This window comes from Mesoplodon mirus (genome assembly GCF_964341445.2).
Source record: "Mesoplodon mirus genome assembly, chromosome: 4".
NCBI lineage: Eukaryota > Metazoa > Chordata > Mammalia > Artiodactyla > Ziphiidae > Mesoplodon > Mesoplodon mirus.
In genome coordinates, this window is record NC_138979.1 from 177,382,974 (window position 1) to 177,666,170 (window position 283,197).

At 52.6% G+C, this 283,197-nt stretch overlaps 5 protein-coding genes across 6 annotated transcripts; 3 read left to right on the top strand and 2 right to left on the bottom strand.

Annotated features, from left to right (window-relative positions):
- Positions 1-36,082: 36,082 nt before the first annotated feature.
- Positions 36,083-49,225, top strand: CHGA (chromogranin A). 2 transcript variants are annotated; one of them, XM_082619307.1, is made up of 8 exons: positions 36,083-36,545; positions 37,352-37,398; positions 39,675-39,768; positions 40,620-40,688; positions 43,232-43,330; positions 44,870-45,304; positions 46,040-46,512; positions 48,757-49,225. In XM_082619307.1, exons 1-8 carry the CDS (start codon positions 36,251-36,253, stop codon positions 48,838-48,840), a joined length of 1,596 nt encoding a protein of 531 aa, XP_082475433.1. In that variant the 5' UTR covers positions 36,083-36,250; the 3' UTR covers positions 48,841-49,225. The 2 variants fall into 2 exon arrangements, with proteins under 2 accessions (XP_082475433.1, XP_082475434.1); XM_082619308.1 differs by having other exon boundaries at positions 44,870-45,298.
- A 3,560-nt stretch (positions 49,226-52,785) lies between these two features.
- Positions 52,786-218,698, bottom strand: ITPK1 (inositol-tetrakisphosphate 1-kinase). Its single transcript, XM_082619531.1, has 11 exons — positions 218,629-218,698; positions 217,925-218,156; positions 177,565-177,589; positions 121,415-121,540; positions 99,892-100,009; positions 74,258-74,356; positions 73,897-73,937; positions 69,999-70,164; positions 64,134-64,201; positions 59,397-59,559; positions 52,786-55,035 (listed from the first exon to the last, which is right to left on the bottom strand). Exons 2-11 carry the CDS (start codon positions 218,017-218,019, stop codon positions 54,677-54,679), a joined length of 1,260 nt encoding a protein of 419 aa, XP_082475657.1. The 5' UTR covers positions 218,020-218,156; positions 218,629-218,698; the 3' UTR covers positions 52,786-54,676.
- On the top strand, positions 91,356-91,824 carry LOC309803275 (large ribosomal subunit protein eL22-like). The gene has a single exon (XM_082619289.1). It carries the CDS (start codon positions 91,371-91,373, stop codon positions 91,755-91,757), a length of 387 nt encoding a protein of 128 aa, XP_082475415.1. The 5' UTR covers positions 91,356-91,370; the 3' UTR covers positions 91,758-91,824.
- Positions 218,699-268,619: 49,921 nt separating the features above from the next.
- On the bottom strand, positions 268,620-269,898 carry MOAP1 (modulator of apoptosis 1; the record flags this gene model as incomplete). Its single annotated transcript, XM_082618798.1, has 2 exons — positions 268,620-269,234; positions 269,776-269,898. The coding sequence occupies 2 exons, from the start codon at positions 269,896-269,898 to the stop codon at positions 268,620-268,622; spliced, it is 738 nt and encodes a 245-aa protein (XP_082474924.1).
- Positions 269,899-270,665: 767 nt separating this feature from the next.
- Positions 270,666-272,422, top strand: LYSET (lysosomal enzyme trafficking factor). The gene is made up of 2 exons (XM_082619519.1): positions 270,666-271,153; positions 271,606-272,422. Exons 1-2 carry the CDS (start codon positions 271,056-271,058, stop codon positions 272,015-272,017), a joined length of 510 nt encoding a protein of 169 aa, XP_082475645.1. The 5' UTR covers positions 270,666-271,055; the 3' UTR covers positions 272,018-272,422.
- Positions 272,423-283,197: the final 10,775 nt, after the last annotated feature.

Sequence of the window (283,197 nt, forward strand, 5' to 3'; positions counted from 1 at the left end):
AGTTGGAAAGATGCAGCCACAATCCAAATGCCTCTAGAAGCTGGAAAAGGCAAGGAAATGGATTCTCCCCTAAAGCCTCCAGAGGGAACACAGCTCTGCCGACACATCGATTTGTGCCCAGTGAGACTCTTTAGGACTTCTGACCTCCAGAACCACAAGATCATAAATTTGTGTTGATTTAAGCCTCTGAGTTTGTGGCAATTTGTTAAAGCAGCAATAAGAGACTCATATAGACCTAAGGGTGGAAGGCAAGCACTAGGATAGTGGGGAAATATAGCAGAAATTTTGTTCCACAATGACAAGGGAGTTGCCCTGGATTTCCTACCTCCAGTTTTCTTTTGCCTGACAGAAAGTTTTTTTTCTTGTATAAGACATTATTTTTCAGGTCTTTGTTAATTCATAAGATTAATATTTGATACAGGGATAGAGACCACCTCATTTTTAATTTTTTAAATTTTTATTTTTTTGTTACGCGGGCCTCTCACTGTTGTGGCCTCTCCCCTTGCGGAGCACAGGCTCCAGACGCACAGGCCCAGCGGCCATGGCTCACGGACCCAGCCGCTCCGCGGCATGTGGGATCCTCCCGGACCGGGGCACGAACTCGTGTCCCCTGCACCGGCAGGTGGACTCTCAACCACTGCGCCACCAGGGAAGCCCCGAGACCACCTCATTTTAATCTTGATTTTAATGAGAATTAGTCTAGGCTTCCATCATAAAATGTGATACAAACACATAAGTTGAGATACTTATTCTTTATTGTGTTGACAATCTCCTTATACTTTTAATTTTTAGTTTCTAAAATAAAGATGAATTTTTACTGAATGCTTTTGGAGAATCTACTGGATAATTGTATGCTTTTTCTTGTATGAATTTAATACTTATACACTTTATTTGTAGCTTTCCATTCTTGATATAAATCCTACTTGGTTATGTCATAGTAATCTTTTAATATATAATTGAATCCTAACTACTGAGAAACGTAGACATTTATTCCAGACATCAATGTGATCAACTCGAAATCTGTTATTAAGAGGGGAGGAAAAATGAATATAGTTTTCTCTGTATTCATGACCAGTCTATAGGGTTTGCTCTGTCTACTTCAGATATCATCTAGGGTTATGTTAGCTTTGTAAAATAAATTGGGTAGCTCTCTCTATTTTTCTATGTCTCCAACAAGTGTAAATATTCCTTGGGATTATTTGTTCCTTGAAAGTTTGAAAGAATTCATCCATAAAAACATCTGAGTTGAAAGCATTTTTTAAAAATAATAACTTGGCCAGTTTCTTTCATGGCCATTACTCCACTCAAATTTTCTATTTCTTGAGTGGAAAATGTTGGGCTTGGAGTCCTGAATTTGGGTACGGGCTTTACCACTTACTGGCTGTCTCTGTTCATTCATTCATTCATTCATTCCATTATTGCCTTTTAACACTAATGCCAGGAGCTGTGCTGAGCACTGGAGATAACAGTGGTAGACAAAATAGTTAGGGTCTCTGCCCTCAAGGCCCTCAAGGTCTTCAGGGGGAGAGAGGCCACAAATAGGCAAAGAAAATGCAAGTGGTTATAAGAAAGAAAGAAAGAAAGAAAGAAGGAAGGAAGGAAGGAAGGAAAGAAGGAAGGAAGGAAGGAAGGAAGAAAGAAAGAAAGAAAGGGAGAGAGAGAGGGAGGGAGGGAGGAAGGTAGGAAAAAAAGGGGCTGAGACTATGAATAAGGGGAAAGCCTCTGAGTGGATGGGTGGTTGAAGATGACGTCTTGGGCAGACACTGTGCCCAGATGCCCTCAGATCCCATCAGCTTGCTCTGTGGCCCATCCCCCTGCATCAGCTCTGCTTCTCAGGGCTCACACCTGCTTCCTTTAGGGAACTGCTCTTGGGTTATTGGAGTGGGAACTGCCTGAGGTTTAGGTTCCTCCCCCCGGGGACCGGTAGCCACAACTGACCAATGCAGGAGTACAAAGCCCAGGCAGGCCCCTTGCCTGGAGTCAAGGAAAACTCCAAGCAATAATTTACTCTCCAGGGCTCCCCGTGGGGTCAGGCCTGAGATCACACACTTGCTCAGTGTCTCCCCTTTGCCTGTCCTGCATCCCAGCTCCCTTCAGTCTCCCTTCCCCACTCCAGCATTGCTTAGTTAATCACTCACTCATGCCTCCCCATCTCAGGGTTTGCTTTATGTGAACCTGACCTATGACAACCTCTGTGAGGAGATGATCCTAAAGCTGAGACGTAAAGTATGAGAAGTAGCCAGTTAGGGGAAGAGCCAGAGAGGGTCAGGGCGAGAGAAGCTGGATTTGGTGGAAAAGAGAATAACATGTGCAAAGCCCCTGAGGTAGGAAGAGGTTTGCTAAATTTGAGGCTTGAAAGTAAGTGTTTTGTTTGGGAAATGGTGAGTAGGTGGGAGGGAAGACAGGGCAGCATCCTGCACCAACGTCCTTAGATTTTATCCTGCAGATAGTGGGGGTCAAGGAAATATTCTGAGCCAGGGAGAGGCAGGATGAGGGCTATGTGTTACGCTGTGAGCCTGGGAGCTGAGTAATGCAGCAGAAACGTAGAGGACATCAAGACTGGGGACAGAGAGATCATAGGGGCGGGTGGGGGGTGGCAATGATTTTGGCACAAAGTTATGTGGGCCTGAACTTGGTGTCTGGGGGCGGGGGGAGGGGAGCAAATTGTGGAGAGAGATTAGGAGATAAAATGGAAGAAACTCAGTAGGCTGAGTAGTATAATGGAAAAAATTTCAATTACAAAAGTAATATGTGAAGATATAGTTATAAGAAATGATTCCAATAAATAGGAAGCGAAGGCTTGGGAATAAAGCATTCTTGGATTTGAACTCCAGTGAGAAAGTTCACCTCTCTGGGAGGCAGTTTCAGCATCTGGGAGATGAAGGTGTGTCTAGGCCCCAAGGATTGTTGGGAGGAATAGATGAGAAACATAGAATTCATCACATTCCCCCTCTCTCATCCCTTCAAAATGAAAGGGCTGAACCAGAAAGACATTCCCAGAGCTGCCTTTCAGCTCTGACATTCTGTAGTTTTTAACATCCTACAAACCAGGAGCTGAGAGTACAAAAGCCCTGTGTTTGAAGAAGCGTGCTTTCCAAGTAAGCAGAGCACGACTGCAGTCAAAGGCGTTAAGTGTCTTCTGAACGGGCTTCAGTGTGATTAAATTCACCACTTAACCAAATTGCTTTCTATTGCCTTGATGGATGCAATTGCAAGGAGGTGAAGGGGCTTAATGTGCAAAGCTCGGCTTGCCTGCCTGACTAATGAATTAACTGTTCCCTCCCCCTGCAGCCTCCTGCCTGCTGGCACCCAGCTTGCTTGCCTGCCCCTAGCTGTTCCCCTGGGCAGAGGTCTCTGGTGTCATAGATCACCACGAGGATGGCCAGCATGGTGTCCTCATTGTGTGAAGTCCTGGCCCTGGCATTCCCCCCCATTAGCATTTTCTCCCCAGAGCTGACAATGGTCACAGTAGTCTTTCAGAACAGACAGCATGGTAGGGTAAGAAGACTACTTACTCAAAGTTAGGCTCTGGGACCAGCTCCCCTACTTACTAGTGTGGGACCTCCAGCAAGTTACCTAATCACAGAGAGAGTTCCAGGTCCTAAGCACTTACATGCAACAAGAGCCTTGCTGGGTGCTTTCCCACACTATCCCTTTACACTTCCCCTTCCTCAAGGCTATCAGCAACTCCAAGGGTGGATGTTCTGTTGATCTCTGCATCCCCAGCTCCAAGTCCAGGGTCTGGTGTACAGAAGAGTCTCAGGAAATGATCTGTGTAAAGTGATGAATATAAGAAAGAATTAATAATGGGGGAAATGATTGGATGAATGAAGGGATGGAGGATAAATGAGTGGAAAGATGGATGGATTGACGGATGGAAAGAAGAAAGGATAAATGGATAGAGAGTGAAAAGATGGATGGATAATGGATAGAAGGATGCATGATGGTTGGTTGGAAGGATGGATGGATGGAAGGAAGAATAAAAAGATAGATGGATGGAAGGAAGGATGAAAGGATGGATGAATGGATGGAAGAATTAAAGGGTGGGTGGAAGGATGGCAGGGTTGAAAGATGGATGAGTGCCTGCAGACTGTTCCTCAGAGGGAGGTACTAGTCTGAGAGGTCAGCCCCCAATTGTTTTGTCCAAAGCCATTCAACATGTGCCTAGAAGTGACCAAGAGTCTTGAACTTAAGTATCTCTCATCCCCACCTATAAAATAATGGGTTAGACTAGCTGATCTCTAAGGCCTTCATTTTAGTTCCTGCCCTTGGGAACTTAATTCTTAAGCGAAGAGGGAAAATGATAACATTCAACATTTACAGTTTGAAAGAACATTCACTCACAAACATCGTTTCGTGATGATGCCTCAAACAACCTGTGAGAACAGCAGGGCGGCTATATTATTATCTTCCCCATTTGACAGACGGAGACACTGAGGTTCAGAAGAGTGGCACCTGGTACTTAGAACACATACTCCGAAGTCAGACAGCCTAGATTCAAATCTAGGACCGGAGTGACCAGGGCTGACTTAATTAACCTCTCTGTGCTTCTGCTACTTCATCCAACAAATAATGGGGAGGGCATGGCAAGGATTAATAAAATCATTCATTCATTTATACACACTTATAAGGACACACGTGCTGTGTCCTGTTCTAGGCACTGAAGATGCAGCAGGGAACAAAAGTTCCCGACCTCTACCCTTACGGAGCTAATATGCTAACGGAGGGAGAAAACAACAAACCAGCACGTGAGTGGGTTATAAAGCGGGGCAGCTGTTGTAAGTACTGTGGAGAAGGTGGTGCAGGGAAGGGGGGCGAGTGCTGTCAGTGGGGCCGGGGCTGCCGTGTTAAGTTGGGTGACCAGGGAAGGCCTCACTAAGAAGGTGACATTTGGGTGCTTCCCTGGTGGCGCAGTGGTTGAGAATCTGCCTGCTAATGCAGGGGACACGGGTTCGGGCCCTGGTCTGGGAGGATCTCACATGCCGCGGAGCAACTAAGCCCGTGCGCCACAACTACTGAGCCTGCGCGTCTGGAGCCTGTGCTCAGCAACAAGAGAGGCCGCGGTAGTGAGAGGCCCGCGCACTGCGATGAAGAGCGGCCCCCGCTTGCCACAGCTAGAGAAAGCCCTCGCACAGAAACGAAGACCCAACACAGCAAAAATAAAATAAATAATTAATAATAATAAAAAAAGAATAAGGTCTTTGAATGCAGAGAATGTGCTTTAAAAAAAAAAAAGAAGAAGGTGACATTTGGGTGCAGACATAGGAGGCGAAGGAATGAGCCAGGTGGTACCTGGGAGCCCTGCATTCCAGGCAGAAGGAGCCGTACACGCAAATCCTGTGATCAGGAGCGGACCTGGCATGTTTGAGGAGTAGCATGGAGGCAACAAGGGAGGACTAGTTGGGATGAGGTCAGAGAAGTAAGCGGGGAAGGTACACAGATCCCACAGAGCCTTGAGGCCATTGTGGAGACCTCAACCCTCAGAAGCCACTGGGATTTTCTGCACAGAGAAGTGACATGATCTGAATTAAGTTTTCAACGGATCGCTGTGGCTGCTGGGTCAAGAGTAGACAGAAGGGGATTAAGGGCAATAGTGGGAGGAATTGTTAGAGGGCAAGGGCTGGGAGGGGGCTTGAGTCAGAGGGGTAGCTGTGGAGGAGGTGAGAAGCGGCTGGAGGGATGCTGAACACGTGTTGAAGGCAGAGCCAGCAGGGTACTGACAAGCTGGGTGTGGGTGAAAAAGGAGTCACGGGGATGGACCTAGAGAAGATTCTGCTTAGTGAAATAAGTCAGAGAGACAAATGCTGTATGACATCACATATGTGGAATCTAAGAAACAATACAAATGAGTGTATATGCAAAACAGAAACAGACTCATAGATTTGGTGGTTACCAAAGGGGAGGGGGACAAATTAGGGATATGGGATTAAGAGATACAAACTCCTATACATAAAATAGATAAGCAACAAGGAAATACGTATAGCGGAGAGAATTATAGCCATTATCCTGTAATAATCCATAATGGAGTATAATCTGCAAAAACACTGAAACATTGCTGTTTCAGCTGTACAACTGTACAGTTGAAACTAACACAATATTGAAAATCAGCTATACTTCAATTTAAAAAAAAGATCTTTGGCCTGTGCACCTGGAAGGAGGTCATTGCCGTTTCTTCAGATGGGGAGGTTGCAAATGGATCACATATGGTCAGGGCATTTGCCTCGAAAATAATGAGATCATCAAGGGAGTTATACTAGATGGAGGGAGTCCAAGGCCTAAGGTTGGGGGGGATAGAGGAGTCAGCAGTGGAGACTGGGAAGGAGAAGTCAGTGGAGTAAGGGGAAAACCAGGAGAGTAAGGTCCCTGGAAGCCAAGAGAAGAACGTGTTTAAAAGAAAGAAGGAGTGGGGCTTCCCTGGTGGCGCAGTGGTTGAGAGTCCGCCTGCCGATGCAGGGGACATGGTTTCGTGCCCCGGTCCGGGAAGATCCCACATGCCGCGGAGTGGCTGGGCCCGTGAGCCATGGCCGCTGAACCTGTGCGTCCAGAGCCTGTGCTCCGTAATGGGAGAGGCCACAACAGTGAGAGGCCCATGTACTGAAAAAAAAATAAATAAATAAAAAGAAAGAAGTGGTGTCGAATGTTGTGAAAGGCCAATAAGCTGATGACTGAGAACTGACCACTAGATTTAGCAACGTGGAGGTCATCAGCGACTGTGTCCAACAATAGAGCAGTGAAAGCTTGCTTGAGTTGGTGCATGAGAGCATGAGAGGTGAAGAAACGGAGGATGGTGTGGTGGGCAAGTCTAAAGGAACTTTGATATAAAAGGAAGGAGGGGTGTGGGATTGAGGGAGCTTTTTGTTCTGTTCTTAAGAGGGAGAAATTACATGTTCATATATTGAAAGGAACAATCCTTCATCCATCATCCACCCCCCATCCACCCACCCACCCACTCATCCATCCATCCATCCATCCATCCATCCACTCATCCATCCATCCCACCAGCACTTCCTGAGTGCCTCCATGTGCTGGCCCTGAGCTGGGAGCTGGGATACATAAGCCATCTGCCCTCAAGAGCTCACAAGCTGAGAAGGGGGACACCATCAAAGTTGGTAACTGTGGAGTGTAACAAATGCTGTGATCAGGAATATAAAAAAGATTACGGGAGCAAAAAAATATGGAATGCCTGGAGTATTTAGAAGGCTTCACAGTAGAGACTGATCTTTGGGCTAGATCTTAAAGGAAACATAGGAGTTTGTCATGTAGACAAAGGAAGGGTAGCTTTGCAGACACACACAGAGAGAGGAACCCCGTGCAAGGAAGTGGGGAGGGCTTGGGTTGGAGCCAGGTTTGAAGGGCTTTGCATGTTCTTTACAGACACAAGGGAGCCCATGAAAGATCTTGGGCGAGGGAGTGACATGTTGAAGCATAGCTTTTAGGAACGGGGGGCAGCCTGGAGGGTGGGCTCGTGTGTGGACAGGACGGCAAGGTCCGTGTCCAGGAGGGGTCGAAGGCACGGGTGTGCATGAGACCACCAAGAAGGGCGTAGAGTGCAAAGCTAAGAGGGCCCCGAGGCGATGCCAGCCTGGAGAGAGGATGAGGGAGAGGAGCGGTTAAAGGAGGCTGGACCCTCTGCTGCCCTCGACCCTGGTCCAGCTGGTCTCAGTTTGATGTCCACACCCTGCCTGTCCCTCCCTCTCAGTGAATTGCTTCTATCTCCCCACTTCCTGGAACCCAGGAAGTATCTGGCTCACCTTCCATCACTGCAGGGACACCCCCGCCCCCAGCATCCAGCTTCAGCCTGGACCATCTCCCCCCACCCCCAAACCCCGCCGGGAGACCAGAAAGGGGAACTGACTACCGGCAAGGGTCTCAGTGCCCTGGGGGGAGTGTGGGTCTCCTTTCCCCTCCTGCTTCCCTGCTCCGCCCCGGCCTCGCCCTTGCTGACCAAGGATTCTCTACCCCCTTGGGCCTTCGAGGGCCCCTGGGCCCCAGAGTCGGAATTCTCCATTTGCAAAAAGAAATGACATTCATCATTTTTGTTTTTCAGATTGAAAAAGGAACAAATGCTTGTTTTATTTTTTAAATCAGATAATCCAGGAAGATAGAAAGGAAATTTAAATTTCTTACAGTCCTATTTCCCAGAGAAAATCACTGTTACCATTTTGCTGGGTATCCTACCAGAATGTTTTCTTTGATAGGCCCAAGTGGGTGTCCACGCACACCTTTTTGTGAAACAATAACAGCAGTGCACTGTACACTGTTCTGTGACCTGCTTGTAATTTTTCCCTTATGTGGTGAGACCAGTCGGCACACCTAGATCTCCAACATTGTTTTTTCTTAGCTGAAGAATATTCTGTGGTGAGAAAGGGCCTTGACTGAATCCCATCCCTCTGCATTTAGGGTCACCTCCTCCAAAACACGTTTCCAGTATAAACAGTCCACTGTGTACATCTTTGTCCATAAAGCTTTGAGCAAGAAAACGGGGCTGTTCAAACTTGGGGGTTAATATGGCCCCTCCTACTCACATCATGGAGGAAATTGATTTTTATTTTCAAAGTCTGTGGCCATTAAATGAACAATGGTTGCCAGGCAACCCATGAGTGGGGCCTCAGAGTGGAGGCCAGAGCAAACAGCAGCCTCCACCCCGCCCGGGGACTCAGAGCATCTCAGGCTCGCTTCTAGGTAATAAGCCCCCTCCCACCCTGTCCGGAGCCCGCAGCCCCAGCCATGGCCCCCATTCCATCCTTTCCCCTCCCAAACCGACTGCAGTGGGTCACCAAACATTTGCTGAAAACAACCCCTGTGCGGGGCGGTGTTGGGTGAGGCTGCTGGGATGCACGTAATACCCCATGTCCTGGTCAGAGGTAAACCTCACGCACTCTTGAGAGGCTTAGGAATTTGGGGGTGTCATCCTGTAGAGCCTACCGTGTACACCAGCCATTTTCAAGGTATTTCTTTTTTCTTGTTCTGCCTCGGGTTACCCGGTGGGTAGGACCCACTCCCATCAGTAATAAGGTATCCAAAGGGCAGGGGTGGGGTGAGAATATCAGTCTCTGAGGAACCAAGTGGAGTCTGAAAAAGCCCCCTCCGCCACGCGCACAGCTGGGGGATCTGGTGTAGCTTCCCAGGGCAGGGGGCACGCCTTTGACCAGGAGGAGCCATTGAAGGATTCTGCGCGCGGTTGGGGGGGGGGATCAGAAAATAATCAATAATGCTGTACTTCTCCCTCCATGAAGTAGGATGGTTGGTGGGTCTGGAGGCCCAGACTCCATCACGAAGAGGGCCCGCAGGGCCCGCCTGGGCTCTGGGAGTGGCGTGGAAAAGAGCAGAGAGAGCCAAGAGGCCACAGGATCGGCACCCAGGGAAGGGGGTGGGGTGCCGAGGGAGGAGGGAAGGACCCCCCCCCCGCAGCCCCAGGGGACAGTGTGGGGGAGGGAAGGAAGCGGGTCAGCAGACGCGAGCTCCAGTCCTGTCCCTCTTACTGCGTCCCTCCCTGCTGGGTAGGAATCCCTGCCGTTCCTCACCCAGGCAGAAGCTGAACAGCCATAGGTACAGGGAGGCACCTTCAGTGTCAGTGTGTGCTAGGACTTTACCCACGTTTTCTTCTTCAGCACTAGCGTTGGGCATCTTATTTCCTCCATTTCACAGATGCAGAGATTGAGGATCAGAGCATTCGGTTGTCTTGGCCAAGAGAGAAGAGCCAGTATCAGAACCTGTCTGGTCCACAGCTCCCTCCTACACCACTTTCTTTAAATACGATTTTTTAAAAACAGCTCTTGTTCCTGCACATTTGCTGTTAGAAGTCGCTTTGTGCTAGAAAGAGTAGCTTTGGCCCATGTCCCGTCACATGTGACTCCAGCCCTGCCCCTCTGGTCCAACACCTGTCATGGCTCATGACACCCATGACAGAGAAGAAAACCAAAGGATCCAGCACAGTTATAACCATACCCTCAGGTGGGCCATCACTGTGCCTTCTGCGCTCAAGGGGGAGGGAGAGGCAGATGAGTCCACAGCCATGGTGTTACGTGGCGCCTGAGGCTGTTCTCAGGTCCTCCTGGCCATGGTTCTGTGGTGGGGGGTGGGGGGAGCCACCTACAGGGGTGAGAGAGATGGTGCTACTTTCCTTCTGGATGCGATTCACTCATGCAGGGTTTCTCTCCGGAATGGCAGGGGTGCTTAGGGAGGTGCCCTAGTCGCAGCCACTAGGTGGCCCAGTTCTGCACCCCAGCAAAGTGGCCCCCAATAATCCTCACCTGCGTGTGTAGACCTGAATAGGGCTGACCTACGTGAACCACAGGACATTGCAGAAGGGACAGTGAATGGCTTCTGAGGCCAGGTCATGATGGGAAGCCAGCTGTGTGTCATGAGCACACTCAAGCAGTCCTATGAGAAGCCCATGGAGTGAGGAATGGAGGCCTCCTACCAACAGCCAGCACCAATTTTCCATGCGTGTGAAGGAGCCACCTTGGAAGCAGATCCTTCAACTCCCGTAAGACTGCTGCCCTGGTCGCCATCTTGTCTGCAACTTCACAAGACCCTGAGCCAGAACCATTCTGGGATTCCTAACCCTCAGACACTGTGGGACAATAAATGTTTATTGTTGTTTTAAGCCAGCTACATGTTGAGGTGATTAGTTACAGAGTAATAGATGACTAATACTAACAGAATACCTTAGGGAAACTGGTGAAGCCTGAGGACTGTGTCTGGGGGATTCTGGAAAAATCTTTATTTATGTATTTATTAAAGATTATTTATTTATTTGTTTTTAATTTTTTGGCCGTGCCAGGCGGAATGTGGGATCCTAATTCCCTGACCAGGAATCGTACCTGCAGCCCTTGCGCTGGAAGCGTGGAGTCTCAACCACTGGACCACAAAGGAAGTCCCTGGAAAAATCTTTGAAACAAAGTTTTCACAGCAGGATTCAAGAATGGCACCCAAGAGACATTAGCCATGTAGGGTGTATTAGTGAGTATTAATGAGATGTATTAGTAAGAATTGTTTCTGTTACAAAAGACAGAAACTTAACTCATGAGCTTAAGCAAATTAAAAAAAATGTAAGGGAGGACTTATCCTATCATTAGACTGTGTAACTTGGAAGGAGGGGTGGAGTTAACTGTAGGCATGGTGGGACTTGGGTTTACATAATTCCAGGCTCCCAAAAGTGCAAGGGCCTGAGTTGGGAGTGGACTAAGGAGAGGGCTGAAGGTCAGCAGGACTGGACTCTCCAGCATCCTCTGGGCTCTGAATAGGATGGAACGCTGGTGTCAGAGGCTCATCTCCAAGGTCAGGAGAGCAGAGGGTTCCAACATACCTGTGGGCCGTTCCCCACCTGTTCCTTATATCTCAGTGTCCTCAAGCTTCCGCTCTCCACCCTCCCAGGCCTCACTCCATCCCTCCCCCTTCAGCATCAATACCTCCTGGGTCCAGTACCTCTGGACATTGCCACCTGGCCCAGGGCCACTGGCCCTTACCCTCGCCACGGCCAACACTGCCCTCAGTTACACCAAGCCTTCTGGATTGCAGCAACAGGCTGCACCATCCACCTGAGTCTGAATCTTCACTTCCTCCCCACTCCTCCCTCTCCCCCCATCCCCACCCCCACTGCCCTCTAACAAGCCCCCAGGTCCATCCACAACTGTCTGTCCCCCCACCTCCATCCTGCTCCAACCCATCACCACTTCTCCCCCGGATTACAGTAACCGTCTCCCAACTGGTCTCCCTGCTGCCTGTCTTACCTCCCCGCCTCCCCCCTCTCCCCGCCACCCACCACTCTGCCGCCTCTTACTTCTACCTCGGCATCACTTGGCCAAGGCTGTGCACTCCACCTGAAGTTTCATTTCCCACTCTCATCTGCCAACTGAACTCCCCTTTATCCTTTAGATCCAAGAAGTCCTCCTGGATGCCCCAGAGCTCATCATTCCCTCCTCGGTGCTGTTGTTGAACCTACCACACTCTGGTTTGTAGAGTGGTTATAAATATGGTGGCCTGAGTCAGAAATGGGATGTTAGCGTTGCCACTCACCAGCTGTAGGACAGCCTGGGCAGGAACAGAGTGGGGCCAGCAGCCAGGGAAAGTTCTGGCAAAATAGGAAAAAGAAGGAGTTCCCCACTTTAGGCAACAGAGAGGGAGAGAAGTGCAGGCTGGCCCTGAGTGGAGGGCTGGGGCAGGGATCGGACACTCGTGGGGCACCTGCCTGTGCCTCTCTACATCACCTCGCTTAATCTTTGTAACAAGAGGTGAGTATTATTGTGCACGTTTTTACACATTTAGAAAGTGAAGCTCAGGGAGTTTGAGACTTGCTCAGTGTCACGTAGCTATGAAGAACAGAGACAGAATCTGAACTCCAGGTCTGTCGGACTCCAAAGCCTTTCAGCTCTGACACAGAGTCTGTGTAGACCCGGTTGGAGGGTCCTGGGCTTCTCAAGAGGGGAGCAAAATGAGAGCTTAGTCAGCCTGGCCCATGATGGAGTATCCCCTCCATTATGCTGGGTGATAGACTTCTAGTAATACACTCCAAGATGGCCTTGGCTTTGAGGTTTCCTCTTCCCAGTTGTCGAATCAGTACAATCCTGCTTACCTCTAGGTCAAAAGAGGACACCTTCCCTCATCCAGAGCCTACTCTCCATATCATGCCTTGAAATCATCTTGTAATTGCAACATAAGTCCCAATTTATCCCACCCCCCCCTCCACTTGCGCTGGTGCAACATGAGGATGGCCATGGCCAACAGCTCACAGCTCCTGGTGTTGGGTGAAGGGTGTGAAATGAGATGGGGGTACTCTTCCCTTTCTGGGGATAATTTCGTTTTGTTTCTCTGCTCAGCTCAGCTCATCAGCCAGCCACCTTCAGCCTCACCAGCTAATTAATCCTTCACTTTCCATCAGCTCTGATTAGATTTTTCTGAGCTGCCAGTCTGAGCAACAGGAAGTCTGGCTTGGACTCCACCTAGGAGGGGAAGTGTCTGACTCAAGGAGGTGGAAGAGGTGCAGAGCTATTGGCAGCGGGGCAGGCAGAGAGAAATCGATGGGCTCTCTGGAACTTTCATCCCTTGGAAGCCACACAGGACAAGTTTAATCATTCAATAAATATTTAGTGAGCACCTACCATGTACCACCTCTGTTCTCAACATGGCAGTCAACAAGACAGATGAGGTCACCACCTGTCCTCATGGAGCTGATGTTCTAGATAAACAAACAGAGGGCTTCCCTGGTGGCACAGTGGTTGACAGTCCGCCTGCCGATGCAGGTGACACAGGTTCGTGCCCCGGTCCAGGAATTTCCCACATGCCGTGGAGCGGCTAGGCCCGTGAGCCATGGCCGCTGAGCCTGCGCGTCCGGAGCCTGTGCTCCGCAACAGGAGAGGCCACACAGTGAGAGGCCTGCGTACCGTGAAAACAAACAAACAAACAAACAAACAAAAAACCAATAAAACAAAAAATAGAAAACATTATTTGCTGTGATAAGTGCAATGATGGAAAATCATGTCTGATCCATCTCTTTGTTAGAGTCTCACGGAGTCTTGAAGCCAGCTCTCATCCCCACTCTGAATTTCTCCTGCAGGCAAAAGCCCCCACCCTTCCCTCTTCCACTCCTCACGTGGCACATTTTTTATTATGGCCTGTCACCTGCTTAGCACAGTGCTGGCCTGGCTCTCAACTGTTTGCTATTATTCTTTTACAGAAAAAGAAGCTGAGCCACATAGTGAGAGAGCGATGGAGCTGAGATTAGAGGCCATGTTCTTCACCCTGCCTGTGGAGAGGGGATGAAACTGACAGCTAAAGGGGAGGCTCTGTGTTTCACTGACCCATCAGGAGCCACGTGGGGATCTGGTGGCTCACACACCCTGGACACAAAGGCCATGTCCACAGAAAGTGTCCTCTTTGTACCGTTCTCACTGGAGATCTGAGGATGGCTGGGAGTCAGGAATGTGGGCCCTGGAATTTTACATTTGGACAGAGTTGGGTGGGGTTAGATTAATTAAGGTGTCTGCAGGTAAAATGCCCTCATCCTGAAGTCACAGATTATCCAGCCTGCATTTATCAAACTGCTATCAGGGGATCCTCTCTAATGTGAAAACCTCCAAAAGCAAAACAGACACCAGAGGAGCTGCTTTGTTTGAAGCAGGAAGACAGAGCATGGCCAGTGTCCACCAGCCCCAACCCATGACACGTCTGTGCAGCCAGGGCCTCTGCAGAGTACAGTTTCAGAACCACTGAGCTCGTCCAACCTCTTCTTTGGAGAAATGGGTGACCCGAGGCCAGATGGGGGATTAGGGACAGAACCTTTAAGGAGCTCACTTGAGATTGGCCAAGTGGAATATAATGGAAATGGCCACCCTTTTGGCCACACTGCCCTGCTTTCAAACACAGGGAGGTGAGTAGAGGCCTCTATCAGGGACAAGAGTTACCTGGACTGAGAAGAAATGCCTGGACTCCAGGCTTCCAGCCCAGTTCTGGGCTTGGTTTGTGTATCAGTCAGGATGACTGCAGGTTATGGTGCAGTAACGAGCATCCCCCCAAATCTCTGCTTGAAACAACAAAAGTTTCTCTCTCTCTCTCTCTCTCTCTCTCTCTCTCTCACACACACACACACACACACACACACACACACACACACATTCACTGCCAGTCTGGGCAACTCCAGGGTCACCGTCCCCTGTGAGCTGACCCAGCAACCAAGCTAACCAAACTGCTTTAATCTTCTGGCACTTACTTCTCAACACTCAGCTTCAGGGTTGGTCAGAGCGGGGAAGGGAACAGGGAGTATCTGGCCCCATACTGCTTTCATCCAGAAGTAAAACACATCACTTCTGCTCACATTTCCCTGGCCAAAGAAAGTCACATGGTCACACAATTCAAGAAGGGGGGCTGTGATCATCGGAAGATGACAGTGCATGTCCAGAAATGGTTGGAAAGCCCTAAACCTGCCAACCACTGTTTCCAAATCAGCAAAATAGGCAAAGTAATATCTACCATATGCCTTCACTCATTCAAACATTTACGTATTCAACACACTAATTTTTACTGGGGAAGGTGCTGGCGAAACAGTGATGTAGGGTTGGAACTCGGGTCTCCTGGTTTCTAAGCCAGGGCTTCACCTTCTTCCAACTCATGCTGTCTGCTAGCTTGGCTCACATTTTGGTCTTAGTTTGGCTTCTCCCTAAGGCAGAGCCTGAGACAAGGATTTGGGGGCAGGGAGTTTACTTGGGAGGCGAGCCTGGGAGGCTACAGTGAGGGAACGAGAAAGAGAGAGACAGGGCAGGAGGGATGCCAACCACGTGCGCATGAGTGAGCTGGTCACTGACATGGGCAACTGGGGCTCCATCCCACCAGGGATCCTCTAAGGTACTGTGTAAAACGCACCTCAGAACTGTCCTGAGTGAGCGGAGCCTTGGGCTTAGAGACCCACTGACCACCACCGCCCCGCTGGCAGAGGGAGGGCTGTTCCTGCGGAAGTGAATCCCCCAGTTCACTGGGGAGTGCTGCTGCTGAGGCCCAATGGGGGCTGTGGGATGAGGTGCAGGGCACCAATAGAATCCACTATAGATGCTGACGGAAAAGCCACGTCCATCACGAAGCCATATGGAAACCCAACACAAACAGCCCTGCATTGGCCAAACAATGTGGGCGAGCATGTCTCATGGGCCAGCTGCTGAGATATTTTCTTCTAACCTCCTTTCCCCATTTGGAAGGAGGTAACTCCTCCACATGACAACAACGAGGGGAAACAGCAGCACTGTGGTGCCAACTGACTCGGGTGCGGGGACAGGATGGCGGGCAGCCACAGGTGCCCCAGGGAAAGGTTTCATGCTGGCCTGGACACAGCCTGTCCAGAGGTCAGAAAAATGTGAATGGGACATAGCAAGGACACAGAAGCAGGTCTATCAGGGCACCTCCTGCGGTCAGCATGTCCGGGGGTCGGAAGACACCACCCCTGTGTTTGGAGCCTCCAGCCTCTTCGAGAACCTTCCACGGTAAGAGGCAGCATGGTGCAGATGGAAGAGTTCCAGCCTTGGAAGCAGATGCTCTGGGTTCAAGTCTTGACACTGCCACTAACTGTACACCCACCAAGGCTGATAGATCAGAAGATTGTGTGTGAAGCACACAGCTGAGAGCAGCAGTGGGAGGAGTCACTGATCCTCACGGCCAGAGCAGGGCTCAGTCCCCACTGTACAGAGGAGGCAACTGAAATCAGAAAGCCCCAGATCTTGTCCTTCAGAGCATCAGAGCAGGCCCCCCTGAGTCCCTCTGAATCCAAAGCTCCTCTGATCCCACGTTTCTGGAATGAACCCAAAGTCAGCTCTCCAGGTGGGGACACCACAGGAAGACCCTCTGCACTGGCGATATGACCCCAGGACGAGGTGAGGCAGGAGGGATGATCACATGACTTGGCCATGTTCCTGGAAAAGTGCAGGAGACTCATAGGGTCTCAGAAGGAGCCAGGGAGTGAGTTGGGGCCACAAAGGGCATGAGGAATCTTGTTCTTGGGCTGGTCTTGATTTTTCCATCAAGGTGGGCTTTAGGGCCCTGTTGGAGTCAATGATCTTATTGTCAACAAGTTCTGACATGTCAGTGAGGGAGAGTCAGGGGAGGTTCCAAGGGGAGCTGACATGTGGGGTTGGACGGGTCGGGGGGAGGGAAGGCATCCTTGTCCCCTGGGCTCTCACAAATCTAGAACAAGTGAATAGAGTCCAGGCTTATTTCAGCAGCGAGGACCCACCAGCTCTTTCCTCTCACTTCCACCACATCTGGATGAGAAGTAGGATTTCCTGGCACCCCGTCCTGCTCACATCCTGTGACCAACTCAGCATCTGCCTTCCATACGATGTGTAGGAGGGAAGGGGTGTGGTGGGTGATGGGACAAGGTTGGAGGGGAAAGGAGTCGCATGTCCACCCTGAATGTTTCTCAGAGACCTCCTCCCGTCCTGGGGCTGCTGGGCGGTCCCACAGTCCCATGTACCTTGATCCTGAGCATTTAGTCCAGCTAGGCCTATGCCTTGGAGCCAACCAGTGAGCCCTGGGCCAAGGGGCCCATGCTTGTTCTCATGGAACCTTATATAAAGCACACAAGGATGTGAACGATTGATGCTGGAGCCTGGGACGAGGGAGAGCAAGAGGTGACCTGCCCTGGGGGAGGGTCTTAACTCTCAGATCAGGTCATATTTGGATCACCCAGAGGTCCAGTGATGACTGATAGCTGTCCAATACCATCTTTAGTGCACAAAATCCTCATCCTTCCTCTGTCTCCGTTTCCTCATCCTATACAGGGAACAATAACAGAAGCTTCCTCACCAGGCTGTTGTGGGGTGAATGAATGAATAATGTGACATGCTTAGAACAGTGCCTAGCACATAATAAATTCTCAGTGAATGTTAGCTATGTTTTGGTGGTTGTTGTTATGATGATGATGATTCATACATTCATTCAAGTCCAGAGCCTTATAGGTAAGGGTTTGTGTTGGATGAATGATTGAAATAAATGCAAGTGGATAAAATATTGGCAGCAAATGACATCAAAGATTGAAATAGACACTTGATTTGCATTTGATTTGGTCTGATTAGTTATCATGATGTGGTATCCTGGGAAACTGCTGAATAGGGAGGCTCAGAATAGACAGTTTTCCTCTGTACTGAGTACACCAAGGTACACATGGGGCTTCTGCACTTTGCAACCCACAAAGTGGGCAGGTTCCCTACCCATTTTGCTCATCTCTCTCCTTACCAGACAGTAAACTCTTCCAAGGCAAGGACCATGACTTACGGGCACTCCACAACCAAGTGTCAACATGGCTGTGGGGACAGAGCATGTGCTTACAAATTTGTATTGAATGAATGAATGAATGAATGAATATTGTCTGACTGACTCAGAAAATGACAGGACTAAACCTTCGAAAAAGGACCTCAGAGCCTTGGCCTGTGAGGGGCTGGGGAATCAGGGGTTAATTATTACCCCTTGAATTGGATTAGATTAGATGTTCACCATTCACTGAAATCAGATTAGGCTGTGTCCAGTTCCAAAGTGGTGAAGAGGTTGGACTTTGGGGTCCGTCAGATCTGGGAGGAAATGTTGTCTCAGCCATGCCCCAGCTTTGTAAACTTAGTCAAGTTATTTAATTTCTCTGGGCCTCAGTTTCAGCATCTATAAACTAGACTTGATGATATTTGCTTCTCAGGGATGCTGTGCAAACAAAATTGTCCAAGGTGTGTAAAGCCATTTGCCCCCCAGGGAGGGAGCCATATCTTTTTTTCCCCCTTTAAAATTGTTTTATTCAATACAAATTATGTCAGTAGTGTAAACTGTTAAAAGAAACAAGTTTTGAGTGAATTGGTCAATTTTCCAAATTGGCTATTTGGCAAAATGATTCTTAGCAAGTTGATTTTTGGCAAAGTAGACCTAGTGTTATCTTTCCCCCATCACCACCTCTGCCAGGGGTGGAGGCAATGAAACTTCATTATAGATGCTATGAAGTGGGGATGATAGCAGCCCTCTCCTCTCTCAAGGGATTTGGAACCACTATGGTGGTGTAAGTGATGGAAGAGTTCTTTGTAAACTGTAGAGTGAGGTGCACATGTGAGGATCATGAGCACGCCTGGAGTAGCAGAGAGAACTTGAACCTGGAGCCCAGCTGGAGTAAACCTCTCAGCCGGGGGGATAGGACTCAGAAAAGACCCAGAAACCCAGTGACGAGCTTCCTCCACAAGGCCGTGGACTCAGGAGTCAGACTGCCTGGGTTCAAGGCCCGCCTCTGCCTCTCTCCACTGTGTGTGACCCTGGGCAGTGACTTAATTTCACAAGGCCTGAATGCCCTTGCTGGTGAGGTAGCGTTACAGTAAGTACTTTGTGGGGCTGGGGGTTGGGACGAGCCTGTGAAGTGCTCAGTCCAGCTCCTGGGACACAGGAGCACCCAGTAAATGCGTTTGCTGCCGGTTCTCCACAGCCTCACCTCCCACCCACTCTCCAGGGGCAGCAAGACCTCCTGCCTCAGCTGGTCCAGTCTTGGGTTTGCACAGTATGAGGAGAAAATAAACCAGAAGGACAGCCAGGGAAGGGGAAGCAGAGTGACCCAGCTTACAGGGGAGGTCATTATCGTAGGAGGCAGGGACCATCGTGACCCCCATTTCACAGGTGGGGTCACTGAGGCGCTGCTGGCACCAGGCTTCACATCCAGGCCTGTTCGTGCTCAAGGCCGGTGCTCATTCAGCTCAACCAGGATCCCTCCGTGGTGCTGACTCCAGACACCGGGTGGGTCCCCGGGACTGGAGGAGAACACACGACAAGAAACCAAGTGGGTGGGCCCAGCCCAGCGCCCCATCCCCACCCCGACTCCTACTCCTTCCCCATTCCTTCCACCCCCTAACTATGACCTCGTGCCCTGGGGTGCTCTCCTGGGCTGGTGTCCCTGTCCACCTCTCCAGGATGCTGGGACAGGGACGGGAATCACCAGCTTGGCCTGTGTCCTTCTCTGCCACGGATAACAGGTAATTGCTTTTGTCCCTTATCTCACTCTCACTCTTTATTACTTCCCTGGGGAGATGTTATAACCACGGCCTCTGCAAATTAGGTCCTGGCAAGCACTGACCGAGGGGCCACTGTCGGGGAGGAGTGAGCTGTGGAGGGGAGATTATATCTTCAGGCGGCAGGGACACACTGTCCCTTGGCTCAGGACGTGCCGACAGGCCACGGATGACGCCTGGGAGTATAGCCAGTGCCCTGCCGAAGAAGTGCTGGATCCAGAGGTAGAAGTGTGAATCTTGTCGTGGGCTCTGCCCTAGGCTTGCTGTATGACCTCAGGCCCAGCACTTAACCTCTCTGGGTTCTAGGTTTTTCTTGGGTCAGATGGGGACAATAACTCTTCCCCCCATGATAATCAAGCCAGCCTGGAACTGGGAGACATCAATTCCATGTATTCTCAGCATGTTCTAGATTCTTGTGGTAGCTTCTTTCTTTAAAATAGCTTTACTGACATACATTTGCACATATTTAAAATGTACAATTTGGTAAGTTTTGACATATGTGTACCCCTGGAATGCCATCACCACAATCAAGATAGTGAACACAGGGCTTCCCTGGTGGCGCAGTGCTTAAGAATCCGCCTGCCAACGCAGGGGACGCGGGTTCCAGCCCTGGTCCGGGAAGATCCCACATGCCGCGGAGCAACTAAGCCCGTGCGCCACAACTACTGAGCCTGTGCTCTAGAACCCGTGCCCTACAACAAGAGAAGCCACCGCAATGAGAAGCCCGTGCACCGCAATGAAGAGTAGCTCCCTCTCTCCACAACTAGAGAAAGCCCGCACGCAGCAGCAAAGACCCAATGCAGCCAAAAATAAAAAAATAAAATTAATTAATTTTTTTTAAAAAAGATAGTGAACACATCCATCCCCTCCCCACATTTCCTCTCGGCCCTTTGTGACCCCTCCTTCCCCTCCCCACGTCCACATTCCAGCCAACCCACCGGCTCATCTGCCTCCTGTCACTATAGATTCATTTGCACCTCCTAGAATTTTATACAAACGGAATTATACACTATGTATTTTTTTTTGTCTGGCTTCTATTTTGAGATCCATCCATATTGTGTATTTCAACAGTACATTTCTCTTTACTGCTAAGTCATCACCCATTAACGGATATGCTACAACATTTTTATTCATTTATCTGTTGATAGATATTTGAGTTGTTTGCAGTTTGGAGTGATTACAAATAAAGCTGCTATGAATATTCATGTACAAGTATTGAATGCTTTCATTTCTCTTGGGTAAATACCTAGGAGTGGAATGGCTAGTCATATGGTATAGGTGTTTGTTTAATTTTTCAAGAAATGAAAACTTGTTTTCCAAAATAGTTGTATCATTTTACATTCCCACCAACAGTATATGAGTTCAAGTTCCTCCACATCTTGACACAATCAGTCATTTAAATTTTATATGTTCCAATAGGCATGTGGCGGTATCTCATTGCCGTGCTTCTTCCAGAGAAGCACGTGGGTGTCCACGCCCCCTGCCCAAGGCCAGGTTGTCTTTCTTAATTAGGAGTTGAGGCAGGGTGTGGGGACCCCTGGAGTTCTCTGTGTGCATCTTTCATTCTTCCCTTCTGCTACTGGAGAGGCCGCTGGGGACACAAGGTGACCTCCCAGGTACCTTTCCTGCCTTGGAATTCTGGGACAAATGTACTTGAGACCAAGCTCTCACCTTTGGTCAAAATTCTCTGGCCTCTCAATATCATTGTCCTCTGTCCACTTGGGCCTTGAATATTTATTGGCATTCAATGCCTTGGGAATAAGATCTCTCTCCCTGGGAGATCCTGGGATCCCAGGATGAGGTGGTGGAGTAGCCTGAACCACCTGGCCTGGAGCTGGGAGCCAAGAGGACTGGGTCTGGGGTGGGACCCATGGCTTCTTCAGAGCCGCCATCATCAGGGAAATGCCAGCAGCTCAAGGGCTCAGAGGCCCTCCAAGCTGGGAGGCTCCCTGGTTCTGAGGCCAAGTCAGGGGGCTTTTGCCCCCCAAACCTTCTGTCCAGGCACAGCTCTTCTCCAGAAGAGCTGGCACGCACGGAACAAGATTCGTTGTTTACATTTAGGACCAAATGCTTCTCACCACGTGTCTTCCACCAGAGAAAGCTGAGATATGGTTGAAGTCACTTGGAAGTAAGAGTGGAAGAATGGGCGTTTCAAATGTCCTTCTAAGATGCAGTGGGTACCACAGGCTGAGCCCTTCCATGATTCTTAGCAATCGGAAGTGAGGCCACCCACAAAAAAACTGTCTTGCGTTTCATGTGGGAAATGTCCTAGATTTTTGTGTTTATCTTAAAGAGCTTGGGAGGAAGGATGCATGGAGATGTGGGAGACATGGCCAGTGACTCAGGAGGCATGATTTCAGCAAAGAAAGGGGCCGCTCAGAAAATCAAGTCCAAAGCCCTCGCTCCATCATTTCAACCATTTCTAAAGGAAAAAACTGAGGTCCAGAAAGGTGAACAGACCTGCCCCAGGTCATCCAGTCATTATGACATAGAGCTGGGACAATGTCTCTAAAATGAGGCGAGACATGGGGCTGCACTAGTTCCCATGAAGTCAGGAGGGTCCTTAACCACAGAAATACCATTGTGAGGAGGCACACGACTCCCCTAGAACCCAGCTTCCCAGAGGTGGAAAACGTCTAACCCTTCGGAAATAAGATGCCATGAAATAAGACAACTACATCAACGGAGAAACAAAACCACAATTCTAATTATTCTATAATTATCTAAAAATTTCAAAAGTTTGAACAAGCTTGGGGAAAAAAAAAACGATCTTAAAAACTATGGCCCCTGGGACCTGTCAGACAAAAATCATTAACCAGTGTCCTGGGTTCCCTGGAGGGAGGTGACGGTCCAGAAGCATAGACAGTGGCCCACGAAGCCGCCCTTAATCTTGTTTCATCTGTGCCTCTAAGAGAGCACTGCCTTCCCCTACAGCCACAGAGTAAGTCAGAGAGTTTGTGGAGCATCATTTGAACTCAATTGCCTCTACCTGAAGAGCCAGGGCGAGTGTGTTCACAGGGTGACATAACATCTGTAGGGTTCTGAAAGCACCCAGGTCCCCAGACATCTCCCCGACCAGCATCCCACCTTGTGAGAAATTCCACCATCGTACTTGTATTTGGGTTAAGCTATTTTAATCTCTGTGAAAAAAACACAGGTCATGTTCCTATGATTGTAGGGTTGAGGATGATGTGAAGCAATGTCCTTCTCCTCCAAAGGCTTGAAATCTAGTTGAGCAGATAGAATATTTACATATGAGGTTAATGCCCAGGCTAATACGGTAGATGATGATGGTCAAATAGTAAGGGCTAAAAGATCTCTGAGGCTAGTGAGATCTGAGTGGTTGGGGCTGGTCAGAAACCCTTTCTGGAGTGGAAGGTGTCGAGAGGAGTTGATGTGAGCCTTAAAGTTTGAGGAAAACAGGCAAGAGGAGAAGGCGTTCTTGGCAGGGGAGCACATGAAAAAGGTACGGGGGCAGGAGTGTGTGTGACAGTACGTATGACACAGGGGAGGTGGGGAGGGGTGAGGACAGTAATTAGTATGGTATGGCTGATGGGGGAGGGGAGGGGAATAATAAGAGAGGAGGCCAAAGGAATGTGAGGGGACCATGCTGAGGGGGCGAATTCCTCCCTTTGCTGGAAGGTGAGCCTGTGACACACCCTCGTACCCCAGCTCCTCTTACCCTTGGGTAATACTTCCTCACCTCCCTGTGCTCGGTGCCTCATCACCCCACTTCCGTGGGTCCCCCATACTGTAGAGTAAACGCCTGACAGACCCGAGACTGTGGCACCTGCTCTTGGGGGCGCGGGTGGGAGAGCAGAGCTTTGACCTCAGCAAAGAAGCGCGGAAGCACAGTCCAGTCTGAGAAGGAAGAGGGGCGTCCTGGGGCAGGTGGACAAGGCTGAGGACTCCAGGGTGGCACCGGGACTGAGGTGTCGGTAGGAGGGACCCCACCCAGTCCAGGCCTTTCTGCCGGCTCCTGCAGGGCGGGGACACAGGGGGAGAAGGGGAACCCACATTGCTCGTGGTCTCTGCGCCCGGGGGCTGGGGGAGGAGGGGAGGGAACAGCCTGTTCTTCGGGGGAGAAGGCTGCCCAGATAACTGGCTGTGAAAGCATTGGGCAGGAGAGAAGATGCTCGAGTGGCCTGCAGGCCCCTGCCGGCTAGGAGCTCCCCGTGCATCCATCCAGGCCGGCGCTACCCAGCTGGGCTGCCTGCGGGAGGGCAGGGCCTGACGCCGGAGGTATTGCTCCCCACCTGCCCATGTGTGGAGAGCAGAATCAGCACCACTCGGGGCTCCAGCACCCCACCCCTAACACCCCTTTTCTGGGCCCCCACTTTGCAGGGCACTAGATGCAGCTGTGAGGGGCTTGAACATCAGAGATACTCAGTCACCTGAAGGGAAACCACATCCTAAAGTTACTACAACGACAGGTGTAGTGACGTGGCACTCACTGTGGGCAGGCCCCGTGTCAAAGCATCCAGCTGTACGGCAACTCCTTTCTTTTTTAAATTAATTTATTTGTTTTTGGGACTGTGTTGTGTCTTCGTTGCTGTGCACGGGCTTTCTCTAGTTGTGGCGAGCGGGGGCTACTCTTCGTTGCGGTGCGCAGGCTTCTCCTTGCGGTGGCTTCTCTTGTTGTGGAGCACAGGCTCTAGGAGCACGGGCTCAGTAGTTGTGGCTCACGGGCTCTAGAGCACAGGCTCAGTAGTTGTGGCTTGCAGGCTCAGTAGTTGTGGCTCATGGGCTCTAGAGCGCAGGCTCAGTAGCTGTGGCGCACGGGCTTAGTTGCTCCACGGCCTGTGGGATCTTCCCGGACCAGGGCTTGAACCTGTGTCCCCTGCATTGGCAGGCCGATTCTTAACCACTGCGCCACCAGGGAAGTAGCCCCAGGAGGTAAGTAGTATCATCAACAGCCCCCATTTTACAGATGAGAAAATGGAGGCACTCCCAGACATTGAGCTGCCCAGCCCTGCTGATGCTGAAGAGTGAAGGACGTGGCTCGTTAGTCAGTCCAATACAAAATGGACCACACGAACCCAGTGCTCCACCAGGGGACAGAGCCTGAAGGAGAGAGGGCAGGGAGAGAGCTACGACGGCCACCTGGGACACCCAGGAACCGTGCTGGAGCTTTCCCTCCTGTTATCAGCTCCCGAGACGCCCCAGACATAGTTGGCACTGACAGATGTTGGCGACGGAATTCTCTCGGTTCAATTCATAGAAATCACGCAAGAAATTATTTTGGCCATTTTGTAGAATAGGAACAGAGGCTCAGGAAGGTTCAGTGACTTTTGCAAAGTGACACAGTAGTACCAGGAAGAACCAGGATTCAAACCCAGACCAGACTCCAAAGTGCAGCCCTTTTCACCATCCTAAGTGGCTTCTACCAGCTGGTCAGGGGCTCTGGGGTCCAGGATCACCCTGAAATCACCTGAAGACTCTTCCCTGGGAGGCTCTGGAGGCCAGCCTTTTGGGAGCCTGTAGAACTAAGAGGTTGGGGTTTGAGGTCCCATCTCCCTCGGAGTCCTGGCCGCGGGGCCCCATCCCAGAAGCCCCCTGCGTTGCTTTGACCCTATTGGGAGGGCAGGGGTGCCTCCCACCTCTCTCCCTACCGCAGTGCCTCGGCCGGACAGTCAGGCCAGCTCCTCTACTGTCCTCTGCCCTGAGCCTGCCTCTCACCCATCCTCTCTCCCCCAGACCCCTGGTTTCCCGCGTCTGGTCTCCTCGGCATGCCTCTGGGTTTGCACGCCACAGAGCAGTTCTTCCACAGCATTGTCTCTATGGAGCCTCTGCAGATCCACCTCCCAGGTGATCTCCCCCTTGGATCCAGAAGTTTCTGACCCAGAGGTGTCTCCCTAGAAAAGACATCCTGCTTGGGAGTGAAGTGCCGCTGTGGCCCCTGTGGGAATCTGGCTGCAGGAAGGAGGAAGAGAGGTGGTTTACGGGGAAGACCTGTCGTGTCGCAGTTTGGCCCAGGCTGGGTCCTTCTTTTCAGTCTGCTGTGCCTCGAGCCCCCGTGAGCTCGCCTCTGCGTCCAGGGCTTGGTGCCCATGGCAACCCCCCCCCACCTCTCCCACCACCCTCCTGGGCTGGGGCCCACGGAGGCCCTCGTCCGCCCACTGAGGCCTGTAAACCGCTTTATTAGATTAAAGCAAACATCTGCGAAAGAAGAAAAGCAAAACCTTAATTGGAGGCCCCTGGGGACGTTTGCAGAGACAGATGGGAGAGGATCTAATGAAATCACCTCGTACAACCTCTGTGCAGAGCTCGCAGATAAAACACCATTGCCCAGCAACGGAGCTTTGCTACCTGGAGGCCCGATAAGGGGCTTAGAGGAGCTGTGTGTTTGGAAAACGTGATTTCGCAGGCAGGGCCAAGGGGATGTTGACTCTGCCCAATGCCCTGGTCTCCCCCAACACATGAGCAGCTGCCACTTTCTCTGGGGTCCAGGCAGAAAGCTGCTCCGAAGGACCCCCCCACTGGCAGGGACTCCCCACGTGGAGGTGTCCTGAGCTCTACAGCCAGAGGAGCAGCGGTTCACTCCCTGGGATCTGGTGCTCCCCCAAGGGGACATTTCAGGGCACCTGGGGCAGTGGGGGCAAAGGCTTCCTCTTCTCTCCCTGACCCCTGGTTCAGAAGCGTCTCTGCAGGCCCTCTGGAGTGAAGTGGGGTGCTCGGGCTGCTGGGAGCTAGCTAGGCCTGGTGGGCACATCTACACAACACCTTGGGGCCTCTGGGCTCCTCCCACCTTCTGCTGCCCGTCTTCTCCCAGTGATTCCTGTTTTCTTCAAAGTAAAAGCCAAAGTCCTCACCGAGGCCCACGAGGCCCTACCTGATCTGGCCCAATATTGTCTCATCCCCGACTAATCTCTGCCTCACTCACTCCCTTCCAGCCACCTTGGCCTTCTTAATCGCCTCAAATCTGCCAGGTGTAGCCCTGTCCCACGGCCTTCGCACTGACTGTTTATTCTGCCTGGAATGTTCTCCCAGATGCCCACATGGCTCTCTCCCTTGACCCTTCTCAATGGGGTCCTACCCTGACCACCTGTTGGATGAGGCCACAGCTTCCCACCCAGCTGTTCTCAGGCCCCTGACTCTGTTCTGCTCCTTCTTTTTTCCCAACATCACCACCTTCTGACCTACTGTATAATGTGCTTATTTATTAGGCTTTATTGGGTTTTTTAAACCATTTTTTAAATTGAAGTATAGTTCATTTACAGTGTGTTCGTTTCAGGTGTACAGCAAAGTGATTCAATGATCTATCTACCTATCTATCATCTATTTTTCAGATTCTTTTCCATTATAGGTTATTACAAGATATTGAATAGAGTTCCCTGTGCTATACAGTAGTTCCTTGTTGTTTATCTATTTTACACATAGTAGCGTGTATAATTTCTCTCTCTCCCTGCCCTCACTACCTGCTTTGGTAACCATAAATTTGTTTTCTATGTCTGTGAGTCTATTTCTGTTTTATAAATAAGTTCATTTGTATCATTTTCTTAGATTCCACATATAAGTGATACCATATGATATTTGTCTTTCTCTGTCTTATGTTTTATTGTTTATTGCCTGTCTCCTCAGCCTCCAAGAAAGCAGGGGTCTTGCTTCTCTTCTTCACCAGCATACTCCAAGCCTTGAGAACAAAGCCTGGAACACAGTAGGTGCTCAATAAATGTTTGTTGAATGAAGGTCTCCCCTTCCCTGTCCCCTGACAGCTTTGGTAGAACTGGGGAGAAAGAGGCTGGGTCCAGAGAAGCCAGAGTGCACCTCCCGAGGTAACTGTGCACCCCTGGGGAAGATCTGAGGCAGCCCTCCCCGCGTAGCCCGACCACTAGCAACCTCGGGGGGGAGGGGAAGGCGGCCTTATCCAGGAAGGAAAACCCAAGGCTGGGCCCCAGGAGCACTTGGCTCCCATGACAGCCCGGTGTGACTTGGGACAAGGCACTGCCCATCTCTGAGTCTCTGACAGTCTCTTACTGTCAGATGATATTAACATTCACCTTCTTTATCTAAAAGCAGTGAACTCCCACATTACGGCTTTCCACACGACAGCCTGAGGTCGACTCCTGCCTCTGCCGCTCACCAGGCTGGGTGGCGTTAGGCAGGTCTGGGACCTCTCTGCACCTCCACCTCCTGATATTAATGAGGATAATGACAGGGTTTCATCACAGGTGTGTGAAGCAGTCACCATGTGCTCAAGGGTCAGGTGCTGCGTTCAGATCTCATTCACACTCAGCACAACTGTGTGCCCTGCATCGTCACAGCCACGTTTCAGGTGGGGACACTGAGGCAGAGAGTAGGAAATGAACCAGGGTCACTTGGCGACTCGCTGGTAGCTCCTGGGTAGACTCTGCATCTGGCTCCAGGGCTCTCTCCACCCCCTCATTCCAGCGCTGTAGCTCGCCTGATGCAACGTCCGCTCCCCAACCCAGAGGATTCTGGCCTTGGCCCTTCCTCACCCTCGGGACCTCACCTTGGTCGGAGGCCTGGAAGTGGTCTAGAGCTGACAAGATACTTCCTGGGTAGGACAGGAGTCTAAAGAGCCACCCTCCAAATTAATGCAAAGAACAATCAAGCTCCAGAGCCAGGGATGGAGGGAAATCGATCAGGGTCCAGAAGGGCTGGAGTCTTAGGGGCACTGAGCTTCACGTGGCTCAGGATGGAGGACCATCAAAGGATGGAGAGATGGATGCTGTCAGACCACCCACACCCCAGACAGAGCACAGGGGAGTGGGGGAAGGGGCACTCAGCATCTTGACGTGGGTTCTGCAAGTCAAGCGTCAAGGATTCGAGGAATCGTGGTGGAGGGGTGGGAAGGAAGCGGGGGTGGAGGGTAGGGGGCGAGGAGAGGAAAGGAAATCAATAAAGAGTGTGTTAGCAATAGTGTGTGCAGGCAAGCCCGACCCCAGGGTGAGGAACCAGCTGAATTCCTCAGGGAGCCAATGAGAAGCTGTACAAAAAACCCCTCCTTGGAATAGCGCCCAGGGGTGAGGAAGGTGAGGTGCTTCTAAATGAACCTCTGACACTTGTCTTCCACTGGTTTCCCCCCAAATATTTACCTTCCCATATTTTGACACCCCTGGAAGCCTAAAATCCTTTTCCTTTCTCTTGTCACTTCTCTACAAATTTATTTGTTAAGATGCTATATAAGCCCAAGTTCTAACCATCCCTTTGAGTTACTCATCACCGAGATTTCTCCTGTGTAAGGTGCACCACATGCATTAATAAACTATTTTTCTCTTGTTGAAAAAATAAATAAATGAACATCTGAGGGCAAGTCCCTGAGCTTTCAGCTTCCGGTGAATGCGAGCAGAGCAGACTTCTGGGTTTCTGTGAAAACCCTTTGGGCACCAAGGGGTGGATCCTGGCAGTGGGAGGTGGCCCAGGACCCTGAGAGGCCCAAGAGACACGGGCAGGGCTTGGACTGCGTCTGCCAGAGTTAGGCTCACTGGCTTGAGGGGAGCAACTGGGGCTGCAGCCAGCCCTGAGCCTGCCGCTCCCCATGGGCACAGACAGGCTGCCTCTGGGGTCTCCCTTGGTGGTGTATTCTGGGGGACTGCACTTCTGTGAGAATCACCTCCGAAGTCCTGGGAGACCTGCTCTGGTGGGGGCTCTGGTGCGCCTCCCCAGTGGGCGCCCCCAGCAGGACTCCCATTCCCCCAGCTTAGAGCCCGGAGCGCTCCCAGGGATGCTAGCTGGGGGGCAGCGTCTGCCCCACAGAGAGACTAGGATGCTGATTCTGTCCCCCTGCCCTCACTCCTCAGACTAGAAGACAGCCACCTTCATGCAGCCAGTATCCTCACACAGCAGTGGCCATAGAGAGTGCTTTCAAATTTTTTATTGTGGTAAAATACACAGAACATAAAATTTACCATTTTAGCCATTTTTAGGTGTACAGCTCAGTGGCATTAAGTACCTTCACATTGTTGCACAACCATCACCATCTATCTCCATAATTTTTTATCTTCTCCAACAGAAATGCTGTTCCCATAATGCAAACCCCTCCCATCCCCCCTCCCCAGCCCTGCTCCTGACAACCTCCATTCTATTTTCTGTCTCTAAATTTGACTAAAGAGCGAGCCCTTAAAAAGCATTTCAGTGTCGTTCTCACTGCCCAAATCTGCTTTCTGTTCTCTTCCTCCCCACCAACCCCAGGTTGGCCCTTGGACTCTGGAGTTAGGGGGTAGCATTTTGGCTGCCAGTCCCATACTTCTTCCATCCATTTCTTCACTCTTTTCATTCACTGAAGCAGTGGAACAGTTGAGGGCCAGGAGAACCAGTTCTGGCTCTTACAACTTGCTGTGTGATCTTAGGTAAGTGCCTTTCCATCTCTGAACCTCAGGAATGGGACTAGAATCTTGGCAATACCAGTGTCACTCACTGAGTTTCTTACAGACCTGGAAACTGATCATTTTAAGGCATTAATTCAGACAACTGCCCATTAACCAGGAGATTTCTATGCCCATGATCAAACCCTGAAGTGTTGACATCCTTTATAAAGCCTGCATGGTTTGAATGAATTTGAACGGTGTTGTTTGCGATATGGAAATAAATAGTGCCTGGCATTGAGTAGTCCTTTTCCTTTGACATAGTGACAAGGGGTCTATAAACACTCCCACCATCAGCACCCTATTCACCTGGACACCCTCCACCCCAGTGTTGCTGTTTGTTGTCAGAACTGTTCACTGTCCTTAATGGCTATTTCCTTGTTTCAGCTGGGGTTCAGGTGCAGAAAGCAGGATAGTAAACGACTTACAGAATCACTGGGAGGACTGAAAAAGTTGACTGTAGTGTGTTTCCAGAAACAGCTCACAAAGCCACACCCCAGAACTGAGCTGCCATGGGAGCTGCCCATGCCAGGATCAGGAAACTTCTTGCCAAGTCAGAACGCTGCCACCACAGCCGCTGACCCCAGAGCCACCCACCTCTGCCATGTCCACAGGAGCAACATATTGGCTCTGCACCCTGTCTCTCTCCACACAGTTCCTGAGCAAGTACCTCTGATTGGTGGAACCTAAATCACATCCAAGTCTTCAGCTGCAAGGGATTCTGGGAAATGTAGTTTTTAGTTTTCCTACTTCTGCCCACCTGGAGAGGGTTGGAATGGAGGTTGAACAATCTAATCCACAGTGTCCTCCATATACTCACAAGGTAAAGAGCTCCTGACTTTGCTTTGCCCCCTGCCTCCTGCTCTCAGTGAGCTATGCTATAGTTCCCACCACCTACTCAGCTCAATGCTTCATCTAACATACAAAACCAAGGCAGTATATATACTTAGCTATAATCATAACACATTCTGTGCGTGGATCAAAATTTGGCAGTAGATCTGGGAAACTGTCAGGGGGAGCCAGGAGCAGTGGGTACACTGAGAAATACTGGTTCTCTAGTACTCTAACATGATCCTAAGATGGGCTGCTAAGCCCACCTTCAGAGCAGACTGTCCTTCTCTCTGATTCCTCTTACTGCATAATTGATGGAGAGTTAACCACATCTTGGCTTTAGGCTTTTGCATTTCAGCAGGAGTGATTCACAGAAAGAACATTTGTCTGGGGGGGAAAAAACAACAACCAAACAACCAAAAAAAAAGAACAAGGACCTGACCATGGGCACCAGATGAGAGGTATTTGCTTTAAGCAGAAGTGGCTCCAGAATGTCAAGACAAGAGGAGCTTAGGGGCAGCGACCTGATTAGAAACGGGGGCTAGAGAACTTGTTCAAAACTTTATATATAAAGCCAGGACATGGTTTTTAATGGAGATTGCCTGTATAGACTTGGAGCAATAAATAGAGCCTTTCACCATGTTTCATCCACCTAAAGCTGGAAAAACATCAATTGTCTTTCTCAGAGATGAGAAACCTTAGAAAGCCTGAAGGCAGTAGTTTTGGATGGGGGTTGATGATGAAGATCAGTTAAACATAAGGCTGGTAGAGGGCATAAGGCATGGGAAATGGAGGGGGGGTGACACAGACAGATGACTGGTCCCCACACTCCACCGTTTCCTAGCTGTGTGACCTTGGAAGAGTTCCTCCATCTCTCTGAGCTTTGGCTTCTGCATATGAGAAACAGAGATGTTGATATCTTAGGCATAGGTTTATTGTAAAGATGAAATAAAATAACATGTATAAAGCCCTGTAGCAGATGTCAGTGTTCCACCTATGTCCCCTTGCACCACCTCGGAGGTTACCTGTAGACAGTTCCCATACATGCCAACAGCTTCCAGTGTTTCTCTGTCTGAGGGTATTCTCTGGCAGTGGGAGTTTGCTTGGCCCTTTCACAGAGCAGACAGGAAGTGCCGGGAAATCAACGTCTTCAGGTGAGACCCTCAATGAGGGAGAGGAATCGACAGGTCACTATCCCAGCGTCCTCGCCCCAGTGGAAAAATCCTGAGGTGTGGCCTATACAGTTTCTCAGTAAGTCCCGGCTAGACTGTCTCCACTGCCCTCAGTGGTAACTTGCTTATCAATACACATTTCATTGGTTCTTTTCTTTTCCTTGTCTCGCTTTCCTACTCCCTTGCTCATGGAATAACTTCCAAATGAAGCACTCCCAAATCCCCGCTTAGGGTCTGCTTTTGGGGAAACCCAATCAAAGACAAGCATCTGGGGTTTCCCTGGTGGCGCAGTGGTTAAGAATCCGCCTGGGGCTTCCCTGGTGGCACAGTGGTTGAGAGTCCACCTGCCGATGCAGGGGACACGGGTTCGTGCCCCGGTCTGGGAAGATCCCACACGCCACAGAGCAGCTAGGCCCGTGAGACATGGTTGCTGAGCCTGCGCGTCCGGAGCCTGTGCTCCGCAACGGGAGAGGCCACAACAGTGAGAGGCCCGTGTACAGCAAAAAAAAAAAAAAAAAAATGAATCCGCCTACCAACGCAGGGGACACGGGTTCGAGCCCTTGTCCAGGAAGATCCCACATGCCGCGGAGCAACTAAGCCTGTGCGCCACAAGTACTGAGCCTGCGCTCTAGAGCCTGTGAGCCACAACTACTGAAGTCCGCATGCCTAGAACCCGTGCTCTGCAACAAGGGAAGCCACCGCAATGAGAAGCCCACGCACCGCAACAAAGAGTAGCCCCCGCTCACCGCAACTAGAGAAAGCCCGTGCACAGCAATGAAGACCCAACGCAGCTAAAAAGAAATAAATAAAATAAATAAATTTATTAAAAACAAAGACAAGCATCTAACCCAATGCCTGGCTCCTTAAAAGGGACCCATCAACAGCACCACACAGGGTTCCTCATCAGAACCATAACACAGAAATTCTTTGAGTGGCTATTTTTTCAGTTCTCCCAAGAATGGTGCATAATTCATACCATTCTAGATGCATGCAAGAGACACTAATTCATGATGAATGCCTTAGGGTATTTGGCTTCATTCTCTTGGAAAACTGCATCCGTAAACAAGTATAATAATTGTGTCTACCTCATAGGGTTGTATTGTAACTCTTAGAACAGTGCCTGGTTCTTAGCAAGTTTTCCACAAGGGTTAGTTGTTGGCATCACCCCCATGGGTTGTGTGGTACAGAATGCACATCGTCCTTCAGTATCCCGTCTTCCTTTAGTAATCAGAACCTCCCCGTGGCTGCCCAGTCTCCCTTACAACTAGGTGTGTCCACGTGCCTAAGTCCTAGCCAGTGGGCTGTGAGAAGTGTTGCAGGCAAGGTCTGCATCAGAACCTTACAGAGAAGCTGCTTGGTCTCCATCTACCCTTTGCCCCCTTTGAGATGGTTGAGAAATGGTGGCAACCAGAATAGCTGCCTTGACATCAAAGGTGGAAAATATTTGTTGAGGATGACAGAGCCACCCCATGAATCCAAACTGTTCCCTCTGGGACTGTTGTGGAAGAGACAATAAGACCCCATCTTATTTCACTGTATTTTAGGGTCTTTCGTTCCAGTGGCTTATCCTTACCTAACCAATCCAGCCCAAAGCCAAAGATGGGATCAATGGATGTGAGTTTTCTCCTTCTTTCAATTTTCCATTGTGCCGACCACGTGCCCAGCACTATGCCAGAAACTGGAGTCGAAAGATGAGCAGGATGCAGACCAAATCCCAAGGAGCTCAAAGTGTAACAAGATAGAAGGATCTAGAGGCAAAAAATGCCGACCACGTGTGATAAACACTCACACAAATGTTGTGGGGGCAGAGAGGAGGGAGCAATTACCTCAGGTCCTAAAAAGGATGGAAGCATTTGCCAGGCTATTGGGGGGAGTGGGATGGTAATGAGAGGTGTTCCAGGGGTCGGTAACAGCATGTGAGAAATCACGAGATGGGGAGAAACATGGACACTTGAGCAAAACAAGCTCTAGGTCCAGCTTAACCATTCACTGGCCATGTGGCATCTTGGAAGCTCATGTTAACATCCTGGGTCTCAGTTTCCAAATCTGCAAAGTAGAATAAAAACAATCCTGCTCTAATTTAGGCTGAGGATTACCGTAAGGGCTCAGTGATGGAACATTCTGAAGAGCTAGACAGCATGGTGTAAGTGCTGGTTACTGGCATCGTCACTTGTAAAGCCTAGCGTGGGAGACTTTTGCCGGTTGGTTATGCTCAGCTTCACGGGGCAAACAGGATCAGGCTTCTGGAGAACTAGTGCTCCCGGGAAGGTGGCAGGCGCTCTGAAACTTCCCAGGAGAAAAATCCACTCAGCTTGGAAAGTGGTTCAACTTTCTCCACGGCAGTTGGGCAATGCACATCAAGTGTCTTAAAACGTCCATTTTCTTCGACTGAGGAGTTCACCTACTGTTATATGAAATAACATGAAAGAATTGCAAATGCTACAGAGGTTTGTGTACAAGGTTGTGTGTTGCAAACCTTTGCACCATGTTCAGGATGACCCACATCAGAAGGGAGCTTACGTTTTCAGTGTTTGGCTGAAGTTTTTTACTGGGAACTGTACTTTACCAAGGGAGCCACCTCCACAAAGACCATAGAACATACACTTTAAAATGACCAGTACTTCTTGGGCTTCCCTGGTGGCACAGTGGTTGAGAGTCCGCCTGCCGGTGCAGGGGACATGGGTTCGTGCCCTGGTTCGGGAAGATCCCACATGCCGCAGAGCGGCTAGGCCTGTGAGCCATGGCCGCTGAGCCTGCCCGTCCGGAGCCTGTGCTCCGCAACGGGAGAGGCCACAACAGTGAGAGGCCCGTGTACCGCAAAAAAAAAAAAAAAAAAAAAAAAAAGATCAGTACTTCTCTCTGGGTTGTGTGAGTACAGGTGATGTTCTGTATTTCTGTGCATTTCCAAGTTTTTGAGACAGACTCCATGTTACTGTTCAGCTCTATTCCCCAGGCCGTTTTCCCTCTACCTCCTTACTATTCCTCAAACACGCCAGGCACGTTCCTCCCTCTGGGCATTTGCACTTGCCGTCCCTCTGCCTGGAGCCCTCTGCCCCTGGACACATGCAACCCCCTCCCCCAGCAACTTCAGGTGACTTGCTAAAATGTCACTTCCTTGGTGAGGCCTCCTTAGATCCACCCTCTTTAAAATATAACCCAACCCCTTCCCCCAGCACACCCATCCCCCATCCCTGCTTCACTTTTGTCCATAGCACTTGTCCCCACCTGACATACCGTGCATACCTACAGCAGCTAAGTGCTGTCCTAAGCACATGGTAGGTGATTAACAAACAGTGGTTAAACGAATGAATACCTGCATGAAAAGGACACTTTTAGTCTCTTCTGAACTTCTGCCAGCTTTTCCTTTAGGGGCGGGAGGTGGGAAGTAGCAGCAGCAGATGGGAGGGGACGGTTACAGGAAGAAGGAGGGGCTCTTGGACGATGCCAGCTGATGCCAAACTGTTGCCCAGATACCCGCTTCACTATGACAGTGGGGTCAGGTGGCAAAGGGTGAGAGCAGTAATGTGGCCGGAGCATAAGGGCCTCAGGGCAGAGAGAAACAAACCCGGAAACCAGCCTTACACACAAACCATCCAGGTTTTGAGAACACTCAAGAGGAGGTGACAACCGTTCTCAAACGCACAAATGGGTTATCAGCCGCAAGAAGGTGATGCTAAGGGGCTGAACGAGGTCTAATGAGTACAAGTTACAAGGACCTCTATTTCGGTTTGATATCAAGAACTGTCCCCTACCCCTCCCTCCCCACCCCCCATGAGCACCGTCCAACAATGGCCAAGGCCCAGGATTCACTCATCTGTGGGTTGAACTTTCAATCAGTACATTCAACAGTTATCAGTTAAGGGCATTTCCTCTGTCAGGTGCCCTGCTCAGGACTGTGAAAGCAACGAAGACTATACGTTATTCAGATAAATAAATGCATATTAGAAATTGTGAAAGCACAAAACTGGGCTGCCAGAGAGAGATGCCTGATTCAGACAAGGGGTCAGGGACCTCTAGACGACCTCCTAGATATTTGAGGGAGCCCTGAATGGTGAGCATGCCTCCAGCCAGTGGGATCGAGGAAGCAAGACCCCCTCAAGAGGGGCCCTCAGGAGCAAGGAGTGGTGCGCTAGAATTGACAGGGACCTCAGCGCACTTCGGCGGCCCACGAGGTCCAGAGACTGGAGGTGACTTGCCCACGGACACACAGCAAGTCGGTGGAGCCGTCGAGGGGTGGACGATCCGCTGAGTCCCCCGTGCCGCCTCCTGGAAGCCAGATATCCGCCTCGCTGCCTCACCCAAGAGCTGTGTGAGGCGGTGGCCATCGGCAACAGCCGTGAGGCTGGGGGTGGAGTGAACTGCGACCAGACCCCCGGAGGGATGGGAAAAGGGGGTAGGGGCGGGTCCGATGACGTCATTTCCGGGGTCCGGGGGTGTATATAAGTGGGGCGCGAGGGTGCCACTGCTGCAGTGCCCGAGCCCAGAGGGGAAAGGCGGTGGGCGGGTTGACAGGCGGACGCACACAGAGACCTTGCGACCCCCATCCCCGCGCCTGTGTCGCCGAGGCCGCCCGGAGCGACCAGTCCAGCCACCCCTCGCCCCAGTGCGCGCCGCGCCCGGCCCCAGACCGCCAGCTGCTCGGCGCCCCGGGTTCGCCATGCGCTCCGCCGCGGTCCTGGCGCTTCTGCTCTGCGCCGGGCAAGGTGAGCGAGCGCGGGGCCTTGGGGGAGAGGGTCCCGGGCGCCCCTGCCTGCTCTTGCCCTGCCTGCCCTGAGGTCCGGGCACCGCGCAGCGCCGCGCGCTCCTCCATGCCTTCCCTCCGGCGCGGCGAGTTTTCAGCGCCACGGACAGCGCCTCGCCTCCCATCCGACCCCGCAAAGGGGCCCGGGAGCTAATCCCTAAGGCCTGACTCTTTGACTCGGACTCTCGACCCCGCGGGGCAGGGTCCCCTGACGTCCCCCCCACACCCCACCCCGTGTCTGGGCTGCTTCAGGGCCGGCGCCGGCTCTGCGTCGTGGCTGGCCAAGGTCATCGGGGGAGGTGGGAGGACCGCTGCGGGCTCCCCACTCGCCTGCCTCCCCCTGCATCCTCCCTCTGCCCCCGTCTGTCTGCCCTTGGCTTCTACCTCTCCCATCCCCTGCCACAGTCCTCCCTTCCGCTCCCCTCACCCTCTTTTCTGTCACCTCCGGGGTCTCTCTGCCTCTCCCTCATCCTCCCCCACCCCGATCCCACTCAGCCATTGGCCTGTTTGCACATCTCTTGCTTTCAGCTCACACACCCCGTCCAGAGCACGAGCTTTCCCAAGGGGAAGGGTTAGGGTTCTCAGTGCAGCCTCTGGGAGCCACCTCCGGGGGGTCAGCAGCTGGGGAAGGGAAATAAAATCAGCTCAGCGTCTCAATTGGGCGGAGGTGGTCTTAAGAGGGGCCGCGCCTGATGGAACCAGCCTGGAAGGACCGCGTTCCCCGCTCGGGGCAGAGGAGTGACCCCAGCTCTCTCTGTTTCTTCCTAGTCATTGCCCTCCCTGTGAACAGCCCTATGAATAAAGGGGACACTGAGGTAAGAAGGGGTGCGGGGATGCCCCGGCATGGGGGGCAGGAGCATAAAGCCAAGAGCCAGCACTGCGGCTGCTGAGCCTGGGGACAGCTTCGCCAGAAGAAGACGTCAAAGTCTGCTAGATTTCCCTGCTCTCCTCCTGTGGGGCCTTCCCCGGCCTCCTCTGAGTTGGGTGTGCAGCCCGATGGGGCCTGTGTCTTACCCGCGGGGCCCAGGTGCCAGGCCCCCTGTCTTGAACACTCCGAATCTCACAGGCCCACCACGGGCTGGCGGGGGTGACTTCTCTGAGGCTCTGGTTGCCCACCGCCCTGCGGGAACAGTCTTTGTCTGCCTGGCTCTGGCCTCCCGCTTTGCTCTTCCCCAGAGCCCTGCCAGCTACACACCTGCCCCGTCCCCCAGTCACTGAAGCCCTGGCTGGCTCTCCCAAGGGGCCACAGTGAAAACACTCTTGATCATGGCTCCTGCGCCCAGGGTCCCAGCCAGTTGGGGCTGCTGGTGGAGGTCACCCAGGAAAGGGCCTTCGAAGACACTGGTGGGGGCTTCTGTGGCCAGCAAAAGACACTCTGTGTTGGGTGTATACTCAAAATTCATTCATGTCTGAGTTGGGGCTGTTTTTCCAGTCTCTGATGTTCACAGATACCTCCACTTAGGAGTCAGAGAAATTTCTACTCCCTGCCTTTTCAGGAGCTGTTTTCTTCTATTCCAGAGAGGCTGTAGTTGAAACCCAAAACATCAGAGATTTCAACCTCAGTTTGCTCATTTATATTTCCTATTCATCAGGCCTACATTTAAACCTATACCACTCATTGTAGCTGTGTGATGTTGGGAAGATTCCTTAACTTTTCTGAGCTTCCCCTTTTCCTGTCTATAATAATATTTCCTTTGAGGGGAGTTGTAAGGAATTGGAATCACGTGAAGTACCTGGCACGTAGTTGGTCCTCAGTAAATAAGCATTTTTATTCCTAGAGCTTCCTTTCATGACCTCCCCATCACTCTTGGAACTCATACCCAGTTCCTCTCTCCCAGAATCTGTCCTCATGGACTGGTGGTTATCTGATTTCCCCAGTGCAAGACTTCTGGTTGCAGGGAGATATAGGGTGCAGGCTATAAGCTCCTCCCTGCCAGGTCCCTTATGGGAGACACTTTGTATTCAGCAGCCTGGGGTCAGAGACACCGGAGCAGCTGGTGAAGACCTGCATGTTTTAACCTAGGATGCCATGACTACCGTAGAGCTTGCTTGCCGGTTTGCCCTCCTGGATCTTTGGATGGGCTGCCTTGGCATCCCGTAGACACAGCCTTCCACTCCCCACCAGTGTTGCCTGTTGCGTGTCTGATACCTCCTGCTCCTCTGCCCAACTCTAGGCAGCTGAAGCAGGTCGGGAGTCGGGAATCCCTCTCTGGGTGTGTGTGGCACTTCATGCGTTACAGAGTATTTTCCCATCTGTGCCTCATCACCCTGGGAGGGGAATTGGGAAGGTCTTCTCACTCCCATTTTACAAATGAGGAAATTGAGGCTCAGAGAGGTCAAGTCGCTTGCCCAAGATCACACAGCTAGGATATCACACTACAGTTGGCACCATCTTCAGATAGCATTCACTTATTGGCTGCCTGATTATCCGTAGCACCTTGCTGGGCACTAGATAAGACTTTCAGAGATACGGCTGCTGTCGGCCTGGGATGGACACCCAGATGTAGCAGATAGATGTGTGCCCACATCCAGCCAGCGGATTCACCTGGTGGGTGACTATGGAGCCAGACTGTGAGGCTGTCACTCCCTGCATGTGACAACACCATGGATATCTAGAGACAGTTTTCCAAGTCTTGTTTCCAGACAGGGTAGAGCCAGGAAAGGTCTTTGTTCTCCACTGGTGGTCCAGAAAGGCTTCCTGGAGATAGCTTGGGCATCTGCAAGACTAAAGTACTTTTGCAAGACACACCTCTAATGCCCAGGAGCAGCTTCCCCATCTTCAGAGAAACCCTTGGGATGAGAGGGTACAGGGTACCCACCCTCACCTTAGAGGGGCTCCTGCCAGCCTGGTGATTGGAGTGCCTGGCACTTGGTAAGCACTGTGTAAGGTTTTTTGGTTTTGTTTTTAATTATTACTATTGCTGTTACTACGTAGCTAAGAAAGCAGAGCTGTACCCCTGAGCTAGGGGTCCATGGACTCTTAAAGACACAAGAGAATGTTCTTATGTCCTCCGTAGAAATTTACCCTGGAACTTCAGGGAAGTGAGCCCCATGCCCAGACTAGCCCCAACCTGCCCCACTCTCTTCCCAGGTGATGAAGTGCATCGTGGAGGTCATTTCTGACACGCTCTCCAAGCCCAGCCCCATGCCTGTCAGCCAGGAGTGTTTCGAGATACTCCGAGGAGGTATGGGCCAGGCTTGGGGTGAGGGGCTGCTGCCTGCTGGGCTGGGGAGCAAGGACATGGGTGTGTGGTTTTTGAAGGAATTCAGTGATTTAATTCAGTAGTCACTGACCAAGTGCCTGCCTTAGCCAGGCCTGTGCTGGGTGGTATAGAGAGATGAAGGGCTTACAGCCGCTGTGAGCCCAGAGCTTACAGCCTAACAGAAGGGACAGATATGAACACAATTAACCAGAATTCTGGGCAGAAGGAAACCAGGGTTGGAACAGCAAGCCACCAGAATGTGAGCTCCCTGTGGACAAAGACTTTGTGTGCTATATCCCCAGGGCTGAGAACCACCACTGGTACCTGGTAGATCCCCTCTCGATGTATGATGAATAAAAGAACACTGTGGGTGGGTGGGCATGAGAAGGACAAAGCTTTCCAAGCAGGCAGTCAGTGTTGGATAGATCCCACATTAGCATTGGGGCTGGGCTTTAAGATAAAAGTTGAGAATCAGTAAGTAGAAAAATGAAAGAAGAGTACCCCAGGTGGCGTGGACAGCACAGGCAAAGGCATGGAGATGAGAAAACATGTTGTGTTTAGAGACACCCCTGCATCACCTCAGGGGCTGCCATCTCTTGGCGAAGGTCTGGGGGCAGGGACTGTGGCTGACCTTTCTGATATAATAACAGGTGGAGAGATACCTTGGAAAGGAGGTCATTGCAGAAGTGTTATCTCAAGACCCAGTCTTGCAGCTACCACCCAGGTGTTGAGTTTCCAGAATAAATTCCTTGTGCTCAGCTGAAAATATTGATGGCAATCTCTTTCTGGGCTGTTCTCTGGAAACCACCCGTAACGACTCTTTTTCATTGCAGATGAACGGATCCTCTCAATCCTGCGACATCAGAATTTGCTGAAAGAGCTCCAAGACCTCGCTCTCCAAGGTATTTTCCAACCGCTGCACGCGAATCTGAGTAACTTCCAGTAACTGAGAGTCAGAAAATCATGGTGGAAGGTGGAGCAAGGTCTTGTTTCTGATACTCAGTTATTGCCTTTCAATTATAGGGTGGCAAGGTGGGGTCTATAATTAATGTAATTAAAGAGATCAAGGCCCAGAGAGGTTGAGTGACTTGTCCAGGGTCACACAGTAAGTTAAGGACATCCCAAGACCAGATGCAGCTCTTCTAATACCCCATGGTCTCTGGAGTTCAGCTCTTTTAGAGGGGACACTTTCAAGACTAGGTTGCAGAGAGCATCCCTTTTCTCTGTTAACGGAAAAGAAAATTGGTCTCCAGGAGAGAGGAGGGGCCCCTTTGCCCTTGTGAGCTTCTGCTCAAGGGGGAGATGGGAGAAGCAGGGTCTGGCTTGCCCCAAAACACAGACCAGACTTTCAGTGTGCTTTCAGAGCGAGACATGGCTTTCTCCAAGAGGTTAGGAAAATCTACTGATGCTCTCGGGAATGGAGTGATTTTGTGAGGTAGCGAGCTCCTTGTCACTGAGGATGTTCAAGCAGAGCCTGGATAGGATGCTGGGAAGGAGGGTTAGGCTGACGTCATCCCACAGAGTTAGCTGCTCTGCCCAGCCCCAGGCTCCATTTTGGGTTCACGTGAGGCACAGAGGCCTCCCTGGCAAATTGGAAACAATGGGTTCTGGCCCTGCATCTGCCCCAGGCTGACTCCCTGCGGGAAGTGGCTTTTATTTGGGGCAGGGCCGTAGGCACCCTTTGCCTCTCCCTGAGAATGGCCCTCAAGCATGAATCTTGCGTCTCTCTCCAAAGAAAGTGAGGGCCCATCTTTAGGGCTGGGCTTGTGTCTTGGATGGGGTAGGGTGGAGGGCATGAAGGCTGCTGGGGCTCAGGGAAGGCCCCCACTCTGAGGCTTCTGGGGCAGGCTGGGCCACGTGTAAGAACGGAGAGGGGTTTGGGGAGGTGGCACGTGAAAGTAACCACAGCAGGAGCGCTCCCTGAGACCCTCCCCAAGTTAGCGCCATTCTTTCTCTCACTCGCTCGTCCTCCTGGAAGACAAACATCCACCGCATGTCCTTGCTAGGAGTGCAGTATGATAATTGTTAAATTAAATATTGAATGACTGACTTACTGCTTTAAATAATTAAATATAATGTCAATGGAGGCTACTATAGGGGATGTGTCCTGAAACGTCTGTTTACACACATATGTGCGTGTGTATCTAATATAAACAGTGTCCAATATACAGGTACATTATTATTTTCTACTAAAAGAGTATGGGATAGGGCTTCCCTGGTGGCGCAGTGGTTGAGAGTCCGCCTGCCGATGCAGGGGACGTGCGTTTGTGTCCCAGTCCGGGAAGATCCCACATGCCGCAGAGCGGCTGGGCCCGTGAGCCATGGCTGCTGAGCCTGCGCGTCCGGAACCTGTGCTCCGCAACGGGAGAGGCCACAACAGTGAGAGGCCCGCGTACCGCAAAAAAAAAAAAAAAAAAAAAAAAAAAAGAGTATGGAATAGATCTATATGTCTGTCTGTCCATCCATCCATCCATCCATCCAATCCATCTATCCATCCATCCACTCATCCACCCACTCCCTCTTCTGTACTCTCATGTCTTCTGCACACCTCCATCCTAGCATTTACCATCCATCCATCCATCCATCCAATCCATCTATCCATCCATCCACTCATCCACCCACTCCCTCTTCTGTACTCTCATGTCTTCTGCACACCTCTATCCTAGCATTTACCATGCAGCAACCCTGTTTTATAGATGAGCAACCAGGTCCTGGATTGCCCAAGTCACCCAAGGTCACAGAGCAAGGAATTAACCAGGAAGTGTGAACCCCAGTCGGCCGGGGGCCAGATCTGGACGTACCCCCGGCCCACAGCCCCCATGTCAGCCTGCTCTGGCCACCCCAGAAATTCTCATCATGGGAAAAATCACCACCAGCTGCAGAGTTGGCCCGGCCCGGGCCACCATCAAGAACCAGGGATGGGTGGAGACAGAGTAGACAGCATAGCCTGGGGCCGATGCAGGGAGAAGGGTCTCTGGTGCTGACCCTGGGCTTGGATGCAGACAAGAGCTCAGCCTGGGCTTATGGGGTCCAGGGGGAACAGGGGTTGCCTGAATCAAGAGCCCCCATGAGGGGACAAGCAGTCACCATCACCTCTTGCTGCAGGGTCCCCTAGCTACCAGCCAGGTCCTGAGGGCCCTCCACTCTCTGCTTCTGCCCCTGGGACCATCTGCTCCATCTGTGCCTTAATTGCTCCATGAGCCAGCAGGCAGGGCTTGTTCTTATTTTCTAGGTGAGAAATGGAGTCTGGAGAGGTGATGGGGCCGGGAGGGGGCAGCCAGCCCTTACCACCCCCCACCAGCTCCTGCCCGCTCAAGTCTCTCACTGGGCAAGCCCAGAACATGATGTGCCCACTTTACAGATGAGGAAACAGAGGCCTTCCCTCTCATAGACAAACAGGCGGAGCTCAGACCAAATGGGACTTTTTTCTCCATTTTTCATACAGGAGCCAAGGAGAGGGCACGTCAGCAGAAGAAACACAGCAGTTATGAGGATGAACTCTCAGAGGTTCTTGAGAAACAGAATGACCAGGCCGAGCTGAAGGGTCAGTGCTGACCAGTCTGGCCAGGGACCAGGGGAGGGAGGATGAACATAACAGTAGTTATGATACATCGAGGGTTCCTGGGAGTCAGAAGCCCCTCCTTTAGGCCCTGTAAGGTAGCTCATATTTCCTTCTCTTTACAAATGGGGAAACGGAGTCCCAGGGAGGTACCTTCCCAAGGCATAATTGGAGATGTGACTCTGGGTCCGTCTCACTCCAAAGCCCTTGATCAGTCCCATCTGCCCACTGCAGGGACTGACACTCTCGGGCAGGAAGTCTCTGGCCTGGCAGATAGGCAGCTTCGACTGTTCCCAGTGGCCACCGCAGCCCGGTCCCCACCCCCAGTGCCTGCCCCCTTGGGAATTAGTGGTGCCTTAGCATAGCCTAGTGGCAGCAGGATCCCAGAGGGGTAGGTTTGAAACACTAAATGAACCTGGATCATCTTTCTTGAAACCAGAGAGCTTTTAGGGGTCACGGATCATGGCTTAGGTCAAGGGGATGCTCTGTTACTCACCTTTCTGCCTAGAAACAGCCACACACTTGCCCCTGCAGCCCTGCTCTTTGCATGTGGAAGGTGAGTGAATAGGGCCAGTTCCTAAGAGCGGGGATCTCAGTGGTCTTCCGTCGGCGCTGAGAGGGGAAGCCTGCTGGTGTGGCCGAGGTGCCCTCGCATTGGCCAGGGCCGTCACCCTAGTGGCTGCTTGGGGCACAGCAGGGACTCCCACATTTTGGCTCCATGGAAATGAGTGTCTGGTTGACTCTAGATGTCTGCCATGGGCTGTAGGAGGGGAGGTGTGTAGCATTAATGGGGGTGGCAGCCACATGTCAGTGCAAAGAGCACCCGGTACTTGGCATTTGGAAGCTTGGGTTCGAGGCTCAGCACTGCTGACTGTGAGCACAGACAGGCCACCTTACCTTTCTGAGGATCGGTTTGAGTTTCTGTCAAATGGGCATGGGAGGGCTTCCACCTGGAGTCCTGGAGTCAAATGATGGAATGTACTTGGTAGTGTCTTGTTCAACAGTGATCATTCTAGCAGTGGGAGGGATTTTTACTAGTTAGAAGCCTGCCTTCAAAGCAGCTACAAGAAAATACCTTTTAGTGAAACCTGACAAACATTGAGGAATTGAGCACTTTCACAGGATGCTCAAGACAATACCTGTACAGAGGGGAGAATGAAGTTGCAGTAATGGTGCCTCTTACACAGAGAGGTTAAGGAACTTGCCCAAGATCACACAGCAATTCAACTGCTGTCTTAATTTTAAATTCAAGGCTCTATCTTCTGGGGTCATTTCAAGGTCTTTTTAGAAAAAAAAAAATCACATCTTGCTTCGAGAGGTAGAATTACAGAGAAAAACATAATCCAGTTGTGCTCAGGTCAAACCCAGACATGGAGAGGGCAACCCTAATTCTCTCATGGGTGTCTTGGGCTGGGCTTACTGGAAGCCAAGAGACACAGTGACTAAGGTATGAAATTGGGCTCTGGGGAGATCCCATGTGCAGCCTGGTCCTCAGGGCCTGACTTTGCTCTGTTGTTTCTGTAGAGGGGACAGAAGAGGTGTCCTCCAAGGATGCTACGGAAAAGAGAGATTCTAAAGAGGCGGAGAGGAATGGTGAAGATGCGGATGGAGCCAGGCCTCAGGCCGCCCCGGAGCTCGGGCAGGGGTCCAAGGTTGAGGAGGACAGCCAGGCCCTAGGGGAGGAGGAGGCCTCCTCCAATACCCACCCCCTAGCCAGCCTCCCCACCCAGAAACACCCAGGCCCACAGGCCGAGGAGGACAGCGAGGGCCCCTCCCAGGGTCCAGTGGGCAGAGAGAAGGGCCTGAGTGCCGAGCAAGGGCAGCAGGCAAAGAGAGAAGAGGAGGAGGAGGAGGAGGCAGAGGCTGGAGAGGAGGCTGTCCCGGAGGAAGAAAGCGCCCCCACCGCAGCATTTAACCCCCACCCGAGCCTCGGCTACACGGAGATGCAGAGGGGTGAGAGTATGTATGATGTCTGAGACATCAACAAATGTGTCGGGGAGGGGGGAGGGGACGGAGGGGGGGCCTCACCCATAATCTCATTCTACCTTCACAACAACCCTGAAAGGTAGGTATTATCTCCATTTGCCTGATGGGAAACCAAGGCTCAGAGAGGTTAAGTAATTTGCCCATGGTCACACAGCTAATTTGTGTAAAAGCTGAGATTCCAACCCAGGCTCGTCTGACTCCAAAACCCTGCATCTCCCACTGTTCCACATAGCCCCTCCCCAGCACCCCACCCCCACCCCCGGAGGGGAGAGGGACTTTGCAGCGTGGGTGGGTGGGCTTTGGGAACAGAGGGACCGCATGACAGGTGGGAACAGCCTGGTCTGGGGACACTGTTAGCTTCACCCAGGGTTTAGGAAAGCCCCTGGCTCCTCGTGAGGCCCTGGTCAGGGTCTTTCCTCCCGCCCCAGCTGGGTGACCCCCGGGTCAGGGTTTCTGGGGTGAGAGGGCCGAAGGAACAGGCAGGCTCTGGCCGACCCACCCCTCAGAGCTTTAGTGGGTCTTGTAAAGCATGGTGTCAAGATGGTTTTTCCCTCCCAATGGAATCCGTTGTGAGGGGCTGAGCTGGACCCCGCCTACGGGGTCTGTGGTCCCAACTGTGGCCACAGAGAGGCCCCGGGGAGTGGCAGGGACCGGGGAAAGTGGCGGTGCCTCTCTCATTCCCCTGCTCTTGTCCACCGCCTGCTCCAGGTTGGCCCGAGGCTCTGGCTGTGGATGGAGCCGGGAAGACTGGGGCTGAGGAGGCTCCGTCCCCCAAGGGGAAGGGGGAGCAGGAGTACTGCCTGCAGGAGGAGGCGACGGCAGGGGCCCCGCAAGGCCTCTTCCGGGGCGGGAAGAGCGGGGAGCCGGAGCAGGAGGGGGAGGGGCGGCTCTCCAAGGAGTGGGAGGATGCCAAGCGGCGGAGCACGATGGACCAGCTGGCCCAGGAGCTGACCGCCGAGAAGCGGCTGCAGGGGGAGGTGGCGGAGGAGGACCCGGACCGGGCCATGAAGCTCTCCTTCCGGGCCCGGGGCTACGACTTCAGCGGTCCTGGGCTGCAGCTGCCACGAGGCTGGAGGCCATCCTCCCGGGAGGACAGCGTCGAGGCGGGCCTGCCCCTCCCGGTGCATGGCTACCCGGAGGAGAAGAAAGAGGAGGAGGGCAGCGCCAACCGCAGACCAGAGGTTGGTATGGGGGGCGGAGCCGGCCCTGGGCCAGGCCCCGGGAGCATGGGCCCAGCTGGGGGTCAGCTGCAACCAGACATGTGGCCCCTGCACCACTGAGGGGACACTGTCCCCCTTGGAGTCTGGGACTGGAGGGGCACTCAGACAGGGGGCTCTTGGGAAGCTGGGAAGGGACAGGGGAAAGGGTGTGTCAGGCAGGGGGACAAGTGAACCCCACCTCATGGAGGGGGGGCACCCAGGAAAGCTGGCGGACAGGAGACAGGTCAGCGCGCAGAAGCCGGAGAGCTGGTGAGTCAAGCCCGTTCCCAGAGGTGCTGGGCGGGGATTTTGTCCTGAAGGCAGTAGGGAGCCGCTGCAGGCTTGGGAGCAGGACAAGGGAGTGACTGACTGGCGGAGCTTGGAGCTTTGGATGGAGAGAGCTTGGAAACTAAAAAGACCTGGCAGGGACTGGCCTGGGGAGGGCTACTTGCTGCCTGGGGGATCCAGGCTCAGGGCAGCATCGGCCTTGAGAGCTGGGAGGGCACGGCAGGAGGGGACCCTGAGGCATCCTGGGAAGGCCCTACTGTTGGTCCAGCCATGTCCTCTCCTGGCCCCGTGCAGCCCGACCACACCCTCCTCCCAGGTTCAGGCGCTGCCTCCCACCCCGATGGCGAAGGCAGCAGGGGCGGGGCCAGCTGGACCTCAGGGCCTGGTGGTGATGGGTGGGGAAGGCATGGACCTGTGCCAGGAGACCTGGGTCCTGCCTCCTAGCTGGGTGACCTTGGGCCAGTCACTCCCCTCCTCTGAGCCTCATCGGTTCCCCCATTTGTGAGATGGGGGTAAGAAGTCCTTTCCGCTCACCTCATTATCATGATCAGAATGCATGCGAGCTTTGAAAACCTGGCCATGCCCAGGGCTACTTGGGAAGCTCAGTGGGGTGCAGGGACATGGTCCCATAGGAGGGGATGGGATGGGACTTTGGGGCAGGCTGGCGACACCACCTTGGGGCTGGAGGAGGCCTTGGGGGGTCTTCAGGCCTCAGTGCCCAGGTGGGAATCGGGGCCTTATGGGGGGCAGGACATGTTCAAGGCTCTGGTCCCAGTGATCTTCTCTGCCCACCCAGAAGAGGATGTGGTCCCTTCCTTGGGTCCCCCATTCTCTGGGCCTGGGACCAGGGTCCCAGCAGCCTGAGAGGAAGAAGCCTCCTTCTTGGGAGCTGGCGCTAAGGTCACCTGCCTATGTCTCCAAGGACTGAGGGGACGGGGCTCCAGGAAGCAGCAGCCTGCCCCCCACCCCTCCCTAAGGCTGGGCACCTTTTGATCGTTGCCTTCCCCACCCACAGAAGCTGGACAGAGCCAGGTGCCCTGGGGCACCCTCCAGCTTCCCTTCTCCACAGGCAGAGGGAGCCTTGGACAGTAGGGCGGAGAAACGGGGACCCCTGAGTCCTGTGGACAGGATGGAGCAGGGCCCCGTCCACTCAGCCCAAAGATCTTAGAAAGGGCCCCAGAATCACAGAACTCCTGCCCGGGGGCTATTCCAAGATGGGGGCCTCTGGGGTCCCTGTTTCCATGGCAACCATCATCCGTCTGTTCTGACTGGGCCCCAGGTGGATGCCCTCTGCTTGGCATCAGGCAGGGACCCCAGGAAGACCACCCCTCTCAGGTCAAAGCTGGGCCGTGGCCTTCCCTGACCCCTGCTCTGAGTCTGAGGGCATGCTCTTGTGGGTGTCAGTCCCAGAGGGTCCCCTGCTGCCCTGGACCATCCTGGCAGCTGGAGCTTGGGGACCCAGTGACTGGGACTGAGGGTGCAAGCCCAGCCCTAGGCAGCTCTCACGTCCTGAAACCCAGGCCACAGACTGCTGACCCCTCAGGTAGGAAGGCCCGTGGCGGACAGGAAACCCAGGCACGGCCTCACCCAGGAAGCCATTGTCACAGTCTAGGCCTTGGGGTCGGGGCACTGGAAGGCGCTATGAAGGGCACCGGAGGCTTCGTTTTCCATGTGCCTGCCCAGAGCCATTCAGGAGGCGGTGGGCCTGAGTGAGTCCACCAGGGCACATTTCTGTGTTCAGTGCTCCTCAGAGCAGCCCCGCAGGGTGGCATCACTGTCCCCATGGAACAGCTGAGGCCCTTGAGACTCAGAAAGGCAAAGCCACCTGCCCAAGGCCACACAGCTAACCCGGGCACAACCAGTCTGTCTGCACGCCCCATGCTGCTGGCACAGGCTCCCTGGGCCAGTCCCCATGGGACTCTTCACATTCTCTCCTAGGACCAGGAGCTGGAGAGCCTGTCGGCCATCGAGGCGGAGCTGGAGAAGGTGGCCCACGAGCTGCAGGGGCTGCGGCGGGGCTGAGGCGCCGGCTGGCCCCACCAGCCAGGGCCCTGAGGCACCCTGTGGTCCTGGCTCTGTTGTCCCCTTTGCAGGTCTTGGCCAGATGGCCCGGGCACTGCTTCCGGTAGGGAGGCCGCCCCCAGCCTGCCCAAGCCCAAGCCACCCTGTTGCCCCTATGCTCCTTTCCTCCTGCTCTTGACCCCGGCCCCAGTGCGGCCCCCGCAGGGCAGACCCCTGACTTTAAACAGTTTTCCTCTCTCTGAACACGGGCAGCTTTCTCGAAGTTTCCCTTCCACCATTAGAGCCATTGGGCACAACTGCAATAACTTCTGACTTTTTGGTGAAAGCTGAGAACTCCTGACTCTAACATACTCTGTACAAAATTTATCTAAGGATAAATAAATCTGCTCTGGGCTCTCTCCTGTTTCTTTGAACCTTCCCCCGCCTTGACTCCAAGTGGGGTAGGATGGACTGGATTTCAGGCAAAAGGACAAGGGGAGGTTCACTTCCCCTGGGGTGACTCTGGGCCACTTTCCAGCCAGGGGATCGTGGGCAAGTGACATTGCTGCTTGAAGCATCAGTTTCCTCATCTGTAAAATGGTGCTGACACCTGCCCCAAAGCATGTGTGGGATTAAATAACAGTCTTCCCCTATCTCCCAGCCACACATGAACTGGGCCATGCAGGGGCGGGGCCAGTTTGGGAAACAGCCTCTGTTCTCTCTCTGCTGGGTGGCAGCCCTGACAAGCCCCGGTTTAGTGCCTGTCACCAAGGCCACAGGCCCCAGCCAGCTTTGGACTTCCTGACCTGGGCCTCTGAGCTGCAGGCCCCCCTCGGCATAAATCTGTCATCCCCTCTGACCTGATACGTGCACAGGACTCTGGGGCGTCTGAAGTTGTTGAACTTAATGGTTCACTATAGCATGGCAGTCTTAGTCGGTTTTGAGAACGAGGAAACTGAGGCTCACAGGGTGAGATGACTCATCGAAGTCACAGGCAGGAGTGATGCCCCAAACAGTTAACCACGGGGGCTGCAGGATTATGCAACCAGAACAGACAGGCTGGTGTGCTGGACCGGTGTGGACCAGCTGAATATCAGGGCCGATCATTCAGTCATTCAACAAACACCCTTGAGCAGCTGCTATGGGCCCGGCAGGTCTGGGCACACAGAAATGGCCTGGACAAGCCCTGACTTCAAGAAACACACTGCCCAGAGAACGTGGGCCTGGACTCCCCAGCCTAGCTGTAGAGCTTGGACAGGCATTCCTGGTGCTCTTGGAGCCTCATCTATAAAATGGGGACAATACTTAGGACCTCCTCACCAGATCATGGTGAGGATTCGAGGGTCTAGACAGCCTGGGCCAGCAAACCATTACAGTGGCGACACAAGTCGCTTGAGGGGTCTTGGCAAGTCTGGGCCTCTCCTGAGTCTGGCGAGGGGGCCGCTGCTGCTGCTCATCCCCTGAAGCACAGAGGGACACCCTCCAAAAAGCTGGCGCCATAAGGTGTTCATTCACATGTTTCAAAGGGACAGGTTTACACCCCGTCCCCAGCAATTACCGAAATAACAAACACAGCACGGACTGTATCCCACTAGTCAGCTATCAGGACACCCACCACCAAGACCGCTTAGCAAATAAAGAGAACACGGGACACCTTGTCCCTGAGATACCCCATCGCAGAGACGGGCCACCTGTGTTGTCATAAACACACGGGGCAGAAGTGCTACCAAGTCAAAAGAGCCAGGGGTTCTTGGTTTTTACAGAAGCCGTGCTTTTACAGATAGTACATATAGATTCATATAAACATTATATACACGTATGCACACAAATTAAGTACAAGCCAGCTTGGGGTTCTGGCAAACGTGGCTCGTGAACAGGATTGAAACAAACATTTGTCACAAAGCACAGGTGTCAGCGCCGAAACTGGAACTGCCAACGTCTTGGTGGAATCACTGTGGGAGAAGCTTTTCGAAAGAGAAAGCAAGCTTCAAAGAAGTGGGATCCACACCCAGCCCTGGAAGCCGAGGTTGGTCTGGCTGTGGGAAAGGGACAGTCCCTCCAAGTCGCCAGGTCATGGGCAACTCTGGAAGTAGAGGGGAAATGCAACCATTTCTGGAAAAGGCCCCAGGTGGTCTGGGTGGGGCCTGGTGGTCGGAACCAGAAGGAAAAGGGCCCGGGTGCTTCCATGCCAGCAGTCGGCTCTCCAGTAAACAGCGTGTGGGTGGAGGGCCATTCCAAGATCACACTGGCGAGGCTGTGCAGAGAAGCAGAGGCACAGAGCCTTGCTCACGGAGGGTAGGACCGACAGGAGAACCGCCTGTCTGGAGGCCTCGGCCGCAGCACCTCACGCTCAGACTCTGGCACGGGCGGGGCGGTGTGTGCGGCATCAGGGCGTGGCCAGGCTCACCGAGGAGTCCAGAACCTTCGTCAAGGGTGGATGCACTCCTCTACCTTGTGGTAAGCCACGTGCAGGGGCCGTGCTCCTTCAGGACAGCCAGCATGCTGCTCAAGGTCTCTGGAGCTCAGGGGCCCTTGAGCCATGGCCCAGGAAGGGAGCCGAGCTGTCGGGGATCCCGCTGGGTGAAGGGTCAGTTTCTAGGGGGGAGAGGGGAGGGCAAATGCAAACCCCAGGGACACCAGTGAAGCCATTCAATGGTTCTGTGTGGCCAGCGGCCTGCGAGTCCCTGAGCTGAGGACCAGTCTTCCAGCAAGGACAGGGGGCCGCAGGGCAGACAACAGCTGCTCTTCCCAGTTGGCTTAAAGGACGGCTTCCCGCCAGGGTCCTTCAACCTTCCATACAGTGCCCTTGGCAGTCCTCTGGGTGAAGAGGAATCCTTTCTCAAGGCTGTTTTCTCCCTCACTGACGGTAGTAACTCAGACAATGCCCCATATAAACTCCCCGGGGACTCCAGCTACGTCCGTCTCCTGCAGGTGACGCTGCAGGATCTCTGGTCCAGCCCGACCCACCCCGCGCTGCAAACCCATGCTGCCAGGGACAACCCCCCCGCCCCCAGGCTCTCGTGGGGAGGAGACATCCAGCTCCTAGACTCAGCTGGGGCTGAGTGCTTGTGGAACCGCATCATGACGGAACCCGCAAGCAGAACCCGGCCCGCAGCCTCTGCTCCAGGCTGCCCAGGGCAGAGACCTTGCAAGTGACCCTCGGAACCTACTCAAGGCCTCAGGCAAAACGTGGCCCCGCCCCTTGCTCCTGGAGCCCTTCGGCAGCCCCAGCCGCTGACCACCACCCAGATGCCGCAGGGCACGGCCCCCAACAGGCCCACCAACCGGCAAAACAGCTTGGGGAGGAGAGTCCCAACTGCCCCCGGGATGCCAGCAGGGCCGGCTCCAGGCACCACACGTGTACACCACAGCAGGCCCTCCCCAAGGGCCCTCGAAGGTGCTGAGAGTGACCAGGGGCAGCAGCGCCAAGCCCTGGGGAAGGAGAGACCGCAAAGGCTGAGGGCCTTGAGGGGGTCTGTCTTCCCCTGATGTGGAAGCCCCAGGGCCAGGGACACGGAGACCTAAGAGGAGACCGACTCCATGGCCGGTGTCCTGGGACCCGGTCAGCGTGCACCAGGTGACACTGAGGGTGGGGGTCGCTCGGTGAGGCCTCATTGCTGCTCACAACCCCTTCCCCGTCTACGCTCCCCGACACGGCTCCCTCCGCCCCTGCAGAGACGGCCGCCGTCTGCTGGGCCCGGGGAGAGGCCCGCACATGCCGTCGCGTCCCTTCCCCACCACCACGTAGCTCCTGGGCCTTTATGAAGCCTAACCCCACCCCTCGGTTTCCCCACCCTGCTGGCCACCCGCATCGAGGCTGGTGGAAAGCGCCCCATCACTGCAAAACAGTTACTTGATATCTGGGCCCTGGGCGCTAACGTGCGAGACCCGGAGGGGAGGCATCGATTAAACAGGACACGACGTGGCCAGGGGCCCCGCCTGGCACCAGGTCACCCTGCACTCCCGACCTGTCCTGACTCGGATCAGGACTGGAATTTTACTCAAAAAGGTAAAGCTGTTTGATTAAAAGACTGGAGGAGGGCATAAGCTTTGAGCAACATTTTGTAAACACGTGTGAAATGCAGTTTGATTTCAGTAGTTTATTTTGGAGACAAAGCAGTGCAAGAGGCCGGCCACGCTTTCCTGCTCCCCCGGCGCTTGGGGTTAGGCTAGGAAAGGCGACGTACAGACATTATAATCAGGGTTCAACACTCAAGTCGTGTAAACACGGTGGTTGGAGGGCCCATGGTTTCCAGGACAGTTGGGCGGTTCTGACGGCAGCCGCCCCCCACCCCAGCCCTTCCTTTCCCAAAGTGGGCGAGCGCCACGTCCCTGCTGACCAGGCCTGAAGGTGTCTGAGCGCCCAGCTCAGCGGCCACACTCAGGCCATTCTCCCTGGACCATGCAGGACGGCCCAGAGGCCTGTTCCTCTTCCTCAAGAGGGACTGATAGCTGAAGACACGAGGCCATGCTCGGGGGGTCCTATGCATCCCGCCGGATGGTCACACGGCCCGAGGACTGACAAAGCCCCTCACTGACCCCTTCTCTGCAAAGGGGGCTGCCGGCCTGCCTGGACCTCGGGATTGGACTGGTCTGCTCCCACCAGGGGCTGGGGTGACTCTAATAGGAGAAGCGGGTAACGTGCTTTCTCACCTCTGGGGCCGCAAGCCCCCTCGCACCTGGCTGGCTTAGTGCTTGGGGCTGGCAGTGAGCACGAAAGGGGTGGATCAGGCCTTCTGGGCAGGTGTGGAGCAACGCGCAGCCTCCTCCTGCCTGGGGGGAGAGCCCCAAATCGCCTCGATGCCAAGGAGACGCTCATCTGGGTTGACGTCACGGAGACACAGGCTGCACTGTAGGGGCTAGGGCGTCAAGCCTGCCCTTGAGTTCCCTGGTCATGACTGCCCGGCGACTCTTGGAATGATTGGCCCAAAGTCACAGCACAAATCCTTGGCACGAGCAGGATCAGCCCAGAGGCTCCCAACCAGGCAGGCTCCTCCCGGGTCCAGGGAGCAGCGGCGCTCGGTCAGGGAAGGAGGCCCGGTTGCAGGGCTGCGTGGGACACGTGCTGACGGGCCTAGTGGACTCCAGGGAGCTGGACGTGGAGAGAGGCAGCCGACCCAGGGCTGTGGCCTTCCCAGGGAAGCCTCCTCCTCCTCCTCTGCTTTCGTGAGCGGGCAGCAGGTGGGCCACAGCCCAGACTCCCTGCGTGGAATCCCCGAGGAAATGGTAGCTGGGGCCTCCTGCTTCCCCTGGCTCCTGCTTTCGGGAGGGGGGCAGCTGCACACCGGATGGGGCTTTAAGCCAGCGGTAAGAGAAACGGGGCCGGGCCTGGCGTGGCGGCTTGGAGAGAAGAGAGACGGGCAACCGTTTGCTGGCTCTGCTCAGCCGCCGACAGCCTGACCAGGGATGGCCTGCTCCAGGGTCCCCGAGGCCTGGGCCACAGCAGCCATCGAGAAGAACAGACGTGGACATGCTCGGGCACTCACACACGCACGGCGACCATGCACACGCACGCACACCCACACACACGCACGCATGCACACCCCACCTCACATTCAGACCTAGTGTTGAAAACACAAGCGTGTGTAAACTCAGTGGAGAGATCTGCACAGCAGGAATCAGGCGGCATTGTCCCTCTTCCGCGAGGCTGGACCACTTGGGGTTCTCTTCCGTCCCCACCCCCACCCCTCATGTAGATCATGACTTCAGAGAATCAGGTTAAAAATTAAAAAAAAAAAAAAAGGAGAAGGAGAATCAGATCCTTGGGAATTCTTAGTAGTAGCGTCACCGCCGGGAGCTGCTCGCCCAGCGTGTGTTCTGCAGCCCGCGCCGCCCCTCAGGGTCCCGGGCCCCGTGGCTACTGGGAGGAGGCCTTGGTGGCCAGCGAGGCCACGCAGTGCTGCTGGAAGCTGGGCGACACGGCGGCGGTGCAGCCGAGTCTCTGGTGCGGCAGCTTGGAGGTGCTGCCCGCGCCCACGCCGCCCACGTCGGCCTCGGCCGTCCAGGGCGGCTCCTGGCCCATCATGCTGCTGCAGCAGCCGGGGCTGGCGCTGCACGTCCGCTCGGCCGCCAGGCCGCCCGCCTGCTCCGCCAGGAGCCTGCTGTGCCTCAGCGGGGCCACGTCCCCCGTGCCTGCCGCGGCTGCGCTCTGGCCCTGCAGCACGGTGGTGATGTGGTTCAGGAGGTCCGTGAAGAACTCGCTCACGCCCTCGTAGCCTGGGGGTGGGAGAGAGACGGCACGCTGAGCCAGGTGGGTGCGGGGGGCGCGAAAGGGCTCCCGGACCCACGAGGGCTGGTCGAGTGCACACAGCCTGGACTCCAAGACCGGTGCGTGCGGCCCCGAGGGGCCAGTCCTTGAATTCGGCTGCCCCCGGAGGGTGAGAAGCCGCTGAGAAAGCGCCCAGTCCCTGCTGAGCACAGCTTCGGCATCTCATCTAATCACCTCCCTCCCCACGTGGTCTGATGCCATCATGGGGGAGGTGGAGTGGCCAGAGGTGGCACGACAGAAGGCCCGCTCCTCCAGCTCTGAATCAGAAACACCCCTCCCCCCTCCACGTGGCCCAGCTCCAGCTGTGTGTAAACTGAGGACGGGGGAAGGGGGGCTCCTGCGGGAGGGCTGGAACGTAGGTGAGGCCTGATCAACAGCAGCTGCTCCTGGAACTGAGTCCATTTCCTCTCACCCCCAAAGTATCAATACCTGCAAGGAGGCCCGCCATGCTACGTCCTCCGCACAGCAAAGCCAAGGGATAAAGACTGCGCACCCCCCAACAAGGCCACCACGCTAACACCGCTTCCCTAACAAGCGGGCCCAGATCTCCTGAACAGAAACTGCCGGTACCCACCTGGGGCCTGCGTTTCCCATCACAGATGCAATTGAGAATGTCAGCAAACAGTCCTCGGAGCCACCCATCGAGCAAATTTCGGATCTAGCTCGAGGATTTTGCTGACTTCTGAAAGCTGCTTCGAAAGAAATTTGACACGGGGTGGGGGCCACCGCCCCCGCCTGCCTGAACCAATTTGCAGCGATGAGAACCGGGCACACAGCTGCAAGAACAGTGATCGGGACAGGAAGCAGGTCCCCCAAAAGGGACAGTGTGCCTGCATCGGGAGAGGGCCCAGGTACCACCCCCTGCCCCGGGATGTGACCTCATCGCTGACACCAGGCCTGGTGCTGAGAGGTACCGACCCCTTGCACGTCCTCTGGGATGGTCTTCACAGCCGTTGGCACGAGCTGCAGGAGAATGAAGGTTCGGACTTGGGCAGGTGCGTTAGCTCGTACAGAAAAGGCTGCCCAGGGGCCAGGCAGATGGGGCTGCCTCACTGTCCACGCTCTTATGTGTCCAGCAAACAGTGCTGTGGTTTTGAGGGAGCCCGAGGCTGAGAGGGGCAAGCAGAGGTGCCCAGGGTAAAAACAAAACTGGGTGTATACTGGCACGCGCAGCACTTGCCCTGCTCAACACTCCCTCACTTGATCATCACAACCCTCTGTCCCCATTTTCCAGATGAGGAAATGGAGGCAACAGAGTTAAGGAACCAGCCCCAAACACCAAAAGAGCCACGAGCAGGTGGACACGTGTTCACTGTGAGGGTGGGTATGGTGACAGTGTCCACGGCTAGCGTTCATCCAGGCTCACCAAGTGCTGGCCCCCGGCTACATGCTTCACATTCCTTGCTTGTGGCATCCTTATAGCCCCTGGGGAGTGGGACCTGAGGGTTATCTCCATTTTACAGATGAGGACACGAAGCTCCAAGCAGCAGCACTGGGATCTGAACCAGGCCCTTGGGTGCCACCCGTGCCTTGGATACATGTGGTGCTGGGTGCCCCGCTCTAGGACTGGGGGCTTCCTCGGCCCTGGGGCTGGGGGTGGAGGGCAGGGCAGTCACGGGCCATCGGCAGACGTGCTGCTGGGTTTCCAGGGCAGAGACGCAAGCAGGGGAGAAGAGCTGAGATCCGCTGACAGGCCACCAAGGAACATAAGCTAGCTGTTCCCTCAGCAACAGCTCTGCTGTCCCCAGACGAGGCCCGGCCCACGGCTCCACGCAGCCTGGGGAGGGTGGACTGAGGCGTGAAGGAGCACTGCAGGGCAGGCACTGTGCACACGCCATCTCTTCTGCTGGCGGGGGAGAAGTGCTCCCACTGTGCACGGGCGAACACTGAGGCTGCCCCATCAGGAGGTTCGCCTCAGCAGAGGGTGAGGGCAGCCAGAATCTGAACCCACGACTCAAGCTAAGAAGCAGGCAGCCTCAGGTCAGGGGCCCGGGGGCCCAGGCCCAGCCCCACTACCTGGTAGCCATGTGACCTTGGACGTGTCACCCAGCCCCCTGGCTCCACGTGCCCGGCAGTACATGGAGATCCTGATGGTCCCTTGCACGCTGTGTGGTTGTGAGGATGAAATTGAACCCTGGGGGTAAAGGTCCCCAGGCAGGCTGGGCACCACTGGCGGCCACTGCTGTCAGCACTGCCCAGAGCCCAGCACAAAGGCTGTCTGCCGGGGCTGCTACCGGACACCCACGACCCGAGGCACAGGGTGAGGGGGCCCAGAACCATGAGCACTCCAGATCCAGGCCCGTAAATCAAGCAGGGAGAGAGCGGGGCCCCAGGTGGTCTGTCTCCTGGACACCGCCTCCTCTGGGGCCCCAAGCCCCACGCGCTCCCGGGGCCTAACTCAGCACCGGGCTCCCTCACGGTCTCCTCGGGGCTCAGCTCCATCACTCAGGCTTGGCCCACTGGGGGCCTCCTCTTGGCTTCCCCCGTCCACGCCGGCTCACAGTGGCCGTCCCTTCTCTGAACACCCGGGACGCCCTCAGAATGTCCGGCCCGAGTCGCGCAGGTGCTGGCTGGGCGGGGCCAACTCAGGACCCAGCACAAATCCACAGCTCAGTTGCAGAGTTCCTCCCCCCCGCAATCCTTCTAGAACCTCCACCCCACCAGCCGGGCACTGCCCTGCCCGGTCCCCCCAACCCACTGACTCAGCCACCTTTTGGCTGTAGTTCCCTCCACGTCCTCCCTGATTTAGATCCTCTGATTTATTATAATTGTTCCCCTGATGCAGCCCCAGTCTCCCTGGGCTCTCTCATTCCGTCACCCTCGTTCATCAAAAACCCACCTCTCCGTGCAGGCCGCACCCACGGTGACTACAGAAAACTAGGCCATTGTCCCAAAGGGTCTCAATTTCTATTCACGAACACAGACCTCAGATGGCCGCGCCACCTTGCTCAGAGTGAACGGCCACACGGTGGGCTCCCCTCTGACCTCTGACTTCCCTGCTGCACGAGGCCTCGGGCCACAGGCCCCCCCTCCGCAGGCCCTGCCCGGGATCCATAGGGGTGGCTCCCTCCCTTCTTGCCAGGCCCTGCTCCCACTCGCGCTTCACAGCGGAGCCCCTGGCACCCTCGTCCCCCGAGGGCAGGGCCCCCGCCACCCCGCGCTGTCTGCAGCAGCTGGGGAATGCAGTGGGCCTTCGACAAACTGCATAACGGAGACAGGAGGGGCCTCCCTCGAAACCTGGGTTTCCTTGGCTGTGAACCGTGGTGCCGGCCGGGCCTGGCCTGCATGTTCTCAGTGCAGGGGACACGCGTCAAGCACCCAGCCTGGTGCCCCATGATGCTCCCCAAGCACGGGGGCTTCCTGCTCCCTGCGGACGCCCACTGCACGGTGCCCTCCTGCTAGCAGGGCTCTCACGTGAGATGCTAGCCTCCCCGAGGGTGGGAATCGCTTCCTCTCTTCATATCCACTGAGCACTGACGATGGCTCTACCTCTGGGACAGGTGCTTAATAAAGGCAAGAGCCACGGCCTTGAGAGAGAGACGCCCACCGAGAGGGTAAGCGCCCAGGCTGCTCTGGGCCAGAGGGAGCGAAGCAGCACTCTGTCCCTGACCTGCCGCAAGATGGGGAGTCGCTTGGCCTCAGCACGTGTCTCTGTGACGTAGCTCAGCCCAGGGCCACCACCACCATCACTGCTGAAGCTAACGGTCCCCTTGAGGGTTCTCGGGTGATAGCTCCTGCTGAGCCCCTCCCTGAGTTGGGATCTGAGGGGTGCAGGGCAGAGCCTGGCAGGGCAGCAGGCCCAGCAGTGCTTCCCGCCTCAGGGATGCTGCAGACAGCACGGAGCAGACGCCCCAGCCGCGGGCGCTGGCCGGATCCGAGAGTGTCCCCAGCATGGTGGCTCGGGGTAGGGGGAGGAGCACGGCCTGGCCACTACCCTGCAGTGTGACCTGGGACAACTTCTCCCTCCCTCCCTGCGTGTAAACTGGGCTTTATATGCCCTCCAGTGTCCTTTCAGCCCTTTAAACCTACAAGGGCCCAAGAGGTCAGCTGAGATTTGGCCCGGAAAGGCCACTGCTGGTGGCACCGGGCCAGGAGAGGCAGGTGAAAGAACACGCGTTTAGCTGCAGGCCCACTACGCTCCCTGTAAGCCCACTGGCAGGTGGGGCTGAGGCTGAGCGGGGGCTGCTCTGACCCTGGGCCCCAGACAGTGAGGGAGGGAGCTGGTCAGCCCGACTCTCCGGCCCCCGCCACCCGCCCAAGGCCGCCAGTGTACAGACCGGTGCAGGCGGCGCACGGCCCCACGGCTCACCTGGGAAGGCGTTGACATCGATGACGGCGTGCTGCCCCGTCTGGTTGTTGATGATGATGTCGATCCCGAAGAGCGACACGCCCAGCGCCTGCCGCAGGGCCCGGGACAGCTCCCGGATGACCTCGTCACTTGGTCGCTCGAAGACACCCTCGATCTTGTCCAGCTGCCAACACACACACACACACACGAGTCAGGCCTCGGGTGGGGAGGCTCCACGCCTCGCCACACAGAGAGACCCTCCAGGGAGGTGGCACAGGCCAGGCCTTACCCGCAGGCAAGAGGCAGGACAGACCCACCAGAGTTGGCACGAGGATGGCCATTTCCAAGTCCTGCCACGGGCTGGGCAGCTGCTAGGTATACAGCGTACGTGACCTCTAGTCCTCATAACCAGCAGGGAGAGCATTTTATACACAGGGGAGCTGAAGCTCAGAGAGGGTCAGGGGCCACTCCAGGGCCACACAGCTCAGGGCTGGATTTGAACCCAGGCATTTAAGCCTGTAGAACCCAAGTCTCTTAGCAAGGAGGAAGGGGATGGAGAGTCTGTTGTGAACCCAGGAAGACTGTGTGGTGCAGGGAGCCTGTGAGCTGGACCTTGAAGATGGGGAGGATTGAGGGGGGTGAGGCGAAGGGACCCAGGTGAGAGCACAGTGGAAGCAAAGGTGCAGGGGCGAGAACCCACAGGAGAGAGCTGGGGGCAGCTGGAACGGTTAGGGCAGAGGCGGGCAGCGGGGGGAATTTCTGTCAGCATCACCGCACTGGCCCACCATTGCCGGAGCCTCAAGGCTGTGAGGTGATAGGTTCCGTGGACCGGCCTTCATTTACTGGTCGGGGGTGGGCAGGGGCGGGTGGCGGTCACAGGGCTCCTGGGTGGGGCTTACATTCTCCCCTTCCAGATGAGTCGCTAACTCTGGTGTGGCCACACTGACTCGTGCTCAGCGGGCTTTTCCCCAAAGAGTCTACTCTGGTGCTGCCGCCCAACTCCTGGGTCCAAGTTCAGCTTTTAGCGAAGCTTCCACAGGGCTCATGGGGCCGTCCCCTGGACACCCGCTGACACCGCTCACTTTCTGCTCTAATCACAGCTGGCCTGGGACAGGCACACAGGTCCTCATGGGCTCAAGCGTGGCCCCTGGCCCGGGCCTCCAAGGAAGTAGAACACCGCCCTGGGAAGGACTGAAGTCCGACGGATCCGGATTTGAATCCTGACCGTGACTTCCTAGCTCTGCAGTCTTAGAGGAAAGTACTTGGCCTCTGTGTGCCTCAGCCTGCTCATCTGCAAAACAGGGCCAACGAGGCCTCCATCCCAGACCGCTGGGAGGAATCACAAGGTCACTGATGTGATGGGGACAGCACACGCCTGGCTGGAGGAGCCGCTCCACTTGCATTTCAGGGCATGGATGGCAGCGTGTCAGCCAGAATAGGGCTCACGTGTGGTGCTCAGGAGATACCAGAGTCCTATGGACTGTGGGCTCGGGGCCAAAGGGGAAGCACAGGAGCTCACCCATCAGAAATAAAAAAGAAGCTGGGTCCAAAAGCTAAATGGAGAACTACCATGTTGACCCAGCAATTCCACCCCAGGTGTGTAACTTGTATGCCACTGTTCATAGCTGCATTATTCACAATAGGCAAAAGGTAGAAACAACCCAAATGTCCATCAACAGATGACTGGATAAACAAAATGGGTTACCCACACAATGGAATATTGTTCTCACAATGCTACCACGTGGATGAACCTTGAAACTATCAGGCTATGTGAAAAAAGCCAGACACAATAGGTCACATGCTGTATGGTTCCATTAATATGAAAGGTCCAGAATAGGTAAATCCATAGAGACGAAAAAGCAGATTAGTGGTTGCCAGGGGCTGGAAGGAGGGGGAATGAGTGACACTTCATGGGTACAGGCTTCTCTTTTGGGTGATGCAAACGCTCTGGAACTAGACAGAGGTGGCAGCTGCATGGCACTGTGAAGGTACTTAACGCCACCGAACGGTTCACGTTAAAACGACTCATGTTAACAAGAAGTGAGGCTGGGTCAGGTGGGCTGGGGACAGGGCCCTGGGTGCCCAGGACACATGGTGCTCACCCCCAGCTCAGGAAGCCGCATGGCTGATGGGGAACTCCCAGACACATGCAGGGCAGGGACCCCACAACTGGGCACCGTCGTGCGCTACTGTGAAAGCCACATCCATGGCTCTGCATAGCAGGTGGCGACCCCCAACAGCACCCTCGGCGTCTCGTCCAGGGGAGACGCTTTCTAAGCGTCTGCGTTAGCTTCGCCGTGACAGGCACCTGCCTGAGTGAGCCCAGGTCAGCAGCCTGGCCACTGGTCCTGCGGCCCGGGTCCCTCACCGAGTCAGAGCCCTGGGAGGACGCCTAGCATTGCCCAGTCCCCGCTGTGTGCCCTGAGCCATAACGGGCCCTGCCGCGTCTTGTTTTCTCGTCCCAGGAAACGGGGTAATAAAAACACCCCCGCCGCCATGGGACTGTGGTGAGGATCCATGAAGCTCACCCGTAAGGCCTGTGGCTCAGGCCTGGCAGCAAGGGGACCAGTGGCTGCTGCTTTGTTACAAAGCCTCGTGACCCCGCTGTTTATAAAAGCACCGTCTCAGCTCAGCTAAGGAATCTCAGAAGTCCTTCTGGAGCCCTCTGATTGTCTGAAACAAGGAGGCGATGGAGGTGGTAACAGGTGCTCAGGTGGACCCCCGGGTCCCCCATCATCAGTCACAGCTGACACTGACTGAGCACCTACCGCACACCCAGACCGCCATGGTGCTTTTCATCTAGGGACTCCCTGAACACCACCATCACCCTACAGGGTGGGACGGGGAACCCGAGGCTCAGAGAGGCAATGGACTTGCCCGAGGCCACACAGCTGGAAGGTTGTGGAGCTTCGGTCTGACCCCAGGCAGTCTTGTCAGTGCCACACTCTTAACCAATACCCTGTACCCGTGTCTGGGGGGGCTGCTAGTTGGGTGTGGGAGCTGCGTCCACCCTTGGGAGCATCCGGCCAGGGAGGGAGGAGGGGCTTCAAGGCCAGGGCAGGGCTCCCGGCACCTGCACGAGGCCGAGATGGGGACTGGAGGGACCCCAGCGAGCAGGAGGATGCTAAGGGGCTTGTTTGGACACCCAGGTCTGGGAATGAACTCGTCTGTGCACGTGGGCCGGACATCCCGAGTGGAAAAGGGACGGCTGACTGCATTTCCCTTTTCTCTTTTCCACGTTGCCAGCCCTGGGGGAATCCCCACACAGCAGTCGTGAGCTGAGGGGAAGGGGGAGTTGGCAGCGGGGCCTAAAGGTGGAGAGATGGCCCCGCAGTGTCTGCAGGCCGACCTTTCCCACGTGGCAGATGGAGACGCAGGCTGAATGGTAGGTGGGTGATTAGCCAGGAAGGTGACTTTGCTTCTGGCCCTCACAGTGACCCTCTGGCATCAGTTAACAGCCCAGTGGTGACTAGAGCTCCTCTGTGCCAGGGGAGTGGCAGGGACAGCCTCTTGGCAAGTCCGCGGAATGCCAACCCCCTCCAAGAGTCACAGGCCGAATAAGGTCTGAGAGCCTCGCAGGGAAGAGGCCCTGCGGAGCTGGGCCAGCCTGAAGTTTCTGCAGCTTTTATGAGACCAGACCGTTTTCTTGCACAGAACACCTATTTATGTCTTATAGTGTGCACAGCCAGGCGCTGAGGGGTTCTGTTTAAAATCTGGTTGTTCTCCAAGCATCCTTGACCACAAAACTTGTTCCCGGGGAACGTCTATTAGCATCTTGAGGGACGCTGGTGTTCCTTCCAGGTCCCTTCCACGCCTGTGCTCTGTCGAACCCTCAGCACACAGCTGGCTCCTCAAAGGAACCAGAAACAAACAAGAAAAGCACAGGCGGCCTCGGTCGGGGGACCGGAGGCCCTAACCTGGGATGAGGGGGCGTGAGGCCTAGAGGTGGGGGTCTGCGGTGGAGGGGACACTGGCAAACCCTCCGAGCATGGCCAGGAGGAGAGCGGGGAGCCGGCAGAGGGCTCATTCCAGCGGCAGTGGCGGCAGAGACCCCTGGCTCTCAGGACGCACGGAGGAACAGCAGACGGCGGCCCAGCGCTGACTTCTAACTGCTCAGCAATTGCCAGGGAGATAAGAAACCCTAAATTCCCAGCTTTGGCATCAGACTAATCTGGGGTCAAATCTCATCTCTGTCCCTGAGTGAGGAGCCCTGTGAATCTGGCTGAGCACAGCCCTCCCGCCTCAGGAAAGGGGGGATGTCTGTCCACCCCTGCAAGGCTGTTTTGGGCCGCAGGGCATCGGGGGTGGAGCCTGACACGCAGCGACGTTCGCTGAACAGCAACCCCGGGCCCATTACCCACCGTGACCTACCCCAGCGGCCCCAGGTGTACACGGCAGGCTCTTAACAAACGCTCACTGGACTCACGTGGGCAAGGAAAGCAAGAGGAAAACTGAGGTGGCGTTCCGCTCCCGTTTCTTAAATCAGGCAAAAGGCAGATTAGAAAGCAGGACTTCAAAGTCCTCACGGTGGGGGGATTTCCTCATGTAGGAGGAGAGTTAGAAAGTCACCCACTTGGAGTAGCCTAGCGACGAGCGGGCGTGGCTGCCATGACCACTGTCACGAAGGCCCGAAGCAAGCAAGGAAGAGGGTCTCTGGAACTTCCCTGGGTCCCTGGCCTGGGGGGGATGGTCCTGCCACCCTGCCCCGCTGGAGAGCCCAAAGCACCCCACACCCAGGGCCCGGCGGGAGGGACATACCGCGGTCAGGACCGATGACGATTCTGGCTTGGACACGTTGTGGCTGTTGAAGAAGATGGACTCACGGTCTGAAAGAAGCAAAGACAGGAAGAAGCCGGAGTTAGAAGCTCGAGGCAGGGACGGTGATTCCAGCACCCGACACCAGGGGACAGCACCACCCCAGCCATAGGCCACAGTGGCCTTCAGGCTCAGCGACCAGCGGCAGCCACCTGGGCCTCTCTACCCACTCCAAGAAGACATGATGCCAGGGAGGGACGCACGCCCAGGCAGGGCTCCTGTTTCCATTTTTCTTCCCGTATAAAAATGAACGGCTTGATGAGCGCACCTCTGCCTCTGCTAGCGGCTTACAGAACCGTACCTGATTTTCCCCAATACCCGAGGCGCCCCCCTCCCCAAAGTGTGTCTAGAGTGTCTTACGGACATGGCACCAGAAAGGGGGCTAAGTGAGTGGGAAATGCTGCATATGTGAACAGCAAAGGCCCAGAGTAAAGAGGTCAACTGATGCCATTTAATCCAGCATTCCCCTCCCGGTTCTGCCCACGGAATGCCTTTGCAGGGTAGCAGCTGAGAAATGGCTAGGCTGCCACTTGGCACGTGAGTGTTTCAAATACAAAGGGTTTTGCTGTTTCCCCACTATTTAAGGAAAAAATAGGAAATCAGAGCAGGGGCTTCTGTAGGACCCATCCAAGAAAGCATACAGAATAATGTCTGTTTGGCTTTGGAAGTTAGCACAGCCCCATGAAATACCCTCCACACATCCCACCCCCTCCCTCCCTGGTCCCATGGGGGCGCCCGAGAGGTAGATCAATCCCAAGGTTACTGAGAGTGATAAGCAGTTGGTTTGTTCATTCACCCCCTGGAGAGTAAAGGCAGGTCAGTCGGTCAGAAACATGTTCTCCAGAAGCTGGAAGTGTGGCACACAAATGCACGAATCACAAAACCATGAGCCTCAGGGTTGAGATCTGGTAAAGGCCATCATCCCACTATGATCCCCCCCACCCCAAGAATGGCACGGACCACGAGCCCCGACGTGGCCCCAGCAGCCTCTGCTTTAGTCTTTCCTGGTAGGGGGTTATGGCTCCCGTCCCCCAGGACACATTGCTCATCCCTGGGACCCAGGCCCCTAAGCGCAGGCCAGGAAAGGCCCTGGCTGAGCACTGCTGTGTGCCAGGGGCCAGACCGAGGAGGCACCTGCTCTGGCTGCCAAGGCCTGCCCCCCGCCACCTCCAGGGTTACAGCGCCGCAACAATCATGCATGAGGAAGTGATTTGGGCGGAGGCTGAGCAGGCAGGCGCTGAGATGTACCTGGCATCTTTCCCGCTAGCGGGTCATGCAGGCCCCTTGCCGCCCTGGTGTGCCCGACAGTCCTCCTACCGCTCCGACCAGAGCCAGTCCAGACGGGGGGCATGAGAGACGGTCCTGGGGAGGAGCCTGGGGAAAATAAACACCCTGCAGGACTGGTGCCAAGCAGCCCCACCGACCTCGACTCCTGGGCGCCGACAGCCAAGAAGAGTGAGCCTTCGGAGGGTGGCAAGCCCCACGGGCCAGAGCCCGGAGCAGGGCTCAAGCAGCTGGGATGGGTGTTCTGGCCTTCTGTAGGCACTGCCCACCTTCTCAGCCTGTAGCCCAGCCTGGCCCTGTCCTACTGAGCTCAGGGCGCCTCCCACCCACCCTGTGGGACCCAAGGGCAATCGCCAGGATGGCAGAGCAGGCCTGGGGAGAGAAAGACCACCCAGAGCAGGTGGACACAGCCAAGTTCAGGGAGGCTGGGAAGCCTGCAAGAGCCACAGGGAACACCATGGGTGCTGAGCTATGCCAGGAAGGGAAGGAAGTGGGTGCTCGGAGGGGTGTACCCAGCGTCCATTGAACAGGACAGACCATGTCACCCAACAGCTTCTCGTGGCAAGATCAAAAGTGTGGACCATTTCAAAGGAGACTCGTTTCTCCTCCTGGCTAACGCCGACCTGGGAGCCCTGGCCAGAGGACTGTTTAACAGGGAGGGGAGAGCTGCCCTTTACTCAGATCCTCCCCATGTGCGGCCTGAGCAGGGGCTAGACACAGTGGGAGCGGCTTCTGGCCATCTGATGAACCAGGAGACTGTGGAAGCCGAGACGGGTCAGAAAGGGTCAGAGCATCCCTTGGTGCCAGTTTCCTTGGGCAGCTTCAGGATACCGAGTTCCCTAAAGATAAGCCTGGCTGGGCCCTTGCACCTTGATCACGGGTGCACCCTGGATTGGGGGGGACCATCCCCTCTCTGCTCCTGGACTAGTCCCGAGTCACACGGAGCCCCGTGAAGAACCACCAAGAACGCCCACAGGAGAGGGGAGGCAATAAGAGTTATATGGGTATTTTTGTCCCCAATTTACAGACAAGAAAAAGAGGTTCAAGAGAAGCAGAGTCAGTGACAAGTTTAGCACCCAAATGTCCCAGAGGGTCTGAGGTGCAGCTGTGAGCTGTGGCCACACCTTCTTCAGCTTCATTTGCTTAATCTTCACATCTCTGGCGGGGGAAGCATGTCATGGCGCTGCAGACGGTGGCCCAGGCCTCCTCCCAGATCCCATGCAAGCATCAGTTCCGCAGAGGGGCCGGCCCCGGCTGCCCTGCCCGAGTGGCTCCCCTCACCCAGCAGTGTCCCTGGACCCACTGTTTCCTCTGGGGTCCCTCATCTGTGCTGCCACAATTCGTCCTTTCATTACTTCTTCCCTGGTGTGTAGTTTCTCCCGCTAGAAGATGAGCACACGAGGGCAGGACACTTGGATGATTATCTAGTTCCCTGCTGGATCCCAGGGCTGAGCTCCTGGCAGGTTCAAGGAAACAGGGCATTTGTTACACCTGAGGGCCTCTCGATGCAAGATCACCAAATCTGGCCCGCCGCCTGTGTTTGTAAATAAAGTTTTATTGGAACGCAGCCACGCCCATTCGCTTACATGTTGTCTACAGCGGCTCTAAGGCAACAACAGCAGAATTAAATAATTATGACAGAGCTGGAAACACTTACTCTGGACTTTTGCAGAAAAAGCCCGCTGACCCTTGCTCTATGTGGCAATCGGTGTCGTTCCTTTATATACATACCCCTAAGGGAAAAAAGGCCCACGTGCAGAGTATAACAAAGGCGTTGTGCCCGCAGAGGAAAAGAAACAGAAATAAACCCACTGCACAGAAAGGGGAGCAGAGAAACATGCCCACTGCGACTCTGGAACTAGTGGAGAGAGGGGAGCAGTCTCCCCAAGACCGTGGACCAAGGGCAGAGAACGTGTTCCTGGGGCTGGCGCAGGCCAACCTCAACCCTCTCTGTAAAAACGTGTCTTCAGTTCCAGCAGAGGCAACTGCCAAGAGGCCTGTGGCCGTAAGACACACCTGACTTCAGAGATGCTAACAGGTGAAAACCAAAAGTACATCTGAGAATCAAAAGAACACAGTAGTCGTGGAGGGAAAGCCGGTGTCCTCACCGCCACTGCAGGTCAAAAGAATCCCACTCAAGGAGCCTCCATCTCCCTGCATGGACAGGGGAGGCCGGGGAGCCCGCCACGCAGGGCCATGGGAACCAGAAAGCTGGGAGGGGGCTGGAAAGAAGCCAGAGCCCTAAAGCCCCCTGCTCAACTGGTCCAGCTTAAAGAGCCGCTGTCACAGTGCGCTTCTCATCCAGAAAGAGAACACACGTGTGAAAAGAACAACGAGCTGGTGTGATGCCCTGAAGACAGTGGACATAGCATCAGTTTGGGGGATGGAGGGATGGACACAGTGAAAATCACTCAGCTCGCCTGGGCATAATGAACACTTCTCCGCTAGCTCTGTGTTTCTCCACTGATTTACTCGGCCCCAGCCTGCATATTATAGTAAACGGGCAACCTGGAATGGCCATGAGAAGACACAGATGCGGAGCCCTTGTCCTCAGACACAGGACACAGAGCTGACGCCCAGCCACTAGTGGTTCCCAGATGGAAACTGGCCCAGGCCTTTGCAACCAGGAGAAAAAGGGAAGGAAAAGAGGGACACTTTTCATGTGGAAAGGGAGGAAACCAGGTGGTGTATTTCTTTTAGAGATGGAGTGATTTTGGGTAAAATAAATAAAAAGGTATACCTACTCTTCCCTTAATACATTTTGCGTAGACTTAAAGAACATATTTTTAAAAATCAGGAAACAATATAAACAGGTTTAAAAAAATATCAGCCTCATCCTGCCCACAATCGGTAAGAACGCCTCTTGCCAGTACACAGTCACATACAAAAAGACCCCTCCTGACATCGGTCCCCCACCCCCAGATCATTCCATCAGCCCAGTAGGTAGAGGGAAGGACAAGTGTGAGGACCAGGATGCCCTGAAAGCCCTGCCAGCACTCAGATGGGCAGTGGAAAGAGACACACATTTCCAAAGTGTCTGCTCTCTGGGTTGTGTTAATGGGAAGAACGGCTGAGAGAGGACGCGAACAGCTGGACTTCATTCAAGAGGCGTGGCCTGAGGCTTCCCTGGTGGCGCAGTGGTTAAGAATCCGCCTGCCAATGGAGGGGACACGGGTTCCAGCCCTGGTCCAGGAAGATCCCACATGCCGCGGAACAACTAAGCCCGTGTGCCACAACTAGTGAGCCTGCGCTCTAGAGCCCACGAGCCACAACTACTGAGCCCGCGTGCCACAGCTACTGAAGCCCGTGCTCCACTACAAGAGGAGCCCGCGCACCGCAACAAAGAGTAGCCCCCGCTCGCCGCAACTAGAGAAAGCCCGCGCACAGCAACGAAGACCCAATACAGCCATAAATAAATAAATAAACTTATTAAAAAAAAAAAGCGGAGTGGCTTGAAGCCATGAGGAGCGGATGGTGACAGGCAGTCCCAGCAGAGGGATATTAGGAAGACACATCTGTTTGCTCAGAGGGAAATAACGCAGCCTGGGCATTTCATCTGGTGATGGCGGGTTTCCCATTCAGAGAGAAACACACAGTGAGTGAGAGCAAAGCACACCAGGGCAACCAGACACCCTCCGAGGGGTCCTCTTGGAAAACCATGCTGATTCCAGAGATACTACCACTGTTCCAAAGGTTTCCGGAACTTGCCTTAGAGATGCCTCCAGAACCACTAGAACAGTCCTTTAAGCAGCCCCAATACCAGCAAATCCTTATCTTAGGGTCAGTTTTTGAAACGGCCAAGGGTCACCTGGAGCTGGTGAGCAGCTGAAGAAAAGCTGAGCACGTGGAGCCCCTCAGCCTCCCTAGAGGACCCCCTCAGATGCCCCAATGCTGGCAGAACCCTGCAAATGCCACCACTGTGTGACATCTGAGGGACACGGAGGACCATCATCCACTGATCCAAAACACGCTCACCGATGCATTCCTCAGCCCTGTGGGGGACCTGGCAGGCTGACTGTGCCCACTCCTGACCTGCCCGGGGTCCCACAGCTGGGAAGTCCTGTGCCCTATGTGCTAACTCCGAAGAGAGCATGCGTCCACCTCAGCAGCTGCAGAAGCAACAGGTAACTCAGTGTTTCCCAGCTGGAAAAAGGAGATGTGATAAAGCAGCCAGCGCTCTGGTCCTCAAAATATGAGGGGCCCCTCCCTCCCTCTCCCTCCCTGGCTTCGCTGAAGGGACCATCATCCATTCCAGCGTGTTCCCTGTGGGCCTCATCATCGCATGCGGCCCTGGGAGGCGGCCTGGGTGCAGAAAGCTTTCAGGTTCTTCCTGGAATTTATGGTAGTTGAGACAGACGGAGCCCCTACAATGACCTGGCGTGCCCCAAGACCTCTTTACCTACTGGACACAACTCTTCCAACCTTCAGATCACCTCTCCCCACTCCAGAAACTGGCAGCTGGTGCTGTGCTCCAGCCATGCCCCTAAGCTCAGGGCATCCAGAGATGGCACGAGGCTCAGTTACCTGATGTGCCCGCGGAGAAGTTCTTCAGTGAGGGCCTCTGGACCACGGTATAGGACTCGCCGACCACAAACACCTTGTACAGGACGGCGTTGTGGTTGATGAAATTCTGGACCACACAGGGCGGCTGGATGGCGCTCAGACCCTCCTGGTTGAACACGATGGCCATCTGGGGAGACAGGGGGCCAAGGGCTTGGTCAGAGTCCACTACCTCCTCAGCCTCAGGCATGGGGTGTGTCACCTGCCCAGAGCACTGCCACCAAGGCCCACCCCTGGTCCTGTAGCACAAGGGCTCCCCAAGAAGAGTCTCAAGCCAGGGTGAGTGGAGTGGGACTTGAGAAGAACACCTGGGGATCAATCCACTCCTGCTATGGGGGTTTGGAAATCCTGTACCATCAGGCCCACCATGTAAGGCTGAGCTGGCTGTGCACTGCGCAATTCCACTACTCACACTGCACCCAGGGGATGGGACCCCTGGGTTGTGTACTACTTAACCCTTATGACCTCCTAGAGGTTCCTCCACAAAGTCTTTGGTCGGGTGGGGGGGGCGGGGGGGCAGGTGGCACAGCCAGGAAGCGGAAGACAATGGATCAGTGTTAAGGAGGCCTTGGGTCCAAGCCTGCATAATGACAAGCGCTGCCTTTTGAGCACTCATGACACACCTGGCCCTGTCCTAACCACTGCGTGAATCACCTGGTGTTTCCCTCACAATGTACCTCCGAGGTGGGCACTGACACCACGCCCCTTGTACAGATGAGGAAACTGAGGCCCTGAGGCACTTAGTGGCTGCTGGAAAGTGACAGAGCCCAGAATGGGCTGGGGTCCAACAGCCCCCAGCCTTGCCGTCTTACACACTGAGTGAGCCACACGAGCACCTGAGGAATGGGAACATGCTGCTCCCCGTCCCTGAATCCCCTGGGGACAAAGGCCTCTAACAGGAGGGTCTGGCAGGGGACTGAGGTCGAGATGGGAAGAGGGGCGGCTGGAGAAAGCCTGCCCGCCTTGGCTGAGGCAGGGCCCCCTGCAGCCAGCTGCCAGCGCCGGGGCCACGGCTAGTGCTTCGTTCAAGTCCACGGGGCCCCAGGAAGGAGCCACCAGATGCCCAGAGCTGCTGGGAGGGGTAATGGGGCTGCACAGCTGGCCAGCACACTGGCTGTTGCCTGTCACATCAACTGTCACAGAGCACCACCACGATGTGCCTGGTGCTCAGCTGGGTGGGGCAGGAGTAGAGATCCAGGCCACACGGGGAAACGAAAAGTGTGTGTGTGTGTGTGTGTGTGTGTGTGCACGTGCGCCGCAGTGAATTATCTCCTTAGTCATCTGATGAAAGTAAGAGAGCCGTACACGGGTTCAAGACCCAGCCCCGGCACTTGCTGCATAAGCCCTGTTTAAGCTCCATTTTCCTCACCTGTAAAATAGCATCAGTAACCACCATGGTGGGGCTTCCCTGGCGGTCCAGTGGTTAAGACTCCGCGCTTCCACTGCAGGGGGCACGGGTTCGATCCCTGGTCAGGGAACTAAGATCCCGCGTGTTGCGCAGTGTGGCCAAAAAAATTAAAAATAAATAAATAAATAAAATAACCACCATGGGGTCGCTTTGGGGTCCTCCGAGCTTTTGGCTCAGTGGGGTTTTGTTTTGTTTTTTTTAAGGAGGGGACGTGGCATTCCACTGTAGAGCAAACTTGTGTGCTTACACCAGCTTAAAGCCAAGACAAGAGCCCAAACCATCGTGTGAACATAAGATGAAAACAAACTAGTCCCGATTTCAGTTGAGCGAGGGACCAGAGAATCAGAGGTAGGGCTTGGGTGGACGGGGGTACAGGTGGGGACCCCGGTCAGAAGGCCCCCTTTCCTGTGTGAAGCTCATCACGTGCACAGAGGTGTCCTCCATCCTTGCTGCGCTCAGCATCCCCGGGCACCCCTGAGGTGGGTGACGAGCCTCGGCGTCCCACCCCCAGGCTCACGCCACAGAGGGCGCCCCACCAGAGGGGGCGTCCCTCTGATGCTAACAGCCTCCCAGGAGGCAGACGGCCCGCGGCACACAAGCCCCCTGGGAATCTGCAACATCCCAGATCCCAATCTCAGGGCTCTGTCCCAGACCCCCACCCAGCAGAGGAGCCCCTCCTGGAAACAGCGCACGGCGGGCTGGGGGAGGCCCAGGGGTGGTGCAGTGCGGGGGGGACGTGGCACACACCTTGGAGCCAGACTTGGATAACTGGACTGAGGGGTGAAATAGCCTCCCCTGAAGGCGCCTGAGCCCATGGAGTCAAGACTCCCCTGGAGGAGGGCGGCCACCTCGATCCGGAACCCCCGCCCCATCAGCAATGACCCAGCGGGCTCCAGGGCAACTGGCTTCACGACAGCGTATCAAACACACCCTGGGCCAGGCCCCATGGCAGCACACGCAGCAACTCCCTTATCCTTCACAACAGCCACCATAGCCCCAGTTACAAGTGAGGGACGGAAACTCAGAGAGGCTGGGTAATCCGCCCGAAGTCACACAGCCGGTGGTGCTCAGAACCAGACCTGGTCCCAGGTTGGTGTGATTCCGAAGTTCTTACGTCAACAGCAGAAGTGGTTCCTTCCTGGCAGGCTGACCTATTCTGCATTAGGCTGGTCTAATCACACTAATGACTGCAGTCGCCTTTCTGTCCTGAAAACCCCGAGGCACTGACCAACAGAGGAACCGTTTGGTGGTGAAAGGGGCCAGGTGGAAGGTTGGGGAGCCGGTGCTGGTGCCCGCGAGGGGAGTGTGGGCTCCAGGGATACGATTCTGGCTGCTCTGAAGCCTTCCTGCTCCCTCCCGGGGCCCGGCCCAGGCGCACACCCCTGGCCCGGAGCCCAGGCAGGCCTGGAGAGGGAAGGCTCCACGAGGGCTCCTGACCTTAGGAGACAGCTGACCTTTGCTACAGGCCAGGATTTCCTGCCCTCACGTTCCCCCCCACAAGCAAAGGGACCCCTCGGCCTTGCAGCCCCATCACGGCATGTACCACACCATAGGGACACATCTGTTTACAGACATTTCCCCAAAAATACATGCCAGGGATAAAGACACTACATACATACATCTTCTCCAGGGCGCACTGCCGGGGCTGTCCACGTTTAGTCACAGGTCTTGGGGGAGCGTTTCTGACGGCGGGGCTGCCCGGGACAGACTCTCCTACAGGGCCTTCTGGGTGGGTGAAATGTCTACAGCCCAGGGTGTCCTCCCATGCACCTAATGAGGGGGCCCCCAGGCTGGGCTGTGCCCCTGAAGACAGTGGCCCAGGCATGGTTCTTAAGGACGGCAACAGACCCAGCAGAGCCCCTGCCTGGCCATTAGCTCCCAAAAGTCTTCCTCCGCTGTCTCCCAACCACACCCCGCTGGTGCCCTCCACCTCCGGGACTCTGTGCTCCCCACCAGCGCAGGACTCACATCTTACGCATCCTTCCCGGGGCACCCAAGGCTGGGAATGACTATTGGGTGGACACAGGACTGAATGAGAGGGCGGGGCAATCACGTACACGGCAGGTAGGGTGCTCCTTTCTCCTCTCACCCCCTTCCCCAATTCAGCAGGCCTGGCAGATCCCTGTGGGCGGCGATGGCATGTTTTCAGTGGGGCCCAGGCCAGTGCCCGGCACGGAGCAGGAAGTGACCGGCACTGACGGGCCAAAGGACTGGTCAGATGGAGGCCTGGCTCGCACGGGCACAAAGGGGGCAGGCACAGCCATCGCGGCCTCGGGGACAGGACAGGCACAGGGTGTGGGTGGAGAGAGCGTACAAAGCCACGACCTCAGGAGCAGCAGCAGGCTTGGCGGGCTCCCAGAGAGACACCGCCAGCCGAAAGGATCGGGGGCAGGGGGACGGCCAGGGTGGGGAGGCGGGGGGCAGGGCAGTCAAGTCGTCACATCCTCCACTCACCTCGTGAGAGCTGGTGCCATGAGCCACTCTGGTTTTGCAAACTGTGGGTGGGGAGAGAAAAACAGAGGGGTGAGCGAGGTTATTCACCCACAAAGCCCAGCCCTGCAGGTACAGGGAGAAACTCTCAACAACTCCCGCAGCCCCTCAGGGGAGGGGCAGGTGGGAGCTGGAGGGCGGCGCGGACTCGACCAGGGCCAGCACCTGCCCACGGGTGAGCTGGACGGACGCTGCCAGGCCAGGCCCTCACCACCCAGGAACCCAGGGACCCGGGGCCATGCCCTCCCCAGCGGCCGAGGCCTGACTGCACCCTCGGGAAGCTTAAGGCCCACCCGGCCCCCACGCGGCACGCCCAGGTACACACTGAACGGGAAGGCCAGGCCATTCTCCTCCAGGAGCCGCATGGTGTCGTCTCCGCCCAGGCTTGTGAGCTCCATGAAGGGTGGTGAGCAGATCCTGTCATCTGGGGGTGGAGGAGAAGCCCAAGTCAGCACCGCCCTCTCCCCGGGGGCCCCCTCAGAGCCCCTGCCCACCCCATCTGATGGGCCGCAGTCACCCACATGCCCCGGGAATGAGAGCATAGACTTTCATTACATTTTCTAAGAGCGTTTCTGTAATGACGGAACCAACACATGATAACGGCAAAGGCTGAAGATCAACTAAAAGCGAAAACCAGACACAGTCACAGATACGACTGCGATTACCTCCTAGCCCGCACTTGGGCATGTGACACACACACACAGCTCCACAACGAGGTACTGTTTTGTAATGCAAATTTTCACTCAATCAACTATGACCACTGTTCTGGGGCAATGAAGACGTCCCCCTCCAAAGGGTAGTCTGGGATGAAGTGAGAGAGTGGCATGGACTTATAAACACTACCAAATGTAAAACAGATAGCTAGTGGGAAGCAGCCACATGGCACAGGGAGATCAGCTCAGTGCCTTGTGACCACCTAGAGGGGTAGGATAGGGAGGGTGGGAGGGAGACGAAAGAGGGAGGTGATATGGGGATATATGTATATGTATAGTTGATTCGCTTTGTCACACAGCAGAAACTAGCACACCATTGTAAAGCAATTATACTCCAATAAAGATGTTAAAAAAAAAAAAAAAAAGACTTCCCCCTCCATAGGCAGTATCAGCTTAACGATAAGCACAGGAATGACACCAGCCCTTCAGCTCTTATCCCAGGTCTAGCACTGCCAAGGGCTTTACGTACATCGCCTCTGAAGTCTGCAAATAATCCCGTGGGGAGGACGCTGAGGAGGGGGTGGGGGGATTAAAGAGCGGCTCGCGGTCACACAGGGACCCCTGGCACGCAGCCTCTCACCACCTAACAGAGGCGGCTCCTGACCCCTCTGTCACCCCGACGGGCCACACGCGAGCACAGGCACCGCCCTCCTGCCGCCACCACACTCCAGCTCCGGCCCCATCCCCATGCTGCTGCTTTCCTGAGTCCCCGCTCCTGGAGGGGTGCTCACTCACACTATGGGTTCCAGGCGTGTTTGGTTTCCTGAGAAGCTCTGGGAGCTGGGTGTGTTCTGCTCGTCAGGACGCCCCTGGTGCCAGACACCGAGTGAGGGCAAAACAGATGATTCGTGGGAAAACCAAGTGTATTCTGAATCTCTCTACTGATTGTTAAATTGCATGGCTGGTCTGTTATTACTACTCAGTCTACCTCCATCCCCGCTCAGGGCGCCAGTTCCCAGGAGGTAAGACCACCCTGTATTTCTGGGCACAGGAGCTGGGAAAGGCTGAGCATTAGTGGGATGGGGGTGACACCCCCATCCCCGCCACAAACTTGGAAACCAAACCGAAAGCAAACAGTAAAGCAGCTTGTCTCCAACAGCTTCTAGCTACTTGGCTGGCTAGGAGGTCAGTACATTAAAACATTGAAACCAAGGTAAGATCCAGCTTCACCTATCTCATAAAAGCCAGTGCCAAGAATTACACAGGGAACATTAAAAGTGTTTTAATTTCCCTCCCCGCCCCCCGCCAGCAAAGTCCAAACTCCAAACAGGCGCAGAGCCATGGCAGGTTCTCGGGGACCCAGGGAGGGTGGAGGAGCCCTGGCGGACGGCGAGGCAGGCCCTGTGCACGGAGCACTCATATTCCTCAGGGACAGATGCTGAAACACAGGCCCCAAGAGGCAGTCTTTGCCCAAGGTCACTTGACAGCCACATACAGAGCCAGGACAAGGAGCCAGGCTCACATGGCAGGCCAGGAGAAGAGAAGCCAGGGACATCAGAGCAGGGAGGTGGGGCTGGCGGGGGGAGGGTGTCCTGGCTCTCAGCTGTAAGCCATTATCTAAACAGGCCCCATTTCTGCACCCCCTGCCCAGAGTCAGAGCCGGGTGGAAACACTGGTGAGGGGCTGGGAGGCTGTGGAAGGAGGAAGCGCTCTGCGCAAAGGCTCCCTGCTGCAGCCCCTCCAGCCCAGCCCTAACAGGGCGTGACACCCCAGGCCAAACAAACTGGAGAGTGCAACAGCAGGCCGGCCTGCATCAGTTGCCCACCTGGCCTGGCAGGGGGTCCACCCTGGACCCAGCCCTCCCATGGGAAGACTCGGAGACCCCTGGAGTCAAACAGACCACCTCCGGTCAGAGCTTCCGGAGTTTTCGGAGCAGGTGAATCTGCCTGGCTTTTAGATCCGCCTTCAGTGCCCTTCCCACCCCAGCCCAAAGCTTTCAAGTCACGTCACGGCTAACGGCCAGCAGTCAATAAACCCCACTTGTTATGTGCCAGACACGACCCCACACGGTCTGCAAAGCCATCACCTACCCTCACAAGAACCCCACAAAGAAGTGCTGTCACCCCCATTTTACAGATAAAGAAAATGGGGCACAGAGAGGTGAAGCTCCTTGTCCAGCGTTACACAGTGAGTAAGGGGTGCAGCTGGGGGCTCATCCCCGGGCAGCTGGTTCCCAAGTCCATGCTACTGACCACGGCCTCCCTAGTAGAAAAAGTGCCCGCTCCATATCAACAGGATAAAGGATGAAACCCACACGATCCTATCAATAGGTGCAGAAAGGGCTTTCCTGGTGGCGCAGTGGTTGAGAATCTGCGTGCCAATGCAGGGGACACAGGTTCGAGCCCTGGTCTGGGAAGATCCCACATGCGGCAGAGCAACTAGGCCCGTGAGCCACAAATACTGAGCCTGTGCTCCGTAACAAGAGAGGCGGCAATAGTGAGAGGCCCGCGCACCGCGATGAAGAGTGGCCCCTGCTTGCCACAACTAGAGAAAGCCCTCGCACAGAAGCGAAGACCCAACACAGCCACAAATAAATAAATAAATAAATATTTAAAACAAAAACAAAAAACAGTTATTCCTTAAAAAAAAAAAGGGTGCAGAAAAAGCATTTGAGCTAAAACTATAAAACGTTTAGAAGAAAGAACACACAGGTATAAATCTTTATGACCTTCGATTAGACATGGTTTCTTAGACACCAAAAGCACAAGCAACCAAAGTAAAAATAGACACACATTTGATGTCATCAAAATTTAAAACTTGTGTGCTTCAAAGGACACTATCAAGAAAGTGAAAAGACAACCCACAGAATGGGGGGAAATATTTGCAAATCATATATCTGATAAGGGTCTAGTAGCCAAAATAAATGAAGAACTATTAACAACCAAACAATTAAAAGACCAATAACCCAATTTAAAAAATGGGCAAAGGATCTGAAATGGGCAGTTCTCAAAAGAGGACATACGAATGGCCAATGAGCATGGGAAAGGATGCTCAACGTCATTAGCCATCAGAGGAATGAAGATCAAAACCACACCTATTAGGCTGGCTACAACCAAAAAGACAGACAATAACAAGAGTCCTGACATTGCTGATGGGAATGTAAAATGGCCCAGCTACTTTGAGAAACAGTCTGACAGTTCTTCAAACAGTTAAACATAGTTCCAGTGCGACCCAGCAGACCCAGTGTGATCCTAGCTATACAACCAAGAGGATGGAAACATATGTCCACAAAAAACCTGTCCAGGAATGTTCATAACAGCGTTTTTCATCACAGCCAAAGAGTGACAACAACCGAATGTCAATCAACTGATGAGTGGGTCAACAAACGTGATATATCCATGCGATGGAATAGATCCAGCCATAAAAAGCACTGATTCATGCTACAACATAGCTAAACCTTGAAAACATTCTGCTAAGTGAAGGAAGCCAGTTAGAAAAGCCACAGAATACATGACTTCATTTAGCCCAAGTGTCCAGAACAGGCCAATCCATAGAGACAGAAAGGAGACTGGTGGTTGCCAGGGCCTGGGGGGCAGGTGGAATGGGAAGTGACTGCAAATGGGAACATTTCTTTTTGAGGTGATGAAATGTTCTGGGATTAGATAATTGTGATGGCTGTACAACTCTGTGAATATATTCAAACCTACTGAACTGTATCTACACTTTAGAAAGGTGGATTTTGGGCTTCCCTGGTGGCGCAGTGGTTGAGAGTCTGCCTGCCGATGCAGGGGATGCAGGTTTGTGCCCCGGTCCGGGAAGATCCCACATGCCACGGAGCGGCTGGGCCCATGAGCCGTGGCCACTGGGCCTGCGCGTCCGGAGCCTGTGCTCCGCAACGGGAGAGGCCACAACAGTGAGAGGCCCGCGTACCGCCAAAAAAAAAAAAGTGGACCTTATGGTATGTGGCTTATACCAACTGAAAAAGAAAAATAAGGAAAAAACCCCAGTGGTAGCAGCTGCCATCCAGTGAGCACTCGCTCTCTGCGGGAAACTGGGCTAAATAAATGCTTTGGGTACAGTGTCTCCTTCGATGCTCCAGAAAACCTGCAGAGACCCATCCTCCAGCCCCGCCCCTGCCAAGGCCAGGGTGAATCAGAGAAGGATGAGGAGAAAGCTCTCCCGGAGATATCTGGGGTCCAGATGAAATGCAGAGACGAGACGCTTCCAACGAACAGGCCGCATCCAGCGTTAGGCCAGACATCCACATCTTTCCGAAATCTCAGGCTCTGGGGTCTGAGGCGGTAGCCTGGGTGATGGCAGGACCCAGCAGAGGTGGCCAAGGACCGAGTGTGACAAGAAAGAGGGGCCCAGGCACAGCGTCATGCTCTTCCTCCTTTATCCTAACTTGGAGCTTGTTGACCACACCCTGAGCAGCAGGCACTACCAGCTGCAAACCCCACGCGCCCTCTCCAGCGTGGGCCCGGGACCGAGACCTCCCTGATCACGCGGCCTAAAAGGCCCACAGACCAAGCTCAGTCTGTGGGGGTCCGCCTTGGGGGAAGGCAGTCCTGTGCCCGCAGGGCAGAGGCTGGAAAGGAACCTGTGTCCCTCACTGGGCTGCAGGCTGCCCCACACCCGGGGCCTGTCCCAACGTTGGACTCGGGTATAGCAGACCACGATGACTCTACTGCTTGACCCAATTTCTGGCTGCTTGTAGCCAAAATCATCCTGCCACGCCTGTGAAATCACAGTAAATTAGAAACTACTACTGTTTCTATTTTGGTTTCAACAATCGGTCACCAACAAAACAATGTGTTGTATCGCTGGAGCTAGAGACCCAGCAATGAAGGAACACAGGCAACGCTGCCTCGTGGAGCTGACATTCCAGGTGCAGGGATCGGAGAGTAAGCCCGATGGATGAGTAAAATGGACAGCTAGATGGTGCTGGCAGGTGACACGGGGAGCGCGAGGGGGCTGCCAGTGGAGGTGGAGGTGTGATCGGGATGTGCCTCGCTGAGCAAAGGCACAGGAAGGCGAGAGGTCAGCCTGGGCATCTGGGGGCAACGTGCTCCTGGCAGATGGGACAGCCAGTACAAAGGCCCTGCTTGAGGACACGCTGCCGTGTGGTCATACAAACGGACCCAGCCTTTGAGATGAAGGCGGTGACATCAGTCTAGCTCGTGGACACAGAGGTCACCTGAGTGGGAACGTCGAGGAAGCAGCCGGGCCCTGCAGCGGTGGAGCCAGCGCCTTGGTGGCAGCGGACACGCTGGCCCCGCCCCATGTGAGGGACAGTGACAGCGACAGCGGAGTTCCCTCCAGCTCCGCCCTGGGAAAACCACAACAGTGCCAAGAGCTCTTCTCCCCCACATGGAATAAGACGCTTTCTCTCAGTCAGCACTGGGCGCTATTTCTGGTTCCCCGAAAAAGGCGACTGCCGCTTATTTATCTGTCGTCTTTATTTCTGGATGGGAGTTGGAATGAGGCTTTTTTTAAGTCAGATGGTGGGCTGTGTTCTGTTAAGAGCTGAAACATTAGCCCCTGGGAACCTGAAACACCCGCTCTTCCCTCTGTGCTACCCTCATCAGAGAACGTGAAGCCAGAGGTCCTCGGAGATGGCAAGTCCTATCATGTCCAGGGAGGGGAAGAGAATAGTTCAAGACCACACACAAGTCACAGGCAGGCCCGGGGTGAGAATCCAGGTGTCTGAGTCACATCACTGCCCTGTCCACTCTGGCAGGTGGCAACGCTCCCATGCAACTGGTGGCAGGTGATACAGAGCCAGCAAGAGGACAAAAGACAATGACAGGGCTTCCCTGGTGGCGCAGTGGTTGAGAGTCCGCCTGCCGATGCAGGGGACACGGGTTCGTGCCCCGGTCCGGGAAGATCCCATGTGCCGCGGAGCGGCTGGGCCCGTAAGCCATGGCCGCTGAGCCTGCGCGTCCGGAGCCTGTGCTCCGCAATGGGAGAGGCCCACGTACCGCAAAAAAAAAAAAAAAAGACAATGACAAACAGGTGCTACAAGAGGACAACTAGGGAAAGGGAGAGGGGGAGACAGCACTTTGAAGGCGCAGCTTTGAAGCCTGACTGAACCTGGGGTAAAGTAGCTATAACCGTTGGCAAATGACCGAACAATGCTGGGCCTTGCGCTTTTCATCTGTAAAATGGGAGCGATGCCTCCCTAGAGGGTTGTTGGGAGGCCTTGGCACCTAACAGGCACATAGCAGTGGCTGCTATTTCTATTACTACACTGGGCAACGCCACCTGGGCTGCCCACAGGAGAGTGGGTAGGTTCTGAATCGTAGCCACCGGTCCATGTCCAGCTACCGGGGATGTTGGGCCCCGGGCCTCAACCTCCTTGGCTCCCTGGCTGTGCCCAGCATGGTGCCAGCAGAGCAGGCCCTCTGCACACAGATGCGAAGGAAGCCTTGGTGGGGCCCCGGCGATGCAGGGCCTGGGGACAGCTGTGACAAGACTCTGCTTCAGTTCTTTTCTCCCAGACGGGTATAACTTCTTCACCCAGATGATACCCAGTGGAAACAAAACCTAGGGGCAGGGACAGTCCCCAAGGACATGCAGAGTGGGAATCCTTTGCAGGGCGGGGCCCCAGAGAATGACACCCACGAGTGAGGGCTGTGCTGAGGCGAGAGGAGCTGCAGACAGACCAGAGAAGCGGCTCCGAGGGCCTGGAGCCCGCTGCGCGCTCCTAGGCAGCGGGGAGGACTCACCTGGGACGTGCCAGGGGGAGGAGTTACTACATTCGAGGGCTCTGTCTCCCCCTCTGGAACATTGGTTCCATGAGGGCAGGGGCTGGTGGGTTTATTCACTGCTGTAGGCCCAGTGCCTAGAACACTGAGGTACACAGTAGGTGCTCAATAAGTGCTTGTTGTGTGAAGGGACTGATCGTTGACAGCGCCCTACGCACAAGGCCGGCTCCTCGGGCATCTATAGGCCACATCTGGACAGACGCAGAGCCTCTGGTCAGTGTGCCTGGGCGCCAATGTCCCACATTCCAGGCCGCCTGCCTGCTACCTGGGCCCTCGGGCCACCGTTGCGTCCTCACACTCCGCTCCCTCGAGGTCTGCCCACCCAGGTTTGTTCCATCTGAAAAGACGACAGCTGTCACAGCTGTCCCCTCTCAGCCTGGCCACTGGCTTCTCTGGAGGACTTTCCCCTGCAGAAGCATCTTGTTTATCTACTTCGCTATGACTGTGACTGGACTTCCCTTTTTAATTGTTTTTACTGAATCCTCTTGCCACCAGTATTTTCCCGTGGTTTTGCATTTCCTGGCCACCCGACTGGCGACATTTCCCCTCAGGTCAGACATTCATGTTTGTGCCCATCTTCCTCCGCCGTGGACTGAACACCTCTCATGCATGATAAGGCTCTGGGCTTGTGATGAGTCATTTCCACAGGCCGCGTTCCCAGGAGGGGGTCCGCGCTCCACCGGCATCAACGTTTCTGTTTCTTGCCACGGGGTCATGCTGCTTCCCAAAGGGACGGCGGCAGTTTCCTGGGGCACCAGCAATGCAGGGTCTTGACCGTGCCTTCCCAGCCCCAGGCAGTCCCTTTTTCAGAAATCTGGGCAGTACTTTCATGAGGGAGGATGACGGGTGACATAGTGAATGGTCCCACCCCCGCACACACGGTCACTCAGGGTCAAGCAGGCCCCGCAGCAGAGGGAGAGAGGCCCGGAGACACCGGCTGGCGTGGGGGGCTGGGGGCGAGGCCCGTGCATGACTCAGTGAGCGAAAGCCCTGGATGGGGGCCCGGAGACGTGCATGCAAGTTCCGGCAGCTCCCCTGGGCCCAGGCGAGCCACATGGCCTTCCAGGTCTTGGGCTCCTATCAGTAGACCGGGGGTCATAATTAATCACTCCTGTCTACTTGCTGGAGTTGAAAGGATGAGGAAAAAGTGCTGCGAGATGCCAGCTAAAGAAGCCAGCTCCCCCTTGGCGGGGATGGGGGTACAGGGAGTGCGGTGGGCAAGGGCCTGGAGTTGCCATCTGTTCACACCCCCACCCCCAATCGACATGAGAGGGGAGCCTCTGGGCTCACAGGTACCTCCGGGAGCCGGGTGATGGCGAAGGGCCCCTCACCCAGCTCCCAGTAGGTGCACCCCAAGCCCTGCATGCTGAAGGCAGCGCCGAGGGAGCGTGTGACTCAGCTACGAGCCAGCAGACTGGCCCCCGGGAGAGCAAGGCTGCGCTAGGGATCGCGTGCAGACTTCTAACTGCGTCCTGGAGAGACCAGGGAGGGCTCCCCGGGGGGAGGCGACATCCCGGTGGGCCTCGGTGAAGGCCGGAAATTTCAGTCCACGCAAACCCTCCCTCGTCAGTCAGAGAGCTGCTGCCTGGACTTGGGGCTCCACCTTTCAGGCAGAATGGGGGCTCCGTGAAGGCAGGGGCCTTGTCTACTGCGTTCATGGCTGCATCGCCAACAAACAAGTGCACGAGTGAATGAACGAAGTGCTGGCCTGGGCTCCCACCTCTCCTGGCCGGAGGGAGGAGGCCCTTATCAAAAGGTAGGTCCGGGCTCCCCTGGTGGCGCAGTGGTTGAGAGTCCGCCTGCTGATGCAGGGGACACGGGTTCGTGCCCCGGTCCGGGAAGATCCCACATGCCGCGGAGCGGCTGGGCCCGTGAGCCATGGCCGCTGAGCCTGTGCGTCCGGAGCCTGTGCTCTGCAGTGGGAGAGGCCACAGCAGTGAGAGGCCCGCGTACTGCAAAAAAAAAAAAAAAAGACAGTTTCCCTCACATCTCGGCCCAGGACCCCCCAGCTCGGGGCACCAAATGCTGCCTCTCAGAGCTGGGCTCGGCCCTGCTTCCCTGGGCCACTCCCCATTGCCCGGGGCCTGTGTTGTACGGCAGGAAAGAGCCTTATTCAGGAGGGGACAGTGAGGAGACCCACTGTGTCACTGACAGCAGGCACGGGAGCGGGCAGGCGTGGGCAGGGTCCGGGCTCTCACTCAATCTTCTGAGAGCTGAGAAAACTAACACCCTGATTTCACAGGCCCTGGAGCCTCTGCACATGCTCCTCCCTCAGCCCTGCAAGCCCCTTCCTCCAGCTCCTGCCTGGCCTGGGAAGCTCCTGCTCGTGCTCCAAGCCCTGGGTCAGGCCACCTCCCTCACTCCTCTGAGCACCCTCTTCTCCCACACCTCGGAGGAGGCCTCTCCTGTGGGCTCACCAGGGCCCGGTGTGCCTGGGTTTGAATCCCGGCTCCAGCTCACATCAGCTGTGCCACGCTGGCCAAGTAACTTTACTTCGGCCTCAGCTGCCTCGCGCGAAAGAGGGCAACAAAAATAGTACCGGGCTTCCCTGGTGGCGCAGTGGTTGGGAGTCCGCCTGCCGATGCAGGGGACACGGGTTCGTGCCCCGGTCCAGGAAGATCCCACATGCCGAAGAGCGGCTGGGCCCGTGAGCCATGGCCGTTGAGCCTGCGCGTCCGGAGTCTGTGCTCCGCAACGGGAGAGGCCACAACAGTGAGAGGCCCACATACCGCAAAAAAAAAAAAAAAAAAAAAAAATAGTACTGACTTCACAGGGTTGTCTCCCACTGCCCCACGTTTACAAAATGTATTTTAAAATTATGTAACAGTTCCCTCCAGGAAGGGCGGCTGCGCCCCAGCGTCTGGGTAGCTGTAGTGGCCCCAGCCTGCCCAGCACGACCCATCCCAGGTTCAACCCTTGGATGATCCGCTGGGACAGACAGAACAAGTGCGGCGGCCCAGGGATGGGGCTTCCTCCCAGCGGCTGGCGTTTGTTAACCAAGGAACCCCCTTCTTGGTACCCTCACCCCAGAACCATCTTCTCCCCACTGTGGCTGCAATACCCACAAACCACTGGATTCCTGGCATCCTGCCCACCTCACCTACCATCCAGCCCAAACTACACATAGCGGCTGGATCCTGGATCATCTTCCTAAAGCTCCGACCTATATATTGAAGCAGCTCTCAGCTCAATAATTGTCTAAGGCTGACGTGAGTGAACAGCCTTTCCAGGCTCCTGCAACATGATTCTGTTTGCCTTCCCATTATGGGCTGCACTGTGTCCCCCCAAATTCATATGCTGAAGGTCCAACCCTCAGGACCTCAGAATGTGGTTATTATTTGGAGATAGGGCCTTTAAAGAGGGGATTAAGTTAAAACGAGGTCACATGGGGGCCCTAATCCAACTGACTCATGTCCTTAAGAAGAGGAGACAGGAGACAGAGGGAAGACCATGACAAGACACAGGGAGAAGACAGCCACCTACAAGCCAAGGAGAGAGGAAACCAGCCCTGCCCGCACCTTGATCTTGGACTTCCAGTCTCCAGAAATGTGAGAAAATTAACTTCTGTGATTTAAGCCACCCAGTCTGGCGCTTTGTTGTAGCAGCCCTGGCAATCTAACTCACTTCCCAGCTCCTCTCAGACGCAGAACCAAGATCATTCCCAGCCAAAGCCCGGCTCCACGCACAGTGGTCTCCTCATCACTCTCCACACACGCCTCTGGGATGCCCCTCCTCCCACCAGTCGGCAACAACCCGCTCAGCCGGTGTCACTCAGTTTCCCCTAAGCCCCTGAGAACAAGCTGTCTCATAACAATGACACCTCCCCAGCATCTTCTGGCAGTCTCACCTGTTCCACTACCATCTCTCTTCTGCATCGCTACCTTGTTTGCTTGCTCATCTCTGGTCCCCTAGTAAATTTCCACACATTTGGGTTCTGACTGTGCAACCGGGCGGTACGTTCCTTGGGGTCAGGACCTGGCCTGACCCCTAGCCCAGTGCTGCTCAGAGACGGCAGCCGTCAGTGAAAACTCTCTGACAAGTGTACATGTGTGAGATGAACTGAATAAGTGAGCTGTGAGCCCGGAAACAAAAGGAGAAAGGGGGCAATGGAGGAACACAACTGACCAGCACAGGCAAAGAAAGGAGGTGGCCTGCAATGCCTCGACTGGCCACCACGCAGCGCTGTTGGTCTGGCACAGCCCTAGTGACTGTGGCCGTGGGGCTTGAGTGCTGGCCTGGCCCGGCCCCCCAACCTACAGACTCCAGTGTTCATGACTCGTCTGGTGCCTGATTGTCCAAAGTCACCTGCCCCTTGCTGTCATCCTGTTAGGGGCAGGAGCCACGTGTTCTCGAATCCTAGACAGGGAAAGACGTCTGTGCATCCTGGGCGAGCCGAGTCTTAGCCTGACAGCCCCTCTGAAAACAACCGAGTGGCTTTCTGGCTCGTGGTGATGGTAGCCACCCAGTAATGCAGAACAGACAAGTGGGGGAGGGAAAGCAGTTGCAGGCCCGGATCAGGAGGCGGCGGCCAGGAAGGGCCCGGATGGCCGGCCCACGGACAAGAAGAGATGGAAGTGGGAAGTGGTCTCTGAAGTGGAGCCGGGCCTGGGTGTGAGGAGGGCGCTTCGCGTCCTTACCTTGACTCTCCTGCCCCATCCCTGGTCCACAGTATAATGTCCCATCCGCCAGCCTGGCCACGGAAGGGCTCCCCAAGGCAGTGCTCCACCCTCGCCTCTCCGCTCTCCTCAAGAGGAATCTTCCTGGGATGCCCCCAAGCTGCCCCGCCCCACCTCGATAAGTCAGAACCTCTGCTGATTCCCCCCAGCGACACTCAGGAACTGTCCCCTGCTCTGACCCCGCACGTCCCCTAGCACCTACTTCCAGTTCACTCTGCATTCCCTTTATTGAAGGTCACTCATCTCTCCCTATAGCCCGAGCCGCCCTTGAGGCACAGAGGCTGGATCTGTGGGGGGATTTGTGTCGGGCTTCAAAAGGGTGGAAATGATTGGACAACGGTGACATCATCCTGTCTCTTAAGACCCATTCACAGCCCCAAATGACATGAAGTTGAAATAATATGTTTTGTTTTAAGTCATTAAAGTTCCAGCCCTTGAAGCCGCATTCCCTGGAGATGTGGGGACTGGGGAGCCTGACTCATGGGAACCACCTGGAAATCTGCCAGGGCTTTGGGTGGATCCCGGGAGAGGCCGATCCTCATCCTCGTAGCCCCTCGTAGGCCACGGGTGTACGTAGTCGTGGACTGGGTGCCTGGGTTCCGATCCCAGGTCCACTGTCTCAACCTGGGTGAGCCGCCTCTCTGTGCCTCTGTTTCCACATCTGCAAGATGGGGGTAACACTGCCTCCTACACCCTAGGCTCCTTGTGAGGATGTGAGGACTAGATGAGTCACCGTGAGTGGCCGTGCAGGGGGAAGCACCATGTAAGGCTTGGCTGCCTTCAGCTGGCAGTGGGTCTGCTCCTCCTGGAGCACTGAGGCCCAGTCAACAGCCTGGGCATCCATTCTGAACCCACGATGGGGTGGAGGGCTCCCCAGGAGCTAGGACTGTCTCAGGAGTACCAGGCTTAGGACACAGGTGGCCCTTGAGGTACCCCATCCGGGAAAAGGGAGGAGAGAAGGCCCTGCCCGCTGCTCAGGCACCAAGGGGCTCAGACGGAGTCGGAGGCTGAGCGAGGCCGAAAGTGAAGGGTGTACGGGAGCTGGGTGCTGAGGCAACCTGGGGCGAGCCTTCCCCAGGCACGACTGGGCACTCACTCACTGCTCACCGTCCAGTTCACCCACGGCGTCTGAGGGGAAGAAGGGTCTGATACCTCAGAAGGTCACATGAGGACAGTGGATGTGAGGAGAGGCCAGGGCTCCATCCACCCAGGCCCACGGCCACACAGACCAGGCGGTGAACCTGGAGGCCTCAGGGCCCAGGAGCCAGGCTGGATGGTGCTCCTCCCCAGGGCCCCCTGAGGGGAGGCAGAGAGAAGTGGCACTTCCTTAGGGCCGACAGGCTCGTGCTGTGTCCCTGCCGCTCACATGGTGAGGGAGGGCTCAGCAGGTGGGCCGTGCAGAGGCCCAGCCTGGTGCTGCCGGAGGCACAGGGAGGGCCGGACAGCCTTTGCTGGCTTGAAGATGGAGGGGCCCATGAGAAGGAATATGGGGGCTGTAAGAGCAGAGGGTGGCCCCTTGCTGACAGCCAGCAGGGAAACTGGGACCTCAGTCCTACAGCCACAAGGAAGTGATTCCTGCCAATAAGCATGAGCCTGGGAGCGGGTTCTTCCTCGGGGCCTTTGGATGAGAACTCAGCCCAGCTGACACCTTGATTCCCATCTGAGACACCCTGAGACCAGAAACCAGCCACGCCAGGTAGACTTCTGACCTACTGAACTGTGACATAACAAAGGGGGGATGTTGAAAGCCACTCAGTTTGTAGTTATCTGTTATGGAGCAACAGGAAACTAATAGGCTTGGTTATTGTGAGTTTTCAAAGGGGAACCTTGACTGTGTTATTTGGAGACACTGGGTAGGGGGATGGGGGCATTTCAGCAGTGGCTGAAGCCCCTACCCTGCTCCCCGGAGGCTTCTGAGGGGCTCCCCCCTAAGGCCCTGCTGCAGCTGCTACCTCCCTGCTACCAGCCTGATCCTCAGCTCCCCAGCTACAGGCGTGCTGTTGGGGAAAACACTGGAAGGTGGGGAACCAGCCTGAAATTGGGGGAGGGGGTGGCTTCTGGGCAGGAACAGAGGGGAACAAAGGCCACAGGTCTGACAGTCCCCAGTCTGACATGGCCCTTGTCAGCTCGACCAGTTTCCATCCCGTCTGACTCAGCTAAGGACCTGTTTCTTCTCGAGGGAACAGAGTGCTATCTGCACCCAGTGTGCTCGAGGCCAGGAGTGTGGAAGTTAGACACTGGCCCCGGTGGAGACAGGGACATTCCTGAGTCCCACTCCAGCTTATGGAAACGGCTGCTGGAAACGCAGATTAACTCTGTGGCAGCTGTTTGCACTGATTTATGGCCCCTTCCGGACCCAAAGGCTCACTGCCCCACTCGGCTCCAACTCCCAAAACGCAGCAGCCTTTGCTGTTTCCAAGACGTTTTAAAAAATAATATTTGAAGTGCTCTCTCTGGCCATACATATTCTAAAAGCAGAACAGAAAACGTTAGCTTGGTCCAGTGCAAAGATGAAGCTTCCAGCAACGAAACAGTCCATATTTTTAAACAATAAGACAATCTCCTTAACCCCCAAAGGGGGTCTAACCAATCAATAAGAAAAAGACCAACAACCCAAGAGAAAAATGGGCAACTAACATGAAAAAAAAATGCACAAGAAATGCAAAGGGGCAACAGACACAAGAAGAAATGAGTAATCTTGTCAATCCTGGAAGAAATGCAATTGAAGGTAAGATAGTTATCAGTTCTCCAGCAGCTACGCATTGTAAGGAGTAAAGGTTGTTCAAACCTTTTGAAGAACAATCCAGCAATATCTGCAAAGTGAGAAACGTTTATAACGGTCTTTGGGAAATTCCACTTCTAGGGATTAATTTTACAGACCTATGCAAAGACCTGTGTTTACTGCAGCTCAGTTAAAAGAAAAAATCCAAATCAAACTGGAATGACGTTATGAGCCCAGCATAATTGAGTAAATTATGGGTTTTTTTCATTCACATGCTGAAATCTTATGTTATCATCAAAAAGGGCAGATCAGACCTAGTCTTCCTCATCTTCGTGGGCTGACAAGGAAAGAAGCCAAGACACATGTTCAGTGGAGAAAAAGCAAGTTATAGGAGAACACAAGTAGTAGGACACTGTTTCTTTTCTTTCTTTCTTTTTTAAGCACACATGTATTTGTACATGTATGAGAAGAGCCTGGAAGGATGGATTCCATACTTAAGAGCGGTTGCCTCTGGGAAGAGAGGTGGGGGCCAAACAGATTTGAGCCACTGGCAATCAGGGCCCTGCCTGCTGACAGAGGGACTTCAGGACCAGATCTGAGCAGGGCTGGGGGTGAGCGGCCCTCAGGAGGCATCCAGTCCAGCAATTCCTGAGGTGTGCTGGGTGGACCAGGCCTCTTACCATAAGCGCAACCAAAACGAGAAGCGGGGGGCTTCCCTGGTGGCACAGTGGTTGAGAGTCTGCCTGCCGATGCAGGGGACGCGGGTTCGTGCCCCGGTCCGGGAAGATCCCACATGCCGCCGAGCGGCTGGGCCCGTAAGCCATGGCCGCTGAGCCTGCACGTCCGGAGCCTGTGCTCCGCAACGGGAGAGGCCACAACAGTGAGAGGCCCGCTTACCGGAAAAAAAAAAAAAAAAAACGAGAGGGGGGACCCATAACTAATTAAGTGGAAAAGGCTAAATATTGCTGTATTTCATCAATTCTAGGGTGTGGGTTTTGTTTCCTTTTGTTTTCTTCATTTTCCATCTCTGAAGTTGAGATGTGGCTCATCATTTATGGTGTGTCACAATTTAATTAGCTTCTTTTTCACTATTTGTAAATATAAGCTATCAGCGCAACTTCCACCAGTGGTAAAATTCAGTTTGCCTGCCTCTGAGAGACTGAAGATTCATATTAGCACATAAAGGCTCTGAAAAGTCCTGCAGCAAAGAAACGTGTCTACTCCCGATTTCTCCACCATATCTGACAACCCCCAACTTTTCCTTTTCCTTCTTAATTCTCATCTTTGCCTTTCCCTTTGTTTACAAATGAGATCATGCTGGGGCTCCATGGATGCCCCTCCCCACCATGGATATCTGAGAAGGCAGAGAAGTCCCTGTCACTTTCCAGTGCAACTGGGGTGAAGGGAGGCACACTCACTCTTTAAAACTCTGTATAGGGACTTCCCTGGTGGCGCAGTGGTTAAGAATCTGCCTGCCAATGCAGGGGACATGGGTTCAAGCCCTAGTCTGGGAAGATCCCACATGCCACGGAGCAACTAAGCCCGTGCGCCACAACTACTGAGCCTGCGCTCTAGAGCCTGAGAGCCACAACTACTGAGCCCGCGTGCCACAACTACTGAAGCCCGCACGCCTAGAGCCCATGCTCCACAACAAGAGAAGCCACTGCAATGAGAAGCCTGCGCACTGCAACGAAGAGTAGCCCCTGCTTGCCGCAACTAGAGAAAGCCCGTGTGCAGCAACAAAGACCCAACACAGCCAAAAATAAATAAATTTATTTATTTATTTAAAAAAAAAAACTCTGTATAAAGACCATTTGGCAAAAACCTCAATAGCAACAATTGTCATCAAGAACCATCAATGGATGCTTTAAAAAAAAAAAAGTGGGTAAAAGTCTGACAAGAAACAGGATGACTGCAAAGTGTCTCCTTATGAGATAACTGCCAACACAAACAGAAAAACAGAAATTTGCAGAGGAGAACCATGGCAGACACAACTCTGACCAAATAATCTATTAGCCAGAGGGAAGACACATTGATGCCATGTCCTCCTGATCGGAGGCGGGGACAGTATTGCTGGTGTGGCACTCCTGCCCCAAATGCAGGATCTCCACCTACTCGGGGAAAACATCAGATACATCCAAATTGAGGGACACGCAGCAGAATAAACAGTCAAGCCTCCTCCAAAGTGTCAAGGTCATTAAAGACAAACAACCTGTGGCCCCGCTCTAGGTGGACGGAGTCCACAGATGGAAAACCAGACTGGATCCTGAGCCAGGAACAGGGTAGCAGTGGGACAGCTGTGAAATTGTTTAATAACCGTATTGCTACTGATGTGAATTTCCTGGCTTAGAGAACTATAAACTGTCACACAAGATGTTGACACTGGACACAGCTGTGCAAAGGTATACAGACGGGCACTTTGTGTAGCATTTTTTGCACCTTTTTTGGGTAAGTTTAAAATTACTTAAAAATAGAAATTATACTAAAAAAATTGTATATAGTCAGCCCTCTGTATCCATGGAGTTCAACCAACCACGAATAGAAAATATTCAGGAAAAAAAATTCCATTAAATTCCAAAAAGCAAAACTTGCATTTGCTTTTTCTGCCTCCGCTGCGGCGATGGCGCCAGTGAAAAAGCTTGTGGTGAAGGGGGGCAAAAAAAAGAAGCAGGTCCTGAAGTTTACTCTTGACTGTACCCATCCTGTAGAAGATGGAATCATGGATGCGGCCAATTTTGAGCAGTTTCTTCAGGAAAGAATCAAAGTGAATGGAAAAGCTGGGAATCTCGGAGGAGGTGTTGTAACAATTGAAAGAAGCAAAAGCAAGATCACTGTAACTTCCGAGGTGCCTTTTTCCAAAAGGTATTTGAAATATCTCACCAAAAAATATTTGAAGAAGAATAATCTCCGTGATTGGTTATGCGTAGTTGCTAACAGCAAAGAAAGTTACGAATTACGTTACTTCCAGATTAATCAAGATGAAGAAGAGGAGGAAGATGAGGATTGAAACTCAGTTATCTGGAGTATTTTGTATGAATTCTTAAATAAAATTTAGGAAACAAACAAAAAAAAAACTTGCATTTGCCATGTGCCAGCAAATATTTACACAGCATTTTATTGTATTTACAACTATTTACATAGAATTTGCATTGCATTGGGTATTAGAAGTAATCTAGAGATGATTTAAAGTATATAGGATGGGACTTCCCTGGTGGCGCAGTGGTTAAGAATCTGCCTGCCAATGCAGGGGACGCAGGTTCTAGCCCTGGTCTGGGAAGATCCCACATGCCGTGGAGCAACTAAGCCCGTGCGCCACAACTACTGAGCCTGCGCTCTAGAGCCCGCGAGCCACAACTACTGAGCCTGTGCTCTAGAGTGCCCATGCCAAACTACTGAAACCCGCGCGCCTAGAGCCTGTGCTCCGCAACAAGAGAAGCCACCGCAATGAGAAGCCCGCACACCGCAACGAAGAGTAGCCCCCGCTCACCGCAACTACAGAAAGCCCATGTGCAGCAACAAAGACCCAACGCAACCATAAATAAATAAATAAATACATACATACATATATACATTTATAAAATGCTATAAAAAAATAAAGTATACAGGAGGATGTGCGTAGATTCTGTGCAAACACTGTGCCATCTTATGTAAGGGACTCCAGCATCCTCTGAGTTTGGTATCCGTGGGGGGTCCTGGAACCAATCCCTCACAGATATGAGGAATGCTAATGTGAACTTTACAATAAATCCATAAAACTGATATAATTAAAAATAAACACACATGGTGCATTTCAAACATGGGTGTGGGTGCTCAGGAAGGATGGATGGAGAGGGCAGTGCTGTCCAAGGGGCCTGGTCACAGGGCCACAGAGGTCACGATCAAGGACGCCAGCATGGATTTGGTGCTAAAAAGAATCTCAGGAACCCAGGACTCATAGGGCCACAACACACCGCGTGTGGTCTGAAACACCACAACCCAGTGTCACCCAGGAGAATTACCATCTATTGAGTATTTATGCCTTAAATGCATAACCACGTTTAATCCTTACAACAACCCTGTGAGGAAGGGGCTGCTATCATTATTCCCATTTTACAGATAGGAAAGCTGAGGCTCCGTGGTGCAGTTAAATAACTTGCCTAAATGCACACAGCCAGGCCATCTGAGTCCAGATTCACCACAGCACTGCTTCTGAAAAGGCTACTGCAGAGGTGTGCGTCCCCTGGACTGAGCTGGAGGCACAGAGTGGCCCATGGTCAGTCCTCCTACCTCTCTGGGCCTCTCTCCTCATCTTTAAGATACGGAGAACAGTTTGGGGGCATCAAGAGCTCAAGATCTCTTTCAGGGGCTTCCCTGGTGGCGCAGTGGTTGAGAGTCCGCCTGCCGATGCAGGGGATGTGGGTTCGTGCCCTGGTTCGGGAAGATCCCACATGCCGCGGAGTGGCTGGGCCCGTGAGCCATGGCCGCTGAGCCTGCGCGTCCAGAGCCTGTGCTCCGCAACGGGAGAGGCCACAACAGTGAGAGGCCCGCGTAATGCCAAAAAAAAAAAAAAAAAAAAAAAAAAAAAGATCTCTTTCGGCTGGAAAGACACTAGGTGGGTCTTACATTCACACTGAAGTGTAAATGACTGGTGTCCAGTACTTCCTGATCAACCTTGACCAACAGGTGTGTTTGAGCATCTGTCTGCCCTACCATGTCCCGGGGAAGAGATGTTGAGATTTCTCACCTGGACACTGGGAGACTGAATGTGAAGGGGGAAGAAGGCTCTGGGGATCTTGAGTCTGCAGGGGTCAGTCATCTCAACAAGGGGAAAGGGAGCCAGAGGTCCCAAAGACAGCATCTGGCTCACCTACTGGCCCAGGGCAGCCTCGCATAGGCAGGGGCTGCAGGGACAGGCCTGGAGGAGCCATCAGGGCCTGGGGAAGGCGGGGAGGGAGCCATCAGGGCCGGGGTTGGTGCGGGGGGTCACTCGGGAGTGCCTCCTGAGAGGGCGGGTCTGTGGGTCAGGAGGAAACAGGGGTTTCCAGTAGGGTCTGTGTAAGGCGCCGGACAGGCCCGAGCATCTCCATGTGCCAGCAGATGAGCAGGAAGCCTGGCATCTCGTCCAGAGCCTCTCTTTTCTCAACTGAAAAAGGGGATCATTACAGCCCCCTCGGGAGGCTTAGCAACAAGGGGAGGAGAAGCCACCCACCCAGGGCCAGGCCGGCCTTACTTGCTCTCCTAACAACTCCCTGGGTGAGGGTGTTTACCTCCTCCGGGCAGGTGACAGATGGGAGACTCGCCAGGGCTCAGGACTGACTCGGGCCCTGGGGCAGGGCCAGGTTCAGGACCAGCTGCCTCCTAACGCTGACACGGGGCCCACCTCGGCCTGGCCGACAGGCGGTGCTCCACTACCACCCTGCTCTGCAGACCCCGCACCTCTATCCGGACGCGGGGTCTCTGCCTGCATGGCTGGAAGTGGCTGACGTGGGAACGAGGACAATGTTTCTCCCAAATGCCCCAAAGTCCTGGAGTGGAATCAGGCCCGAGCACCCACGCAAAGGCCCCCGCCTCCCTGTCAGCCCATGGGGCCCGAGCTTCTTCTGTGGCCACCCACTCCGGCAGTGTGTCCAGGCCTGGCCTGGCGCTGGTCCTCCCTCACACCAGACCCCTCAGCCCCGTGACGTGGGCAGGCTGACACCCGGGGAGCCCCGGGCAAGTAGGTGCCACAGGGGCCAACTCCTCACAGGCCCACCCAACAGGTGTGCGAAGCATCGTCCTGGTGGGTTAATCCAAAACTCCAGCCTCCTGCACAAAATCGGGGCTGGAAGCTAATCCTGACTTGGGAGTAACAGTCCTCGGGGGGCTACACCCCTCTCCTCTTTGTCCTCCGAGACTCCAGGCCCTGCTACTAACTACCAGCTTCTGCCACATGCCTCCCACCCAAACCCCGGGCGCCCTGTGGGACCAAGGAGAGGAGCTGAGAGCACCTGGGCGCCCAACTCTGGGCCACACCTGCTGCAGTGGACAGGGCCACACCTTCCCCACACCTCCGCCCGAGGTGATGACAACTGCGCATCGCAGATGAGCAAACGACTCTGAGAGGGCCGGTGACTGCCCAGGCCGCACCAGTGGGGCTGAGATTTCAGCCCAGGCTTGTCAGTGCCGAAGCCTGTTGTCTTCCATTACAATGTATCGCTGTTTTCAAAAGGGACAGGACTTTTGTTTCCTCAATAACCACACGGGGCAGAGACTCCATGACTGAAGCAGGGATCTTGTCTGGACAATGCCATTGTCTGGACACCAGAGGGCACCCGGGGGCAGTGCCAGCTGGCGGTGCAAGAGCAGCAGGGCCAGAGCCCACACTGCATCCATCGTGGCCTCGACCCCTCCTCGTCAGGCTGGGAGCCGGATTCGGGAACCACTGGCTAAGAATCCACCCAGATGGCGTGGGTTCAAACCCCAGCTCTGCCCCTAGTAGCTCTGCGGCCTTAACCAACTAGATTCAGTGGATATCAGTATCCTCACCGCTACGGGGTGGTAGTGCCTTTCTCACAGGGTCATCGTGAGGATTAAACCAGCTAATACAGTGCTTGGCATGTAGCTAGTGCTGCTGGGGTGCCACCCGAGCGCTGACAAAGCGGCCCTAGAGGAACGGTGACCTGCAGGCGCCACAACCCTGGCGACACAGGCAGACCTGGAGCCCAGGCCTTGACTCCAAGGCCCCTCCCGCTCTCTCCTCTCCCACCCATGGCCCTCCGCAGCTCACCAAGGGCGGACAGCCGGCCCCCACCTCTGAGTGAGACCCCCCGAGGCGGCTGCTCTGAGCCGATCGTGTCTCCCAGGCTCTACGGAATGTCATTTTCTCTTTGCTTGGTGTCTAGATTACTCCATTTCAATCCAGCCTCCAAACAGCCTGCAAGATGAGCCCTGATTAAATTCCCATAAAACCACAGGCAGAGACGCTCGATCTGCGGTGTGCACCCCCCGTCCCCAGGGAGGCCCGGCCTCCAGACGGCCATCTGTCACCCCCAGAGTGCATGTGTGGGAGCTGCCGGGGCAGCCACACCTCATCGGCAGCCGTCTCGGAAGGGCCTCTGAGCCCTTTGCCCTGTGGCCTGAGACCCTCCACCACCTGCTGCTCCCAGGGCCAAGGACACAAACCCACAATCTCCAATCACAGTCCAGCTTTCTCGCCCATTGCTCCGGCTAGTTCAGGAGCCGGCTAGAGCCTTGCCCAGGATCACTTGGCCTAGGGCGGTAGAGCCAGGCCTTGGTCTCGGGGCTTCCACCTCAAAACCCCGGCCCTATGCGGCAAAGCAGGTGCCCACGAGAGAAGAGGCCTGCAGATGCGTGTCCAGCAATCTTGGCTGGCGACGCAGCCTCCCACTCCCCCCAAGCCGGCAGCAGGCAGTGGTCAACTTCTGGGAGGCTCCTGTACTTGGTTTGAATTGGATCCAGGTTCAGTGCCATTTCTGCCTCTGGCTAAAGGGTGTGGGTGCAGCCCCGCCCAGAAGCAATCACCTGTTAGGGAAACCTGTGGCCCAGGCACTCTGGGGCGGATCACTCCGTCAGCCTACTGACCTCATGTTGTGTAAGCTTTTATGTGGAAGGAACGTGCTGCTGAGGCCACCCACCCTGGCCAGCTGGAAGGGGAAAGGTCATTCCAAGAGCCATTCACCCATGGATGCCGCAGGCAGGAACCCACTCCCCGGAGGGGAAGGCGGACAGCTACTTGTGCCCCAAACTCATCCCCCCCATTCTGCCATGGTGACGGGGCTCCCAAATGTTGGCTGGCCACATGGTTGCCCAGAATAAAGACCACTTTCCCCGATTCCCTTGCAGCTCAGTTTGTAACTCGGTTCTGACCACTGAGGTATGAAAGAGCATCACTGTAGCTTCCAGAATTTTTCCTTAAAAGATACCCAGGGCTGTTTCCCTTTGCTTCCTTTTTCTTAGTCCCCTCTCTATCCTAACGTCTAGACTGTAGATGTGGTGGTTGGAGTTTCAGCACCACCTTGGACCAGGAGGGCCACGCCAGAAGAACAACGAGCTGGGGGAAGCCTAGGTCCCCGCCATCTCTCGCCAGCACTGGCCAGCCTTCCTCTGGGCTTTTACGTGAGAGAGAAATGAAGTCCATCTCATTTAATCCACCCTCCAGGTCTCTGCTACGGCAGCAACTTTGTCAGCGGGTTTCAGACTGACAACGTCTGCAGCCCGAAGGACCCTGCCTCCCCTCCAGGCTCTGAATTAGGAAAAGACAAGCTCTGGGAGCGTGGAACTGAGATGGCACCAACCACACAGAGCCGCCCAGGTCCTCAGACAGGTGAGGCTGGGAGCTCCGGGCAGCAGGCCTCACCTGTCCCCCACAGCTGATGCGATGGATGGCCCGAGCGTGGACCCTCGGTTCAAGGGCTCTGCCTGTTAGCCCCGGGAGACCCTCCCCATGTGTCACAGCCCACCAGCCCACCCCCAGTGCAGAGCAGGGAGCCCTGGCACCTCCCTGCAGCAGCAGCCTCACCCACTGCCCTGTCTTCTGTGCAGCCACCAAGGCTCTCTGAGGACAGGGAGAGCCACGTTGGCACAGGGGTGGCGATGACTCCAGGAGTTTCTGCCAAGCCCCTTCTCCCAACCCAAAAGCGGTGTCACCTGGACTGCTGTACCTGAGGAACTGAAAGGGTAATTACGGCCCTTTACAGCAGGTCTAACAGGGCTGCGAGCCTCCAGGAATCGCAGGAGTGCGGCAGGGGAGCGCCAGGGATGCACTTCCCAGAGCAGGTTCTCTGCATCCGCGCCAGGAGCAGCCTCGCCTCTGGGAGGGTGGGAGGTGGGAGCCAGCAGTGCTTCCGCACGTACCGCCCCGGGTGGGTAGGAAAGGGCTCCAGGAAGTCCCAGCCTCTGCCTGCCCTCCTGGAAGAATACCAGCCCGGCTCGGCGTGCACGATAAGGAACACCCAGGGTGCAGCGGTCACGGCCCGCCCACACAATTCCTGCTGGCCCGGGACCAAGCCGGGCTTGAGAGTTTGGTCAACAAGTTCTCACTGGGCCCCCTAGCAGGCAGCCCCTGAGCTGACCTCAGCTGGGCTGGAGCTGAGTGGGGTCTGTGTCCCCGCCTGGGGGCCAGTCACCAGCCCCTCACACCTGTGGCTGGGTGGGAGGTCACCCTCACAACAGTAACGACCATCAAAACCTACCTCTTCCCAACTGCCCAAGGTGTTCGAAGTCCCCGCTCTGATCGATGGTCTGCAAGTCCACACAAGCACCCCACTTCAGCTCCCTCCCTGCTTCGCTCACACCCCCGCCCTGTCTGGGAGGCTTTCTCCCCCTCAGTACTCACCCCCCAGGGACAACCCTGCTGCCTGTGCGCCCTGCAGTCCAGCCCGCTGAACACGCATGCTCACACTCTAGGCCTGGGCTCACCCTTGACCCCAGCCCTGATTCTCTACCCATGAAAATGGAGACAGACTCCAAGATCCAATCCAGATGCCTCAGCGCTTTCCAGTGTAAAGCGCTGAGCGGGAACAGTGGCTCCCATTCCTGGGTGACCCCATACCATCATCTCCTGTCCCTTCACAAATAGTTGGCATCTAACACACACACTTCCTGGGAAAAGGTGGATTTCCTTTCCAGAACCAACGTTAGCCAAAACATCACTATAGACCTTCCTTCTCATCTGGGGGTTCTGGTTCAACCCAGGGAAGGAATGCAAAGGGAACGGAAGTTGACGTGGTCACTGACCACTCCAGACCCAAGGATGGGAGGATGCTAGCATGTTGAAAAACCCTGCCTGCTTTGGGGCCCCCCAGGATGTCATGTCCATGTTTCTCCTGGTGACGGCCAGGCACCCAGGGCAAAATGCCTCAAGACCTCTTCCAGGACAGCCAGGTCCACCAGCCAGCTCTTGCACAGAGCAGGTTCCTTAGAGAACCCAGCACTCACCAATTCTCCTGACCAGGGTCCATGACTGCATCCATGCCAGGTGCTTGCTAGATCCAGGGCCCTCTGACTACGGACATGAAAGTCAAGCTTAGGGGTTAGGAGCTGGGGAGCCTGAGTCAGAGAGACGTGGCTAGATTCTAGCTCTGCAGCTTACAGGCTTGTGTGATGCTGGCACACCTGTTAACCTCCCAGAGCCTCCTCTGCAAAACAGGGAGGATGGATGATCTGGCCCACCTTTAGAAGCACCAGAAGAGAGAGTGTAAGAAGAAGGCTTAGCCCAGTGCTGGGCACACAGCACGTACCCAATAAATCCTGCTCTTATTATTCCCATGCTGGTCCTGTGAGCCAAAGCACCCACTGGTCCAACTATCACGTGAACAACTCCTGGGGCCAAGTCACCATCCAGGTCAGGGTTCAAGGCAGCCCCTTTAGGTCACACACATGTGGCCTGGATGGCAGGAAAAAGGGCTGCCTCTCCTGCCTCTAAGATGGATTCTCACGCAGCCCCAAGGCCCAGGCAAAGCACTTTCTCTTAAAGTTAAACAAGAACCCTCAGCAGGGAACGCCTGGACCGGGGGGAGGGGGGGGGGAACTAGGAGGTTACTGTTAATGTGAATCTTTCCAAAAAGCCCTTCTCACATAAACAAACACCTTGGAAAGGCAGTCTGACTTCTCTGGAGCTGCCCTGCCCTGGGACGTGGCGAGGATGAGTCCTCAGGGGCAGGGGCCCGCAGCTGGCAGGAGACGCTCCCGCAGCTGAGACGGAGGCTCCCGCCTGCGAGAACAGAGCGTACCCCGCAAGGTCCAGCCACCACGTTACATATCTCCATGTCTTTGATGAAAGGCCCTTCAATTTCTCTGTTTGTCTCTTTTGGCCGGTTACGTAACTCCACCCGCCCACCCGCCGCTGAGCTATTCTACACACACTTCTGCCCTCTAACCACTGTGTTATCTGGATACTTCATCACCACTCGTGGGTTTAAGACAACAAAACTTGACGTGGTTGGAGCCAGTCTCCCAAAGAGAGCACCCTAGGGCTTTTACTTCCGAACCCTGCTGGTCACAGAGCGGGATGGAAAGGCCCTCCCCAGAACGTACAGCTGCTTCCTGTGTCAAAGCGTTTAAAAAGACCGGACCCCCGTCCCTCCTCCCACCCCACGCAACGACCACCTTGTGTCCACGAGGTGGGCCGACTGCCACGGATGCTGAGCCACTCACGTCCGTACCTTTCATGTAGGCCTCGATCTTCCGGATGAGCTCGTAGGACTTGGACCGGTCAAGCAGGGTTCGGATGGCGGGAAGGGGGTCCAGGACAATGGTCTCAGGGTGGGCATCAATGTACTCCTGAGAAGAAAGAACACTCCTTCCGGTTAGAGAGGGAAGACTGATGCTGAAACGAGGGGGACATGCCAGATTTCAGCCCGCGTGCCACCCCCACATCCACCTCTCTGCTCTCCATCCCCCCACCAGCCCTGACTTCTGATTGAGGCAACACCTGGTCTCAGGAAACCGCCCCACTGGGATCACATGACTTTGGTCAGACCAATCAGCATGTTCCACCTCCTGGGGCTGCTGGCTCAGGAGAGGACATGTGACCCGTGTCCATTCAATCAGAGGCAGGCTCAGCGCTGTTGTTGGAAATGCTGGGACAGGAGCACTCTCCGTCCCTGAGGACAAGAGGAAGCTGGGAGACCGGGCAGCTGGGAGCAGTCATCCTGGGATCTGACGGAGAGAGAGCGGATAGAGCCCAAACTCAAAATGGAGCCCAAAGTGAGAAAACAGGGCCGAGAAAAGGAGAACAACTCGGTTCTGGTCAGCTTGTTCAACTCCTGGGTAAAGCCTCACCTGAAACCCGGTCTGCTCCACGGGTGGATTATGCTCCGTGAGTGGCCAGCACCCTGCACTGATAAGGGCTCTGAGGCAGGGCTGGGGAGAGTGGGATGCCAGGACGCAGTAGGTCTGTGGGAAGGTGATGAGACATTCACCATGGGGCAGCCGCCCGGCCCACAGGTGCTCACTCCAGTTAAGTGCTTATTAATACCCATTAGCTTCATGGTAGACCATGGAAATGCAAGCAGAACTATGATAAGATTAGTCTTTAAGGAAGTTACAGTCTTCTTGGGGAAATAACATTAAGGCACATGAGGAACAAGAAACCATTATCCTCAATGTAATTCAACAGAAGACAGAGCAAGATGTGTCCAGGAAAAGAACTCAGGGATCTTGGGCCGCCGTGAGACACCTCTGTGACTCCAAGAGCTCCAAGTCACAACAGGGGGCTAGAGCAGCTTGTCAGGAAGACAAAGTAAATGAGGCCATCCCTCTGGCTCTAAAACTCCATGATTCTATGGACACAAATGGGGGATGCTGGAGTAACAGGAGAGGGGCTCAGAGACAAGGCTGGGTGTAAGGAAGGCCATTCACTAGCTGTTGTTGTTACTGCGGGTTGAACTGTGCACACCCACCCCTGGATCTGTTCAAAGTCCTAACCCCCGTCCCTGTGAACTTGGCCTTATTTGGAAATGTCTTTACAGATGGAATCGAGTTAACATGCGGTTATACAGGATTAGGATGGACCCTCATCCATTGACTGGTATCTTCAAGATGAGGAAAATCTGGACACAGAGACACACAGGGAGAAGGCTGTGTGAAGGTGAAGACAGTGACCGAGCTCAGCTACAAGGCAAGGATGGCCAAGGACCAACGGCCACCAGCAGATTCCCCCTCAGTCTCCAGAGGAACCAATCCTGCAGACACCTTGATTTTAGACTTCCAGCCTCCTTAACTGTGAGAGAATGAATGTCTGTTGTTTTAGGCCACTTAGTTTGTGGTACTTTGTTACGGGAGCCCCAGGGAATAAATACACCAGTTTAATTCACCCCTCCCCGCCCATTCCACAAGAGCTGTCAGTGAGGTCAGCAGAGGCCAGGAGGAAAAGCCATAATGCTTCTCTTCTAGTAAACCTCATCAGAAAAAAAACGCTCCATTTGGGACTTTTTTTTCCCCTGGTGAACCTATTTTGGTTCCTAGTAATCATTTTTAAGAGCTCTCAACACAAAAGCCAGAGATTCCTATCTACCTCTCTGAAATCTGTTCCCGCCTTGTGTTTCATACCAAAGCAGTAGCTGGTTATGAGCTCACTGGTGTCTTTTTCTCTGGATCTTTAAGAGAAGTCTCCGTCCCTGAGGGGTGGCCAGTGCACGCATCTGGGGAGGCCTTCTTCCCGTCCTCACACCTGTGAACCACAGGGCCTACACCCTCTCGCCGCAGAAGGTCCTCTCCCAGCACGTGCATCTGCAGACCCAAGTGCAGAACATAAGCTGCCTTCGCGGCTTCCTCCTCCTCCTGAGAGCCTGGCCCGCTGCCCTGCTCATACAGAACAAGCAGGCAGCTGATGCAGTAGGGCTCACGTCTGGCACCCCCAGGGGACGTGGGAACGAGGTGAGAGATGTCTGTAAGGAAAGTCTATCCAAGGATATAACTCGGAAAGGTTCTCTCTCCTACAGCCTCACTTCAGGGTACCGAACCTCTCTGCTGCGGGCTCCCCAGAGGCAACTCTCCCCATCGGCGCTGTTCCTTTACCGGAGCTTGTTCCTCTGAACCAGATCTACGCTGCCACAAGAGCATGTCATTCGTGAGACACAAGATCGACATGTACGACCAAAATCATGTTCATGTCCTCATGTTAAAAGGTCATCCACTCAACAAACTTCACAGCATCCAAAGAGCTCAGGGCATCGTGCAGGGTGCAAACAACACTGGATGAATGACAGCCTTCTAGGTTTTCCCCTACCGGATCTGGCCAATGAATTCACGTTCTGGGCTATGAATTGAAAGCACTGCAATGCCCTCACCACCCCCTGCCAGGAAGCAGTGCAGTACAGAGGGAAGAACACGGGACTGAGAGTCAAGAAACCCAGTCTCAGGGCTTCCCTGGTGGCGCAGTGGTTGAGAGTCCGCCTGCCGATGCAGGGGACACGGGTTCGTGCCCCGGTCCGGGAAGATCCCACATGCCGCAGAGTGGCTGGGCCCGTGAGCCATGGCCGCTGAGCCTGCGCGTCCGGAGCCTGTGCTCCGCAACAGGAGAGGCCACAACAGTGAGAGGCCCGCGTACTACAAAAAAAAAAAAAAAAAAAAAGAAACCCAGTCTCCCAATGTGATCACCTTCCGCTGCCACCTTGGGCGAGCCATTTGGTTTCTCTCGTCTCGGTTTCCTTGTCTGTGAGTTGCGATTATAAGTTGGAGAAACCAAGGAGTCATGTTTAGGAGGCACACTTCAAGGCCACACACGGGGCTGTTCTAGAACAGGACGGGCAGCCACTGGTAGAGGCATTACAGGTAACGGCAGGGACACACACAAGCTCACTGCTTTCCTTCAAAAGGAAGGCGACATCAGAGACGTTGCTTCGACGGGCTGGCCCAATTCTCCCCCAGCCACCGAGGTTCAGTAAACCATGACCCGCCCTCAAATGTCCCCACCGCAGTACCGAGAAGAATGTCCACATGGTTGCCAGATAGCACAAAGCTGGTTCTGGTTCCACTTTTGTGCATTAGGGCAGCGGTCTTTACAGAGAGAACTCAGACTCATTAAGACGTGAACTGAAGCCAAAGTAGCTAGAAGAAACCAAAGGAGGGAAGATGTGACAAGCAGGCACCAACAAGCTTTTGACCCGGGATGAAAGCATCAGAATTAACAGAAGAATTATTCCTAAACATGATCTCTTTGGGGACAAGGACAGAGAGGGCAAAGAAAGAGTTTTTCCAATCACCCCATGATCCACAAGCGGATTTTCTTCCAAGCCTTTCAGCTTATCTATTGTATCGCAGGCTTCATGCATTTTTCACAGGTCTCTTAGAATTACCAAACAAATTGCTGGAAGGGCGAGCGCCCTGTTACCATTTTATCACCACTCGAGGAAGAAAGGCCCAAATCGTCTCCATGGCAAATGGTAAACACATGTTCTGTTAGACAGCCTGCCTTGAAACACCTAGAAAGGGATCCTGGAAGTTAACAAGGAAGAGTCTGGCTTTAAGCAGCTAAAGCAAGGGAAACGCAGAGATATACAGCTCGGGGTCAGCAGGGCCAGGAAGAAGTCTAGAGAATACTGACAAAGGGGCACAGATGGGCCAGATGCCCCCGCCCCCCAAGGCCCATGGGGTGATGATGCCAAGAGGGGCACCGGGTCCTCTGCTGGGCTGGGGAGGATGGGCAGGGGTCAAGTTTTCCCCACTGAGAATCTGAGCCGAGTGAGAGATGAACCGAGATAAACATGAGAGATACCATTTCCTCTGCAGTTCCATGTGTGGCCAGGAAAGGAGCAGGAGTGGGACACAAGGATTTGCTCTCAGCTAATAGAAAATGCAGGTGGGAGTCCCAAGTTCAAATCCTGCCTCTGCCACCTTATGTCTGTGAAGGAGAAACTGGAATTAATCTCTGACATTCCATTTCCTGTGTGTAAACGTACATTTTGAATAAAACCTATCTCAGGCAGCTGCCCTGGACAACAAGGAGATGACAGTGACAGATATGAAAAGTTGGTAGGGGGAGTTCCCTGGTGGTCTAATGGTTAGGACTCAGCTCTTTCAATGCCGTGGCCCAGGTTCAATCCCTGGTTGGGGAACTGAGATCCTGAAAGCTGCACGGTGCAGCCAAAATAAATTTGTATTTATTTATTTATTTATTTATTTATTTATTTTTTAAGGTACGCGGGCCTCTCAGTGCTGCGGCCTCTCCCCTTGCGGAGCACAGGCTCCGGACGTGCAGGCTCAGTGGCCATGGCTCACGGGCCCAGCCGCTCCGCGGTATGTGGGATCTTCCCGGACCAGGGCACGAACCTGGTGTCCCCTGCATCGGCAGGCGGACTCTCAACCACTGCGCCACCACGGAAGCCCCAAAATAAATTTTTAAAAAAGAAAGAAAGAAAAAGAAGAAGAAAAGAGTTGGTAGATACAAAAACAAAAAGGATTCTCATGGTTCTGCAGCACATGGGCTCTTAGGGCCCAACCTGACCTAAGATCTCTGAGCCTGTTGTACCCTGCCCTGCCTGGCAGACAGGGGGGCAGGCCACCTCTGCACTTGGGGTGAGCAACCAGAGCATGACACGATCCCCGGCCCAGGGCAGCCCTCTGCAGACAGCTCAGGTCCTGACAGAGCCCAGCTGCAATTGGCCAGCCCGCTCCTCATAGGGAAGCAGGAGAGGCACCCAGTATCCACCCCCTGGATCCTCAGGAGGTAATAGGGCTCTGGCCCACTCCCCCAAAACACTGCAGGTCTCTTTCTAGGCAGTGGTAGCACAGGGAACTATATTCAATAGCCTGTGAGAGACCATAATGGAAAAGAACACTAAAGAATGTATATACATGTGCAACTGAATCACTCTGCTGTACAGCAGAGATCAACACAACATCGTATATCAACTTATACTTCAATAAAAAAAAAAGTGGTGACTCATTTTTCAAAGATGTGTACTAAAACAATTTACAGATTAAATAGGACGTCTAGGGCTTCCCTGGTGGCGCAGTGGTTGAGAGTCTGCCTGCCGATGTAGGGGACACGGGTTTGAGCCCTGGTCTGGGAGGATCCCACATACTGTGGAGCAACTGGGCCCGTGAGCCACAACTACTGAGCCTGCGCGTCTGGAGCCTGTGCTCCGCAACAAGATAGGCCCGCACACCGTGATGAAGAGTGGCCCCCACTTGCCACAACTAGAGAAAGCCCTCGCACAGAAACGAAGACCCAACACAGCCAAAAATAAATAAATAAACAAATGTGGGTTTAAAAAAAAAATGATGTCTAGCATCTGCTTCACAATAAGCAGGCACAGGGAAAGAAGTAGGTGAGGCACAGGTGAAAGCACAGCGGCCACAAGCTGCTGACTCGTGAAGCTGGGTGATGTACAGGGGAGTGCATCGCAGCATCCTCTCAAGCATTTTTAAATTTTCCGAAACAAAAAGTTTGGGGGGAAATGGAGGGAGTGGGGAAAGTAACGAGGTCCTCCCTTTCTTCAACTCCCTGCACCCACAACTGTGCCAGAAATGAATCTGAACAGCAACACTATCTTTCAGGAGGAGCAGGAGGCTGCCACCCAGATGGGAAACACAATGAGAGCTACTCATGGTAAAGATGATAATAAATAATCATAATTGATAATAATTTAGAATAACAGCAGCTACCATTTACCCAGGACTGGCTACATGCACGCCACTGGGTAAAGTGGTTTGCAAGTACTATTTCTTTTAACATAAAAATCCTAGGAGGTAAGAGTTAAAACTATAAATCTCTTAGAAAAACACACTGGTGTCAGTCTTTGTGACCTTGGATTAGACAATGGTTTCTCAGGTATGATACCAAAAGTACAAGCAGGAAAAAATAGATAAACCGGGCATCATCAACAGCAGGAGCTTATGTGGGTCCAGGATGCCACCTGCCTTGGACCTGGTGCTCTGGAGTGAGGGAGTGCCCGGGCACGGCCTCACCTCATCATGCTTGGGACCCAGCAGCTGGAAGGCTGCCTGCTGGGCTGTGTGCCCCTGAGAGCCCAGCCGGGCACAGCCTAGCCTCTAACCCCGATGGCAGGACTGGGAATTCAGGTTTGATGGACGGCTCTGGAAGTCTACACCTCGGGGGGAAGGCGAGCTAGGATGGAGGAAGGGCCACCACACAGCCCCGTCTCCTCTCTGGGCCTCAGCTTCCTCTTCTGTCAAGTGAAGGCCAATGCTGGCGGCCTCTGTAAGCCTCAGTCCTCATCTGTCCACAACTCAGTAGGGCAGGTCTAGAATAGGAAACAGAGGACCGAAGCCTGGGGCCAGCGGTGGGAGGAGAATGGAGAGGCTGGGAGCTGCCTGGACCTCCCAAGAACGAGCAGAGTCTCCTACTGGGTCTCTGGGTGGCCGGCTGTTTGAAAGACGGCTTCGTGGGTTCACATCCAGCAGGCGCTTAGGCAAGCCCCACAGCGGGAGCGAGCCTGATGCCCTGTTCATGGGGTGCTGTCAATCTCCGGCGAAGGCAGGGCAGGGAACAGCACGGCGAATGCTAGCTAACAAGGAGCACGTGCAGGGCTGGGTGAGCTAAGCACCGGCTCCCGGCCAAGCATTCTGCACGTTAACCTGCAGCCTGGAGGGAGAATTTCACCAAAATCCTGCTGGTCGGGACCAGTGGCGGGGGGTGGGGACCAGGTTGGAAGCCATTCATGGAATAGGGAATTGACAGCGCCCAGTTGGTTGGAGAAAGTCCATCTCTTGGTTTGGTAACTGGCTTCCTTCCCTCCAGTGTGGCCCTGTTCCGCACCCCGGGAAGAGAATGTCACGGGGCAGGACAGGAGCTCTGCACTGGGAGTAGGAAGGGAGCCCACTGCCCAAGGCTGAGGAAGGAGAGGAAAAGGGCAGGGCAGAGCCAGGCAGGACTGGGCTGGGCCGGGCTCAGGGGAGCGGCACTGCTCTACTGCTTCATCGGGTGCTCGGTACACAGTGTATGTGTGTAGCAAAAATTCATCAAGCTATTCACAATATGCACACTTTTCTCTGTGTATATTATACTTCAATTAAAAAAAAAAGGTGGGCACGGAGAGAAAGCAAGCACTGGACTTAACAGCAAGGCCCTGGGTTGCAGTCCCTGCTCTGCAGTGTGGCCTGCCTTGTGCTTACCCGGTCCGGGACTCCAGCCTCCCATGTGGAGTGGATCAAAAGTGGAAAACGGGGGCTTCCCTGTTGGCGCAGTGGTTGAGAGTCCGCCTGCCGATGCAGGGGACGCGGGTTTGTGCCCCGGTCCGGGAAGATCCCACATGCCGCGGAGCGGCTGGGCCCATGAGCCATGGCCGCTGAGCCTGCGCGTCCAGAGCCTGTGCTCCGCAACGGGAGAGGCCACAACAGTGAGAGGCCCGTGTACCACAAAAAAAAAAAGTGGGAAACGGGGCCCAATTCCACCATGACCACCTCCACGGCCCTGGGAGCCATCACCACCGATTACGGCAGCGATCACTTGGGAATTACAACCACCTTTTGTGCTAAATACCCCAATGGGACTTCAGAATCCTGATCATCACTTGGTTCTAGAAGTAGAGAAGCATCGGCACTCAAGACGAACCCCACACACCACGCACAGAAGAAACTCTCCAAGAAGATTCCCAGAAGCCCACGAATCAGGGTGTTTCGGTTAACACTCAGCCACCAAACGCGTGCTGAGGAAGAACTCAAATGACTTCCTTGTAGCTGTTAAAAATTACTCGTGGGGGCTTTTACAGGGAAGGGGGTGACCTTGGGCTTCCTCAGCATAATCTCACTCCTTCTGGCTCTTCCTGAGAGCATGACCGGCACCCAAACCGTTCAGCTGATGGCACAAAGGCTGGCCTTTTAACGAGCTCCTTCCACACCGAGTGGTAGGTGAAAGCCAGGAAGCTTCTAGTTCCTCAAGTCTTGACACCATGATGGAGGTCCTGGCAAGATGCTAGGATGTGTTACTATTACTGATAATTACAACAGTGATAATGATAACAGCTAACTTTTCCTAAACGCTCACCAAGTGCAGGACAATGGCCTACACCTTGCAGCAACTGACATTTTATTCCTCACAACAACCCTATATAGTAAGTCCTATTAGCAGCCCCATTTGATAGACAGAGAAAGTCAGGCTCAGAGAACCTCAGGACCTTGCCCAGGCTCCCCCAGCTAGGAGGTAGCCAAGATGGGACCTGAACCCACACCATTTGGGTCCAGAGCCCTCTAGTTTCTAGCCAGTGAACAGGCATAGCAAACCTGGGCAAAGGAAAGCATCTCAGTTCTAGCTATAGCCAGGATCACTCAGGTTCATTCTTTAAAAAAAATTTTTTTTTAATTTTCCATTATCTATTTATTTACATAAAACAAAAAAGACTGGGTACGTGGGCACACAGTTACCACGTGGTGATGTTGAACCTTTCCTTAAGCACCAAGCCATGGAGGTTTAGTAGAATGAAAACTATACTGGGAATCAGAAGCCTTAGAATCTTAGAATCTTGGTGTCACTAAATAATTTTGTGACGTGAAAAAAATTTACATTTTCTCAGATCTAAAAACCTAAAAACCTTCTTTTAAAACTTATGTTAAAAGGAAAAAAACTAAGCCTTTCTCATGTTCTGCCAGGCCAAGACTTTAGCCTAGAGGCCTTTAGCCTGGTGGTTCAGCCCGTGAGGCCAGGCACACTGCGTCTGGTGGCAGCACAAGGAAAAGCAAAAAAAAGGAAAGGCTGCAGGCCCATCTGCTTCTCCCATCACCCCAGGGTCTGCATCCTGCTTCACTCCTCACTCAAAGGCCCCCAGGGACCACCACACTGGGCCAGAGTCTGCATCTGTCCCCAACCCTGGATCAAGACAAACGAACACAACTGAAGACAGACACCTCTTAGGAGAGCAAACAAATGGCACGGCCGGACGCCAGAGTCCACAGCGGCCTCTGGGAGGAGGATCCGCGTGGCACCAAGGGAAGGACGCATGCCCGACGCACAGAAGGGCCGCTGTGGACACTGCTGGGTGAAGGGATGGGCCCCGTGGAGGGAGGATTAACACGGCAGCAGTGTCGCCAGCAATCCCACCTTCAGAGGCACAGTATATGCTTCTGCAGAGAGCGAGACCAGTCGCTGGGAGGGCAGCTGCAGGTGAGGATGAGGTCATGAGCCGGGCTGAGCAGAGTTTTCTGAGAGGACAACTAACAAATCCTCTGGGCAGACCACCGAAGCCTGTAATCAACTGAGGCCAGGACCCAATGTCTCTGAGTCAAAGCCTTCCTGGCACCACTCAGGATACCTGCCTGTTCATTAGAGCTTACAGAAAACCACACACCATGGATAGTCCTGAGGAATCCACACTAGGCCCCAGTGCCTTGATGTAACAGTGTGCCAGGCAGCCACGGCCCTAGCTAAACCCTGGCACACGTGGCTGTGCAAGAATCATAGGCTGAGGGTCTAAAGAGGCAGCCGGATCTGGCACAGGGCTGCGCCTGGAGATTCCTGCAGCTAAACCTTGAGAGTAGGTTCCCAGGAGCCAAGAGGAGGTTGTGGCACCATCCAGTACATACTAGGGGCAGGACTGCGGAGTCCAGCCACACAGGGAGCCATCGGCAGCCTACTGGGCTGTTCAGTGTGCAACCTGTGTAACTGTCCCTGACAGCCAGCCAGCCAGCCAAGGCTTCTGCCTTCCAATCACTGGCAGACCACCCCTTTCAGGCCAGCTGCGGCACCAGGGCAGTCCGGACCCCAGCACCAGGACCCTGAGGCACTGTGAAAGTTAAGGCAAAGGCAGAGTCTAGAAATGTGGGTTCGAGTCCTGGAATCACCATTAACTTTATGTGTGCTTCTGAAGGTCACAAGTTATTTGTATCTCAGTTTTCTCGTCTATAAACAAGAGAGTCAGAATAATGTATTTTTAACGTCCTTTCTGACTTTTAAGTTCTAGGATTCTTTGATTCTGTGACATGATAAACAAAGAAAGAAAGCTCTTTGGGCCTGATGGAGCCAGGCTGCTACCTGGGAGCCCAGGGCCTGCTGCCCTCGAGCAGGCGCACAGCACTGTGGCTGCACAGGACAACGTTGGCAGGGTGGCAGGACACAGCCGAGGGAAGAAGGCCAGCAGGACGGGTGCACGAGTGACAGATAATGGCTCCATGTCGGGGACAGACGCCCACTCACTAGCTCAACCAAGCCCATACACACCCGGAGACTGTCCTTTGCAGTCACCAGATGACTCTCCAGCCCACATAGACTCAGCCTGGCATGTTAGACGGCTTGTCCTCACCTACTACCGCTTCTCTAACTCTCCTCAAATGGCTCCCAGCGAGAGCTGGGCTTCCCCACCCAGCAGATGCCTTGGTCTTAATCAACCCTCGTTTGTATTCCAGAGAGATCTCAGGTGTCTGTGTGCCCAGCCTGAGGCCTCCCAGACAGCATGAGACCAGGGAGGGTGAGAGCCCCTGATGGGTGTGTATGTGTGTTTGGGAGGGAGGAGGTCACCTCTTCAACCTCAGAGTGGCCACATCCCACCCACCCTCCCTGGGGGCTCGTAAGTGGACAGAGATGCGGGGGTGACTGATGATAACAGAGTAGGGCAGGGTTGCCATATGGGGGAGTGGGTGGGAGAGCGGTGAAGAGGAGGGGAGAGAGGGTTTCTGGAAGCCAATGACGTTGAGCCACAAAGGGTCACAGGCATGGGACACATGAAAAGACATTCCGAAAGCAGAGGCATGGGGTGAGGGGCCTGCATGGCTAGGTGGACGTAGGTGAAGACAGGCGGGAGAGGCAGCTGGAGACAGACCAGCCAAGGGGCTTGGACTTGATCCTAAAGCAATAGGGTCCTGAGGCGGGGAGTGACGAGCCAGCTCTGAGTTTGGCGGTGACCTGTCTAGAGGTGTGGGCTAAGGCCAAGGGGCTGAGCTCGGAAGGGACGAGGCCTGGGCAGCGTGTCAGGCACAGTGCGGGCCTTGGGGGCACGTGCGCCGGGCTTCGCAGTCCAGGAAAGACTGAGATGCTGCCTGACCTTCGGCACGATACTGCCTCTGATCTGGCAGCGCTGCTGAAAGGAAAATGACGATGCAATCTGCCCCTCAGCCTAGTTTGCTCTTCAGACCCGTTATTTAAACCCACGAGCTCAGGCGCGGGTGGTCAGGCCCTTGCAGCACAGGGAGTACAGAGGAGAAAGGCAGGGTGTGCGCGAGCACCAGACAGGAGCAAGGTGGCCCAGACCCTGCCCCTCCCAGGGCCCTGAGTGCCCCACGGAAGAAAACAACAGGATGAGGAGGTGACTGCTAGGGTCCCGGCACTCTCCGATTCTCTGCAACTTGGCCAATTTCAACTGATTAGAAACACCTCCCAAAGTGGTGGGACATGGGCCAGCACTTGCTTGGAGGGAGTGTTATTGGCCCAACTCCTATGGAGAGAAAGTGGGCAACAGCCAAAATTAAGACTACATAAATTCAGCATTTCTATTCCTAGAGATTTATCCCACATAATTCCATACATGTGCACACAAAGATATATGTACAAAGATATTTAATCGCTGCAGCATGTTTCCGAAACATGATCAGAAATGTCCTAAGTGTCTATCAGTAGAGAAATGGTTAAGAAAAGGATTTAAGGGCCTCCCTGGTGGCGCAGTGGTTGAGAGTCCGCCTGCTGATGCAGGGGATACGGGTTCGTGCCCCGGTCTGGGAGGATCCCATATGCCGCGGAGCGGCTGGGCCCGTGAGCCATGGCCGCTGGGCCTGCGCATCCGGAGCCTGTGCTCCGCAACGGGAGAGGCCACAACAGTGAGAGGCCCGCATACCGCAAAAAAAAAAAAAAAAAAAAAAAAAAAAAAAAAAAAAAAAAAGAAAAGGATTTAAGGCCATTTAATGGAATACTATGCAGCCATTAAAAAGAGTAAGACAGCCTGAAGGGAGGACTGATATGAAATCATTTCCAAGAAAGATCACACAGAATAATGGCTTTGTGGGAGGACGGGAAGACCGTCTTTGCTCATGTACACGGAACTCCCCTAAAAAGGTTCCAGGCTGCTGCAACCATGGCTGCCCCCAAGACGGGGATGCGTTGGCTGGGCAGCAGGGGTGGGAAAAGACTCCTTGAATTTGCTGCATGTGCACGTGTTACCTACGTCAGATGGCAGAGAGCCAGATGGAGGGGACATAGGCAAGGCCATGCCTACGGAATCCACCAGAACCACAGTGCATGAATAGGCTGGTAAAACTCACTGTCCCAGGGGCAGAAGGTGGGAGAAACACTGGAGTGTTTGGGAAGCTTCCCGGGAGCAGAACGCCGGCAATAACCCCCCACTGTCCCTGCTGGTGAACAAAAGTCACAGAACCAGGGGTTCAGAAAAGACAAGAAGAGGTTGGAGCACCCAGGCGCCAGGCTCTAGCATGAACTGGATGTGACCTGCGCCACTGACGGAGCAGAGGGAAACCCCTTCCAGATGGGGGGTGGGGGGAGGGAAGCAAAGCACCTGTGGAGGCGGGGCTGGGCCCCAGCATCCTGGGTGTGTGATTTGCACACCTGCCCCAGTGTGCCCGCCAGTGGCATCCAGGTCACAGGCACCCCCATCCCATCCCCAGGCCGGTGGATGCCACCCACGACTGTCCATCCACCTGAGTCATCTTCCCAGACGACCTGCGGTGACACGCGCCTCGCTCAGCCATCTGGGAGAGAAAACCGGGGTCCCCGTGGGGAGACACACTGTTGTTGACAGAGCTCAGAGAAAGTCCATGAAGAAAAGCAATCCCATCAAAGTGTAACCCCGAACGCTGAGGAAGAGGGGGCGGGGAGGAAACGGAACACTTTACCATCTGAGACAACAAACACCTTCTCCCCCGCTTCCAGGCCCCCGACTAGAACAATACCGCCCTTTCTGTCCCCGGACCTCAGCACCAAACTTACGTGTTCTCCACCTCCCCTCAGCGGGAGGCTGGCAAGGTGCCCGGCCAGACTGCGCACCTGACAAATGTCACATGCCCTGTCACAGTGCCAGGGCACTACTCAGGTCCTCAGGCAAACAGAGAGAGACCTCGGCCACACACCACCTCCGGGACTGGGGAGGGATCTGCAGGGCTGGGTGCCAGCCAGGAGAAGGCATCTGCTCACGGGCTGACACTAAACCAGGACAGGCTGGCCTTTCCACTCAGGGGTCACTGTCGGGACCGGAGGGGGTCCCAGTGGTTATGTGACCAGGTGTCAGAGCCGACAGCTGAGCGAAGTGAGAAGCGGACGGGGATGCCTGGTCCCAGCAGCTCGGCTCCGCCCCGGCTCAGCAGCGGCCCCTCACTCCTTAAGCACCTGTCTTAACGCTGAGCGCCTTCTCCACACACCTGTCCAGGTGAGCCTGGGGAGCGGCCCCTGCCTTCAGGCCTGAAATATTAGTATTTCTAAAACCCAGAAGACCTCCAACCCTGAGCTGTGAAATGGTGACTGTCCACGCACACACAGAAGGACCACGGCCAGTGCACTGGGTGAGCTCAGGCTTCCGAGTGGCCGTCCCTCCCACCGCCCCACCCAGTGCTGTACAAAGTCCATCTCTGCTCTGGGCAGGTAACAGGCAGGGTCATAAAGTTGTGCGTCTTCCTGGGGGGCTGGCCTCCCCCGCCACAGGGAAAGGCCCTGCAGACACTCAATGGCCCTAAATGGCCCCAAGCTCCCTGGGGCAGAATGAGAGATTCACAGCCACTGCCCGCTGCCCTGGCCTGGACGCACAATGGGCAGATTGTGCGGCCACTTCCGCCATGGGAGGAGGGGCCTCGTGACCCAGGGCAGCAGTCATGGGGAGGCTGACCTCACAGCCTCCCCAGGACAGGATCTGTCCTCGGGCCAGGGCCACCAGGTCTGCCCAGCTGTGCCTCCCCTGGCCTCTGCCAGCCAACATTTTATCATCGTGTGGCACCAACGATATCAGAGCAATGCTAGACAGTGACCGGGAATCACTGGCTCTCAGCCCTCCAGGGGTCCGTCCGCTGCCGGCCAAAGCCCCTCTGAAGCATATCTGAAAAGAGCACAAGCCGCCTTCTTACTGATTGGCTGTAGGCAAGTGATTTAACTTCCTTGGGCCTCAGTTTTGTCACCTAGAAAAATGGGGAAGTAATTCCATTTTTTCCATGGATTGATATATAAGTACCAAATGAGACAGATACAAGATGTGGAGTGCCCAAGACAGAGAGGGCCACTTGGGATGTGCTTGGGAAACGGTGGCCTCTCCTGTGGCTCCATGGTGACGGCCTGAATCATTCCCTGGTGCTCAGGGCTCTGACCCCTGTCCAGAAGGCCCATATGCCACCAGGCGCTGCCCCCCAGACAGAAACTCACTTAACTTTTGATAGGTTTAGACGTCATCTTCTTAATCAGATTAGAAAGCCTCCAACAACAAAAACTGTTGTTTCTTCTACTTCCTCTCTGTGCCTACACCACACAGTACAGAGCCCCGTGCTGGCAGCTGCTCAATAAACATCTGAGGTCGACAGGGTTTGAGTCAACGCAGCTGTGAAATCATTTCGGAGCCAGAGGGGTCTCGGAGTAAAACGGAGCTGTGGTCTTGGAGGTGATCACCGCTGTTCACGGCAATGGCCTTTTGGATTGGGTACCACTGCTCTCAATGCCACCGTCTTCTGCTGGCATCCTGGCATGTGCCTGGCATGGCAGGTGGGGAAACCGAGGCCCAGGTGGGTGAGCTTGTGAGGGGTGGAGCCAGGCACAATATCCAAAGTCCCCCTGCAGGCCACCCGGCCCTGCCTCTAAGGACAGTCCATATTTCCATCCCCCTGTCACAGAGCACAACTGTCACTTGGGGACACTTTCATAATCACTGTCTCACTGACTTCTCTAAGCACTCTCAAGTTGGCTGCAACCGACAGTCACAGATAAGGCTGCTAGACTATCATCACGGTATGATAACAGCCGACACAACTGAGTGGTCACTAAGTGCTCCAGCTGGGCAGGGTGTTTCACACGTGGTCTCACACGCCAGGCTCTAACAGTAAGAGTGGTGGACGCTTACACGCACTTGGGGCCGAGGGCATCATGCATGTTAACTTGTTGAAGCGTCTTTTTTATTTTTTAGAAGAAAAGGGCCCTGTGTATTGCTGTTCCCCGTGTTTGGCTCCCCGGCCTGCAGGCGGCTCCTACTTCCCTGATCCCTGCCTGGAGGACCCGTGTGGCCGCTGAAATGTTAGGTGTCCCCAGCTTGTGTCACTTTGGGGCAGAAACTAAGAGCCAGGACGAGCTTCACTGAGGTCTCTTCCCTCGGCCACCAGGACCCGTCAGCAGCTGCCCGTCATCCGGGTCCCAGACGTGCAACAGAGCTCAGCTAGCCTGCGGAGGGTGTGCGGTACAGAGTAGAAGGAGGCCTGGGCCGGGTCCCGGGAGCTGCTCGTTACTGCGGCGCGGCCGAGCCAATCCCCACAGGATGGAGAGGGAGGGGTCTTGAAAGTCACCCCCTCCGATGTCCTCCAGCATCTCAGGAGGGCACTGGAGCCTGCAGCTACACCACCAGGGAGCGGCGGGCCACATGCGGGCCTGCTTCCTGCCCCGGGGCCGGGCCCCAGCAGCTTCTCAACTCACGCCTCGAGGATCATCAGGGCTCTGAGGGCTGGACACGTGTTAACATACTCAGTCCCCCCCACAGTCCTGGGAGGTGTGGACGACGGCTGTCCACTTTTTATAGATGAGGGAACTGAGCACATGCCAAAGGCCAGCCAGCAAGCAGTGGGGAGGCCAGCTCTGAATCCAGGCAAGGGCTCCAGTTATCAGCACTCCTAACCACCCTGCTGTGGGCGCCCAGCAGTCTGGAGGAGGAAAAAGGTAAATCTGAGGGCTCTAGACATTTGCACACAGAGTATAAGGAGGGTTCCAAGGAAGATGTACAAGTGTTCAACAGACACTTCAAAGATGTTCAAAGATGCCTGACATCATTAGCTGCCAGGGAAATTTTAAACCAATTCAAAACTACAAGATACCATTGCACGCCCACTAGGATGGCTAAAATCAAAGTCAGATAAGTGTTGGCAAGGATGCAGAGAGACTGGAACCGTTATATGCGGTGGGGATCTAAAATGGTACAGCCACCAGGGAAAATAGGCTGGCGGTTCCTCAACCGACCACCTGCCCCAGCAATTCCACTCCTGGGTGTATACCCTAGAGAAATGAAAACACACGTACGCATAAAAACATGCACGTGAGTGTTTCCGACAGTGTTCTTCATAACAGGCAAAAGATGGAAACCACCGAATGTCCACCAGCTGATGACTGGACAGACACAATGTGGTCTAGCCATACACTGGAATATTATTCAGCCGTGAAAAGGAAAGCAGCACAGATTCACGGTACAACATGGATGAACCTTAAAAACATTATGCTGTGGGAAAGAAACCAGTCACAGAAGATGGTATTGTCTTTTTTTTTTTGGCCTCTACACGTGGCCTGTGGGATCTTAGTTCCCCAACCAAGGATTGAACCCGCACCCTCGGCAGTGCAAGCGTGGAGTCCTAACCACTAGACCACCAGGGAATTCCGAAAGATGGTGTATTATATGATTCCATGCATATTAAAGTCCAGAACAGGGAAATCTATAGAGACAGAAAGCGGTGGTTGTCTACAGCTGGGGTGGGCGGGGGGTGACAGTTAAAGGGCACAGCGTTTCTTTTTGAGGTGATGAAAATGTTCTAAAACCGACTGTAGTGATGGTTGTACACATCTGTGGATACATTAAAAAACACGGATGGTACACTTTGAAAGAGTGAATTGTATGGTATGTGCATCTCAATAAACTTGTTTTTTAAAAGGATAAGGGGTAGGGGCTAGGGAGCTGGGCTACTGAAATGCTACTTCCTTTCAGGTAATGATGACGAAGAACCAACGTGCAAAGTGTGCGTTCTCTGCCGACATCCCCGCGGCGAGGGGAGAGCACCCTCCCAGATCCACTTCATACAACCAAACAGCTGACGGGACCCGAGAGGTGAGGGGGGCGGGGCATCGTCCTGCACGGGCCCAGGAGGGCCGAGCTGGACCGCTCAGAGGCTGGCCTGTCACGGCTGAGCAAGGAACGCTCAGGACCACAGGGGTCCTGGAGAGAGGACGGGGCACTGCTGAGCCTCCAATGGCATGAGTCCCTCTCCACCTCAGAAAACTGCTAGGTTCCAATGATCACGGTGTCCCCACTGCTCGGAGTTCATCCTGCGCTGGCAATTCCCCCTCCTAAGCAGGGCCTCTCGTTCCAGTTAAATCTGATCTTATCGCTCCCACCCTGAGCCTTCAGGATAAAGTCCAAGCCCCACAGCCTGGTGTGAAAAGCAGTCTCTCCACTCTTATGGTCCTGCAGGTCCCCACATCCGAAGGGAGGTCCACATGCACCCAAAAGGTGGCGCTGTCTGCCTCGTGAGCCCTCCCTGCCTCCTCCCAGCTACCCACTGGAGCCACTTTCTCCCTCCCCTAACCCGCCTGGGTGCCCTGCACCAGCCCCGCACCCACGATGCTCTTCCACTTCACAGACACGTAGACTTGTCTCCTGCGTACCAGGCACTGTGTGCGGCAAAGGGGATACCCAGGGAGCTTGAAGCAGACGTGATCTCTGCCCCTGCGGAGCTAACCCCCAAATGGAGAGACTGGCAGAAGCAACCAGTAGAGAATGACAAACTTCCAAACGGAGGGAAGGAAAGGTGCAAAGTGTTAAGGGCCCGGGACAGGGAATGTGTCCTAAGTCAGGTTATCAGAGACATCCCTGAGGAAGGGACACCTGAGCTGAGAGCTGGGGGTGGGGATGAATTCCAATTAAGGGAACGTCCTGTGCAAAGGCACTGAGGTGGAAAAGAGCTCAGAGCTTGAGCAGCTGTTGCAGGAGGGCCAGCAAGGCAAGGAAGGGGCGGGTGGGACAAGATGAGGCTGGGGAGGTGGGGAGGGAGGCCGCGGCCAGACTGCAGGCCTCACGGGCCATGTCAGAGGCTACAGGCTTCACTATCATCGCCATGAAAAGGTGTGAAAGAGTTTTTAGTCAGGCTGAGCGGGGATCAGGTCTGCGTGTCTCCTAGTCCATCACTCTGGGGTCTGCGAGTGCGGTTCCTGGCTTCCCGAGGCCTTCTCTCCGGGCTGCGAGCTCCTGTGGACGGTGCTCAGCAAGCAGTGTGCCACTGCAGAGGAAGCTGTCCCTGTGGTCACACAGGGGGGCCGGGGCCATTTGGGGGACACTTAACATCCTTCCAGCTAATGAAGATGAGGAGAAGAGGTGACAGTTTAGACTCAAACCTCCTCCTTCCAAGCTCATTCAGGGAAACCCCAGGAAGATCCACCTAGATGGCACCACCTAACTCAGGAATACAGTCGCCGTAACACTTCTAGCAATTCTGGGGCATCAGCAAAAGCGCCACCCCCTCAGCCCCTGGGCCACACCTGACAGCTGGCTCTGGATGCCACAGTGAGAAGGTTCTCGTCGCTCCCCTGCAGAAGCAGCCCTAGAGGCCAGGAGACCCTCCCGCCACCCCAGGGGACCTCTGTCCAGGTCTGTTCCCTGATAGCTGAATCTCGGGCAGAGTCTCGGTGGCACCAGGCTGTCGGCTCCACGAGAACCTTGGCGCAGAAAAACAACTGAATCATCCTGATGATTCTCCAAGCCAAGCCCTCTTGAGGCCAATATTCCTTTTTTTGGGGGGGGAGGTGGCAGCTTGGGAGTTGATTTCTATGGCAACCAGCTTTAGTGATCTGCATAAGCTCCAGACACACAACCCCCAACCTGTCCACAAGGGCAGCCAGAAAAAAAGCATAACCTCTCAGCTCTGAGAATTCCTGTCCATCCCTGGGTCCTGGAGGTTTAATGGAAGCATCCCATGGGCGGAATGCTCTAAGGCTGTCAGAAACATCTCGGAAACTCATCTATCTTGACCCACACAGCCCCAAGCCACTTCCCCAGGGACCCGAGTGTTGCCTTTGGTGAAGGCCCTTCGAGCTGAGCCCCTTCTGGGGCCAACCACCTTTCCCCGTTTTCTTACAACAAAATGCAGAAAGGCCACCTTTGCAAACCCAAGCCCGGGGCCCTGCTTCCCGGTCTCTGAAATCTGAACGTCCCTCTGCGTCTCCTGACCCTGGGCCCCTCCCCGCACCTAAGCCCGTGCCTCCCTGCTCATGTCCCGAGAATAAATATTAAAACAGGAATCTGAAAACAACGGCACGGTCAAGGTCAAGTGTCAGTCTATGGCCTGGCTCTGAACCTGAATCTCGTATCTCGCACAGGGTGGGAAGACCAGGTCAGCCCCGACAGCCCGGGGCCCTGTGGCAGGAGGATGGCCTGCGTGCTGCTGAGCAGGCCTCACCTGGCACCTCTCAGTCCCTCTCTCCACCGGCCCCTGCCCTCCTCCTCTCTTCTCGGGGCCTGTGCAAAGTGCAGCCTGTCACCCTTCTCCCCAAAGGATCGTGCTCTTCGCAAAAGAGGAAACGTCCCGGCCTTAGCAGATATCCGCTTCATGCTCAAGCACAGACGGCAGTGAAAATTTATCCCGGAGATACTGAGGCTGGAAGGTTATCCTGAGGTCACCTCAGGCATCTGAGGGCCGGCTGCTGTGTGTGCCCTGGGTGGGACAACTGGGACCCAGCCAAGACTTCCCTGGGAAACGCAGCCGGTGGCTGAAACCCTTGAAGCTGCACGTCCCCACATCCCGCCTGACACGTTCTCCAACCTTCTCTGCACAAGAACAGGAACACAGGGGACCAAGTTCCCCTTTAGTGCTCAGCCACCACCTGTCCTGCGCCGTGGGCTGTGGGTGTGCTTGCGGGGAGCAGGGGATGGGAGGCCCCCAGGGTTGGTTGTTCCCTAACTCCCAGTCCTTTATCTAAGAAAGTAATGACACAGGCAGTAGTGGGAGCAGCTGTAAGAACTCAGCAAACATTAGACACTTCTGCATACTCAGACATTTACTTCTCACAGCAACCTGCCCACCTTAAGAAGCAGGACCTCGCAGCAACCCCATTTTACAGAAGAGGAAACTAAGGCTCGAGGGGGTCATGTGATCACACTGGTATCGACCACCAACTAAGCACTGGCTGGGGCCTGAGCACCGGGTGAAGCACTTCATACGCATCGTGTTGTTTACTCTTCCCAGCACGGTATGAGGTTTTCCTGGTACTAACACCATTTTACAAATAAGAAAACTGAGGCTTGGCAAGCTCACAGAGGAGCCCAAACACGCCTTTCCCCACGGCCCCCCAGCCCCATGGAAGCGGAAGAGACTTCAGGCTGCTGGCCAGGCAAAGGCCCTGCAGGGCACCACGTGTGGACAGCACACCTCCCCACTTGCGTGGGGGAGTGGGACGGGACACCAGCAGGGCCACAAACGGGCCACCAGGGCTCATGGGAAGCGGGAATCTGCCAGAGTCGGTCAAGAAGGGGGCGAGAGCCACAGGGAAGTGAGGGAGGCCGAGGCCACCGACCCTGGACACATGCGGGAAAGAATTGCTGTCAGCAGGAGGGCTACTATGTGTCGATGAGAGTCCCCTTTGTCCTGATAGAGAAACACAGGACGTCAACCCTCCAGTTATCACACACTGCAAAGTGCTGGCCCGAGCATCCCTCCCACAGGGAGGCTCTCTCTCTCTCTCTCTCTCTCTCTCTCTCTCTCTCGGCTGCATTTTCACTGATAACGTGACCTTGTTTTTCATGACCCCTGAGCCGCTTTCCTGAGGAATGAATCACGCTCTTGTCCACAACACAGAAAACACAGGCCAAGTCAGCGGCGGCAATGGCAGCAACCCCCAAGGTGGCGGGCGGGTTACCGTGGGGTCAGGACCCAGGCTACTGGGGAAACGGGGAAGGGAGAAGGGAAAAGCCAAGAAGACTTGGTCCCAGCTCAGAGATGGGTACACAGGGTCAAAGCCGTGAGCTCGGAGAGGGGCTCTCCACCAAGGCAGGACTCAGGGGCCAAGGGCAGCCGCTCCAGTTCAAAGGCCCTCGGGGGTCCCTTTCTCCAGGGGTGGCAAGAGGGTTCCGCCCCTGTGCCAACTCAACACCTGTGGCTGCGGCTGTGTGTCGCTGAGGACGCAAAGGCACATGCGGACTCTGCAGTGCTCAGATCGGTAAATCAGGTCTCTAAGCGTAGAGGGCAGAGGGGGTTCCAACCGTGCCCTGGTTCAATCAGGGAAGTGCCCGACCACAAGCCCATGTCTTCTTGGCAGTGGCAGAGCCGTGTGTACACAGTACACGGCAAGACAGCTCCACGGCTTTAGAAACGCACAGAACCACTCCCGGCCTTCCGCCTCACCCCTCCACGCACCTGGAACCTGTGCACCAGCTCCAGGGACTGGCTGTCGTTCTGGTCGGCTTCGAGGATGACATCGGTCAGTTTGTGGATGATGACGTCCAGGGGGCCCTGCTCCTCGATTGGCCGGCTAAGGTTCAGCTACAAGCGGGAGACACAGAGAAAAAGAACAACTTCAGCTCCTGAGCCCGCTGCCCCGTCTATCCCGTCTCCTCTGCATGTCCCTGCGGCACGGAGAGGGGGCAGGAGGAGGGCTGGCACTCGTGGGACAGGACGGGACGAATGGGATGAACTCGCTGAGGGCCTGGAGCCCTTCCGGGGCAGACCCTGTGTTTACACTTCTGGCCCCGAGCCCCAAGCAGCCCGGGGACACAGAAAATACACACGTGGGATCAGGGTGACGAAGTTTCTGTGGATCAAGGGAGAGTCACTGTGAAAGCATTTACCGGCCACACTGCAGCTGCCCTACCACCCAGGTCTTTCAGGTGGGGACACCAGGGTTCAGGGAGGTCAAGTCCAACGACTGAAGTCACACGGCCAGACCTGGACTGAGATCCAAGCGGACACTCTCTCCACAAAACTACACACAGTCTCGGCAAAGCTGTGATCTGCGCGAATCTAAGAGCTGCTGCTTTGAGAGACCAGAAGCTGGCACTTCACACTGAGATCAGGGCCTATGATGACAAAGTGAGGGGGCACTGGGCTGCCTGGGGTCCCTGAGGCCCGGCTCCATTGGGGGGGCGTGTTTATTTTTTCAAGAGCGTGGGGTTAGGAAGATCGGGCCCCGGGGGAGCCAGAGCTGCTGGCTGACAGACAGTTGGCATCACCTGACCCCCAAGACAGGAGCACCTGCCAACAGCCGGGGCCGCCTGACACCGAGCTTCCTGACTGGCCAGATGTCTGCCGCCCGGCACGCGGCCGCCACCAGCTGCATGGCCCGCTCCCTTGGAGGTGACGGCGCCAGCCCGGCACCTGGCTGACCCCCTGGGTGGCCTCAGCAGAGCCCGGAGATGGCCACCAGCCCCATCCCTGCCTCAGCCCCACCCCCAGGGGGGCCTCCCTCCGGGATTCCTGGCTGTTTGTTTCAAAGTCATTCATAAAGAGATCACGGTGACAGCTCTAGGCAGACACTGTGCTAAAAACGTACGTCCGTTCGTTTCTTTTCATTTTCAAACCACACAGTGAGAAGGAATCCCACAAACACAGACTTCTGAGACCCGCCTGGGACCTCGCGGTGAGAGGGCAAAGCCAGAGCTGAAGCCGGGCCTGTCACTCAGCGCCTGTCCCACGCCCCATGCCTGCTCTGGGCCACGGGAGGCTGTCCTCTACAGCCACAACCACCCGGCTGCCTTGTCCTCTGGCTGCTGGCCGAGTCCGGCCATTTGGAGGCACCAGCAGAAGATGGGAGGGGGGGAGGGGAGGGGAGTCTGGGTGTTTGCTCCCGCTGTCCCCACTGCACAGGGCAGCCCCTCTCCCAAGACCACCACTGTCTCTTAAGCTCTTCCTTCCCCTGGTCCCCTGAGGCCTGGGGTGGTGACAGCCCGCCATTCTTGGGGTGCCTCACCACCTCCCGCTGGCTCCTTGGACCCTGCCCACACCTTGCCATCCTCCCTTATTTAGAGTCTTTTTCCGTTAAGGCTTCGGAATGTGCCAGCTCTTTTCGGCTGATATCCTTAACTCCTCTTTTTTATTGTCTGCCAGGAAAGATGTTAAGGGATTTTACCTATTTGAAAAAAAAAAAAAATTCCATGGACTTCACCAAAAGAAAACACTGAAGAACACTGATCCTCCCCCATGGTGACTAGCCTGTGTACAAAGCAGCCAAAGTGAGACCAGCTGAGAAGCTGCCCATCTTCTGGGACTCCTGGATGGGGAAGGGAAACGGCGTTTGTCCTCACAGCACAGCCAGGAGCTGGGGGTGATGGACCCCCTTCACAGACCAGGACACCAAGCGCCCAGGAGGAAAAATGAACGGGCAAGGCCTCGCGGGTGGGAGGTGGCCCGGCTGGGGCCTGGACACACAGTGACACCAATGGGCTCAGCCCGCAGCCTAGCTGCTAGGTGTCCTGGGGCCTGTGCAAAAGCCTAGCAGCGTCCCTGGGCCTCAGTTTCCCCTTGGATAAAAAACAGGAAACTCCAAGGACCTTTCTGGTTCTGTCCGCGGATTCATTATTACATTCCCATCCAACTCCACTTCCCAGAATAAAACAGAATTGGAAGGCAGGCAGAGCAGCCAGTGGGAAGTGGGAACACGGGCAAAGAACAGCTCATTCTCAGAGGTGCCACAGACACAAGCCCATTTGTGTTGTAACCGCGGCTCCACTGTGACAGGCACCAAAACAAGAGGCCAATATTTTCAGACCAAGACAGCCACGGATGGAAGAGAACTGGGTCACATGGTGATGCTGGGCAGGGCGCCCCGGGCCTCAGAAACGCCATCCCAGAGGGAACATTTCCCATGCAGCAAGAGGGGACAGTCAGCCCCTGAGAGGAACCTGGGGTCCCACTGCGACTGGGGAAGGAGGTGGGCAGGAAATGCCCTCAGCTCATGCTCGCCTGGCATCACCCAAGGCCTGTAGGCCTGACAACCGTGGGCTGTTTGGAAAATAAGCTCCCCGCATTCCCGGCCGCCCCACTGAAGGTAAACAGTCGAGTTTTGGAAGCCGGCCACCTTCCTTTGTGTATTTTCCAAGCATTTTTGTGCCAGTGAAACCTTTTCACGAGAACAGCAATCAGGACACACGTCAGGTCTGGATGGTCTCCGCTCAGCATCGCTGCAGCATCCTTGCTGGGGCCCAAGCAGAGCTGGGCTAGAGTGGCTCTAGAAGGCCCTCCAGGGCTTCCCTGGTGGCGCAGTGGTTGAGAGTCCGCCTGCTGATGCAGGGGACACGGGTTCGTGCCCCGGTCCGGGAAGATCCCACATGCCACGGAGCGGCTGGGCCTGTGAGCCATGGCCGCTGAGCCTGCGCGTCCGGAGCCTGTGCTCTGCAGCGGGAGAGGCCACAGCAGTGAGGGGCCCGCGTACCGCATAAATAAATAAATAAATAAAAGGCCCTCCAGCACCGCCTTTCCTCAAGGGACCAGACAAGCCTTGGTCATCCTGAGGGGGTCTACCCCAAGGAGCCGGCAGTCTCTCCCCACTGGCTGGGAATGGGGAGAACGCCCTCTGGGGCTGCATCCTCAGGAGTGGTCCTCAGCAGGCTGTGGGCGCACGTGGGAGAGAACCCAGGACCCTGCAGAGGAGGGGACCCTCAGAGGGGGGAGGACACAGGAGGGACCCTCAGGAGGGAGAGGCAGTGCCACAGAGGAGGGGACACTGCAGAGAAGGGGGACTGCAGAAGACAGGACTCTCAGGAGGGGGATACTGCAGAAGATGGGACCATCAGAGAGGCAGGGTGTCAGAGACGAGGGACCCTCAGATGGAGGATGCTGCACAGAAGGGAACCCTGGGACCAGGGGAGGCAACTCAGAGGCTTCGTTTCCCAGATGCAGTGGGGATGGGGGCTGGGGTGGAAGTGAACTCAGTTCAGTTGTGTCATTTTGTTTTTCTGACCACACTCTGTTCGCAGAAAAGGGAACTTTCCCAGGGACCTGTTCTCTTCCTCAGAAAGGGTTCCTCTCAGCCAGTCACAAGGTGTCCCGATGAAAGGGACGGCTGCCGTGGCCAGAGGTCTGCAGGCGCCACATTTCTAATTCACGCCATCCTGTGAGGCCAACGCTGGATGCTGTTCTGTGAGCACTCAGAACTCGGAGAAAACAAGGGCCCCCTGTTTTCTCAGCAAAGAAGGCAGTGAGGCAGACTAGGGTGGAGGGAGGGCTGGAAGGAGATGAGACAAAGGCCCGCGGACACTGGTGGCCCAACAGTCACCTCTGACCTCCGAAACAAGCAACCCCATCATGCCCAGGCCCGGACCCAAGGTGAGCTGGGCTCCGCCTACCCCTGCCTTCCCCACAACCTGGTCGAGGAACACAGGATGGGATAATGGGCACAGCAGACGCCTGGAAACCCCTCCCGGCTCAGATGCTTCTGGGCTGGAGCAGGTCACTTAACTGCTCTGTGCCTTGGTTTCCCTATTCATAAAATGAGGATGTCGTAACTACACCTCCCAGGGCTGGATGAGAACATTCCATTTAGAGATATGGCACACGAGCCCTCCAGACAAGTTCCTGCTTCTGCTTGGTCACTTGTATTTTCTGGACCCCACCTGTGCACCGGGCACAGACAACGACCCCTGCCCCCTCAACTCAGGGCCTCAGGCGGCCGGAGGAGCATCTCTGTTCACTTTGGATGCAGCCCCAGCTGCCCCAGTCCTTGCACAGGGCAGGGCTGTGCTCCTCTGCCAGAGCGAGCCCTCTGCCTGGGATGTCCCCCACCCCGCATCCCCCTGTCCACGTGTGAGCTCTTACTCATCGTCCAAGTCCCAGCTCAGAAGTTCAACCCTTTTCCAGACCTCTGAACTCACCCCTCCCCAAACAGGAAGAATTAATGGCCCCCTCGTCTCACCCATGTCCCCAGGACCCTCTTGCACATCCCTCCAGGATTGCACTGTAACTTCCAAGTATAAAGGCATTTCTTTAACCCTCTGTCTCCCCCATGAGACCGTGAGATCCCCAAAGACCAGGGCTGGGGCTTGGCGTCCCCAGGACCTAGAACCGGGGCTCCAGGCAAGAGCTCGGTAAACGTCTGCTAAATGCGCTGGCAGCTTTAAAGAACAGAATGAACAACGCAGAACAAGGAGGAGGGACCTTCCGTAGAGCAGGGGGACTCTTTTCTGCTAAGAGGGTTGAAATAGCCTCCCAGAGGAGGAGGTGTCCAGATCAAGCCATGGAGGGGAGAAGGAAGAACGGGACCTCCGGAGACGGGCGGAGGCAGGGAGCTGTAATCCAGGTAGGGGGGGCAGCTACAAAGACGCAGGACTTGCCTGCATTAAATCCTCTCCCGTATCTGTCAATTCCAAATGCCACCGGTGCCCTAAGCTACCACCTCAGCAGAAAGAGCTTTTCCTACAGCACTGGCCCCTGAATGGCACCTTGGGTGGGGGGGGGGGGAGGGTGAGGGGTGGCCCATAACCGCCCCTTTCTCAGGCCTGATCTGCAGGCTGGAAGCCGAGGACCCAGCGGAAGACCCCAATGCCTAGGGGACCCGAATTCGGCTGTGGTATGAACAACGAATAAAGCATTAAGCCGCTAAGAATTTGGGGTGGCCGGTTTGGGCGGTTAGTCTACCCTCATAGAGTCCCCAGAGGGGAGAGTGTGGATGGGGGAAGGGTGGGGGGTGCCGAGATGAGATCAGAGGCAGAGGGTTTCAGCTCTCCGGAGGGTTCTCAGGGCTGTGCTTCCAGCTCTCCCTTCGCTCCCAAACTCCTGCACGTGCTTCCTTGGCATGATCAATAACCAGCTAGATACAAAAGAAGCAGGTCCATGGGTGAGGCTGGGGATTCGGGAAAACTGGCTCCACACCTGCTCTCGATGCAACATGCAAGGTGTTCTACCCAGAGGCCTGGGCTGCTAAAAAAAAGTCTATACTTCTCTGAACACCCAGACAGGCTGTTAACTGACCTCTCAACTGCAAAGGCTGCAAGGGAAGCCAGTGAGGACGTCAGGCAGGTGTGGTTACCATTTCACAATCACACTCGGCAGCCGGGTCTTGTGAGGAGTGGCTGTGAAGCTGTGAGGCCTGGCACATTATTTAAGCTCGGTGTCACTCTCACGGGTCCCCAGCTCAGGCTGTTGTGAGAACTGAACAAGTTAACGTGTGTAAGTTACTTAGGACGGAGCCCAACACAGTGTGCAAGAGCCGTGCACCGGTGCCAGGACTACGAGGCTTCTGGCCTGAAAACTCAGGTTCCGAGGAGGGTGACCACACAGGCCTGTCCTCAGATGGGGTTTCCTGGATGATAGGAGAGTGTCTTTTATTCTGATGGGGCAACACTTGGTGGGCTGGATAGGGACGGGTCACCAGAAAGATCAAGGCATGATTAGATCAAGCCATGACTGCAACTTTCAGCCCCACTCCCTGTCCTTTGGCCGGGGTGGCTGGAAAATGAGATCGTGACAAATCATGCCTTTGTGATGACGCTTTCATAGAAAATTCCACAGGTACAGGGTTCAGGGAGCATCCTGGATGGTGAGCACGTGGAGGCGCTGGGCGACTGGGTCGCTCAGAAGGCACGGGAGCCTCTTCCCACGCACCTTGCCTGACGCACCTCTTCCATCTGGATGTTCAACCATATCCTTTCCCATAACCCTTTTGTAATAAGCTGGTAAATAGTAAGTCCACTGTTTTCCTGAATTCTGGAAGCCACTCCAGCAAATGAATCAAACTAGAAGAGGGGGTCATGGGAACCTGTGAGGGGTCAGGAGCACAGGTAACAACCTAAACTTGCAATCGGCATCTGATAAGTCCGCAAGGATTCATCTAGTGGGACTGAGGCCTTACCCTGTGGCATCTGACACTCATCTCCAGGTGGTCAGGGTCGAAACTGAGTTAAACCGTGGGACACCCAGCTGGTGTCGCAGGATTGCGTGGTGTGGGAAAAGCCCCCCGACACCTGCTATCAGGCGTGGTGAGTGTGTAAAATTGTGACAGTAAAGGAGAAGAGCAGGAGGTATGCTTTTCCTATTCAGTTGTGTACTCAAAAAGGTCAGCAAGGGCTTCCCTGGTGGCGCAGTGGTTGGGAGTCCGCCTGCCGATGCAGGGGACGCAGGTTCGTGCCCCAGTCCGGGAAGATCCCACATGCCGCAGAGAGGCTGGGCCCGTGAGCCATGGCCGCTGGGCCAGCGCGTCCAGAGCCTGTGCTCCGGAACGGGAGAGGCCACAGCAGTGAGAGGCCTGCGTACCGCAAAAAAAAAAAAAAAAAAAGATCAACTATTCCATTTCCCTATTCTTAGTCTTCACCTTACTACTGACCAGTGGAAATTTCCCCCACGTACTGTTAACAAGAGCTCAGGTGCAGACGAGAATTTGAATTCTGCAAAGCTAGGTCACTTGTCCTATAGCTCATATCAGACTCCTCAACGCGTTCACGCTGCCACATTAAAATGGACCATCAATGTTAATGACGATAAGTAACACAGAGTCCTGACTTGGGCCACAGACTAGCTAATGAGCACTGACCGCAGGAGGTGCAGGTGAGGACACTGGGTCACGGACAGGTTAAGTAGCCTGCCCAAGGTCATCCCATGACAGCTGCATGGGAACCTGGTCTCTCTCCTGCCAAAGCCAGACAATCAGCCACTAAGCCAAAGGGTGCCCCGGGCACCTGGGGCTTTCCTTCCATCCCTTTTCTGCCCCTCAATTCACCCCTGCAGAGGGCGTGTTTTCAGCTGTGACTTCCAATGCAAGTCGCTAGATGAAAAGTTTTTGACTCAGCCAAGGTCCAGACTCAATGGCCCCGATGAACGGCAAGTGGGCAGGAGGCTGATTTATTCCTCTGGACTCTCCACAGGTCTGAGGGGCGGGGACGGAACTGCCATATGCAACATGGAAAGGCCTCGCCGGGCAGAAGCAGTACTCTCCTGAGAGAAAAGTCAGGCCTGGTGCCTCGGGGACGGACTGCAGAAGGGTGCCTGGTCTCGGAGGATGCAGCCCCAGTCCCGTGTTTCTTGGCAGCGGTGGTTCCAAAAGATGACAGGGGACAGCAGCCCGAAGGCCCTTCCCGCCAAGAGCGACTCTCCCTCCCAAAGGAGCTCCAAGTGGCCCTCAGAGAGACCTCAAGAGCTGGAGGTCACGAGGGACTGGCCACCAAGACCTGCAGGCTGGGCCAAGCACGATGTTGGTCACCCCGGCAGCCTCTGCCCCAACACTCCCGGACCCAATGCCCCAATCTCTGAGCAACTGGTCTCCAATGACTAGCATAACAAACAACAATCTGGTTAAGGCAGACGCATGGGTAACCCTTCTCCCCCAGAAGAGGAAGGGCCAACTCCTTCAACGGCCTAAGGATGAAGGTCCCTTGCGTGCAGCTCCAAAGTTCTGGGAATCTGCAAGCCAACTTTATCTCAAAGAGCCGGAGAAGTCATTGCCTCTAGCATTTAAGACAGTGCTGGCAAAGCCTCAGTGCCGGGCTGAGCCCTCAGCAGGCCCTCCGGCAGGCACGGTGCCGAGGAGCAGTGTCAGCTCCCCCTTCCTGGAGACTTCTCTGCTCCCGGGCCCTCCAAAGCCTCATCAGTCACAGTGCTTGCTGGATCCGCTTCCTCCGAGACCAACCAGTAACTGCCCTTGGGGTTCAGATCGGACTTTTCTGGGCCCCAGGCATATTTACACCACTGGTGAGTTTCAGAAAAAGAGTTCTCCTTGGCCTGTGTGCCCTCGCTGAGGTCCAGGACTGTGTCCTGTTCCTCCCTGTGACCCCTGCATAGCCTGGCACAGTGCCCGGCTGCGCCAGAGACCAGCTAACATGTGCTGAAGTGCTTCCCTGAGGCTAGAGACTCAGACCATCCACCCATCAACCTACCCATCCATTCACACAATGTTTATTGAGCACTTATACAGCCACCCCTCCAAGTAAATGTTATCCCCGTTGTGCACTGATAAAATGAAGACAGAAGGACAAGGTAACTTGCCCGAGGGCACTGCCGGGGGGGGGGGCAGGCCCGAGGGATTTCCGAACCCAGTCTCTTACCTACTCCTTTCCCCACAGCCATCACCCTCATTCTGTTTTCAGCATGCTGTCCCAGCTCCCAGGGGCCAGGACCCCCAAGGTCCCCTAGCTTAGTATGCCTACAATGTGCTCAGGGAGCGGGGCTCCACAGGGCCCATTGGAACCCCCAATCAAAGTCTTCTGCAGAAGTCCAAGTGGCCCCAGGAACAAGCTGCGGACACCCTGAGCCTGGCAGGGTGAGAAAGTCAAGGGTGCCTTGGGGCCACGGAGCAAACAAGGATACATGCCCAGGGGACAAGCAGGGTGACGTGGACGCCCCAGTTCCAGCACTAGGTTGTGCACCCTGCAGAGAGGAGGCCTGGCCTCCACAGGGAGCTCGAGAAGCCCAAGCCCTTACAGTAGCTGCGTTCTCAGCCAAGCTAGCAGGCCATGAATTTCCGGGGGCTAGAAAGGCCGGGCTCCAACCACAGCACAAAAGAGCAAAGGAGGAGCCGCCCCTCGGTCACCCGCGTGGCTTCCTGGGCTTGAGCCTTGCCCTCCCAAGCAGACCATGAGCGTCTTGAGGTCCCCTGCCTCTGGGTGCCTATCTACAACCAAGTATAATGCAGGATCGGAGAGTCACCAGACACTGACCCTCAAGGACCCAAGAGGGTGGATGAGGAAAAGAGGCAAAGGGACAACAGTCCTCCCGTCCACCTCATCTGACCACCCCAAAGCTAAAAGCCTGGGCTGAGACGGGGTGAGGCTCTCCATCTGAGCTCTCCGCCAGCTCAATTCAAATGCCACCATCCCTCTTCCAGAGCCCCCCCGACCCCAACCCTGAACTGGCTCTCACCTTTCTCTCTGCACTTCCTACCGAGGATTTCAGATCAAGCACTGACTGACCTGGATGCCAACTTCCCTCCCTTCAAGTTTACCTTCAAGATGGTAAACTTGAAGTTGGTACCCAACGCATGCTGCATCCTCCACCCGAACGACACGTGAGGCCAACGAGGTGATGGAGGTGTGAGAGAACGGCACTCCGCGGGCCACAGGGGTGAGGGTCTGCAGGCAGCAGAACGTGACTGCAGGATGTGCAAAAGCACATGGGGTGAGACGTGTCTCCTTTGACAAACTCTCAAAACATCAAGAACGCAATAACAGCAATCCTTGCTTCTGCTCTTTAAGATTTAAATAAAAGAGAAACCGCTACTGCTTCACGAATCAGACACAAAAGACTGTTCTTCAACCTGGCCTTGTTTTCTCGGAATCTCAGTGTGGGGGGATGATGAGAGTACCTGCTTCGTAGGGCCGCTCTTTCAGCTGTTCGCTCAGCCTTTCACCCACCCGTACATCCAGCCATGCATTCGTTCACTCACTCAGCAGTTCCTGTGAGTGAACCCTTTGTGCCTGGCTTTGCTTGAGTGCTGAAGATACAATAGTGGACAGGACGGCCAAGGTCCCTGTCTCAGGACCTCATACTCTAGTGGAGGAAGATGAACGATAAACAAATAAATAAAATAATTTCAGGTGGCCATCAAGCATCACAACATGAATAAAATCAGTGTAGAGAGCATACTGGGGCGGTGGGGGGGTGGAACGGACTCATCAGAGAAGGCCTGTTAGGAGTTGAATTCTGTCCCCCCACAAAAAGGTTAGATTGAAGTCCTAACCATCAGTACCGTAGAAGGTGACCTTATTTAGGAACTGGCGCATTGCAGATGTAATTCGTTAAGCTGAGGTCATACTGGAGTAGGGTGGGCCCCTAACTCCATATGACTGGTGGCCTATATTATAAAAAGGAGAAATTTGGGTGCTGACACACATCAGGGAGAATGTCACGTGAAGATGAAGGTGGAGATGAGGGTGATGCATCTACAAGCCAAGGACACCAAAGATCACCAGTAACACCAGAAGTTAGGAGAGAGGGCTGGCACAGGTCCTCACTCACAGCCTCAGAAGGAACCCACCACCTGACACCCTGATCTCGACTTCCAGCCTCTGGAGCTGTGAGACAATACATTTGTAGTTTAAGCCGCACAATCTTGAATTCGTTACAGGGCAGCCCAGGGAACTAACGTGAGGCCTCCCCAAGGACCCATCATCTCAGCTGAGACCTGAACAAGGAGAAGGACCCAGGAATGATGGAGGAGGAACGGGGAAAGCCGGGTGGGGCCCCGAGCACAGGCTGCACTGCGTGGGGGGGGGGGGTGTCTCAGGGGGAGGGGGACAAGGACATGAGGCAGGTTGTATAGAGCTGCCAAGGACGGGACTGGGAGTTGGGAAGGTGTCCCCAGTGGGAGGGGAAGCCCCCGGAGGGCGCTGGGCAGGGAGTTACCTCTCAGTTCTCTCTGAAGAGACCACTCTGGAAGTTAACACCTGTGAGGTGTCGGCAACCAGCCTCGAACACACTGGAAGCACTTAACAGGCACAGTTGTCAATTTTATGGCCTCACAGAACAGAGGGCTTAAGAAGGAACTTCAAAAACCAGGATACTCTGAAGAGGGCAGGTCAAGAGCCTGCACTGACCGGCCGAGTAATGGGGGGCCATCACTTTCCTTGTCTGTAATACGAGGGCCCCGGGGCTGGTACCCAGAGCTGGTGGGATGAGAATAGCTGACCACCCCCAGCTGGGATTCCCAAACCATGCCCCCTTGCTCCATGCCCAGCCCTGGCTGCCAGCCCAGGGTGGTTTTTTTTTCCTGCTGACAACGGAAAACACATCTCAATGTTGCCTTTATCTCCACGATCTTTGCAGAACGGCAACTGGCAGCTCGGTCACAAGCAGCTAAGAATTCTCCAGGCCAAAAATACTCTTTGTGCCTCCTCTTTAACAATAAGAAAGGACAACTTTGAGTCAAACTTCTACAAAGCCTGCAAAGATTATTTTTTCAAGCCCCAAAGCAGTATCCTTTCTATAGTCATTTATTTCCAGTCCAAAGAGAGCATCCCTTGAGGCAGTTTCCAAACTGGTATTTGATATAATGTTAATGAAAGCATTTAAAAAAAATTAAACACATCCCATGAAAAAGAGAAGTTCAGTGTTCTCCAAATCGCTTGAAAAGGTGCTGGGTGGTATCCAGTCAAACTGGCATCTTTAGCGCAGGGCTCAAGTATTTTAAAACGCTTGTGTGCCCTGGCCACTGACAGAGGGAGAAAGTTGGCACTAGAACCCTTCCCGAACTCACTTGGGAGAATTCTAGAGAATGCCAGGTCACAGAAATGTAGAAACTTCACCAAACCACCACGGAAAATCCTATAGACAATGTATCTGCCCACCCCAGCCCTGCAATGGGAGGAAGGCCCCAAGGATCACCACACACCACACAGGAGGGGGCAGCTTGGTGCACTTCCGATCAGCAACTTCCCGGAGTGGCACGTGGTGACCCTGACAGGTTGCTAAGACTTGTGACGCGGAGACTGCAATGCACTCGATGGCTCTGAGCAGCTGTCTTTAAGCTCAGCTTTTAAGCTCAGGTCAACGGGTGACAGTGGTGACAGGACAGCTCACGCACCCTGCGAGGCCAGCCCTTCTGGCCGGGGGCGGGCCTGCGTCCGGGCCTTCCGCAAAGGGCCTGGCAGTTCCATCTCACTGCGGCAACAGCTGCTCAGAGGCGCTTAGGAGGCCTCGACAAGGAGACGCCCGGAAGAGACTCAGAGTGAAAGCAGAGAGCTGAGAAAGCCCGCGAGCGCAGCAAAGGCTCCACTTCCTAAAGCAGGCGGAGGAATGAAATCGGTCGCAGGTTTTTCCCAGGGTCTACAAATTAGATCAGCAAGTCCATTCTCTAGTCCGCATCTTTACTCCTGTCCTGCCCCTAGGTCCTTCATAACCATTTTTTTTTAAGATTCCATATATATGTGTTAGCATACAGTATTTGTTTTTCTCTTTCTGACTTACTTCACTCTGTATGACAGTCTCTAGGTCCATCCACCTCACTACAAATAACCTAATTTCGTTTCTTTTTATGGCTGAGTAATATTCCATTGTACACATGTGCCACCTCTTCTTTATCCATTCATCCGATGATGGACAATTAGGTTGTTTCCATCTCCTGGCCATTGTAAATAGAGCTGCAATGAACACTGTGGTACATGACTTTTTGAATTATGGTTTTCTCAGGGTATATACCCAGTAGTGGGATTGCTGGGTCGTATGGTAGTTCTATTTTTAGTTTTGTAAGGAACCTCCATACTGTTCTCCATAGTGACTGTATCAATTTACATTCCCACTAACAATGCAAGAGGGTTCCCTTTTCTCCCCACCCTCTCCAGCATTTATTGTTTGTAGATTTTTTGATGATGGCCATTCTGACTGGTGTGAAGTGATACCTCACTGTAGTTTTGAGGACACGGGGAGGGGGAAGGGGAAGCTGGGACGAAGTGAGAGAGTGGCATGGATTTATATACACTACCAAATGTAAAATAGATGGCTAGTGGGAAGCAGCCGCATAGCACAGGGAGATCAGCTCAGCGCTTTGTGACCACCTGGAGGGGTGGGATAGAGCGGGTGGGAGGGAGACGCAAGAGGGAGGAGCTATGGGGATGTATGTATATGCATAGCTGATTCACTTTGTTATAAACCAGAAACTAACACATCATTGTAAAGCAATTATGCTCCAATAAAGATGTTAAAAAAAATTAAATCAGCAAATGCAAAAGTGTTGTCATAGATTCTGCTCAGAGGCCTATGACTAAGTGGAATTTGGTATTAATTGCAGTCCTGCAGGTGAGAGGAAGACCCGAGGGTCACCCAAACTAAGCCTGGGGGGCGGGGGGACCAGGTTCAGGAAGGTCCTGGAGGGCGTGACATCAAGTTTAAACTAACTGAACTAGCACAGCTGCACCTCAGAGGAACTCGAAGAAACAGCCACTGTATCAACGCACAGGGTCGCCAAGCCTAGCGCGTAGTTACCTTTTCTCATCTTAGCAGGAGCCTGTATCAATGTTGCACACAGGGGACAGTCTTCCCATCAAACATCCCCCAGCACCTCCTCTGGGCCTGGACCCTTGCTAGGCACAGGCATAAGGACCAGGGCCGAAGGCAGAGAGAAAACCAACCAGGAATCAGTACACAGTGACCACAGGGGTGGCCCGGGCAGGAGTGGAGGACCGTGCAAGGGGTGAGGACAGCCAGGGTCGGGGGTGAGGGGTGTAACCGAAAGAGTGTGAGCTTCGTCAGGGAAGACGCCACACTGGAACTGATCCTGAGCAGCGGGTGATGGGGCCAGCACGTGTGAAGGGGCTCAGGTCAGAGAAGAGGTGGGAGTCTGGGGACAGAGGAGAAGCCAGAAACAGGGTCACACAGATCCCTCGGGGTCTCAGGAGCCAGGGAGGGTTTGTAATGGGAGAGAATGGCCGTGTGTGCGTGTGTAGCAGGATAAGACCAGGGCACAGGGGGGCTCCTGGGCAGCACGGGGGCGAAGAGAAAGGTGTGGAACCAGGGCAGGAATGGGGGTAGGGAGGGAAGAAGCAGGAGTATACAGGGACCGAGTGGCTGGGGACCGAGGATGGGGTGGGGTGTGCACACAGGACAGATGCCTGTCAAGCGGTAGGGGTACGGGGTGCTGGCCACAGCCTTTCTCCAAAGCCAGGAGTGGAAGAAAAGAGTGGGCTCTCACAGCTACTGAAGCCCGCGCGCCTAGAGCCCGTGCTCCGCAACAAGAGAAGCCATCGCAATGAGAAGCCCGCGCACTGCAACAAAGAGTAGCCCCCGCTCGCCGCAACTAGAGAAAGCCCTCGCACAGAAACGAAGACCCAGCACAGCCATAAATAAACAAATAAATTAAAAAAAAAAAAAAAAAAACAGGGCTTCCCTGGTGGCGCAGTGGTTGAGTCCGCCTGCTGATGCAGGGGACATGGGTTCGTGACCCGGTCCGGGAGGATCCCACATGCCGCGGAGCGGTTGGGCGCGTGAGCCATGGCCACTGAGCCTGCGCGTTCAGAGCCTGTGCTGTGCAATGGGAGAGGCCACAACAGTGAGAGGCACACATACCGCAAAAAAAAACAACAACAACAACAACCTAGCAGCCAAAAAAAAAGAGTGGGCTCTGACACCGGGGTCCCAGACCCCCAAAGTGTGAGCCCCCAAAAGCAATCTAATGTTTTCCCCATAGGTCCCTCCTAACCTCTGATCCAACACCCTAGTCATGGGGCCCTCCCTCAGCATCCTGCCCCAGCCAGTCCCTCAGAGGCTGGCTGATTTAGGAGGGAGATCCTGCAGCACCCAGCAGTTCCTATGGCAACCACCCCTTCCTGTCTCTGCAGGAGGGGGAGGCTCTGGAAGACCCAAAGGTAAAGCAGCAGGATTTGCTGGAAGGCAAGGAGACCCTTGAGTTCCTTGATCCTGACCCAGAAAACTCTCCTTCTCTCTGGGGAGCCTACAAGCGTCCTCAGAAGGCGACTCCAGTCCCTCTGCCCAGTTATGCCTATACTCATTTATTTGTGTGCATTTCCAGAACCTTCTGCCAGGAGTGGACATGGGAGGTGGGCTCTGCCATAGCACTGACCGTCCGGGGTTGAGATGATCTGTCTGCTCTGCTTCCCCTCCTCAGAGGGCGGGGCGTGTCCTAGTCACCCGTGTGAGGTGGGGACTTGGGCAAATGTCCCTGCTGGCTGAATGGATGCACGCCGACCCGCCCAGCAAGGTCAAGTCAGAAACTGAGATGAGAGCCACAGCACTGAACTCACCGGGTGGAGAGGACAAGTCACAGCTGCAGCAGAGCAGGCTGCACAGCTCCAGCACACGGGGCAGCGGGCCCTTACCGCTGGGCCCAGGCTTCGGTGGGCCCCTCCGCCTGGACGTCCCCACCCTCCTGCAAATCCCTCACCTCTCAGGCCTGGCAGCTCCTCCGCAGGCCTTTCCCTCCCCACCCCACCCCAGGCAGCACTGAGGGGCTGGTTCTCTGGGCACCCGTGGCCTACATGCCGGCCTGCTGGTGAGCACACGCCTCTCTCCCCTGGAATCTCCCAGGACAATGCACTGCTCACCCCTGCGCACCGTCCCTTGTCTCATCCCCTCGCTGATCCCGGGGACCTGGTCAGGCTACTTCACAGTCATTCATTCAACACACAGGAACCAAGCTCTCCCTGTGTATGCACCTGACCCCAGGCCAGGGTGACAGGGAAGGCTCTCGGGGGCAGACGCAGGCACCGTGGGAAAGTGAGGCATAAGAGAACAGCAGCTCTTCCAGAATGACAAAGAGTGCGGCAGGGACACACGTGAAGGTGCAGTTATTCAAGCAGGCGGTCAGGAAGTCCACTCAGAGGAGGTGGCCGGTGGGCTGAACCGTGAAGGTATGTCTGGGGGCGCACATCTGCACCCATCTACCAGGGAGTCCCAAATCACCAGTGCAGACCAAAGCGCCAGGGAAATCCTGCATCTGGAATCCAGGGAGAATGGGAGGTCAGCAGATGGCCAAAGAGGCAGCGTTGCCTCGGACACAGGGCTTGGAGAGCAGGGTTGCTGGAAGGGGCAGCAGAAACCGGCATGGCTGATCCGGACACCAGGAATGGGAAGCAGCGGTCCACCAGGCACCACCGAGGCCGTCCAGGACAGCAATAACCATAGGCTGAGCGGCGACTAGTGCCCTGCAGCGCCGCGCCCGTCTAACCCTCCTTCGTACTAGAAGACAGCAAAGCCAGGGTTCAACCAAACTTGAGTCAGCCTGGGACCTGAAGGCCGGGACCCTGAGCGTGGCCCGGCCAGGGGTCCATAACGTTCTGGGGCCCGTGGCGTTGAACCGTGGGCCTGGATGTCCCAGACAAAACTTGGTGGGAAGAAGTGTGTGGTGCCAGGTGGCTACCCGCTTCCCAGCCTTGACCTGAGCACTTCAATCACTAGTTCATGGTCCTCTAATTCCCAAAGAGCATCCTAAGAGAGGATGGAAGCAGGTGGGAGGGCATGTTTGCCAAGGCCACCCCTTCCCCAAGCCTCAATTACGAAATCAGTGAAATCTGCCCCCTTGCCAAGGAGCTCACCATCCGCAGCCTGGGGGGCCCCAGGGAGCAGACGAGGACACGAGACAGACACTGTCCCCTCCTGCTGGCAGCCCTGCCCCAGGATGCCTGCAGGGTGCGGAGGACTGCAATGTCCAAAGGGCATATGGTCAAGGTCACAATGAGAAAAACTGCAAACGTCTCGTGGAGGTTTAAGATAAACTCAAAGACAGGGAGAGGACACACAGAGATGGGACTTAGGCTCCTCTTATAAGCAGCTGATTACACATTCTTCTGACATCACCAACGGTTAATAAACACGGCTTTCTCCAAGACGCTGCCGGGGGCACACAGCCCATCTGACCCTCCAGACTTGTTCCGTTGGCTGGTGGCCCCTCCCCACTGCTCCCCCCACAGGTCCCAAATCAGCAGCGCAGGTCCCTGGGGCCAAGGGCTCCCCTGCCCGGCGCCATATTTTCTCCCCCCTGCCCCCACCCCCCAAGCTCAGACCCATCGCCTGGGAACACTGACCCTATTCTCTCTGCTCTGGGATCATGACCCAGAACACGAGCTGCCTTCCCTCCCACTCATCTCAGTACCAGGGGGCAGGGAGGGGATGGCCCTCAGAGCCGGGAAATGCTAAGAAAAATCTCCCTGAAGCAGAGCCAGGAGGGGCTGGAAGAGATGGACAGCTACCAAAGCAAGGCTACCTCGAAGGAAGAAAAAGGCTGTACCTGCCAGGGGTGCAGCCCAGACCACAGTGGGGATCGCTGGGGAGCTGGGAAAACCCCAGAACAGAGCCTCTGGCTAGTGAAAACCCCGATATTCTCCCCACCCTCATCCACTCAACAATGCTCCTTTTTTCTTGGTCAGTGACCCCACTTGTCAGGGCTGTTCTTGCACAAGGCTGGCCCCGAGGGCTGTCCCCTGCTCTCTGGGTGGCCCCCTGCTCTGGGGCAGAGCCTGGCTGAGTCAGTCCCAATCCCTGGGGGCCGCAAAGCAACCCCCCAACCAGAGCACACCTCCCTGCCAAGCCGCTGGCCCCAGGACAAAGCCACCTCCATGTCCCTCGCATGGTCAGCAGGGCAAGAAAGATAGGAAAAGAGATGGACAGCACTTCTTCACCCAGGAGGTCAGACCCACCTGCTTGCAAGGGCGGGGAGGGGGCATTTGCCTTTATTTCAGACAGGCCCGGGGGTCAAACTCACACTGACTCTTAACAAAACTTCAAAACTTAGCAAGGATTCTTTAAGGTATTTCAAGAAGCATGAAGGTTGGGTCTCACTGTTGGAATGAAATGGCAACCACAGATGAAGGCCCAGCTCAGGCTTTGATCTAACTCCAGGATGGAGCAGCCTGACCTTTGCAGCCACCTGCAGGCTAGGTCCCTTCACACAGAGGAGCCAGCCCGGGGCTCAAGAACAGCAGCTAGAAATGGCAGGGCTGGAACACAAACACAGCTTCCAGAAGGGTGCGGTCTGAAAGCCCAAGACAGTAATGCCACTTGGCGCCCCACGAAGCCCAAATGGGACTCGGGCCCCTCTGCTTGCCAGGAGCTCAGATTCTAGAGTGTTCCACAGAGGAGACAAAGAAAATCAGGCTGACTGGAAAGATATCAGATGTGGCTATGAAGTAATGCGACTTCCTGATCAAATTAATAGTTGCTCCTTGTAAGAGATGTTTAAATTCCAAGTTACTTATTCACACCAGATAATTCTTCCTTGATTTCACAGGTAACCTTGGTATACATCCCTCCAATTTTTAGATATATTTTCCCCAAATCGGAGTCATACTACATGAACAGATTTGGATCCTACTTTTTAAGTAAGTGTGCTATAATGGACATTTTCCTATGGCATTGCATGTTCTTCTAAATCACTGCCATTTAAAGACCAATAAAGCATTATTTATTTCACCAACGCCCTACCATTTAACATTTGGTTGTTTCTAATTGTACAATAACGTAAGAAAAAGGATTAAATTGTATCCCATATACTCTTTTTTTAAAAGGGAAAAGAGGAGTGGGATATATATGGTGAAACCTGTAAAACCACTTTTCAGAAGACAAAGAGGTAAGCTCCAAGCAACTACCTAAAACAATGCGTTTAGTGGAAAACCTCACTTCTTGATCCTTCCAGAAAATAAGATGCTCGACAACTACTCCTAATACCTGTGCCCTGTGTCTTGCTCAATTCTTCTCTGAACTGAGCCCCAAAAGATGTTTCCCAAGTTCTGCAGTAAGTCCCCTGGGCTACTGCCACTGACTGCCCCCCTCGGCTGCTAGGGCGTCCTCCTGCACCCAGTTCCCGAGGGGGCCCAGCCACGACAAAAGCCCACCCAGGACTCCCCTTATGCTACCAAACGCTTGGAGTTCCTGAGTGCCTGCCTCCAGCTGGGGTCCGGCTCCAATCTGCCCTCCCCAGGCTCCTGTCGGCCAAGCAAGACTCCTGCTCACTGCTTCCCAGGAACACTCTGCATCTCCACCTCCTTGTTTGGAATAGGATTTCCTCAATTAATCGGCCCATCAACTTCTCTAAGAATCCTCCTTCGCTCTGTGTCTACTTCTTTATAAACCTAAGACCCACAGCCCCTGCCTGGGTGGCCACTCAACCCCCCTGTGCTTCAGCTACCACCGAAGGGGGGAAAGGAGGCACCAGCCCCGGAAAGGGTCACTTGAAGTGGCTCCTGACACCTGGTGGCCTCTCAGGATCAGCATGCCCTGCCCACTGGGCACCTCCAGCAGGCCAGTAGTGCCTGGGCCGGTGCATGGCCTCCATACCACTGGATGGGCTGACTCCAGCTCCTGGCTGGCACTGTTGCCGTCCACCAAGCCGAGGTGGGAGGGAAAGGGGCGTTTTCACTTCTCCTCCAGGACCTTCTCTGCCCTCAGCAACTCCTGCAGAGGGGGCCCTGCTCTGCAGACCCACTGCCTCTGCATCCAGCTCCCCAGACCCCCAAATGACCATTCTCTTCTGGATGGGGTGACACCACACACTGGGGTCCTCCCACCTCCAACACAGGCTACCCAAGGAACGCCCAGCGCATCTTCCATGGTTTCAGGAAACGTGTTGTTCCTTTTGGGTAAAACTGCCTTCATTTTAAAACCTACCTGTTCAGACATCTGGCAGGCTCTTCATCCTTACCATTCCCCTGGGAGGAGAGAACCGTCAGGTGATTCCACACCCATTTTACAGACCAGAGAACTGAGCACTCTGAGGGTCTGTGTGAGGGCAGATGTCAAGCCTGGGGCCCATCCTTGGGGCTTCACAAACCAAGGTTTGCTTCCTGCTAGAACAGGGCCTGGGCCCAGGGTCCCGGGCGTGGCCCTAAGGTACAAGGACAGAGCAGGGGGAGGGGAAGAGGCAGGTCTCCGCCCAGCATGCCACCCCTACCTGCACCAGCTCCCACCAAGGAAAGAGTGAGGTCCAAGCCCCCAGCCAGAGCACACAGGGTCCCCTGTCACACTGCCCGTACCCGTTCCCCACCCCCGACCATGAACACGGTACGGGTCAAAGGCCAGCGCTGGGTCAGCTCTCGGGGGCCCATTCCTCCCCCTCCTCTAGCTGGTGAGCTCCCAGCCTTCCCCAAAGGGGATGTTCACACACTCCCTCCTCGGGGGGCCACCCTGAGGCCCGGGCAGGCCGTGGCTCTGTGGCCACTCTGGCGTGCTGCCCTTGTCCCCCGCCAAGCCTGCCTCCCCCCCCACCCCCGGGGCCGGGGGCACATGGGGTTGTGGAAACAGCCAAGCTTGCGAGGCAGAGGGAGCCGGTGCCAGGTCCTGGCCCACCTGCTGGATGGCCTTGGGGCGGAGCGAGGCACTTAACCTCACCTGCTAGAAAGGAAGGAGGGTACCTGCTTCACAAGGTGTCGAGTGGCTGGAAGGAGAAAGGACGCGAGCCGCACCGAGCGCAGCGCAGCCGCTCCGCGTGTACTTCTCCTCCCCGTCAACACAGAGTCGGGGCAGCAGGCGTCGGCTGATCCTGCACAGCTGCCATGGACTAACCCTGGGCAGGAGTCTGAGGGGCACAGTGTTCTGTGCCTGCCCTGGCCTTTCTTACCACTGCCGATGGCCGGCCTGAGGTCAGGGTTATCTGCTTACCCACGGTCCTGGCTTCCAGCACGACTCACTCCCTCACGAGGCACTGTCCTCGACCCTTTACTCCTCAGAGACCTCAGCAGGTGAACAGTACTGTCACTTACATCTCACTGATGAGGAAAGAGATTCTAAGAGGCTGTGAGGCCAGGGCCAGGCTGTACTGGCAAGTGGCAGAGCTGGGCTTTGAATGAGGCAGGTTGACCAGAAGGAAGGGAGGAAGGGGAGGGGGAGGGGGAGGGGGGAGGAGAGGGAGGGGGAGGGGGAGAGAGGAGAGGGAGAGAGGAGAGGGAGGGGGAGAGAGGAGAGGGAGAGGGAGAGGGAAGGGAGAGGGAGAGGGAGAGGGAGAAGGAGAGGGAGAGGGAAGGGAGAGGGAGAGGGAGAGGGAAGGGAGAGGGAAGGGAGAGGGAAGGGAGAGGGAGAGGGAGAGGGGAGGGAGAGGGAGAGGGAGAGGGGAGGGAGAGGGAGAGGGGAGGGAGAGGGAGAGGGGAGGGAGGGGGGAGGGAGAGGGAGAGGGAGGGGGGAGGGAGAGGGAGAGGGAGAGGGAGAGGGAAGGGGGAGGGAGAGGGAGAGGGAGGGGAGGGAGAGGGAGAGGGAGGGGGAGGGAGAGGGAGAGGGAGAGGGAAGGGAGAGGGAGAGGGAAGGGAGAGGGAAGGGAGAGGGAGAGGGAGAGGGAGAGGGAAGGGAGAGGGAGAGGGAGAAGGAAGGGAGAGGGAGAGGGAAGGGAGAGGGAGAGGGAGAGGGAAGGGAGAGGGAAGGGAGAGGGAGAGGGAAGGGAGAGGGAGAGGGAGAGGGAGAGGGAGAGGGAGGGGGAGAGGGAGAGGGGAGGGAGAGGGAGAGGGAGAGGGAGAGGGAAGGGAGAGGGAGAGGGAGGGGGAGGGAGAGGGAGGGGAGAGGGAGAGGGAAGGGAGAGGGAGAGGGAAGGGAGAGGGAGGGGGAGGGAGAGGGAGGGGGGAGGGAGAGGGAGGGGGGAGGGAGAGGGAGAGGGAGAGGGAGAGGGAAGGGAGAGGGAGAGGGAAGGGAGAGGGAAGGGAAGGGAGAGGGAGAGGGAGAAGGAAGGGAGAGGGAGAGGGAGAAGGAAGGGAGAGGGAGAGGGAAGGGAGAGGGAGAGGGAGAGGGAAGGGAGAGGGAAGGGAGAGGGAGAGGGAAGGGAGAGGGAGAGGGAGAGGGAGAGAGGGAGAGGGAAGGGAGAGGGAAGGGAGAGGGAGAGGGAGAGGGAAGGGAGAGGGAGAGGGAGAGGGAGAGGGAGAGGGAAGGGAAGGAAGAAAGTAAGGAAGGGAGGGAAGGAGGAAGGAAAGAGGAGGGAGGGAGGAAGGAACCCCCTGCATAACTGAATTCTATGTTCCCTCCTCATGGTCACACTTGTCCAAACCTTGCCCACAACCTCCTCCCTGCAGGCCTTTTATCCCACAAGGCCTTTTATCCCACAAAGTGCCCTCTGAATGCCCCCTCCTCCAAGAAGTCTTCCTTGACCCTTCCCCGCAGGTAGGCATGGCAATCCTTCTCCCCCTCCCTGCTCTCAGCGTGTGTTACTCCGAGTCCCAGAGACCAGTGGGTTCTGGGGTGTGAGCGCAGAACTGCCCCAGGGCTGCCATGAACAGGGCCCCACTAAAAAGGCCAGCGTGCAGCCCAGAGTCGGCAGGAAGCCAGGAGAGCCACGCCCGGAAACCGGACCCCAGCAAGGGAGGCTGCACCCTGAAGCGCAAGCAAAGTGGGCCCTGCAGCCGTCAGAAGAGGACGCACTGCGCGGCCCAAACCCAGGCACGTGCCCTCCCCGTCCGGCGGGCACCTGCCTCCGCGGCCATGAATGCTCCCTGTCCCTGCTTCCTGGACAGCAGGGCCAGGAGGTGGTCTGGCATGTGCCCACACCCAGCACGTGTCCACGTCCAAGGGCAGGATGGCCTGGCCTCTGCGATCCATGGGAAGACATGTAAATTGAGAAGTTCAGATGCTGGAAACCCCCGAAACACAGCAAAGCCCTACTGTGGCCGACCCTCTCTGACCAGGAGCTCCGGTAGCAAGGACCCCACCTCACCCGGCCTGTGGCCCCCACGGTGTCTAATACTGCACACCATCTACAAAAGGACAACAGCGGAGGTGGCCTACCGCTCACCTGCCGTGGGCGGGCACCTTCACGCCCATCTCAACCCTCAGGACGCCCCCCGCAGTGGGGGCGGCTCAAGTCATTTAAGTTAAGGACATTAAACTTCTAGAGTACAAATAGCACAAATGTCCCAGGTCTCAGCGGAACAGAGCCAGGACTGAAACACAGATCTAACACGTGGGAAACACGGGTGTCCTACTGCTGCCCTGATATTCTACTGAACGTCCACTGAGTGAGTGACAGCCACAAATGAACAGAAAGTGTAGCTAAGAGCGAAACAGTCCCTCTCGCCTCAGCCAGGTACCTTCAATGCCAGTCCCTGGGTGGGCCTTGATGCTGGAGGTTTTGGAAAACGCCTGTGACTTTTTCAGGTCACCAACCCCCTGCAACATGTAAAAGGATTTGTTTGAGGCTGCGATCTCCCTGTTTCGAGGTTGTTGATCAAATACCCTTTCCACGGACGTGGCTGGAACTGGGCCAGGTAGAGCTGGACCCTAACAGGGCTTTGAAGAAAAGTCCCTTTTCTGTCTGCCTTGTCTTCATTTCAGGGGGAACTGGGGCTGGTGGGGTGACCCAGGTCCTGGCTTCAGGATGTTCGGGGGCTCAGGAACACAGGGAGATGCTAGTGGGCAGAGAAAGGGAAAGGAGCCTCAGACAAGGAGAAGAAAATTAAAGTTTCAGCCCTATCCCTAAAACCTTGCTCACCCAGCTACTCCCAGGATAAGAAAGCCAGGCTGCCCATCGAGGCCCACAGTTTGAGAAAAGTCTTAAAAACAGCTTGGTATTCGCACAAAATACTGACCCAGGTCAGCCACCTGGGCCACGGGTGGCTTCAGGGCACACACAGCTGTAAAGCTGGGGCTCAGAGAGGTAAAATGACTTGCCCAACATCACACAGCTAAGAGAGGCCAGGATTCAAATCCACCCCAGTGTGTGCAGAGAGGCGAGAGGCAAGGGGAGAGGTAAGGAAGGGTTCCCTGGGGGAGGCAGGTAACAGACAGGCCAGGGGGGCTTCTGAAGGCAGGAATACCAGCGGGAAAGCACAAGTGGGGACAGAGGTGACAAAAGCCCACATGCTCTCTGGGGTCACTGCACGAAACATTTAACACATGCGTGGGTCAACCCACTGACCGTTCTTCCCTCTGGGGCTGTTACCAACAGGAAACCTGCGACCCTGTCAAGCAGGGGCAATGCCATCTTGAGTCCACACCAACAGGCAGTTCCACCTGCCCAGCCCTACCCGCCTGGAAGAGCAAAGTACACAATACGCCGGTGGGGACTGTGCACCCCGGCCTGGGCGGGCCCCAGCTGGGCTGGGAGGAGGCTGGTTCTTATCTGTAGCCTGATTAAAGCCTGACTGGATTTCCAAGATCTTTAAGCCCTCAGGCCAGGAGCGCTATAATCAGGTGCCCCTTCCTGGAGTGTATCAGGGTTCTGGGGACCACGCTCAAACCACAATCTCTCCATGACCTGTCAGGGGCAGGCCTGGCACCTGCCCAGCATCCTGCTGGGAGTCGCCCACGGCCATTCCCACACCATACCCCCGACCCCTGACAGCCCAACCACACCTTCCTGCAGCTCTGGTCTCGACGCGGTCCCTGCCACAGCTGCTGCCTGAGAGACCAGCATGCAGACCCCATCCCCACCCTGGGTTCTGAGCCCACGGAGAACCTTCTCCCCTCCCCCCAAGCTGTCTGCTCCCATCATTCTGGAATCTGGCTTGTAAAGGCCCAGCCTCTCGTCGCTCTCCCCTTTGGCCCCATCACCCAGGAAGGCCAGAGCCAGCAGCCACAGGGGAATTCCGTGGGGACAAGCCTATGAGCAAATGGAGGAGCACAGAAGAAAGGCCCAACAGAAGAAATGTAAACAACGAGGCGGCCGGTGCAGGATAACGGGGAGCAGCGGGGACTGCGGGCAAGTGGCAACGAATTCAAAGAGAAAAACGTAAATGTCCTGTGTGGGCCCAGTGTGTCACTTGCAGGCCAGGTACTGTCCAAGTCCCCAGGTCCACCCCCTCTACACAGATGGGGAGGCTGAGGCCCAGCCGCAAGGTGGGGGAAAGAGAACGAAGGTCAGGCAGTAATTACTGAGAGTCCAGGCAGGATAACACTGAGCTTGAAGCCTAGGCCAGTGCTCATTAACCACCTTCCCCCACCTGCTGAGCTATGGCCCTGGCGAGTGATGCTGCACGAGGCTGGCAGCAGGTGGAAACTCTGGGACGTGGATAACCCACAGGGCCTCCAGATAAAGGACGGAAAGCTGCCCACATAGGGCCTGGGGTTCATTATATGCGATAACAGATCAATGCTGACCATCCCCCAACTCCATGGGGATCTCAGATTCTGGAGGAGGAAAAGCGGGGGTGTGGGGTCGGTGCGGGGGGGTGGGGGGGGACCAGCACTGCGGGGTGGGAAGAGGGGCGTTGTCTCACACCAGCTGGAAGGGCCGCCTCAGGTACCCAGGCTGGTTAGGAAGGAAGGAGGAAGAAAATCCACACTGTGCCAACTGGGTCCAGCCCCGGGGACCCCAGCCAGGCTCCAGGGCCAGAACCAGTCCAGCTATGGAGCCAGAGAGGTGGGGGGAAGGCACATTTAAGGGCCCCATCCCCGTAAGTTGTCCCCTAAAGAACCCTGACTTCACAGCCCAAGCCACATGGCCTTTCAGCCTGAGATGAAAGTCTGTGTCTGAAGTTCCAGGTCTGATGACTATGACTCACCAGGCACCGGGTCCTCACCACTGCAGGCACAGCGTTTAGAGATCAGATCAAATCTTCAAGCCTCACCTCTCAGACATAAGCAGATGGGCCAGGTATGTCTCTGGGCAAACCCGCAGGCTCCTCTGGCAGCCTTTGAATTCAACTCCTCTAATGCGTGGGGGGGGGGGGGCGGATTTCAGTGCAGCCTTTGAATCCAACTCTTTTAATGACCCCAAAGAGCCCTGCTGCAGAGCACAAGGCCTGAAGTATGCTGTGCAGCCTCATAACAAAGGCTCTTCAACAGATCACCAGGATGGGGGCAAAGGTTAGAGGAAGGGAGATGGTGTGTCTTCTTGAAAGGTATTACAGCACTCAAGAGCCAGTTAGAGACCCTGGTTACAGGCAAATCAGGGAACTGATTAACAAGAACCAGTCATTAAAATTAAGTTATGTTTTCACTACTTTTCACTGAACTCTCTAATTCAGACTTTTCACTGTTTCGGAGCTCATTTCTGAGTCCAGTCTCTAGCCTGGGAGAAACGCAGTCTACCCTGGGCCAGAACTGCCAGAGCATCCTTCCTGAACTGCTCTCCTCCCCCATTCAGAAACCTTCCATGGCTCCCCAGTGCCCCTACACGAAGACCCACACTGCCCCCGCCTTCCTTCCCCACGCCCAGCTCACTGCCTCCCAAAGTGGCTCCCTATTCTGGCCCCGCCTGGTCCTTGAACCTGGCCCCATGCCCTGTGGCCTGCACATCCCCAGCTTCCCTGCCACCCCCTCCCCGACCAGGCTCTTTTCTGCCTGTGTGTGGTCTGAGCACAACTCAAATCTTAACTCTCAGGCCATCTTGATCTCGCCTCCCAGGCCGAGACCGTTTTGTGGGCTGTGCTCAGGGTCCCAGACACGCACAAACTTGCTTACAGGAAGTCACTTACAGGAAAGTCACAACCACTGAGCAAGCTTCGGGCTAGTTCCTTTCCTATTTTGTAGAGGAGGAATTATGCTAACCCAGGACCCTCCGCCTGGCTCGAATTTCCTCCCCCACGTGTCCCCCACCGGGTGCTCTTGATAAAAGGAAACCATGAACCATGTCCCTGTCATAAAAGAGATAAGACCTGCCTACAGGAAGCGGTGCAACGGCTGGACACGACTTAGTGCCCAGAGGCTCCCGGGTGCTCTGAAGCTTCAGGCCCCGCGGGGAAGGGCCAGGTAGGGGGGGACGGCCCAAAAGACTAGGGGAAAAGAGCACAAAACAAAATACGTCCAAGTGAGGGTCACCAGGAAAGCAAGGGGCAGAATCAGGGAATCAGCACTTTTCCATTTCTGCGTGGACGGAACACTCCAACCACCTTCTCCTGCGCCATGACACTGCCTCTCATGGCAGCTGAGAAACTCTCCAGCAAACAAAAACGGCCAACGGATCGTTCGTTATCATCAAAGCTCGACTGCTGAGGAACCTACGCAGATGGGTCCCCACAGCAGTAGCGGTCCACGGAACCACCCAAAGGGTGGACGGGCGAGCAGTGTACACGACCTGGCGTCCAGCCATCTGCCGCCATCGGATGCCCAGCATACGCCTTTGTCCAGGGTGAACAGCGAGTAGGGAAATCACTACGGCCTCTGCCTTCTCTCTCCATCCTCCTCCCAACTCAGCTGACCAAAGTCAGAAAATGGAAGGGCAGGGGCGGGCACTGAAGTGGGCGAGAAGACACAAACGAAAAGGTCTGCGTCCTCGCGCGAGGCAGGTTGCTGGTGAACCACCGACTGTTTTTGCCAGCCGTGCATCCACGGCCCACCCTCTATACAGTCCCAGGGGAGAACCTTTCTCGCCTACTTTTAAGCCACATAATTCCCAGGGGGTTACCCCTTCCTCACGGTCAGGATGGGCATGGGACTCAGGCCTGGCCAATTAGAACATCGCATCATCCAGACCTGTGTCTGATTCAAGAACAGGTGTTACAGGTTGGACTGTGTCCCTCAACAAAATAGGTTAAGTTCTAACTCCCGCAGCTGTGAATGTGGCCTTACTTGGAAACAGGGTCTTTGTAGACAGTCAAGTTGGAATGAGGCCATTAGGGTGGGCCCCGATCCAATACAATGGCATTCTGATAAGAAGAGGAAAAGTGCCATGCGAAGACACAGACACACAGGGAGAGGAAGGCCAGGTGGAGACGGAGGCAGAGATTGGAGTGGTGCAGCCGTATGTCAGGGGCCGCCAGAATCTGGAAGAGTCAAGGAGGAGCCAGAGGGAGTGTGGCCCTACCAAGGCCTTGATTTCCAACTCCTTGCCTCCAGAACTGAGAATAAATGTCTGCTGTCTGAATTTGTAATGGTAGCCCCGGGTAACTAATATAATAGGTCTGTAACCCAAGTCAGACCAATCAGAACCAGCAAGCATCCGCCAGCCAAGGGACTTTTGCTGGAACTCAGGGCAAAAGGAAGGTCATACTTGCTTCCTATGAAGTTGTTAAACTTATGGGATGGATTTGCTGGCAACCTTTTTCACACGACCTGGCAAAGCCTGCCCCAACGGAACCCACACAAGGAGACTGAAAAGTGAAGAAATACTTCCGATGACATAAATTCGAGTCCTTGATGGCCTAAAACCCATCAACCTAGACTTTTTCAGACATACGTGCTAATCAATTCTATTTATTCACATTTCCTTAAGTCTCCTTTCAAGTTGAAAATCTGTCACTTAAACTACCTAAAGAGCTTTTATCACACACGAAGTACAATTTGTTTTTTTCTTTAACATAACGTAGGTCCAAATAAACATGAGCCCTAAGAGTCAACCCCTTGGGCATCTAAACTTTCAACACTAACATCACTGGTGTCCCTCTCCTTGGCACATGCCTTCCACCTTCCAAGTTTTGTTTCCATGATGGCCAGGACTTATCCCAAAGGTACACTTGATCTTTGATAACAAAAAACAGCTCAGCCAAGTTCAGAATAGACAGTGAAGATGTGTTTGATTTTAAGAAATGTTGGCTGAAAATGGCTTGAACCTGAGAACAGAAAGTTTAGAGGGAGGTGGGTCTCTAGAGGGTTTCAACAGCTTGATGTCAGCAAGAACCCAGACTCTTTTCAGGTTTTTATTCTGCCATGCTTCCTATGATAGATTTCTGTCCTCATGCCTTTTGCCTCCTGGTCACAAAACAGCTGCCATAGCTCCAGGAACCCTGTCCCCAGAGGGTATCTGGAAGGCAAGAAAAGGGGGACAAAGGTCAAACTGCTACCTTTTTGTAACACAGGAAATACTCTTCCCCCTTACATCTTACTGGTCAGAACAGCAAGACATGGGTGTCTCTAGCTGTAAGGGAGGCTTGAGATGCAAGTCTTGGACAAAGGGAACTATGTTGTCATGACAGGCCTAGGTCAATCACCAATGCCACCTGGAGCAAAAGAGAAATGGTGGAAGACGGAGAGTGAAGGCAACTTCCCAGATGCTAAAGAAAAATGGAGTCCACGTGCCCCTTACAAATCCTAAGAAACCACTTCTGTGGCTTCTATGTGACCTTGGGGTGAAGTCAACAAATAGGAAGAATCAATTATCAAGCCCCCCCACCCCCGCACGTGCCGGGTTCTTTGCTAAGTACTTAGATGAATGCCCTCAAGGACCTCACGGGTAAGGGGGAGTGGAGGGCAGGAGCTGGTCAACCGTAAACGGCAGAGCGTCGGGAGGGAGACCCGGGATCCTGGGCCAGGCCCGCGGCAGCCCCCAGGAGTGAGCGGTCTCCTGGGGGTGGGGGGCGCATATGGGAAGTCAGGGAAGGCTGCCCCTAGGAAGTGACACTTGACCTGCATCTTTAGGATGAAAACGGTGTGCCAAGGTGGGTCACGACAGGCATGTGCAGACACAGAGACGGGGCAGTTAAGGGTTCACTGTGTCTGACTTGGGGAGTGGCAGAGCCACAACTGGGAGGAGCGTGGCCAGCGGTTCTCGGGGGCTAGACTTTCACCTGAAGACAAGGAAAGCAGGGGAGTGACTCAGGTAGTCTTGAGGAGAGACGATGCCACAAGGTGGGAGCTGGCCCAAGAGGCAGGGATGCCAGTCAGAGGTGTGGCCGTGCTAGGTAAGAGGTGACGGGGGACCTATGACCGAAGGATGGAGGGAGGGACTGGCAAGGAAACATCCAAAGGGAGAACCACCAGGGCCCGAAACTGATGAGCTGTGGCTGTGGAGGGAAAGGGGGACGTGGGCTGGCTGCCTGGGTGGGAGACGGGAGGCACTGCGTCTTTAGGACCCAAGAAAACAGGAGAGGAAGCAAGTCTGGAGAGGATGGAGGTGAGTCAAGATACAGAACACGGTGCCTTCAGGCAGAGATGCTTCCCAGACATTCGAGGCCTGACGAGGCTAGGGGCAGACAAGTACAGCTCCACTCAGCTTCACCCGGCTGCGAAAGACCATGTGAAGGGGCTTCCCTGGTGGCACAGTGGTTGAGAGTCCGCCTGCCGATGCAGGGGACATGGGTGCGTGCCCCGGTCCGGGAAGATCCCACATGCCGTGGAGCAGCTGGGCCCGTGAGCCATGGCCACTGAGCCTGTGCATCCGGAGCCTGTGCTCCGCAACGGGAGAGGCCACAACAGTGAGAGGCCCGCGTACTGCAAAACAAACAAACAAACAAAAAAAAACCATGTGAGGATCAGACTTCCTGGGGGAAACCAAAAGCCAGGGGAACAGCAGGCTTCAGGAGAGCTTCTCATTGCCTTAAATAGAAGCGAACTGCTCTGGCGGATCTGCAAGTTGACACAAGGAGGGCTGGGTTGCCCTGGGGGACCCCCACAAAGCACATTTTAAAGAAAGCCCAGTGGTTATGCTAGTTCTCTCGTCCATGTTGCCAGTGTGTAAAATCAGAACTGAATTGCGTTTACAAAAGGCTCGTCTTCCAAGAGCCTCGGGCGGGCAGGATACAGCCCCTCTTATCTTGTCCACGTCTGTGCAGTGGAGAGGTAGGTCCTTCCACTCCAGCCTGCCCTGTGATCCACCAGGTCCCTGTCCTGCACACAGAGCCCTGCACTCTTGAGCATCACTTGTTCCAGATGGTTCTCCAAGATTCCCAATTAGCTACTTCTGCCAAGTCCACAGCAAGAGAGGAAGGAACGAAGGCTGACACCAGGAGTCAGGGGTCTCAAGGGGGCGCCTCTTGCAGCTGGTCTCTGAGAGCATCCCCTCCGTCCATGCTGCGAGGTCCTTCTTGGCTCCCGCTCCTCTCCTCGCATGACTAAAGCTTCCTCCTTTTATTCCCTCACCCACTCAGAAAGGTGGCAAATCACAGTCTTGGAAAGGTCTGGCAAGCGTAATTCTTGAAAGATGGGGTCAGGTGGGGACAGGTTAGATAGACCTCACAGCCGACCCACTGCAGAACCCGCCATGACCAGCAGTGTCCAGTAGGTGGCGCCACCATGGTCTCGGGAGGAAGTGAGTGATGCCGACGACGAGTCAGCAGACACGCAGACGTGCCCAGTACCTGCGCAGGAGATTAAAATGCCACGCTCTCCAATGATGGTGACCAGAGGGTACTGAAAGAGATTCGAAGTCTCCCCAAAGCCAGGTTCTGTCTTCCCGCTGATGGGAAGCTCCTCGGAGACTGGGGCAGTTCTGCCCTCAACTATATCCCAGTGCTCAGCACGGAGCCCAGCTGGCCCAGCACACAGATGAATGAATGCCTGATGAATGGATCAAACCAATGATGGCCAGACCCCACTCCCAGGGCTTCGCCAGCCTGGCCATCCCACTCACCTCACTGCTCAACAGCACTCTGCACACACAGTACCTCGAATGACTGAGGCCTGGGGGGAGGAGGCTGCCGGGGTCCAGGGCCCTGGCTCTGTTGGACCCCGACCTCCATCTCCCGACTCTGGTCCCTGTACCAGTGCTTTCCAAACCTTCTCTGACCTGTGACGTCTTGCTTGAAAGGAAATCCCCCACAAATCAAACGTAGATAAAAGAGTCGCAGGGCTTCCCTGGTGGCGCAGTGGTTGAGAGTCCACCTGCCGATGCAGGGGACACGGGTTCGTGCCCCGGTCCGGGAAGATCCCACATGCCGCGGAGCGGCTGGGCCCGTGAGCCATGGCCGCTGAGCCTGCACGTCCGGAGCCTGTGCTCCGCAGTGGGAGAGGCCGCAACGGTGAGAGGCCCGTGTACCGCAAAAAAAAAAAAAAAAGAGTTGCAGCTACGGTTGAAGGGAGCCTGTTGGACGTGGGGATCAGCAACGCCACCCTCAGAAAGCAGGTGCTCCTCCCTCAAGGAGCCCTCAGGTTCTCGAGGGTCCTGCTCAAACTGTGCTAGCCCCTCTTGCCAACCCTAATCCAATGAGCTTGGGAAACCACCCTGCGCCTCGCGATTCCTTAGCGAGGGAAATGGAAAACACGAAAACAGCAGATGTAGCAGAAGTCTTCCAGTCTGAAAGCTGAGTAACCTGCCAATCCCTACCACTGTAGCACACATGGGGGGGGGGTTTCTATACCTTTTGAGTGAGGACTGTCAAGAACAACTCTTGTCATGAGAAATTCCAGCACATTCCACTCCTGAGAGCGCCAGTATCTTCAGTTCACTCTTTTGGTCACCAGGGCTTGCTTGGGAGGAGCCTTAATCTCTGCCTGAGGGTTCCCATGGGGGTAGGGGAGAACTGAGAGAACAGAAAGCACCATGGGTTCAGATCCCAGCTCTGCCAATTAGTAGCTCTGTGACCCTAAAATTTACACATCTAAAAGACAGGGTAATTAATCATCTCTACAGCTCACAGGACTGTCTTGGGGTTTACATGGGGATTTTTTTCAAGTGCTTTATAAACCACTCCCAAATGTGAGCTATATTTACATTGATTTTATTGCTGGGTTTCTAAAGGCCAAGCAGAGCAGACTGAGTTTCTCCTGAAGGTCTTTTATTACAGATGCCAGGCAGATTTATGACAGCCTGCTTCTCCCACCAGGATCCCAGGATCCTGGACTCTGTACAAAGTCTATGTCTTGGTGTCAGACACTGGCTAACACACCCCACCCAGGGAGGCTTAGTCTGGGCTGTCTTTATCCTGGGGGTCCCATCTGTCCCGGTGGGAGTGCAAAAAGAAACGCCCAGAACCTGCCTGAGAGTGATCCAGGGGGCTGGATGTCACCAGCCTCCCGGCTTGTGAGCAACCCACCCCTTGCCCTGGTCCACCCTGCACTCACGTAATACCTGCCTGCCTCACCACCCTCCTCCCAAACCCAGGATCCCCAGAGGCCGATGACCGGAGCACATGAGCTCAGGCACAGAGGAAAGGTGCCGCGTCTCCCCTCCCAGGTTCAGTCCCACACTCTGACAGCAGGCAGTGTAATCTAGGGAAGGGTCCCTGGGCACAATCCCCCGGATGCCCCCAAAGGACTCAGAAGGAGCCTCCATGGCCCCGCCACATTCTTCACCACCACTGCTTAAAACCAGTGGTCCTCAGACGGGGGTCCTCGACCAGCAGCGTCGACATTACCCAGAAGCTTATCAGAGATGCAAATTCTCGGCCCCCTCAGACCTGCTGGTTCAGAGACTCTAGAGTGCGGCTGGCCACCCGGTGGAAGACGCTCTCCTGTGGATTCTAGTGACACTCAAGTTTGAGAACCACGGCTTTGATCCGGGGAGCCTCACCCTGGCTGCCTATTAGAACCACCTGGGGAACTTTAACATAAACCAATGCTCAGGACCCAACCCCCGAGGTTTTGATTTAATTAATGCTGCCCCCAACAGTACGTGTGCGAATTTTTTTCCTCAAATACTTTAAAAAGAATACAAGGAACACAGAGGGCTCTTAGGGCAGTGAAACGACATGATACTATATGGTGTCTGATACTATGATACAACACTATAATGGTGGACACGTGTCATTATACTGTTGTCAAAACCCACAGAACGTGCCACATCAAGAGCAGACCCCAGTGTTAACTATGGACTTTGGGAGATGATGACACGTCCGTGTAAGTTCATCAGCTGTAACAAATGCAGCACTCTGGTGGGAGATGGTAATGGGGGAGGGTGTGTGTGTGTGTGTGTGTGTGTGTGTGTGTGTGTGTGTGTGTGTGTGTGTGTGTGTGTGTGTGTGTGTACAGAGAGTACACGGGAACTCTGTACCCTCGCCTTAATTGTGCTGTGAACCTAAAACCACTCTAAATAAAAAAATCTTGGGAATTCCCTGGCGGTCCAGTGGTTAGGACTCCGCATTCTCACTGCTGAGGGTCCAGGTTCAATCCCAGGTTGGGGAACTAAGATCCCACAGCTGCACGGCAGAAAAAAAAAAAAAAATGTAGTCCATAAAATAAATACAATACAAAAAAAAAAAGAAGAAGAAGAAGGTGGTTGTGATTCAGGTGGTCTGTGGAGCCTGGGGTGATGCTCGGGAGGAGGGCAGGACAGCCAGGTTTCAGAGTCGGCAGGTCAGACCACACAGCTCTGGCGCTCAGGGAAGACACGGAAAGGAGGGAATTAACAGTCACAGCTGACGGAGGGAAAGCTGGGGTGGGGACAGGCGGGCTTTCTTGAAAGCACTTTCCTGTAGCCCATCCAATGGCTCATTCATTCCAACTGAGCTTTCACCACCTTCCCTCCCCATATCCGCCTTAACCCCTCCCTCTGGTGTAGTCAGTACATCAAGCGCTGGCCTGAGTCACTCCCCTTGGAGTCAACCACAGTCCCCGCTTTCTAGGTGGGGAACTGGGGCAAGTCACCTCGTGTACCTGCTTTGACCTCCGTTTCCTCATCTGCATATGGAGGGTACTGAGAGGCTGGAGTGGGATACGGCGCAGGGCACAGGGTAAGCACGCAGCACAGTGAATGCAGGTTGTAATACGCAGCTGCTACAGCCCGGAGCCCACGTCCGAACACCCTTCACTCCGTAAATGCTCACTAGTGCCTGCTCCGGGCCAGAGGCTGGGGGTACAGAATTTGCACCCCTTTGACTCCAGGGAGGCTCGAGTCCCTCCATGAAGGGCAAGGAGGACGTCCCCGAGGCTGCTGGCTTCCCACCAGGTGGTCTCTCCTTGGAGCCTGTCACCCGAGGCGAGGGGAGCCTCTTCCACAGAGGGAGCCTCTGGAGGGACGCCCGTGTCCCGACAGACACTGCTGCTTAAGAACCCATGTTCTAGAGAGAGCCCAAGGGTATGTGTTACAGAAAACAGCACACGCTTTGCTTCCCATTGCTTTTTTTTTTTTTTTGCCTTTTATGTTTTATAAGCCTTTGACTGAAGTATAACATACGATAACAGAAAAAGCATGTATCACAAGTGAGCAGTGTGATGGAGATTCACAGAAGGATGCCCAAGATCAAGACGGAGAAGAGAACATTTGCAGGACCCCAGCAAGCCCCGTCAGGTTCCCCGGGTCCCTGTCCCCAGAGGTAACCACTAGCCTGCCTTCCAGCTCCCCCTACCCCCGCCCCAGAGTAGTTTCACCTGTTCAGGAACTTTACTATCAGTGCTCTTCCAGGTCTGAGCTGCATGTCAACAGGACATCCGTGTTTTGCACGTGGTGGTCTTTGGTTCGCTGTCATCGCTGCTTATGTGACTATGACACCCTGATGTACCCACTCTCCAGCAGATGGACATCTGGGCTGTTTCCACGCTGAGGCTATTATGACTACTCCTGCTCTGAACATTCTATGCCTGTCTTTTGGTAGACACAGCGCTCCTTTCTCTTGGGTAGATACCTGGGGTGGAACGGTGGGGTCAAAGGGCAGGGATAGCTCAGCTTTAATCAAGCCATGTTCCCCACCAATCCCCAGTGCTTTACCTGCTTTATTTCTCTCCCTATGGCTCTGCACCGTCTCGCTCACTTCAGACGTTTATCTCTTTTTAGTCTCCTGCCCTTCTAGATGTCGACGCTCCGTGAGGGCAGGGATTTTTGTTCACTGCTAAGTCCCCAGAGCCTCTGGGGACACTGCCTGGCCCAGAGAAGATATTCAACAAACACCTGTAGGCCAGCCTCTGAGCTTTTCTGCATTCTCACCTGCACACAAGAGTCGGGACACCTCTCAGCTGTCCCTTTGTCCTTCCTCCTGCAGCTGCCTTTCTATTCATCCAGTCCCCAGTCCCAGATGCCGGTCAGGACTCGACTGAAGGCCGAGAGCTCCCTGCAATTCATGCCACGCCACATCCCTTCCCCAGGACGGAGTGTCCAGCCTCCTGGGAAAAGTACAGCCTCAAGTCTCGGTCCTGTGAAGGCCGGCTGACTGCAGTGCATTCCTGAGTGCCGGCTGCAGGCCAAGTCCGCAGGAGTCAGGAGGGGCAGCCAGAGCACCCAGTAGCGAGGGGAGAGAGCCGCGAAGGTGGGTCAAGCAGCCCCATGGGGCTGAGGCAGGTGAGGCCTTTGGATCACAGGGGCGCTCCGGAGAAGCTGGACCTGACCCAGTCCAGGGAAAGCAGAGAGGGCTTCAAGGAGGAGGTTTCTCAGGAGCTGCCTGTTCCGAGATGCCTATAATTCCCCAGAGAGAGAAGGCTGGGGCAGGCATGGCAAGCGGAGATGGGCATGTGCAGAGCTGGGGGGGGCGGGGGGTGGAGGGATAGATGCAGCAGGGCCGAGGGGAATGGGGGAGAAGGAGTTGGAAAGATATCAGGGTAAGATGGAGGTGGAGACAAAGAACTGCCAGGCCAAGGCCGCTGGGCACTGTCCTAAGGACCGGGAGCCCCAGGGGCATCCTGAAGAGGTCACCAGATGGCAGTGTGTCGGGCACAGGCAAGAGGGCACCTGCCACCTTGCTGAACCGCAAGCTGCGAGCCGGCAAGTCTGAGGAGTGTGTGCATTTCCCACAGGTGCCCCACGGTGCAGGCGCTGCCCGTCCCCAGACCCACTCGGAGCCGCCAGGGCTTGGAGGGGCAGAGCTAGGAGGCTGGGGCAGTGCACCCCACCATGGGAAGGCGGGGGCCAGAAGGAAGGAGGTGAAGTTGGCACGGAATCCACAGTCTTGAACACCTTGCCTGACCCAAGGCTGGCCCTCCGTGCAACAGCCGTGGCTCTCTCTACCTCACACTGCCAGCCCTTCCAGAACCTTCCACGCCACCTTGGGGCAGGGCCTCCACTCCAGAGTCTCAGACCCTGGCGTCACCAGGGCAACAGCCCACAAACACGGGAGCCCAGGCCTCAGCACCATAAACAACCCTGACAGACTCAATAAATAGAGATGTACTACAGCAATTTGTGGGGAATTTATAAGAAATTAAAAATCCAATGTGGACAATAAACAACCCATTGCAGAATCTGCCCCCACTTAAAGCTGAATAAACCACGTGCGAGCATTTTTCGAGCGTGACATTGCGAGGCTGAAAACTGGGCTTTGCCAGGAATGCTTCCTGAGCCTCTGAAGCCTCTGGGTGCTGCTGGGGAGAGGGCATCCGCACGTCTGCTCACCTCACAGGGTGCTTTACAGTCTATACAGCGCCTGCACCTGCGGTCGCCCATCTGGTCCTCCCAAAGCGGTGAGTTTGATTAACACCATTACGATGATGAGCCTTGCAGTCAGCACAGAGCCTGAAGCACAGTGACTTGCCCAAGGTCACACAGCTGGTCAAAGTCAGAGAGGATGCAAATCCCCGTCAGCTGACTCCAAACCACTGTGTGCACAGAGGCAGCCACGTGTGCATTTGCCACACCCACAGCAAGTGCACCCAAGTGAGGTCTGATGTGGGGAGCTGGCTGAATTCTCTAGAAATTTGCCCTATTTAAAGAGCATCAAAGGGGCCTGTTTCAAACGGATCAACGCATTCTCACTCACACTCCTGCGCCACCCAGAAGGGCGGGCAGGAGGGCTCAGATCTCCAACTCTGCAGTGCAAGCGTGGCAACCTCACCAGGCTGTCTTCAAGATGAAAGGCTAAGAAATAAGGAGGCACAGATGGAGAGAATGACTGGGAGGTTTTCTACCCCGCTTTCTGAAGCGTCAGAGATTCACAGGAGGGGAGGGTGAGATGGAACCCCAGAGATCGCATCAGGGCCCAGCAGCCTGTTCCACAGAGAAGGAACCAAAGCCGGCCCGGCTGCACGAGGGCAATGAGCCCGGGGAACACAACTTGGGAACACCCGTGGGTGCCCCCTGGTCAGACTCTCCAGGTCACCGAACATTACAGGATTAGAACAACGGGAACAAACTTGGGTGGGAGAGATGAGTGCAGAACCACCAAGCAGGGCGGGCAGGTGCGGGCCTTCTCCCAACAAGGGGTCACAGGCTAGAACAGGCGAGCATCAGTGGTGGGGGTGGGGACAGTGGACTGAGCTCAGGAATGAGGGTGGCTCTGCTCTGCTGCAAAGGCCCATGCAAGACAACAGGGCTGGGTGTGTGGCATCCTCAGAAAAGTCTCAAAGGGCACGATAGGTTTTTATGGGAAACCAGGGAGGTCCAGTTAGCACTGGGGCAGGTGGGGAGTATGGTAAGAGTAGCAAGAGTCAGGCCTATGGGAGTCAGGTCTCTCTGGTTCAAAGACCCCAGTGGTTGGTACTTGCTAGCTCTGTGGCCTTAGATATGTCCTTAAGCAAGTGACGTATCTGAGTCTCAGATTCCTCATCTGCACACTAGGGAGAATGATAGAGTCCCACCTCCCAGAACTACCAAGATAAAAGTATAAATGTCCAAAAAAAAAAAAGAAGAATAAAAGAAAAGTATAAATGTCCAAGAAAGATGGGGACCCAGGCTCAGCAATGACAAGGAACTGGTTCGAAGTCATGTGGTCAGGATTCCGTAGGACAGTGACCCATATCCACACTGGAAATTCTCCTCCAAACTCTGGGCTGGGCCCTTTCCACCACAGAAGCACTGCAGGGTTTGACTCCAGGCTGTGCCCAACTCTCCCACCCTGAAGGGAACCTGACTTGCAAGCTGGTATTTGATGCTCTTTTTCAAAAAGTAACTTTCCAGTCCTCAGTTCCCCGAAAACAAACTGGCAGCGAAGGCCAGGGGTGAATCCTGACACACCACCACCAGCCACAGATTTCTGAACACGGTTTTCGTGCCAGGCCTTGCAGTAGATGTCCTGACTCTATCTCAGTGAATCTTCTCAACCTCAGAGGTAGGTGCCATGAAAATCCCCTTCCACATGAGGAGGCTGGGACCAGAAGGCAAATGACTCGCCCACCGGCACTTGTGAGGATAAGGCTGGTCCCCGGACGGAGATGCTCGCCGCCTCTGCCGGGGTGGGGGGCGGGTTGGTGTTAGGGAGATGGGAGCGCTCCACTCTCAGAAGTGGTCTGAACTTCAGCTTGGCTAGCGAACCGCAGGTATGTGCAAAGACGAGCAAAGCACCTGGAAGCAGGAGGGTTCGCAGAAACAGCGGGAAGACCACGGTGCAGATGGTGGACGGCCCAGGGAAGCAGCCTGCAGCCCGGCGGTGCTGGAGACCACCCACCCAGGGGCCAACACCTCAGCATGGGTCCACACTCTCCGTCCCTTTCCCCAGGTCGGGAACACACATGGGCAACAGCCTCCAGCCATGAAGGACAGAGAGGGGGGCTCCGGGGCGTGGGTGAGAACCGAAGGAGGGGCGAGAGGACGCGTGAGAGAGAAACAGAACCTGGGTGCATCCAAAAGTCCAGCAGGACAAACTCCAAAACCAACGTCCCTTTCTACAATTCCCTATAATGTTTGGCTTTTTTTTTTCCCCAAGGAGTACATACTACTTTTCATAAACTGTGAAAACAACAAATATGATTTATTATTCATATAGCCCACAGAAATAATCACCAACTTGCCCCAACAATATCAGAACCAGATGTTCGTCACAGCACTATTTATAAGTGACAAACCAGAACCACAGCCGACATCCACCAAGAGAATTCAGTAACTTTGCTGACAGAGAGAACATTATGCAGCCATTAAGAAAACAAGTCTGTGGGACTTCCCTGGCGGTCCAGCGGCTAAGACTCCGCGTGCTCCCAGTGCAGGGGGGGCCCGGGTTCGATCCCTGCTCAGGGATCCCGCATGCATGCCGCAACCAAGAGTCTGCATGCTGCAATGAAGATCCCATGTGCCGCAACTAAGACTCGGTGCAGCCAAATAAATAAATAAAATATAAAAAAAAAAGAAGAAGAAAGAAAGAAAAAGAAAACAAGCCTGAGTGGAGCCTTTAACGAAAGGGGAAACTTGATCAACAACATGTTAAGTGTGTTTGAGGGAAGCAGGTACAAACAGAAAACAATTTTGTTTAAAATATATAAACAGGTTCCATCTCTAAACAGAGAGGAAAAACTCAAAGGACATTCGTGACGGGTGACTGCTGGTGATCTCTGGGCCACAGGTAAACACATTTTGCTCTTACCAGCCACAAAGGAGGCTCTCCTGGACCACTTTGAAAGACATTTTCAAACAGCTTCTGGAGGGTCAGAGAATCAAGCGGGACAGAGGTGGCACCTTGGCAGGCGGCCTGGGTCCCATGGCAGCACCATACCATTTGAGGTAGCAAACGGGTCCAGAACGACCTGGCTAGAGAGTCCCCGGGTTCTGTGGACAGACAGGCCTGGCCTCAACACACCTCAGGGTGTTTCATCTTCTCCCCATCAGAGGTCCTTGTCCCCATCAGGCAAATGATGGCACTGAGGCCTCAGACAGCAAAGTAAGAAGGCCGAGGCCCAAAGCTGGCTTGGGGACACCCTTGTCCTTATTGAAGTGGGAGCCGGGAATGGTCAGCCTGGGATATTCACTCGGTACATACCGTTATTAAGCCCCGGGCTTAGGGGAGGGCTGGGCCTCCCATTTATCAAGTTCAATAAATGGATACCCCCAGCCCCCCCCCACTGTGTATCTCCCCCTCCTCTTGTGCCAGGCTCCCTTCCCCTCAGGCCACACTCCTAGGCCATTAGCTCAGTCCCAAAGGCATCCTTTCTCATCCAGGCTTTTGATGCTCCTGTCAAAACACTGTACATAACGTATTTCCACTTGGCAGGGCCTGCAGCAAAAATACTGCCCAGGCAGGGAGAAGGGAATGAGGCAAGGGCTGCTTCCACGCCAGGAAACCCACACCCTGCCTACCCAGGGATCCAGGGGCCCCACCCACCAGGGATGGGAGAGACTCCAAGTCGAGGCCAAATTTCTGCCCCATCAGACAAAGGGATGGGCTTTAAAAGACCCTTCAAGTGATCTCAGGAGCAAGAAAACCAGTGAGCTGCTGGAAGATCCTTACCAGCCCCAACCTGACCTCAGGCTACTCACGGCTCTCCTTTAGGAAGGCCTTCCCACCTGCCCTGGTCTCATCACATTCATCAGTCTTGTCACTATCTGGTAGATGAGCCTCAGAGAGGTTTTGCCACTTGCCTGGGGTTGCACAGCTACGAAGGGGAGAAGCCGGACCAGGGGCCAGTCCCTGAATTCTCAGTCCAGGGGAAGGTGGGAAGGACCAGAGCCAGCGCTGGCTTTGCCGCTGCACAGCCTGGAATCCAAGCCCAGCTCTGCCGCTCACCTTCTGGGCGGCACAGGGCAAAGCCACTCCACCCGCCTGAACCTCAGTGCTCTCGCCTGGAAAGTGGGAATGCGGGCAAGGCCCAGACTATCACTGCTGCCACGTTACACTGTTGCCTACAGTGCAGCCCAAAGACATCACAGCGCTGTGGAATCATTACGTGGGCATTTCAGAGCTCTGAAGCAATATCACTAGGGGATCGTTGCCCAGGTGCCCAGGCTGGTCACCTTCTTTTGAGAACCGGGGATCCTTAAATGTTCCCCCAGGACACCTGATGAAAGCCCCCCCCATTCCCATCGAACCTCTGAGCGCCTCCCAAGTGGCTTCTGTGGAAGTGATGAGTGAGCCCTGCTCCACGCCAAGTTCTCGGGACACAGCGTGAGCCGGGATCTCCTTATAGGGTATGCTCTGAGGGCACTGCAGAATGTTCAAAAAGAGAGAGGCTACTCAGACTGCTGGTCCGTCTGGAAAACTGGCCTGCGGGGAAGGGGGACAAGGCAGCCAGGCCGACTGGGTCCCTGAAAGGTCTGCCCCTGCCTGTCACTCATACAGGACATCAGAGAACCTGGGAGAAAGGCGGGGGTGGGGGGGAACTGCGGGGGTTCCCGGGGGAGTTCTCAAGGGTGGGGATGGCTGAAGGAGAGCCAAGCTGCAGCTCTGGGTTCACAAGCTTTTGGAAAAGCCATGAAATCGCAGCTGTGCACATGCCTCCTGGGGCTTCCCCCAGCCAAGGGGAAGCTAGCATGCCGGGTTGGGGAGGAGGGCTTATGTGGCCAGGGTCAGGGGTCAGCACCCCTCAGAGGTGATGCCTTGGCTGGGCACAGGGAGATCTCGAAACAGGAGGTAAATCAGCCTGCCCCCAGCCAGGGCAAACTCGGCTCCAATCCCAGAGGGCACCACAAACCAGGCTGCCCACGTGCCAGTCTAGGAGGGGCCTCGGGCTGCCACGTCCAGGAGGGCACCCCCGAGTGGGGACCCCATGGGACCACAGCAGGAGCATCGTCCCTGTCAGCCCTGCTCTTAGCAAACCAGACAGGTGTAACTGACACCGTAGACATTTCTGGCTTCTTTTCTTTTTCTTTACTTGTGATAACAAATGAAACGAGAGAGATCCTTTCACTTTGGCTCAGCTAACAACCCAGTCGTTCACCCGCACAACACTTTAGATTCACATAAACTTCCACGGGCCGCAAGGACGACGAGGATAATGGCTCCAGTAAATAATAACAAACAGCTGCTTCTGAGCACGGCTACGTACCAGGCTCTGCGCCGTTCCTTCACTGCACCGGCTCAATCTCATGACAACTCTGCAAGGCCGGTTCCAGTATTATTGCCTTTTTGTCAATGGCTCTTTGGGGGTAACTTGTCCATTTGTAAGTCCAGAGCCCAAGTGCGCTGGCAGAGTTAGCTGCAGCCCAACACCCATGCCCACTCTCTTCTCCAAGTTCATGTGAGGTGACAGCGTGCCCAGCAAAAAGACTGCACTTCTAGCCTGCTGGCCGCCAGGATCGAGTGCCTATTAGAACACTCGAGACCAAGGCTAGGTAGGCAACAGTGTAACGTGGGACTTCTGGGGAGGCCACCTAGGGGGAACAGACTCAGGTACGAGGCAGGGCGTCCTACTCCCTGACCACTTTCCAAGGCCTGGAATGTCAACACGATGGCTGAAGCCCCAGCAGCCGTCTTCGGCAAGGAGGTGATCTGGAGCCTAGAAGCCAGAGCGGAGGATGGCGTGGCACAGAGAGAAAAGGGTTCTGTGCAACTTTATGGACCACACACCAGCTCTAAGTTCCTGCGTTCAGCTTCTTTCACAGGGAGAGAAATAAACATGGTATTTCTTTCTTTTTTTTTTTTTTTTGAGGTACGCGGGCCTCTCACTGTTGTGGCCTCTCCCGTTGCGCAGCACAGGCTCCGGACGTGCAGGATCAGCGGCCACAGGTCACGGGCCCAGCCGCTCCGCGGCACGTGGGATCTTCCCGAACCGGGGCACGAACCCGTGTCCCCTACATCGGCAGGCGGACCCTCAACCACTGTGCCACCAGGGAAGCCCGGTATTTCTTTTAAGCCACCATTATTTCCAATCTGACGCTGGCAGAGGAATGCAAATCCCGATGGCTCCAGAGCGAGGCTGCAGACGGACGGGGTGTTGGAGGACGAGAGCTGGCCAGGCAGAGGGGCTGGGGGTGGGGGGGGTCCAGGAGAGCTCCCCCTCCCCCCACCAATAGGACAATGTCCCTGCACCCCAGACTCATGGAGGATGTACTCAGGCCACCATACTTCTGCTTCTCTTGGAATTCTCCCTTTTTGTCCAGGTCAAGAGAATAATTTCCTATGTGTGACACTGACGAGGTTCTTCAACATTTGAGGAAGGAAGGTTCAACCTTCTCCATGGTTTCTACTCCCCCTCCTGGGAACTTAGAGTTCTTCTTTTCCATGGCAGCTAATCTCACTTCCCTGCATGCTTTGGCTACCAAGAAGCTCAGAACTACCCTGCTGTACCCTCACAGCAGCGGGCCTGACAGGTAATATTAATCCTCCTCCGTTCCTCAACCTCGACTTAATCCTATCTTACTAACCTTGCCTTCAGGGAAAGAGATAAGAGTGTAAACACTAGAGTTTAGAGCCGAACACTGAAAGGCAGGAATATCCCTAGACTATGAAAGTAATAGTTTTCTCTTTCTGGGAAGAGCTAGAATGACAAACTAACAAGTTAGCACTTCATAAGTACAAGGGAAATTCTCCGGTTTACGTATACTTTCTGACCTTTCAAAGTGGTGCTACGGGACGTATCACCCTAGTGCTGGGGGGGAAAAAAAAAGAAATTCCAAGACCCCTCACCCGGCCTCAGCCTTCGCACACCATCAAGCACAGGTTAAGAACCCTCCACAATATACAAATATGTTATTCCTCCACTCAAAGGCTCATTAGATCTTCACATACCAGTTTTGAAAGTATTAAAAGATTTTTAAATAGGTGTTAGAAAACCAAAAGAGAAAAAAAAAAAGGGTATATTAGCACAGGCATAGGAAAACAAAAATGGAGGGCTTCCCTGGTGGCGCAGTGGTTGAGAGTCCGCCTGCCGATGCAGGGGACACGGGTTCGTGTCCGGGAAGATCCCAAATGCCACGGAGTGGCTGGGCCCGTGAGCCATGGCTGCTGAGCCTGCGCATCCAGAGCCTGTGCTCTGCAACGGGAGAGGCCACAACAGTGAGAGGCCCGTGTACTGCAAAAAAAAAAAAAAAAAAAAAAAAAAAAGGAAAACTTAGCAGTGGTTATTTCTGGAGAATAAAATGATAGGGAACTTTTCTAGTTCATATATTTCTACAATATCTAATTATTTTCCACTGATTTCCAAAGATTCAGTGGTAAGATGCGCCTATAAGCCAGAAGGCATGCCAGGCTGACACAGCCCCCAGAAGAAGACATGGTCCACAGCCTTAAGGAGCTTCCAGAGAAGAGGAGAAGCTGCCAGAATATGTGATTATGCCATGGAATGGGAGCTTCTGTGCCTAGGGGGTTGGGGGCACAGGGTGGAGGGGCCCAGATGAGGGAGAGGCTCTCTGGGCCTGGGGGGCCCAGTTAGGCTTTGAGGAGCTAGTGGCAGTGAGCTGGGCCACACAGATGAATAAGTGTCCACCAGATGGAACAGGAGGAAGGCCACGGCGGGTTGCTGGGACAGGATACATGGAGAAACAGGCTGAGGCTCTGCAGAGGGTGCTCTGGGGTGCACGTGAGGGCGTGGCCCGGGCTGGGCTCCCCAGAGTGAGAACCAACGGCTAAAGGCTTTGTGGATCCCTCCAAGGGAAGGGTCTTCGCCCTGTATGCTGGGCCATGCAGCCACGCTGTGACAAGATGGAGCCTGTCTGGGAAAGAGCCCTTGGGCAGCAGATGGGCCAGTCCAGGAGAGAGGTCAAAGACACGCGGGCAAAGGAACGGCAAGGAAGCGCTGGTTTCAGAGATGATGCACAAGTGGCAGTGGGGTGTAGAGGTTATGAGATGGACCAGAGCCTGCATGCTGGGCTCGGCTCCGCCTCACGCCGGCTCAGAGGCTGGGGCGAGCTCTCTCCGACTCAGTTTCCTCATCCGTAAAGCAGGGATAATAGAAGTTTATCCACTGGGACCTCCCTGGCGGTCCAGTGGTTAGGACTCAGCGCTCTCACTGCCGAGGGCCCAGGTTCAATCCCTGGTCAGGGAACTAAGATCCCGCAAGCCACGCGGCACAGCCAAAAACAAAAAACGAACAAAAAAAAAGTTTATCCATCAAATAGAGCTAAGAATTGCACTAAATGATAGTCCTTCTCTGGATTGTTGTGGGGATTAAATTAGTTCACGTACGTAAGCGCTTAGAGAAGTTCCCAGAACACAGTAAGGCCGTGTCCACACTGCTTTGATCATCTCCCCGACACCATTACAATGACCACTCCTAGGGAAGGACCAACAGGAACCCAAGCAATTCACGCATATCCCGGGTTTCTAACAGCCACCAGAGGCCCTGAAGTCAGCAGGAAGATAGCAGGGCCCCAAGGACCTGCCCCAGCGCTGCCTCTCATTCGCCTCCCAGGGGCTGGGAACTGCTACAGCGCAGGGGCCAGACCCAGAAGCTGGGCCCATCCCCTAGCAGCACCCCAACCCACCTCTGAATGGCCCACTGAGAGGTTAAGAACAAGGGCTAGTCCTTACTTTACAGAGACATGTAGTGACACATTCATGCATGAAGTGACAGGATGGTGAGACTGGCCTCAAACTGTCCAAGTGGGGAACGAGGTCTCCAGGAAGTGATACTGGCCAGGTGGTCACGGACACCAAGCTGAGCGATGGGCACACAGGGTGCCCCATACCGCCCTCCCGAATCTGCTATGTCACGTGAGTCTTCCATAATAGAAAGTTCTCGGCTCAGTCCTTCATTCACTCACCCAGCAAACACAGAGCACACACAGGGCCAGGTGCTGCCCTCATCAGAGACACTGCAGCATTATTTACAATCGCCAGGACATGGAAGCAACCTAAATGTCCATCGGCAGATGAATGGATAAAGAAGATGTGGTACATATATACAACAGAATATTACTCAGCCATGAAAAGGAACAAAATTGGGTCATTAGTAGAGATGTGGATGGACCTAGAGACTGTCATACAGAGTGAAGTAAGTCAGAAAGAGAAAAACAAGTATCGTATATTAATGCATATATGTGGAATTTAGAAAAATGGTACAGATGAACCTATTTGTAGGGCAGGAATAGAGACACAGACGTAGAGAACGGACGTGTGGACACGGGGGGGAAGGGGGGTGGGATGAATTGGGAGATTGGGATTGACATATATACACTACCATGTGTGAAATAGATAGCTAGTGGGAACCTGCTATATAGCGCAGGGAGCTCAGCTGGGTGCTCTGTGATGACCTAGAGGGGTGGGATGGGGGGGGCTAGGTTCAAGAGGGAGGGGATATATACATACATATAGCTGATTCACTTCGTTGTACAGCAGAAACTAACACAACATTGTAAAGAAACTATACCCAAATAAATAAATAAATACAATGAGATATACCATGAAGAAAAAAAAAAAAAAGACAGAGGAGGGTTCTGGCCCAGGAGCACGCGTCCACAGGCAGCTCCAGTTTGGGGGGAGGGCGTCTGCTGGGGGAGCAGGGAAGCTGTCACTGGCAAGGTGACATCTGAACAGGTCTAACAGCACAAACAGAAACATGAGAGTGGGGAGGGGGCTGGAGAGGGAGATGCCAGCTTCTTAGCCACCGAAAGATTTAAGGACGTTTCGTGATCCGGGAAACAGCAGAAGGCAACGCCCGTCTCCACTCCTGCTTTCCCAGTGCCAGCTGCGCAGCCGGGGTCCTCAAGTCAATTCACCATTTCACACAGAGTCTCAGCCCCAGGAGGTGCACCCTCCCCAACTCAAATGGGCACCAACTATTTGCAATGGAGCTTCTGCAACTGGAAACGTGCTGCCGGCTTACCTGGGGACGTGGATTCGGCAGCTCTGGGCTGGCCCTGTAACCGGCTCCCAGGCAATGGCTGGCGCACCACACTTTGAGTAACACTCTAGACAACTTCACCCCAGAACAACCTCAAAACAGGTGGCTACTTTCAAAGCGGAACCTTTGCTTCTGGCTCTTTCCATCCCTTTTAAGCCCTTCCTATTTCGCCACGCTCCTTCTTCCTTTTGCTTCTACGTGCTTACGTGTTGTACCCCCCGAGATGGCCAGTGAAATCGGAAGGCCCACCAACGGCAGAGGGACGAGGAGGTGGAACCCTGACTCGGTGTGGACCAGTGTTGCAGCCGGGGTGGGGGTGGGCTGGGAGTGGGTGCCTGGCCCCCGCAGAGCCCACCCCGGCACCCGGATTCCAGCTTCCCTGGCCGGAGTGCTTTCTCTTTAAGGACTTACTCAAGTTGACTCAGCGAGTCAAACAAAGGCCAGGAAAGAACACCCCAGAACTGAGGTTCACAGCCCTCTGAAGCCACGCAGGACTGCACTGACGCCGGAGATGGTTGCTATTTGTAACAGCAAGCCTAAAAAGCTCAAGAATAAAAATAAAACTGGCAGAACTGAAACCATTCAGCAGACGTCGACAGCACTTACATCGTCATTTTCCCACGCTGCCCTCCAAAACATGACCTCTTATGAACAGCTACTGTGAACAGCTGGTGCGCTCCCCAACATGTAATACTTCCCCAGCCCCGTGTATCATTATTATAAAAATACTTTGGTGATCATGCTTACAGATAAATGTGACTAACTCCATTCATTAAATATATGTTAAGTAAATAAGAATAAAAACAACTTTCAAAGTTTTGAAAATGATACAAATATCTGTGTTTCAAATTTAAAAAAATAAAATCTATCTCTTTTTTTTTAGCTTTGGAAAAAAAAATTTTTTTTACAACTTTATTGGAGTATAATTGCTTTACAATGGTATGTTAGTTTCTGCTTTATAACAAAGTGAATCAGTTATACATATACATCTGTTCCCATATCGCTTCCCTCTTGCGTCTCCCTCCCTCCCACCCTCCCTAGCCCACCCAAATCTATCTTTTAAAAAGGAATTCAGTTAAAATCCACAACAGTTAGAAACCTAAAAGTGTTACTTTGGCAGGGGGACAGAAAGATCACATTCTTTGCGCAACATATTTTTCTAAGCAGCACAGCTTCACCTGCAGCTGTATCCCCCGCCCTACGCACATATAAACCACACCATTCATAACAAAGGATCAGGGAAAATTAGCCCACAATCCTTGCACTTCTATGAGCCGTCTTAGGTCCTGTGTGCTAAGTGTCATCCCAATTTAAAGATGAGGAAAGTGAGATCACACACAGTCAGAAAACAGACTAAAGGAAACTCAAACCCAGACCTCTGGATTCCACGTGGAGGCTGAACTCAGCCAAGAACAATCTATATCCCAATTATGGTCCCAAACAGCCTCGTGGGAACATTCTGTGCAGAGCCAACTCCCAGTCCCATCGCCACCCTTCCTGGAGGTGCTAGGGTCTGCTGCCAGAGGTCAGCATCAGAGTCATACTCAGGTGGCCTTCAGAAAGCCCCTGCCCATAAGGAAGTGGCCAGCTGGCTGCCCTGGGCTCTTCCAGCTGCAAGGATGTCAGGAGCCCAAGAAACACCAAGGCAACCGATATTCCCCAAGCCCCTTACACTGGGCTCCAGAGCACCCAGCAGAGGGAGCAGGTGGAAGGAAGCATGTTCACAGGTGTCCAGCCCTACCTGGGCCCCAGCTACCTGGAAATAAAATCCAGGAGGCACCAAGGTCAGCCAGCTGGGCCACCCTGGAGACAGAGTGGGTGGCAGAGGGAACCCAGCTGGGGATTAATCATTTGACACCTTGAACAACGTACTTCTTAAAACAATTTTTGAATCGTGGAAATATTAACTAAATAACATACATTTTTTAAAGGTGAATGGAGAACCCAGCACCTATAATCCCTGGAGGAAGGCGGACCGCTCACTCAGCCATGTGACTCTCCTTCCCGCTCTCAGCGCGGAAGCCGCTACTGAACTTAGCTGCCCCCCTTCAACACACCTGTCTGAACCAGCGTTTGCTCCCCGCTGCTGCTCCTGAGCCCCCCAGTCTGAGGACTGACTCCGCACTCTCTGTCGCCCCCACAACCCAGGCACCACACCCCGCCCTCTGTGTCCCCTGCCAACCACTACTGTGTCCATTCCAGCCAGACCCAGGGTCCCCGTTAGGCTCCAGCCCCAGCCTCCAACCAGAAGACCCAGCTCTTCACCCTCCAGTCCGGCTTGTCTAATCCCCCACCGTGTGTCCTCCCAGTGGGACCCTCTCCCCCATCGCCTCTAACTGGCGCGCACACCTCTCCCACCGAGAAGCCCTTTGATGCCCCCAGCATCCCACGGTCAGCTCACCCGGCCCTCCTGTGGGCCGGCCCTGCCGCCCTCTTGACCTGGCTGCTTCCCGACTCCCTCATGGCCGAGGCCTCGGCACTTCCAAACCATTCCACTGGCAGTCAAAAGACCCCCTTTCCCAGCCCCTGGGTCCTCGTACAGGCTGTGCTCCCTGCCCGAAATGACATTCAAATGCCTCACCTCCCCACCCGCACGTACGCCTCGTTATTCCTGTATCAAGGGGCATCAACTTCCCCGTAAGGCCTCCCCCCCACCGCCTGCCCACTCCCCGCTTTCATGCCTGCTGCCCCTGTGTCCTCGCAGGGCCCACAAAGGCACAGACAAGCCCTCCCACCCTCCAGGCTTGGCCGCGTGCTCGGGGCCCCTGTCACTGCACCCCTCCCACTCCAGATGCCCAGCGCCCAGTCCTCTATAAGCCCTGGGCATGTGGCCTGCTCTTGGCGTCTTTCTGTCTGTCTCTCTTTCTTAGTCTTTCCTCTTCTGCTTTATCCTCTGCCACCCAACCCCCTGCCCTGAATGCTTTGTGCAGACAGGGGCAGACGAACAAAGAACTCCAACATCTCAAGCAGGCAACAACGCTGCAGGAACCCCCAGGAAAAGCCTGCAGACCCCCCTTTACTCTTTTGCAAGCTGGGGAAATGTATTTACTTCCTCACCGGCTTGAGAAACAGTGGCTGCTCCAGAGACTGGGGTTTCGTAATGTCTGAATTCTCAAGGAATTTGTAAGGAGGACAATGAATCTCGAACCAGCAACTGTACTTCTCCCACTTACAGCTTGCTCATTTGCATTTTAAACTAAGACTCCAATCCCTCTCTGCTAACAGCCATCTCCCTCTCCCCTGGCGCTTTGAAGATAACTGGGGAAAGACAGCCCTGGGGACCTGGTGGGCAGGGGGTGGGATGCGATGTACATGTTCCTGAGGATGCCAAGGCTGGAGGTGGGCAGGGCAGTAGGCACGTTGTTCTCTCTGGATCTTCTTCCACTAAATTCAGGGTTGCCCTAGAAAGGGGCGACGGGGTCCAGGGACGGAGAACCCACAGGCTTCCCTCCCAGGCCTTCCCCACAGATCAGGTCAGAGTGGAAAATGCTCCCCAGGGAAGGCGTCCTGCAAGGCTGATGCAAGCCTCCTGCCCAGCCCTCAGCAGAGCCCCAGGCCACAGATGACCCAAGTGGCCAAGGAATGTTTTCTCCCAACAAAGGTTCACTGGGTGGAAGGGCCGTGATGGCTGTGCCGTGCTCAACACTTGGTCACTTTAGCACCTAGTTGTTTCGGGAGCAGAAGGGCCTCGGGAGCAGGTCCAGCCCTGACCGGGGCTGTGGGCTTGAACCTACCTCTCAGCCGGGCTCTGTCAGGTGGACAAGGCTCATCGCCACTAGCCAGGCTCACCCTGCCCTCCTCCAGGAAGGAAGCCTTCCTGACTTACCAAGTGGGGTAAGGACCCTCCTCCGTGCCTGTGCCCATGATCCCCACCACTTTGGCCCCTGGCTGCCAACGGCAGACTTCAGAGGGCTGCAGGGATGTGGCCTGGGCCCCTGTGAGTCCCTGGCACCTGCAGCCTGGTACACAGCAGGCACCCAGTAAAGGTCTGCTGAATCCTGCTGCAAGGGGGGGCCCAGTCTTCCCAATCGGTACCTGCCGGCTATGAGGGGCCCTCACCTCATTGGCTCAGCAAGGCCAATTGTTAACGCCTGAAATGGAGGAGTCAAGGGGCCCTGTGCGTCCAGCACCCTCATCACAAGAGTACAGAAGAGACAACTGAGGCAAACAGGTACCTGCGACCGTCACTGTCATGACAGGTAGCCCCTGAGGACACAGGGGTGGAGGGCATCTTGTCCCACTCTCCCCTGTGCTCTAGTCGAGTCCCAGCGCCGATCACAGAGCAGAACTTCCATTCCTCCCAGCCCTGCTGGACTCGGGCTCAGCTGGGGCTTCTCACGCTACCTGAGCAGGTAACGGCAGGTGTTTATTATTATCAAGCATCACTTGGCCCAACAGACCCACGTTAGGAGAGGTCAGCTGGCCTGCAGACAAGCTCACCGCCAAAGCCTTTCTGAGTCTCAGCAGACACACAGGCCCCAGAGCCCGAGTGGCCCAGTCCCAGCGGGGCCTCTGATGGCCTGAGAGCCAGGCTGCTGCTGTCCCCCGCTCCGAGGCGGTGTCTGCCTCAGAGCCTGGTTCTTGGAAGCAAACGGGGTAACGCTCTAAAGCAGTGGCCTTCAAACCAAAGCCCCCAAAATAAATGTTTAAAATTTTATATCAATTTGCACATTTTCAAGTTGACATCTAAAATTTCTCATCGTAAGTTTAAATACTTGTAGAGGATGTAATTTCCAACATATTGTAAATATTAACATTTCAGAATGAAACTGTTACTGTTTCTCTTTTAAATGGATCTAGTGGAATCTAAATACCATAGCGATTTGAGATCCACCATCATCCATTTAAAGTTACAGAATCGGACGTTTCTTAAACACGTGGAAAGATAGCAAGGCCCCTTCTGCCTCCTCAAACTCCAATTTCCAATCCACATCCCTCGAGATGTTTCCACTATCAGTGTATTTCATGTTGGAAGGCCTTTCATTGAGTAGTCTATCGTAGTATGAGGCCAAAAAAAAAAGAATATAAATGTCTTAATTTTTTAATTTCATGTGACCATAAAGCTCTAAGTGTCAAAATTTTTCTTCTGGATTGAATTATTATTACAATGACTATTAGTACATAATTGATCAATATAACAGAAATATATTATAAATTTGTATAAGTAATCATCATAAAAATTAAACCTTATTAGAAATACATCTCAGAAGAGATGAATGGTAATTTTAAAAAATTATTTCACATATCCAGAGATGACTATTACCGACTGCTAGAATAAAGCAGTGTTTATTATCAATTCTACCTCCATTTTTCAATTTTTATAGTGCTGAAACCACCTATTCAAATAAATTTTAGAAATGGAAAGGAAAGAGATTTACCATAGCAAATTCTCTGAATTCCTTTAGAATTATATGGCAAGAATTACAGTAATTTATTATCAAAACTCATTTTGAATGTTCTATCATCTGACAACTCAATCAGGCCCTCTTTCAATTCTGTTGCAAGAAAAGAACTGGAACTACCTCACCTGCCCAGGATCCTAACAACCAGTCACATGGCGCCCAAGAAGGATGTATGCCCTGGGGTCACACATCACGTTCAGATCTGCCTGTGGGTAATGAGAGTGTACGCTTCTCCTGTAGACAACCAGCTTCCAGTATGCCAGGCACAGTGCCAACTGCTTTACCCAAATTAATGCAATTTGTCCTCACAACAATCCCAGGGGACAGGCACCACTATTATCCCCATTTTACAGACAGGGAGCCTGAGGCACCTGGGGGTTAGGAAACTGGCCCGAGGTCAGACGGTCAGAAACATGAACCCAGGCCGTCTGGCTCCCACTCCCACTACATGCACTGCCTCCGTAGAGGTGGATGGAGGGCCGACGGGAGAGTTTACGAGCTCCTTCCCAAGCAGATCAGCTGTGGGAACTAACACATGCGGAGGCTGAGGATCTGCAAGAGTTCCTTTCTTAAATGTGCTCCCACCCCCTCCTTGGAGAGGTTACATACAAATGCTTCCTTCCAGTAAATGGCATCATTGCCTGGTACACAGTAGTGCCCAATAGATGGTAGCACCCAGAGTGTTGCTACTGCTATTCAGTAGCTGGAAGAACAACTCTTGTGACCAAGACAAACACTGCAGGTCTTACCATCATTTTACAGTCTTGGTTCCTGACCCTAGGTCCCAGAATGCTTTTTTTTAAAATAGTAGCCAGGGGCTTCCCTGGTGGTGCAGTGGTTGAGAGTCCGCCTGCCGGTGCAGGGGACACAGGTTCGTGCCCTGGTCCGGGAAGATCCCACATGCCACGGAGCGGCTGGGCCCGTGAGCCATGGCCGCTGAGCCTGCGCGTCCGGAGCCTGTGCTCCGCAACGGGAGAGGCCACAGGAGTGAGAGGCCCGTGTACCGCAAAAAAAAAAAAAAAAAAAAAAAAAAAAAATAGTAGCCAAAGCCCAGGTAATAACAGGTATGGAAGCATGTAGTAAATCGAGCCATCTATTAACATGCAGGGGAGACCCAGTTATCAGAAAAACCATGGGCTTTACAGACAAACCAGCTGCACTCAAATCCAACTGGACTGCTTACCAGCTGAGTTCCCTGAGGGAATTCACAACATTCTGAGCCTGTTTCCTAATCTCTAAAATGGACGTGAAAACACCACTCACATTACCAGGTGGCTGCACAAAATGGGACAATGTCCTTCAGAGCACCTGACACAGGAAACACTGGGTGGAGGCTGGTGGCATGCTTACTCTCACCCTCTTCAGTCACTGCCACCCAGTGACTGGCAAATGCCCATCTCCAGCAGCCAGTGGCCCACCAGCCTGGGGTCTGGTGCACAGAGGCTTGGCCGATTTTGAAAAAAAAACAGCCAAGTGGCTTGGTTTCCAGTTTTTGCCAAGAGCCTTTTCTCTATGTCTTGAAATTTCAAGTTCTCCAAACACTCAGGGATGCTAGGAGGAGGTGAAGAGAGAGGTGTCGTGGTGGGTTTTATTTTTAGATGTCGGCATGGAAAGCTTCCAGCCTGCCTTCGCGCTGGTCCCCAGCCACCACTTCCTCCCTCAAGTCATCATCAAAAAGAACAGTAGACCCATCAAAAAAGATTTCATAACTCTTCTTCTGCCTGGTACATTCTAAAACAATGGCTTCAGTTTCTCATCCCACCCACTAAGTGGATTAAAGGTTTTCATCTTCCCAGGAAGCCATGTAAAGCGAACACACTGACCCCTCGGTTGTCCCTCACATCCTGAAGCTCCAAGGCACCGCCCCCCGCCCCCCTCCTCTCCCCTCCCGGGGGAGGGGTGGCATCCCACTGTGCTAGAGTCTGGGATCTGGTGTGAACAGAAATCAGGTATTGGGGGTAGAGCATATTTCTTCACCTTTTAAGCAGCAGTTGTTCGTGAGCACGTGAATTCATTTCCTCTAAAAACAGCTCCCAACAGAAATTTCCCCATGGACCCTGATGGAAGGCTGTAGCTAACCTCAGGGAAGCACTTAGCCCTTCGCACGGTAACCTCCATCGATCGCTCCAACTATGGGTCTAGGCCCTGGTGGTGGGTATAGGAGCATCTACAAAGGATCTGGGGGTTTCCAAGGTAACCGTCAAAAAGGACTGAGAGACAAAACTAAGCCAAAGCATCCTGGAGCAGGAATCACCTAAGCTCCAGAATGACACCTAGCTAGGAGACACCTAGCTCCAGAATGACACAAATACAACTGCACCTCCTCCGCCCACTGTTGGACCCCTAGCAGGCATTACCAGTCAATCCCTGTCCTCAGCCATTCACGGATTTTAGAATCCTCCAGGCACCCACTACTAATCAATCAGAAATGACGCTGAAAGCATACTTTTTAGTAGGCTTCAGACCTCCCCCTTTTGATGGATGGAGAAACTGAGGTCCACAGAAAAGCTCGGTGCAGATCATGAAACTGCAGAGCCAAGATGAGGCAGGATGAAAACTGCACAGCTGCTCAGAGGCTTCTAGAAACGACCTCCGCTCCCAAAACAAACCTCAGCCTTGGGGTGACAAGTTCAACCCACAAGCTACGAAGAGTGAGGCCAGGAGGAAGAACTCAGCAGCCGGCCACTCTGGCAGCCAGACGGAGGCCCCGCCCAGCCTCACGCCACCAACCAGGCCCCCCGTGGCCCCAGAAGCAGAGCAGCTTGAGACCAACACCCACGGGACCTGCTAGGTGTGGGGAGGGGGCTGGGGCCGGAGTTAACACGGAGGGCTCCGAGAGCTTCTCAGCAGGCTTTATGAAAACCTACCGTATCAGAGGGCCAGGCTCCCCATCGGCCCTGAGGTCGCCCCGGCCTGGGTTACCCTCTCTGCAGCTACAGCTGGAAGGAGGGCTGCCAGCCGAGCTGCACAGACAGGCAGACTCACCCCAGACAGGGACAGAGAGGGCGACAGCAAGCACAACCGGGCCACCCTCGGGTCTCACCAAGGCCCACTGCTACCTGCTGGGGAGCAGGCAAAAGCTCCGGGGCAAACGTCACAGCCTGCCCCTGACGAAGAGCTGAGGGAATCGTCCTGTCGACACAGAGAGCAGTGGCCCCCTTCCCATCCCCGTGAGTCGTCACTGCCAGGACAAATGCAGCTGGCCAGAGGGATCCCCTGGCGTGACCCCCCGTCCATCCCACTCTCAGGCAGATCCAACCTCCCGGCATTACTGCTGTGGTCTGAGCTTATCATCCATTTTGGGCCCACAGGGCAAGCCCCACCCCCCCCGACCCCCGCGAGAGCTCTCTCTCCAACCATCCTCCCTTCCCCAGTGAGCTCCTGACCCAAGTCCAACCCAGGGTGAGGCGACACAGGGGTCAGGAGCCCCCACGGACTCAGTCCACACTCCAGGGACCAGGGGCACATCGGGAAGATCAGATGTGGCCACTGAGAGCAGAAAAGGGGTGACGAGGGGGAGGGGGACGAACCCTGGCGCAGGGGGAGGAGCATCGGTGGAGAAGACGATACCACGTCAGCGGTAATACAAGAATGGTCCAGTGTAAGAGAAGGCTCGTCCCCAGAGCTCTAACAGCCGAAGCAGAGGCTCTGGGGGCTGGAGCTCCCGCAGCGGAGCCTGAGGACAGGCAAGGGTCCGGAAAAGTGGCTGGGTGGTCACCCTGCCCATCCCCACCCCCACCAAGGGCGCCACCACTCCCGCACCAGCAAAGCAGAGCAGTTCCTCGACCCCCACACACCGCCAGCTCCAGCTCGGCCCCTCCGGGACAGCCATCACGTCGATTGCACAGGGAGAGAAGTGAAAAACGAGAGCGTGTAAGGAGAGGCCAAGCGCCCAGACTCTTCAGTGAGCGCTGAAGGCCCCCGCAGCTGAACAACGGCGAGGGTGTGGTCTGTACTCACCTGCACGACTTCTATCCCTCGCTTCCTGTGGAGAAAAACAAAGAAAACACAGGTTACTCCAGCAGGCAGGAAACATCCTTCCAGAAACGTCACTACGGCCAGCTGGAGGCACAGCAGCGAGGAGACTGCAGCGGCACCTCTCAGGCCATGGTCCCCAGAACGGCCTTGTTTTCAAGGGGGAGGTTTATGAACTCCTAGCCAGCCCTCAAAGCCACCTCGCGGCTGAAAGAGAGGGCTGGGTGCCCAGAGGAAGCCGGCTGGAGGCCGCCCACGGCCAGCCGTCCCGCACGCCAATCCCGGGGCCAAGGCTTCGTGGGCACAGCTCCAGCCTGGACCACCCCAAGACCCTCCCACCACCGATGGCCTTAACCCAACCCCCCAACCCCACTCCCTCCCGGGTCAGGTCAGACACCCTGGCCCAGTCCCTCAGGCGGCCTCAGCCCATCCACACTCCCACGTGCAAGAGGCCCCAGGCCCTTCAGTCCTGCCCGGCTGCTTGTCCACTGCTGGCCATCTCTGCCCCACTGACACCCTGCCCGCCCTCTGAGCCTGGTTCAACCACCACGGTCCTCACCAATATCCTTCCAGGCCTGGACCTCGCCTTCCCCGTGTCTCCCCACACAATCCCAGGGCCGCCGTGCTCCCACATGCGTGCCCTCACTCACCCTACCCCGTGGAGCCGGGGTTGGGGTCCGTGTCTCCAGAGGAGCACACAGAGGCTCCCTGCCGACTCCCCCACCCACAGCCCTTACTGCAAGCGGTTCAGGACACACAGGGCTGTGTGGCATCTCCAAGCCTTGGTCTCCACCCTCCATCCCAGCCTTCAGGATTCGGCTCCGACAGACGCCCTCCCAGGAAGCCGTCCCGGACTCATGATGTCCTCTCCGGGCCCGCACACGCCGGGTCAACTTGGGGCACCGCTTCCCAGCCCACGGTTCCGGAGCACCGACGGGCTGTCCCCTGGGGGCGGAGCACGTGTGGACCGCAGACAGCACGCCGACAGCCCGGGCCGTGCGCGCTTTCCTGAGAACAGAAGCTGAGCCCCCACAGACGCTCAGAGGAGGCTGTGATCAGGCAAGGGCAAGGCCTGGGGCACTCTCGCCCTCGCTCCCTCCTTGGACCAGGGTCTGGGGCAAGTTCGCTGTGTGCCCGCCTGGCATCCAGACGCCCCTGAACATAGATACAGGAGCCGCAGCTTGGTTCCTGTGCCTGGCTTGGCCCCTGGGGGACAATACAGATGAAACACCATGGCTCGGGCCCCCGAGAGGCTCACAGCCTGAGGGGGGAGACGACACAAAGCCCCAGGGGAACCTCCAGGCCACGGTGAGCAGGCGCAGCACCTCACACGGCACAGCGGGGGTGACACCCGCCAACCTGCACGTCTGTCACTGAGCTCCTGCAACAAGCCTTTCCCAGCACCTTCCGAGCACTGGGGCACAGAGTGGAAACTCACAAGGAGGCCACCACGTAAGACAGCAAGACACAGCAGGAGGTGACCAGGTCACACTGCAGGACGTGCCCAGCTGCCCGCCCCTCCACACCCAACACCTCCCAGGACGCCAGGCCCCAAGGAACCCCATCTGGAAAACCACAGTAGTTGATGCTTTCAGGGTCCTCGCCGTCACTCAGCTTTCTCTGCAGTTCTGGAAGGAATGGCAGCCGATATGCATCTGCCTCCACGATCTCATGAGGGGACGGGCTGGACACGACAGCACCGCCCTGGGCCACTAGAGCCCACGGCAGGGGGACAGACGGTGTCACTTGGAACCCATGTCACATCCAGGCATCGGCTCACAACCCACACCGTTCATTTCTGAGCCCTGTGGACACCCCAGAGCCCCTGCCTCATTCCCAGACCGTCCTGGCCCTAAGGGAGCATTGGTGATGGTAACCCGCCATGATCACGTGGCCTGTGACTGTGACCGGCTAGGTTAGGCGCAGCGTGCCTCCTCACCCTGCCCGCCCCCCCTGGATGGGGACCTTCAAGAGCTGAGGGGGGAGCCTCAGGGGACGAGTCTCGGGGACAGACAGACGGCCTGCAGGAGACAGGCCCGTGTGTACGTGACCCACACCAGGTGGAGAGGGCTTCTGCCAGGCGCCGGGCCCGGTCTGGCTTCTCCCTCCAAGTTAATTCTCTCAGCATCCAGATTATCCCGGCGTGTGGCTCTCACGTCCTTAGGAAGGCAGCTGCGGTCACTTCCGATCCATCCACATCAGACATCAGCCCAGACAGTTCCCACCCTCCTTACCCCTGTCCTAAAAAACAAACAGGACTCTAACTTTGAAAACAGATGGAACACGTACAATAAAAGAAACAAAAAAAGTGGTCTCGAGGATGGACTAACAACCTCAAAGTGGGGCTGACCTCCCAGGAGCCAGTGCAGTGTCTCTGCAGCTCAGAGCACCAAGAACAGGATAAACTGCACCTCTGGCAGAAAAGACAGGGCTCGGGTCCCCTTTCCACACACATCCGGCCACACGTACACCAGACACCCTCGTGGTGAGAGGAGCTAAGGCCCACCGAGCGCTCGCGGCACCTTCCACGGTGACTGCCCATTACTCTGACCGGCAAGCTGAGAACCGGCTGCCTCAGGAGAGCGGGCACTGGCTCTGTAGCTGGGCTCCCCACACCACACAGTCATGGCGCAGCTGGCTCAGGAGGTGCCAAGAGGGCAAGCCTGGTCTCCATGCCCCAGGGCCTCGGTGTAATGGGGAGCCTAGGGACGCAAGCAGACAACCACGTTCCCTAGGGTGGTGGGATGCCACGCACCCCATCACCGCCCACTCAGGAAAATAAGGTATAACCTGCTGGGGCTCCCTTCTGCGCCTCAAACCTCTGCAGAACAAAGGTACCAAGAATGTTCATTTCCCGAGCAGCGGGCTCCTGAAACCCGGCCCTAGCCAGAAAGTTCAGAAATTGAATCATGACACCAAAGGAGAAGCGGGAGGAGGGGGCGAAGAAAGGAGGGAGACGGGACGGGGAGAAGGGAAGAGAAACCAAACCTGTGGTCAACTGAGTAAACTCCTCCTCCTGAAAACCCCAGCTCCCTGACCTCACCCCACAGACACACTTGAACGGGCAAAGCGTTTCAGGCTGCGGATGTTAACTGCCCCACTGCCCGAGACAGCAAAAGCCTGGCAGCGCCTAAACCCCCAAAGAGGGGCCACTAACAAACTACATGCAGTCAGAGGAATACTATGCAGCAGTTAAAAGAACAAGGAAGTGCCCCAGGTCCCATAATGCATTCGTTATCTCCAAGACACTGCTACAGGAAAGCAACATGCAAAGCCTGGGGGCCGTAGACAGTTATTTGGGTTAAGCACAACGTCTAGGACAAAAAAGGCATGCTTGCATATATGCAGAACGAATCTGAAAGTACCACCAGAAAATAGCTGTGGCCCGGCCTCTAGTCAAGGGCAAGGGCAAAGGTGGCTGGGAGGTGATGTGAGGAGACTTCCTTTTCACGGTGCAGCCTCGTGCACTTCTTGAATTTTGTGCCAGGTGCCTCTAACGCATGCCCCCAAACTAGGGAAGTTTATATTTTTTTATTTTTTACGAAATAACAGGTGCCAGCATTCCCAGGGTCTGGCATAAAGTAGATGCCTGAGGAGGGCACGGGGCAATCGACCAGCTGATGAAGTGAAGAAGGGGAGCTCAGGATTTATCTAGAAAAGCTCCCCTGGGCTGCTCAAAGAGGAGCCGCCATGACACCCCTTCCGGGGCCACTGGACTGTCACGCATCAGAGCATCCCGTTTGGATTCTAAGCCCTTTTAAATACTCGGGCACCGGGGAAACAGATCGGGAGGGAACACACTGCAGTGTTAACTTGGCTGCAGCAGTAAAGTGATGTGTGGTTCCTTTCGTTTTCTGGTAGTTTCTAAGTTTTCGACAATGACATAGGTACTACCTCTAAAATTATAGAAAAAGTAACAATAAACGTTAAATAATTAAAGAATTTTACTTAAAACCTGCACCTCAAGAAAATGCAGGCTCTGAATTGTCATTTCCTTGATAAATGTTGGATTAATAAGTTTTGGACAGAGGTGTACCTCACAACTCATAATACAAACCTGCTTTTCCAAAAGCTGGATATCCCATAAGGGGGGATCCATTTTGCAAAAGGGACCTCCCTCTCCAGACGAGCAAGGAGAGCATACTCTTGGGGAATTTAAAATAGTTACTTACAAAACGGAGTATCTTTTCAAGGCAGAAGACAGAGCAATCAGAGAAGGCTTCAAGGAGGAGGCGGCATTTGCCATTCGAACAAAAACTGAAGGGCAACTACAGACAGACACTGGGGAGAAGAAGTTAAAGAGGAATAACACGAGGAGTGTCCCCCCTTCCCAAAAGTCATCTGGGAGTGTGGAAGCATAAGCCCCACTGAGAGGGCAGGCGGGGGCGATGAGAAGTGGAGAGAAGATGCAGGCTGGGCACAGCCCAGGGGCCCAGAATGTCACCCCACGGGCCAGTGGGTTCCAAATGCCAGGACAGATGACTAAGAATCACCCCTGGAACTTGTCAAAAATACTAAATTCAAAGTCCGGTCCCAAAGACTCTGATCCAGGAGGCGGAGGACAGGGTCTGAGAGGAGCTCGGGGCTCGTACAGCTCCCATGTGTCCTCTGGAGCTGCCACGTGTGGAACAGCTGCTCGTCCCCAAGCAGCAACTCCTGCCGCTTGAGGAGCAGCGGGACCAGATATGCCCGGGAGGGGGCGGGGGCCTGTTCGTTCAGGGGCAGCCCCTCCAGGTCTTGGGGACAGGAGTAAAGGTCATGAAAGAACCAGAGCTAGCTGTGATGCTCACAGTCTGGGCGCAGCAGGCTGAGAACACACGCCAGCACCAGGGACGGAGCGTAGCAGGGAGACGGTGACTTCTCCATTTCTTGACCGCGGTGGTGCCAGGAGGTGGTCAGAAGCCCCCACTGAGCTGAGCAAACAGTTCAGGCCTGTCTGGGCGGCAGGCAGACGTGGAAGAGGTGGGGGGCGTCCCCACGAGGAGAACGCGGAACCAGACACAACTGTACCTCGTGCCTCCCTTTCCTCACCTGTCAAGCGAGGAGAATCCTGGACCCCACTGCACAGGACGGCTGGGCCCACGCCGGGGCTGGGGGCCTGTTACTTCTGTTCTGCCCTGCCTGCCTGCCCTCTCAGAACTGCCCCTCCTCTATCCATGTGATTCTGACGGGCAAACAGAAAACGGAGGCGCTGCAGCCCCTCCAGGGGTGGGCACGTGGCCTGGCACCTCACTTAGCTGCAGGGTGAGCGCGGGACCCAAGCCAGACCAGCCCGGGGCCTTTCCAGGACGGGTCCTGGGGCACTGTCAGCAGCACGAAGAGCACGTCCCGGAAACGTCAGAGGACACCGTGGGCAGACTCTCCAGAAGGAGGCTACACCAGGAGAAAAGGCCAGCACTCCTTTGCCAGAGGTCAAGGCCCCAATCCAGCTGGCCTAGAGCCTGCCCTCTCTAGACTTTCAGTTGTGGATTTTGAGTTTCTGTCACTGGCCACTGTCTTGCTTAATATAGCAGAGCTTAGTAAGTAAGAGCAGCACCCACTTCCTGAAGACAAAATTTACCCCAAAAGACACGGTGTAGAGAGAGGGGGGACAATATAGGACAGGAGTCCAGCGAAGAGGGCCAAAAGCAAGAGGACTAGAAAAGAGCAAGGTCCCAGAAGCCAGGGAGGCAGGACCATCCAGAGGCAGCAGCCCAAACCACTCAGAGGCCACCATAAGGCCTGAGACTCAGATGCTGGGTGTCGCATCAGGAAGGGTAACAAGGTACACTTTGGGACACCAGCAGGCCTACCTCACAGCAGAGCGGGGCCCGCGAAAACCAGCAGCAAGAACAGGACGCAGGGCTTCCCTGGTGGCGCAGTGGTTGAGAGTCTGCTTGCCGATGCAGGGAACGCGGGTTCGTGCCCCGGTCTGGGAGAATCCCACATACCGCGGAGCAGCTGGGTCCGTGAGCCATGGCCGCTGAGCCTGCGCGTCCGGAGCCTGTGCTCCGCAGCAGGAGAGGCCGCAACAGTGAGAGGCCCGCGTACCACAAAAAAAAAAAAAAAAAAAAAAAAAAGAACAGGGCGTGTTGCTGAGCAGCCCCGGGTCTCAGCTTTCACATCTGTTAAATGGGTCTGACCCTTCCAGACCTTCCAGGGCAAGTATGAGAACCGAGGGCTGCGGGCAAGCGAAGCACAGGCAATGGTGAGTCAGCAGGGAAGAGGGGATTAGGCCGAGACAGCGGTACCCTCTGACCAACAAGGACAGAAAAGTCCCGTGACAGCTGGGAGAACTCCAGGTGCCCTGAGAGCAGAGCAGTGACCAAAGAAGAGTAAAGTCACCCACCAAGTGGGCCCTTGGGCTCATCCAGAATCGCTGTCTTGGGACTTCCCTAGTGGTCCAGTGGTTAAGAGTTCGCCTTCCAATGCAGGGGGTAGGGGTTCGATCCCTGGTCGGGGGAGCTAAGATCCCACACGCCTCGCGGTCAGAAAAACAAAACATAAAAAGACCCAGAAGCAATATTGTAACAAATTCAATAAAAGACTTAAAAAATGGTCCACGTCAAAAAAATAAATAAACTTTAGGGACTCCCCTGGTAGTGCAGTGGTTAAGAATCCGCCTGCCAATGCAGGGGACACGGGTTCAAGCCCTGGTCTGGGAAGATCCCACATGCCGCGGAGCAACTAAGCCCGTGCATCACAACTACTGAGCCTGCGCTCTATAGAGCCCCGCGAGCCACAGCTACTGAGCCCGCGTGCCACAACTACTGAAGCCCACGCGCCTAGAGCCCGTGCTCAGCAACAAGAGAAGCCACCACAATGAGAAGCCCGCGCACTGCAATGAGGAGTAGCCTCCGCTCTCCGCAACTAGGGAAAGCCCCCGCGCAGCGACAAAGACGAAACACAGCCAAAAATAAATAAATTAAATAAATTTAAAAAAAGAATTGCTTTCTCACGATATGCAATGCCACAGCCACCTGCCTCCCACCCAGGCACAGCAGAGGGCTGGCCAAAGTGGACAGCAGAGGAAGGATAATCCCGCTGGGGAGGGAGGCTTGCCAGGCTGCCTCGGAGCAATTTCACAGCAGAGGGCATCAGCCCGGAAACACAGGTTTCCCCCACGCCAACGGGCAGGGAGAAAGAAGCTGCACCTGCACCAGAGCTAAAAACCACTTAGAGACGGGAAGTGTGTAATTATATAAGTGGAAAGCCAGGCACATTCACATCCCAGCCATTTGTAGCACAGCTTGGTAATCACCAGATTTCAGGAGCCCCGAATAACAGGCCCTTTAGCACCACGAGGCCTGCAGGCAAATCCCCTGCCCCCGCCTCTCCCCAGCCTGCAGAAGGCAGGGCCTCGAAATGTCTCCCGAGGACTCAGGGTTCCCCGAATAGGCGGCTGGGCCTTCTCTTTCACCCAAGTTTGCAGAGGGACACGCTGTCCCCACCGCCCCAAATGCCACACCGTCATCACCACCTAACCCACGCTCGAGGACAGCTCCTTAGGAGCCCTTCTTGGCTCCCGTCCTCCTCAGAGACCCCACACCCCAGCACAGAGTATGGATGTGAAGGATGCCCGGCTCTGTGCCGCTGACCCCTGCTAGACTAAGAGCTAGTAAAGTGGACATTAATGGTGACCACCAATATGACAGTTCTCCTCCTCCTGGGCACTCCCCGGATATACACACACACACATACACACACACACACACTCACTCAGCAGGCTAGGCACAGCCATGTGGCTTGCTTTGGCCAAGGAAATGTGCACAGAAGTGACCCATGTCACTCCTGAGCAGAAGCATTCGATGGCCAGTGGTCGGCTCTCCGGCCAGTCCTCCTGGTCCTCAGCAGCTGTGGGGGCACGGGGGCACAGACGGCGCCCAAAGCCATCCCAGACCCACTCCTGGAAAGAAACCTGGCTGGGTGACTATGAAGCCAGGCTGGGAACCAGAAAAAACTCTATTAAGAGGACCTTCAGCTTAACAGTGGTTCTCAACCGGGGCAATTTTGCCCCAAGGGGACATTTAGCAACGTCCGAAGACATATTTGATGGTCACACCTGGGGGAAGTGTTCCTGACATCCAGAGGGTAGAGGCCCTACAACGCACAGAACAGCCCTTAAACAGAGAATGATCTGCAACACAGTGCCGAGAATGAGAAACACCAAGATGCAGAGGACCAGCACTGAGCCACCCCAGGGAGGCCGCCAGCCCTGGAGAGTCACGCAGGCCCAGAGGGAACTCTCAATGAGCTATAAAGAAACCTGTTGTTGCAAACCTCTCAGGGACACCTGTTATTGTAGCCTAACCGGGCCTAACCTGACTGATAAACGCTCCTTGAGGAAACGGGGCTTGTGCCCTCTGTCTACACCCCAAATTCCTGGCACAAGGCATTTGGAGGTGCAGCACACAGGCATCAGGGGTGGAGGGAGTAGCACAAGTCCCTCCTTTCATCAAACTCCCTCAAGAGAGACCCTAGGCTACAAACACCTAACTGCCAGTGCAGTCAGGCCTGACCTGACTCTGCATCCGTGCAAGCTGTGCCCTTTGCTGGAACGCCCCTCCTCTGGCAAAGTCCTGCTCATCCGTCAGGGGAAGCTCAAACATCATACTTGCCGAGAGGCTGTTCCCTGCCCCTTCCCCGGGCAGAAATAATGGCTCTTTAGCCACACAGCCATGGACACTTAAAAGACTGCTCTGTGCTCAGTTTGGGGCCGTGAGCCCCCGAGGTCTGAGTGTTTGTTCTTTATTCCAGTGCCCCGTGCCCACCACCGACACCCCCCACCTGGCAGGTACTCTGCAAGCACTTCCTGAATGAGGCTGACAGCCTCCAGTCCATCCCTGAGGGCCCCGGCCCGTCTGTGTCCTCGGCAGCCTGGTTCACTTGTCGATGGTTTCGTAATTTGGATTTGTCTTCTCTTAGCAGTGCCAGAAACTGAAATGGCCCAATACAAAGGCAACATACGAAGAGAATTTTAAAGCCAGTGCAAACATTTGAATTGTTTGGACAGCTCCAAGAAAGAACCAGATAAACTGGAAGCTAGCATATGTCTTTTATTCTTGGGGGGGGGGAGGTGGGAGGTCAAGGGAAATGTAAAACCCTTCCCCTGATTGGACAGTCACCACCTCTGGTAACTGAAGACCTTCCCCCATACTAGGTGCCCCACCTGCAGGAGGTGGGCCAGAAGGTCCCCGCAGTGGCATGAGTCAGCGTGTCCCTTCCGACCTAGAACGAGCCCATGGGATGCCTAGAAGTGGCTTTTCCTCATGAACCCAGGATGTGGGCAAGAGGCAGAGTTAGTGACTCACCTTCCCGGCATCACCAGGAAGAAAACAGAACCACCAGGGCCAAAAGGCCTCTGCTATGGAGGCACATGGCAGCACAGGGGCTGAGGCACTTTAAAACCCCACCCCCTCAACTTTCAGGGTGGGGAAACTGAGGCAGGGGTGGAGATTACCCAAGAATGTGTTCTGCTGCATCCAAAGTGTCACGTTTCAGATTAGAAATCGCCCTGACTTTTCATCTGAAAATAAATGTTGAAATTCCCTTAATGCCTCCACTTTTCAATATAAAATTCTCTACTTGAAATTCTTTTAGGTCTTTCACTACCCCCTTGCAGGTGCTAAAATTTCTCCTTCTCATAATTAAGGATGGGCCTTAGGAGCGGGAGACCCACAGGGGCATCAGGAAGGGTTGGTTCCAGCGCTTTCCCCCACCCCACCCCCCCAAGCCGGGCAGTCAGTAGACCTGCCTCAGGGCTAATGACTCAGTCAGTTCTCTTCTGAGCAGTTTCTTATTCCCAGGAATGCGAAGTCTCTTTAACATCAGCCCAATGAACAAGGTAAGCTCCAGCAGGAAGGGAGACAGGAATCCCTGTGCTGATATTTCTGCCCTTTGGACCCAATGGGGGAGGGAGAAGCCTGCCCAAGAAGTTCTGAATTGTCTTTAGCGCCTATCCTCAAGGTACCACACGCTCTCAAAATAACTGCACAAGTGTGTGTCCCAGGACTGCTTCTGGGATGCTGACACTCTTTTACAGGCTGCATTCCAGAGCAGATTAAATATCTCCATCCACCCAGATCCTGCTGCTAGCACTCCCTTACAATTGAAAGCTCCCTCCTGCCCAAGGGCTGGAATCCAAGACCAAGAGAAGGGTTCTTTGAGCCACCAGGGTTGGGGGGTGGGGGGAATCTCGGCCCTGCCGCTGTGCTGGAACTCCAAGCACAGAAGCACAGAGTTCCCTGTCTGACTGTCATCAAACATTTGCTGGCCACGGGGCCCTTGCACACAGCAAGCCCCTGGGGGATGGCGGTGAGCGCGGGAAGGTTTCTGAAGCCTGCTGCTTGAGCTGAGCCCCAGGGGTGGCCAGGAGGGGGGCTGCCAAGCACCAGCTACAGCTGGGGCAATGCCAGGGCCTCGGGGCACTGGGGTTCCCTGGGCCCCTCTGCCATAAGCACCAAGGCTGCCGTCACATCAAAGCAAAGGTGAGGTTAGCCCTATCCCCAATCTCTGAAGACTTAAACCACAAGCACCTTATTCAAATACTTCCCCAACCCCCAACTACTTGCAGGATGGGGGGTGGGAAGACAGGCCCAGGGAGTCAAGTAACAACCTTACCCACTTGGTCTGTGACTAAGGGCAGGGAGTCAGAGCCTGGCTCTGACCTTCACCTAGTCCCTCCTGACAGGTTCTGAAAAAGGCGGTGCATCAGAACAGTATATTCATTTTCCTATTGCTGTTGTAACAAATTACTACAAAGTAGGGCTGAAAATAACACAAATGTAGTCTCTTGCAGCTCTGGAGGTCAGGAGTCTAAAATGCAGTCAGCAGGGCCGCGCTCCTTCTGGAGGCTCTGGGGAGAAATCATGCCTTTGCCGTTTCCAGTTCTAGAAGCTGCCTGCACTCCTTGGCTTGTGGCCACATCACTGTGACCTCTGCTTCCACTGTCCCATCTCCCTCTGACCTTCCTCTTATAAGGACCGCTGTGATGACACTGGGCCCTCCCAGATAATCCAGGATAGTCTCCCATCTCAAGATCCTTGACCTTTATCACATCTGCAAAGTCCCTTTGCTACATAAGGGACCATATTCACAGGTTCTGAGGACAACTAGGCGGAGGGGGACATTATTCTGTCTATCCCAACAACAAGGCTCTGGCAGCTCTGCCGCCCCGGAATCTCAGACTCTCTCTCAAAGTGCCCACGTGTGGGCTGGTGGCAGATTAAGATTTGTCCAGAGGTTCGTTGGGGGTCTCGACAGTCACCAAGGAGGAGGCTGGGGCTCAGCCCGCACAGTGCCCGCAGGACCTCAAGGGGGCAATGGATATAACCAAACACTGACATGGGTCCCTGATGGGAAGAGGCACCCAGGGCCTGGGTGGCAAAGACCTAAGGCCCCAGGCCTGGAAGGCTTGGTTGTAAATTGGGGGAAGGGGTGATATTCCTGACCCTTGGGTCCACCTCAAGGTCTATGAGAAATGCCCAGACCACCTAGGCCTCCCCACCCTCCGCTCCAAGGCCACCTGGCTCCAGCGAAGGCCACGGCTCCAAGCTGCCAAGTGGATGCAAGAGACACTCCCCAAACTGAGGCGTTTGGAGCCTGAGCCCAGCACCTAGGCACACCAGGGCCAGAGAGGGCCTGCAGAGCCCCCTTTTACAGGCCCTGGGTATCAGGCCCTGGCCCCTGCCCACTTCAGATGCACTGAGCAGCAAACTCTAGAAACAGGCAGTGGCTTCATCTGGTGCCTCTGAGACCCTCAAATTTCAGGGAAGGTTCCAAAGGCCTCGATACAACCCAAACAAATGATTGGAAACACCTGTAATTCCTGAGCCCCTCACTCCCCACTCAAGAGGGGCTAGAGGAAGAGGCAGGGGTAGGAGGCGGGGCCCGGGGTGGGTATGAGATGTGCAACAATGGCCACTTAGCATTCATTTCAAAGGCTGCATTAGGGGGGGTGACTGTCCTATTTTTTCAAGTGAGGACATTTAGAGAGGTTAAGAAACTCACCCAAACATTATGCTAAGTGAAAAAAGCCAGAGAGAGAAGGACAAATACTGCATGGTATCACTCCTAAGTAGAATCTTTAAAAAAAAAAAAAAAAAAAATCAAACTCAAAGAAACAGGGCTTCCCTGGTGGCACAGTGGTTGAGAGTCTGCCTGCCGGTGCAGGGGACACGGGTTCGTGCCCTGGTCCGGGAGGATCCCACGTGCCACAGAGCGGCTGGACCCCGTGAGCCATGGCCGCTGAGCCTGCGCGTCCGGAGCCTGTCCTCCGCAACGGGAGAGGCCACAACGGTGAGAGGCCCACGTACCGCAAAAAAAAAAAAAGAAAGAAACAGAGAACAGAATGGTGGTTTCCAGGGGCTGGGGGTGGGGCTGGGGGCAGGAGGAAATGGGAAGAGCTTGGTAAAGAGACAAACCTGCAGTTATCAGAAGAATATGGTCTGAGGATCTAATGAATAATACAGTGACTATAGCTGACAATACTGTATTATATAACTGAAATTTGCTGAGAGTGGAACTTAACTGTTTTCACCAAGAAAAGGAAGGGGAATAAATATGTGAGGGGATAGATGTGTTAATTAACTCAATTAATCCTTCCACAATGTGGAATATCGAATCATCACACCGTATACTCTAAATATATTACAATTTTGTCAACTATACCTCAATAAAGACGGAAAAAAATACATATGTATTGCAAAAAGAAAAAGAAAGAAAGAAAAGAAAAGGAACTCACCCCAAAGACTCACAGCAAACAAGCCACAGCAGAACCACAGTCTAAGGTCTGGTCTGTCAGCGAAGACCATCCTTGTCCAGTGACCTATGAGGGTGCGGGTCCAGCCAGGTCTGCTAGGGGTGAAGCTTCTGGGATTTCCAGCGGAGGAATTGTTCTGGACAGACCTGCCTCTCCTCCCCCACCCAGCCCAGCCACTGCCCCAAGTCTGGGCTGAAATCCTTCCTCAGACCCCTGACCCCCAGGAGCCTGGAGGGAGGGGTGTCAGGGCCCCTGGGAGGCCTGAGGGTCAACAGCCCCGAAGGGGCTTCCTGAGGAGCTGTGACTGGCCACAGGCATCCCGAGACCACTGTGCAGTGGGGACAGGACACGCCTGGGTCACCCAAGGCCCAGAAGCAAGGGGAGCCGGCATGCCTGTTTTCCCCTCTCCAAGGGGCTGACAGCTCCTTCTGGCCACTGTGTCACCTGAAATCCACACTTTCCAAGCAGGAGGAGCCCTTCCTACAAAGCAGAGGGACAAGGAAGCAGATTTTGGCTCAACTGTAGAAGAGGCTGCCGGCTCCCCAAGGAAGGCTGTCCAGGCAGGTGGTGACTGCCCCGTGGTGGGATGGACTCAAGCCAAGGCTGGCTGCCCGTGTCACAGAGGGGAGACAGGTACATGGGGAAGGGGATGGGGCTAATGTCTTAGGAGGCCTTCCCCATCTCTAAAGGTTTCTGACCCCCCAAGGAGAAGGAGCAATTGGCCCTCTGGGCCCCTGAGGAGGAGACAATGAGTCCGGGGCCTCAGAGGGCCCCACCACCAAAAGCTGAAGCCCAGAGCCTCCTCCCTGCAGGCAGGCACGTGCCCCACCTCCTTCCAGCCCGGCCTCCCACCCTGCCAGGCTCTGCAGCTGGGAGCCATGGCAACAGGCCCCAAACAGCCTGAGAAATCCCTCCGAGAGCCCCACGCAGGGTGTCACAGCAGCCGCCAACGCGAAGCCAAGAGCCAGGGTTGGTTTCTCCCAGAAGTGAGAAACACCAAAAAGAGGAAGCCCCGAGTCCAGCCAGAGGAGAAGAACGCTTCAGTGCCAGCAAAGGGCAGCCTCCCCGCCCCAAGAGACACAGGCCTCCGTCCCGAGGGCCACCAGGACCATAGGCCACCATCCTGCCGACCCTGCCCACCCCCCAGGGGTCCAGCCTGTGACCCTCTACATCTAAGATGTGACACATCCCCTCCCTGCCCCCCACTCCTTCAGCTGCCCTCGCCACACCCCCAGCATTCAAGACCTCTGCAGCAGGTGCCCACCTCCTCATGCACCCCGTCTGCTCCCAGCACACCTGACTCTGTGCCCTCCCCCACCTGCCCACGCTGGAACATCCCCACCCCTGCCCACCATCCACAGCACTGGAAGCCTCTTCCTCACACAGAGGGCAGCCCAAGAAGAAGGTGGCCAAGGAGCCCAAGGAGATAAACCCCAACTGGAAGGGCCAATAAAGAGTGCCTTCTCCTGACCTGGGTGCCCCCTTACCTAAGGACAATGCACACAGCCCACTCCGTTCCAGTCCTTGTTGGGGAGTGGGGGGCCCACTTCCCCGAGTCAGGACGTTAACCTGCTGGACAATTCTCCAGGAATGACCTTAATTGCCAGGATAAGAACTCAAGATAGAGAAGAACGGGTCCAATTTGCAGGAGGTGGGGAGAGGAGGCTATCTTTTTTCTTTTTTTTTTTTGGCCAAGGTTTTCTTAAACCAGATTCCTCCTGATGGCTTGCTTTCCAGCCAAGGCATTCTTTTACTCATTCATTTATTTCATGCCTATTTCTTGAGCACCTACCACATGCCCAGCATGGTGGACACACACAGTCCTCAAGGAGCTTACAGCGTAGAGAGGAGGGTGAACAAGCAAACAACTGAAGTAAGTACAACAAGCTGTGACATGTTCTGAAAGGAACACTCGAGGGGCTGACAGAGAAGGGGGGACTGTGCTCAGATGAAAAGGCTGAGGAGCAGCCAGATGTGTGGTGGGGGCAAGAGCCTGCAAAGCAGCAGAAACAGCATGTGCAAACGTCCTGAGGTAGAAGGAGTTTAGAGCAGCTGAAGAACTCAGAAAAGATCATGGAGGCTGATCCATGGTGAGGATCGAGAGGGGCAGGAAGTATGTCTGGGGCCCTGAGGGGCTGTTTTTGTACCGTTTGCTTCCCTGAGCCACAAAATTTTCTTTTCGCTTAAGCTCATCTGAATTGGGTTTTCTGTCACTTGCATCCACAGAATCCTACAACATCCAAACTAACGCATCATATTCTATCACCTTCTCCACCAACCTGGGCCTCAGTCTTGAAAGCAAACACTCCCACCCATCCAGTCGCCCAAGCCAGAGCCTGCACCACCCTCCACTTCTCTCCCGCTGCCCCATCAGTCACCAAAGAAAGGTTTCATTTGGGCCTCTAGACAGCCAAGGGCTGGTGGTCCCTCTCCCAGGGAGGTGGCCTACTGCATGCTGGGAGGAGGGGCAGGAAGAGAAAAGCAGATGGTCTCTTGGCTGAGGGAAAAAGAGAACCCCCAATAACACTGGCTGGCTGATTGCATATAATTATGAAAGAAAAACGTTATTTAAAATTAGCTTCCCAAATGCGAATATAATTTCAAGCGTCCCTTGCAGTGTGATTACAATGTCAGCCCAAGGAATGTTTTACCACCAGCACAGATCATTCAGGCCCCTGTAGGCAAAAAATAACGAAGCCAACAGGGGCACCAGTGCTCCCCGAGAAGCACTCCCAGCTGCCCAGGGGAAGCACCAGCCCAGGAAACCCAGCCCAGAACCAGCCCGGCTCCCCTCCACATCTGGCTCAGGGCCTTCCCCAGGAAGGCACGTCTTTCTTCTTTTTTCCTCTATCTTTAGGGTCTTTGACGTTCAGACTCAAATCCCAAGAGCAGCCAGTTAATAATAACAAGGACAGCTTCAGTCTCTGTATGCCTCCTACACCCAGGTGCTCTAATCTGTGCCTCAGTTTTCCCATCTGTAAACTGGGTGTGACAATGGGGTGTAACTCACAGCGTGCTGAGGACTGAATGACGCCCGGGCAGCCAGTCAACAAGCCTCTCTCTCCCACTGAAGCCTCAGAACAGCGCTGCCGGCTCTACAGATGTGGATCCTGACCCTCAGAAAGGCTACACGAGCTCTTCGGCTAGTGGCTGAGGAGCAGGGATGCAAACCCAGTTCGGCCTGAGTCCAAACTCCTCAGTGTGCCCCTCCTGGCAGAGTTGCCAGGCCAGCGTGCACTCTGACCTCAGCCCACAGCCCGGCCCTCCCCAGCCTTGGCACACAACCCTCTTCGGGACTCTGGGTTTTAAAACGCCACGGGGTCTGGCTGGGCGGCTGACTTCCACTATTCCCCTCTCTCCCCAGGGGATGCCTTTTAGCTCTGGGCCCTCTGCCTCCTAGGGTCCCCCCATTTTATACACAAGAACCAAGGCCCAGAACTGAGAGGGACTTGAGGTCACAGGGAGGTCACACCCAGGATGAGCCTGGAACTCAGGAGGTGGGGGGCACCACACTGGCATCCCCAGTCTGCACCAGCACCCAAGGAAGGGAAAGGCTATAAGAGCCCCATTTCAAAGATGAGAAAATCGAGGTTTGGAGAAGTATAAAGGGATAGGTTCAGGGTCTCCAGCAAGGGAACAGGAGAGCCATGACCCCCAGGCCAGGGAACCAGCCACACGGAGTGCCCACAAGCACACTGCCATGCGGGCCTCGACGGATGGGTGAGGACAGTGAGCCACCAGAGCGGCCACCAGAGCAGGCCAGACCCACACCTGGTGGCTGGGTGGCCACAAAGCCAGCCTAGCAGTGGTTCTCACTGGAAGCGATTTTGTCTCAGGGGACATATGGCAATGCCTGGAGACATTTTTGGTTGTCACGATGGGGCGAAGGGGTGGCACCCAGTGGCTGGAGGCCAGGGATGCTGCTACATCCCACAATCCACAGGACAGCCCCTAACAAGCAGAAGGATCCAGCCCGAAATGTCAGTCATACGAAGGCTGAGGAACCCTAAGCTACAGAAATCTGTGAACAAGGATTTGGATCTTCCTGGACATGGGGTTGGTTCAAAACAATAAGACTTTCAAATAAATAAATATGCATATGCGTGTGTGTGTATTTATGTAAATATGGATATAGGTATGCACACGTTTGCTTGCATTTGCTAGAATATCCTGGAGGCATAAAAAACTAGGAACAATTCCAAGGGGGAAGCTAGGGGTGAAGGAGCACAGCTAGGACGGGACCCTTTGCACTCTAAGTCCTTTCTTGCCTTTTGATTTGAATCGTGTGACTATACTGTCTATTTCAATACATTTATATTCTCTGAAAATAAAAAAATAACACTTCCCTGCATGTAGAGTCTCTTTCAACTACCCAGCCTCTGGTTTGAAAGCCTCTGGAGCAAGACGACCTGAGGTCAGCCTTCCCACATGTCTTCCTGACAACGCCGTGATTAGATCCTGGATTCAGATGCCCACAGAGGCACAAGGACAAACGCCAGAGAGTTCCACACACCCCCTGACCTGCCCCTCCGAGCCTGTCCCCACAGGGCAGGGCTCCCCACCCCCAGCTCTCTCCTCTTCACACTTGCCACCATCTGTTGCCCCCAAAATGACGCTCATAAAAGCAGGACTCTCTTTATTTCTTTTTTTTAATTAATTAATTAATTCATTTATTTATTTATGGCTTCACTGAGTCTTCGTTGCTGTGCGTGGGCTTTCTCTAATTGTGGTGAGCGGGGGCTACTCTGCGTTGCGGTGCGCAGTCTTCTCACTGCAGTGGCTTCTCTTGTTGCAGAGCACGGGCTCTAGGCACGCGGGCTTCAGTAGTTGTGGCACGTGGGCTTCAGTAGTCGTGGCTCGCAGGCTCTGGAGCACAGGCTTAGTAGTTGTGGCGCACAGGCTTAAGTTGCTCCCCAGCATGTGGGATCTTCCCGGACCGGGGCACAAACCCGTGTCCCCTGCATTGGCAGGTGGATTCTTAACCACTGCGCCACCAGGGAAGTCCCAGGACTCTCTACTTCCACGACCCACAGCGGTGCACCTATGGACTCAAATGCCCACTTCCTGACCGGGTAGGCAGATGAACAAGCACCCAAATCTGGGGGGCAGGCCCGACCTCGTTCACAGAGGACAGGGCCCCCGGTTCTGGAACCCCAAGGGCAGAGCTGCGGGCTGCTGTCAGCCCTTCGCAGAAACTCCTCTGGACCTTCAACCACCCCAGTGAGGAACCCGAGGGCAATGAACACCCCAAATCCTACACCACTTCCTCCCCCACTGCCCCTACATGGTCGGGCCTTGGCGTCATTCCCCCTTCCCTCCCCCAGCCCCACACCCAGGGGTCAGCAGGTTTCCACCCAGTGCTTCTCAGACGTGAGTGTGTAACGTGCACAGGCACCTCCCGAGGACCCCGCCACAACGCAGATTCTGCTCAGCGGGCCTGGGGCAGGCGGGCTCCTGCCACACCCTGAGCGTGAGGTCCTCACGCGTCCCCAGCCACCAGCCCAGGTCACCTCCATCTGCCACCGCACCCTCTGGACCCCCGTCACCTCTCGCCTGGACAACCATGGGTGCCTCCCCCTCCCCCCACCCAGAGCCCACCTCTGATCTGTCCTCCATGGGAGCTGGCCAGTGGCCCAGCTCACATGCCCGCTGGGGCTCCCACAACCTTCAGGACAGGCCCAGACTCCCACAGGGATGGCTCACGGGGTCCTGTGCCACCTGACCTTGACTCAAGCCTGCCCCAAATGCCAAGGTCCAGACGGACTGGACTGCACTGGACTCCTGGGACGCTCCCTCCAGCGTCCATGGCCTCGCTCCAGCCCTCCCAGCAGGGAGGCTCTGGGGGTCACCCAGCTCTAACCCTGAGGGGTCCAATAGAGGTCACTTAGCCTCGGCAAGAGCCTCCAGCCTCCGTTTCCTCCTTGGTTCAGGCCTGAGGGCCTGTGGGGTCTCCTCCTCCCCACCTCCCGGAGGCCGGGGTGGAGGGAGGGGGAGAGGGGGAGGGGGGCAGGGGGCGGGGTTGCCAGGCAGGGGACGAGGAAGGTAGCTGCTCTGCGCTGCTTTGCAATGAGAAAGAAAGGAAACAAGCAGCAGGGCTGTATCTGTCGGTCTGCTCTGGAAACTCATCTGTGCCCACAGCTCAGAGGAGGCTAAGAGGGACGTCCCCCCACCCCTGCACACCACCCCTCGCCTAAACCAACAAGAGGCTGTCAGACGGGCTCGCCCTCCAGGACCCCGTTTAAAAGCCACCATTTCATCATCAAGTGCTTGCCATGTGCTAAGTGCCAGCCGTGGACCTCTCATCTACCCACTGGCCCTGCAAGGGGGGGACTGTCACCATCCCCAAGAGAAGCTTAGAGACTTGCAAGGACCTCCCAGCAGGGCAGCCAGAATCTGAGCCGGGGGCGGGGCGGGGGGAACCTCCAGGCTCCAGGGTCCTCACCACACCTCTTCACCTGTACAGCCATACCTGCCTCTCACAGAGTGGGGATGAGCATCAGAGGTGCTCCTTCCCCTGTACCCCACCTCACTGCTCTCTAGATGCTCATCAGCCCAGGCTTCCACGGGCTCTCTGCAGCCCCCGTCTGCCCCTGACCCGACACATCCAGAGTCCCTCTCTGAGGACCCCTGACCTCACAGATCATACCTTCCCACATGCCGGCTCGCTACGTGGACTTCCTTAAATCCACACTCCTCTGTCCAGTGAGCTCCTCCAGACCCTCAAAGACCCAGCGGAAGCCTTCCTGGATCCTCCTAGACGGAGAAAACTGCCCGCCCCCCACTACTACCGCTGTTCCTAACCTGAGCACAACTAGCCTAACCCTTCAGCGCTTCTATCTCCCGCACCCAACTGAGCTCCCGGCTGCTCCCAGCTTAGTACCGGCTCTAAGCCAGACCCACAGCACCACCCGATAACACCACCTCCACAACTTTAATACCATCCACCTCCCGTTTACCAAGGAACCTGGGATGGGGTCCGTCTAACATTTATAAATAAATAAATGAGGCAGGCGGTGAACGACAGGGCTTTACATTCGTTATTCCAACTGACACAACAACCGTGAATGTTAGAAAGTGCTTTGCTTATCCTACAGATGTAGGAACTGAGGCTCAAGAGAAGTTCAACAACTTGCCCCAAACGACAGAGCTAGAACGTGGCAGAAGCAAGGTTGAACCCCAGGCCCCTCCGTCCAAAGCCGGCTCGGGGCACTTCGTTATCCAGGTGGAGGGAGGGGAGCCCAGGCTGCCCCAAGCGTACAGAAGTGTCCCTGCGACCGCCCAGCCAGGAGGATGGCCTGCCCCGGGACACAGTCACACACACACGGGTCCTCACCCACCTGAGGGCTGAGCACGGCCCCAGGGGTGCAAGGAGCCAATGCCTTTCATCTGACATTTAACATCCTCAAGGATAATACGCACAGACAGCCAAAACACCTTGCCCTGGAGCTCTGAACACCGCCCAAAGCTTTTAAAGCGGTCATCGATGTTCAAGGGCTATCTTGTGGGGTGATCTGATGGGGGACGTGGGGTGATCTGATGGGAGTCTTTGCCGTCCCCTCTAACGTAAATAAAACTCAAGCTGCACGCCACAGCATGGGCAGCCCTGAAGAATCTGGCTCCACCTCCCTCTCTACTGCTCCCTCCCTCACACCTCACAAGCCTGGCTCCAGCCAAGCCGTCCTCCCTGCTGCTCCACAAACACACCAAGCTCCTTGGCCCTGCGGCACCCCAGGGCCTTTGCACTTGCTCCTCCCCCTGCCTGAGATGCTCCAGACTCTCCACAGCTTGCTTTTTTCTGACCAGTCAGGTCACAGAAGGAGTCTCTCCTTTAGAAAGGTCTTCGTGGGCTTCCCTGGTGGCGCAGTGGTTGAGAGTCTGCCTGCCAATGCAGGGGACACGGGTTCGTGCCCCGGTCCAGGAAGATCCCACACGCCGCGGAGCGGCTGGGCCCGTGAGCCATGGCCGCTGGGCCTGCGCGTCCGGAGCCTGTGCTCCGCAACGGGAGAGGCCACAACAGTGAGAGGCCCGCGTACCGCAAAAAAAAAAAAAAAGAAAGGCCTTTGCTCACCACCCTGGGGATCACTGCTATCACTTCATTTCCTGTTACTTCCTAAAATCACCCCTTTACCTCACTGGTTGACATGTCTGTTACCCACACACACCTGCCCCCATGCACCAGAGCTCCAAAGGATGGGGTCTTTTCCATTCCGGCCATCTGCACCCTTTGCAATGACTCTGCCGCTGCGACCAAGCCAACAGAGTGGCATTAGTATCACTGTCCCAATTTCACAGACGAGAAAACCGAGGTTCACACAGTTAAGCTCTTTGCCGAAGGTCACAAAGCTAATAAGTCAGGGAGTGAATACCGGACCAAGCTGTGGCTCCCAAAATGTCTTCTCTGAGATACTAACACGTCAAACGCAAAACGCTAAGTCAAAAACAATGAGGTTTCTTTCTGGCAAGATGTCTTAGGATTTCTAATATGCTACTGTGTGTTTTAAATCTCCAGGTATGCACTGCTCCCCAAACTTATGTGACCATGGAATTGCTCGTTGGTGGATTATCTTGTAGAAATCTTACAAGATAATTGTTCCAAAGAATGCTTACACGTCATCCTTCCTGAAAATCTAGGCCAAGTGTGTCAAACAAGCAGCTTTCGCCTGGGATCCATAGAACCTTTGCTTCAGAGAGCCTGTGGCATTCTCTGTGTTTTGGTATATGTGTATTATTACATGTCATTTCTTCAGAATAGGATCTATAGCTTCTAAGAAAGGTTAAGAAGCAACTGTTCTACAGAAACAGGTGATTAATGTGACAGCCTCAATATTTCCCTGAGTAAATTCCTTTTATGTACTAAAAAAAAAAAAAAAAGAAAAGAAAAGAAAGAGGTGAAGTTCATTTTTCTCACCCCCTGAATCCGGGTGGGCCTTGAACCTTGTTTGGCCAACAGACTGTGGTGGAGAGACCAGGCATCCAGAGGCCTTGGAAACGCCCACTGTCTTGGACCCCTGCCCCCTGGATAAGAGCACACACCCAGGAAGCCTGCTGGGCGATGAGACACCCATGGCCGGGTCACCCCCATCACCCTGGCTGAGCAGAGGCCAAGCCACAGAAGCAGAGATCCTGACCAACCGGCCGCTGACCGCAGATACACAAGGGAGCCCAGCCCGAGCCGCCGCGCCGCAGAGCAGTGAGCTCACAAGTGGTTACTGTTTAAAGGCGCTACGCTGGGGATGGTTTGTTATTCAACAATAACTGATAAAACTCTTACTTACACGTAATGGAATCAGAAAGGGAAGGAAGGCAATTATATTCACAATGATATCCAATGCAGCATTATCCACACCAGCAAGAAAACTGGAAATAATCTAAATATTCAATCATAAGATTATAGCTCAATATATCACAGCGTAGACACCCAACAGAGCTATTGCGTAGCAATGAAAAAGGGCCATCCTCTATTGTACTTTATTTTCAGGTGAGATAACATCATTGGGATTATGTTTTAAGTCCTTAGCATTTCTGCCGGCAGGCGGGGGACGGGGGAGGGAATGATGACACTTTTATTATCTTTTAAGATATTTGGTTTATGAAAAGGAAAATTAAACTATAAATACATGATCATATTGATTATGTAAGTCCTTAGCTTTTAAGGATCATACTAAATTATTTACGTATGAACTATGGCTGAGATTTTCTTCAAAATAATACGAGGGAAATAAATAAAACAAGATGAGCCATAAGTTAATAATGATTAATACTTGGCATGGGGGGAGGGAGTTCATTTTATTATTCCTTCTTTTATACATGTTGGAAATGTTCATAATAAAAGTTCATAAAAATTTTTAAAAGATCACTCTAAAGACTGTAGCGGGACTTCCCTGGTGGCGCAGTGGTTAAGAATCCACCTGCCAATGCAGGGGACACGGGTTTGAGCCCTGGTCCGGGAAGATCCCACATGCCGCGGAGCAACTAAGCCCGTGCGCCACAACTACTGAGCCTGCGCTCTAGAGCCCACGAGCCACAACTACTGAGCCGGCGCTCTAGAGTCAGCAGACCACAACTACTGAGCCCGTGTGCCACAACTACTGAAGCCCACGCGCCTGGAGCCCGTGCTCCACAACAAAAGAAGCCACCGGAATGAGAAGCCCGTGCACCGCCACGAAGAGTAGCCCCCGCTCGCTGCAACTAGAGAAAGCCCGTGCGCAGCAACAGAGACCCAATGCAGCCAAAAATAAATAAATGAGTTTATTTATTTATTTATTTAAAAAGACTGTAGCAACATGGAACTAGTTTACACTACAAGGCTGTGTGCAGAAAGCAAAAATCAAAAAGCTACCCATACAATGTTTTCAACTCTGCAACTTTAGATACAAAAAAGGAACTAGACGTGGTGGGGTGAGCAGTAGAGGAATGATCTGTCTCTTCAAATTCTGCTTTCATGATGTTACACTGTCTTTACAGAGGACCAAAACTGCCAAGAGAGAAGATGACGTTCTTTCATTTCCTTCAGCTGGGGCTCAGCATGAGTGAGGGGCTGGCTGGTGGGGGACCCTACCCAGAAGCACGTGGGGCTGGGAAGGAGGAAGACTCTGACGGAAGCAGCTGAGGAAATCCAGACTTGGCGGAGCTAGAGAGGACCCCCTCCCCGCCCCAACCGGCCCCAGCAAGAGTGCTGGGTTAGGAGGTTATCAACCAAGATTGGTCCTTCCTAGTTTACCAGCTACCCTTCCTGTGACCAGTTTTGAGATCACAGATGATATTCAGCTCTCTAAATATTCATCTCTAGGCAGAAAAAAAAAGTATTTGGGGAAGAGCATAAATTATAATCAGATCCCCCATCATGTGTCAGAGACCACCTCCACCAATTCAGCCATCACCTCCTGTGATCCCCCGAACTTCCCAACTGGGTGCTAATGTGCCCATTTTACAGACAAGGAAAAGGAGGCCCATCACCTGCCCCAGGTCAGTCATGTCCTGGGCACTGGGGCTGGGTTCAGGAGCCAGTGGCAGGCCTGGACCAGCACACCTTTTGGCTTCCTTCCAGGCAGCACCTCCACTAAGGGCCACATGCATGTGGGGCAGGAGGTAGAGACCCACACACACTGAGGACCCCCAGCCTTAGATGGAAGGCAACCCCTGTACAACCCCTGCCAGGTGAGATGTTACTGACTGAATGTTTGTGTCCCCCCAAAATTCATGTTAAAGCCCTAACCCCCAATGTGATGGTATTGGGATCGGGGGGGGGCTTTTGGGAGGTACTTAATGTTAGATGAGGTCATGAAGGCAGAGACCCACAATGGGTTTACTGTCCTTACAAGATGAAAAGACCAGAGCTCTCTCCCCACCACGTGCGGACACAGAGAGAAGGTGGCCATCTATGAACCAGGAAGTGGACCCTCATTGGGAACCAAACTGGCAGGCACCTGGATCTCGGACTTCCCAGCCTCCAGAACTGTGAGAAATAAACGCCTGTTGTTTACGGTGCCCAGCCTATGACATTTGTTACGGCAGCCCAGGCAGACTAAGGGAGAAGGTAACCATGAGCCCCGGGGCAAGCCTAGAACCCCCAAGAGAAACTGACAAGGGGTCTTCTTCAAGCCTGAGGTTGTACTAAAACAGAAGAGTAAAGCTATGTTCATATATTATTTCCTAGGCAATGACAGTTCAACATCTGTACAAGTATAGAATCACCCATAAGCTATATTAAACGAAAAATAAAGGTAATTGTATGAGAACATGGATAATGGCCATCACTGTTTCAGAAACAAAAAAGGGGGCTGTGCATGTGCGTGTACGTGTGGTACACAAGGGCTTACACAGACACAACACGTGTCTGAGAGAACAGGCGAGAACGTGGTAACACGGCGACCTCCAGGGCCTGGGGTGAAGTGTAAGGGAGACCGACTTTTCACTGCACGCTCTTAGGTGTGGTTTAAATTTTGATCACATACATTATTCGTTTTTAACAAAAGTTTTTTAGTGTTATTCACAAGTCAGATGTAAACCTGCCCACAAGAAACTATGGAATTTTCGTGCAGACAAGTCACTGACCTTCTCCAGCTTGGTTTCTGTTTTCAAGTGCTGTTTTTAATCAGCTGATAAACTGAAATGACCCCTCCTCGCAGCCTCACATAACAGACCTGATGAGCTGACAAGTCGGGCCCAAACGGCAGTCCGACCAGCTAAACCAGAAGTATTCGCTCCCCAGGACCTCTGAGTTGGGGGCGCTCAAATAGGGACTCTGATGACGGCCACACAGCTCGACAGTGAGAATGAATGAGACAGACGTGAGCTTCCTGACCCGGCTGCTTCATCATACAGCCCCAGGAAGCTACCGGGGGGCTGACAGATGTCAGGCCAGGCCTGCAGTCCACGGTGGCCACAGCAAAGGGGAGGGCCCGGGACGGCCTTCCCTTCCACTGTTTTCCCACCACCACTACCTCTATCTACCTGCCACCAAAGGCCACGCCACTAAGAAGAACCGCTGGCCTATGAGAATTCGGGAACACCCAAGTAGAGGCACCCAGCAGGCAGGGCAAGGGCACTGAGCAGGGCAGCCACCGGCTTCTCAAGGGGTCCTTGCTCCCCCACTGGTTCCGAAAGGAACCATCAGGGACCGAAACCCCTCACCAGGCCCCACCACCCTGAGCCTTCTCCCGGCCTCCAGCCCTGCCTTCGCCAGGGGCCCTCCGGACTGGGGCCCTGAGGTGTGCAGGGCCCGGGTGTGTGGCCACCAGTCACTTCCTCCCCTTCCAGGGGGAACCACTCCCAGCAGGCCTGCTCGGATGCAGGCAGCAGAGCCCGCGTCCCGCACTAATGCTCCCCTCTGCAGGAGGACTGAGCCCCCAAGCCAAAGTTCACAGCTGCAAAATCCCGCAGGCTCCCGGGGGAAAGGCACCTAAACATTCCCCGGCGTGCACGGGGCAGGGCCAGACGGCAACAGGGCGACGACGTGTTTACGTAACGCAAGACTGTTTCACCCCAAACACTCGGTGTCAAAACCCCACCGTTCCACAAGGCAGGGCCGGGAAGACATTGGCTTTCACCCTGGACTCCAGGCAGCCTCTGCCCAAGGCCCCAGACCCCATCCCTCAAGGCAGGGTTACCTAAGCCCTTCCTCCAGGATGTCCCTGCGTGACCACTGGGCTCGGCGTCCGACCGGCCGTGGGAATGAACCAGCTCGGGTTTGTTTGAGGGGAAAGAGGAAGCCAGGGGCCCAGCCTCAGGCTCTCACTTGTGGAGTTGGCTGTCACCCCACCCCGGGAACAGCGCCCTGGCCCCGGAGCCCAGAACAAGGGAGTATCCCCACCTCTCCTGGCTGCCCAGCGGCCAATCCCACTGTCTTCAGGGAAGTCCCCAGCTTCCTGCATGGGGTCCATCCGGCCCACACGCAGATCACGTGGTAGGGAACGGGGCACTCCCCGGCCCCAGCACCTAGCTGAGGGACAGCTATGTGGCCCAGGCTGACCTACGTCCCAGGGGGAGGGAGGCCCCGAAGCCACCCGCCCGGGTCTGCATCCCGGTCCTGCCACCGACCAGCTGTGACCCTGGGCTAGTTATTTAACCTCTCTGTGCCTTCATTCCTCTGTTAGGAAACAGGGGTACCAAAAGCCCACACCCTCATGGGGTGTAACGCAGATCAAAGGAGATGACACACAAGGAACTCGGCACTCGGCATAAAGGTCAGTTGTGAGGACTCACCTTGTATCACGTGGGCCTGAGAATGAAGCCACACGAGGGAGGCCAGGGACCCAGAGAGACTGGGTCCCGAGGACACCATGAGAGCCCCTGAATCCACCTATACCTGAAGCCAGACCTCCGCATGGAGTTACCACTTACAGGAGCCCCTTTATGACTGAGCCCAGTTGGCACTGAGGCTTCTACCGAAACCAAGACACTGCTGCCGCTTGTAGGAATCAGTCAGACAACCGCTCTTCTGCTCAGATCCTTAACTTCATCCCAGCAACTCTCCACGTCTGTTGGTTGATTGAGAGAGAGAAGCCTGGAGGACACAGCTGCCCCGGCTGCCCCACTGCGTCCTCCAGCAGTGAAGACAGATTGGCAGGCACCTGGCCAGTCCTCAGGTCTCACTCCCAGGGGAGTCCCCATTCCCCCTACCCCAGAACTGTCCATGTCCCATACGGCTACCCGCCCACTCCCCCGCCCTTCCAGGGAGCATCCCAAATCCAAAGAGCTTGCCCCTTCAGCATTCCTGGCAAAGTTGGAGGAAAGACAGGAAAGACCACCAGGCTGGGGGTCCTACCCCCAACTGCCTGGGCCCATGAACCAAAAGAACTCATCCTGGACGAGGGGGGCTCTGCCAACAATGGCTCAGAACGGAACAGAAAAGAGTAGACCCCGGCCTCACATCTGACCTGCGGTTCCCCGGAAGCCAAGGGAGGAGATCTGTGGGCTCCAGGGCTCAGGCCCAGCACATCGGGCTGATTCCCTGTGTGCACGAACCATCAAGGCTGGACACTCTGAGCTGCAAATCCTCACCTGCAAGGACCCCTTCTGGCTCCGAGGTTTTGGGAAATTCCTCCTCTCAGATGGCGAACCTCCGCATCTCACCATCAGGGTAAGCTGACTCTCCATCACCCGTGGACACAGAGGGCATGACTACAGGCTGGGGGGGTGAAGGGCAACCCTCCCCTGCTTCCGTCAGAGACGGCCTCTGGCCTGGACAAGAAAGGAGCAAGTTGGTGTGCTGAGCCCCTCCTGTGTGCACGCTCGAGGCTGACTCTTATCAAGGAGGAAATTAAGGCCCAGAGAGGGGCCAAAACACACCCGGGTCACCCATCCAGTAAGAGGCTGGGTCAGCCTTCACATCCCACCACTGACCAAGATACACACTGTCCCTGGGACATCACAAGGAATCCAGCACAGCCCTACCTAAGAGGCTTCCGAAACTCAGCTTGCCCATCTTCTTCCCAGATATGAGGGCTGCTCAAACATAAGCTCCTGGTCAACAGCTCCATCACCCTTTTTTTTTTTTTTTTTTGCGGTACGCGGGCCTCTCACTGTTGTGGCCTCTCCCGTTGCGGAGCACAGGCTCTGGAGGCGCAGGCTCAGCGGCCATGGCTCACGGGCCCAGCCGCTCCGTGGCATGTGGGATCTTCCCGGACCGGGGCACAAACCCGTGTCCCCTGCATCGGCAGGTGGACTCTCAACCACTGCGCCACCAGGGAAGCCCCTCCATCACCCTTTAATGGCTGACTCTGAATAACAGAGTTACCATTTGCCCACCAAGAGCCAGGCTCTGCGCTAAAAAAGACTCAAGCTGCCTCAGCTCACCCAATCTGCAGAACTATTCTGCTGCAGGTTGGTAGAAAACTCCCATTTCAGGGATAGAAACGAAAGCCTCAGAGAGGTGAGGTGGCTTGGCCCAAAGTCACACAGCCAGAACCCAGCATCCCAGCCTGCAAGTTCCTGCTCCTGATCTCGGAGCTCTTTCACAAGCATCCCCCCACTTCTGAAGCCGAGGAATGGCTCCAATGAGAATGGTCCCAAGAGCCTTCCAGGTTTTGGGGGCCTTTCCAAGGTGCTTCCAAAACCCTCTACCTTCAGTAGAAAAAGCACCAAGGTTCCCCAAGGTGACCCCAAAAAGGGACACGCATGGCAATTTAAGCAGAAGAGTAGGCCATGGGCCTCATCCACATAGGCTCAGAGGATTTCAAGGCAGGAGCGTGCGAGGCGGGAATGGTCAGCTCCTGGGAATCTGAATGACGCTATCTGGACAGAGCATGCCGCAAACTGGGCGGTCCAAACACGGCATCCACAGGACGGATGGCAACGCTGCTGAAAGTTGACTCAGCTGATACCCAGCCGGACTGGACACCAACAGAGCCAGCACCTAAACTTCCTGACTCCAGGCAAGCCATACATCCAACTGACATTGAAAATGAAAAGGAGAAAAGCTAAACACTAAAGGGCACAGAGGACAGGTCATTAGAAAAGAGCTCAGGCAAAAGGAAAGCCACCCTCTCATCCTCTGCCTTCATTTACAAAGAAAGGAACTCTTAATGGTCAAGGGTCGGAGCTTCAGATTCACAGAAAGCGCTGTTCAAATCGCACCCCCAGGAGTGACCAGCTGTGAAACTCGGGGAAGGTCCCTTACCCTCTCTGAGCCTGTTTCCGCGTGTGGACTGGGAGCCTTAAAGCACAGGGTCAGGCCCGTGGCTGGAGCTCCAGAATCAGGAGCTACTGTTATTCCCAGGGCTCAGCTGTTCTCGTGACACTGGAAATGAGGCCACGAAATCCACGGCCTCAAGCCACGGACCCCACTGCCCCCTCCATGCCAGAGCAGCCACAGCAGCTCCCCCAAGGGAATAAGCACATTCCTCACCAGCAGGGGCACGGAGGCCCAGAGGCTCAGGCAGCGAGGCTCTGAGCAACCAAACCTCCTTAGGCACAGGCCACGACTTGCTCTGCCGGGTTCAAAGTGCAGGCGGGGGGCTTGGGGGCTGATTCCGCAACAAGCAGAACTCCTTCCCGACAGGACCCTGGAGCCCCTGCCCAGACCTGCCCACAGGGAGGTGGGAACAGATCTCTGACAGAATGGCCGGAATTCCTTTGCTTCTTTTCAAGGATCCCACAATGAATGTTCGGACTTTTAGAATAAAATCTTAAAGAATATAAGCTTTAGTGTCAGCAAGGCCAGGTTCAAATCCAAGCTGCCCCACCTACCAGCTCTGCAACTTGGGGCTACCTCTGCATCTGCCTTCTGGGCCTCTGTAACACGGGCTGGGGAACAAAGAGGAAACCCCATCCAGAGAGAAAGCAAGAGTCCCACAGCACTGAACATTCCTCAGAAAGACGCCCAGGATCCCGGGAGGATGGGAAACAGCACAACAGCCCCTGGGGACTCACAAATACCGCCCCCACACATGGCCCCTTCTCTCCTCTCCAAGGGCCCCCCCATCCCCCCTAGAGAACAGAAAGAGGGCCACACACAACCTGCAGCCCCCTCCTACCACCCTCCCCTCCATGGGACCCAGCCCAATGCACTGCGAGGAAGAGCCTTCTGCGGCCCCAGGCCACCCCCGGGGTGCTCACTGCTGCACGGGTCCACTGCACCCAAACTCATCCACCGGGAAGGGGGGTGCCTAGCAACCTGCACTGGGACGAGGGCCCCAGGCAGGGCTCCAGAGGTTTCCACACCCCAGCCCTCGACTGTTGGATGGATAAAGGGTGTGAGGCAGAAATGAAAGCAAAACTGCCACAGGGGCCTCCACTCTGCAGCCACCTACCACGCACAGCCCCTCCCAGGAAGCAGTGAGCTGAGAGGCTGGGGGCATGTCCTGGGCACAGGCGCTGCAGGTCCCCCACACCAGAAAACGATAGGAGAGCCGGACAGGGAGGCTCTCTGCCTGCCCTGGGCTGGAGGCTCCCACCAGAGATATGTCAAAGACCCCAGACCCTGGCCTGGCCGGGTAGGAGGGTGTCGGAGGTGGCCCACGGGAAGGGGGAGTCCTGTCACACCCGAAGCACCTGTCGCGCTCAGCTGCCCTAGACGTGGGTGTACTATGCCCACTTTACAGATGGAGGAGCAGAGGCCTGGGGAGGCGGAATGGCTTGTCAGTCGTCTACAGCCAATCAGGCCAGTCTTGTGCTCCGAGGTTACAGACGTCTCACCACCCACCACCCCTCTGGGCCCCGTAACTGCACACAGAGGATGCTCAGAAAAGAATGCCTGGATTTTCTTCTGAAACTGGGTATCAGTCCAATGGTACCAAGATGTCACATTCAAGATGGAGATAAAAGCCACCTAGAAGGGTAGAAACAGCAGGGCTCCGAGAGTCAGTGAGCCCCGAGGGTGAATCCAAGCTCCGCCACTCACAGCTGAGTGAGCAGGCAAGTCATCCCGCCGCTCCCCAAGCCTCGGTGTTCTCGTCTAGCAAATGGAGACGTGCCGTCTTGGAGAGTAGGTTCCCGACCTACAATAGTGCCCGGCCCATGGTCAAGTTCTCCCTGTGCTCTGAAATCTGGTATGAGCCACCGATCCAGGAGGGAACAGGAGGGAACTTCAACACAGCCCTTCTGAAGCATGGACGGCCTCCTGGACAAGCCCCCGGTTCTGGTTTCATGGCTCAGAGGCTCTAAGACCCGAGTAGGCCGAAGCCTGATGAGGAGCCCATGGGTTTGCAGACTAAGGCACCGCAGGCTGTGCCCCGGCCTCTGCTCCCGGCCCTGGCCTGATAATCAGCGTGCACCTGGCTGAGCCAGTCCCCAGGAATGTCTCCGGTGCAAAAACTAGCTCCGCCCCAGCCTCAGGACCCACCTCTAAGTAACTTCAGTGCAAACCAGCAGCCAGAGGCGAGACATTTTTAAAAGGGGAAACAGGACTGCCCAAAAGGTAGCAACCAGCAGGCAGGGAAGCTGGGTAGGCAGCCTGGGGCCCCTGCCTTGCCCCCCTCCCGTGTGATGAGGTTCAAACAAGGCAGCAGGTGGCGAGTGCCTCACCAGAGTTTCCCAGGGTGGGCTCCGGGGAACACGAGTCCCGCACAGGGACTCCGGGAACAGACCAGCCTGGGAACCTTTACATCCCAGGTGCCCTCCTGGAAAGCCCCTGTCCCAGAGAAGCCCCACAGTAAAGAAGCTGCTTTCGCCTGTTTAACTCAGCGTCAAACGTGCCTGATGGTTCGGGGGTGAGGCCTAGTAACACCGTTTGGGAAATGACAGTGTCCATTTCCCAGAAGAATCAGCAGGGCACCTGTTAAGAGGAGGCTCCCAGACCCTTTCCCTGGAGAATTTTAAGGGGGAGGGGGTGGACTCAAGGATACGTTTTTCACTGGTGCCCCCAGTGCTTCTTTTGTTGGGAGAGTTCAGCAAACACTGGCCTGGAGGAAGGTAAATGAGTGTAAAAGAGAGAAAGCATCCTTTCCCCCGCTCCCTGGGCACCTGAGGCCTAACCTGAGCTTTAGGAAAGCTTTAGGAAAGGCCAGCTGGCCTAGGGCCTACCAGGACCATAGCGTCCCCCACTCATCCCTGCCCCAGCCCCCCAAAGCCCAGAACTGCTCAATCCTGAACACAAAGTCTGGACTGAATGAGGCCAGAGGGGAGCATTTGTCCTCCTGTCTGGCCCCCAGAGCACAGCTGCAGCCTCAGGTGCAGGAAGGTTCCAGGGCCACCCCCCTGGTCCCCTTTCACACTGTCAGGGAACAACGCTACTGCAGGACACCCTGCTGCTCCTTTGACCACCGCCTGTCTAATGTGGAAACTGGCCTGCTCTTCCCTAGATGGCTGCCCTCGGTCCTCAGGGAACCCAGGGCCACGGCAGAGGCAGGCCAGGGCATGTGACCTCCGGGCAGCAGACCCCACTCGCCCTGTAGCTCCTTAGCTCCTAGAGGAACAGGCACTCACCCCTCATTAAACGTCACCTCCTCAGAGAGGCCTTCTCTGACCACACAGTGCTGAAGTGGCTGCAGCGGCTCCTGTCATGGCTTTCCCATCGGCAGGCTTCCTGGCTCTAGTTCTACCTTGCAGCATTTTAAATGTATCTGTGTGCTGGTTTCCCTTCATCTCCTTACCAGGCGCAGGGGGGCAGGGACCAGCACCAGCACAAGGCAAGCCAGGGTGGATGCTCGGGACTCGCTGAGTGAATGAAGGAATGAAGCAATGAAGCCAACAGTCTCCTCCCTGACCTCGGACCTACCACCTTCACCCTGGGTCTTCCTTCCTGGCCCAGAGCACTCCAGAGTCACAAGTAGCTTTAGCTGAGTCACAGGGACACAGAAAAGGCTTCCAAAACCCGCCAGTCAGTTCCTTCAGCCACTAACAGATGCTCTCTTGAGCCCCTACTGTGTGCCCTGGTACAAGCACTGGGGCTTCAGCAGGGAACAGAACTGTCAAAGTCTCGACCTTTATGGAACCAACTTTCCACAGGAGAGACAGACAATGAGCAGAGACAGACAAGGGCAGCCAGGGGCACTAAGGGTTTAGGATCCTGAGCAAAAGGGAAGAAAACAAGGCATCTCCCAGAAGCTCTCTTCGGGAGGGACTTTGGCCTGTGTGTCCTGCTTCTCCCTCCGGGGCAGCTGGCGGCTTAGCAGAGTCTACCCAGCGGGCTCTGGCGGCAGGGCTGCTGGGAACACCAAGGGCAGTCAACGGGGTGGGCACCCCGCACCCACGGGCCTGGGAGGGGAGGGGGCAGGAGTCCGGGGATCCTTCACGGAATGATTCTCAACTCTGCATGGCCAGTGACAGATCCACCCCCCTGAGCCCTAAAACTGGGGCACCCCCAGGAGCTGTCAGCTCGACAGGCCGACGCAATCCTGCCCATGAGGCCCAGCTGGGGAGGCACAGGCCACAAGGGCAGCTGCTTTCTGAGGGCAGCTGGGAGCAGGCAAGACAAAGCAGCAGGCGGAATTCAAACAGCCCAATGGGAACGGCCTCATTCACAGCTCCAGAGGAAGCGCAGTTTGAAAAGAGGCTTCAGCAGGCAGTGGGGAGGGCGCGCTGGTCTTGGAGTGGAGAGAGGGCCCCCTCCCCCGACCCCTACCACATCCCGCTGCGGCGCCTTGGACCAGCCACCGCACCCTGCCTGGGCTTCCCTGGGGAGCACAGCACTCTCTCCCCTAAGCAGGCCACACACCCAGGCCGGGTCCCTGAGGGCCAGCGGAGGGGGAAAGGTCGGGATGGGCCCGATTCATGCACCAAGAGGGAAGGGGTTTAAGACCGCGGCTTTGCCAGGGAGGGAGTAGGTGCCCAGCTCCTGAATGATGATTTGCTTTCTAAATGAATCTTACTTTCTATAAAGGAGGTACCAGAACATTCCCTCAAAAAGCTAGCTTACCAGCTGAATTCAAAATACAAGTAGGAACAGAAACCCTATTTACACCCAACTGTTCAGGAACTGCACTCATGCGGCACTTCACTAAGCATTTACTGAATGCCCCAAACCTGCGAAATCACGAGGGAGAAATAACCCGTGGAGGCAGGAGGGCCCCGGGGTTAGGATGGGAGGCCCCAGCCTGAGGCACAGGTGGGCCCAGCTCTGCCCCACGCCTGCCCAAGCACAGCCAACGCCGCCTACATGAACTCCATCTCACCGTCATAAGAGCAATGCAAACCAAAAGCGCCATTTCTCACCCGTGTGTGTGGTCAAGATCAGAAATATCTGTCCACGAGCTGTGCCGGGGAGGGCGTGCGGGACAGGCCCTCCCATGCGCTGTCATCTGTGAGCAGCGCCCTGTCCTGGTGAGTGGTTTCAGAACTGCCACGAAAAAGTAAAATGCCTATGCCCTTTGACCCAGGGCTCACTCATCTAGCAATGAGGCACTCAGGCGATGGGCACAGCACTCCCTGCCCCACAGTCCACACCGGCAGAAGCCAACCACAGGGCAAGAGACAGGGTCCACTGGTCTAAGAGCTGGACCCCAGAGCCGTTAAAGAAACGAGGCAAGTGAAACAGAACTGTCTCCAAAGAAGCAGTGATGTTCCGTTTCTCTAAGACACGGTGTTCCGCGAAGGGAGCCGAGGGCAGAACGATATGGGCGGAAGAGACCCCCACACACGCACCCTGTGTTTTGCACAAAACACCTCGAGGGAAGGGGGGAGGGGCAATATAGGAGTAGGGGATTTTTTTTAAAAAAGGTTATTATGGGATTATATAAAATCATGTGTGAAATTTGTGAAAGTTGTAAAGCACTACAGAATTTCAAGAATCTTTCATTCAATTAAAAAAAAAAAAAGTTAAAAAGGAAAAAAAAAAAACACCTCCAGAGAAAGAGACTGCCAACAGCACATGTCCCTGAGTGACCGGAACTCAAGAACAAGAAGGAAACGGACTGACTTTTCATTGTGTATTTTGAGTCCTTTTCATTGTGTATCTTGAATCCTCTGGGTTTCATTTTAACATATGCATGTATTTAATATTCAAAAAGATAAAACAATAAATGTTAGTGAATAACAGCATCATGATTGCTCGTGGAGACGCCTGGCATTTTCAGGAAACCCAGCACAAACTCCTCTTGAATCTCAGAACTTGAAAAAATGAAAGTATCATCTGGCATTCATGTAATTTTCTCAGGCTCCCCATCCATAAAATAGGTGAGGACAGCAGCTCCGCCCCCCAAGGGGCTGTAAGAGTCCCACAGGCCGGGTGTGAAGGGACATGCTGGGGGGCACCTGGCAGGGTAGCCCCTCCTTAGCCATGCCCGCCAGCCCCACACACACCTCACACGCAGGCAGGATGAGCAGTTAGCATCCCTCCCGGACTTCAGGGTCACTCAAAAATGGCCCGGGCCGGGGACACTCAATCTGCAAATGCCAAAGCTCTGGGAATAAAAAGGCATTCGTGGGCAGAAGCCCACTCCCCCCTCACCAAGGACAGCAACCACCGTTCACAGAGCTCCAGGCACGGTATGCATCTGCATACTGACATTTTTAAGGCTCATAACCCTGAGCTAATACTGTCATTATCCTCACTTTTGTTTTTGTTTTTGTTTTTTGGTTTTTTGCGGTACGCGGGCCTCTCACTGTTGTGGCCTCTCCCTTTGCGGAGCACAGGCTCCGGACGCGCAGGCTCAGCGGCCAATGCTCACGGGCCCAGCCGCTCCGCGGCATGTGGGATCTTCCCAGACCGGGGCACGAACCCGTGTCCCCTGCATCGGCAGGCGGACTCTCAACCACTGCGCCACCAGGGAAGCCCTCATTATCCTCACTTTAAAGATGAGGACACTGAGGCACATGCCCAGGGTCACATGGGTGGCCTGTTGTAGACCCAGGCCTGGGACCCAGGCAGGCTCATCAACATACAGCAGCGCCCAGATGGCCGTCTTCTCCTGTGGGAAGCCCAGTTTGCTCCCTCGGAAGCTGTTGGAAAGTGTTTACTTGCAAGGCTGGGTATGGACAGTCCCGGTGCACAGCTGCAAAGAAAACCTAAGTCAGCACCTCTTCCCACCTCCACGCCCCCAAAACGGTGCCAGATCCAGACACTAAGACAAACAGAAAAATACCCACTCACAGAGCAGCAGCGCTTAATCTAGGAAAAGATTCTCCTTCCTCCCCACTAAGAAGCTCCCAAAAGAATCCCAGCACAGAAAAATGCTAAACCATCCCAGCAAAAACGAACCTTCTGGATTCCTTCATTTAAAGAAAGGAATGGGGACTTCCCTGGCAGTCCAATGGTTAAGACTCCGCACTTCCACTGCAGGGGTTGAGGGTTCGATCCCTGGTCAGGGAACTAAGATCCCACATGCCTCACAGCAAAAAAAGTAAAAAATAAAATAAATTAAAATAAAGACAGGAATGTAGGCCCTGAAGGGCCCTTAGGGGAAGGGACGGCCTGGGGGTACCCTGGAGGCCAGGGTACTGTTAACACCAAACTCCCAGCGCCCTCCTTCTGGAGCCTCCAAGAGCCCAGGCCTAAGCTGGGCAAAGAACTTCTTAATAAACAAGGCAGCCACATCCTCAGGTGTAGAGACCTGGGGTCTGGGCTCAGGGAAGCCCTCCACTCCGAATGCAAGTCCCTCATATGCTCCAAGCCTCAGTTTCCCCATTCTGCCACCCTGAGCTACAGGGAGGATGATGTGAGATGAGGTTCCAGCATTAAAAAGTCAGGTAGGGCTTCCCTGGTGGCGCAGTGGTTGAGAGTCCGCCTGCCGATGCAGGGGACACGGGTTCGTGCCCCAGTCCGGGAAGATCCCACATGCCGCGGAGCGGCTGGGCCCGTGAGCCATGGCCGCTGAGCCTGCGCGTCCGGAGCCTGTGCTCCGCAAAGGGAGAGGCCACAACAGTGAGAGGCCTGTGTACCGCAAAAAAAAAAAAAAAAAAAAGTCAGGTAACACGACAGTAAAGACAGACAGAGGTTCACCCACGTTCTACACCAAAATGTTTCGTGATGTCTTGCGCCTTTCTACCACCTCCTGCAACACAAGTTCAACCGCAGGAAAGAGGAGTGGGGGGGTGAGGCGCTGGAGGGCTGACACAGAAAACGCGGACAAAGGGAACCAGGTCAGCCAGCCTTTCCACACAGGGCACTGTGGAGAACTAAGAAAACTAAAAACTAAAAAGTCACCCACCATGCACTTCCCTGGTGGCACGGTGGTTAAGAATCTGCCTGCCAATGCAGGAGACACGGGTTCGAGCCCTGGTCCGGGAAGATCCCATATGCCCCGGAGCAACTAAGCCTGTGCGCCACAACTGCTGAGCCCACGGGCCTAGAGCCCATGCTCCATAACAAGAGAAGCCACCGCAATGAGAAGCCTGTGCACCGCAACCAAGAGTAGCCCCCACTTGCCGCAGCTAGAGAATGCCCGCACACAGCAACGAAGACCCAACGCAGCCAAAAAAAAAAAAAAAATTACCAGATATTTCCAACTAACAGCTTTACTTCTTTGCTCCCTGCCTGAAGTTCCTTCTGGACTTCTCGAAAAGGCACAAAGGGAGGTGTGAGGGAGCTGCAAGGGTGCTCCAGTGTGAGGGGAAGGGGAAGGCAGGTAGGAGGGTAAGAGAACACCAGAGCCGTCCCCGTGGAGAAGGGAAGACACGCAGGAGAGGGGCGGGAACAAACAGTGCCATGAAAAACAAGCTGAGTCAAGGCCCATCTGTCGAGGAGCCAGAAAGCCCATCCCATCGAGGTGCACCAGGGTCCGAAGGGTTGGCCCTCACGCCTGCTAAGGTGTCCCAGCGGGACCTGCTCCAATGGCCCACGGATGCCTGCAGCGGGTGATGCCCCTCAGAGAGCAGACATTACACCTGCTGAGGCCACAGCTCAGCCTTGCAAGGAAGTGTCTCCAAGACAAAACGGCAGCAGCGGGACCCCGTGAAGATAATGAGGGGGTCCGCCCAACTGTCGGAGATGCCCAAGGAGAAAGGACTTGCTTTCCATGTGGGTCTCAAGGTGCCCAGGTTGGACCCATTCTAGAAATTGAACAAAAGGAACAAACGTATGGAGGCTGCTCCGTCTCATGCCATATCCCCGTCTGTAAAACAAAGGGGCTGGGGGGACTTCCCTGGCGGTCCAGTGGTTAAGACTCGGCACTTCCATTGCAGGGGGCACGGGTTTGATCCCTGATTGGGGAACTAAGATCCCGCAAGCCGGGCGGTGCGGCCAAAAAAAAACAGGGGCATGGGAGCGGTGGGGGTCAGGGTGGGGGTGCTGGTAAGATGATCTCCCACACCCCTTCCTGCTCTAAGATTTTTACAAGGCCTGACTGACGTTCGACTAAACAAACAACTCATCCCGATCCACTCAGGTCATCCTCTCTGCCACTGCCACTGCCTCAAACATTCGGAGCACAGCCTCAAGCCATTTTCAAACATCTCCGGACTTCTTAACTATGGGACTCACAGACAATTCATCACCCATCCATGGGAGCGCTGCACCCCCGGACTGTGAAAGTCAAAAACATGACAATGTCCATCTACAGCCCCTTCTCGGCCACTGAGACTGCACCAGCATTCACATCAAACACCAGAGCAGCAAAGGACTCTCTGGCCACTCTCTCGAGGGTGGGAGTGTTTTGCACCCAGTACAAAAACGCGGCCACCAGGGGGCGCTGCCCTGAAAGTAATAAAGGAGAGAAGAAACAGAAAAATTCTTTTTGGTGTTTTCTTTTCCTTCCTAAGCTTAAGTGACTAAATATCTAAAGCACCCCTGAAAACACAAAGTGGGTTTCCTGAGGTTCTAGAATGACCCAGATGTTTCCCTTCCTCTCTTTGAAGCCCATTTGGCCAGAAGAACGCAACTAGACTTTGAACACAATAACCCCTTCAGAGAAATCAACACTCCGTGCTGGATTTCCCCCAGAACGGTTGACATCACGGCTTGCCCTGAAGCCCCCTCTTTACAGACAGGAGGGTCCACGGGGAGGGAAAGCCAATCCGCAAGTCCAGCCTGAGGACCCAGCCACGAGTCGCGGCTGGAACTGTTTTGCGAGAGCCTCCTAATTACCAAGCAAAACATACCAACCAGATGACAAGCCTCATGCTTTAGCTGCAGACACAGGATGACACAAATACAGAGAGACCTCAGGAAAAAGGGTGCAAGGTATCAGTGGGGATTTCCCAAGTCTTAGATGACTGCAGGGGGAGCTCGGGCACCTAACACCAGCACCAGACTTCGAGAACACGTCAAAGGGGCTTCTCCACATTTCTTCAGTATCTAGGGCACATTTTCCACAAGTGTGCGTATCTGCGGTGCAATGTTCAAGTGCCCCTTTTTGACGCTGCAAAAGTCTTCAGACCCACTTTCAGAGCTCTGGCTGCAAGTTCCTCCTGGTTTCCTTGTAAATTCCCCGGCCACTCGGCATGCCCTACTGACCATGAAAAGCTTGCTTTCTCCTGGGGAAGCCAGCAGGAGAGAAGGCAGCCAACTCCATCCCCAGACTAAGGGATGCAGAGCCAGGAGCTGTTTTATACAAGGTGCGCCCCTCTGGCTGTGGGGAGAAGAGCTCCTGGGGGGCTGGAACAAGGCAAAGGAGCAACAGGCCCGGGGGGACAGGCATGAGGGGCACAGAGGTACTGCCAGGCCAGCCTGCGCAGACCAGCTCAGACTGGCCACTTGCTCCGCACACCAGGAGATAAGGAAACCCAATTGTTCAATTCATCATTATGTTTGGTGACCCAATAGGGACAAAAATGCAAGTGGGACCCATTTTCGAGAATCAAATCTACCAAATGGAGACGCTGCATAACAAAAGGGTTTTCCCCCTAGAGTTTGCAAAAGGCTTGGGGAGCTTGATTCTCTCAGGCTTTCACTGAGAACAGGATTTAACTAACAGCTTCTCAGAGGCAAAGCCACCGTGGTGGAACAAGGTGAGGCATACCTGACCCAAGACTGGATGCATCTGTAATGGACTAAGAATGCGATCTTATTAAAACACCCGGAGTCTCCCCCACTGAGGACCAGCATGGGGAGGTGGGGCGGGGGGGGGGTGGAGCCCAGAGGGACGAAAGCCATTCTACACCGCAAGCATCTACCCAGCACCTCCTCTGCACCAGCCACTCCCTAGATGTGGGACCCGGGGCCAGGTACCCCATCTCTCTGCGGATGAATTACCCTTCTTAGACACGTGGCCCTGAATCACCAACCCAGCCAATTCCCAAGGCTGGTGCGAGGCTCTAATGAGACAGCAAATCACATACATGCCAAGTATTGCTACTCGCTTCAAAGAGGCTTAATCCAGTGACATGCAATGACAGCTTCTCGCAAAGAGAGCTGCACCGGCGGGGCACATAGTAGGTGGTCCGCAAACATACAAACATTGGTGCCCTTCTCCATGAAGGGAAGCGGACGAAGGAAGAAAAACACTCCAGTCCAAAAGTAACCTCCAGCCACAGGCAGACAGCGTGGATCCCCCGATTTCCCAGGTCCCTCTGCCACCTTTAGCAGCGCTCCCACCGTGCCCTGGGGAGGCAGGGGTCTCCCCACCCGGGGTCCCAGTGCACCTGAGAGCCCTGGTCCGTGCCACACCGCCCATACCGGCCACTGCTTCTCTCGAACACAGCCGGCGGCCACCACCGCCACCTGGCTACTCGGACTCAGTGTCCCCGCGCACCGCTCCTTTCCGTTTCGCTCTAACCTCCCAAAACAGCCGCTGAGGCTGAACTGGGCTCAGGCCGGGGGTCCCCGGACGCCGGAGCCCCGTCCCTCCATACCTGCACAGCTCGGCGAAGGCCTGGAAATTCAGCTTCTTGATTTTCTTCTCGCTCAGCCAGTAGCCAACTCTCTTCCCTTTCAGAAAGGTCTGCATCTTCCTTTTCGGGCGGGGAGCTGGGGTCCGGAGGAAATCGCCCACAGGCCGAGTCTGGCGGCCCGGCGCGCGCCGCGAGCTTGCGGGCACCTCCTCCCGGCGGCGGGGACGCGGAACGGGGCTCCGGGCGCGCAGTCCTGCCGGGAGGGGCGGGCCGGGGCGGGGCGGGCGCCCAGGCGGAGGGAGCGGCGCTCAGCGCGGCATTCCACTGGCTGCCGCCGCGTCGGGGCCGCCCGCGCCGCCGCCGCCCACGCCCCCGCCGCCCGCCGGGCTCCCGGCGCGCAAGTTCGCGAGCGCCAGGCCGGGCCGGGGAGGAGAGGAGGGAGGCCCTCCCTCGCTGGCGCCGCCCAGCCCACCGCCCTCCCGGCGCTCGGGACCGAGCAACACGCCCTCCAGCGGCGGCCACGGCGGATCGCCCCCGCGCTCGGGCTGCGCGCCGCCCCCGAGTTCCTTCTCCTCGCCCTCCCTCTCGCTCTCGCCCGCGGTCCCCACTCCGAGTCCCCGGCGGCGCGTTCGGCCGATCCAACCCGGGCGCGTGCCCTTCCCGGCGCGCTCGGACCCCGGCGTGGCGCACGCGGCCGCCCGCTCCCCCCGCCCAGCCGTCCTCACCCGCCGCCGCCGCCGCTTCCTCCTCGTCCCCGTCCTCGGCCTAGCCCGCAGCCCGCCACCGCCGCCGTGCTGACCCGGCCGGGCGGCCCGCTGGACCCCGCCGGGGCGGAGGAAGCGCGGCCGCGCCGGCCGCTAGGGGGCAGCACCGCCCGCCGCCTCTTAAAGGCGCCGCGCCTTCCCCCGCCTACTCCTTTCGTGCGTGTTTGTGTCGAGGCTCCGGCTGTTGAACTTGGGGACTGAGGGCGCGGGACTGAATTTAGGGCAGCCCTTGCCAAGTGCTTTTACTTTTTAAAGGAGCGAGAGGAGTCGTGGTGTGGGCATTTTCTGCTTGTCCTTTGGGAGTGATCGAGCCACTGAGTTTCATTCATCAAAAGCATCTCTGTACCCCCAGCACTATTCAGTCCCAACTGCTGCAGAGGGCGCGGAAGGAGGGGGGCGGGAGGAGGGGTGGCGCGGCGGATGCAGGCACTAAATGAGATCATCTGTCTTCCCCGGAGGAGACAGACCCAGGCCCAGGATGGGGGCCCCTAGGGGGGGGACATGAACACCCAGGGTCCTTCTCAGGCTTAGGAAGTTAACCACCAATCACACTCTGGGCCCCCTCCAACGGAGAGGGCGGGGGAGAGACTAGAAGTATCAGGGATCAGGGTGGGACACTCCCAGAAGACACTTTCCTTTCAGGGTGCAGGGTGGCCACAGCCTCAGCGCTCTTGATTCATTAACCCCACCCTGCCTGCCCAAGCCCTGTGGGGCGGTAGGGGAGCATCCTGCCTTCAAAGAGTCTCATCTCTCCCCAGGCCCCGGCAGAAAAAATGAATGGGGGGTGGAAGGGGTCTCAGATTTTCAGGGAAGACATTTAAGCTGACCTTGAAAAATAAGGAGGATGTTGACAGGCCTGAGAAGGGGGAACAGCTTGAATAGAAGCAGGGAGAAATGGAAAACAAAGCTGTTAGGGGTGACAGAGTCTCCTTGACCAAACTGGAGCTCATTCTTTAAGGCCCAGCCCTAGGCGCCTGCCTTCTTCCCCTAATCACAGCTTCCCCCATCCTTCCTCCTGCAGGGCTTCCCAGTTGCAACCAGGTGAAGCTTGTCCACCCACACCTGACTCGGAGTGAGCACACAGGTCCTCTGTGTCCACCTCTCAGCTAGCTCCACCCTTCACCCATCTCCCCTCCCCTTGCACCCCTGCTTGGTGACCTTGCAGTCCACCCACCCTCTCTGGGCCTCAGGTCCTCCCTCTTACCTTAGGAGGTAAGCCCTGCCTCATGAGAGCACTTGAGGCTGCAAAAGACCAGTGGCGATGAGGTCTAAAATGTATGGTGTTATGAGGGGGTGTGGTGCAGAGTGGGGACAGGAGAGATGTCTCTCATTGAAATGGGAAGAACAGTCTTTGGCTTTAGAAAGACCTGGCTTTGGGCGGGGGGAGGGGGGGGGTCCTAGTTCAGTTCCTCCCAGCTTGGACAAGTCACTTAAGTTCTGCCTCTGAGCTCTGGGTGGAGAAAGTAATGCTTGCCTTAAAGGATTGTGGTGAATCTGAGAAATATTTGGGGAGGATTAAGACAGGGTATTCGACTGGTCCTCAGCAGGTCATCAGAAATGGGGCTCGTTACTGTCTCACCCAAGGACTCTTCTTTTTAAACTGAAGTATAATTGACTTGCAATATTATATTAGCTTCAGGTGTACAACATAATGATTCAATACATTACGAATTGATCACCACGGTAAGTCTAGTTACCATCTGTCACCATACAAAGTGATGACAATATGATTATTGACTATATTCCCCGTGCTGTTATTTATCTTAGAGCTGGAAGTTTGTCCCTCTTAATCTCCGTCACCTATTTTGCCCATTCCCCGCCCCCTCCCCGCAACCACAACTTTGTTCTCTGTATCTATTCGTCTGTTTCCGTTTTATTATGTTTGTTCATTTGTTTTCTTAGATTCAACATATAAGTAAAATCGTATGGTGTTTGCCTTTCTCTGTCTGACTTAGTTCACTTACATAATAACCTCTAGGTTCATCCATGTTGTCACAAACAGTAAGATTCTTCTTTATGGCTGAGTAATATTCGTGTGTGTGTGTGTGTGTGTGTGTGTGTGTGTGTGTGTACCACATCTTTATCCATTCATCTATGAATGGACACTTAAGTTGCTTCTATACAAGGATTCTTTTTCTTAATTTTTATTTTATATTAGAGTATAATTGATTTATAATATTGTGTTAGTTTCAGGGGTACAGCAAAGTGATTCAGTTATACTATACATATATCCATTCTTTTTGATTCTTTTCCCATATAGGTTATTATAGAATATTGAGTAGAGTTCCCTGTGTTATACAGTAGGTCCTTGCTGATTATCTATTTTTATATATAGTAGTGTGTATATGTAAGGATTCTTAACTTGAGGCCCAATTAAGTCCCCTCCTTACCCCACCCCAGGACTCCAGGAACCCCTGCAGCTGCCAGAAGTTATATGTATAATGACCGTAGCTTTCAACAAACTCTCAGAGTCTGAGTCACTGATTACTCCAACTTCCTGTCTTAGCAATGAAGCAATGGACCCAGAGAGGGAAAAGGATTTGCCCAAGATCACAGAGCAGGTAAGAGGGAAAGCTAGAACCAGCACCCCAAGGTCAAGAGGCCCCTCATCCCCATGGCTCACCATCATTCTGGAGATGGGAGGGATGTGAGAGGAGAGGGACAGGTTCTGAGGGCCAGGACCCCTGCCCAGGGCAAATCAGGATCCTCCCATGCATTGATAAGACCAGGGACCTACCCACACTTCTCTGGAACCCTGGGCAGTTCATGGCCTCAAACCTCCTCTCCACTGAGGATGGGAAACTATACATTTTTACTTCTGTTTTAAGTTGTTGGTCATCCCCCAGGGAGCTCCAGGGCTAGAACCACCCTTCAGAGCTGTCCCACCTTGACCGAGGGAGTGGGCCTTTCTGCCTGCTCCATCCCTGCTCAATCAACCAGACTTTGAATATGGGCTGACCTAAGGAAGGGGCACAATCTCGGGCCAAATATTTCTCAGATTCACCACTTCCTCCTTTCTTTCAGTGCCACAGAGCCCATCAACCCTTCCCCACAACCCTTGCCCACTTCTCTGTGCCCACTAGTTCAGCTAGTCTGTTCTCCACCCTTCAGCCAGAGCAGTCTTCAGAATGCAAGTCAGATTTGATCAGTCCAGTCAGACTGCACCATTGCCCTCCCCCCACCCCACGCTGCTGAAGTGGCTTTCTACTGTACTTGGGATAAAACCAAACCTCCCTGATAAGGTCAAGGCCTCCCACCCTCATCTCCCACCACCTTCCTCTCACCCTGCTGCCTCCATCCTGGCCTCTGGTGAGCCTTGCTGTCCCTAGAGCCTTCAGCTATGCAGCCCTTTTTTTTTCTGGAAGGTTCTTCCCTCTCTTTGCTTATGAACTCATCCACCAGCTCCTAGCCCAGGTGTCCCTTCCTGGCATCAGCCATCTAGCTCTCTGCACCTCTAGTGAGGATGGTCATCCCACTTGCCCCTTTGAGTGGTGTACTTGACTAATGTTTGTCTCACCACTAGACTGTAAGCCCTTTGAGGGCAGGGACTGTGCTTTTCTCTGCTCACCATTGTTCCCATAACACAACAGTAGATAATACTTGGAACTTCCCTGGTGGCGCAGTGGTTAAGAATCCACCTGCCAATGCAGGGGACACGGGTTCGATCCTTGCTCCGGGAAGATCCCACAGGCCACGGAGCAACTAAGCCCGTGGGCCACAACTACTGAGCCCGCGTGCCACAACTACTGAAGCCCATGTGCCTAGAGCCCGTGCTCCGCAACAAGAGAAGCCACCCCAGTGAGAAGCCCGCGCACCGCAACGAAGAGTAGCCCCCACTCACCGCAACTAGAGAAAGCCCGCGCCCAGCAAGGAAGACCCAACGCAGCCAAAATTTTTTAATTAATTAATTAATAATTTTTTAAAAACAGTAGATAATACTGGCTGGGCGCTATGTGGATTCTAGAGGAAGCCAAACTGCCTCTAACAGTTCCCTACCTGCAGAAGTGCTCATTAAAAGTGACTGATTAAATGAACCTCAGGTAAGTCCCTTCAGGTGGTCCCTGACCTCTCTGAGGTGGGAAACTCCAGAAGGGAAGTCTGGAGACATCTACATTCCCTTTGGGAGGCAGATGAACCATTAAGGGATTAAATGGGGTAGTGTGTGTCCATGGCCTAGGGCCATCTGGGAGAGGATTCCGGAGAGGGGAGAGGAACAGTAGAGAGAGGGCCTTGAGGAGGAAGGGCACCTCCTACTTGGGAAGCAGGGAAGACCTCCTAACCCCAATCCTTCCTCTGGGGGAGGAGGCTTTGGGAGGTGAGACAATGTAGTGATGGAGAATTTAGGGTTTAGCCGATAGACCAGAATTCTAGCTGTGTGACCTTATTATGCAAGCTTCTTAACCTCTCTGAGCCTTGCTTGCCTCATCTGGGAACCATAAGATGGTGTCCATTTGTAGGAGACTGGTTAAGTAAACCCATTCTTCAACAGTCTGACACAAAGTTACATGTGCTAGCTCAAGATAGCTAGACTGTGTTATTATCTGTGTGACCGGGAGCAATTTAATACATCTGTCTAAACCTCAGTTTGATCATCTTTTTTTTTGTAGTACGCGGGCCTCTCACTGTTGTGGCCTCTCCCGTTGCGGAGCACAGGCTCCGGACGCGCAGGCTCAGCAGCCATGGCTCACGGGCCCAGCCGCTCCGTGGCATGTGGCATCTTCCCGGACCGGGGCACGAACTCGCGTCCCCTGCATCGGCAGGCAGACTCTCAACCACTGCGCCACCAGGGAAGCCCTGATCATCTATTATGTGGGAGTGATTATCAAATGTAGCTCACAAGGTTAGCAAGAAGTTTGAAAGAGTCTAAATTCATAAAGGACCGTATCAGACACGCCTTATTGAGTGTTAGCCACCATCATCCATAAGTGGACCCCTATGGCCATTTAAACAATCAAATAGGATAATATCTGTTCATTCACTCAATCAGTAAATATTTATTAAGTATCGGCTATGTGCCAGGAACTATTCTAGTCACTAGAGCTACTGCGGTGATGAAAACAGTGCAAAAATACGAGGCAGATGGACCTCCCCCCCAACCCCCTGTCCTTGTGGAGCTTACATTCTCATAAATGACCTAGTACAATAGTAAGTGGTACATGTTACAAAAAAATAATAAAGTGTACAAGGAAGATGGGAAATGGCGATCGCCATCTTAATCCAGTAGTCAGGGTAAATCCCACTGGAAGGTGACATTTAGCCAAAATGTGACAAAGGTGAGCAAGCAAGTCATGCAGATATCTGGGGTAAGAGCTCTCAGGCAGAGGAAGAGCAAATGCTCTAAGATAGCCTTGGTGTTGACAAGGGACAGTCAGGAGGCTAGACGGGCTGCAGCAGAATGAGCAACGGAGGAAGAAGAGGATGTGAGTCCGCAAAGAGACCACACGCGGCTCCTGGGCCACTGCAAGGATGCTGCCTTTTACTCTGAGCAAGATAGGATTCCTTGGAGGAATATAGGACCTCATCTTGTTTAACCAGGATCACTCTGCTACTGTGTGGAGGAGAGACTGGGCGGGGGAGCAAGGATGGAGGAGAGAGGGACCAGTTAGGGTTCTCTTGCAATAATCGAGGTAATGAATGATGGTGGCTCAGACCCAGGTAGCAGCAAAGATGGTGAGAATTGGTCAGATATTGACTCAATAGGATTTGTTGGTGGGTGGGATATAGGGTTTGAGAGCAGGGGAAAACTCACGGATGTTTGAGGTTTAGCGTCCGAGCAATTGGAAAAATGGAGTTGAAATGGGGAAGACGGCAGGAGGTGAAGCGTTAGGGGCTTAAGTCAGGAGTTCTGTTTTAGACAGTTTTGGTTTGAGACATCGGTCAAACATCTGATGGAGATGTCATGCAAGCAATTTGATAAGAAATCTGGAGTTCAAGGGCATGACTCAGGCTAGAGATATAAAACCGGGAGTTGTCAGTATAGGGGTGGTATAAAGCCTGGATGAGATCACCAAGGGTGTGAGTGTAGACAGAGAAAAGTTCAAGGACAAGGCCAGGGACGTGACAGTATTCAGAGGTCAGGGAGGAGAGGAGGAGACAGCAAAAGAGCTGAAGAGACAGGAGGAAACCCAGGAGAGTACTAGCCCCGGAAGCCTCGTGCAGGATGCCTGCCTGGGGGACAGAGCCATCAGCTGGTGGCGTGAGGGGACTACTGACAGGTGGCCTTGGATCTGAACACAGGGAGATCATCGGTGGCCTTCATAAGAGCAAATATGGAAGACTGTCTCGTATATGTTAAACCAAAACACCCAGGTGTAATACACTGCGGATGGTAGGCTGCCACTGAGTAAAAAACACAGGGGACCACATATCCATGTATATATTTGCGTGGACAGAGAATGTCTGTTTTCTGAAAGGATACACAAAAAACAGTAGCTGCTTTTAGGGAGAGGAACTGGGAAAAGGAGGTTCCTACAGTGAGAGGAATCATATTTCATCGCATATTTGTTAAGTGATTAAAATATTTTTCATCAAATTTATATTGCTTTTTCAACTAAACATAGTTATAAAAAGGAAAAACACATGGATATTATGAAATGAGAAATATATATAAAGTGCTGACCTATAACAGAAGTCCAGTAAATGTCCATTTCCTGTTGAAAGGTTTGTTTACAGAAAGGGAAACTTCCAAGGTAGTCCTGTGGGTTGGCTTGTCTTCACCAAGATGAAAATGAATCTGAATTTTTTGCCAGTATGCATCTTTTGAAAATAACATTTTCCAATAATTAGTGTTATCATACTTTAAAACATGAAAAACAAAAAAATAAAACTAAACAAAAACAGGAAAAACAATTCCTTAATGACATCTAAAACTTGATCCATATTTAAATATCCCTATTTGCCTCTACGAGTTTTCTCTATGACTGGTTTGTTCAAACCAGGATCCAGACCAAGGCCTTGCGTTGCCTTTGGTTGTGATGTCTCTTGAGCTCTTCTGACCTCAACCAACTCCCCTCATGAAACACAGTGCGTTGATTGTCCTACAGAAGGACCCACCTTCTGGGATTGTTCGGCATCTTCCTCGTGGTACCATTTAGCTTGTCCGTCTATCTCTCCATTTCTTGGAAACTAGAAGTTAGATCTAAAATCTTGATTAGATTCAAGTCAAAAGCTTTTGGCTGAAATACATTATAGATGGTGTTATGTTTACCAGAAAATGCATAAGGTCCTCTTGTGCTGAGATGCTTACATATGTTTCCACCCACGTAACCACAGCCCAAATCAAGACTGAGAACATTCCTAGCTCCCCAACGGGCTCCCTCGTATGCCCCCTCCCAGATAACAGCCCACACACAAAGGAAACCTCTATGCTGACTTTCTTCACACAGATGAGTTTGGCCTGCTTCAGTACTCCATATAAGTAGCGTCTTATAATATGAACCCTTTCACTCAGCATTATCTGTGATATGCACACATATTTTTGTGGGTATCAAGGTTTTCCCCCGTTATTGTCTTATTTCATTAGATGAATATGCCACAATTTTGTTGTCCATTCCCTTGCTGATAGACTTCCTAATAGCTTTAACACCAACAGATAATTTTGCCAGAATTGTTGATTTCCTTGAAGATTGCAGAACTGATCAGACTCTAAATCAGCTGTCATTGCCAGGAAAAAGTGGCATAGGAGAGATTTAAACTGACATTGCAGGTCTAGTGGGAGAGAGATGACTCAATTCAAGAGATATTCATTTAGAGTATACACAGCTACTGAGACCATGAAACTGGTTTTCAAAGAACTCTTCAGTACATTGCTTTACAGACTTCTACAGCCACCTGCAAAGAAGGGTGTGTTCTCCCCGTCTTGATACTGAATGAGGACCCTGATGGGCAAAGTGCCCAGCTGCAGGCCACACAGTGATGGCAGAGTGGGACCGGCTGCCTCCTGCTGGGCTTTCCCCACCATTCCCTGTTGCTGTGGGAAGAAGCAGAGAGGTCTAGGACAGGAACCCTCTTCCCAAGACCGCCAGTGGAAAGAAGGAAGGAAACGCTCAGAGAAACAAGGCAGTGCAATCGAGTTTTGCAGTGCGGCTGGCTGTAGCAATGTGCCCTTTGTACAGGCCAATAAACCGAGGCAGAGGGAGAAAGCCAGCAGCATCCAGCTCTGCCTGTGACCTGAGCAAGGCCAAGTTCCAAGGATTGCGAGGCCAAAGTCTCCTTGGGCGATGCCAGCTCTCTGCTCACACCATTATATTCATGCCCAAAGCCAAAGTGGTGAAAAAGCAGGGACCAGGCCTGTGCATGGGGATTTGTCTCCATGATGCCCCCCTTCTATGACATCTGTTCTCCTTCCAAGGCCTGGGAAACGTCCCTCTCAAAGCCATTAGTAACCTCCATGCCAAACATTAGCGACATTCCTTTAGTCCTCTGTGGCACTTAGAAAACACAGCTATTGACTAACTATATTAAGCAATGCCACCCGCAGCCCACCCCTGGCAGCCCCAGGAGCCCCAGTGACATCCACCCTCTGGGGTCATGGGGAAAGAGGCCCCTGGTGGCCTCTCGGGTCCTAAATTGCTTTTCCTGGCACAGTCCTGCCCTCTGCGCTCTGCCAGAGGCCTGCAAAGGGACCTCACTTTACAAGAACCCAAGATTTAAAAGGAAAAGTATAAACAAGCTCACAACCCATGTGTCTCAGCAGTTGACGCTTTCCCAGGCCAACCTTGGGTCTAGAACATGAGTCCGTCTACAGCAGCGAGTCTCAAACACCACTTCCAAGCACACGTCGATTGCAGAAAGGGAAGCATACACACACGACCCAAGAGCTGTGTGCTTCTTCAACTCCAGTGAGCACACGATCACCTGGATCTTGTTCAAGTGCATGTTCTGATTCACTGGGCCTGGGGCAGGGCCTGAGACCCTGCATTTCCAGCCAGCGATGCTGTTGCTGCTGGTCCACGTGCCACTCTGACAAGACACTAGAAACTGTAATGAAACACAGGTGGCTGTACTTAGAATCGCTGAAGAGATTTTAACAATAAACACCTCTGTCTGCGCCCTACCCCAGACCAATGGATCAGAATTCTTGATGAGGGGAAGGGAACATGGAGAGAGAGTGAGACTCAAAAATAAATGAATGACACCTAGCATGGATCATGATGGTGATGTACAGTGAAACGAAGAGGATAATTTTAAAACCCTGTGCCTCTAAGACCAACATAAAGAAATGCCAGAAATTAGAATCTGAGAGAGAGAGAGAGAGAGAGAGAGAGAGAAGAGTCTTCCCCAAGATACTTGGATGCACGCGGGGATTGAGCACTATACCAAGATACAGAAAGGAATGAATCACAAAATTATCATCATCATTTATAATCAGGTACCCAATATTCTTTACAGTTTAAAAGAATAATAGCTACTGTGAATACATTTATGGCTCCTACAGTGTGCATGCAGGATCACTGTCAGTCCTCGTAACAGCCCTATGCTGGGTTCACACTTATTTCCTCCCATTTTACACCGGAGGAAGCTGAGGGGCAGAGAGATTAAGGAACTGCCCCAAGGTCGGTGTGACTGGTAAGGCTGGAGCTGAACTTGGCCTCATGCTGTAAACCCACCACTGGTTTTTGTACAGCCCATGAGCTGAGAATGGTTCTTCCATTTTTAAATGGTTGGGGAAAAAAAGTCCAAAGAAGAAGAATTCATGTCATGTGAAAATTACACAAAATTCAGATTTCAGTGTGTACAAATCAAGGTTTATTGGCACGCAGCCACACCCATTCTTTTCTGTCTTGTCCATGGCTGCTTTCCTGTAGCAACAGAGTTGAATGATTGTGACAGAGACCGTATGGCCAGCAAAGCTGAAAATGTTTACATCTGGCCTTTTCCAGAAAAGCTTTGCTGACCTCTGCTCTGAATGGTTGCCCCGTTTATAAATTCTCCGCTTTTCTTTTTTTATACTTAAATGAGCGCTGTTTTTATCCTAAAACTACTAAATTCGAGCATGTATAAAGTAGCTTTTATAGGGTCATATAACAATAAACTAACTGTCTGAGATTTCTGGAGGATGAATTCAAGCTCATGAATATAAACGTATTCAGTGTTCACATGTGTGAGGCCATAAAAACATTTACAACTAAAGGAAATCTTAACCTTTCTTATATATGGGTATGTAGAAACTGGAGGCTAGACCAGGCCTGGAAGAGGCTAGACCAGGCCTGGAAGAGGCAAGCAGCTGACTAAGAAAATCAAAATGACAAACTAAAGAGGGTGAAGTACCCGCCAAGTTATTTCCATGCATTTGTAGGATATATGAAACATTCATTTAGCAAATATCTCTTGAGGCCAATTACATACTCTGGGGAGTCAGAAGAAAGAAACACAGACTTTGGCCTCAAGAAGCTCATGATCTAGTGGGAAAATCAGGCGAGTATGTACAGAGCTGTATGAGACCATGAGAAGAGGATATCCTGGCAGGCATCCTGGAGGAGGTGAGTCTAGAATGGTGAATTAGCAGGTACTACATAGAAGTGTGGCTGTAAGACTCTCAAGGGCAGGCTTTGTGTGTTTCTCAGCTCCGTATTCCAACTGCTCTGTTGCAGGGCTGTGCCTGGCACCTGAGAGGCATTTCTTAAATATTTTTAATTCATCAGAAGGTAGGGAAGGAAGATGAGAGAATCACAGTGTAGGCCTCTGGGAGATAACCTTGGGTAGATTCTGGATTCTGCCTGGCTGCCTGGGAAGACAGGGAGGATCCTGGAAGACTTTTCAGGTTTGTTTTGTTTTGTTTTAATGATAAAATGAATATACAGGGCTTCCCTGGTGGCACAGTGGTTGAGAGTCCGCCTGCCGATGCAGGGGACACGGGTTCGTGCCCCGATCCGGGAAGATCCCATATGCCACGGAGCGGCTGGGCCCATGAGCCATGACCGCTGAGCCTGCGCGTCTGGAGCCTGTGCTCCGCAACGGGAGAGGCCACAACAGTGAGAGGCCCGCGTATGGCAAAACAAACAAACAAACAAACAAACAAAAAACATTTATTTAAAAACATTTGGAAAAAAGAAACTATGGAAGAAAAAATTACCTAACAATCAGGCTTAGCATTTATTTCCTTCCAGTGTCTTTTCTCTCAACAGGTAACAAGTTTTTATTTTAATGTCGTGTCCTGCCTTTGCCTCTCTTATCGTCAGACTTTAAGCATCCTCTATGTTGTAACAGCCTTAAGAATCATTGGTTTTAAAGACTGCCTAGTTGTCTGGTGACTAGACCATCAACTCACGTAACTAATCCCCTGATACTGGACCTGAGTTATTCTCTGGTTTTCAATCTTATTGCGAGGATTCAGCAATTCTCTTAACGTACAGCACTGCCATGAACGTGTTAGCAATTATTATAGATAGTTCTGGATGAATGTCTTTATCCCTAAAGCTTACTTATGATTTTGTCCTTGGAAATGAGGGGAATAATGGGTTCAAACTCCTTGAGTATCAAAAAGTCTAAAGTATTTCCCAAAGGCTGAAACTGACTTCAAACTTCCTGAGCAGCTTTTAAAATGGTGATACCTACTCAGAAGCAGCCTTCTCAGTTTTTCAGCTGTTTTTAGTGCAAAGGGGCTGAGTTTTCATATGTAAATGACATCAGGTACTAAGTCTCTGAGTTACCTGCACGAAGTCCTTCTTTGACAGGTGCTGACTCCCTTTTAAGACACCAGTCAGACCCCAGTTGTTTACCGTATTCACGTGCAGCCCCCAAATGTTGCCGGATCAAGCAAATAAAAATATTGGAGGTCAGTTACATTGGAATCTCGGATAAACAATAATTTTTTGGTATAAGTATGTCCCAAATGGGCTGTGAGGTACACTTATACTTTAAAAAAGTATTTGTTGTTGAGATTCAAATTTAACTTGGCCTCCTGTATTTTACTCAGGTGTATCTAACCCTACCCATGAAGAGCCCATCCAGCCTTTGAAGCCTCTTCATTGTGAATGTGACCTTCATCTGCCCCCTGGGGTTAGTTCCTTCTGTTCTCCTGGGAGTGGGACTATCCATGTTGATTGGATGCCAAGGGTCCTATCCCCCATTCGATGCCGTATTAAGAAAGCTGGGCATGGCCTAGAGGAGCTGGCTTTGTTTGTTTTGTTGGATAAAGATTTTGCCTGCTTATATTAGTGGGTAAATGTTTGTTTTCTTTTGGGAGAGCCAGAAATATCCAGGCAGGCCTGGCCCCAGAAGGCTTGATGGAATAGGTCAGAGCAGCTTCTTCCATGGTGTCCTTGAGGAAAGTCCCTCATGGATTTTCAAGGCCAGTGGAAGGAGAAAAGAGCATTTTAGCCTTAAGAAGCAGACAGTTGGGGGCCGAGGGATGGGGGGTGTTCAAGCTTAAAGAGACATCAGGGACCATCTCCCCAACATGTTGCTGTGAAAGGACTCTAAAAGCCTGCTGGAAGTTGAGGTCACCCTGAGATGTCCTCTTCCAACTTCTGCAGTGTGAACACTGACCTCCCTCCTGGACTCTGACCCTTGGTCAGGAGTACCAGGCATCACTGGGACACCCAACAAGACTCTCTGTCCTCTGATTGCCCTTCAAAGAGGAGCAGGTAGTCATCCCACCCTTATCCACTGGCTGGTCTTCTATCTCCAGGCCAGAAGGGCCCCATTTCCTCCAGCTGGATGTTCTCTTCTGAGCCTGCTCCGGGCTCACCTGAGCCCACCTAGGTCTGCCTGGCTGCCTTAAGGCAGAGTCAGAATCTCTTCCCTTGAGATAGATATGTCTGTTTACGTGGCCTCGTATCAAATTAGCTTTCTGGACTGGTTCTACCACTTCCCTTCATAGATAAGGAGGCTGGGGCCAAGTACCCAGCCCAAAGTCACACAGCCAATGGGTGGCGGAACAGCACCTTGAACCCGGGTCTCTGGCTCCTAAGCCGGACTTCTTTCTGCTGTCACACACAGTCCTGCCCAGAGTCTCTCGGGAGGGGTATATAGCCTGGAGGCTCTGCGTGTGGCTGATGAGTGCCTGGTATTCAAAACCCAGGCCTTACGCCTGGTGGTTGCATGACATTGAGAACCTTTCCCAGCCTCTCTACTGAGATGATTCTGCACACACTTTAATGTTGAGTTCTAGGGATGGAAATTAGGGTGATCTTGGGACACCACTCACGTAACCACTCCCTCACTGAGCGCCCTCCATGTACCAGGTGTTGTTTTGGGCACTGGAGATGTGGCATCGAAAGAAACAAAGCCCTGCCCTCCTGCAGCTCACATTCTAGTCTCAGACACAAGCAACGCAAACAAAACATGTAGACCACTGTACAAGGTCAAGGAGTGGTGTGTGCGGAGAAGAAAAATCAAAACGGGGGCCCACCTGTGGTTCTCACCTCGGACTCTCATGCCAGCTAGCGGACATTGTGACAATTTCCAGGGCTTTTTCTGCTTGTCACAATAAGGGTGGGCAGGTGCATACCAGGTGTTTAGCTGGCTGGTGCAGGCACACCAGACATCCTGCAATGCACAAGACACATGAAGCAATGAGGGGCTGGAAACTGACCTCCTTCGTGAAACTCTGGAATATCCCAGCAGACATCTATGTAGGTGAAAAATCTGCTTCTAATTATATGAACCTAGAACCTGACTTGGTTTTATAAATAAGCAGCAAGTATTTTATACACAGATTTATCACTCACTGCATCTTCAGGAATTCAAGAACTATGTATACAGAGGGAAGGTTACACTATGTTTTGTTTGGGATTCCACCAAGAGTTGTTCACTGTTTTGAGAAATCACATCTCTGTGGAATCTGAGTCAACACGTTGTATCTTTGTGGCTGTCACATTTATAAGAACTCTAGGTATAAGTGCAGAGAGCTGCCAGAACATCTATTTGTTAAAATACATATTAAATTATTAAACATTCATTTCCTTTTATTTTCCCCTTAAATTATTCTACATCCTATTGATTTTTTTAAAAGTATGTGCTTAGGTAGGTTTTATTTTATGCTTAGGTGAATTTATTTTATGCTTATAAAATGTGATAAAAGGGGGCAAATGTGCTAATGAGCAGGGGCCCTACAGGGGGAAGGAAGGATCCATGAGCATATCTGGGGAAGAGTGTTCCAGGCAGAACCAACAGGGTCTGTGAATGGGGGCGGGGGGTTGGTGGAGAGAAGACCCATGGAAGGGAGCCTTGTCAGCCATGGCAAAGACCATGGACTCTGTCCCTGGCGCGAGGTCAGCGCTGAGGATTCAGGGTTGAGCTGGCAGGACAAACATGTCCCAGGGGCCAGGACCAAGCAGGAAAGGGATATAATTTAACTCCTTCTTTTTTTTTAAAGCTCACTGTGGTTGCCTGATGGACAGTGGCTAGGAGGCTACTGCAGGGGTCCAGCCTTGACAGCGGCTTGGATTAGGGGAGGAGGCCAGGGTGGTCAGATTTGTGATGTATTTTGAAGGTAAAACCCACAGAATTTGTTGATGGAAATATGATTGAAAACACACACACACACAGTAGTCAAGGACTCACTCCTCAGAGAAAGGGTGACAAAAGGAGGGAGCTGGCTAATCTCTAGGGGATATTCAGCTTTACAGTTAGGAGATTAAATTGAGGGAGGTTTTGCACTTTGAAAATACAAAGGATCTCTAAAAATGTAAAAAATTAAGCCTAGGGCTTCCCTGGTGGCGCAGTGGTTGAGAGTCCGCCTGCCGTTGCAGGGGACACGGGTTCGTGCCCCGGTCTGGGAAGATCCCACATGCCGCGGAGCGGCTGGGCCCGTGAGCCATGGCCGCTGAGCCTGCGCGTCCGGAGCCTGTGCTCCGCAACGGGAGAGGTCACAACAGTGAGAGGCCCGCGTATGGCAAAAAAAAAAAAAAAAAAAAAAAAAAAAATTAAGCCTAATTAAAAAGCACTTGTTAGCATATGTTTAAGCTGGGCTGTAGGTCTGCGGGCTGGGGATTATTTTATTACTACGTCTTATCACTTATACATGTATGTTACATTTTTTTTTTTTTGGCACCTGTTAACTATCACACAGTGGTACTTTTTAAAAAGCTTGGCACTGACATCTTTTGTGCGCCCAGGACTCTATCTCCTGGACGAAGACAGAACTAGCCAGAGCATGGGTAGCGTCAGACCAACAGGTGGAGGTCAAGAGAACAGTGAAGTGAGAGGTCAAGGGCTCAGAGCAGAATAATGGAGCCGGTGGAGCTGGACTTCAAGGGCTCAAGTTGTGGCCTTGATGTTTGTCACGTGACCTTGGGCAGGTTCACTCACTTCTCTAAGATTATATGGGGTTTTTTGTTTATTTATTTATTTATTTTTGGCTGTGTTGGGCTGTGCGCGGGCTTTCTCTAGTTGCAGCAAGCGGGGGCTACTCTTCGTTGCAGTGTGTGGGCTTCTCATTGCAGTGACTTCTCTTGTCGAGGAGCACGGGCTCTGGGCACGCAGGCTTCAGTAGTTGCAGCACGCAGGCTCAGCAGTTGTGGTTCACAGGCTTAGCTGCTCTGCGGCATGTGGGATCTTCCCAGACCAGGGCTCGAACCCGTGTCCCCTGCATTGGCAGGTGGATTCTTAACCACTGCACCACCAGGGAAGTCCTCACTCACGTCTCCAAAACTCAACATCCTCATCTGTAGAATAAGGACCATCACAGTGCCTCCCCCTAATATTACTGTCAGGACTAAAAAGAGATAATACTTTCAAAGCCACCAGCACAATGCCTGGCAGGGTTGCCGCTTTTGTGGTGGCTGTTGTACTTGAGGCTGGGATCAGAAGACGAGAAGGGTGTCAGCTGGATGCTCCTGAAGAACAGCTACCTGGGCACTGGGCTCCCCTATAAGTATAGGAGCCCCCACCCAGGGCCCTTGCTGGAGAAGCATCCAGTTTTCGTGCTTCCAGCATCCTCCTTCAAAGGCGTCCTGCAGTCCAGGCCCTTTGACTAGCACCTTCTTTCTTCAAGCAGAAGGCAAATCCAATCTCAGCTTCCCTGTGGCCCAGAGTTAAGGGGGAAATGTTTTCTCCAGAAGGTCACTTCGTTCTGTACCTATAAGCAAGCTAAATGGGAGGCCAAATTATAATGAGGAGGCTATTTGACGAGCAGGGGGAAGTAAAGGGATTGATATTATCTTAAGATGTGCATCTGGTCTCTTCCCCCTTCCCTTGGTCAGGCTGGGGACATGGTAGGGCCAGGCTCGAGGAGGGACCTGAGTGGTCAGGGGATTGGTACATACAGGCGGACCAAGCAAACATGGAAATAGTGTGGAAATAATGGGATCCAGTTTCTCACCATCAGAGAAGAGAGTAACATCTGATGGAAAAGAGGGAGTGCTTGCTTCGGCAGCACATACACTAAAATTGGAACAATACAGAGATTAGCGTGGCCTCTGCGCAAGTATGATATGCAAATTCGTGAAGCGAATTAAAAAAAGGGGGGGGGGACTCTCCTGGTGGTCCAGTGGTTAAAACTCCCTGCTTCCAATGCTGGAGGTAGGGGTTCAATCCCTGGTTGGGGAACTAAGATCCCATATGCTGCATGGCAAAATAATTGAAGTATACAAAATGTAACATTTATCTGTGCAATACAATTATAAAAAAAAAGAAAGAAAGAAAAAGAAAAGAAAAGAGGAAAAGACTAGAGTAAACCCTGAGTGTTGAATTGGAATTAGAAATGTTGGTGTAAACTCATGGCTTTTAAATGGATGTATAGACGCAGGCGTTTGTATTAGATGCATGTATTAACCTATACACACACACATATGTATATATACATATATTTCCTACTCCTATCTGTCGGAAAGCCTGGAAGCAGTGTCAGCTCGGTATCAATAAGCATACATAGCACACAGGTCATGGTGTTTTTCTTTTTGTTTTTGTTTTTTTTGGCCTCGCCACATGGTATGCGGGATCTTAGTTCCCTGACCAGGGATCGAACCCTCACCCCCTGCATTGGAAGTGCGGAGTCTTAACCACTGGACAGCCAGGGAAGTCCCCAGGTCATGGTTTCTAATCACCATTCTCCACCCAAACCACTAAAACTCATTATTCAAGTGATTGAGTCCAAGGCTGAGGCATGGAAATTACAAGATGAACCTGGAACATCTTGTGCCAAATGTAAGGAAATATTCAAAAAAGCAAAATGATGTGTGTATATCAAAGTAACACAAGAGTCAACCGAATAGTCAAATAGATAATTGTCAAACTGACAATAGTCAAAGTCAAAACAATGTAAACATTTGTCTGGCTCTTTTTTGGATACCATGAGCACCTTAATGGTTTATTAAGTATCTTAGTCTATTTGGCTGCTATAACAAAAATACCATAGACTGGGTGTCCTATAAACAACAGAAATTTCTCTCTCACAGTTTTGGAGGTCAGGAAGTCCAAGATCAAGATTCTGGCAGATTCTGTTTCTGGCAGATTCTGCTTCAAGATCCGGCTTGCTGTCTTCTCCCTGTGTTCTCACATGATGGAAGGGACAAGGGAGCTCTCTGGGGTCTGTTTTATAAGGGCACTAACCCCATTCGTGAAAGCTCTGTCCTCTTGACCTCCCAGAGCCCCCACCTCCAAATGCCATCATATGGGAGATAGGATTTAACATACAAATTTTAGCAGTATACTGTTTATAGCACTGAGTACTTGATAGAGTATACGTTTGGCTGCTATAACAAAACCCAAAGATTGACAATGGCTGAACAAATAGAAGTTTAATTCTCTTGCCCTTAAAAGTCTGAGTTGGTATGGTGCCTCTCCTCCACTAAGTCATTAGGAACCTAGGATCCTTCTGTCTTCTTTCTCCACATCCTCAACACTCAGCTTCTACCTCATGGGTCAATGTGGCTGCTCCATCTCCTGCCAGCACATCCCTGTTCCAGGCAGAAGGACAGAAGAAACGAGAGAAGAGGTGAGTATGTGCTCTCTCTTTTCTTTTTTTTTTTTTTTTTTTTGAAGAAACGTAACAGGACCTGTTGCCTTTTGCCCTCTTTAAGGACATGACCTAGAAGTTGTACATATCACTTCTGGTTACATCACACTCTCCAGAACATTGTTACCAGGTTGTGCCAATCTGCAAGGGAAGCTGGCGGAAAAAAAATGTAGGATTTAGCTAAACAACTATGTACCTAGCTAAAAATTACTTTACCATGTTAGAAAGGGATAACAGGAACTGGGGGACAGTTAGCAGTCTCTGCCACTCTTACAAATAAATTCTTTGTTTTGCTTTAGTTAAACAGAGTTGATTTCTGTTGCATGTGACCAACATGAGAGGAGTACAGGAAAAGGGGACACTAACTTTTATTGACCAACTCCTGTGTCCCAGGCACATCACACAGATCATCTCTTTTAATCTTAGCAGTGACTCAATAAAGTAGGGTTTGACAGGTGAGGAAACTGAGGCTCAGAGAGACAAAGTAATGTGCTCGCAGTCACAAGCCATGAGTGACAGAACTAGAATCGGAAGCTAGATCTCTGAGACCCAGAGTTCAGGCTTTTCCCATGGTACCACACTTGGGGTGCTCTTCCTTTGCCCAAGACACCCCCCAGGCCCCTAACCACCCCTCGCCCCACTGGTGCTGGGAATACACCAGCCATGGCAATGCCTACTTCTCAGTTTCCGCGTGTGTCTCAGTCTGTCTATGGTTGGCATCTTCTCCCTTCAGCAATGTTGACGCCAGCCTCAGTGACGCACATTTGTGCTTAGACAGTAGGCTGTGTCTGTAGCTACACCCTGATCTCATGATTAGAACTTGGGTGTTAGGACACACCTCAGCCATCCCTCGGTCACTCATGTACTCTAAATAAGACAGTGATAGATGTTGCCCCAAGGAGCAGCCAGTGTGGCAAAAGACTCAAAAATAAACATAAGTTTAAGAGTACTGAAGGTGCTAAGAGAGAGGTATGAGGTATGTTTGGGGTAAAGCAGGGCACACAGGATGTAGGAGTCAGGAAGGGCTTCAGAGAAAAGAAGTTATTTGGTCCATGAACCCCCTGAAGCTATATGCAGATCTTTGTGTGTCTGTATGTGTGTTTCCTCCAGGGTGAAGGTCCATGATCTTTATCATATTCTCCAAATGACTGACAACTCATGGGGTAGAGACTCTGGGCTAGAGATTGAGAAGGCTGAGGAGGCCAGGGTGTGGCGACGGGGTGGGGATGGTGTGGGCAGGAACGAGATGCGAGGAGAGCACAGGCCACTGCTCAGAGGAACAGCCTGTCATGATAAGGAGCCTGGACTTCACTCTAAGGGCAATAGGCAATTATTGCCTAGGAGGGGTGTCTGTCTTACGCATGGCCTATGTCACGTAGCCCTCAGAATTCTGGATTGTCTAATGGTGTCTCCTAAGTTATGTGAGTACACAGAGAATCAGCTTCCCACAAACACCAGATGAGGCTTCTCATGGGAGATGCACTGGGTCACGAAGCATGAGTAAGAGTTTGCCCCGATGTTATAGTCAGAAAGACGATTTGGGCTGTATGTTACAGAAACCCCCTGGAATTGTCTTAAAACCATCGATGTGCTTGTTAATGTTTCATAACCAGTTTTTAGTGGGGGACACTGATTTGTAGCATTTGCCAATTTCTGTGGTGTAAATACTGCAGCTGTGGCCTACTTCAAGCTCCCAACGTGACGTCATGGAGAAAGATGTACAATTAGTTTTCAGGAGCTAGTGTGAAGCAGCTCCAGGACACCATTGCTTAAACCCCATTTATTATAAGAATATACGTGAGGGGTAGGGGCAGTATAGGGGTGGGGAAGTGGGAGGTACGAACTATTGGGTGTAAGACAGGCTCAAGGATATATTTACAACACGGGGACTAGAGCCAATATTTTGTGATAACTGTAAATGGAAAGTAACCTTTAAAAATTGTATAAAAATTTAAAAATACATATACATATATGTGTATCTCACGGGGACCAAGCTGGAGCTGCAGCCAGGTTTCCGAGAGGATCGGAAGCAGGAACTGAGAGCTTCTGCAACCTCGGCTACCCTTCCCCTCTCTCCTCCTCACTCTTCTATTTTTACTCTTGTCTCCTGTTGAGGCAGATTGGCTTTCTCTGCTCCCCAGCCCATGGATCAAAGAACTGCTACTGCCAACAGTTTCCAGATTTTCCCTCTTGACAAGAAACCAGCCAGACTGAAGCTTGGCCTCTCTTAGTCCGACTTCAAATTCCTTGGAGTCCATTGGCCCAGCTTGGGTCAGGTGCTCGGCCCTGGTCCAATCAGCTGTGATGACAGGGCAGGCCATCATTATACCAAGATGGCAAGCAAGCCCTCTGATGCTGCAAGTCTGGGGTGTGGGGGAAGGAGAAGTAACCAGAGGAAAAGGAAGCGAGCTCTGAGCCACTCCTTAGGTATCTTGAGGCAGGAAACAGGGGAAATTAATCATATAATACTTCATGCTGTCTCCTCTAGTCTTGAACTGTCCACCTAGAGAATCACTAATTCATTCATTTATTTACTCATTTATTCAAGCGTTCAGCATTAATTTGAGGTTTATTGAATATATACTCTATATTAGAGGATATGTGGGGCTAAAAAGGAAGCGGAAGATGAATAAGATTTAGTAACCATCCTCCAGGAGTTTGCCATCTGGGAGAGAAACAAAACGTCCATGACACAAGCTTCACAGAAGTACATTCGAAGTGCCAATCCCCTGAGGACCGCATTGGGGAGTGGTGGCCGGCAGCCTCTGAGACAGCCCCAGTGAGCCCTGCCTGCTGGTATTCACATCCCTGTGTAGTTCCCTTCCACACTGCACTAGGGTTGGTCTGTGTGGCCAATAGAATAAAGTAGAAGTCATGATAGGAAACTTCTGAGCACAGGTTATGAAAGACTGTGGCTTCCATGTTGGGTCCCCTCTGTCTTGCTCTCTTGGGTCACTCACTCTGGAGGAAGCCAGCTGCCAGGTCATGAGCAGCCCTATGGAAAAAGCTCAGGGGGCCAGGAACTGAAGCCTTCTGCCAACAGCCAGGCGAGTGAGGTGGGTAGTCAAGCCTTCAGAGGGGACCGCAGCCCTGTCAACAGCTTGACTACAGTCTCATAAGAGACCCTGAGTGAGAACCACTCAGCTAAGCCACTCTCAGATCCCTGACCCTCACAAATGATGGGAGCTAATAAATATTTGTTGATTTAAGCTGCAAAGTTTTGGGGTGATTTGTTACACAGCGATCGATGACTAACACAGGAGGCGAAATTTGAAGTGGATCTTAAAGGATGAACTCACCAAGCAGAAACAAAGAGAGGCAAACAAAGAAAGTCGTTCTAGCAATGCCATGTGCAAATCTGTAGACAAGAAAGTGCAGGACATGAATGGGGAACAGTAGCTTGGTGTGGCCAGAACTTGAGAATCATGAAATTCTTAGATGGTTCCAGGTATGGTTAAGTGCTCTGTGAGTGTTGACACTTCTCATTAGGAATTGGGGGCTGTGAACTAACTCCATGGGGCCCCAGGACCCATGAAACTGCAGACACTCCATATCACAGTGGGAATAAGAATGTCAAGAGAAGCAGCACTGAGGCCCAGAAGGCCTGCAAAGTGTGGAGTGGTGACCCCATAACTGAGCAGGTGGCCCAGGGGGAGCCTCTGGCCCGGCCTCGGGGTAAGTCCTGGCTGACCTCTAGAAGGTGACTTCCCTAAAGTTGTGTCTCCCGGGGGGAGGGGGAGGATCTAGCTGGCTGAAAGCTTGTGGTGAATGAGGAACTTCCAGGCTGGGGTCCCCAGCTCTGTCTGAACCCAGTGCTTGGTAGTGGTGTGTCTGGGCCCCTGGGAAGGCTCTGGTCTGAGAGCTCTAGGGTAGACAGGCCCTGATGGTGCTGTGGAGTAGAGACGGCCAGTGCCACCTTGGGCATCAGGATTGGAGGGGCCTGAGCTTTGCTCCTGGGCCTTGACTGCAGAGCCTGCTCTGGGGACAGCCCGTTGTGGAAGTGAGCCTGGCCAGCCCCAGCTCTGGCCTCCCACCCTGACTGCTTGGAGAGCTGGCCACACAGAACTCTCCTCCTCCTGTCTGTACTGGACGGGGGGAGAGGGGGCCATAGACTCCCTGCCATCTGCATCTGTGTTGCTCCCCTACCCAACACCAAACCCAATTTGGCATTTCCTGGGCCTCATCTTACCTCTTTGCCCGCATCATCACTGCTCCTGAAGTCTGAAAGACGAGAATACCTGGAGATGAAGCTTGGTCTTCACCCGCCCCCAGAAGCTGGGTCAGAGGAAGACGTGTGACCCTACCTGGGCCGGTCAGAGACCGTGAGGGTCAGCTTCCGGACTCAAGGTGAAGCCAGGAGGTAAGAAGCATTCTTTTCATGAGAGCGAGCTGGAGTTGGGGGTAGCAACCTTGCCTGCATTCAGAGAAAGCTTGAATAAGAAGAAAACTGAGGAGTTCCCTGGCAATCCAGTGGTTAGGACACTGAGCTTCCAGGGGGCATGGGTTGGATCCCTGGTTGGGGAACTAAGATCCCACAAGCAGCGCAGCATGGCCCAAAAAAAGACAACTAAAGCGGAGAAAAGCAGAGCCTAGCAAGAGTGGGATTTCTGGTCCATTGTTTAAGCACTGTGCTAAGCAGAAGCCAATACACTTAATTTTTCATGTATGCCAGCTAGAGTTAGCAACTTGGCCTGCTTCCCCAGAAAGCAGAGCCTGAGGCAAAGGCTTTTGCTACTCGTTTATAAGGCTGTGCAATTCCAGAGAGCAGAAATCCTTGTCCCTCGACAAGAGAGGTGGGTGAGAAGGGGGCACTGGCAATGTGAGGGTGCTTCGTCTTCCAGGACTGTCCTCTCAAAAGCTCATACACTTCATCTCAGGACAGTCCACTGAGGGAAAAAGGGTAAGAATTTATCCCCTTCTCCCACCTCCCATTGGTCAAAGGTTTGCCTAGCGGGGCATTCACACCCCTGCTGCCCCACATCCAAGTTGTAGGGCTGCCCTTTGGGCCGGGAGCTACTGGGGCCCCTGGGAACACCGGAACTTAGAGTCTCTGGGGGGAGAGAGGCGGGGAGGCAGGAATTAAACAAGTAGCTGCAAGGTGATGAGTGTTTTGAAGAAAGAGAGCAGGATATTCGGGGCGAGGTCAAGAAAGGCCATCTGATGAAGAGGTGGTGAATCCAAATGTAGATCCAGAGGAGGAGCTGGAGTTAGCCAGGCCACGGGGATGATGGCGAGGAAGAGCCATCCTGGAGCCTGAAGTCCGGAAAGAGCTCGGTGGGTTTGGGGAACTAAAGGAAGGCCAGTATTCTGCAGCTCGTAGAGCCAGGCAGGTCGGGAAGCATTCACAGAGCACTAAGTATATACGAAGACGAGGCCCCCTATAGTTTGAGCTGCCCCGCCCTTTCACACTGTTTTCAGAGAACTGTGCTTTGCTCCTTCCTGCCCCACCGGGTGCCCTACCTTAGGAACAACCTGGGTCCCAGACTGAACCACACCCCTCCGGCCGCAGTTGATTGGGCTAGAGGTGAACACCTCAGCGAGGCTGGACCAATCAGGGTCTTGACTCCCGGAGACTGGCGAGGTTGGGACAGAGAGTGAAAAGGCTCTTGGCTCAGGGCTGGACAAGTTACATCTCCCCTCAGGAGATGCTGGCAGCCAAGTTCTCAGCCGAGGCGACCAGAAAGGAGTGAAAGATACTTCTGCGGAGAGGAGGTGTTAATGAGGCAGATGCAAGAGATGAGGAATCGCCAGAGCCTGGTTCCTGTTCTGCCGAGCCGTGGCTGCACCCCTACCCTGGGGATCCTTGAAACAAAGCCCCCTTTTTTTGCTTAAATTGCATCCAGTGGGTTTCTATCTTTTGCAATGAAACAAACCCTAACTTTAGTGCTCGAGCTTTATAGATGCATAAATTCGGCAGGATTTCTGCCCTGAGGAAGGTCATAAACCAGCGGGAGAGATGGACATATACACTGAACATTAACTACAGGGCGATAAGTGCTATAATAAAAGTTTGTTCAAGGCAGGAAGGTTGTGCAGAGATAAAGTAAGATAACGGATGTAAAAGTATTTCGAAAAGAAAAACGTGTTATGTATGTCCCCTATCATCATACTTAGGCAACTCAATTGCATTTCTACTTCGATTTAATCAGGAACACAGCCACCCGACTTCCAGAATAATGCTGATTTTATAAGGCAGATGCTGCTATCTGGCAATGAGTAAATTATCCGGGGTCTCATGCTTTCTTTTTCCTCATCGGTGTTTGGTGAGTGGATGGAAAAAATAACATTACAATTTCCCAAAGAATTGGGAAGCACTTGCCGTTTCTGCCTTGCTGCTATGTCACAATTTTCGACCCTTTCTGCCCCACCTACGTCAACCTCTCCTTGACTCCAGGCAACTAAAAGGCTGCTGACTCAACTAAAATAAAATCTCTCAAGTGAATCACTGATTGAGAGGTTTGCTGATAGACATGCCATTGCTATGTGAACTACAGATAGTGACATTATGTCTGGAGAAAAGGAATGACTGCTTCCATCTAAACAATCTTCAAAATCAGCCTGTGCAAGAACGCTTTGAACATTGAAATATGTTACGACAGAGCAATTATATCTTATTGAGAAACACCTTCCCTCCACCTCCATCAAAGACAGACACCTGTTTATTCCTGCTGAATTTTTTAAAAATATTTATTTATTTATTTATTTGGCTGCACCGGGTCTTCGTTGCGGCATGTGAGATCTAGATCGAACCCAGGCCCCTGCATTGGGAGCGCGGAGCCTTAGCCACTGGACCACCAGGGAAGTCCCCTCCTGCTGAATTTTTGATGGTGGAGCACAAGCATAGCTTAGAGTCACCCTGTTGCACAGGAACAAAGCAGGCTTTGGTATCACCTGACCTAGGTTCAAATTCCAGCTCCACTGATGGTCAGCTGTGGGGTCTTGGGCAAATTACTTAACCTCTCTGAGCCTTGGTTTCCTCATTATTGAAGGAAGGAAAAGACACTGACAAAAGATCAGCCATCGGGGTGGATGGGTGGGTACTAGAACCAGGTAGAGTTATAAGGATTAAATAAGAGAAGGAGGATAAGCACAACCTAACACGAAATGGAGCAAAAAGTGTTTGTTTCTTCACTCGTGTCCTGGAGGGAATTGGGTTTTCTGGGCCAGGCTGGGAGAGCAGAACTTCCTTTCTAGCTGAGCTGACCTACTCCTAGGGATCAGAATCTGATCAATCACATTTCATGAGAATGATGGGTTTCTAGAGATTTGCATTATTTAAAACTCAGTAGTTGGGGCTTCCCTGGTGGCACAGTGGTTGAGAGCCCATCTGCTGATGCAGGGGACACGGGTTCGTGCCCCGGTCCGGGAAGATTCCACATGCCGTGAGCGGCGAGGCCTGTGAGCCATAGCCGCTGAGCCTGCGCGTCCGGAGCCTGTGTTCCGCAACGGGAGAGGCCGCAGCAGTGAGAGGCCCGCGTACCGCAAAAAAACCCCAAAAAACTCAGTAGTCTAAGAATAATTTTCCCACACGAATAATTCTAAAGTTGGGGGCACGATCCTCAGAGCACAGATTTTACAGCCATTGTAGTCTTGTGCTTTCACTGGACCTTTGCTCTCTGCACCATCTCTAATATTTTGCAGAACTCTCACACATAAATTAATAGCAAGAGCTATCACAGTGACTGGCCTTCTTCACAGCACTTTATCTCAGCTAAACTTTCTGCAAAAGTGATCACAACATGAATGCATTGTTCAGCCTCAGACCTTCCAAGACCACTTGAACTCTAAGTCCCAATACACCTTCACACCACTGTGGTTCCCACACTGTTGACGCAGCCTATGTATTTGTTTACCTGTTGAAGTAGCGCCACCCTGTGGCAATGTCATGAACGGTGTACAATACCCAGTCTCACCACTTTTGAAATGAAGGGATTCTTGACTAATATTTTAATTGGGTGGTGTTCTGTATTTCAATTATGAGGCATAGTATCAGGCTTTCTTCATATTCTTCCATTATTTCGGATTTCCACAATTCAAATGAGCATCACATGGAACTACACTATAATCGATTTACTTAAATCTTTTAACTCCAGATTCAGGAGTTTCTATTAAAGTTTTCCCATCCAGAACATTTTTAGGAGGGCTACTAAATTTGGGGATTAAAATAACAGTGTGTGTGCGTGTGTGTGTGTGTGTGTGATACACTTGTCTTTCTGTGGGCATTGTGTCTATCTTACAGCAGCTCTAGGAGGAGGGCGCTGTGGGGGTCACTCCTATTTTATGATAAGGACCCTGAGACCAATAGAGATGTAAAAGATTTCCCCAACATCCTACTGAAACAATGCCTGGATCTCCTGGATACTAATCCTCAGACACTGTTTAAGTTTTCAATGTTTCAGCTGCGCCTTTAAAAACTTTTTGTCTCCCGATGCTCCTTCCACCCCTCAGAATAAGTGAGAAATATGCAGGCTTCAAATCAGACAGACCTAGGTTTATATGCCAGCTTCAGCAGCAGTGCAGCTAGGGCAGAGGCTAAAGCAATCTGAGCCTTAGGTTTCTCTACCTTTACAAATAAAATTGAGGTTAAAAGCATGCACCCTGGTGGTGCAGTGGATAAGAATCCACCTGCCAATGCAGGGGACACGGGTTCAATCCCTGGTCCAGGAAGATCCCACCTGCTGCAGAGCAGCTAAGCCCGTGCGCCACAACTACTGAGCCTGTGCTGTAGAGCCCGCAAGCCACAACTACTGAAGCCCAAGTGCCACAACTAACTACTGAAGCCCGTGTGCCTAGAGCCCGTGCTCTGCAACAACAGAAGCCACCGCAATGAGAAGCCTGCGCACCTCAACAAAGAGTAGCCCCCGCTCACCACAGCTAGAGAAAGCCCATGCACAGCAACAAAGACCCAACACAGCCAAAAAAAAAAATTAAAATGAAATCTTTACAAAATAAAAAAATAAAGAAAATAAAAACATGCGCACACACACGAGCGTGTGAGAAGGCTGGTGAAATCTGAATAAGTTCTGTAGATTGTACCAATGTCAAGTTCCTGGTTTGGGTATTGTACTGTAGTTGTGTAAGATGTCACCATTAGGGGAAGCGAGTTAAGAGTACATGGAACTCTCTGTACTATTTTTCAACTTCCTGTGAGACTATGATTATCTTTCAATGCAAACTTTTTTTTAAATTTAGGCAATGAATTGATAAAGACAGAATCTCCAGAATATATTTTCAAATGTTAGTGATCTCCTGGTCTTTACTGAACCATGGGAGAAATGCTTACGTCATAATATTGCTTGGGGGAAAAAAAGTCTACTGAATTGCTCTCACGGTGTGATTACAATTATACTCAAGGAAAGGAAATTTTTACCACAAAGAAATAGAGGAAAAATACTTTGAAAATTTAGTGGTATCCGTACACCTATGGTCAATTAATCTTTGACAAAGGAGGCAAGAATATACAATGGAGAAAAGACAGTCTCTTCAGCAAGTGCCATTGGGAAAGCTGGACAGCTACATGTAAATCAATGAAGTTAGAACACTCTCTCACATCATACACAAAAATAAACTCAAAATGGCTTAAAGACTTAAACATGACACCATAAAACTCCTAGAAGAGAACATGGGCAAAACGTTCTCTGACATAAACCATAGTAATGTTTTCTTAGGTCAGTCTCCCGAGGAAATAGAAATAAAAGCAAAAATAAACAAAATGGGAGCTAATCAAACGTATAAACTTTTGCACAGCAAAGGAAACCGTAAACAAAATGAAAAGATGACCTACAGACTGGGAGAAAATATTTGCAAATGATGTGACCGACAAGGGCTTAATTACCAAAATATACAAACAGCTCATAGAGCTCAATAACAAAAAAACAAACAACCCAATCGAAAAATGGGCAGAAGACCTAAGTAGAAATTTCTCTGAAGAAAACATACAGATGGCCAACAAGCACATGAAAACATGCTCAACATCACTAATTATTAGAGAAATGCCAATCAAAACTACAATGAGGTATCACATTAGAATGGTCAGAATGGTCATCATCAAAAAGTCTACAAATAATAGGGCTTCCCTGGTGGCGCAGTGGTTGAGAGTCCGCCTTCCGATGCAGGGGACACGGGTTCGTGCCCCGGTCTGGGAAGATCCCACATGCCGCGCAGCAGCTGGGCCCGTGAGCCATGGCCACTGGGCCTGTGCATCCAGAGCCTGTGCTCTGCAACGGGAGAGGCCACAACAGTGAGAGGCCCGCGTACCGCAAAAGGGAAAAAAAAAAGTCTACAAATAATAAATGCTGAAGAGGATGAGGAGAAAAGGGAACCCTCCTACACTGTTGGTGGGAATGTAAATTGGTGCAGTCACTATGGAAAACAGTCTGGAGATTCCTTAAAAAACTAAAAATAGAGCGACCATATGACCCAGCAATCCCACTCCTGGGCATATACCCAGAGAAAACTCTAATTTGAAAAGATACATATGCCCCAATGTTCATTGCAGCACTATTTACAATAGCCAAGACATGGAAGCAACCTAAGTGTCCATCAGCAGAGGAATGGATAAAGAAGATGTGGTACATATATACAATGGAATATTACTCAGCCATTAAAAGAGAATGAAATAATGCCACTTACAGCAACACGGATGGACCTAGAGATCATCATACTAAGTGAAGTAAGTCAGACAGAGAAAGACAAATATATGATATCACATATGTGGAATCTAAAAAATGATACAAATGAACTTATTTAAAAAACAGAAACAGACTCACAGATTTCAAAAACAAACTTATGGTTACCAAATGGGAAAGAGGGACAGGGAGGGATAAATTTGGAGTTTGGGATTAGCAGACACAAAGTACTATATATAAAATAGATAAACAACAAGGGTCCTACTGTATAACATAGGGAACTATTAAATATCTTATAATAACCTGTAATGGAAAATAATCTGAAAAAGAATATATATATATATATATATATATATATATATATATACACACACACACACACACACACATACATACATCTATCTGTATGTATGTATATATAACTGAATCACTTGACTGTGCACCAGAAACTAACACAACATTGTAAATCAACTGTATTTCAATTCAAAACAATTTTTTTAAGTTAGTAATGATTATCTCTGAGTAGTAGGAATTTGTTTGGTTCTTACCCACTTTACTGTATTTTCCAAATTTTCTACTATGAATCTGACTTGTATAATCAAGGAAAGTTACTTCATCGAAAGAACAGACTGGAGCTGAGTCAGAAAATCCAAGATATGTGGTTGCCTGTCACTCTGGACAGTATTGGTCTTGGAGAGTTGAGGCACTCTTTATTATTTAATAAAATGAATTATAAAATAAATTATACATGCTTATGTGAAAAATGCATAAAGTAGGGTGGAAAGGAAGTTCCTTAACTACTTCCTTCCTACTTTCCAGAGGTAAGCATTGTTAACGGTTTATTTTCCTTTTTTTTTTTCAGACCATACTCGTGTCAGACTTCTTGGGGAAATTTGCAGTTCAAGTTTCAAAGAAGCACAGAGGAAAGGCAATCATATCTTATGTTGTTTACTTCCGGAAGGAACCTCACTCTGACCAGGATTGCATCAAGCCTCCTCCTTGAATGTATACGAGCTGTCTGCGTTTGTCGTTGGAAACTCACCCCCAGGCCCTTCCACCTATTGAAGGCTTCCCAAGCTGTTTCTGCAGGTCAGCAGAGGACATCTCCAGGGCCCATGCTTGTGGCCACTGAGAAATCTCTTTTCTTCTCCCCATGAAACCCTGGGTGGTGCTTTTCTTTTCTTTTCTTTTTCCAGCTCCATCTTATATTTTTATTTGTGAGATTTTGCAGAAGTGAATGAATGCCAGAAATATGTAAGGAAGTTTTGTTACTGTTTGACGGTTTTTTACAAGATGGCAAAATTTTCATTTTTATGAAAAGTATTTCTAATTTGCTCCCTCAAGCAAAGTTTTTTTTTGTTTTGTTTTACTGTACTTTTTTAAAAAAACATCTTTATTGTAGTATAATTGCTTTACAATGGTGTGTTAGTTTCTGCTTTATAACAAGGTGAAACCGCTATACATACACATATATCCCCATATCTCCTCCCTCTTGCGTCTCCCTCCCACCCTCCCTATCCCACCCCTCTAGGTGATCACAAAGCACTGAGCTGATCTCCCTCTGCTATGTGGCAGCTTCCCACTAACTATCTGTTTTCAGGTGGTGCTTTTCATCTTGGGGTCTGTAGGCATATTACTGGGGGTCTATGGATTCTACCAAAAGTTTTAAAAGTTGTGGTTTCATTTTTGGACCATCTAGATGACCACCCCAGAACCAAGCGCCACTTCACCATTTTAAACTTGCTTTTCCGTTTGGATTAAGGTCACGTTCATGGCAGATGAATCAGTGTGCTGTATCATTGAAGGCAAATATTTCACTAGAGTTCAAAGAGAGAAAGATGGCAAGAGAATTGGGTGGTCCTGCGAGATAATGGATTTTGCAGCTCTCATCTTTCCATTCAACTTGTGACGATATGCATTAGCAGTTAAGTGTGGTAGAAACAAACAATAAAAGAATTTCACTAAATGCTTTCAAAACATTTCCTGTATTATGTTTGGCAGGGTGCACAATTAAACTGATTGGCTCATTAAAATGATGGATAGGCGGTTAAAAAGGAGTTTATTATTCACCCCCCCCAAAAAATCAACAGTGATACTGTAACTCAAATAATAGTCCATTACCTGCCCCCCCCAAAAAAGTCAAGTTGAAAATACATCTTTCTCCCATTAAACCGCACACCAGTGATTCACAGTGACCCAATGTTGGTAAAGCATCATCCATCATGCTGATTTAATGTTAATTTGAAGTTCATGAGTTTTTGTTTGTATTTTTTTAAATTTATTTTATTTTTGGCTGCGTTGGGTCTTCGTTGCTGTGCGCGGGCTTTCTCTAGTTGTGGCGAGCGGGGGCTACTCTTCGTTGCGGTGCGCGGGCTTCTCACTGTGGTGGCTTCTCTTGTTGCGGAGCACGGGCTCTAGGCACACGGGCTTCAGCAGTTGTGGCACGTGGGCTCAGTAGCTGTGGCTCACGGGCTCTAGAGCGCAGGCTCAGTAGTTGTGGTGCAGGGGCTTAGTTGCTTCGCGGCATGTGGGATCTTCCTGGACCAGGGCTTGAACCTGTGTCCCCTGCATTGGCAGGCGGATTCTGGGGAAGCACGTGAACTTTCTAAATATGAAAATTTAACAGTTTTGTTTTTCTTCCCTGCCTTGGAAGGATTCAACACAGTCTAGGAAGGGAGTCTCTCCCCACCCCCAGCCCCAAGCACATGCCCTGGGGGGCAAATATTTCTGAACATTTCCCTTCCCTTTCCCAGTAGTAAATGAAAAAATGAGTCCTTCCAGCCCTCAGGGCAAGGGAAACCAGTTTTTCAAATGGGTAATGATTTAGTGTCCAGTTTTATTGGCCCATCAGGCTCTACCAGGAAAGAGAGAGAGACTAGGGCTCTTGTGTGAAGGGATTAAGCAGGAAGGGCTGAGTGTGAAGCACTGTTGAGTCCCCACCCAGGGCCTTGCTGGAACCTCACCAGCTTCTCCTGGGAGGCTCTGGATACAGACACCTCTGTGGTCTGCACGCAGAATGGATCAGGTTCTGGCAGGGACAACACCCAGTGATGCCACAAGACTGTGTTCTGTCCCCATGTGACTATGCACTGCGGATGCCTCCTTGAAATGCTCCAGGGCCCCAGGGGCCCCAAGGGCACACCTGGCCACCCAGAGAGAGGGATGGGAGGAGGTCCCATGGCTGTACTTAGTTGGGGAATGACAAACTCGAGCTGGAGGCCCCCAACCTGGGACAGTGATTGGAGGCAATCCAGGCACCAATCAACCATGTCAAAAGACATCCCCAAGGAGGGGGCACTGCCCCACTGCTGCTGGTACACGGGAGAGGGCACAAGGCTAGCATCTGACGTTGCTGTCCTGGTGTGATAGATTCTGCTATTTTCCAGGACGGATTCATTCTCCTCTCTTCCGCCCCATGCCTCCCTGCCCTGCTGACTCTGGGCTTGTCTGTGTGACCTGCACTGATCCATGGAATGTGGGCCACTTGACTGTGTGCCCTTTCTGAGCAGCGTTTCTGCCCTGCTCTTGACTACTCCAGGGAGCTGCTGTTCCTCCAGCACGAGCTCGGGAAAGATGTGGAGCACTTCTGACCCCAGCCGACAGCCTAGAGCCCAGCCTGTGGGTGGCCAGGAGAAACCAGCCAAGGTGCAATACACCAACAACCCATCCACAGAACCGTGAATGAGAAACACACATTTGCTGTTGGAAGCCACTGAGATTTGGGGGGTATTTGTTAACACAGTAGAAGCTGACAAATACACGTGACCAGCTGGCAGAATCTCTCCTCCGCTACTTCTTTACAAAAGAGCTCCAGCTCCAGATACAAAATCCTCTGTGGAGGTGTCCACCGGCAAAGCCCAGGTCACACACCTGTGTGCACCTGACAGGAAGACTGGGAAAGTGCATATCAGGTGTTGCCTTTTTCTATAGAAGTAGGTGGGCTCCATATCTTTTGTATTCCAATCAGACTCAGCGTGGGGCCTCTGGGTTGAATCGTGTCCTCCAAGAATTCATGTCCACCTGGAACCTCAGAATGTGATCTTATTTGAAATAGGGATTTTGCAGATGTAAGTGGTTAGGATAAGGTCATACTGGGTTAGGGTGGGCCCTAATCCAATGACTGGTATCTTTATAAGAAGAGAAATCTGACACAGAGAGATACACAGGGAGAAGGCCATGTGATGAAAGAGGCAGAGATTTGGTGATGTGTCTACAAGCAAGGAACACGGAGGATGCTGGCCACCACCAGAAGCAAAAAGAGAACATGGAACTGATCCTTCCCTAAGGCCTTCAGAGAGAGCAGGGCACTGCTGACACCTTGCTTTTCACTTTTAGCCTCCAGGATTGTGAGAGAATACATTTCTGTTGTTTAAAGCCACCCAGTTTGTGGTCCATTGTTACAGCAGCCCCAGGAAACTAATGCAGTGGGCAAACCCCCACGTATAAGAAGGAGGTATAAAAGCTCCCTGCCTTCCCTCAACAAATTCCCTTTTCTCATACTTATTTCAGTAATATTCTGAAACAATAATTCAAGAGGAGGATTCTTCAGTGTTCTTTCTTTCTTTCTTTGGCTGCACCAGGTCTTAGTTGTGGCAGGCAGAATCTAGTTCCCTGACCAGGGATCAAACCCGGGCCCCCTGCATTGGGAGCACTGAGTCTTAACTGCTGGACCACCAGGGAAGTCCCGGTTTTTTCTTTAAAAGCAGTTTGCACATCAGCTCAAGGGAGTGTTGCAAGGGCATCTCCTGGGCACCATGGCCCCTGAAGAAGGAATTTGGTGTTTTGGGTTCCTTCCTTCTCCTGGATCCCATTTGATCCAAAGATAACTTTGCCTGGATAGGGTTACTCCAGACTCTTGGAGGAAAACAGATGCCTCTTCAAAAAGTCTATTTCAGGGTACAGGGGCTGCTGTAGGGACAAAATGTGTAGGGCTGGAGTCTGATATCTGAGGATGACCTCAGCTGATTCTGCTAGACTCCAAGTCACATCCACAGCCTTTCTAGCAAAGACTAGCGCCACCTGTTAGACTCTCTCCAAGCCACTTTGAAATAGTGTGGGGAGTATAAAGGTGTTTCTTATGTGTCTTTTTAACATTAGAGATTCAACAAGGCCATGGCATGGAGAAAAGGGAGAGGGGCCGCTTTAATTAACAGAATTCAGAGGCGTAACAACCAAGGGTCATGTGTGGTCTTGTTTGGGTCCTGATTCCCATAAATCAACTGTAAGAAGATCTTTTTTGAGCTAATCAGGGAAATTTGAATATGAACTGGGTATTAGAGGATATCAGGTCATTAGCGACACTTTTGTCAGATGTGATATTGGCATGATAAGAAAAGGTCTATTTTTTCAGAGGTACATATTGAAGAATGTAGGGACCAAACGCCATCATGTTTGGGATATGCTTTGAAGACATTATAATGGTGGGCTCAAATTTTGACCATTGCTTTTAGGTAAGAGATGTGATTTCTAGCAGTCTATCTACTTGCCCTTAGTATGAGACCATTTTGAAAACAAACATATCATATTGTAACAGATGGAAGAAGCAATAAAGCTATTTGTAAAAATATTTAAAATCATCAGAGAAAGGGAACCCTCCTACACTGTTGGTGGGAATGTAAATTGGTACAACCACTATGGAGAACAGTATGGAGATTCCTTAAAAAACTAAAAATGGAACTACTGTATGATTCAACAATCCCACTCCTGGACATATATCTGGAGAAAACCGTAATTCCAAAAGATACATGCACCCCAATGTTCATTGCAGCACTATTTACAATAGCCAAGACATGGAAACAACCTAAATGTCCATCAACAGAGGAATGGATAAAGAAGATGTGGTACATATATACAATGGAATATTACTCAGCCATAAAAAGGAATGAAACTGGGTCATTCGCAGAGACGTGGATGGACGTAGACAGTGTCATACAGAGTGAAGTAAGTCAGAAAGAGAAAAGCAAATATCATATAATAACACATATATGTGGAATCTAGGAAAATGGTATAGATGATCTTATTTGCAAAGCAGAAATAGAGACACAGATGTCGAGAACAAATGTATGGATACCAAGGGGGGAAGGGGTGGGGTGAGAGGACTTGGGAGACTGGGATGACATATACACATTATTGATACTATGTATAAAGTAGACAACTTATGGGAACATACTGTATAGCACAGGGAACTCTACCTAATGCACTGTGGTAACCTAAATGGGAGGGAAGTCCAAAAGGGAGGGGATATCTGTATGTGTATGGCTGATTCATTTTGTTGTGCAGTGGGGGCTAACACAACATCGTAAAACAATCATACGCCAATAAAAATTAATTTAAAAAGAAGATGTGGTATATATATATGCACTGGAATATTACTCAGCCATAAAAAAGAATGAAATAATGCCACTTGCAGCAACATGGATGGACCTAGAGATTATCATACTAAGTGAAGTAAGTTAGACAGAGAAAGGCAAATATCATATGATTATCACTCATATGTGAAATCTAATTTTAAAAAATGATATAAGTGAACTTATTTACAAAACAGAAACAGACACACAGATTTCAAAAACAAACTTCTGGTTACCAAAGGGGAAATGTGGCCGGAGGAGGGATAAATTAGGAGCTTGGGATTAACATACACACACTACTGTATAGAAAATAGGTAATCAACAAGGACCTACTGTATAGCACAGGGAACTCTACTCAATATTCTGTGATAACCTATATGGGAAAAGAATCTGAAAAAGAATAAATATATGTATATGTATAACTGAATCACTATGTTGTACACCTGAAACTAACACAACATTGTAAATCAACTATACTCCAGTGAAACTTAAAAATAAATAAATAAATAAATAATTAAAAAAAAAACATTGGAGAGATATTAGGTTAAACCCTGTATATTAAACACACGTGTTTATTTACACCTGCAACTCATCCAAGGACTAAAACAAAGATGGACCTAGACAACAAGGAGAAGGGGATGTGTCTGCTGCCAGGGAGAGCTGTGTCTCAGTCCACTCAGGCAGGATAACAAAATAGCACAGACTGGGTGGCTTATAAACAGCAGACATTTATTCCTCAGAGTCTAGAGGCTGGAAATCAGCAGCCAGGGGGCCAGCATGGTCAAGTGTGGGTTTTCTTCTGGGTTGAAGACTTCTCATTGTATCGTCACATGGTGAAGGGACCAGGGAGCTCTCTGGAGCCTCTTTTTACAAAGGGCACTAATCCCACTCATGAGGGCTCCATCTGCACTACCTAAGCATATCCCAATGTCCTATCTCCTAATAATATCATCTTTGGGGGTTAGGATATCAACAAATACATTTTGGAGGGACACAAACATTCAGACCACAGCAAGACATCAACACATTTTTTGGAATAAGGACAAATATTGAAGGAATGGTACTGACCTACAAGAGCAGAGGAAGGTTCAGAGGAAGAGGAAGTCCCTGTGGGGGGGCCAATGCAAAGCAAATCTTCACCCCTCCCAGAAATTCCAAAGACATTAAAGGCACCAGGGACAGAAGCAGGCACTGTAAGGACATGGGACTGAAGACAGGGTGTAACAGGATGAATAACGGCCCCCAAAGATATCAGGTCCTAATCGCTGGAACCTGTGAATGTTGCCTTACTTGGAAAAAAGGGTCTTTGCAGATGTGGCTAAATTAAGGATCTTGAGATGGAGAGATTATCCTGGATTATCCAGATGGCCTTAAAGGTAATCACAGATGTAATTATAAGAGGAAGCAGAGAGGGGTTTGACACAGACACAGAGGAGAAGGCCATATGAAGACGGAGAGCTTTAAAGATGGTGTCCTTAAAGATTGGAATGATGTGACCACAAGCCAAGGAACGCCAGCAACCAGCACACTTCAAGAGGCAAGGAATGGATTCTATCCTAGAGCCTCCGGAGGGAGGGTAGCCTGCTGACCCTTTGATTTTGGACCAGTGAAACTGATTTTGTACTTCTCGCCTCTAGGCTTGTGAGAGAATAAATTTCTGTTGTTTTAAGCCACCAAGTTTGTGGTAATTTGCTAGAGAAGCCACAGGAGACATTCAGACAGTTTGGCTGAAAGTCAGATAAAGGAACAAAAGGACACCCGGAGCCTGACCCCAACCTGTGCTGGCCCATCTTGGCAGGACATGGAGGTTTATTCTCTGGACAAGTTGAACTTGAACCAGAGATGCTCCTGACTCAGGGATGCCAGACACAATGTAGGGTGAAGTGAGACTCTTGATGGAAAACCTGGAGAGTAATGAGGGTCCGCATTCCCAGCAGGAGATGCAGGGCCTCCGTATCCCATCTGACTCCTGCAATGTAAGTAGTCAGGCTCATCCCCCTTGGGCAGGAAATTTAAGGATCGTTCCCTGGAGAAACTGAACAGTCAGAGAGAAAAGACCTTTAGCTACTGACATTTGGGGGTTCCCCCAAGCAAGAAGCTGGCCTGCTATCCCAGCACCCTGTGGTGAAGCCTCAAGTCCCACCCATGAAAACAGAGCTTAAAATCAGGTGTTCAGTGCCCCACTTTGAGATGAGACTTGACAGCTAAGGAGCATCGCACAATTGAGAACCCACCACACATTTTCTCAGACTCATTTGAGAAAAGCTTCCAACACAAAAGAGAATAAAACAAACAGAGGAAAAAAACTAGGATGCAGGGCTGCCCATAAACATCATAAGATGCAGCCCCTGGTGGCTTCCACCCATGTGAGGGGCTCAGGACAGCATTTTCCAGGTCCTTACACAAGGATGGATCTGACTGGGGGAAACAGGAATAAGGTAGGGAACAGTAGAAAACTAAAAATATAAACTCAAACTCAAACAAACCAAAAAAACTGGAATAAAAATCCTGAATGATAATGAGGGATAATGAGCCATTGAGACAGACTGCACTTTCCAATTATATATTTATCCCATTCCACATCCTATTTCACAAAGGGAATGGAGTGGGATCTATGCCTTTTCCTTAAATCCTTCAATCTGGGTGGCGGAGGGGTCTTGACTGCCCAGCCAGTAACCGTTGAGTCCAGCAGAAGGGATGCTGTTGGACTTCTGGGGCTGGGTCATAAAAAGGATACAGCCTCTGCCTGACAGCTGGGTATATTTCCCCTGGGAACCCAACCACTATGTTTTGAGGAAGCCCAGGCCACATGGGAAGGCCTGGCAGACAAAATCCTGTCTTCTGGCAGACAACACCCACCCCTCCCCAGCTGGCCCTGAGCTGGCCCCAGCATCAATGGCCAGACAAGGGAGTGATAAGACTTCAGATGATTCTAGGTCCCCTGCCTCAGAAGTCTTCTAGCTGAGGCCCCAGACATCATGTAACGGAGACAAGCCATCCCTGCTCAGCCCTGTCTGAATTCCTGACCCAAGAAAACTGTGAGAGATAATAAGTGATTTTTGTTGTCTAAGTTTTGAGGTAATTAGTTAGGCAGTAATAGATCATTGGTAGTAAAAGCAATACAGCCATGAAATTAGGACAGAAAATCAATAAAAATGGAATAATCACACAATATGGATGAGTGAGAAGTAACGCTGTAACTGAATTTAAAATTCAACAGACACCACATTGTAAACCAACTATAGGTCAATTTAAAATTTTGATTTTTAAAAGAAAAGAAAAGAAAAAGAAAAAGAAAAAAGTTTCAACAGAAAGGCTGGCAGAGGGCGCTGAGGAGATGGAGTTCATCTTTCTGAGGCTTCGCTCGGGTCCCGTGCTCACCTTGCACGAATGTGACTCGCTGATTAGTTCAGGTCTGGGTCATGTATCCACCCCTAAACTACGGCTAAGCTACGGCGGAGAAAATCCCCAAACAAAACCGGGGCTACTGCTGGAAAAAGAGAGAGCAAACTCGAAGTCGAGCACAGAGGTCCTGGGGAACCTGCACATTTCTTCAGTCGGTCTGCTCTCAACTAAACCCAAACCCAAGCCGCTGAGAGAAAAAGCCTATCTTTTGAGCATCCCTTGCTTGGCCAGTCTCCCAGCACTAGAGGAATCCCCTCCAGCTGGCTGGGACTCGCACACCTGCTCGCTGCGGAGAAGTTGCTTAGCCTCTGCTTGGCTTAACACTTTATCAGTTACTATGAAAAATGAGAGAATAGGGTTGGCCTTTTGGAGTTTATCTCTTACGCTTTTTTGGGTTTTCTTTTACTTATTTAAGAATGTGTAAACATTACACCAATAGGAAGTATTCACTGGAAAAAAGCAGAAGCTTCATTTTTTAAGAAAAGGATAAAATTGCACATAGTTCTGCCACCCAAAGATAACTACTGTTAACATTCTGATGTATGCTTTGCCAGATCTTTTCTTTACAAATATGTTTATTTGTTTGTCAACACAGAAATAGATTGTTCCATAAATACTGTTATACTTGACTTTTTTCACTCAGTAGTAGGTTGTAAATCTATTTGTATACCAAATATCCTGCTATTAGGCTGAACCATATGAAATTACCAAAATTCAGTTTTGAACTACAGAAACAGTGATTGCATATGCTTTCACCCAGCATAATTTTGTTTTAACCACTGCAGATTTTATAGCCGTTTGGGCACGGCATAATTTATTCAGTCTATCACTTATTATTGGGCACTTAGTTTCCAATTTTTTTTCAGAATGATTAAAAAATATTGCAATGGAAAACTCCTTTAGCCCATTCTTTGTGGCCTTATTTTTTTCTTTTGGCTGTGTCGGGTCTTAGTTGCGACACACAGGATCTTCGTTGCAGCACATGGACTTCTCTCTAGTTGTGGCGCACCGGCTCCAGAGCGTGTGGGTTCAGTAGCTGCAGCTCCCGGGCTTAGTTGCCCTGCAGCATGTGGGATCTTAGTTCCCTGACCAGGGATTGAACCCCCGTCCCCTGCATTGGAAGTTGAATTCTTTACCACTGGACCACCAGGGAAGTCCCTCTGTGGCCATTCTTACTTAGTATCTTGGGATACATTTCTATAAATGGAATACATTAGATTAAAGGAATGTACATTTTATTTATTATTTTTAAATTAATTTTTATTGGAGTATAATTAATTTACAATGTTGTATTAGTTTCAGGTGTATAGCAAAGCGAATCAGTTATACATATACATGTATCCATTCTTTTTTAGATTATTTTCCCATATGGGTCATTACAGAGTACTGAGTAGAGTTTCCTGTGCTATACAGCAGGTTCTTATTAGTTATCTATTTTATATATAGTAGTGTGTATATGTCAATCCCAATCTCCCAATTTATCCCCCCGCCCCACAAAGGAATGCACAGTTTAAAAGCTTTTGTGGCATACTGAAGGAATAGTCTCTGAGAAGCCAGAGCTTGTTGGGACAAGGTAAGTCTTCTCCCCACTCCCCGGAGGATGGGAGTGTCAGGGGCCCTGGGGGTTATTGCTTCTCCCTAAAGGGCAGTCAAAGGGAAGGAGTTGAAATCAGAAGGGAATCAGAAACTAGGAAGCAGCTGGACATTTACTCCTTGGAGTAGAGAGAGACTGAGGAGGTAATTATGCCTGTAACTCTAAAAAGCTGAACATAAGCTTGTTGTAAAACCTGAGAAGGGGGCTTCCCTGGTGGCGCAGTGGTTGGGAGTCTGCCTGCCAATGCAGGGGATACGGGTTCGTGCCCCAGTCCAGGAAGATCCCACATGCTGTGTAGCAGCTGGGCCCGTGAGCCATGGCTGCTGGGCCCGTGAGCCATGGCTGCTGGGCCTGTGCGTCTGGAGCCTGTGCTCCGCAATGGGAGAGGCCACAACAGTGAGAGGCCCTCATATTGTGAAAAAAAAAAAACCCCAAAACCTGAGAGGGCCCATGGCAGCCTTTAGAAGGAACAAAGAGCAAATCTGTGTTTCTTACTCTGATCCATTAAAGAGTTAAATTAGAGAAAAGGAATGTAATGGAGGATTATTTTTCTTTTAACCTGGATCTAATAGAGGAATTTAATCATTTAAAGGGTAAATACAAAGTAGAAGTAACAAAAATATAGACTTTGTAAAACAAACAAACAAACAACCAGTAGCTGCCATAGCCTCTGCAATGGCCCCCAGTATTCTCACCTCCTGGCATTCACACTTTTGTGCAATCTCCTGTCCTTGAGAACGGCTAGATTTATTGCCTTGCTGCTAATGAGTAGAATATGGCAGAAGTAATAGGATGCCACTTTTGATAAGATTATAAAAGGACTGTGGCTTCCATCTTGGGTGTTCTCTCAATATCTCTTGGATTGCTTGCTTCTGGTGGAAATGGTGGAAGTCAGCTGCCGTGTCACAATGCAGCCATGTGGCGAGGCCTCCGTGGGTGAGCTTGGAAGATTTCCTAAGCGACGGCCACAGCCCTGGCTGACACCTCTGTCAGAGAGCCAGAACGTCCCAGTTAAGTCGCTCCCAGATTTTTGATCCAGGGATCAGCTGTTGGTTTTCAGCCTCTAAATTTGGGGGCAATTAGTTGTGCAGGAACAGAGAACAAATACAATAGCTGTTTGTTGAGAACTTACTGTGCAGCAGGTACAGTTCCCTGCACTTTACATTATGAATTCATTTGGTCTTCACCATGACCCTGTAAGTGCTGTTATTATTCCCATTTTCAGTTGAAGAAACTGAAGTCCAGAAAGGGTTAATAAACTTTCCCAAAGCCATAGAGTTAGAAAGTGGTGAAGCTGGAATCTTATTTGAGGTATTCTGGCACCAGAGTCACGCTCACATAAATAAAGATGAAAAAACAGCTGCTCATATTTCACTGGATAGAGTTGCATTATTTGCCCACGCCTAAAACAAGCAGTTTGGCAAAGGGACTGACTGAATCAGCTTAAACTGATGAACATTTACCACCCCTACTCCCTGCAGGGGCCAGGGAAAGGCTAGGTTCCACCTGAAATTCACAGTTCTGTGAAGTAGGTGAACAAATCTGGCTTTGGATACAAAGGAGGAAGGGTTAATGGTTGCGAGGTGGTAGCTAACTATTGTCTCTTCTGCAGCCTAAGCTGGGTTGTATTATTATTATTTATTTTGGAGGAAGAGAGAAGGGACTGGTGATGGATAGGGTTTCAGGTTATATAGTCAGAACCTGGTTTACACCAGTGATTATATTCATGTTCTCATACCCATTCTTGAAGTCGTGCTAGCTTGGTTCAGAGCCAAGATACTCTTGGAGGCTGTCTGGCACAGTGGTTAAGGTACTAGCTCTAGGACAGATGGATCTTGGTAGCTTCTAGCTGTGTGACTCTGGGCAAGCCACTTTACCTATCCAAAAGTCTGTTTGCTTCTTTGAAATTAGTGATAGAAATATACCGACAAAGGTTGTGGTCAGAATTAAATGAGGTAACATATGTAAAGCATTTGGTACCACGCCTGGCACATAGGAAGAGCTTAACAAATGATAGCCATGATTATATATTACATATCATATAATATATAATAATTATATAGCATAATTATCATATATCATTATATATTATATCTATACATATAATTATCATTATATATATTATTACATCACAGCACTACTGATTAATTAAGTGAGAAACACCATGTTGGGCTTATATAGGGATAAAATACACCTTGATATCAGGGAAAACACAGAATCTAGTTAGGGAATTAGTACACTTATCAAAAGATATCCTGATAATATTTAGGAACACATGTTAAGTGACAAATATGAGGCATGTTAAGAATTTAGAGTCAGGGACTTCCTGGGGGGGTGCAGTGGTTAAGAATCCGCCTGCCAATGCAGGGGACACGGGTTTGAGCCCTGGTCTGGGAAGATCCCACATGCACGGAGCAACTAAGCCCATGCGCCACAACTACTGAGCCTGCACTCTAGAGCCCGTGAGCCACAACTACTGAGCCTGCGCTCTAGAGCCTGCGAGCCACAGCTCCTGAGCCCCTGTGCCACAACTACTGAAGCCCGCTTGCCTAGAGCTGGTGCTCCACAACAAGAGAAGCCACCGCAATGAGAAGTCCGTGCACCACAACGAAGAGTCAGTTTTTACATTAAGCATATTCAGATAAAGATAATTAGAAGGTCTTTTGAGTCACACAGTTTTAGAGTTATAAGGGATCATAGAGTTTGTAGGAAAGTAAACTGAAGTCCAAGAGGAATTAAGTGCCTTTACTTCAGGTCATAGTGCAAGCCAGAGGCAGGCTCAGATTTGGGTTCAAATTTGGGCTCTGCCACTGACTAGCTGTGTTCCTTGAGCAAACCAATCACCTCCTCTGAGCCTCATTTGCCTCATCAGCAACATTCTATCATTTTAGACCCCACCCCTGCGACTCCCAACCCACCCCTCAGGGTGGGGACTAAGAGACTTACAGCCCTACTTTACACTGAATTATTTAACATACTGATCCAGTTTATATGGTAACCCACATGCACATAAGAAAACTAACACCTCTGAAAGCGGAGTTAGGCTTGCTCACCAGCAGATGCAGGAGAGTGTATGGGAAACCTATGATAGCTAAAGATCAGTACTGTCAAGGGACTTCCCTGGTGGCACAGTGGTTAAGACTCCATGCTCCCAATGCAGGGGCCTGGGTTTGATCCCTGGTCAGGGAACTAGATCCCACATGCATGCTGCAACTAAGAGTTCACATGCCACAACTAAGGAGCCCATGAACCGCAACTAAGGAGCCTGCCTGCCACAACTAAGATGCGGCACAACCAAATAAATAAATTAATAATTTTTAAAAAGCAGGTTTTGGGGCTTCCCTGTTGGCACAGTGGTTGAGAATCCGCCTGCCAATGCAGGGAACACAGGTTCGAGCCCTGGTCTGGGAGGATCCCACATGCTGTGGAGCAACTAAGCCCGTGTGCCACAACCTCTGAGCCTGCACTCTAGAGCCCACGTGCCACAACTACTGAAGCCCACGTGCCTAGAGCCCATGCTCCGCAACAAGAGAAGCCACTGCAATGAGAAGCCCGCGCACCGCAATGAAGAGCAGCCCCCGCTCGCCGCAACTAGAGAAAGCCCACGCATAGCAATGAAGACCCAATGCAGTCAAAAATTAATTATTTTTTTTAAAAAAAGCAGGTTTGAAAAAGAAGCAAATAGTGCTTTAAAAAAATTAGTACTGTCGATCTAAATGTTATTCTCTTTAATTTTTTAAAAATAGATTTATTTATTTATTTTTGGCTGCATTGGATCTTTTGCTGTGCGCGGGCTTTCTCTAGTTGCAGTGAGCAGGGGGCTACTCTTCGTTGCAGTGCATAGGCTTCTCATTGCGGTGGCTTTTCTTGTTGTGGAGCACGGGTTCTAGGCGCGCAGGCTTCAGTAGTTGAGGCTCACGGACTCTAAAGCGCAGGCTCAGTAGTTGTGGCGCACGGGCTTCGTTGCTCCGCGGCATGTGGGATCTTCCCAGACCAGGGCTTGAACCTGTGTCTCCTGCACTGTCAGGCGGATTCTTGACCACTGCACCACCAGAGAAGTCCCTAAATATCATTGTCTTTCAAATAAGAGACTTCCAGTGACTTCTCTGGTGGTCCATAGGTTAAGACTCCATGCTCCCAATGCAGGGGGCCTGGGTTTGAACCCTGCTCAAGGAACTAGATCCCACATGCATGCCGCAACTAAGAGCTCACCTGCCACAACTAAGGATACCACCTGCGGCAACTAAGACCTGGCACAACCAAATAAATAAATAAATATTTTTAAAAATAAAATAAAATAGGAGACATCCAGAAGCTGATCTCTAAAACCATCTAGTATCCAATTTTGTGAAATGCCCTGGGAGTGAGGTGGAATCGCTAAGGATGTTCTTCATTTGTACAGATGGATCAGTCCCTTTGTCATGGCCAGGCCTCTCTGCCACGGTAGTTAGAAGATTCTATAAACAATAAGGTCTTACTGTATAGCACAGGGAACTATATTCAATATTCTGTGATAGGGGATTCCCTGGCGGTCCAGTGGTTAGACTTGGCAATTTCACTGCGGTGGCCCAGGTTCAATCCCTGGTCAGGGAACTGAGATCCTGCAAGACGCACGGCATAGCCAAAAAAGAAAAAAGAAAAAAAAAATCCTGTGATAAACCATATGGAAAAGAATATTAAAAAAGAATGTGTATATATATATATGTATATATATAGAACTGAATCACTTTGCTGTACAGCAGAAATTAACACAACATTGTAAATCAACTATACTTCAATTTAAAAATAAAAGATTCTAGAAGTGTCATGGACCTAGAGAGGAAGTCACTGTTTCATATTTAAATATTTTTCCACATAAAGGCTTGAGAGGACTTCCCTGGTGGCGCAGTGGTTAAGAATCCTCCTGCCAATGCAGGAGACACGGTGTTCGAGCCCTGGCCCGGGAAGATCCCACACGCCGTGGAGCAACTAAGCCCGTGCGCCACAACTACTGAGCCTGTGCTTTAAAGCCCGCAAGCCACAACTACTGAAGCTCGCGCGCCTAGAGCCCATGCTCCACAACAAGAGAAGCCATTGCTTGCCGTGACTAGAGAAAGCCCACGCACAGCAATGAAGACCCAATGCAGCCAAAAATAAATAAATAAACTTTTAAAAATAAATAAATTTTAAAAAAGACTTGAGAAATTTTCCAGTCCTTGAGCGGGGCAGGAATGACGACACTTACATAAGAAATAATCCCTTTCCCTGCTTCGTTCTGGCTAAGGCCTAACCTGAGTGCTTACCGCCACCTGGTGGTGTTTAGATGAATAACCATTTTAGGGAAGGGCCGGCACTCCAGTTACTCACTCCCTAGTGACTTAATTCCCAGGCCATTTGTTATCTGCTTGCGTACGTATGTATGTTTAAGTATCTATGTATAAATTTCAACTAACATCTTATTTTAGAATAGTTTTATATTTACAGAAAAGTTACAAAGATAATGCAGAGAGTTTTTGTTTGTTCGTTTTTAGAATTTTATCATTTTTATTTGCATTTCTTTGATTACTAGAGCAGCCAAATAGCTGTTGATGTCTTTTGGCTATTGGTATTTTTTTCCTTGTACTGTACAGTAGGTCCTTGTTGGTTATCCATTTTACATACAGCAGTGTGTGCATATCAATCCCAAACTCCCTAACTATCCCTCCCCACCACCCTTCCCCTCTGGTAAACATAAATTCATTCTCTAAGTCTGTGAGTCTGTTTCAGTTTTGTAAATAAGTTCATTTGTATCTTTTTTTTTTTAGATTCCACATATAAGCGATATCATATGGTATTTGTATTTCTCAGTACAGAGTTTGCTTATACTCACGTCGTTTTCCCTATTAACATCTTTAAAGATATTTTTTAAAGTTTATTTATTAATTAATTTATTTTTGGCTGCGTTGGGTCTTCGTTGCTGCATGCAGGCTTTCTCTAGTTGTGGCGAGCGGAGGCTACTCTTTGTTGCAGTGCACAGGCTTCTCATTGCAGTGGCTTGTCTTGTTGCAGAGCATGGGCTCTAGGCATGTGGGCTTCAGTAGTTGTGGCACACAGGTTCAGTAGTTGTGGCTCGTGGGCTCTAGAGTGCAGGCTCAGTAGTTGTGGCGCACGGGCTTAGTTGCTCCACGGCATGTGGGATCTTCCCGGACCAGGGCTGGAACCCATCTCCCGCATTGGCAGGCGGATTCTTAACAACTACGCCACCAGGGAAGCCGCTAAACATCTTTCATTACCTTAGTAATTTGTCACCTCCAAGAAACTAACATTGATATGTTACTATTAGCTAAAATCTAGACCATATTCAGATTTCATTTCTCTATTAAGGTCTTTTGTTCCAAAATCCCTGCCAGAATACCACATTACATTTAGTTACCAGGTCTCCTTACTCTCCTCTGGTCTGTGACAGTTTCTCAGTCTTGTTTTTCATGATCTTGACAGTTTTAAGGAGTGTTGGTTAGGTATTTTGTAGAATGTCCCTCAATGTGGGTTTGTCTGGTGTTTTTCTCATAACTAGACTGGGTTATGGGTTCTGAGGAAATAAAGTGCCCTTGTCATTGCATCATTATCAGGAATACGTGCCGTCAACGTGAATGATCACTGATATTAACCTTGTCCTAGCAAGGTAGTCCTTGCCACGTTTGTTCACTGAGAGGTTACTATTTTTCCTTTCCATATTCTATGTCTGAGTTCAGCCCACACTTAAAGGGGGACAGGAATAAACTCCAACTCCTAAAGGGGGAAATAGCCACACTAATGATTTGAAATTCTTCTGTAAGGAAAACTGGACTCTTCCCCCACATTTACTTACATCATAATGAACTCATGGATATTTATCTTATACTTTGGGTTATAACCCAATACTACGCTATTCATTTTGTTCCTCAAATTGTAGCTTTCACCAGTGGGAGCTCTTTCAGTCTTGCTCCTGTGTTCCTTTGATGTGTCAACTGATTTTTGCTTTATGAGCACTTCTTTTGCATATTTATTTTTAATATAAAAAACACATTTAGGAAACAAAAAACTAAATTACCCTTATAGTCCCATCATCCCAACACAACTGGTATTTTAGTGATCTCTTTGTCATTTACATTTTTGAAACATAGCTTATAAAGAACATGTTTTATTACTTCACTTGATTTCATAAACATAACTGCCATTTTTTACAATTATGTTGTGTTTTCCAGATGCATATGTCAGGACACCTTAAGAAAAGCTCTCTGGAGTCGGACTATGTGCCTCCCGCGCCCCCGCGCCACTGAATCTTTGCTCCTCAATCCTCTCGTCCAGAAAAGGGAGGAAATGATGGTATGTTTTTCACGGAATTTAACACAGCAGCATAGAGTAGATTAACAGCAAGGACTCTGGAAACAGATGGCCTGAGTATACATCGTGACCCTGGAAGGATTTAGTTAGGAAACCCTGGGCAAGTTACTTAACATCTCTGTGCCACAGTTTCATCTGTAAAATGGGAAAACAAAAGGCCTTGCTTCTCACTATTGTTGGAGGACCAAATGCATTCAGTGGTGCTCAGCATTTATTCCATAGCAAGTGCTCAGTGTCAGCTATTATTGTTGACTCTGGGTAGACCTCCATGGCAGGGCTTATAACCTAAATTTAATTATACAATCTACTCCCCCGCCCCCTCCCCATCTCAGTGCCTCACATGCAGGAGAGGTGCAACATTTTTTTTCTAATTAATTAATTAATTAATTAATTAATTTTGGGGGGCTGTGTTGGGTTTTCGTTGCTGTGCGCAGGCTTTCTCTAGTTGCGGTGAGCAGGGGCTACTCTTTGCTGCGGTGCGCGGGCTTCTCATTGCAGTGGCTTCTCTTGTGGAGCATGGGCTCTAGGCATGCGAGCTTCAGTAGTTGTGGGTCACAGGCTCTAGAGCGCAAGCTCAGTAGTTGTGGCGCACGGGCTTAGTTGCTCCGAGGCATGTGGGATCGTCCCAGACCAGGGCTTGAACCCGTGTCCCCTGCATTGGCAGGCGGATTCTTAACCACTGTGCCACCAGGGAAGCCTCGAGGTGCAACATTTATTAACACCCATGTGTGCACACATTCACAGTGTTTATCGGCAAAATGCAGCTAATAACACTTCTTACTACTAAGGTGGCAAATAAATGACTATATGCATATAAACAAGATCAGAATTACACCTTTGAATTTATCCATGTCATCTAGTATTTAGCTTCTCTTTCCTCACCTTTATCGAAGTGTAACTGACAAGTTAAGATTATACATTGGGCTTCCCTGGTGGCGCAGTGGTCGGGAGTCCGCCTGCCGGTGCAGGGGACACGGGTTCGTGCCCCAGTCCGGGAAGATCCCACATGCCGCGGAGCAGCTGGGCCCGTGAGCCATGGCCGCTGAGCCTGTGCGTCCGGAGCCTGTGCTCCGCAACGGGAGAGGCCACAACAGTGAGAGGCCCGCGTAAAGCAAAAGAAAAAAAAAAAAAAATTATATACATTTAAGGGGAACAACATGATGGTTTGATGTGTATTTAACCTTCCATAGTGTGAGAACTTATGGGAACTTAAAAAGAATGAAACCATGACATGTAGTCATAACAGAAACATTATACTATGCCTTCGAATCTAAACCAAAAACATATATCCCAGAATTGGTTCTTTGGGGGTATTTTTTATTAAAGATAAAGACTTTCAGTCTGATCTTTCAGCAATTTTCATTTTTTCTTCATGCTTTCATTCTTTTTTATTTTTTTTAGAGACCAAATCACTAACCCATGTCCACCCTCCCTGCTGCCTGGGGGTCTTACAGTTTCTCATACTCCGTGCTTCTTAGGCGAGTCCAGTTTGCAGTAGTGATTAAGATGCAGTTCACACTAACGCATACTAAGAGTTCATTTATTAAATGTTGCTAACAATCTCCCCTGCTTCCCCTGGGAGGCTGGGTCCAGACACCCTTAGGATTGCTTCTCTTTCTTAGCAACGGAACGAACACTGGCCTTGCAGTAAGGCAGATGACAGAATTCTGAAACTAGCTGTTTTCTTATATTGCAGGATTTTTAAGAGGATTAAGTGAGGAAGTACACGGAACATTTAGTCCAGTCTGCCGTGCAGAGGTGAGCAATGTTCCTGTCTTTCTTTTCACCCTCCAGATTCAACGCCCCGATGCCTTTGAACCTGCTACTTGCACTAATTTATACAGTCTCATTTCATTCTATTGTACTTCAGGAGAAGGTCCTGCCAGCACTCTCACTTAGAAAACTACTCCCTACCCACCTGGTCACCAGGAGGAAAGTGTCCAAGGGACTAAGACTGTGCAGGTTCAGTGGTTTTCAGATTCATGCTTTTGGAACCCTTTGTTCAAGTGAAATCTCCCTTGGAAACTTGATACAAACAAACTAGGTAAAAAGGTCATTTTATTCACATTTCTTTATTTTATAAGTTCACATCTATAATTTTGTAACCTATTAAAATGATATTCAGAACTAGATGCTTTGAGACACACATCAGAAATCTGGGGTTAGAGGTAGCGGCTGCAAACTGACCAACTGCAGCATTTAACTCTGCCTCTTGTTTTGATGGCATAGGACCAATAAAATTCCGACTCACACAGAAAATAACCTCTTAACCCCTGCTCACGATCTTCATGATTAATGTAGGGCCGTACACAACCCAAAACTATCTATGACACATTATCACATCTGACAGCTACACGTGCACCTATTATCACACAAGCTGACATCCGGACGAGATCGGATCAGCATGTGCACCTGAGCCTTGGTGGTACTCTCAGAGTATCACATGTGCGTAGTGATGAGACTTTTTGTACAACTGTGTGTGATAAAAAAAAAAATTCACAGCGTGAATTTAAATATATAAATACCAGTGCAGTACTACATCCTTCTAGTCAATGACACATTTAGGAGACATTAAATGGGCACAGAAATGACAAAGGATTATACCGAGAACTGCACAAAAATGAGTTACTTGGCAACACAAGATAGGGACTGGTTAATGTCTGTCACTGAGCGTACAGACTGTTCTACCTTATGCTCTGCTCACTGCCAGAGAGCCCTTCCTGATTTCCCAAGAGTCAGGTGAAATGCCCCTCTAATCCTGCCTGGAGGAGGGCCTCCTCCTCCTCCTCAGCTGCCTCTTCATCCTTTACTAGTGTCAGTAACTGCAGTAAGCCAGGGCTGAGCCGTCCGTCCTCTGACAGAGCAAACTTCCTGCGCGGCGTGCTGTGGACTGCTCCAGCAATGACTTGCTCCAGGCGGGCCGGATTCACAACTTCTTGCTCAACTGCTCCTCTCTCTACCAGTTTCTGTAGTGAAGGCTCCAGCCTTAGTACATACGCAGACAATTTTTTTTCATCCTTCTGGTAAGTGGTCAGATACTTGACCCGCAACACCCTAGGATTATCGGTAACCCCAAATACCTGCTCCAGAGCATGCAGGCATTCAGGGACTGTAATTAAAGGACTGTTTATCTTGAGGACGCGAATGATATCAGATGCCGGGCCTCTAAGGCTCTCTAGCAATCGCTTTCTTTTTTCGGCATCTGACACCTGCCATGTCTTCATCATTTGAGTGGCATGAAACAGCCAGGATTCAAACTCTTCTTCTTCTGGAGGATCACTGCCTGAGAATACTCTCAGCCTTTTGAATTCCAGGTGTTGCAGGGCAGGCTGAAGAGCCTCATCTAATGCCTGTGCCAACAATAGGGGCCCGCACTTCTGGGATCATGTCATCTAGTATTTAGCTTCTCTTTCCTCACCTTTATCGAAGTGTAACTGACAAGTTAAAATTATATACATTTAAGGGGTACAACATGACGGTTTGATGTGTATTTAACCTTCCATAGTGTGAGAACTTATGGGAACTTATAAAGAATGAAACCATGACATTTAGTCAAAACATGACATTTAGTCATAACAGAAACATTATACTATGCCTTCGGATCATGTCCTGGTCTAGGTCAAAAAGGTCGTTTCCATACCCAAGAGCTCTGGTAAACTCACCCAATGTCACGCCCTCTCCCTCTAGGAATTCATGTAACCTGCTTAAAAATTCATTGTCTGGGTCAGGGGTCTTAAAGATCACTCTCCAGGTACCCCCGCTTCCGGGTATCTCTTTAGGGACCAGAGCATGACTCGTCTCCTCAGTTAAGTCCTATTAAGGCTGCATTCCTGTTCTCTTCCCTCCGGAACATCCTCCCGAGCAGTCGGTACTCGCTCAAGGGAGCTAAACCAGATCGCAGAGTCTCCTCAATTTCTGCCCTTTACAGGTCGGGGGGATGCCGGCAATCAACAGCGCTTTCCGCGGGTTTACATCCATCCCCCGACACCAGTCTTCTAAGAGCCTCAGCGTCATGATGCCCAAAACAATACATGTAAATTCCTATTTGTCCCGGCCACTGATGCCACTGCAATTCACAGTATTCCTCCGCGGTAACCGAGTTAAGTCTCGTCAACGTCTGCAGTTCCGACGGGCAGTGAAGATGAAGTAGTCACGTTAGTTCAAGTTATAAATGAATAACCCGAGCCCGGAGAAGCCCCGCGCACCCGCGCCGGCGGCCGGCCGCACTGCGGCAAGCAGCCACCTTACCCTCTCCCGGCCTCGGGCGCCCCGCAGCAGACAGCGGGGTCCCACTTCCCCTCGCAGTTATCTAGTAGTCATGTCTGGGTCCGTCGCCGGTGGCCGAGGCGCCAGGGCCTGCTTCCGACGCTTCCCGGGCGGCCAGGTCCGAGGAGCGGGAGAGCGGCTTCTCCTGCACTTGGATGGACACTCGAGAGGGATATCCGAACTGCGCAGAGGCGCGCCGGGGGATGGCTGATAGCCCGTTGCTCCGGTGCTCTCCGCGGCGAGGAACGACGGGGGCGATCAGAGCCGCGGGCGAAGCGCCAGGGAGAGGCTTTGAGGAGGGCTGAAGCGGCCAGGCCCACACTGCCGCCCACCTGAAGGGTAGCGCCCCAACCGACGCCTCCGTAGCCTCCCCCGAGTCCCAGCAGAGCTGTTCCGGGCGCGCTCGGGGAGGCGGTGCCGCGGCGGCGGCTCCCTGACGTCACGAGGGGGCGGGCCTTTCGGGGGCGGGGCAAGCGCGCTTCCGGCCCGAGCCGGAAGCCCCGACTGTGGCAGCATCCGGGACGGCGGGCGGGAGGGCCAACCGGGACAGGAGGTGAGATCCGGGACCTGCCCGGCTCTGCAGGCTGCCTGTGGCCGCTGCCGGGCACTGGGCTCCCGGCGCGGCAAGGCGGAGAGGCCCGGGTCTGGCGCCGCCCGCGCAGCCCTGTCGCGGCGGCGGGCGCTGCAGCACGACAGGGGGCGGGGCCGGCTGCAGGGGAGGCCAGGGTGGCTGGAGAGCCTCCCGGCTGGGCCGAGTGACACAGGCTGGGGTTCCGGCAGCGGCGACAGGGGCCGGGCCGCCGCGTGACCGGCTGCAGTCACGCTGTGCTTAATCACAATAAGCTTTTGCTCCAGGCTGGCCGTGTTCACCATTCTCCCAGCCGGTGACCCCGGGGATTTCTTTTATGGTGGCTTTCTCTGAAATGCCAAAGCCACCTGATTATTCAGAGCTGAGTGACTCTTTAACGCTTGCCGTGGGAACAGGAAGATTTTCGGGACCACTGTAAGTGTTTAAGAGTTGCTGTCTTAACTTGGGGGCTCCGACATTGGTTTGACTTGTAGAACCAAGTTTTCATGTCTGAAGCAATACTGTTAATTCAGAAAGTATTTGAAGTATAGAAGTGAAATGTTCCCTAGGAAACTAGTTTAATTACAATTTAAGGGAACGTGTGCTGAACCTGTTTAAGCCAGATTTAGTGATTTATTTATCTGTGGGATTCAGTAAAAAGCACACATAATATATACTGAAACTTTACTTCCGCATAACTATTACATAAAACAACCTGTAAGATGTTTATATTTCTTAATAGATGTAAATTTAATTTAGTTATTTTAAACCTCAAATGTGTTAGGGAGTATTTTAGAGCTCATTGGACAAAAAGTAAGTACATTTGGAATAGTTGACATGACAGCGTTACTAGACCCTCACTGTGTTGTTGTTGTTTTAACTCAAAGGCACAGAGCATGGAGAATGATGAACTTCCGTCAGCGTATGGGATGGATTGGAGTGGGATTGTATCTGTTAGCAAGTGCAGCAGCATTTTACTATGTTTTTGAAATCAACGAGACTTACAATAGGCTGGCCTTGGAACACATTCAACAGCACCCAGAGGAGCCCCTTGAAGGAACCACATGGACACACTCCTTGAAAGCTCGGTTACTCTCCCTGCCTTTTTGGTTTTGGACAGTTATTTTTCTGATACCTTACTTGCAGATGTTTTTGTTCCTTTATTCTTGTACAAGAGCTGACCCCAAAACGATGGGCTACTGTATTATTCCCATATGCTTGGCAGTTATATGCAATCGCCACCAGGCATTTGTCAAGGCTTCTAATCAGATCAGCAGACTACAACTGATTGACACATAAAATCAGTCACTATTTTTTCCTTACAAGTACAAAACTGCCAGTATTGTATGAAGCCTGATCACAAGACTGCAGTTTCTTCACAGATCTCAGGAAGCTGTGGTGGGGCAGAGGCTTTTTAAAGAATGTGACTAGGGGACTATCTTTATCTGAATATTGAATTTTTAGGTAAAGCCTGTGATACAGTACTACAAAATCATGTTGATGACTTCAGATTTGGGAAGTAAAATTTTATCTGTTATTTGCATTCTTTAGAAACTTGAATAAGTACCTGGATTCATATTTTTATTCTACTGTGCAACATAGTGATGATTCAGAAATTTTTCCTTTGGGGGAAAAAATGAACATTTCCATTGTGTTTAATGTAAAAAGGTCCAAACATGGTCATAAAATTTAAATTTTATACAATTACTTGGCTTGCTTTAAAATTCTTCAGACTAAAACACCAATTCATCCTGTTGTAGCTAAGCCAACTATTTATGCTTGTTTGCTATCAGCTTGTGAGAAATTGGTATAAAATTATTGAGGTGATGGCTGTCTTGAGAAGCAAAATGTGTTCTTCGTTTTGGTAATGCTACTGGCATTAATTAGCTAGAATTATTCATGCAACTTTTTTTTTAAACTACTTGGGAAGAGACTAAGTGTTTGAAAGTTGAGAAATCTAACACATAGAAGATAAAAACAAGGTGTTCAGCGAAAATACTTAAGCCAGTCCCTGTCAGATGTGTGACATCTAAAAGACGCTCTCAAGTCATCGTCCTGGTTTTCTTTTCTGCCTAAGGTCCGGTCTTCAGACGTGAGGTTCATTGCATGAAGATGGGATCCCTGTACTGCCTCCTTTGCATCTGTACTTACTACCTCATGTCTGGTAACAATACAAGTAACTAAAACATGGAAAATTAGATATTAGGATTATTTTTCTTCTTTTCTGGGTGAGATCAAGATATATTTTTATACAGTTATGTCATCAATACCAGGGAAATGTTTACACTGACCGATTTGAATAAGAATCGTAACATTTTTTGGTGCTTACTCCGTTGGGCCCTGTCCTAAGAGCTTTACATGAATTAACTCATTTAGTCCTCCCAACAACCCTATGAGATAACAGCTATTATTATCCAGATCTTACAGATGAGGACCGTGAGGTGGAGAAGTTAAGTAACTTGCCAAAGGTTACACAGCCAAGAAGCAGAGCCAGAGTTCTAACCTGGCATCTGATGCCTTTATTCCTATCACTGAACTGTAGTGCTTCTCACAAATGACAAATGTTTCAGCACTGGGTACTGTCTGCCTAACCATGCTAAAGATTGGAAAAGAACTGAGAAAGGTTTTTCTCAATTTGTGTGAGCTACTGAAAATCTAAAAGTTTTCAAGCAACCTCAACCTTTACCTTATATCAGGTTTGACCAGAATGGAAGGCTGAGCATTCTGTAGCAAGCTTTTACTTGAAAGATAAAGCAGGTACTCTTGTAACTCAAAAGCAGCGTGGGGCTTCCCTGGTGGCGCAGTGGTTGAGAGTCCGCCTGCCGATGCAGGGGACACGGGTTCGTGCCCCGATCCCGGAGGATCCCACATGCCGCGGAGCGGCTGGGCCCGCGAGCCATGGCCGCGGAGCCTGTGTGTCCGGAGCCTGTGCTCCGCAACGGGAGAGGCCACGGCAGTGAGAGGCCCGCGTACAGCCAAAAAAAAAAAAAAAAAAAAAAAAAAAAAAAAAAAGCAGCGTTATCAGATTCTTCTGTTCTTCTCCAATTAATCTCATTTCTCTCCTTTACTACTTCCAAAGGTCTAGTTACTGAAATGATGTATTTTTTGCTACAATACACTGAATCTTCAAATTAAGTAGCAGTTTGAAATATATGTTTCTGCAAGGGTCAGATAACCAAATCACTTGTATCTTTTGAATACTTACTAAAGTATGCATGCTGCAGGCAGTTTCCTGAATGATACACATTCATGCTGCACAGGAGTCCTATGAGGCAGGTATGTATTGGTACTAGTACCATTTTACAGAAGAGGAAAATGAGGAAACCTGAAGCACATACCAATTAATAACTTGCTCATGGTCACACAGCAAGTGGAAGGGCTAGGATTTGAACCCAGGATATCTGGTTTCAGATCTCCAGCTCTATCATTCCACTATACTGCTTGTCAAAAAAAAGATTAAGGAAAGTCATTGAGCAGTTTCTTGTTTTGTCTTGAGGCAGTGATAGTTTGGAAATGATTTAAGGAAATTATTTCCATTATTTTTTGTTTTATAAATGCTTGATGTAATGCAGGGTTTGTGAGTTTGCTATTTGTCTTGTAAGGTAGTAATTCCTTTTTATTGAAGTAGACTTTCTTACACTTAAGATTCTAGTATTTTGGGATTTGGTGAGCAAATGCTCAGTCCATCTCTTTCTTTCAAGATATTGCCTTGATAGTAGAAATATTAAAATAATTAGAGTAGGAGTAATGTAGAATTTCCAAATGCAATCACAAAGGTTTAGACTGCAGGGTTAATCTGTTTTTTGATTATTTAGGAATTAATTATCCAAGTTTTAGATTATTCCTATTTTGTCAATGGCTATTTAATAGTTCAAAGCACTCTTTTGGTAAAGAGAGAAAGGTGAAATTAGTCCTTAGCTCTATTAGATTGAGGTGGAGGTTGAAACCAATGGATAGGAGACCTGTGTATTGTAACAGATCACTTATTTCATAGTCACATCACAATACAAAAAGCTGTGAATACAGGATTAGATAATGAGATAAATGGCAAATGTAGAAAGTGCTTCAGGGATTTTAGGGAAGGGACGCATCCTAGGATCTATAGCTACTCAGTGATATTTGCTTCCAGATTGAGAAAAACAGTTACAGCTCCTAGTGGGTTTTTTTTTTTTTAATATTTATTTATTTTATTTGGCTGCGTCGGGTCTTAGTTGCTGCATGCAGGCTCTTTGTTGTGGCACTGGGCTTCTAATTGTGGTACGTGGGCTCTAGAGCGAGTGGGCTTAGTTGCCCTGCAGCATATGGGATCTTAGTTCCCCAACCAGGGATCGAACATGTGCCCCCTGCAGTGGCGGGGCGCAGAGTCCTAACCACTGCACCGCCAGGGAATTCCCAAATTTTCTGGTTTTAAAGAGGCTACCAGCTTCAAAGTAAAAAATGTGATTCCCCAAGTTTAGAATTTGATTCTACTTCAAACAAAGCTTTTATAATTAACAAGCTTTTCTTTGCAGAAGTGGAATCATCAGATAAAGTGCTACGAGAGTAACAGCACCCATAAAATAATCAAACCTGTATGTTCACCATGGGTAGTGTTAAAGTCTATGTTAAGATTATCTGGTGTTGTTCCTTCTTGATGGATTTAATGTTCTCAATCTCCAAATCACTGGCAGAAAAGCTTACCGCAGTACCACATGACTCATTTTTGCATCAAGTATGTGCCATCACTTTATAAATTCTCCAATATGTTGATAAAGTTCCATATAACTCTGGACCATGGTTGGGAATCACTATGCATTGGTATTTTTGTTTTGGTCTAAGGCAGTGAGTGGGTCTTGAACTGTGGCTGAATGTTAAAATCACTCAAGGAAATAAAAAACAAAGCAAAACTCCTCATAAACAATGCCAGGGTCCCTCCCAACTATCAATCCCTGGGGGGAGGGGCCAAGGCAATCCTGTTTTAGGAGGTCTTCAAGCAAGTCTATTAGGTTGAGAGTTACTGGGCCAGGGGTTTTCACGCACCATAAAGCTTCATCTGTTACTCGTGAGAACTGTGTTTGTCTTTGGAACAGTGTCAACAATTATTTCATGGTAGGCTTACCCCAGCTGTCTGAATTGTGCAAATCTTTAAAAAGGTGTCTATATATTTTCTCTTCTTTTTTTCCAAGGTTTAAATAGACTTTATTGTTAAATAGACTTATAAACTAACATATGTGGTCCCAGGATATCAAGCATGGAGAAAGAGAGGTCATGAAGGTCAGCTGCAGAAGGTCACTAACTGAAGACCATGATCTAGGGGAGGCCAGCCAGGAATGCAGTAGACATGATCAGGACAGGCTGGGGGTGGTCATGTCACAGATAAGGGAAAGGACAGCCCTCTTTACTCCTGCTTCTTGTAGCTCTCCAGGTGTGACAAGACCCTGCCCCAGGCAGGAGGAAACAGGAAGCAGGTGAGCCCAGTGGCAACATCCATGGTCCTGAGCTGCTCCCATGGTGGCTTGGAATGCATCTGGGCATGCAGCACCAGGAGCTGCAGGCCGGGCCTGTCAGGCCCCTCAGCAGCAGTGGCGGCAGAGTAGACATGACCATACCAGGTAGACTGCAGACAGCTGCCAGCCAGAGCCCAAGGTCGGGAATGAGATGTCTATATTTTGTGATTCTGATTCCTATCGTCCAATTTATCCTCAATACACTTGTGTCAGGCTTTTTCCTCCCACTCTACCAAAGCTGCTCTCTTGTCAAGAGGTTGCCAGTCATTTACATGTAACAACCCAATGGTCAAGTCTCAGTCCTCAAATTACTTTTTTTTTTTTGGCTGTGTCGTGCCTTGTGGGATCTTGGTTCCCTGACCAGGGATTGAACCTGGGCTCTTGGCAGTGAAAGCATGGAGTCCTAACTACTGGACTGCCAGGGAATTTCCCCTCAAATTATTTTTTTAATGGATTAAAAAAAAATTTATGTATGTATGTATGTATGTATGTATGTATGTATGTATGTAGATTGCGCCAGGTCTTAGTTACAGCAGGCGGACTCTTAGTTGCAGCATGCATGTGGGATCTAGATCCCCCACCAGGGATCGAACCCAGGCCCCCTTCACTGGGAGCACAGAGTCTTACCACTGGACCAACAGAGAAGTCCCTCTAATTACTTTTTGACACACTCCCTTGTCCTTGGGCTATTTTCTTCGGTTGGCTTCTGGATCAGTACTGCCCAATAGAATTTTAGTGATGTTGGAAATGTTCTGTATCTGTGCTGTCCCTATGAATAGCCAGGAGCCACAGGAAATGAGCCCTTGAGATGTGGCCAGTGCGGCTGAGGAACTGAATTTTAAATTTTAATTAAACAGTCACATGTGGCTAGTAGCTACCATGTATTAGTCCAATTCTAGATACTTTTCTGATTTGCTTCCTTCCTCACCAGCTTCTCCTGTCCCCTTTGCTGTTTCCTCTTTGAGGATCTGCCCAATCTCCAAGTGTTGGCATTTATGCCCCAGTTCTCTTTTCTACACTTAATCCCTTGTCATCGCATCCAGGCTTATGGCTTTAAAACCCAGATTTCTATCACTTCCTTGATCTCTCTCTTGAGCTCCAGACTTGAATATCTAACTGCCTACTTGATATTTACTAAGATATCTTACCAGGCACCTGAAACAACCTGTCTATAAAGATAAGATGCTGGTCTCTCCACCCACCAAAATCTGCTCAAGTCCCCTAAAAGTCTACTATGAAACAAGAGGCGAGGGATCATTTTAAAAGTTATTCCTCTCAAAAATCCTTCTATAGCTCCCCTTTCTCAGAATAAAAACCAAAGCCCTTAACATGGCACACAAAGTTCTAAGTAAGTGGCCCTCGACTTCGACTTCATTTTCTACAATCCCCTCCACCCCTTGCTCCACTCCAGCCACACATGCCAGAAAAACATGTTTCAGGGCCTCTGGGCTCAGTGTACCTTCTGCCTGGATGCTCAGCCCTGACCGGCTCCATCATCCTCTTCAGACCTTTGCTCAACTGTCAGCTTAGTGAGGCTGCCTCTGACCACACTATTTAAAATTAAGCATCTGCCTCCCCCGTTTTTCTCCAGAGCACTTACTGTCATATGACATTTATACATTTTGTCAGGATCTAAACTTCATGAGGGCAGGGATTTTGTCTGTTTATGCCATGTGCCCCATGCCCAGAACAGTGCCTGCCACATAGTAGGTGCTCAGTAATTATTTACTACATGAGTGATTTTTATTGCCATTCAACAACTCTCTCACGAGGCTGCAAAACAATCTAGAGAGAATAAAGTTCCTAAGTGCATAGCATAATTTGTCATGTGTTCTAGGTAAGTTTGGTTACTAAGCTCTTTCCAGTTTCAGCATGTAGGGATATATTCTTTTCAAGGCCAAGATTTAAAATGAGTCAATTTATTTTTTCCAACAGTTCTTGTGATGTTGGCTGTCTTGGGATTTTCCTTATTCATGCGAAAAAAACATAGACTGCAGTCACAAACAAGGTTTTAAGTGGTGGTTAGTCTTGAGAAATTCTTAAGTTACAATCATGAAAACAATGGTTTCCTAAAACCACCAAACATACACAGCAAGTATCATGAGGACATCTTAGAGCTACAGCACACACTTTCAGTACTCTGGTATCAAGGGGCAATACCTTGGCCCTATAAAGCACTCATTTAAACTAGTAATGTGCTTCCAGAAGTTACTTCTATACCCAGCAGAATTTCTGGCATAAGAGTAAATTTCTATTTAAAACTGTACCCCAGTTGCCTTGTTGCTGCCCCAAAGTGAGCTGCTACTTTTTAAAAGATTTAAATAGAGGCTTACTGTCTAGCATTCACTGTTTCCTGGACCATGTCTTTATTTTATTTTATTTTTTAAATTATTTTTTTGGCTGCGTTTTGGTCTTCGCTGTTGCGTGCAGGCTTTCTCTAGTGGCAAGCAGGCCACTCTTCGCTGCGGTGCGCAGGCTTCTCATTGCAGTGGCTTCTCCTGCTGCAGGCAAGGGCTCTAGGTGGGTGGGCTTCAGTAGTTGTGGCACATGGGCTTCAGTAGTTGTGGCTCACAGGCTCTAGAGCGCAGGCTCAGTAGCTGTGGCGCACGGGCTTAGTTGCTCCGCGACATGTGGGATCTTCCCGGACCAGAGCTTCAAACCGCATCCCCTACATTGGCAGGTGGATTCTTAACCACTGCGCCACCTGGAAGTCTGGACCATGTCTTTAAATAGAGCAACTCTGATCCCAAAGGTCACCTGAGAACTGGAATAGTTACAATAACATTGGGAAATTCTTTTTATACTTTGAGAATACTGCACTGACTAGAGGGTTAAGGCTGGGCCCATCAGTTTTAGAAATACCTCCTCCCTTTCATTAATGGTATCCTATTCTCATATTTAGCCCAGCTCTGGTAAACCTCTTTAGGAGTTGCATACTCCCTCTGCTGACAAATAGTGTCAGATGGGAAATGTGGACATTTTGTTTTGTTTAAGTCTGGATTTGTTAATTTTTGCCCTGAATTACATACATGACAATGTTTTAAACTACTGAGCCTGCGCGTCTGGAGCCTGTGCTCTGCAGCAGGAGAGGCCATGACAGTGAGAGGCCCGTGCACCGCAATGAAGAGTGGCCCCCGTTTGCCACAACTAGAGAAAGCCCTCGCACAGAAACGAAGACCCAACACAGCCAAAAATAAATAAATAAATAAATAAATAAATTTTTAAAAAGTAACTGTTCAAAAAAATAAATAAAATAAACTGTTAATATGGCTGATCTGCCCTTATTTAAAAAGCATGACTTTTTTTTCTGTTTGTGTAGAAAAATATGTAACATATGCTTTTTTAAAAAAGCAAAGAGAGGGCTTCCCTGGTGGCGCAGTGGTTGAGAGTCTGTCTGCCAATGCAGGGGACACGGGTTCGTGCCCTGGTCCGGGAAGATCCCACATGCCGCTGAGCAACTAAGCCCATGCGCCACAACTACTGAGCCTGTGCTCCAGAGCCCGCGAGCCACAACTACTGAGCCCACGTGCCACAACTACTGAAGCCTGCGTGCCTAGAGCCCGTGCTCTGCAACAAGAGGAGCCACCACAGTGAGAACCCGACGCACCACAACCAAGAGCAGTTGCTCACAGCAACTAGAGAAAGCCCATGCAAAGCAATGAAGACCCAATGCAGCCAAAAATAAAATAAATTTAAAAAAAAAAAAAAAAGCAAAGAGAACAAGGCATACAATGAAAAGTCTCGCTCTCACTCCTAACCCCAACTTCTTCTTCCAGGTGCACTTTGACTATCCTTTCAGAAACACTATATGCATATCTAGCCAATATTCTCCACTAGAAGCATTCTGCACTCTGTTCCACATCTTGCTAGTTTTCATTTAACATCATATACTGCATATTGACCTTAACAACACATAGAGCTATACCTTGGTCTTTTTTTAATGGCTGCACAGAATTATTATACTAATGTGCTTCTTTTTAATTTAATTAACTAGAGTCTTCTGCTGATGAACATTTAGGTTGTTTACAATCATTTGTTACCAAGAATAATGCTACAATGAATAGTTTTATATATTTATCTGTGCATATGTGTGCTATTAACCATAGGATAAATTTCTATTAGTGAAACTGTTGGGTCAAAGAGCACACACATTTAACTTTTTTTTTTTTTTTTTTTTTTTTTTTTTTGCAGTACGCGGGCCTCTCACTGCTGTGGCCTCTCCCGTTGCGGAACACAGGCCTCGGGCTCACGGGCCCAGCCGCTCCGTGGCATGTGGGATCTTCCCGGACCGGGGCACGAACCCGTGTCCCCTGCATCGGCAGGCGGACTCTCAACCACTGCGCCACCACGGAAGCCCCGCACATTTTAACATTTTGACAGAATCGTCAACTTGACTTTTGAAGAGCTTATACCAATTTACACTCTTACCACCAATATATTATGGACTTCACACCCTTTCCAGCTCAATATTGCATCAAAACTTTTGCCCTTTCAGTCTGAGAAGTAAGAAAACAGTACTGCGTTGTGGTTTTACTTTTCATTTCTTTGAAGTGAAATTTTCTGTTGTCTTTCTGACTGGTACATGTGACAGCTATAAAAGGAATTTTAGTTCTTAGTCATTTCTGTTGAAAATACTAAATACTTTTTCCCGCTTTGTCTTTTAACCTCATTTACAGAATGTTCAGAAATTTTCATTATTATATAATTGCATTTACTAATCTTTTCTATCACGGTGTCTGGATTTCTAAAAATCTTCCTTAGGTAACCTTCCTCACTCAGAGACTATAAAAACTCTTAGTCCATTTTCTTTTAGTACTTTTACAGGTTTTTTTTTTTTAATACTAAACATCTTGAATCTACCTGAAATTTATTATGCCCTAGGTAGTGAGAAAAGAACCAACTTCATCACAAAAACTAACCAATTTGTTTCTCATCTGTTAAAACCGAAAGTGTTATTTTACAAATATTCTCCAATTTCTATAATAATTTTACACTCTAATCTTACTATATACTTAAATGTGCAAGATGACATCACAAGACGATTGTAGTATGATTAATTTCCCCAACATGTTAAATAAAGCCTAGGTTTTTAAGATGTCTTATGTATGCATCTTACTGCAATATGTTAGATAAGAAATGATATTTTATGTTTGTAGATTGAACAGTTCTACTGAGAAATAGGTGTATCTTTAATAGGCTAAATAGGATCTAGCGAAAAGTACTACATAATAAACTGAGGGCCACAGATGTCTCTGATTTTTCCATCTGGAAGAAAACAAACTTTATTTCCTTAAAAATACAAGCCTTCTCATTAAAAGTTTAAAAAAAATATTGCGGGACTTCCCTGGTGGCGCAGGGGTTAAGAATCCGCCTGCCAATGGAGGGGACACGGGTTCGAGCCCTGATCTGGGAGGATCCCACATACCGCGGAGCAACTAAGCCCGTGCGCCACAACTACTGATGCCCGCGTGCCACAACTACTGAAGCCTGCGCGTCTAGAGCCTGTGCTCCACAACAAAGAGAAGCCACCGCAATGAGAAGCCTGCGCACCGCAACGAATTGTAGCCCCCACTCACCACAACTAGAGAATGCCCGCGCACAGCAACGAAGACCCAACGCTGCCAAAAAATAAATAAATTTATAAAAAAAAATTTGAGCAGCTTGAAGAAATAATTCTAATAAAGTACATTTTATGAGGGGGTAAGTACAGGGGGCCAGGTTCCACAGAAACATATAATATAATATGGGGCCCTAACATTGTCTCAGAAGCTGAGAAAGTTCTGCTGAAGGAAATGTTTAAATGTTCAAACTTCCTATCTAATATTACAGACAAGCAAGAGCAACCTATTATAAAAGAGTAAAAGTTCTTGTCCTTGACCACAGAACTCTATTAAAATAAGTATTTAATGCACTTGCATATATACGTATTTGCATATGTCCATATATTTCATATTTAGAACTCCATATGTTTCATATTTTAAAAGATTATCGAAGGGCTTCCCTGGTGGCGCAGTGGTTGAGAGTCCGCCTGCCGATGCAGGGGACATGGGTTCGTGCCCCGGTCCAGAAAGATCCCACATGCCGCGGAGCGGCTGGGCCCATGAGCCATGGCCACTGAGACTGCACGTCTGGAGCCTGTGCTCCGCAACGGGAGAGGCCACAACAGTGAGAGGCCTGAGTACCGCAAAAAAAAAAAAAAAAATTATCTAAGTCTAGCATCAAGCTTATTTTTAGGTAGGATTGTGGGGTTGACTTTCTTGTATAACAGTAAAGTTGGAGATGTTTCAGAGAATAACTGTATCCTGTATGCCTGTGGCCAACGTTTTACCTCTGGTTTTCAGATTAGAAAACCAGTCAAGGCATTTCTTTTCTACTGGTCCTTCAAGCTGGTCCCTCAAACCTTCAAAATCTTTTTTGTCATGCATGTGGCTCACTTAGGAAGACAGTATTAGAATCAGAAAAAGATCGATCAGACCTATAACCCAGACCTCCAAACACTAGACCACAAGCAAAAATATGTTGACATTTCTTCTTCATAAACAAACTTACTAAACCCAGAAGGAGACAAAATGTTCAGGAGCAAAGTTCAGCTACTGCTTTAAAAATATGAACTATTCTAATTATACAGGTTAAGTTTTTTTAAGGATTGTATAAAGATAAAAGATTATTACAAATCAGTAACTGAGCTAAAGTCCCAATATTAGAGACATTATCACAAACTAAACAAGGTAATTTCTGACCATTTATAAAACTTTTTCTAGTTGGTATTGTTTTAATTACATAAGGGTACTTAGTGGAAGGCTGATGTTCCAAGTAAGACAATACTTTAAAGATATGAAAAGGTGTGTAAATTCAGTTTCCTTAATAGCATGTACTTTGTAAGCTACAGGTTTCAGAATGTGTAACTGGGAAAGTGCTACGGGAATCTTTCAAAGGCTATGTGTATAACCCAAGCTCTGCCAATAAGCTCTGTAACTCAGGGCAAATACCTAA

Bases quoted from the DNA above. Each gene is read 5' to 3' on its own strand.
- LOC309803275 (XM_082619289.1), top strand. From the start codon at position 91,371: ATGGCGCCAGTGAAAAAGCTTGTGGTGAAGGGGGGCAAAAAAAAGAAG.
- CHGA (XM_082619307.1), top strand. From the start codon at position 36,251: ATGACGTCATTTCCGGGGTCCGGGGGTGTATATAAGTGGGGCGCGAGG. The intron at 36,546-37,351 runs GTGAGCGAGCGC...GTTTCTTCCTAG, and splicing joins TCTGCTCTGCGCCGGGCAAG to TCATTGCCCTCCCTGTGAAC. The intron at 45,305-46,039 runs GTATGTATGATG...CGCCTGCTCCAG, and splicing joins GGAGATGCAGAGGGGTGAGA to GTTGGCCCGAGGCTCTGGCT.
- ITPK1 (XM_082619531.1), bottom strand. From the start codon at position 218,019: ATGCAGACCTTTCTGAAAGGGAAGAGAGTTGGCTACTGGCTGAGCGAG. The intron at 177,590-217,924 runs GTATGGAGGGAC...TTTTCTCCACAG, and splicing joins GCCTTCGCCGAGCTGTGCAG to GAAGCGAGGGATAGAAGTCG. The intron at 121,541-177,564 runs GTGAGTACAGAC...TCCCGCTTGTAG, and splicing joins GAGGGATAGAAGTCGTGCAG to CTGAACCTTAGCCGGCCAAT.
- LYSET (XM_082619519.1), top strand. From the start codon at position 271,056: ATGGTGGCTTTCTCTGAAATGCCAAAGCCACCTGATTATTCAGAGCTG. The intron at 271,154-271,605 runs GTAAGTGTTTAA...TTTAACTCAAAG, and splicing joins GGAAGATTTTCGGGACCACT to GCACAGAGCATGGAGAATGA.